Source organism: Amphibalanus amphitrite, unplaced genomic scaffold (genome assembly GCF_019059575.1).
Source record: "Amphibalanus amphitrite isolate SeventyFive unplaced genomic scaffold, NRLGWU_Aamphi_draft 000117F_arrow, whole genome shotgun sequence".
Taxonomy (NCBI): Eukaryota; Metazoa; Arthropoda; class Thecostraca; order Balanomorpha; family Balanidae; genus Amphibalanus; species Amphibalanus amphitrite.
In genome coordinates, this window is record NW_024881612.1 from 16,387 (window position 1) to 241,247 (window position 224,861).

Consider the following 224,861-nt stretch of genomic DNA (forward strand, 5'->3'; position numbering starts at 1 on the left):
CCCTACAGCGATTTCTACCTGCCGGCTCTCCCTGCCAGCCACGACTGTCATCTCTTTTTGCTCCGTCTGTCATCTCTGTCACCTCTGGCTCTGTCTGTCACCTTCACCTGTGTGCTCTGCCTGCCGCGCAGCCCCGTCAGCATCCCTGCTTGTCAGCCCGCATCTCCCATGTTTCGCTGGGACGTTTCTCGAATCTCTCCCAGCTGATGACCTGTGATCAGTGACGAGGAAGCAGGCAACCGTGTTCTCCGTTACCAGGCATAACTGAACAGGCGAATTTCTCTACGGTTGTTGACGGTCATCAAGACGTTATCACAATGCTTAGTGGGTTTAGCGGCTATTTTAGTGAAGTGGATTCAGTTATGGCTGCTTTTTTACATAATGTGAATACATGCGGTGTTGGCCTGAAATTATGGAGTGGGCCACTGGGCATGGTCCCAAATTACCTGCCTAGGAATGCAGTTAGCGTCACTGAATTCTGAGAGAACTTTTTGTTGGGCGTAATGAGGCTTATTATGATGCTCTTGAAGCCAAAATTGAAGACCATTTCTCAGATATCGGCTTATATTCAGTCGCTATTTCGACATATCCGTCGACCAGCCCCGTTGTTCCTGCGCATTATCCACCAGCGGCAAACCATGATTTCCCATGAAGCTACCCTTTGGGGAGCGTGTTATTGCGTTCCATAGTGTCATTGTTCTTGGAAACCTTAACGAGATGAGTTCTGATCCGTTAGGAGTTGACGTCTATTACTGTGTCTACAGTTAAAGGTAATCCAAGGTTAATTGCTCTGCGTTTAACTGAATGTTGCCTCTAGTTCATACATACATACATACATTGCAGTACGATGTGATTGTGGATCGCAGTGCATGACTAGGATCCAGGGTTGTGCTCGACTAAAAAAGAAATTGCCGACTCGACTCATCATTCAACTTCAGAAAGCCCTGACTCAACTCTGACTCAAATAAGGAGCTGATTTTTCCCCTTGACTCGACTCATGACTCAAGCGGCTTAATGAAAATATGAGTCGACTCAAACTTGACTCAAATTTTTTTGATGAGTCATGTGAGTTGACTCAAATTGACTCAGATAAAAAAGTTGTTCAGCGGGGGGGGGGGGGGAAATCCGGTAGCAGGGCCAGGGCTAAGTTGTTAAGCGGGGGGGGGGGGGGGTGAAAAGCTTGTTTCTAGAAAGTTGAGTTAGCTGACTCATGATCCTAGATGTTTGACTCAACTCAATGTCAAAAGTTATTTTACTGACTCAACTCTGACTCAATTCAACGCCTTAATATTTTTGTCCGACTCAACTCTGACTCAACTCAACAGCTCAACATTTTATCCGACTCGACTCAAATCTGACTCATTTCAGTCAGAGTTGAGTCAAATTTCTGACTCGACTCATGAGTCAAGCACAACCCTGCTAGGATCCGCGTCGTATTTACGATACGATACGATACGATCACACCATAGTTCTGTGACTATTGATTACATCCGGCTCGTAAATATCACTACAACATGATTTACAAGATGTTACGTCGAAACGCAAGCTAATAATTCATTCATCTCATTTACTGGTGTCCAATTTACCATTATAATGGAAATCCAGCGGACAAGAACAGTTAGAGTCGGACAGAAAACCGTCCAATTGGCTGGATCGTCGCCCCCGGCCGGTTTTACGACCCACCGGTGATTCTAGCGTCTCGGCCGACCGTCTAGCGGGACCTGATGTCCTCTGGCTCTGAGGTCTGTGACGTCGGGGACGCGACCGAAACAACAAGGCTGTCGACCGAAACAATCACCAGGGGTCATCAGAGGACCGAGAGGACACGGCGGACCGCTGTAAATCTCCGGAAAACCACCGGAGATGGCCGTGATTCCGGCTCTGCTCCGGCCGCCTGAACCGCTGAGCGAGGAGGACCGAGGATACGATATGTCACAGCGGACGGCAGTGGCGGCGGTGGGAGCCGAGTGGCCTCGCCACTTGGACAGACGAGCAAATAACCCACTGGCGAGCGGCCTGGGTGATGGATGGTCGCCGCTGGGACGCCGCGCGGCCCAGATGGGTGGCACGCACCGGACCGGACCGCACAGGCTTCAGGGCGACAGACCGTGCTGGAGTAAAATCTTACGCATACCCGTTATAGTTTATGTTGAGATAGCTAATTTTCATGCCAGTTTCAATCATCGCAGTTAACCGCACCGCCAAATCCGTCGGTTTTCCCTTAGTCTTCTGCCACTCCGGCGATGGATCAGCTCGGCGGCGTCGGACTGTTCCGCTGGACAGAGTCCTCTAAACGGTCCACTCGAGTGATGCGTTCCATCAGGAGGCATCCTCTCCTCACCACTGAACCGTGCCCCTGAGAACGGCCGGAGTGTCAGTGGCTGAGGGCGGTCAGTGGCCGGGGTGGTTGACCGGAGGGGTTAAACAAACTGAGAGGACCGGCAATCGGCTGTGGAGAGCCGTTCGTTTTTCTGTGACGGCTGTGCCTTCGATTGGGAGGATTGGTAACGTGCTCGCTAAGCGCTGCTGCTTGATGTGGGAAGGCTGGGTCGGACTCTATTGAAGAAACAGGGAGGCCTATAGAACTGCTGATGATCATGTCCCTCAAGCATAGCCACTAGAAAGTGGAGTCAATGACATTTAATTACCGCACCTTCTCCTTGCCAACACACTCAAAAGAACAATCAGCTAGACATTCACATTAATGTGGCTTCTGAAGCTCAACACTAGCTGAATCCTTCATCTCAGCAGTCGAAATCCTACCTCTCCGTCATCGTCATTAAATATGTGATGAGAATAAACACGCTCATTCAAGCCTGACCTTCGTCCGGATGCGTGATACACGTGAGGTGTTTATTGTATCAACAGATGGCTGGATGCTGGGCAGACCGGCACGGAAGTTGGATCAGTGCCTCTCGCGCTCCACTGATCTTCTTCGTTGGATCCGCACGTGTGGAGATATCTGGATTGTTATGGCACACGCGAGAGAGATATCCGGTTTGTTAGGTACTGCCGGGAGAAAAAGCTTATTTTGTTTGGTCGTCCCTTAGAAGTCGTCTCTAGCGTTTTGTGGAACTACCGAACGAAGGAACTAAAGAAAGGAACTAACCACCATACATGCCGCACTCCCGTCCGCTGACGGCCCGGCGCCGCGACCACCGTTGTCCGTTCTGGCGGACCATTGCCACTCCATCAGCTGTTCGGAAACACGCTGAGAACGTTCTCACACACCGCCGCCCCCGCCCTCCGTCCGTCGCCCGCCGCCCGCCGCCCGCCGCCCGCCGCCCGCCGTCCGCCGCCGCCGCCCGCCGTCCGTCGTCCGTCGCCCGTCGCCCGTCGCCCCCGCCCCGCCTCCTCCCGTCGTGGTCAGTTTGCCCGTCGCTGTGCTGGCTAGAACTGAGCCTGTTGTGCTGTTCGGTGGTTCAGCTTGCGAATCTCGGTCAGTGTTCACTTGCTGAAGTATCAACACGAGCACTGCTGTCAGCACGCGCTGTTTTGAGTTAGTGAGCATTGTGAAGTGGGTTGCTGATGCGGTACCGACGCAGCAGTAACAATGGTCTTGAATGACACACATTCCACATGGAGGTGAAAAGGTGTGAACGATTGTGCTCTGTAGCGATATTTAGAAATCCGAGAGAAATGAGCCAGGCGCTGCTTGGCTGGCCACGACGCCTAACTCCTTTCCTTGCGGCGCACTGGGATGATGGTTCCTCTGGACTTTCCATGGTCCGCCCAGCATGCGTGACTGTAGTTTCTCACATCATACATCATACGAAGGGTGGCGAAGTGCTCGCGCTGCGTGTGTGGCAGCAGTTGCGTGTGTGCCGAGCTGCGTGCCTCATCAGTCTTTTGATCAGCACGCCAGCATCCTTGGGGCGCCTTCATCGCTACATCAAAGGAACCATTTCCTGTCCGAGTCACTCGCAGGCTGGATGGTGTGTTTTTTTTTTGTGATATGGGATGCGGTGTGTGTCTATTGTGAGAATAACCTCGAGGATGGACGACAGTGGACAGTGGATGAGGAATGAGAACGAGGTCCCACCTCGTAGCTTGGCGGGGGTCTGACTTTAAACGGAACTTGTTATTATATCACTGTTCGTGGGAATCGTACAGTTTACCCGTTCGATACGGAAATGCTCGTGCGTCACTCGTGATCGTTCACTCGTTTTCGTACTCGTTCTCTCTCGTCACCCGGAGGACCATAAAGTTATTGTTCATATATGAAAAGTCTATTCTTGAATGAAACGGAAACGGTTAAAATGCACAAAATACGGCGGTCACAAATGCGGTTCACTGAATCGTTCTCGTAGGGCCACGTCGGCCGCGTCGTACGTAAGGCCACGTCGGCCACGTCGTGCACCGGGCCGTCGCGCACCGGTGGAGTCCCGTCGAAGACTGTCAGGCCCCCGTCCCGTCTCAGCCCTCGTGGTACGCACAACACGTGGGCATGAGAACCAGGACAGGGGCCAGATGACACATATGTGAGCGGCGTGGCGCGGCGGACCGACCGCCGCGCTCCGAGCGCCGGCCGTCTTTGCGAAGATATCAAAATGCCTATTTGCTCGCTAACATAGCCGGCCCGGTTTTTCGCGATCATCCGCGGAAAATCCAACAACTAGCGAGCAATCGTTCAAGCGTCCCGTACGCACGCACACACTCGTAACGATCCGTTCAACATGCGCGATATACATACACTCACATACGATGCACATTACGCACTACACAATGTCTGACTGAGGCAGGCATTATCCCCGCCAACAATCACCCAGTCATAAAACTGGTGACGGCACGGTCTCGGCAGCCGGGTGCCGACACACACTGACGCATGTCGTAAACTACACACGCTGGGCCGAGAGGCATTGGCGCCTGGCGGCAGTGACATTGCCGTCACATGGCCGACACACAACAAACACCCATCACACAATGTACAACATGACACACATTACGTTACCGAAGCGGCGAAGCGAACAAACGCGGACGTACAATAGCGCTAACACGGTGCGTATCATAAACTAATCTAACACTGCTATGTTACACTCTAAGGTCGTAGACTACTAGCGCGTCCAAGAACTGTCACACGGCTCACAGCTGATAGCTAATGGCTGAACACTCAACACAAATGACCATTCGCAGCGGACAGAATGAGCGGCTCACTCTCTCACGCACACACACACGTTAACACCGCGAATGGCGGGCGCAGGAAGCATTAATAAACGCTCCGATCTCCACACTGCTCGCCGGCGGCACAGTGCGGTCGTAGACGACTCACTTTAGCCGTCCCCCGTGCCGCACATTATCTTTCCGAGTCCGTTTACTGTTCGTCGCCGTCGCACTCGAGACGGCAGAGACGAGAGACTGGCCGCCTGTAACGACCAGTGGCAGTCGTCGCATCCACGGCGCGGATACGACCGCCTACACCGGGGTCATACACTCCGCTCGTCCCATCGGCCGGTGTCCACACGGTACGTTTACGTCGGTCAGTCGCACTAGTTCGCCAACCTTGACCTCGGTCGTGTCCATGATCGACATGCAGTGTGCGGTCGGCGTGCGCGGGGAGACACTCTCGCCGCCGGCGTCGCCAGGGGCGATCCTGCGGCTGCGTGTTCTTCCGCTTCCAGCGACGGCCACCGACTCTGAGCAGGCCGCCGGAGTCCATGAGGCAGGACGAGAAGTCACTGCCGTTTACGACCGGCTCCGCTCGCTCGGTGACGCACGCTGTCACCCTCGTCTCGTCGTCGGAGAGGGCGGCCGGGCCGGACCGCGCAGCTGGACCTCGTATCCACGGTCCGCCGGGGGCGAGGTCCGTCCCCGGGCCGCCTCTGCTGAAGATGTCGGCCGGGCCCGGCGGCTCGGCTGCGTGACACCACTGGGTCGTCTCTGATGATTCCTGGGTGTGAAGGTCAGCGACTGCACTCGTTTTATCACTGACACGAACGTGATTGACAACGTGTTCACCATCGAGCACCGAGCGTTCCGACGCCCGCCCGGTCACCGTCCATCCCAACAGCGTCCTTACGGCGCACGGCGTTCCCGTCGGTCCCTCGATCACTTCCCGCGGCACAATAAGTTCGATGACGTCGGTTCCCAGGAGCACCTCCACTGGGCCGTGGGTGGCGCTGGGGAGATCCAGGTCGGCAAGGTGCGGCCATTTCTCCTTTGCTACTGTGCAGTCCATGGCCTTGGCTGACACGTTTAACGTCGGCGTCGTTTGGGCGTTTCGTATACGATGTGCCCTGCCGTCGCCGCCCACAGCCTCGACGGCGAAGGATACGCGTCGTGACGTCGTCGTTTGGGTCCCACTCAGCGTACTCAGCACCAATTTGTCGGTGGGCCCCGAGATGCCGAGTCGGTCACACAGGTCGTCGGTGATCAGTGTGATCTGACTCCCGAGATCCAGGAGCGCGTTCGTGGTGCGGCTACCTGCCGGCCCATTTACGGTGATGGGCACCACCTGCAGGAGAATATCACTGCGAGGCTCGGCCGATGCGGTGCCGACATGTTTGGCAGATGACGGCGTACTATCATCGGAATCGCGCAGCGGAAACACTCGTCCTCCATTGTGTAACAGCGTGTGATGACGTCTGCCGCAGTGCTCCGCGTCACATCGTGCATCACTGGGACACGTGGCGCTGATGTGATCGCGACCCAGGCAGTTAAAGCACAGTCCGTTTCTGCCGACGAACTCTGCCTTCTCACTCACAGTCAGCGCGAGAAATTCATCACAGTGCTGGAGCTCGTGTGTTTGCTGACACATGGTACACCAGTCACTGTGTCCGTCCGCTGATGACTTTATGGCAGCTGTCCTCTCCCGCTTTACAGCCGCCGGCGTGGGCCGCGCCGACGCGGTGGTAAACACGCGTCTCGGGCGGCAATCAGCGTCATTAGCCTCGACCTTCGGCAGCTGCTTGTTGGTCACGTTCAAGGCCAACCGACCAGCTGTCACATGACGGCGAAGCCATTCGTCGAGATCGACGAGCGTCGGACGAGTGATGCCGTTTTCCACCATGTGCTCGCCCCACCTCCAGGCGAGGGAGGCTGGTAGCTTCCCAGTCACAGTGGTGACGTTCGTGGCGGCGGCAAGGTCGTGCTCGTAGTGCAAACACTGTAGGACGCTCACCGCGGTGTGGAGCTCACGAGACAGCTCTGTCAGCGCTGACAGATCGCCATCTTTCACCGGCCGCGCTGTGAGGAGTCTTTTCATCGTGGCGTGTATCACACGGGACGGGTCACCAAACTCTCGTTCCAGCTCACCCAGGGCGGTGCTGTAGAGACTGGCGTCGCAGAGCATGCCGCGCACAGACTCCTTTGCCGGCCCCGTCAGGTGAGTCTGCAGGTAGGTTAGCCGTTCCACGTCGGTGAGATCAGCGCGGTCGTGCACCAGCGCTTTGAAGAGGGCTATCCACCGCGGCCACTCGATGGCAGAGCCGCCGAACTTCTCCAGCGTAATGCGCGGCAGATGCGGGACCGCTCGGTTGTCGTCACTGGACGGGCGCTGCAGACGCATTGCAGGTGGAGGCACAGCGCTGACGGGAGCCGTATCCACTGGTGGCACGTGTAGCTGAGACTGAGTCAGCCACTGTCGGGTGCGCGTGACCGACTCGTCCGTCTGTCGAGACACGCATACCTGCACCGGTGGCTCTGTTGCAACCACCGGGAGGCCGGCGACGGATGGTGCAGCGTAAGAACGAGCGAGCTGCGAACCCCGCTCCTCCTGCTCCAGCAGCTCCAACTCCAGCTGGCGACATTCTGCTTCATCCTTCGCCGCCTGAGCTTCCAGCGCTGCCTGCGCCTCCGCCTGCTCCGCCTGCCGCCGGGCCTGCTCCGCCTGCGCCTCCGCCTGACGCCGGGCCTGCTCCGCCTGTCGTCGGGCCTGCTCCGCGTCCGCCTCCGCCAGACGCCGGGCCAGCTCAGCCTTGGCGGCGGCGGCGCGCTGGGCCTGTTCCGCCTGGAGCTGGCTAAGTGCAGCCCGGCGGCGGGCTTCACTGAGACCGGAGGACGCCGTGCTGAAGCTCGCCTCGCTCCTCGTGTGATACGAGCTTCGGCGGCTTTGATGTGATTTCGCATCACTGGCATGTCGTGACCGCTTGTCAGACATTGTACTCACAGTTCACAACACCGCGTCGTCACTGTAAATCCATCACACTAGTTCACTGATATCCGGCCCGGAGGACCAGAATGTTCGTGGGAATCGTACAGTTTACCCGTTCGATACGGAAATGCTCGTGCGTCACTCGTGATCGTTCACTCGTTTTCGTACTCGTTCTCTCTCGTCACCCGGAGGACCATAAAGTTATTGTTCATATATGAAAAGTCTATTCTTGAATGAAACGGAAACGGTTAAAATGCACAAAATACGGCGGTCACAAATGCGGTTCACTGAATCGTTCTCGTAGGGCCACGTCGGCCGCGTCGTACGTAAGGCCACGTCGGCCACGTCGTGCACCGGGCCGTCGCGCACCGGTGGAGTCCCGTCGAAGACTGTCAGGCCCCCGTCCCGTCTCAGCCCTCGTGGTACGCACAACACGTGGGCATGAGAACCAGGACAGGGGCCAGATGACACATATGTGAGCGGCGTGGCGCGGCGGACCGACCGCCGCGCTCCGAGCGCCGGCCGTCTTTGCGAAGATATCAAAATGCCTATTTGCTCGCTAACAATCACTAACATATTTCTTTTTTTCTACGATGTAAAACGAGCTATGCGCAAATAATTGCAATTTCTTTTAAAGTTTTTGTGTTGTACCTACTGTATCGGCAATTCAATTCGCCTCTGCAGACTTGAGCACGTTATCAAATCTGACAGACCCAGCGTTCGCTCAGTGTGCGCTCGTGGCGTTCGACCGCCGCCCGGAAGCCGCCCGATGTCCGATGCCTTCCCTCCGAACCCAGGAGCGCCGTCACGCGCGACCGACAAAACAGGCGGTCCATCGGCCGGCCTGGGAAAGGACGAATACTTCCGGCGGCCGGGGTGCTTAGAAGCCACACATGTGGGACAACCGGGGCTTGCGTGTGGCGACTGAGCTACAGTGACTGAGGCTACGGTCTGCGGTCATGAAATTTGTGACGTCATGAATCTTGTTATGAGACAACGTGTTAGTGTGTGTCACGTTTGGGAAATGGAATCTCTTTTTTATTCTTCAATTTCATCAGTTTTTAAAGTCACCTTATTTTTGCTGCTCTTTTCTGTGCGCGCTGCGAGCGCCGTCTCGACTTGCGACGCGGGGTCCGCTTTCACTGCTGAGCACTCCCTGGAGTCTCGTTGATGGAATTTGGCCCGACGACGGTCCACAAACCACGGGGCGACCCTCCCGACCTGCGCCCGGGGCGGGTCTAAACAGCGAACGCTGCGATAGTAATGTCACCGAGGCAGCGCTTAGAATTTCACTTAGCTGCTTTTAGAATGATATGATGTTTGTTTGCAACGAGAGGAAAATGGAGTTAAATGTATCTAACGCCTCGCATCACACACAATACACAGAGTTCCCGACTCTGCTCTCCATTATAAATAAACCATGGCAAGCAGGCATAAAGAGTGTTATCTGCACCAAAGCTTTTGACTTAGGGCTCTGCAGACAGTGTTTTATGTCCCTGTCTGCGTAATCCTTTCATGTTCTTTCTGTGCCAGTCGAAACAGTCACATCGCCCGACCTCGTTTCGCCGCAGTTCCCTCGTGGTGAACTCTCTCCATCCTCACTGGTCTTCCTGCCTTCAGCAGCGGCATCTCACCGCCGCCATCGAGGATACTTTCCGAGGTCATCATTTCCTCTGACCCAGTGCGTGGCCTAGACTGAGTCGAAATCACGCGCAGGGTCACAGACCGGGGCACCGGCGGGGTCACCGACTGGGGTCATAGACCGTCGCTTTCCGGAGTGGCGGAGGAAGTCAACGACCACGCCTGCCTCCCATCCGCTGAAAGTGGTGCCCTAGAAGCCGGCGGGAGGGTGCCGCCGCCGGCCCGCCCCTCGCCGCCGCTGCTGACACCAGATCCAGGTCGATAGAGGTGGCCATTAGGACAGTGACCGGCTGTGCTCGCCCCGAGCACTGATGGTGTATCGGCACCGGCGCGGGCGGTGATGGGTTTGAGTGGTCGTCAGAGGCCGGGGTGGGCGGACTGGAGTTGTGCTAGGTAGTGGCTGCGGGCGGATGGAATCTCCAACTGTTGGTTCGAGTTGTGCTAGGTAGTGGGAATCTCTAGCTTTTGGTGGGATAGAACTGTGTGCTGTTCAAGAAATATGATCCCGCATTCGGCCCATTTATGTGAATGTCCGTAGAAATTTAGAAATGATCTTGGTATTGGTGTGTTAGTCTTGAAGCAAATAAACTGTCATATTCACTTCCTAATTAAATGCAGTTTATCATCCTTATAGGGTGCATTTTTGTGGCTTATCTATCTCAACATAGCTGTGGAATGCACCATAGCACAAATATTTAGTAATGATCCTCAGTTGGTCATCTATATTACTATTTGAGGAGGGTGCGTCTGTCCGTTACCGAGGTCCCGACTTGGTGGTGCTTTGCGTGGACTACAGGCCAGACCATTGCACCTAGCGCGGTAAAATTTGCACAACTCATAGATCAAGGATGCGCGACGTGCCTTTGAGGGGTCTGGGCTCGATCGGATTGATAGGGAGCGCGTGGCGCGTGCTCAAAAAGTGCAAATTCGCGTCATAGACTTTACATGTATAAATCGGCATGCGAAATCGGGCGAAAACGGCTAATTTTGGCCGACACGGGTCCAGTTCCCGTGCAATATCATGGTGACCAGGGGTCCGACCGGCACGGGGAAAACAGCATCGTGTACAGAATTGAACGGGCTATTGAATGGTGTGCAATGCAGAGGATAGCACGCGCCACGTGCACCGGAGAGGGCACTTTTATTAGAAAAATTGCGGTTTTTGAGGGATTTTGGAATTAATTTTATTTTTAGGTGACCGTTAAATGGAGCGAGTTGAATCAACGCCTATTTGCAAGAGAAAGGTACCGCCTCTCATATAAAAATTGTGAAAAGCTGATTGATCCAAATCAAGGTGGTGCAAATCACAGGAGAAAATGGTGTTTGTCAATTTTGTGCCACTTTATTAATCACACGGGATTTGCTGCATAACCTGATACCTTTGGCAATTGAATATGGTACCATTGGATAGAGCATTCAATTCTGTCCAATATTCACTCTTCATTTTTGCATAATTAGCAACAGTATCCTTAAAAATGTAAATGTTCCAAACCATTACATTGTCATTTTTAGCGAAATTCATCGATGGCCCTCAAAAGACTTCACGCCAGTTTTCGAATCATTCTTAAGTAGAACGCATGATAATACGACACGGGCACCTCGATGCGATGTATCTTTTTGTTTTATTACAAAATGCTTGGCCGTCAAAAAGCAATCGAACGAAATGGATGCCAACCAAATCGACAGAGATCAACCCAATACCCACGGGTCAAAAATAACCCTTCTTTGCGTTGCGGAGCACGCGGGTAACCCTAGTCTATATTACTATTTGAGGAGGGTGCGTCTGTCCGTTACCGAGGTCCCGACTTGGTGGTGCTTTGCGTGGACTACAGGCCAGACCGTTGCACCTAGCCCGGTGAAATTTGCACAACTTATAGATCAAGGATGCGCGACGTGCCTTTGAGGGGTCTCAGCTCGATCAGATTGATAGGGAGCGCGTGGTGCGTGCTCAAAAAGTGCAAATTCGCGTCATAGATTTTACATGTATAAATCGGCGTGCGAAATCGGGCGAAAACGGCTAATTTTGGCCGACACGGGTCCAGTTCCCGTGCAATATCTTGGTGACCAGGGGTCCGACCGGCACGGGGAAAACAGCATCGTGTACAGAATTGAACGGGCTATTGAATGGTGTGCAATGCAGAGGATAGCACGCGCCACGTGCACCGGAGAGGGCATTTTATTTGAAAAATTGCGGTTTTTGAGGGATTTTGGAATTAATTTTATTTTTAGGTGACCGTTAAATGGAGCGAGTTGAATGAACGCCTATTTGCAAGAGAAAGGTACCGCCTCTCATATAAAAATTGTGAAAAGCTGATTGATCCAAATCAAGGTGGTGCAAATCACAGGAGAAAATGGTGTTTGTCAATTTTGTGCCACTTTATTAATCACACGGGGTTTGCTGCATAACCTGATACCTTTGGCAATTGAATATGGTATCATTGGATAGAGCATTCAATTCTGTCCTATATTCACTCTTCATTTTTGCATGATGAGCAACAATATTCTAAAAAAATGCAAATGTTTCAAACCACTACATAGTCATTTTTACCGAAATTAATCGATGGTCCTCAAAAGACTTCACGCCAGTTTCCGAATCATTCTTAAGTAGAACGCATGATAATACTACACGGGCACCTCGATGCGATGTATCTTTTTTGTTTTATTACAAAATGCTTGGCCGTCAAAAAGCAATCGAACGAAATGGATGCCAACCAAATCGATACAGACCAACCCAATATCCACGGGTCAAAAACAACCCTTCTTCGCGTTGCGGAGCACGCGGGTAACCCTAGTTTCCAACTATTTCCATTTCCAAGGCATTTTAGGGCATTACAACAGTTTACCTCGTGCCAAGTGTTGGCGATGCCACGCGCGCCGGCCACGCCTGTTGCTAATAGGTCAGTGGTGGCTCCGGGCGTACCGTCAGCACTCACCGGCCGCCGTCTGACCGGGCCAAACGGCGAGAGCGACAGTGGCTGTGACCGCAGAGCGGTGGGAACGGGAACACGAGCACGCGCCGCCCACCCGCCGCCGCCGCCGCCGCCGGCGACCGTCCGACGCTGGCCCAGTCACCGCGCTCGTCATCGCATGTCTGCGTGCATTGTTGACTGCGCACTCCCGACGCCGTCTGTGGTAGACCCGGAGGGCGTTCAGTGCAGCGGAAAACAGCACCAAAGTTGGCCGTGCCTGCGCCGCAACTGTCGCTATTGCGCCGCCCGCCAACTGGGGCTTGCCGCGAGCTGTCTCCCAGACCGTCGTCGAGGCGCCGACGGTCGTCTTGGCTCGCCTGTTTTGCCCGAGGGAAGTAGTGCCCGAGAGCTGGAGAGCGCTTCGGCTAAATTAATTGCGGGGTTGGTGGGGCCGCCGGATTGGCAAACAGTCGACGGTAGAAGTGGGATGGCGCCGAGGCGGGAGGTGCAGGTGCTCACGTTCGCAGCGAGTGGCTTTGGTGATTAGATGAGGTGGGGCTGGGGAGGGGGGGGGGGGGCTGTTTTCAACTGGTGGCAACTGTAGCAACTGGTGAAACAGCGGCGGTGACGATACTGAAGTACGAATCCGAGCAGCATCGCAGCCTTTCCCCCAAATAAATGCGTCTTTTTGCCCTGAAAATTCACAGAAATAAAACCAGATAACAGAGTTTTTTCTTCCGTATTTTTTTCAGCATTTCAGACGACTCCATTAAGATTGAATTTCAGAAGCCACTTCCGAAGCTTACCTAAGAGTTTGTGATTGCTGAACACCCCATCGCAACCGCCAAGCCTTTCCAGTATCTCTCGCTCGCGTTACATGCAACTTTTCCGCGGTGTGAGCTGAGCAGGCTCTAGCCCACTGCACACGCGACCGTTGCCTGGGCTTCTGGCGGTTTATGCTCACAAGCACGCCGGTGGGACCTGTTCCGGGTAGCACGTTAATGCAGGTAGCTAATGACGGCCGCACGGCTGGCAGGGTGGAGGCTGTAAACAGCTCTCGGTGGTCTGAGCGTCACGCTTCCATCCGCGACTCTCCGGCAAAGCGGAGAGCATGTGTGCTGGTGCGTCCTCCGCTGTAAGAGATTGATGAATTAAGTAGTTTCATTCTCGTTATAAATGCTACTGAGACTTGAATGTTGAGATGAGAGCTGGTGCGTTCTTTATCTGTGAGTCGCATCTGATGAAAACAAAACAAAACAAACTTATCAAGGCTCAATGGTATCAAACATCTCACGGCTCTGCCGATTACATGCAAATTGCAATGCGCAAGCGTCGGACCAAATCTGGCAAATCCCTACACCCAAATTACCGAGAAGCACTGTAAGCGCTAATCCTGTGAGTGGAGTGTTGACTGGCGGTCATGTTCAGTTAATCCATCTTGAATGTTTCCATCAGGCCGACACGCTAAGCTTGGCTGAGCCGGTTATTAGTTTCCGGGCTTAGACAGAGACGTATGACCGGAAAATTTCCGTCTAATGAGGTGAATTACAGGCGGATGACAGCCTCGCAGAGCGGCATTTAACTCGTTGATGCCAAATTTCCTTTGGACGGGTGAGCCCTGTACTGAACTGAGCCGTTTCTGACGCCGTTTATCACAATATTTTTCTGATTGCAATGAATTGGCCAATAGACGTTCTCCGAATGCTGACGGAAATTGCCAGTAGGACTGATTGATGCCTCGGTGCTTCTAATAAATAAATTCAGAAGTTGCCGTCTCATATCGGCATCAGAGGCTGCTTTTCATGATGATGCAGCATTTCTGAGCTCCAGCGTATTCCGCAGCTCCGTCTGCCGCCTGTGACTGTGAGTCCCCACCTCTCGGCTCCATCTCTAACCCTGACCTCTCTTCCCCAGGTGTGTGCCATGTGACGGCCAGCGGCGGGGCCAGTCGGGCACACCATGTTCCTGAACCCGTGGTACGCCAACCTGGGGCCGTCGGGCGGCGAGCCGGCCGTGCCGTCCGCCTCTCCGAGCACCTCAGAGACAGACTCACCGCGCAGCGAGCGTCGCGCCGCGCTCGGTTCGCCCCGTCTGGAGCGACGACCGCCGGCGGCACCTCCCTCGCCGCGGCCCGGCCTCCGCCTGCGGCCCGGCTGGACCGTGCACACAGCAGACGACGGCAGGATCTTCTACTGCAAGTGAGTCGGGAGGGGAAGGGAGGGGGAGGATGTGGCCAGTGTCCGAGCGCACGCACGCTGCACAGCTGGTCTTATGTGAAGCTCCCTTGGTTCCGGATGATTGCTCACATGCTCACATATTTCCTTCAGCGTTTTTACCGGCATGTACCGACAACTACGCATCGCTGGGCGTCATTGCAGGGTTTACCCTTGAGGTCATGTGATTTGTTAGTGAATGTAGTAACCTTACGGGGAGGAAGTCTATCACAACTTTTAAATCGATATTTCGAGCTGGAAAGCGGTAAAAGTTAAAACCGCTCTGACCTCTGGCCAAATAGGTACTGGCTGCTAATCGTGCGATTCTGTTGCTATGGTTTAACACTTTCCTAAATGATGTAAGCGCTGAGATAGCCGCAAAGAGTGGCAGGCGTAATGCGAACGAGGATGGTTGGAGCTTGAATTCAATAAAAGCCATTCCTCTACTCCTTTGCAGACTATACCTGTGGACGTTTCACTGTTGCGCCGGGTATCTCGGCACCTCACCAAAAGTGGCTGTCACGCTACCAGGCCTTTTCCGGCTCACCGGCTCACCGGCGGCATATGGCCCGCTCGGTCCGACCAGCTTCCATCCGCGCTGCCGCCGCTGTCAAGGGCGCCGGCTGACCCGACGTGACCGCGCGGCTCCCTCCCTCAAACACCCGGTGCCGCACCTGGCCTGCACAAAGGCCCGGTGCCGTGCGGGCCGTGCGGCGGCATTGGCGCGGCAGCGGCGCTCGGCTGTGTACAGCTGCTGCGTCATGCATGCCGCGGTCATGACGGCGCGCCGCGATTGGCACCGCAGCGTCACGGACGGCAACAGATGGGCCGCCGGCTGTGTTTGTGACCGCGCTGACACGCGCTGACCTTTGGGCAGGGGACACCTGTGACAGTGCATTGTTATGATTGTTATGATGGCACTATGGCCCGCAGCCTTCTGTCATATCGCGAACAGTAGGTAATTACATCTACAGAACCATACGTCAATGCGCCGCACCCACTAATCATTGCATTTCCCAGCTCATCACAGGCACAGTACCTACTACACGACGTCTTACAAACTCACTCCACCACTGACCTATCATTCCATGCCTCCCTACCTGCGGCACGTGAGCAGCTCTTGTCGATCATTACCACTCTCTCTGTACAAACATCCCCACCGTGGGATTCCCTATACGTGCCAGCGCTGTCTCAGCAGTGGCTCGATCTGCCCTGTCGCTACGATCCTCGACTGCTGGACTCTCCGACCTGTCTATCGATCGCTCTGGCGCCGGCAGGAGACGATTGTGATCGGTCTGAACAGCGAACTGCCGCTTCAAAGAGTGGGGACGCGTAGAGGTGGGAGTGGTGTAGGCTTTGACGTTAAGGGCAGTTGAGTGGAGAGTTGCCTAATGCTTAGGAATAATGAGCTTCGGCTACACTGTATATTTGTAGGCTTTTAGCCAAAGTAAGCGTGTTTTTAGTGCGAGTTTCGGGTGTTGTAATCATTCGTAATTTATCAGGAATTCTGACTCATCTACTTCCTTTCTGATCTTCTTTTAAATAGACTTCAAACATGGTAGACATTTTAAAAGAAGTGCATAATTAAGGGAAATTTTTCTGTCTAAAATATATACGAGGCCTGATCAAAAAGTATCCGACCTTTGTCCCCAGACAATAAACGCGAATGCTTACAGAGTTCGAACTGTATTCCCACTCAAAGTACGCCCCTTGCGACTCTACACACTTAGCCCAGTTGCCCTTCCATTGCTGGAAGCACTGTGAGAAGTCACTTTTCGCGATCGCCAACAGGGCCATTGTCGCATTCGTCTTGGTCCCCTCTGTGTCCTGAAATCTGGTGCCTTTCAGCGGCATTTTCAAGTGGGGGAACAGCCAGAAGTCACATGGGGCCATATCAGGTGAGTGTGGGGCCGGCCGCACCTGCGTGATGCCATGCTTGGCCAGAAACTCCTGTACGAGATGGGCTGAGTGGGCTGGCGCTTTGTCATGGTGAAGCTGCCAGTCCTGCGTCGCCCACAACGCCGGTCTCTTACGCCGCACCGCGTCCCGCAGACGACGCAGAACTTCGAGATAGTATTGTTTGTTGATCGTCTGACCTTCTGGAGCATACTCATGATGAACAACACCCTGATCGTCACCGTCGTCAACACCAATTTCAGGAATTCTGCTCGTCGAGGGCCTGCCAGGCCGCATGTCGCTCTCTACTGAACCTCGACCGTTCTTGAAGCGGTTGTACCAGAACTTGATTAAGGTAACGCCCATCGCTTCATCGCCGAATGTCAGCTAAACTTTTCTGATAGTGTCGGACTGCGTTTCCCCAAGTTTCTGACAAAATTTGAAGCAATATCTTTGCTCATTTCTTTCGGTCATCTTGACGCTGGGAGGAAATGCGACGACCGAGCAGTAGGCACGTGCATACAAGCAACGCTGGAAAGTGACTGAGCTGGACGTGGACGCTGAGAACACGTGTGTACGTGCACAACGATTAAGGCAGCATCCACACAGGGTATCATACACCTGAGCCTAATGGCCTTCGAGCAATCCAATGGGGTCGGATACTTTTTGATCAGGCCTCGTACACTTCCATCAACAAAGCAGCCGGCAAAAATCAGATAATTCGGTGAGAGTTCGCTTTCCGCGGGCGCGCTCTTTCAGACACGAAGCTCCACGGACGGTGACTCCGTCGGAGACAAGTCTAAAAGCTGATAACACATAATATTTGTCAGTCGTCAGATGCTCTGAAATGAATCGGAATGACAGTGGAAGCTGCGGGCTTTTGTTGGTTTGCTAGAAGTTTGCTGGGTGTTGCTTTTCTAGTTATCAGACGATGGGAAGACGCCTGACTGAACACGGCGAACGCTTATTTGCGAACAAAGTGAGCTGAGGGAAGAATGCGTTCAAGAAGCCGTCTACGACTGCGTCTCATTGGTCAATAACTACAAATCCAGAATACATTCAGCTGTATTCCCGATTCCACCATACTTTGAATCTGCTCCCATCGTCCTCCGAATCCGCTTCCATCGTCCTCCAAATCCTCTACCGTCGTCCTCTGAATCCGCTCCCATCGTCCCCGGAATCCGCTCCCATCGTCCTCTGAATCCGTTCTCACCCGACTATCTCCCGATGGCCGGCTCCGATGGCCAGACCGAAGCTCTTTATGGTCTGGTAACGGCGCCTCAAACGACCAACCACCACGCGCAACTGCCTCGTGACCATCATAACGTCCCTCTGCTGTGCGGCCATGGGGAGGAGTGGCTCCAAACTGCTGCTCGGGCCATCAGAAGCGCATGCCGGCGCTATAAATACCCTGCACGACAGTGTCCGCGTCGCCCGAGACGTGCAGCGATTGTATCGGCGCTCGACACACCAGTGTTCGTCCTTGTCAAAGTTTGGAAATTGTGACCGATCGACAACTCCTCCGAGGGCCGGCAAGTTGTCCAAGTGCATCTGTAGCTGGCGGACGCCGGCCGACAGTGAGTCACGTGCCGTATGGCTCGTTGAGGGATTCGAGTGGTGATCGTTCCAATCGTGATGGGCTGGATGATCAGCGGCTGCGATTGGCCTGGTTTGACAGTGTGACAGCCGACCGGGGACAGCCGATGATGGGGCAGTTTCTCCGTTACATGCTGGCAGATGGACTGACACTTGTATATGATATCTCTGAAAATAATTGAGACTTTTGTCTAAGAAAGTTCCTAAATCAAGGCGTTTTTTTTTTATTTTACAAATAAATGGCCTCCCGATTGAAAGTCAAAATTTACTCTGAACCAACTCGAGCAAAGTGTAAAGGGTCTGATGATTCCACATGGTTTGTTGGTTTTGGTTTCATAAATAGTGACATGTTTGGTTCTGACGAGTGTAGCTACTCCGTCTAGGCGCGTCTTTCATCCACCGTTGCGTGGACGCAGCGTTCCCCGCCACCCGCACTCCGTAATGAGTGTGATTTCTCCTCATTTGCCGGGCGCCGCTCGGCAGGCCGCGCTAATTTATGCTTATTTTGTTATCCGACATCTTTTGGATGTGGCGGCGCCAGCTGAGGAAATGCGCAACACGGAAAGGAAGGCGCCATGGCCCAGCAGCTCGGAATAAAGATAGATACATGTAGGAATTATCCTGATCTGCGTGACGTTCTTAAATATTCCAACATTATGTAGATTTCAGATTAGGCCCCAAGATGAAGAGCTCCAGATCGAGTCGAGAGGCTTTTTAAAACGTTTTATTCTAATTTCTTCATCTCTTGAATTGGAATATTTGATTTTAAGAAATGATTGGATTAAAAAGGGCTACCTATTTAATTTACTTAAGTTGCAAAATTATTTGCATTTTGAAGCAATCACATCACTCTTCCCGTAAGTACAATATGTGTGAGAGGCATTCGTGCTGTGGCAGAGGCCGTGCTACACGCGATGTTTTCATTTGTTACACCTCGTTAGCCATTGGTCAGTGAGAATACTCACCCCCTGTCAACCAGATCACCTCCATGCATACGCCATTCAGCCGCCGACAATTTGCCGTCGAGCACATACCAGCCTGTGTGTTGTGGTGTAATGCACGTGTGATAACTGTCGGGCTGGCATATGACAAGTGACGTCACTGGGTCAATGAGTCCGACCCCTCTGACACCTCCGGTGGTCCAATATTCCGCCAGTGTCACCCTACCCTGTCCGTGGCGTGACCGTGCAAATGAGGCTCGCTGTCCGTTCGCTGAAGCCTATTTCGGCTGGCAGGACGCCTTGTCCGCCGGTCGGTATAGTCAGTGGACAGGAAGCTGTTATTCTAAGTTTTGGCTGAATGCTTCTTTTTTCTTTAGCTGGCGATGTATTATTCAAAAGAAGATTTCCAATATGATTGATAACAAATTTGTCTTTTGCTGATGCATGTCAATTGTCACAAAAATTGTGAATTGATATAGGCCCATGCGAATGCTAATACCAGCCTGGTAAATGCACGTCATTCGTAAAACATGGGAAAACATTGCGCTATTCATTTAAAATTAAAAATAGATGTCGTGAATTAGACATTAACAAGTATTCATCAACTGAAAACAAACAAATATTTTTGTTGCTGTCCCCTCCCTCCGTGACTCGGCCAGGCTGGTCTCGATGGGTCTGACCCAGCCCTTTCTGATACTTGGCCGATCCGCTTGGTCGCCTGAGCACGGTGCTCTCTCAGTGCTCTCTTGGTGCTCACTCGGAGCTCACTCGGACCTCGCCGGGTCTCGGTCTCAGAGATCAGACTCGCTCTCTCGGACTCGGACTCACCTCGCCCGGCGGGGTCAGCCGAGCGCGACCGAAGCTTCATCAGCGCCGAGACGCTTTGATTAGCCGCGAATCGTTACTGGGTGTCGCCGACGCCGACGCCGCCGGCCGTTTCTCAGCTGTCGGTACCGACGGGGGTTCCGAGCGGGAGGGGTAGGGGGTATCTTTGACACCTATCTCCAGTGCAGACTCTCGGCACGGGACGGTGACCTGTAAGGACCATTCGTTGAGACGGTGCGACCGTTATTGAGCGCAGCGAACGGAAGCGGTGAGATGCGTTGAGCCGATGAGACAGGTGAAAAGCTGGCGGAAGTGATGCAATTGTGGCTAGGCGCATCGACAGGTCATCGACCCGACGAATGAGAAGGGGTGCTCATATCCCCGGAGAAATTGAATAAAGTATCTGCGAGGTGTATCAATATTCGGGCCACGTGCGGTGAAGCGCCACTCGTCGGCCGGCTATCGGACCTCTGTCCGCTGGGGCTGGAGTGCTTCAGGCGATAGTCTGAGGGCTGTAGAAGTGGCCATCCAGCCGGCTCATGGGAGTGTGGAGCAGCCGCTCTGGGGAATATATTCAGCCCGTCTGCTGGGGAAGTCGGCACGGCCCCGCCGCTTCTCCGAGAGATTTATGAGGTGATTGTGAACAGCGTCCGGAAGCTGGCAATGATCGAGCTGCGAGGCGGGCGTGTGCTTAGGGTTTCAATCGGACGTCCGCAAAGCTTATTATATCAGGGAGATACTGCTCATTTGCATGGTTTAAATCGTGGTACTGATCATTCCGTTGTGTCATTTTATTGTAGGTATCTATCAAGACGTTATGCCTTATCGATGGATTTTGCTTGACGGTCAGCTGAAAGAGTGAACATGGTAATTCTTTTGACGTAACTTTTGTAAATCAGATTTTTTAATGTCTTGATAGATATCAATTGTTATTTTGCGTACGCCACTCCCGGCAGGCATACCATTTCTTACACACACAGGATGTCACGACCAGCCGCCCCTGTCCAGTTCCATTTCATCCCACCTCCACCCCGACCGAAAAAGTGGTCAGGGCGTGGGGATTCTGTTCTAGGAGCCGTTGTCCCCTATCCAGCTCCATTCCATCCAGCCTTTGCTGCTCCGACCGGAGAAGCGTTCAGAGTGTGGGGATACGGTTCTGGGAGCCAGTGACGTCACTCGGCGTCGTCCAATTAGCACCCGCCGTTTTCTGGGCCGTATCGCGGCTCTTGGAGGGCCTCTCGGAGCAGGCAGCGGTAATTACATATGACCGCTGACATGTTATACCGGCCGTACACGCCCCGTGAAATGGTGTGGTCATGACGGGTGAGACCGTGAACGCTGATATGGGATGGGGTCAAGAGGTAGGGGAAGTTGGGGCAATGCCGGAGTTGGGGCAAAGCCGAAATTCGAGATATTTCGAAAACCGTAAGACATGGATGCCACCTGTCAGTGATGCTCTGAAGCTTAAGTGACTACAATTATCGCATGTTTGTTACGAGTCGTCATTCGGAATACTTCGACTGTGAGGGCGCCAAGAGCGTTTTCAAGGTACGTTTCCCTTGTACTACATGCGCCTTTGAAGCTGCATTTTTTGCTCATTATGCTACCGTTTGTCTGGCCAATTCGGTCAAGTAATCTTTAGCATGTCTTTGCATAAGTGTGCTGCCTATTTGAAATTTATACAGCACGTTGAAAAGTTATGGGCCTGCAAATGAAAGTATGGCTGGCTGGGGTAATGCCGAAAACGTGCGATTACGCACGTGTTAAAAGCACGCTACGTGGACTTTACTGCTGTAGCATAGCAACGCGTATTTTTAGTCACACAAATTACACTTTCAACCGACACAACGGCCTGTTACCTATAAGGAATGATTTACCTGGCATTTTCTTATTATATCACACAATTATAACTTCCAGTGTGCACCGCGTCCTCAAGCTCTTGAAACGTGTGTCAGCTTTGATGAATTCTGGATAAAGTTTGAGATAAAATGGCAAAACATCAATGTCGGGATTCCCCGTAGATCATTTCTCCCATTTTCGGCTTTCCCCGCAGTCCGGGGCAACGCCGAAAAAGTCACTTCTTTGATATTTTTAGTTTGTGCGCTTAACGGTATGCGAATTCATCAAATGCGCCTGGTATGTTTGAAAGGCAAAAGACTGGCCTCTCGAATGACGCCAACACGAATAGCGTATGTTGTCTACCTTGCGTGCTACGGGCGTCAGAAAAAAGTCTTCGGCGTTCCCCCAACTTCCCCTACGGGATGAAGACTTGTGGATTGTTAGAAATTTGACGGAAAATTTATAACCAAACAGCAGCCACCTTGAAAGAAAGTGGTACAATCTAAACACAATTAATAAAACAATATATGTCAGTGTGCCCCCTTCCTGCCAAGAAATGGTCCGCTATGTGATGCATTGTTATTTTCTTGAATGTTACCTACGTTTCTGAGCATGGACAAGCGGGGTTGCTGGCTTCGCCTTTTATTAATGTGTTTAAACACTCAACCACTAAACCGAAGAAAATGTCAACGCGTCTGGATTGTTAAACCACTGCTGGTTGTACGCCCTGTTCACCGCCGCTCAACGCCTAAGACGCGAAGACGGCACATGACGGCACTAAGCCAAACTTGCTAGCCCTGCTCCTAGATGGCGCTAGTAGTGAACGCCTGAAGTTAGGCTGTGCCGCCTGACACTGGCCTAGTAGCGGCTGGCTCTAAAACTAAATGACAGCCAGCAACGATGCTCGACATCAAGTCCTAAGTTTTTACTGGGTTTGCTGAAACGTTAGTACGAAGTAACTGGACGGGCAGGCGAGCCTGCCCGTCCAGTTACTTCGTACTGATGCTCGACATCAGTTGGTCGCTGTAGATGATGTTTCTGTCACTTTAACGACTGATGTTACTGTGCACTTTTCATTTACGATTTCTAAGAAATAAACGAACATATTATAGCGACATATCATATTAACGTGTCGACGAGCTAGTGCGGGGACTCTTATTTCATACATCCGTGTTGGTACTGCAACGCCACCTGCTGCGTAGAGCACATCCTATATCATCTCATCAGTCAATAGGTACACTCTGGGATAGGCGAAACGACTATGCCAGAACATTGTACTCTTGTCGCTCTTGTCGACCCCAGCTTGGTGATCATACGCGCTACGGTTATAACTACCACTTCAGCTGATTGGAGCAGTCGACTCCGTGCCATAGCCTACCCATGCACCCTATCTGTCGGAGCCGGACAATCTACGTTCAACTGCATGTGATCTGGCCGGCGCACGTGGCAGAGAGCCAGCCATACGAGCTTCCTTCGGCGGCCGGTGGCGGCGAGGGTCGTTCGGGGACTCGTATCTCCATCACGCTGCAACAACGCGCCTCAGGGGCGCGATAGCCCCAGGCTATCGCCGGCGGTATGACGAACGCCGTCCGCTATCACCGCGTGTAGGGGGGGGGGGGCTCTCCAGGGGGACAGGGGGGTCCGACCGAACCCGACACCCACCGGACCCTGGAGGCGGCGCGATAGAGACGGGATGGCGAGTGGTCGGTGACGCTTTTAGGCTGATTAATTTGAACTGAAAGGAAATGTTGCAGAGTTGCGTATGGTGATGCGCAACTGATGCGCGTTGCGTATGGTGCAATACCACAAATGCTGGACTTTTTGGGCTTCTATGCAATATTTTTGAGGGGGCACGTAGGATAAAAAACGACTAGTTTCACTTTAAATGCGATGTTAATTTTTACTACGTTTTGGTGTGGAATTACCCACTACATTGTTTTTGAAAATGTCTTCCGTTTCGGCACACATTAAGGTTTTTGAATACGTTTCTTTGTCGTCGTGATATTTTAACCAAACCAAGAGAAACCAGATAGAAACTGCGAAATCATACAAAATCTTTTCAAGGCTCTTCAGATAGAATAAGTACACTGAGCGACCCCATTTCTCAATGCATTGCTCATCCACCGACGATTTTTCACTTCCTATACGCCAAGAGTGCCAATCGGTCGCCCGCGTCAATACCCGGGACGCGTGGCAGCAGCCTCCGTACGAACTATGACCGGCTGTAGAGTGCCACCGCCCTGTCCAATCACTTTCTGAGCCTGTTTGAGGCGACGCGGCCCGTGAAATAGCCGTATAACTCTTGTGACGCCCCGGGGTAGCGGCAGGGACACGGGCGGGTATACGCTGCTGCCGGCCGGCGGCTGGTGGGGTAGGATAGTGTGGGTGCTTAGATGATGGGGCAAGTGATGTTTCATAAATAATTCGGTTAACTGGGTCATGGGACACAGTTGGATAGTGTGTTTGTGTGATGTGAGATGGCTGGGTGGCCAATTAGTATCAATAATACATTTGCTGAGCGATTTTTTTTGCATAGCGGAATTTAGCGCATATTATCAGGCACAGTTGACAGGTTAACATTTATATTTTCTTAAATTGTTGAAGTTAAAACACCAATGCTATATGAAGCCAAACGTAAGGACCATCCTATGTTGAACAATATTCTTCAGGCTACGTGCGTTTAGCTCAGCTGGGTACAGTGATTTCCAAGGCCTCTTCGGAGCTATCTGAAACGGTTTCCGCGGGTAATGGGGTCTGAGCTCTATTAAGCATAAATTGAAGTTAATTTGCATGTTACACGCCTGTGCCTTTAAAGGCACGGTTAATTTGGTTCCGGAACGGCACTTGCGCAGCAATATTGAAGCCGTTCCATCCTCTTATTTTACCTCCTGACTTCGATCGGAGGAACGTCTCGGGAAAAGGAGTAACTGTTTCGGCTTTTACAAAATGCAAACATGGGCTCCGGCGTTTTTCATCAGTGAAAGAACATTCTGAGCGTACCATATCTCTTAAAAAAAAAAACTCTAGAAAATACGACATGGATAGGTGCTGATAATTAACTTAACACTCAGGTTAATTAATAGTAATATATTTTTATAATATATGTAATGTTAATAAACGCCTAATGGCTGATTAGGTCACATCCGTCACCTGTGCTTGCTTTTCTCCTGGAGCTGTGCCTATGAACTGACTGAAATAATGCAAACAACGTTTCTAATGAAGGCACGTTGCCAACTGGGCTCTCCTAAATAGATTCTGGCGTGGTTAGAAGTTGTTCACAGTTTAAAACAGCATGCGAGCAATAGTTCTACCATGAATTCAGATGATGAAGCTTCGCAGATTGCGTCATGTTTCCATGCCAGACAACCGTCAAAGTTAGTAGTCTGGCAAACTATTAGCTTCCGCGAATAATATTGGAATAATACCAAGAATACATGTAATACATGTAGAATGTAGATGCTATCAGAACTGCCGGTGTTGTTTCAAGCTGAAGCCACTCTTATGGCCTATTATTTTCCATGTGCGTTGGTACTCTCGTCGCTGCAGCGGCTCACGTGGCTTTGAGCTCTTTTTCCCCGGGACTTTATCGAATTTTTACTCCCCTGCATGGATTTTGCTGGTTTTCTTATTGTCGACTATTTTTTACTAATTCCAATGTTGGACGAAGTTATGGACGCCGAATGGCCTTTGTCATCGAGACCTCGTTAAAGTCATACTATCACATCATTTTGTGTGTTCTTGTCTTTGACATGCTCGGAGCTTACGGCATGTCGCCTTCATATCCACCAACCCGTCCCTCACAATATCCTGTCTCTGTCCTTGTTCACCGCCTCGGCAGCGCAATATTATTACCAGCCTGCGACAGGCAGATAGCCCTCTGCGACACTGACAGGTCTCACACGGGATGACAGGTCTCACACGGGGATGACAGTTCTCACACGCTTGGTGACAGTTCCGGAATGGACCGTCGATATTGAGCATTTCCGACTTTGGGCGTCTCTCGATGTGACTGGTGGACGCCCTATCAGCCGCGCCGGAAATTGTCCGCTCGACGTCACGTCTTCGGCTCGCCTCAGGCTCGGGACCTGTATGCCATTGTTGTCAGGGCCGTGGATGTAGAATAGTCGCTTAGTGTTAACGGTTCTGAATGCGGAAGACGCTGCAAGAAGGGTAGAAGTTTAAGAGCAATGTGGTAATGTATTTTGCTGGCCCCTATTTGTGTTACAACAGATATGAGAGCTTTATGTATAATTTGCATGAATAGATATGCGATACCATTATTCATACTCGGGGCTGGTATTAACTAGAAACCATTTTGGACCGTGAAGAAAATAATGAGCTTTTCCATTTCTGACTTTGTTCAACCTTCAATCGACCAACTAGCTTTCCATTTCTTTGGGGAGCTAGTGTCTTCGTTGAGAATGGTAAAAGTCGTGGTAAAAGATTGCCATCGACAGCCAACGCCGACCAGAACAATTTACCGTGAGTGGCCGGGAATTTATGTCGCTTGGAATGAGACAAGTCTGAAAGGATAAGTCATTACTGGGGGGCCATTTCTGTGTTGTGGAATGGTGTTGTGGAATGGTGGCAACAGAAATCCAACTCGCAGGCTTGCAGGCCCCTGCGATGACTACGCGGAAAATAGTCTTGTCTTTTGTCTGGATATATGCCAAAGAACAAGCTAAAACAGATCGTTTACATTACATACCTACCGGTGACAGTTCATTAGCTAAGGTTTAAACTTCTTACTCAATATCATAAATTCGATGATCAAAATAGCTAGGTATCAGTTATGTTAAACGGATCTAGGCTAACATTGAGGCTGGAATTTGATCACTGTCGTAAATTGAATTTCAGCTCATCGATGGTTGCACCTCTCCACTTGACCAGCTGGTCGGAAAGTTCACTGCTACTTTGTAGCTCCCTGCTTGACATCATGTTGGCTGCATGCTTGACAGATTTTACTGACGTAAATCGCACCCGGTTTCTGCAGTTTGCATTGCCAACATGACATTCTTTGTGAGTCGCTCGGCTCCGTGCAGTGGTCGCAGCCGGCACGGTACACCGTGCGAAAATGTGTGCATTGTACTGTGCAAGCAGTGTGTCACCTGGTGCAGGATGCACGTGCACAGTGTGCGCGGCGTTCCAGCTGGTAACCGCTCCATGTGAACCTTTCTCGTCAGATTTGTGTGGAAGGGTGAATAGTGAGCGGTTGGAGACGACAAGCTTCAGCTGGCATTGAGCTAGGTTGGAGAGTAATGGGGCATGTGAGCAGAGGACGATTGAAAATGCGATGGACGAAGGATTGAAGGTATTTGGAGGAAGGGAAGTGAGGATTGCTTGAAACGCAACAAAAAAGAACTGAAGAACGCGATATCACGACAATTGAGTGTACTGGGCTGTCAGTTGGTGAAGGCGAAAAAGGCTAAAAGATAACGCTGGCATCTATTTGTGCCTGCACCCAGCTGTGTTTTTTTTTTCTGTTGACGACAGTAATGTGTATGAATGGCTGGCACTCTGGCGCTGAATCTGTTAGCGCCCGATGGGGAGATGAAAATCGATGCGCACAGAGCGCAGCTAACACCCTGGCGAGTATTAATTGAACGGTAGTGCTGAAACCAGACTGAAAAGGTGCCATAGTAACGCCCTTGTATCAACGCCCTTAGCAAGTGAACGAAGTGTTGAACGAACTGGCTTGAATTTTTTAGAACGCTGTTAATTTATGTACGTACCTACATTCTACAATTATGTATGCTTCTGGAATTCGCTTAAAATGGGTCCTTTTACCTGTCCTGCGACGATTTGTATTGACATTCAGTCCCCGGAAGGAGGAATGATGGTCACGCTCCATGACCCTTATCCCGGGAGGCCGTAGGGTAAGAATACCCTCAGGTGCCGAGGGAACGAAAGTCGAAACCTTACATGTGTAAAAGTTATTTCATGTTATCTTCCGCACCCAATGTAGGACACTCCCCATTGCTGAGTTCATGACTGGGTTATGCGTATCTGCCTTTCGGTCACGTGGAGCAAGTTTCCGAGGTGCTTGGCGTGTCATCTGAACAAGCATCTGACCTTTGTGCACTGATGTTTGCCCGTTGTTTTATATATTATCGGTATACATTGCTCTCTTCGGAGAGGTCGGCGGCTTTCACACGGTTACAATCAGCTGCTGTTTACTCTGAACTTATGTGACCTGTGTTGTTATCCAGTGACTTATCCAGCAGCTAAAGCTACCAGGTAACCACACTCCCCCTTTTCCGTTTTCTATTGTCCTCCGTCTGCTATCGACCGTCATTCAGTCTGATTTAGCCCCAAAACTTAGTCCTTAGACATCCACATTTGCTTCAAAACACATGCTAAATAAAAATGATAACGCATGCACTGATCAGGCATTGGCTGAGAGCAGCCCCCGTTCACGAGCTCCAGAATACTTTTAACGTGACGTCACCACGGCGGTAGAATCTTCCTTCACCCATAGGCATGCATGCATATTTCATCATTTTTCGAGCGAGCTGGAGAAAAAAAAAACAAGGATTATGTGTCATCAAAAGTTGTACCAATGTAACAATTAGTTCGCCTCATTACGATAAATGGGGCTGCAACTAAATAACTAGGACTATATCGAGCCAAAATCAGCAATTCAACTGACCCCTTGATTTGAACGTGAAGGATTTCCCCTGATGACGTCACCACGGCGCCTGTGAACCAACCTGAGTAGTAAAGGAATCTTGGCTGAGAGGTCTGATAGCTTTCATCTCTTTCCCAAAAATAGAAATGAAAAGTAAGAATACCCTCGTATTATAAATACGTTTCTTATTTTCAGGATATATTCAAATCTCGTTGAACAGTCGTAGAGCTTTGCGAGGTTTCTATTTCGGTCTCCGTCACTTTACCTCTAGTGGTGTTTCATGGCAGCCCCTCAACCTGACATACGAGCTGCACTTTATGGTGAAATTCTGAACAAGTCGACGTTAATCTGCATTAAACGAGGCGGTAAATAACGTCTAAGCTCCAACTACAGGGAGCAGGCTATTCTTGCCTCGCTTGCTCGGTTATCACTCTTGATTAATTCTATGAACGAAGATAGCGCAATATGTGAAGCCGTTTACTCGAGCTCCGATGAACTCAGCGTCTTGAAAGTGATGTTTGCAATAACTCTGCACTTGCATAAACCCGGCATTCATGTCGGCTCACTTATATGTATTGTCGTAAAGGCGGAACGTTATATGCGGTTTGCTCAGTCATCACTCACACTCAGCCAGTTTCATTTCTGGAGTCACAAACCTTATTTTTGTATGGGTACGTAATATCGTGCCACTGAACATTGCTCGAAGTCCGCTTCATTTGCATGCATTATGCAAGATTGTCACAACGTCTGTCGTACATTTGATGTGTGTGACTGGTATCAGCAGCCATGCTTGAGACCGTCGTGGGGAGGATCAAACTGTCTGATAGCAACGCTCAGTTGTATGTTCACTACGGTCCTAAGCTTGTGTGGTGCGTGCGATAATAAGCCACTGCAGGCTCTGTTGTACTTATCTTTTGTCGCGTCTGAACACCAGTTAGACGATGGCCCTGTCACCCTTCAGGTATTTAGTTCAGCGCGGCAATGTGAACCTTTGATCAACACAAACTAAAAACATTACCCCTCGACGGCGAGTGCCCGTAACAGAGACAGCGGAACTGCTCAGGTGCCGTGTTCGTTCGTGCTGACACCACCTGCAGCCTGTAACGTTTATCACACCGGGCTGGTGGCCCCAGCTGACCGAAAAACTGGCCACTCTACCGCCGACGCCGTCTACCACCGCCGCCCCGCCGACGCCGTCTACCACCGCCGCCCCGCCGCCGTCCGCCGTTGTTGCCGTCGTCGCCGCCGACCACCGTCGTCCCACCGCAGACGCCATGTGGCTGACGTCTCGTGCACCCACCGGCTGGCACACACACGTGAGGCGTGCACTGACGCTCACTGGAGACCCGGCGCAGGGCTGTTAGATGGTCGACGGTTGGCGGCATTCTCTTTGCCAGCGGTGGGTTTTCTGCATTGCGGTCGAGTGCTTATCGCTACTGTAACCTAATAAAAACAACCCCATCTGTGTAGTGTGTACCATATGTGAGTGCGCATGCCAGACGGCTTTTGCCGAAATGGTCGTTATCAAGCTCTGCCTAGCCCACAATAATGAGAGTGCTAGTGCTCTCTTTAGCGACCCTCCCCCCTCCCCCTCCTCCAGGCTATTTCACCTCACACCTGAATCATTGCCACTCTTCCTGTTCCACGTCTCCCACTCCTTGCGCTACAACTTCTTGTCGGCCCATTTCAACTCTATCCCATCCCCCGTCTCCGCTCCGCTCCCCCTGTCCTCCCCCTCCAACCCTCTCCCCTCTCCCCAAGACAGCGGCGGCGTCCCCGGCGTAACCCGCCCCATATCTGGAGCGGTGCCACCCTTTTCGGCGCCGGCGAGTGGCCCAGTTTGCCCAGGGGCGCCCTGGGCACACTCGGCACGGCGTCGTCTCTCTTCTGTCGTGTGAACAGACCCTTTGCGTGTCGGCGCGCCGTCGGCACCGTTTGTTGACACGCCGCGGCCGGCCCAAGTGGCGGCGGCGCGGCGGCGGCAGGTACTGTCGCGTCTCGGACGACGCCGGCCGACGGCGGACGCGCTTTGGGCCGCTGCCAGGCCATAGGCGCCCGGTGACGGAATTAGTTAGAATCAACACGGAGCCGCCGCGGCGGTGAGGGCGGCGGCGGTGGCGGTGCCAGTGGTGAGGAGCGCGCCGTCGAGACGGGACGCTCCGCAGAGTGAGGACGGTGACGTGATGTGAGGTCCCGTGTGTGCATGTGACGTTAGGTGGCGGTCGTTAGTGTGGAGAAGTGAAGACGTGGACGTGAGGCGACCGAGCCATGCGCGAACGGCTCGCGATGGAGCACAGTGGATGTGGTTCCGAGCTGATAAGCCGGCTACGGTGGAAAGTGCAGTGAAAAGGGCTCACTGTTTCCAATATTGCCTACCACGTGGCCAGAGCTCTGACTGGGCTGGTCAGGTATCAGTCCCACAGGCGCACTCCACCATCTCTCCCTCCATTACCGACTGCAGCGCTCTCCGGTCTGGCTCTCCTATAGAACCGGGCACACCATTTCGTCTGCAGCGCGCCTGTGGCGGCGGCAGCGGCCGCGCAGCGACGCGATAAGGACCTCATCAGCGCTCCGTTTTGCCGCTGCCTCCGGCGGCATTGTGCCGTCTTTTTGACGCCACTATTCCGCTGACTCAAAGCGACCGCCAGAAGTGGCTGCCAATAAAAGTTATTCGCCGCCGCGCTGTGGCTCGGCTCGGCTGCGGAGAGAGGGAGACTCCACAGCGCAGCCGGCGCACCGCTGTCGAGCACAACGGAAACTGGCCGAGTCTTTATTAGCATTCGTCGTGAGAAATTAGTTTTGTCGAAGAAAGGACGACGCTGGGACGCCGGGAGAATAGTTTGGAACTCGACCGGAGGATAATTAATTGAGGGATGTCGGCGGCGACTGGGCTCGAACCGAGGCAGCTGCTGCCCCAGTCGGACTGCTGAGACGAACAGGCAAGAACAAGGCATTGTGGAAAAGGAAATCGTTCATCTGTGGCGTAACACATCTACCATGGAGCAGCAAGCGAAGAAGATTATCAGACAGAACGTGCAGGCGTGTTGGAATCTGACGTGGCGGAACAAAAAGAAACCAAGGTTAGTATTTGGCTACTGCTGGTTACATGGTGCAAAAGGATCGATTACTTCCAAGTAACCTTGCCTTTATTGCGTTCTAAGTCAAGCTGTTTGCGTAGTAGTCCGTAGAACTGGAAGGTTACATGCTGGCGCATTTTCGATGGTTCACTTCGCTCTGTCAGTTAGTGTCTATCTACTTGTGGCCCATACGTCAGAGTCCTGCCTTAAAAGCGGATCTTTTTGTCACCAGCCTGTTATTTCATTCGACTGGTTGGCTTCTGAGCCGTTAGACGACCCCATTCAGGCATTTTCACGTTAAACAGAAGCTCTCAAACCAAACATTCAAGTCACCGCATAGAAATGCGACCCGTCTATTTCTAGCTCATTTCGGACTGCATTTATGCGGCGCCGTCCCCGCTCACCCCGCCACTGCGCATTTCGGAGCACCGCGTACTGCGACTTTCCTAGTTTGGATCCGTGCGAAGCCCGCCTCCGCGAACCTGGCGTCGCTCAGGGCGGCGCTGCTCGTGATGTGAAGGTAACGAGCTGATAGCAGATTGGCGCCGTTCACAGTTTCCGAGCCCCGTGAGCCGCTCAAAGTTTGCCCATGTAATCGGCCTCGTTCGGCGGTTTAATGGAACGGCGTTACACGCTCAACTCGCTCCTGTTCGGTTGAGCGGTGTCGGCATTGGTTAGAGCAGGGCAGGGCTTAGACGTGGCAAGATGACGGGACCGAGGGAAAGGAAGATAAATGACAAGTAGCGTTTGTTTAGAGTTCGGTAATTAGTTAGAAGAGGAAGCGAATAATTTCATCGGAGCTGGGAGCTTGGGATGATGCGAGGTGCGAGGGAAAAGGATGCATTCAGCAATCGGATAACGGTATTTCACTCCAGTTAGTTGAACTGTCGAAGAGAAAATTGCGTTACTCATGCTGTAAATCAGCCAAATGGACATCCACTGCGGTGTGTCGAGGGTCGCTAACTGGACTAGTTGGTTAGTTAGTTCCGCGGCAATAAACTGTAACTTGGGAGTCTGGGGAGACGGACAGACTCCATCGGCAGCGTTCACGGTTCTTCGGGGAGCCATGTTTCTTGGTTAATACCGGCAGCGTAACTAGTGAATTAGCTGTTAAGTTCATCTGATCCGGCCGCTAGCTCTGCGCGCGGTCCGGTCTTCGGCAGCGTTCTATGGTGTGTGCCGGGTTGGGGCGCTTTTGTTTCTCTTTGGTTGAAGCTCATTTTGAATCCTAGCTATGGATGTCGCAAGAGCAGGATATTTTCCGTGTCACTATGGTTTGTGATGGCCGTGCGTATAAGTTTGCCAGGTTATTTGAACAATTAAGACCTAATGAGCTGCCGCTTCAGATTTGATATAAAAGTTTTGTCTTTGCCAGCTCACTTTAATCGACGCTCCGGAGTACTGTAATTGTATCAGGCACTTCCAGTGGCAACTTTTATAACGCATTAATCTGTTAAAAGCCACTGTTTTTTCTACTTATCAGTCTGATCAATCCACACTGACTTCAACAATAAGTAAAAATCCGCGAAGATTATCTCTCTTTTCACATCACCTTTTCATTGCTCCTCACGATGATGCCAATAATTATTCCCTTACTTATGGCCTTTGAGGCTGTCAAGACACCATCTGCACTGTCACCAGCACCACCGACACTGCTGTCACCAGCACCACTGACACCGGGCGTCACCTACACCACCTGGCGTCACCAGCCGGTGACACCGGCGACTCCCAGGCCCGTCACCGGTCCATTACGCCCCGGTGTCGCCCGTTGACTGACCCCTCAGCCGTGACGGTACGACAAGCGGCCACGGCGCCGTGGCATGCGCCGCAGATCGAGCAGAAACGGGCGGGCGGAAAGAACGCAGCCGCTGTGCTTGTGGATGGGGGAAAGTGTTTACTGATATGGTGGCTTCAAATATGTTTGTAGTCTTTAAAAAAAAAACTAAGAAGTTCTCGGAAAAGAGCTGTCAGAGCTTTAAGAGCTGTTATTTGCTGTACTCGTATAGTTATTTGATCGCTAGTGTGTAGATAGCAGTGCTCACTGCTCAGTGTTCATTGCAAGGCTTAGGGCTGCAAGAGCCCTGGTCAATCGAAAGTTGCTCTGATCATTCCATGAGTGCACCATTTTCATCATGAACAGTGCGCCGTGCAGCTAGCTAACCCATACCTCAGTCAATTTCAGGGAACTCTCTTCCTACCCTTCTCAGAGATGAGTGAGCGGCCAACTAACTATTTGCCCTCTCTGTTGTGTTTCAGTCACGTGAAGAGGACGTCGTCATGGCTGCCGCCTCTGGAGAGCTGGCGACCGGGCGACAGCGGCCTGCCCTACGGCTGGGAGATGGCTGTCGACCACGAGGGCAAAACATACTTCATCAAGTAAGGACGATCGGGAACTGTATGACACTGCGTGGACCTTTTCTCTGATTTATTTAGTTTGTGTTGAATAGCCTTTACGGCTTACGCCATAGTTATTTTGATTCTTTAACATGCTGTATTTCCTTGCAGCTGCATTTATTTTCATTCCCATGACTAACTATATACAATAAATCACTGTGTGGCTTTTCAATTTTACTAAGTAGCCTTCGTCTGGTACGAATGTTTGACCTGGGACCAATCAGCCACTTACCATTGTGAAAGTCGGCACTTTCCGTGTCGGTCAGTGCGGAGTCAACCCTCGCGGGACTGTCCAGCCGCCATAAAATCAGACAGAGTGTCTAATTTGCCTGGGCAAATTGGGACGTAAATTCTGCGACAGCCACGTAGCGTTGTCCGTCGCTCGGACGAAGGTATCTGGCGCTCATCAGAGAGCTGAGCTGACCCGGCTGAACCGGCGGAATGCTGGCTGAGCTGCTGCAGCCAGGGGTCAGGTCAGGTCTGATGGGAATGGCGTCAGCATACTGTGCTGCCGAGATTGACAAATCGGGCGAATGTTCCACGAGGAAGCTCCTTGAAGCGCCGTTAAATCATGCTCGTACTGCGACGGGTTGTGCTTCACTTCAGGTACAGACCAGGATGTTCTAAATGATGCATTTTAGTTAGATACATTTATTCATATTTCATTGCATATTCTAAAGAATGTGTAACAGCGTGTCGCCGCTTTTTGTTATTGCTAAAGCCCTGAAGACTTATCTAGTAAATAAAGGAAACGTTAAGAAAAGTTGGTAAATCTTTCTTTGACGTGACCCACGGATCACTTGTATGTGACAATCCGTTCGTCCAAACTCAAGCAAGAGTTCTAGGATAATGCATAACAACTCAGTTTATTAATCTTTTTTTTTCTTCTTCAAAAGTTACTTAGCTGGTAGGTCTGCAACGCGTTCATGATGACCGATTCCATTCCATTCCATTCCAGAATGTTTGTTGCGCATCGACAACCTATAAGTAAAACGATCGGAAAATGAACATGAATAACAGAGATAAAGCAAAATAATATAAGAGTGGTGCAAAAGCACATTGTGCTTGACTCTAGGCACCACCTCTTGTAACATAATCAGATAGACATCATAAACATAAAACAACATGAACATAGCCTTCAGATCAACGTCGAATATAACATAAACATACAACGTAATGAAGGTAACGTAGCGTATTGAAACAAAACTACCACTGCCGCCGCCACGACAGGCCACCGACCCAACCCGCGCTGACGTCACTCAGCCCACCGGGGACGCCGCCCACAAAACTGAATGAGGTAGGTAAATTAATAGGTAAATCTGTGCGAACGAAGCAAGAAATTTTGGAAATGCATAGCCACCGCACGACAGTCCCCGCCGCCAAGATCGTCGCCATGCAAAAGAACACGTAATAACCGTGTAGTTGACATTTGACCAAAATTTTCGCCAAAAATTTGCAACATGTCCCGGTAAAGTTCCTGTCTCTGCAAATTGTAGTTGGGACACGCGAGAATGAAATGATGAATATTTTCTGTTTCAAAGCCACAAGCACATTCAGGTGTATCGTGCCTTTGTATTTGAAATAAATGTGAATTTAGTTGTGACATTTGCATTCGTAGCCTAGAATGGAAAATATTGCCCATTTTAGTGCCAATTTTGTAAAAGGGAGAAGGCCCAGGCACCCCCAGTCGCCTCGAGATCTCTCGTTGAAAGGAACGAGGAGGAAGGGATCGGATGGATTCGGGAAGCTGGTTCCAGGATTTGCCTGTTGAGGGGAAAAAGGACTTCTGGAAGGATGTGGTTCGGTTGGGAGGCATGGTGTGTGTGTTGGAGTTGCGTAGTGTTCTGCCGGTGTTTTCTGCACGTGTTTCTGGCATGATCATCGTGATATAATTTGGCGTTTGGTGTCTTGGATTAGTGAATGTATGATATAAAGTGAGTTTGTGTATTTGTCGTCTTACAGTCAGTTTGTCCCAGCCCAAGTCTTGTAGAAGTTTTTCGGTTGACGTCCTGAACATAGCCCCCGTCACAAGTCTCCCTGCTCTGTTTTGTAGCGTGTCAAGTCGGGCAGCGTCTTGTATTGTTATGTGTCCGTCATATATTGTGTCACAGTAGTCAAAGTAAGGTCTTATATACGTCTTGTAAATTTGGTCGAGAATGGGCCTTGGTATGTAACGTGCAATGGAGTAGAGTGGACTGAGTGATTTGTGTACCTTGTTGCATATTGCATTGACGTGTTGGTGGAAGCGTAGGTCCTTAGAAAGTGTCAAGCCAAGGTGAGTATGAGTTTTATGAATGGGTACGTTTGCGCCCTCGAAAGTGAGCTTTGGTGGTGTGTACTGATGTCTGTGTGAAAATGTTTGTTGGATGGTCTTCGTAGCGTTGAATGTAATTGCCCATTCTCGACCATATTTGTGGATTTCGTTGAGGTCTTGTTGTAGTGATAGCTGTACCGATGCATCGTAACGCTCGATTTCCGATTCCGCGCTTGTCTCTGACCACCACCGCCACCGCTGCTCGCCGCCGGTGCGCCGGATGTCGTCAACAGCTGTACGCAGCTGCTGCGCCGCTCACTAAAATAACGCGCCGCATTCGCCGCCGCCAGGTGATGAGCGCGGCGTGCTGCGGCGCACAGTGACGTACTGCGGCGCACAGTGGCGTGGGACGGCTTGGGTCGTGGCTGAACAGCTCACAGCCTGGTAGACATGGGCATATATTTTGACTATACGAACAAAACACGTAAGCACAAGCAGTTGACTTACATTGGTACAAAATTATAATTAGGTACTGAGTTATTTTACGTATTCAGTGATGTTTACATCGGGTTCTGAATTCGACGAACAAGATGGGAAAAGTTTAAGCGCTGGGCAGGAGCAGCTGCTTGCGAAAGGATCAATGGTCGTATCGCATATCCTGTGACATTTCGTGATTTTCCATTCCCGGTCTCTGGATTTAGTACTGAGGCTATTGGAGGTTTGGAATGTTTAATACTGGGGCCGTTGAGTGTTTACTCTCGTTGCTATGGAGTTTATGTTGGCTGGGATTGGTTTGGACACGTGAGTGCCTCTGAATCGTGGCTGTTATTAAACCGGCGACATGGTTCCGCTCGCTGATCAGGCCGGTATGATCGTTGTGATCGGTAGGATGGTATACTTTACTTTTTTGTCCTAAGTTAGCAGAATTGCATAACGATCACGCATCTGTAGGTGCGCATCGAATAGGCATCTGATCGACACGGCGCCAGTGCGATATTTCTTGGAGGGAAGAATGACGCCGTTTGAGACGCATTCGAGGCTCCTGCTGATTCGAGGCTCCTGCTCCTGCTGAAAAGACGTGGCTAACTGAATTGGTTACACAGTTATGCCGTAGTTTCATCGAAATATACTTGACTCTCGGTGTAATGTTGTTCTTGCAACAATGAACAATTAGTTAAGAGAAAGTTTTGAGACATTCAGAAGGCTTTCCCTTCCTGCCTTTCTGCCTCCCTCCCTATTTTTCTCTATCTATCTATATTTCTCTCTCTCTCTCTCTCTCTCTCTCTCTCTCTCTCTCTCTCTCTCTCTCTCTCTCTCTCTCTCTCTCTCTCTCTCTCTCTCTCTCTCTCTCCCCTCCTTTTTCTTTCTTTATGTATCTTCATTTCTCTCCCTACTATCTTTCTCTTCCCCGGCGAAATATGATTATCAGTCGCCGTGCCCATGCCCTCAGTATCGTCGCCTGTTTCCCACATCTTCCCTGGTCATTTCTCCCCGGTGGCTCGTCTAGGTCCGCCTTATTTCGTTGGGCACGACCATCTCCACGGCCGCCCTCCGTTCATGTGCCTGTTTTAATCCGGGCCGACGACGCAGCCGCCGGCCGCCGGCTCCAATTTACGATAACGCCAGCGGTGAGCTACGCCGACACAAAATTAAACAGGCCGGCCACTGCCCGCGGCAAAAGGTCAGGACATGTCGGTAGCAGTGGCCGCGGCGAGCTCTCCATGAGAAGCGCCGTAGCCTGGCGCTACTTCGCCGCGGCCGTTTTTGCTACCGCTGCCGCCTGCGGTCCGGCCGGCATGCTGTGCCGCAGCGCACGGCTGGGCGCCTGCTCGGTAGACTGTGCCGCGGGGCTCGGTTCGCTGCCGCCAGCCGGCGCGGGCGGGCGGGCAGACGGGAGGAAGACGGGTCGGATGTTCCCGCTGCCGGGTGGTCTGTATCAACTGACGGTGTGTTTGTAGGCCCGCGGTGAGCCACTGTGTGTGGGCTCAGCGATCTCGGTGGCTGAGGACGGCAGGGAACTCCGACCAGAGAGTGCAGTGACTCGAGACGGAGCGGATAACACCCTCCGAGTGCGCGGCTTGGGGTGGAATGTGACGTGCTGGGTCGGTACATCTGTGTGGAGGAAAGTATGACGGTAAACGGTGCAATACGGTCGTCCGAGACCGGCTGTTTTCGACTCGCCATCGGAGATCGCTCGATGTTTTGGTAAGAAATGGGTCTTCTGCTAGTAGCCTGCCTATAGTCTGTCATTTTATCAACGAGGCATATTCTCGAATGCTACCGCGCTGTTTGAGGCTGACGAAAGCATTATGGAAGTTCCCGCTATTCGTGTGTTGTATGGAAAATCAAAATTGGCAGAGGAAATGCCACTTTGCATTTGACGCGATGCGCTCTGTCAGCATCTAGGCCACATCGTTTCAGGTTTTCCTCGACTTTCGTCGTCCTCGTAGAATCAAGCAACGGATTTTGCACACCGATCTCGCACCATATGTAGAGATCGAGTAGTGCGCGTGGCGTGTCCGAGACGTATGTGGCGCGCGTGGGACGTGCGGTGGCGCGGTCCGGCCAGCTGATGGATGGCCAGCGGGGAAGGCGATGGTGGCCGCCCGGTGCCGCCAGCCCTGATGGAGCGATCAGTCCCACCTTAGTGCCTCACAAATCACAGCTATACCGACGCCAATGTCGGAGTGACGCACAGAATCGTACAGAATCCTGTGTGCATAGTAGCATACGATACCTATAGATTTTACAGTGCTTCGAGCATTTCATGTTTTATCCGTTTTTTATCCCATGATTAGTACAAAATGTTACCGGCGTCAAATAGTGAATACGATTTTAATGGACAATCTCAGCCATATGCAGTACTGTATGTCATCTATGTAGTTCTGTCACTTCTTGACCCATGCACTAACTATTTGGGCATCCAGGTCAAGGACGACGCGTCTTCTGACCGAGAATACTTATGTTGCTTTATTCGGAACTCTCAAACAAGCTATCGATTGCGCGAACTTTGAGGTTATTGGTCCGCTGGGAGTTACTGCCGAAGTTTTTTGCTTGGTCGCACTTCACATTCCAGTGACTATCAGCGCAAAACGCTCATATTTTACTTATACCTAACGAAGCGTGCCTGAATATGGTATCCGCTCGATCGGGATGTATTCCGTCTGAATAAACTTGGCTCCGAAATGTGTCAGCCAATTTCGCTTGTCGGTGACAATCAGGCCCGGCTAAAACCCTCTCATGATGCCACCGGGCGGCGTTCTTCCGACCGAGCGAGCACCGGCGGCAGTCCGTTAGGGTGCCGCAGACTGCCTAATGGCTGAGTAAATGGCCATTGCCGGCGCCCGGCGCCCGCTTGAGTGGCTCCTAATCACCATTGTCACATCCCATTGACGGCGCGCTGGCTTTGTGTGCGGTCTCCGCGCGAGACAGACCGGCTCACCACCCGTGCCAGCCGTCACACGGCGCACGACGCAGGCCAAATAATATGCAGACATGTTCGAACTCCTGCCTTTCCCGGAATTAAGCACCATGTATTGTAAATTTTTGTATACATTATTGCGAGCTGTCTGACACGGCCGGTTGGAGATCATGAAGTTTTGCACTTCTAGGACTTCTTCCTTGTTGATGGATCTGAACCGTCTATACCCTCCGGCGCCAACTTTTATCTCTTAGCTAACCCATGATCGTTTTTCAGCCACCTGAACCGCACCACGACCTACGAGGACCCTCGTCAGGAGGAGGAGCCTCCACCGGAGCCCCGGCAGGTCACCCTCCACCGGCACCCCGAGCTGGGCTTCGGCTTTGTGGCCGGTAGCGAGAAACCGGTCATAGTCAGGTGAGTGACACAGGGGTGTTACTGGGGAGATGACCCGGGGATGGGGCTGTTCCGGCGGGGTTGGTGATGTCTCGGTTAGGGCTACTTTGTGAGTGAAGGATTGTGTTAAATGAGAAATATGGAACGGTGAGAGGATGAGTGAGGGGTGAGACAGTCATCTTCCGCAGTGGCATAGCGATGTTTTTACCGAACCCACCGCTCCGCCGTTCGGCTGCATACAGTGCATTAAGTGCAGCTGCGAGTTTGTTCGATGCAGCATAATGTTGTTGACTCTTCAGAGACAATGGTCGGAGAAAAGCTCGAATCCTGTTTGGCATTGTATCGCTGTGAAGCATCCTTAGAATATTCACGCAGTTTTATTGTCCGCACCGTTTTCTACTTGTCTGTGTCGAGCCGAACGCAAACACTTCTCTCACTCGCGAGGGATTTCACCAAGGAACTCACATTTATTTGAATAGATCTCTCGACCATCATGCAGCGTGATTGAATTCGAGCTCGGCTGGCTTTTAAAGTACCGTTTCGTCAACCGCTTCCTTTACCCTGCTGCACGCATTTTCCGAGTCGCTCAGCAGCGCGCGTCTCAAGATTCGTTTCCTGGAAACACCAAGAACGACATTGCTCCTGTGCTTTTACGTTGCATGTCAGCCTGTCAGATCATCGAGCCGAAATCGGCGCTGAGATGTGGTTGGGCGTGGTTCAGAGATTATGTGATTCCCGACTTTCCAATGATGAGTCTGTATCGACCTGCTTCCGATCCGGATCACTGATCCTGTGATTGTGTTGGTCTCTGACTTGTCGATTGGCGAGATTAGGGCAATACAGATATTTTGGACAGGACTCAGGCGTCCGCAGCATCAATGATCCTAATATGTACACACGCTTTTCATGTTCATAGCGTTAACTTGTACGTGGTACGCTACACTAAGACTAATGCGGGCTTTTTATCTGATCTTTTGCTTTTTATACTCCTGGAAATGAAATAATTATATTAAAGGTGTTTGATAAAACCATTAAAACTGATAAACACACACATTGAATGTGATGGCAGAAAGGCTGAAGAATTGCTTTAAAATGCCGGTTTTACTGCCGAGTATCAAGAGTCTATGGTGCTGAAGTATGATGATGGCCAGCAATAGCAATATTCAGTGAAAGTGATCTCTGATGCCATTTTCCACTATATGTCTGCGGTTTTAGATTTTTCTCGGCAGCCACTTCATATTCGGCTCCATGCTTTATGATGCCATGAGCTCCATGTGTCGACCACGGAGCAGACGCACCACGGAACAGTCTGTTGTGTCTAGTTGTATCGTTCCGCTACCGATGCCAATAGATCACCTGATGGGGCACAGACCATGGAACCCCCCCCCCCCCCCGACTACCCCTCTTTGCGCCGCTGCTGCCGCCGTTCCGTCGTCTCCAAACAGATTGCTCTCCTTGCGACTGCGTGTGAAACAGATGAGCGCGGCTCGCTTTCATGAGTTGAAAACTGGCGTACGAAAAGAACGCATAGCGCTTTGTCTTTGCCAACTGGACTAAGGCATGCTGGACCTGTCTTCACTTCTAGCTTCACTCTTGTGTTTCTGTTTGCAAACCGGTTACATGCGGCGCAGTCTTTCGGGTTGGTCCGGCTCTCGTTTTATATGCGGCTGCTGATCCGCTCGACCTACCATGAGCCACAGCCGGCGTCCAATCCCCCTGACCCCCGGCCTGTGATCTGACCTCAGATTCGGACCTGATCCATGGCATAAGCTCCGACCCCTGACCTTTTCCTTATCTGATTTTCCCTGACGGGTCTGATAAATGCGCGGCCGGTGTGGTTCTTTCAGCTCCAGTGGGTCATTTCGTGTTACCTGCCCGTATCTCTGTTGTCGATTTATCGACTCGATTCGGTGTGCAGCGATACAGTCATCGATTGCATTATGTCTCCAGACAGGAATACATTCCTGTTATCGTTAGTAGGGGAGAACGGGGCCAGTTGAAACACGGGGTCAGATGAAACATGGCTTTATTTTCAACAATATGCAACATATGACGTTGCCGACACCACTGCGCATCCGCGCTCGACCACTTCCTTTGTCAACGGCGTTTGGGCGGCAAACGGACGGTAATTTTGATTTGACACTTGTTTTTGTGTTTTTGAGGGGCGTTTGGGAGAAATCGTTTTTATGAATATTTTGTGATATCTCATATACCTTTGTTTGCTGAAAGAAAAAATCCTGGCTCCGGAATAACACCTTATTTGGCCCTTCATTCAGCATGATGCCGTCCCTCCAGCTCGTTTGACATGTGCTTTACGGCGAGTGCGAGATGGCGGGAGCGGATGGGGTCAATTGAAACGCTTCTCTGAGGGTCAGTTGAAACAGGGCCAAAGGCCGTTTCAATGGACCCCGGTGACCTTTGCAATGGTTATTGTTCAGGGGCTGTAAACATTAAAGGAAATAGTCCACCTTTGAAATGAGCTTTTAAACTGAAATAGTAGTTTAATAGAGCTCAATTTTTGACCCCTTTTTCTCCAGCCTTTTGCTTGAAAGCACAATATAGCCTGAGATATTTCTCATTTTTCTCATCCGCCCATTTTACCATAGTCTATGTACTTTATGTCACCTATTATGAGGAACTTTGCACTTTTAGCTTTCCAACGACCTATTGAATGTAGCATTTGGAAAAGTAAACCGGACAAAATATCTCCTTAAGAAAGTGGCCTTAAAGAGGAAACATCCCGTTGTTAAGGATAGGTGCAATTGACCCCATGGGCTGGTTCAATTGACCCTCGCATCGGGGTCATTTGAAACGGGCGTAGAGCTGTTTTATAAGCATGCGTTTGGCAGCAAAATATGTTTGAAACATAATTTTACATGTCTTAAAATAAAGCCAAAAGAGCATATTTTTTCATGGCATTGTGCATTTTTCGATATGACAACTAGACCTCGCTGTGCATGTCAATATATAAAAAGTGGTTCAACTGGCCCCGCTCTCCCCTATGACGGATGGTGGCGCCCGTACCTGGCACGACCTCACGACGGAACTCGTGTGGGGCACTGGGGCAGGTGTCGCGAGCGGCGTGTCGTATACGACATTGGTGGGCCAAGGGCGACAGCAGCTCCCGCACCGGGATGAATGGTGAATGAGTGGTATAAAAATGGATATATTTAGAGCTCATTTTGCTTTATTTATTTGTCGTGATTATCGTTGGTTGGAAACATAAATGTAAGGAGATCTGATGTTGCCATGATAGGCAAGTGTGCTTCATTTTGATGTCATATTATGTTTATGAATAAATATAATATTTGATAGATTGTTTCGCCGAAGTTCCCATCTATAAGCACCTTTCTGGGGCTATTCTGAACAGCCGTCTGCTAGCTCCGACCTGCGCGAGGCCCCCGGTGCCTGCCCTCATTGTCTGTCGATTGAAGTGTCCGACAACCGGCCGGGCTCGGCCCTCCCTCGAGAGCCCTGCAGCAATCAGCACTGCCCGGTGACCGGGTGACCTGGCACCCCCGGGAGGCGACATACTGAGTGGCCGGACACTGCCCTGATGAGAAGCGCGCCGGTGCAGACGGTGCCTGTGATTATTTTCCCAGAGGTGTTGCCGTCGGCCGACACACCAGACTCAAGGGCAGGGAGGAGGTGGGTAGGGTTGAGTCCAGAACATGTGTCGGAAGCGAGGGGTTGAAGGACGATTTCCGTTTCCTGTCTCTTCACACGTGCCGTCGTGAGTTCCAGCACCGTCTCTCCACGTAAATCCTCGGGTCCGGCATTCTTAGGCGCGGGCACTGGCGGAGTTTCGCAGTGGATCTGTTGGAATGCTGGTGGGAGCACAAGCGGCGACCCTGCATGGGGTACTTGTCCGGAAGTCTGGCGTTGCGTCTCCTGAGGGTCCCGATCGGGTTGATCGGGATCGCTCGGGGTCACGGAGTTCTCGGCGAGGTCAGGCAGAGACAGGGGAATGGCGACCCAACGGACTGGGACGAACGAGTTCAGGCAGGTCAGATGGGACAAGCAGGGGTCCGCCAGTTCAGGGGCGCCAGCAAAACAGTAATGACGAGTCTTTCGTTTTGGTCGCTGTCCGCATCGGGAATTTATTTCAGCTGGATTCATTTTGCCAATGCCGCCTATCTTCTTTGCTGACCCGCTTCAGGTCTAGGGGTGATCTAGACTCAAGTCACCTCTCAGCTCCCTCTCTCCTGTCCTCTTTTTTCCTCTGCTCTAAACTGCTCTCTCTCTCTCTCTCTCTCTCTCTCTCTCTCTCTCTCTCTCTCTCTCTCTCTCTCTCTCTCTCTCTCTCTCTCTCTCTCTCTCTCTCTCTCTCTCTCTCTCTCTCTCTCTCTCTCTCTCTCTCTCTCTCTCCTTTACTCTACTCAGCAGCCCACGCCCTCCAAACACCTCCGCCCTCTCTCCCGGGCGGCTCCGATCCTCTGCCGTCGCCGGCGACCCGGGCCGGATGGGCTCGTCGTAAACCTGTGCGGCGCTGAACGACGACATCGACGTCCGACGAGCGTTCGAGTGGCCAGACAAGACCGGAATCAGCGCGCCGAGGGTGCTCGGATGGCCGCCGAGCGCGTCGCGTCTGTCGCTGATGTGTCGCTTCTGCCTCTGATGCTCCGGAATTGGCCACAGTGGGCGGCCTGTCGCGGTCCCTTGGGCACATCAGTCACCGGGTCTGAGAGCGTGAGCCCCGGGACCGACGGCAAACGACTCGTATCATTTCTGGACAGCCGACCGTGGCCGGCACACTGGCCGTAATGATCGTGTCGTGTGGCTAAAAATAGTTAGGATGGAACGTTTTGGCGTGGGGTGCCGGTTTGAAGGATACCGATGCGTTTGAACATATTGCTTAGTTCTTTTCGTTGCACCATATTACAAAGAAGTCCGAAATTTTAGTGTTTGCGCCCTAGATGATGGTGAGGTCTTTTTGTACACGAACTGTTCCCCAATAAATATCTTATTTTTTTAACTTTATAAATGAAAATAGCTTCCGTTTCATCTTTCTTCTATGTGCTGTATTATCTTTGGACGTGGCTTTGCCAGAAACTTTGCAAACATCAGCCTTTATTTACCAGCAGATGTTTGCTTATTTACGTTGTGAAGAAATAATCACCTGCTTTTTCTTCTTAACTTAACACAGGATTTTTCTTTTTAACTTTGATTCCTCCCTTGACGTGCGCGCAGTCGACTGCAGCAGAAATTAATTTACTGTAGCCTAATGGAAATGCCCACGGGCGCGGCCGTCGCAAATGGTTTTCATCTTAAATGATGGCATTATTCCGAGGTAATTAATTGTCGGTGCGTGAGCGTTAAGCTTGTTATTTTGCCGTGGCTGCTGCAGCGCCGCCGGCTGCCGGCAGTCGCCCTGTTTTGTGTGGCACTGCGAGAAACACCTCCCGTAGGAACCCCTGTGTGCTAGTTTGTTCATTTTTCAAGAGGAATTTCGTCCCCATTTCATAGTGATTTTATGTTTTGTTCCATTTTACTCGCCTTTATCCTATAAGATTACAATTAAAAACGCTGCGTTCTTTACCCTAATTGGCGCAAATAACCGGAGCTTGTTTCTCTCGATATGTACGGGTCTCGCGAGATCAAGCGGTAGGTTTTGCACTTTTACATTTCCGGTTATATCTCAGAAACTAATCGATCTACGATGAAGCAATTTTACACGATCATGGCCGGCTTGTTACCCAACAAGTCGATCGCATCTTCAACACTTAAAAGCTTAAGACGTCGAAGATATAGCCTGAAGTATGTACACTAAATTTTCTAGGTGCAAAACCTACCGCTAAAACCCGCGAGACCTGTACGTTTTCACGCGCAAAGCTTATTCGCGGTCAGTCTCATCTTTTTTTAACTTTCGGCAACGCCGCTGTCGCTCCGTGGGAACTTTGAGGTTTTCTAATTAATAACCGACATTAGACGCGTCTCTCCATAGTAGCCGTGACAGCCATTTTAACGTGACTAGCTGGGCTTGTTGGCGCATTCTCGGCTGCGAGTCGCGGCGGCTCGCGTCTGTCGGCGGCAGGCTGTAATAGCCTGTCAGGCCGACCAGCAACGGCAGACACAGCGCTTTTTGTCGGCTCATCTCTGCAGCCAGCTCCGCCTCCTCATTTACCCTCCTCTGCCCGCCGGGTTCCGATCCTCTCTCCGTTTATAGTAGGCTTCTTTGGTTTTTGTATGGTGCACTGATCATGCAATGACGCTGTGTCAGTGGTGTTATTTGATTATGGTATACCTACTTCCTCAGATGTTGCACATTATTAGCTTGTTCGGATATGCCTCTTGTGTAGCTCTGTGGGTTTTATTTCTTTTCCGTTTCTTCTTTTCATGCCTCTCCATTTACCTCCTCAGTGTTCCTCGGTCTACGCCAGCTGTTGCCATTGGGCAAGCTTTGAAACGGCCCGGCATTCCTCAACGTGACATAGGTTTCCGGCCACGTGTTTTCTGAGACGTGCGGCTCGTGCCGACACCCCTCCCTCGCACCCCCTCCCCTCCGCGGCCGCCCTCATGTCTGGCCCCGTGTCACCCTCCCCTCCCCTTCCGTCGCCTCCCGCTGAGCATCTGACGACCCGCTTCCCTCCCCCTCCCCCAGCTGCCCTTCCCAGCTTGTTTGTGTCAAATCCCGGCCAGCGCTGATGGACAATAGCTGACGGCCGGGACGCTGATGATGCACGGCGGATATTAGGCGGAAGCCGGCGGCCTAAAGAGGCGACACAAAGCGTGACGGTCTTCTGTGGCAGCGGGGCGGGATTAGACCCGCTGCGGGACTGATTTCTGTCGTGTCCCCAGAGACATAGTCCTGAGGAAGTTGAGGAACACATACTGCTGGAATTTGTCCTGAATTTAGGGTAGCGAATCAGTGTGAGCTGCTGATATTGGCTTTAATTGGTTAGTGTGAATCGGTCTTTAATCTCGGGGGCCTTGGTTCTGTGCGCCCTGAAGGCGGTTCCGGCTACACCTCGCCGGCCAGTTGGTCGGAGGACTGCGGTGGTAACAGGAAATGTGCCAGCAAACAGACTGAAATCGACGGCCGCAGAACGCCGCGAAGAAAAACACAACTGAAAACTGAAAAGTTTTCGGTGCCGCCGGATCGTGTGGCGCGTTTGGTAGGTCGTGACTGACACAATGAGCGCAGCAGTTAGTTCGTACTTGCTGAAGCTTTTTGCGCTGGATGGGTAGTTGCAAGTTGAGCTCTACGTAGTTAAGTTTGAAGCAAAGTTGCTGGCATTGAGCAGTGAGATAGCTTCCTTTTGCGCAGCTTGTGAGACTCCAGTACGTCTGCTTCGTTTGATAAAACTTTTTGATCCGTCGTATTTCAAGCTGTTCGTTTGCTCATTACATTTATCACGCAGTCAGCTTTGTAGCATACAGATGCTCAAGCATCTGAAGCTAAAGTACGCAGAAAGCGGGCCTGTCCAGTACACATAGAGCACAGCACTGCAGGAAATGAAATAAGGAAAATCCACACTTGCCTCAAAGAAGATACCACCAATACACAGCCCGCACTCTATGATTATGTGGCGAAAAAAATGCAAACGGGAACGCTGACCTGGTTTTCACCACAACCAACCAACCAACCAACCTACACGGAAACTTCGGCAGGCAGTGATTCCGTACTAAGCCCACCCGCGGGTCACTATACCATCGATTCCGAGTGCTGCAATATTGGCTCGGTTTCCGGTATGAATTACCGTATCGCTGACGTGCCGTAGTCGCTCGCGGAACGGCGTGGCTCGCGGAACGGCGCGTCTCGCGGAGCGGAGCGGAAGCGGGCCACCAGATGTGGTGAGCGCCCGGGCCAGTCGGTAACGGGCTGAGCCACTGGGCTCGGACAGGCGAGCAGCAGGTGGGCGTGATCAGGTTCCGGTGAAGACTGACCGTGCTCCAAATTTAGAGCGCCTGACGTCCAGGGAACTGACTAGGTTCATACGAAATGAGAAGCCAAGCTTATCATGGATCGATCTTCAACCGGGAGAGAATTCAGTGCTCCAGCGGCCATTGTTCTCAGACTGTAGTAGGTACTTACATGTTTGATATGTCTCATAATAAATGCGCTATACTACAGTACATATGTTAGCTCACGCCCTTCTGACCCCAATTCATAATTTTCCTAACTTCGATTTACCGTACCCGATTTTATCAACAGTATATGAGTATCAGTTCTATGAGAGTGCGCGATGTCCGCGTGGCGAAAAAGTTGCCCGTCCAGGGTCACGATCGCAGTAATGCAATTGCCATCGTCTGGGCGGCTGCGGTGGAGCAATCCTGACGCCGTCCCGTTCCGCCCCTGTCGGAGCCATCCCGGCGGCGGCACGAGGCGCGTTTTTCGTCGGCGGCGCGCTTTTTCAGGCGGCCGAAATTGCGGCGCCGATAACCGCCGGACATCTGTCTGCGCCGCAGCCGCCGCCGCCGCGTCACGAACGACGCGGCCGCGCCGGTATCGCCGCGGCGGAGCTAGTTCAACATCTGTCGGACCGACAGCGAGTGTGTAAACAGGGTGGTGATGGCAGAGACGGACGGACGACGGGCGAACGGTGGTCGAACGGCGGAGGAATGGGCTGCGAACGCTCTTTGGGAGAACGAGAACGGTTCAGGGCAGCCTGGCTGGAACGATAGAGAGCGAAAACGGGTGGAAGGTGGCTGCAAGTGGCAGATCTATCCAATGTTTTGATATAGAGATGATTGGTGTCCTAGCCAGCGTTCGGTGAGGAAGAAATCGTGAAGGTTCAGAGCAGGGAGTGGATCCGTTGCGGAGGATCTATTGCGAAAGATCTGTTGCGGAGGATCCGTTATCTTGAGGATCCGTTGCGAGTTTGGAGTGAAGATGAGCCGATCAGTGAGGGTTGTGGTCGGGGCTTATGGCTGTGTTCACCCGGTGTGATGCCGCGCGGGGTCGTTGGTGCGTTTCCCGTCGGTCGATGTCCGCACTTTCACGGCGGTGGTGTATTCACTCATGCAATGAGAGGGAAAGTGCGGGATGGTCGTGTCAGACGCCCAGTACATCGTCGAAATGGTGCCGCGATTGGTATTCCATGTAAATCAAGCGCTGGAACGCCAGTTATCCCTTCGGCGTACAATATCAACAATAGATTGCATTATTTTAACACTTCGTCACCACCGTCATCAAAGCTTTTTTCTACCAAACGCCGGTGAGCGTGAATTTAGATGCAATAGCTTGATGACGCGCCATGCGCACCGTTCTGCCAAGCGAGTTTTGTTTGAATAGAGGGAGGACAAAGTGACAGGCTGGGCTAGTTAGAGAGTTCATCGTTGCCTGGTCTGCGTCTGTCTGTGACGTGTGTTTATTTCATTTATCATCGGTCTTTCACCTCTGTAGACAGCTGCCATATTTAGTTTGTGTATGGAAGGTATCCTTGCAGCACTTTAATCAGATACCCGGACTAACTTCCTTTCAGTTGCTTTACGTTACATAAGATGTTCCTTTGCGCTAGTGAAAGTCTGATAAACCCCGAGGCAAACAAAATTACGGTCACCAGTAAACTCAAATGAGTACGTAAAACGTACACCATTTTCGGTTGTCAGTCATTCGGCCTGAAATCTGTCGTCCTCGCGGGGCCTCACCCCGTCTGGGGGTGGTTTATTGTTACTGTTGCCACCATAAACCGTGCAGTGGGTAGCGGCGGAGCGGTGCCGGGGACCGCGTGGGACGCCTTTACAGCGGCACAGTGGCCGGAGACGGCTCCGGTCGACCCCGGGTAAACAGGCGCGGCGCTCCGCCAGTCGACCACCTCGGCTCAGATGGACGCGAGCTCGGGTAGCTGGCTTAGGCCGTGGGGCTTTTGGTGGATGAATCAAGTTTCATGTTTGTTGTGCTTGTGTGCGTGTGTGTTTTGTGGTCGCACGCTAATGCGTTGATGACTTTGAGCATATTTGTATTTCACCGTTTGTTTCATCAAGAAACTGACGGTGAAAACCAGCGGTCTCTTTGTATTTCCTCTTCTACTTTCCTCAGTCACTTATGATATTTGCAGTCTTTCATCAGCACAAACCCGCCTCGATGCCTCTCTAAGCGTTACGACTAACGATACACCAATTAATTCTATTGCATCCGTGTGGTCATGCAGTCAGCAAAACGAACTAAAGCTATCATTGTATTATTTACAACAATGAAGCACGAAATTAACGCCCTAATCACGGGCCTAATGAGTGGGTCAGCCGTCATGGAATGCACGCGATAACCGGCACTGGCACTGACATGTGCATCAATACTTATACCATGCTTACACCACTTACACTCACTGACACAGAAAGAGACAGCGACACCAGCACCAACACCTTTGGTGATATCGGTAGTACGAGTTGGCCGTGACCGAACCTTTCAGTTGGGGACATTGACTGATGTCTGGGAATATTCGTCTGTCTCAGCAACTAGTGGCCGAGCTGACTGTCCCTCAGTGCGCTTCATCTCTAACTAATTTCGTTTGACCATCTAACAGATGGAGCGCGTCACTTTCCATATTTAATGCATCAGTCACCCTGGTCATTCGCAGATTGGTCCGGCTGCAGCGTGTGCGGTACTTGGGCAAGTGCCATTAATAAACGAACCTAGAGGACTGATCGTTCTTGTGCCCGTCTGAAACATTGATCGTAAGATTCCTGCGGGATGTTTGTAGGCTTGATAGGTCTCTCATTCGCTGGGGCCCCAGTCAAAAAGGACCTTGGGATAAACACGTCAAATTGTTGATCTTCTATGCCATTTTTTCGATTAACTAGACATTGAAAGATTGAAGCGACAGAAGTAAGGTTGTATCCGCGGACATCAATTAGGAATCACTGTCAACTACATAGCGTGTGTGGCCGAACGATTCTCTTTTCTGATTGTGTCCACTGTGTAGGATTTTATCATGCGTTTGCTTTTCTAGTGGTTTGTGTTGGAGAGGACATCTTCCATGTTATAACTTATGGGATAATTGAGCGCTGCAGCCCATCTCATTTATTATCTCTGGTGACATGTAGCTGTTCAGGGACTTTTGGCAGTCAAATTTAACAGAATGTATGAGTTGTTTGAGTTGGATGTCGCTCGTTGTGCGATGCTGGTTTGATGGACCAACGAACGCTCGTTTCGACGCCAAATTTACCCTTAAACGATTTCAAACACTCGGCAGGATGAGCTTACGGCGCACCAAACTGTGCCGCTGTTGGGTCGTTGACCTGCGGGCTGCGAAATTACATCCTATTTTTTCGGCAAGCGTATTCGGGAACTTACAGCTTGATCAATGTCTTCACCTCACCCTCTGAGATTGGCTTTACCTCCTGAACACTAATTTACGCGTTTACTGGAAGTCTAAAGCTGCGTTGTTTAGCTCCCAGGCTACTGTTTGGAGTTGGTGGTGTTATTCCGAGAAAGGGCCTTGGGCTCGTAGGCTGTTCATCATCCGCCCTGTAAACGCACTTTTCCGCGACTGGGCCGTTCCGGGCGCTGCCAAATCCGCCCCGGCGTGCTGCCATATGACGAGCTGTCGTTAGGTGACTGCGGCCTGGCAGCGTTCGGTGTTTGCCTTGGAATGACTCGGCCCGCCCGGCGGCTAATTGTTTGTTCGGCACTGTTGATTCTGCGATTGAGAGTAATGCGGTCTCTGAGGTGAGGTGGCCGGCGACCAGCCGCGCTTCCTAGCTGGAGGATTTATGGCCGAAATTTAGAACGAGAGATCGAGTCCCTTTCTGCTCGACTTTGTGGAGTATAGATAGGAACTTTGAGTTTGAACACTTTTATTTAACATCCTTAGCTGCGTGGAATGTACTGTTATATTATGTCATTCAAGGATAATTTAAGTCTTCGCTGTTTCGCTTCTCACGCTGTTCCGGTAGGTGCATTTTCGTTTTCAAAGCACGACCTCAATGACTCTGGCACCCTGTTCCAGCGCGTGTCAACACCCCCCCCCCCCCTAACCCCACGCTTCACTTCCGGGCAGCCATCGACTGTGGGCGGCTGAACTGTGCATTATTGATAGGACGGCACCGGATTAGGGGCCTGGATTTGTGCCACCGAGCAGCGCTGAAGCGCGGCTCATATCGAAGACTCTGCTCCACAACGGAAAGGCTCCTCCTTCAGAAAAGAATGCGTGATGAGTGAGCCCCTGCTTAGGCAGAAGCCGCAGATCTTAAGACCGAAAGACGGTAACAAGACACTCGTCTCCATAGACTAGTCTGCCTGAATCCGTCGGATCACGGCTCATTGTCTTTTGTTCGATTCTGACAAAAGGTTGAAGTGTTATTTGGATTCTCAACTGCAGTGTACGATTCTCTTCGAGGACCTATAACTATTCGTTTGACCTTCTAGTCCCTCCGTTTCTTCGTTTCGCGTCCCTCCGCACTCCGCAGTGAATATGCAGTGTGCATGAGATACGGAATTATTTTAGTGAGATACGGAATTATTTTAGTTCGATTGATAGGGGAAGTTGGGGCAATGCCGGAGTTGGGGCAAAGCCGAAATTCGAGATATTTCGAAAACCGTAAAACATGGATGCCACCTGTCAGTGATGCTCTGAAGCTTAAGTGACTACAATTATCGCATGTTTGTTACGAGTCGTCATTCGGAATACTTCGACTGTGAGGGCGCCAAGAGCGTTTTCAAGGTACGTTTCCCTTGTACTACATGCGCCTTTGAAGCTGCATTTTTTACTCATTATGCTACCGTTTGTCTGGCCAATTCGGTCAAGTAATCTTTAGCATGTCTTTGCATAAGTGTGCTGCCTATTTGAAATTTATACAGCACGTTGAAAAGTTATGGGCCTGCAAATGAAAGTATGGCTGGCTGGGGTAATGCCGAAAACGTGCGATTACGCACGTGTTAAAAGCACGCTACGTGGACTTTACTGCTGTAGAATAGCAACGCGTATTTTTAGTCACACAAATTACACTTTCAACCGACACAACGGCCTGTTACCTATAAGGAATGATTTACCTGGCATTTTCTTATTATATCACACAATTATAACTTCCAGTGTGCACCGCGTCCTCAAGCTCTTGAAACGTGTGTCAGCTTTGATGAATTCTGGATAAAGTTTGAGATAAAATGGCAAAACATCAATGTCGGCATTCCCCGTAGATCATTTCTCCCATTTTCGGCTTTCCCCGCAGTCCGGGGCAACGCCGAAAAAGTTACTTCTTTGATATTTTTAGTTTGTGCGCTTAACGGTATGCGAATTCATCAAATGCGCCTGGTATGTTTGAAAGGCAAAAGACTGGCCTCTCGAATGACGCCAACAAGAATAGCGTATGTTGTCTACCTTGCGTGCTACGGGCGTCAGAAAAAAAGTCTTCGGCGTTCCCCCAACTTCCCCTACAGTCCGCATGAAAGTGAAAATTAGCGATCAATAGTACCTATATCCGAAATATTTTTTTTTTTGATCGATACCGAGGTAAGAGAAGAAAGCTTAAAAAAGGCGAGCGATATAAAGTAATCGTAGTCGAAGTTTTCTATTGAAATCATCGTTGTGTTCTAGCATAACCTGTTGGGAATCTTTAATAATGACTTGCATGCGTACACATTCCCCCAATAGTTTCTATATCTCTATCTATATCTCTCGGGAGCTGGGTTTAAACTTTGAAAACGGATGCACAGCCTTACTGCCATTTACACATGAATTTACCTCTCCTCACTGAGCCACGTCATTGGACAAGAAACTCCTGCTGCGGCAGCCACCCTCAAACACACTGGCGTGGCCCGTAAACCACTGCCGAAGTCTGTGAGCCGCATTCTGCTATTTTTAGCGCCAGCTAAATATGTAACTCTTCGGGTTACGGCTGTTTGGTTGAGCTGCTAAGCGTGACGTGACTAGTTACGAACCTTCCGTTCACGGGGTACCACCCGGTGCCCATCTTGGCGCAGATGTGACGATGGCGCAGCGGAGCCAACTGCGCCACTTTGCGCGACCAGAGCCATATAAAGGTAATCGGATGTTCTATCCTGCCCGATCTTAAGCCGTCCGTTGGTCCAACCAAAGCTCCTGATCGCACCTCGGACATTGGCCGCTGCGACGCGCTTATTTCTGCCAGCGTGTTAGGTGGCAGTTTGGTGTCAGCTGGTAGGCCAGGGCTAGCTGGTTTAGTTTCGTTTCAGCTGGTAGTTTCTGGGTAGAGTTGGGTGTCGTGGTTTGTTGGTTGAAGTCCGTCGCACCTGAGTTGTGGAGTCTATTGCCTTCCCGATATTTCTCGCGATTACGGAAGCTATCCAAGCAGTTTATTTGCTGGTTCCTGGCTCTGCATATACATGGGCACATATGCCTGTTCTTGAAAATACCTCATGGACGTTGGCAACGATTTTGACTAGCTACTTTGCAACTCATGAGGCATAAACACGCTCTTTAACTGGACACTTGCGTGCTTGTCACGTGTGGTCAAATGTCGACAACTATTCAGAACTCGCGGCAAGCGACCATTCCTTATTTCAAGTCCACCGAAGTTTTCCATACCCCGTCGTGCTCGTCGCCCGGCCGTGCTCTAACACGACGGCTACGGCGCGGCGGCCACGGCGGCCACGGCGGCCAGCCGAGCTCTCGGAGCAGACACCGCACGAGTGGGCAAACAATCACAAGCCGCTGACGGGCCGGTAACGAATCGTCCAGTTATTTCTCCTGTGAGGAGCGCCGCGGCCGGGGCAGTGTCGTATCTCGGCCCCGGCAGCCGGTTATACGTCGGCTGTGATTAAAAACGGCCCAACCCATCCCCTTCCCGACCGACCGACCGACCTTCCAAGGCCGATTGAGGGAGGCTGAACCGTAGAGCGGTGGAGTAGGTGGAAGCTTCCATGCACTAAATCGGACTCTGATATTTCCTGCATATGTGTTTGTGTTTTAGTAGTATCCTCCGAGGCTTCATTTCACTCAGTTTCAGTTTGTAATAACGCCTAATGTCCCATATCGCGTAGCTTCCGTCTCCAGTTTCCTAGTCAAATCCGGTCATAATCAAAAGACAATTTCGGCCCGTCTCGTCTGCTGATGGGTGGTGGGGCGGCGGTGCGGTGGTAGTGACGGCGGTGGGGTCGGCGCGGGGGTGGGAAGCTCTCCCTCTCGTCGAGTTGAGCAGCTCAGCCGTCGAACGGGGAGCGCTGAGTCAGACTCCGCTTGTCGACCAGACCACGCTTGACGCGGCGAATTTGAAGCGGCGGCCGGCGTGGCAGCGCTGCGGTTACAACGTTTCATCTCTGGGATGGCGGGCGGCCTTCAAGGGCAGCCGATCGACTGTCCTCGGAAAAACGCCGGCAGAGCGGCACGGAGAGGGACAGAGAGAGATTTCTTTTTATTTCGGCGAACGGTGATCTGAGGTAAGGCGTAAACCGTTATTACATTCTTCAACTTCGCTACTCAATACTATTGACTTTTAAATTATTCATTAAGTTATTGAGTTATTACTACAATTCTATTTCACTTTTATAAAGTTTCTGAGTATACATTTGTATTGTCCATGTACAATAAGAACCCTTCTTTTTAGTTTTGACTGTCATTCGCTGAAAGCAGCCCGGAGAGACAGAGACATTAGTATGCAAGCTGAAAACCTGGACAGTTATTCAGCCATTATGTCGCCAAGTCTTGCCAAGAAGTGCACTTCATGACAAGCTGGAGCGGGCCTCGGGTGGTGAATTTTAGCGCACATCCGGACATTTAGCCCATGGGCGGAGCCGGCAGCACCTGCTGTCACTGCACAACTTGGACGCTGTTTGTGATGTTTATGTTCCACACCCACCCATTTAGAACAGTCGCCATTTGTGCTTCTGAGGCAGTGAGAGCGTAGTGGTGGGCGGCTGCGGAGAGTCAATTGCGAAAGAGAAGCCGGGAAGACGATGGGTTCTTTTTACCTTCGCAGGCTGTGTTACACGTAGGTGCTTTCTGCTTTATTTAGTCGGGACTGCGATGATTCATTCATGATTGCATCCCATACTAATCGGAAACTGTATTCAAATAATGCCTATGACTATTTCCGTGTTTTTGTATTTTTATCGAAGTTTAGAAGAGGAGGTTTTCTGCTGAGTTTGTTACTTATGGGTTCGGTGCCTTTTTCATTTACAAATGCGTGATTTGATAACCATTTGGTCGCTGTTCACAGACCACGGTAACCACAATAACCATTCTGGTATCATTCAATTATCATTATGGTTTTCACACCGTTGTGTGAAATGAGACGGGGTCATGGGCGAATGAATTGTGGCGAGTGGCGAGCGGCGACCGGCTATCTGTCCTTCGGAGAGTTGAACCGTAGATGCTGTCCGCAATAATGTTGCTGCTGTTGACATACCTCCCTATGTTTCCCGAATGAGACTGTCCTGAGAGCTATGTGACAGTCATGTGTCAGACGGGTGACAGACTGTCCGGTTATGTTGACAGGTTTGTGACGGATGGCGGCCCCAGCGTCGACAAGCTGCAGCCGGGTGACCAGATTTGGCAGATCAACGGCGAGGATGTGAAGATGTCGCCGCGGGACCAGGTCATCCAGCGGGTCAGGTCGTGTCAACAGCAGGTGACACTGGTCGTCTGTCAGCCGCCGCTGGACAATGTGAGTCGGCGCCCGGCGGTCACCCCACAAATGGGATAAATGAGATGAGGCTGTTGGGCTTAAGATGCTTGTGTGAGAGATTGTATAAGTTAGTGGTTAACTTGCGTGCTTTTTTGTGTCCTTAACTGCCCGATGATTTAACATCCTCGTAATCACCACCCAGACCATCTTTCACCAAGGTGGTACCTGCTTCAAATGCATTAATCATTGAGAGGTCAGTTTTGACGCACGTCCTCCAAAAAATGAGCGTGCGTCCCGATCCGGAAACGTGCGTCATCTCTGGCACATCTGGCACTGACGAGTGTCCCGCAGTCTGCGCTCGACTGCCGAACTGGCATGTTATGTCGGTACCGATCAGACCACGGCATATTTTACACACGCGCAGCAGCCCGGCTGTTGTTGGTCATTCAATCACAGCTCCCGCTAGTGACACTCGGGTTGTTGAATGACCGATCTGGCCTCGGCTCAAGGACGCCGGAAATCAGGTCACGACCTCTCGAGGCGCTCGTCAAAAACGCTGCACGCGTGATTAAGCGCGGGCAGTGATTCACGTCACTGAGTCAGGGGGAGGCGGGGGGGGGTCTATTTTGGGCGGCCCTGCTTCCGATGGCGGGGCGGGGGCTCGCGGTGTGACTGAGGGTGAACCGCGACAGCTGTTAGATGCCTGTCGGCGGGACTTTGATGTTCTGAGGCTGAGGGGGGGGGGGGGTGGAGCTGGGGGCGAGGAGTGCTGAGGAGGGGGTGGGGGTGGAAAGTGAAAAGAAAGTCAGGTAGTGCCGAGGACAGACATCATCATTGTTACTGCAAGATGTTATTTCTCACTAATCTCACATGACTATGGCTGAGATTCAGTCCAAATTTGTGTGTGTGATCCAATCCCCATCGCTCGACCCTCAGCCCAGTCCATGCCGTTGTGACTGCTGAGCATGACATGTGCCCCGCCTCAAACTGTTGTGACCTCAGCATATAGCTTCTGACCTGACCTGTGACCTCTGTCCCCAGACGGCGCGAAAGTCGGCGCTGCTCAGTGCTGCTAAGAAGCTCCGGCTGAAGAGTAACCCCTCGCGAGTGCGGTTCGCTGAGGGCGTGGTCGTCAACGGCCAGTCCAACGTAAGTATTGGTTGAGTTAGGGGTATTGAGGAGTATTGGGCTCGATTATCAATTTATATTTAATTCAATGCTTATTATAAGTAGGTGGTATGTGATGTAGAGTTTTTTTTTTTTTTTTTGTTAGCTAATAGAAATAGTTTGATCAATGAATATGCTTTTCAAAACTTGTTCAGAATCCGCCATTTCTTTCTCCCATTTTTTTTATTAGGCGCGTTTTGATTTAACGCTGATTTTAATTTGCATTTCTATTTCAAGTGCCACATACAGCAGATGAACAGGCTTTTCATTGAATGTTATTATTTCATTGAATAGGCTCTAATATGATAAAAGAAAAGGGCTCTGCTCGTTAATGTGGCGTTCTGTTGTTCCTTTTTTCTGGCTGAAGCTGATTTGTGCAGTCGATTAGATGTTTGGGCTAAAAAAAAAAACTAAAAATAATTATTGTAGCACTCCATTTTATAATGGTATTTGCGTGTAAAATCAATGCTTTATTTCCCCTTGTTGCCTTATCAATTATACAGTTATTCGATACCTAAACGAATAACATCTTGGCTTTTCCTGTCAAGCAGTTACAATAAATTGCTGACTGTGCTCCTCAGCCATGTAATTTGGCGATAAGTTTGAGCTCCACATGTGGCTTGGGAACTTTTCTGCTCAATTACGCTCTAGTCCCTAATAGGCTTCCTTTTATAACTTCTTGCAGCGCCGCGTCGTAGGCTGCTTCAGGAAGCCAATGGCGACGGTAAATATTCGCAAGTCCGCACCGAGCACTTTTATTGGCACGATAACGGATATGCGTCTGAGAAATATGTGAATGTTTTTGGTGTTTGATTATATTTAACGCTGGATTTACCAGAATTTAATTTATGTGCATTCTTCAACTAACATTTGATTGAAATGAGTTATTTTTACTGGTATTTTAGCATGCAACGCGATAAGCATTGAGCACCACTTATTTCAATTTAACACTATTTTTTAGCATCTGAATTCTGCATTTCTAAAGACGTGCTTCAGCCCCACCAACTATTACGTGCTTCTGAACCTAAGTGACGAAACTCTGGAGGTGGCAACTGACAAGCTGACAAGCCATAAATACGAGTTGTGTATTGTACGTAACATTAATTTGTATTTGTTAAGCCAATTTTTCGTTGAAGTTATATGCCTTTTCCTCTTTCAAAGATAAAGCCAAGAATTGAAATTCGACCGCTTGGTCTGTTCAGTATAATACTTTGTAGCCACTGGAATGGAGTGAGAAAATGATAACTATAGAAATGATGGTGATTGGTGCCCATCATTTAGTTACGATAAGCCATACGAACGTGCTTTTACTAAGGCACAGTTCAAAATGCACGACAATCTGCACATACGACATATATGTAAATCACAGCGGTACTGATCATTTGACATCTCTTTGTCTTTCAACCCAAACACTAATAAAACCGTTTCTTGATCGCAAATATCGGTGAAATACACTATTAGCGCCATGCTAAAATCAAACGTAACAACATCGTATTGAACGAAGATGGATAAGCAGTTATCAAAATGTGTAATTAGTGAGGCATTAAGTGACTAAATTTAATCACAGACTTCTATGGTACAAGTGTAATAGTAGCTATTCATTTGTGAGTATACGTAACTCCGACATAACGTCAGTTGTTCGGCAGACTTTTGTCTGTCTCCTCGCCATTGTGACTACCTCCCTCAGTGTTCTGACCCTATCTCTGTCGTGCCTTTGTCAGCTGTCGCCCTTCTCCTCGGACGAGTCGTGCATCCCGTTCATGCCGAACGTGCTCAAAGTGTTCCTGGAGAACGGCCAGACCAAGTCGTTCAAGTACGACTCGTCCACCACCGTCGAGGACGTGCTGGAGTCACTGCAGGCCAAGCTAGGCATCAGCTGCGTGGAGCACTTCAGCATCGTGGCTGAGCACGTCAACAGCGTGCGACGCAGCCGGCTCACGCTGCTGGACAACAAGGAGACCCTCGCCAGGGTAAGTACCGAACTGCAGCCGGGCTAAGTACCGAACTGCAGCTAGGCTAAGTAGAAGTACCGCAGCCGGCTGACGCTGCTGAACAACAAGGAGACCCTCGCCAGGGTAAGTACCGAATTGGGGCCTTCGACAGACGCTGGTTGCAGAATGGGTACTGCAGGCGTGTAGCTAGCGCTTGATGTTGGTGATTCGCTTAGGTGGGTACCATGGTGGTAATAGAGGGGCAGGTGAGTGCCCTTTGGGCACCAGCGTAGGTGACGCCGGTGGGGTCAGGGATGATCCAAGTGCGGTATTAATTCAACTTGGAATTATTTTATCGCTTATCTTAAGTAGCGTACCTTCAAAGGTATTCAGTCGCTCACTCAGCTTCCCTTGTCACATCCTCCCTTGAAGCGGCCGCCCATTATGCTACCCCTAACTAACTAACTCAACCCGTTCGGACAACAGCCGTCGACATTCTGTCTTGTGCTATCATCTGTATGTTCTTATCTGTCATCTACCATATATCATCTTTCACCCCCCGGCCATCAGCAGTTGAACGACGTCACTCAGCGCATTTGTTCTAATCGCTTACTCTTTACTGATAGGCCTGTCACCAGTTGTTACTCGAATCAGCCACTTACCATATGAACGTGACACAGCGGTAAATCATCACACTTGCATCTTCGGCTCGATCATTGAACACAGAGCTGTCAATTATACCGCGCAAGGTGCAGAGTGCCCCACCTCCCGTCTCCTCCTATCCTCTATTTACGTCCCACGTCCCTCACCCACCGCCGGGCTGCAGGGAAGCGCTCTGTCTGATCCGCTCGGGGCCGGATTGGGACCGAATTGTATTGGGCCGCGGTGGGCGCGCCATTGAAAGGCCTTTCAAAGGCGGCCCTGGTGGCGGGGCCGGCGCCGGTGGGCGAATTAAACTGTTGCTCGCCACGAGTCCGTCTACGCTCGGCTACCTGAGAGCACGCGCCAGCGCCCGTCCGCCGGCCTCTAAAGGCTGAGTGATTGCTGCCGGCCGGTCTGTTTTCTTTGATGGCTGTGCCTAAGGAAAACAGGCTGAATCGGCGGCGCGAACCATCGTTTCCGTGCCAAAACGAGCGAACGAGTCTGCCAGCCAATTCAGGCCAAACATTCAGATTATGGATTCGGGGCCAATAAAGCAGCTCAGGGGGCAGGCAGCGTGGAAACAGGAACAAAGTGTTGCTGTAGGCCTTGGCGTACCAGTTAGTGCAGCTGAAATGGATTGAAAGACGTGTGGGTCAGAAATGATTGTTGCCGATTTTCATCTGCATGTCTGATTAATCGCTCAAATCGGTAACCCGAAACTGAAAACTCATGCGACTTAAGCCATGTTGCAAGTGAGAGTAAGAAAGAATATTTCTCTGTTTGATTTTTTTTTTACTAGACGTTAATCTTACATGCAGTCAAAAGTTAAAATACATTATTTTATCAAAAGTAGGCGTTGCCGAAGAAACACCAGCCAACAATCCGTGTCAATTCATGGCATGACAAAAGTGAGGGTCTCAGAGTAGAAACGTCAGCAAATGGCACTCACCACTATCTGGGTCGCTCGAACATAGCTGTAACCTGGGCTAGTGGAGCGACTGTAACCCGACCCGTCGAAGTCTCTCCGGTTTCCGACTTTCTTCAGCTCGGGGTGTTTTTCACGTCCGTATTGTGATGCTGACAAGTTGTCCGTCCCACATTTGCGGCCGTTTTTACGCCGGCGCCCGGCCAGGCCCAGTTGGCACGCCTCGTTGGCGGCGAAATGGTCGGGCCGTGTTGCTGTTATTCTTTGAGAGGCCACGCTGCATTCGATTCTGCGCTACCGAAGGGATGTTGTGATTGTGTGCCGGCCGAGCCGGGGGCGTTTATTTGACCGTTGTGTGCGCCAGAGCGCCGCTTTGGGCCGGCGAACTGATTCTATCCCGCCGCAAACATAACTCGGCGGCCGTTTGTCGGTATTTGTCCGACTCGAGATGTGGTTGGTTAGTAGATCTGAGATTGTTCGCCTTGGCTGCTCTGAACAGCTAACCCGAACCACTTCTCAGACTAGCTGTACATATTCACCGGTTGTATGCTACACGAATGCCACTAGTTCCCCTCTCGCTGACGTGTGTGTTGGTTGTTTCGTCGACAGATCGCCGCCCGGCCCGGTGCCCGCCACCTCCGCTGTCTGTTTCGGGTGACCTTCGTGCCCCGGGATGCTTACGAGCTGCTCAGGAAGGACCCGGTGGCCTTCGAGTACCTTTACGTTCAGGTGAGTGGATGGAGATCTGTTATACATTAGCTGTTGTAAGAAATTGGAAAGTTCTTTTAAGGCGGTATTTTCCATTTCTGCCTATAGTTCGTTTTTTTTAAGTTTGCCCCTCACTGTAAACGTCTTTTTGAACATAGCACGAGAATTGCTAGCTGAATTACTGAGAAAACTAGTTGGCGCACACTGATTTAACCAGATTTCACAGACGATCAATTTCATCAAATTTATTTACTATTTCACAGACTCGTAAATCGTATCTGCCAATACCTACAGCCCCACAGGGATAGACGACTTCTCAGGAATTATGTCTGAACTAATAAATAAATTGCACGGCGCTTAACATTACGTTAAATCGTCGATGTTCAAATCTTATTTTTGAAAATATTATTCATATCTACAATACAATGTGCGCTAACCAGTTTTCTCAGTAATTCAGCTAGCAATTCTCGTGCTGTGTTCAAAAAGACGTTTACAGTGAGGGGCAAACTTAAGAAAAACGGACTATAGAATTAAGCATCCCGGTGAATAGATCGAAAGTCGGCCACCTCATCGTCAACTCAAAAACCTCTGGTCTAGACCGTCCCGTCCGGACTGACCAATGGCTCATGATCAATAATTCCGCGGATTCTCTGGAATTTCCTCGACTTCCGACCAAACGTGTGACGTCATCCGTCACATGCCGTTAGCGGCGGGGACTTGGCGCCCGCTGTGTTCGCCCCCGGCGGCTCCTCGCTGGGAACGTCTTATCGCCTCACTGTGTTGATACTGCTCAGATGGCTAGTGGGATGGCCTGTGTGGGTTGCATGTGGCCGTTTACTGTGCTTATGTTGAGCCGTTGTGGGCGTTAGTGTTTCTAGGGATCTGATGACCACAATAACGAGATTTTTAAAGTTATTTTAAAATGTTATTGCACCCAACGTCACTGCCTTCTGCCTTCATCGCTGCAATGACCTGATACTCGGTCGGACCGCGCGGACTGGTCGCATCAGCTGACCCTCGATGAGATTAAACACAAGCTGTGTTTGCTCACCGACACAACATCCTGACGAGATGAAAGAGAGTGTTGATCCAACAGCTCTCTGGAACAATGTGTCCGACCTGCCATGTTGAACTGTTCGTTTCTTTTTGCGCTGCGCTGGTACGCTTGATTGCAAAAGACAAAGCAATGGGCACATCAAAGCTGTGCCTACACTGCGCCCCGTTTTAAGAACAATGAGTTCGTCTCAATTTACGATTTTCAAAGGGTCGTTTGAAGTGCGATTCCAGTTCTGGCCGCCTTGCCAATGCCGAATGACTTTACGACTGCTGATTGTCTTTGGAGGATTTATAGCATGTCACATAGGACTTAAATATATTTCAGTTGTGGCTAGCTAGCCCAGTAGACCTATTTTTGTTTTATTATCATTTTTCTGCACTGCTATCACTGTGCCTCGTAATGAGATGATCATGCAAATTGCAATTTATTTTATCCCGCTTAGTTTTTCGGAGATGACAGTCTTAGGAACGGAAATAGTTTGATTCCTGGAAATGTTTGACATTTTTTCATCAACAAAACAAATTATAAGGCACAATAATTTACGCCTTCTATGATAATATTATGCTTCTAAGATGAAGAAAACTACTCAGAAAAAGGAAAGCTTATTAAATATATTGGTACTCATCATTACTTGAAACTGTGTATGCTTTGCTCCATAAAGTTTTTTATATATTTTATTAAAGAAATTCCAGCTGCCAACAAAGATGCCCACTGCCCTCTCCCCCAAACTACTGTGACTAAGGCTGCAGCTAGCTGTCTGAAGGTCAAGTTCGCCTTCAACTTGTGACTTTACTTCCGAGAATTGGTCGTTCATCCCATAGGGATTTCATTCTCATTTCAGTTTTATTTCGGGCTCAGGCGATTTCTTTATCTCAACTGTCCAGCCAGGTCGTGCCTTACCCGGGGTCTTTACTGCGTATGGTCTGACTCGAACTGCAATGGAAGGTCACAAAAGTATCGGCTGTTGCGTTTGTCTCACATATGGGGAGTTGGGATATTTGTTTACATCGTTTGCAGGTACTGGAACTTAGGTCACACAACATCGAGCGAAATAGACCCGATGTGATGCGAATTCGATCATATTTGTTTCAATTCTAGTGCATTGTTTTAGCAGCACTTACATCAGTTTATTTGCACAAAATTGCGGCGATCTCTGTTAAATATGAACTGAACAGCAGAGTTACCGTCATCGGCCATCCCATATAACATACTGCAGTGCAGCACCAGACATTTTATTTAGGTACTAAGTGCTCACTGTGATCTGTGTCATCTCGATTTGGCCTGACCTTTTCTGACCTCGACCTCTCGCCCTGCAGTGTTGCACGGACGTGGTACAGGAGCGGTTTGCGCCGGAACTGAAGTACGACGTGGCTCTCCAGCTGGCGGCTCTTCACGTTCATCAGCACGCGCTCTCTAACAACCTCCAGGGCAAGATCACCGTTAAAAACATTGAGTAAGTGAACATGATGTAGCAGAAAACAATTCATCACTTTTTCTTGGAGCAACGAGTTTCGCTTTTCATCTTCATGAAAAGGTCTATTATTTTCATTAAACTGAGATGTCAAATAATAAAAAATATAAGTCACTTGAGATGTGAAAAATGTTCGCGGTTCGCTCGGATAAAAACCATGGCTGGATGACTGGAGGATGATTTTGTCGGGAACCCCTGGTGGAGAAGTTGAACAGAGCAGAGCCTGTCTAAAGTAATGGCACAGCGGCTGGCGGACTGGCCGCCAATGGCCGTCTATAGTGGACGATAGCTGGCGATGGAGGGCGGTGGCTGGTGGCTATGGCCGGCCGCCGGCAGAACGGCCGACACCGGTGGACACGATGGAACCCAAGCGGTACTGCTAGAGGCCATGTCCCCGGCGCTGGGCTGTCCCGGCGGCCACAACTACCTCCAATGACTCGTGGTCAGGAGGCGCGCCAGGTCGGGGCTCGGAGTTATCAGGCTGACCGACCCGGGCGGACTTGAGCGTATACAGTTCCGAAGTTTAAGCTATTCGTGCGTTATCTCTGCATGCTAACTCATTCCTCCAATTCGGAAGTTTTCTGAGCACGGAGTTCGCGGCTTCCTCTGCGGCCTCTGAGCGTGTCGGTTGCTGCTCGATTTATCCGAACGGCGCCCACCACTGCCCGCCGCCGCCGCCCACGCGTCCTCTCTGTGGCGTGCGGCGCCGGGCGGCTGCTGATCGCCCTCATCTATCGCCCCCGGGCGATATTTCTGCCTCACGTCGCCACATCGCTCTACAGGCACGCCACCTGAGCAGCGACGATTACGGCGCGCGCGGGGGCGGTCCCGACGCGCTAGGCGATCGCGACGTATTTACAGTTTTTAAAGGATTTATTGGTGTAGGCTCTCGCCTCTCTGCTATATTAGAAATATGAATGGGTTTTTATTTACAGTTCAATGAGTTTCATGATGTTTTTGGCATAGAAATTGCCTTGCGTAGAAACAGAAAAGTCGCCATTCAAGGTGGACTTTTAAAAAATCGTCACTATTTCACCATGAAAATGTCATGACGATGATGAACCTTCGTCACGTCTAATTGATAGGAAAATCCGAGTCATTGTTGTCGCTTAGAACACTAATCCACCGACCACAGGGCACGCTATCGACTTCCCATTGATATTATCTAGGTACTTACTTTTACTTATTATCCCAAAAATGACAGGCAGTAAGCTTCATTTGCAACAGTTCCGTGCAACATTTGCAACAGTCAGATTTAGGATAATCCATGCTTCCAAGGTGTGCGTTGTTCCTGATTGTGCAATGTGCATTCACCCTTGTGTTTTGCTGTTGCTATGGTTTCCTCAGTCTCAGTATCAAATTCATCCCCAGCCCCAGCTCCATGCCTTGCCCATCCCTACCTCATCCCCAACCCTAGCTCAGCCCAAGCCCTGGCCCCAGCCCTAGCTCCAGTCTTGCCCAGCCCCGGCCTCATCCATTCCTATAGCCCAAGCCCCGCTCCAGCTCATCTCAGCCCCAGCTCAGCCCCAGCCTCACCCCAGTCCATCCTCTGTCCCAGCCCAGCCCCATTCCCATCCCCAGCCCAGTCCCAGTGCCAGCCCCAGCTCAGCCCTGGCATGAGCCCACCCCTCATCCCCACTCCCCCTCCCCCTCCCCCGCCACTGTCCATTCCGTCGGGCTCGACAGTCTGCCGGCTCGTCGCAGCTCGATAGTCGGCTGAGAATTAGTGTCGGACCATCTCGACCTAATCCGGCTCATTAGAGAAACGGCAGATCCTCGACGGCTAGCTGCCAGCCGACGCTCGGAACTGGGGGACGGTGGACGGCGGACAGCGGGACGGGCGGACGGGCGGACGGGCGGACGGTCGGGCGACCGTGCGGGCTAGCGGCGATGGGCGGTCGGGCGGTCAGGTGGTTGGCTGTGGGCTATGTAGGGCGGGCGGTGGACGGATGGTGCACAGTGGGTGGTGCTGAGTGGGCAGGGGACAGCAGGCGGTGAACGGTGGACGTTGAGATCGGTGGGAGGTCGACGATGGGACATGGGACGGCGAACGGTTGGACGGCAGGACGGTGGGTGGTCGGTGGACTGGGCTGTGTAGGGTGGATGATGATGGGCTTTAGACGACCGTCGGCTGAGCGTTGGGCAGTGGGCGTAGGGTGGCCCGTGGACAGGCAGGCGTGCGGTGCAGGCGCCGGATGAAAGATAGTGGATTGCGGGCGGCGGACGGCCGGTCAGTAGTCGACAGTGTAAGCTGTGGGCGGTGGGCGGTGGGTGGCAAGCGATGGGACATGGGGCATGGGCTGTGTGCTGTAGCCTGTATGTAGGCGATGAACGGTGGGCGTTGTCGGCTGTTTGCGATTGCCTGTGGCTACGGACGACGGACAGCGAACGGCCAACGGCAGTCAGTGAGTGGCGGTGCGTTGCCTCGATCATGACGGTTATCGTGTCGGATCCGTCAGACGCCGGCTGTCCGCTGTGCTCCGTTCGTAGAAGCAGAGCGCCTCGAGAGACAGATCCATCAGCACTCTGAGACAGATCAATCAGCGCTCTGAGACTGATCAATCCGCCGGCCGGGCCACCTGGCGCTCCGAGCCGTAGGTGGGCTCCAGATGGGTGAACGCGGTCGAGCGAGTGTCCGGGGCGCAGACTGAGTGCCCGGGGCGGCGGTCTGAGGCACCGTCGTGTTGGCCGGCTGGCCGCATGGACGCGATAAGGGTTGAATTTCTGGTGGTGGTTGAAGATTTGATGAGGCTCTGGCGCTGAGGATTGCGTTGCGTCACAGCTTTCAGATGGCTTTGTTTTATTTTCTTTCGATAGCTATCACGTGGGCACATACACATCACACGTCATTCTTATCAATGGTATTATCGATGCGAAAGGCGCTATGGATTCCATGATTCGTTGTTGGGATATTGTCTGACTTACATAACTTCAGCTATTATTATGCATAGCACTATCAAACGCATGACTACAATTGAACGCACGGTGACTTTTGCTTGATATGCACAGTTATTCATCAGCCAGTCCGCATATTCGTCTATTCGTCCGTCTGCCTATCTGTCCATCCGTCCGTCCGCTCGACCACCCGTCGCCCGCAAGTCCCCGCAGCTCCCCGTCCGGAGCCCGGCCGCGGCTGCCAGCCATGCAGATAAGACAGGACTTTGCCGGTCGGTCCGGGTCGCGACGAGCCGCCAGCGCCGGCTTTGGGTGAGCGCTGCGTCCCATCCATTCGGGGATAGACGACCGCGGCGCCTCAGAAGCGTCGATCGGCGCTCTCCGCGACCCCGGCCGGCTCGGACGGAGGGAAGTCCGGGTATGAGGAGCTAGCCGAAAAGGGAAATTGTGAATTGGCCGAATTTCAAACAGTTAATAGTCAAAAATTCTGTTTTTGTGTGTTTATGGAAATTGCTATAAAGTGATGGCTGAATCAGGGTATTTTGAGTAAAAGGATTGAAAGATATTTCATTCGCTTAGTTTTCATCCATCATAGTAAAGGCGGAGGTCCAATACAACACAAATGATGCAATGGAATTGAAATGTTTGATGGCGATTGATGTGCATCTTTCGTCTGCTGTCGCCCTTTTGGCGCAGAATATCCTTGATTACGGAGCGAGCGAAGCGAGCGGAGTCTTTCCTTAGATTAAAGGAAATAGTTCACTTTCACGAAATTATTTTTTTTTTTGCAACGATTTATGATTTTTTATGTTCAAAATAATCAGCAAAGAAAATAAAACCTTTTTATAACAAAAGATTTTTTTCCTATATTTTGATATAGGAAGAACTTTTCAGTTTCTGTAAGGCACACGCGATCCAGTATGAAAAGAGCATGGGTCCCGAAAATTCTTCAGAAACAGAGAAATTATCGCAGCCACCGGCATTTGGGCGATCTGCTCGATCTGATAATGTTCCCCTGAATGTCCTAATTGATCAGTACGAGAATTTCTCTAGAGTTCTCGTAGATAATTTCTCTAGTTTCTGAAGAATTTTCGGGACCCATGCTCTTTTCATACTGGATGGAAATATATGCAAGGCACACATCCTCAACGCAAGACACCTTTTTCGGGACGAGAAATAGAATATCTTTGCCTAGGGTGATCGTTGGGCTGTAAAAGCTCCTGATTTATGCTCGTCTCAGCCCAAGCTACGGAACTGCTATTCCAGTTCAAAACCCATGTTAAAAAGTGAACTATTTCCTTTAACGGAAATTTCTGAGTATGAGCGGCCGGCCGGCCGGCCGGCCGTGCGGACGCTTTTGCGAGGCTTATATCTCAGCAACCACTTGACCGATTTACATGCGGTAATTTTTGTAGGGTAGCTTCATTCCTTCTACCACGTATTGGACTATTCCCGATGCATGTGGGTGACCCCTTATGCACGTGCCACGTGCAAAACGAAGAGATGTCAGTTTTGCAATTGTTGCAATATCTCGGTAACTACTTGGCCGATTGCGCTGAAAGTTGGCATGTAGGTAGGCACCCACTAGTATTTATCTCAAACGAATTGCATATGCACATCGAAATCAAAGAGCTTTTCACGAATGAAAGTTTGTCAATGGGACTGATGGTTGACAGGAGAGCAATCGTCAGATTCCATTCACCGCCGCGGGTCTCTCGGTGCAAACTGAGCAGAGTCCACCGATAAGCGAGCGTGGCCCGCCCAGCCAGCGTGTATGGGGAGGCCGTAAGCTGGCGTTTGTTATCACTGCGACACGGATCGTTAGCGTCACAAATGAGCTGTCGGTCGGCGGCTGCAGCGGCTGACGCGCCGCTGTTGTGAAGTGGCCGCCAAACCCGTCAAGATTGTGATTGCACCGGCCGCCAAACCCGTCAAGATTGTGATTGCACCGGCCAAAGCCTGACGGAGAGTTAGCGCAGCGAGTTGGGGAGTTGTGCTGGGAATTTGGTTATTGTGTTATGCGGCGTGCAGTTTGTTTATCATCCCATTAGCATACTCCTGTTACGTTAAGCGGGGCGTCGACGGAAACAGTGTTCGTCTGAAAGACAAGAAGACAATAGGCTACTTAGCAAAACTTTATCTTAACTAGCGCTTCTCAGTCACAATAATCGGTGACTTTGGAAAGGAATAGAATTGAATCTTAATCATTTCATTTGTCTTTTTTTTGCGCGAATGCAGGATTTCACGAACTAGATCCTTATTTGCAGGACATGCTGCTGTTGGGTATTCAGTCTTCAACTTGGCTATCAAAGAAAAAGATCGACCCTGAACTGCGATCGTATTTCTTCAGGCTATAGATTTGCTCAATAGTTGCCTTCAATCATTCAGTCTCCGTAGATATTGACCACTCCCTTCAGTGAATTATGATTTGATTATGGCTTATTTGCGATAGTCTATTGGACGAAAGTCCGCCTGCATATTTCTACGAACGACCTTCTGGAATCGTTGATGTGCATATTGTTAGTAGCGCATATTTTTACCGCTATGCTCTAGCTCCTGTATTAAGGTGAAGTCGTCGAGACAAACTTGGTTTTTGTTCCGTTGTGGCTTATTCAATTGGTTGCGCTCATGTTGTGCATACATGCTTCTTTATTATGGGACTTACTTTGTCGCCTGGGATAAAGTTCTGGGACTTAAAGCTAGTTACCTTAGTAAAAAATGCACCGTCAGTATGCCGCCTGGCGTATAGACTGTCCCGCCGCACACCACCGCCTGGGCCGTAGGCTGTTCCGTCAAACACCGCCGCCTAGTGTGTAGGTAGACTGTTCCGCCGCACACCACCGCCTGGCGCCTAGACTGTCCCGCCGAACACTGCCGCCTGGCGTTTAGACTGTGCCGCCGTGCTCGATCGGCCTGTCGGTCTGCCGCGCCCGCCGGCCGTGTGTTTAGAGCGGTGGGTCGGCGGCCACCGTTCTGTGAGTCGATCGATTGGAGAGTTCGGTGCGCTCTCGCGGGTCCGCACGGTCGCGGCTCTCCTGAGCTGGTGCGGTGGCAGAGAGAGGGAGGGAGGAGAGAGAGGGAGGATAGCAGGGATGGCCGGACGGCCGCGGTGGAGACGGCGGTGGATATTTATTGTCCGATCAGCTGGTGGATCCCATCAGACCGCCGGTGTCCTGCCAAAGGGGAACAACGGACGGTTTTATGAGGCTGCGAAAATGGGTGGGCAAGAGATAAAGGGCATAGAAGAGAGAGAGAGCGAGAGAGAGGGGGAGTAAAGGGAGCAGGGACAGAGAGAGAGAGAGAGAGAGAGAGAGAGAGAGAGAGAGAGAGAGAGAGAGAGAGAGAGAGAGAGAGAGGAGAGAGAGAGGGAGATAGAGAGGAGAGAGAGGGAGGGAAGGAGGGAGAGAGTGAGATCCACAGAAAAAACGGCCGGACTTGACGTGAAAAAGATGGATTCGGCTGCCGTCGGACGCCGGCCGGCCGAGGGTGATTGGATCAGGTGGTCGGGTCGGTGCAGCTGCCCGGCTGTGTCAGATTTAGCCCGAACCCGCCACCCCATATGGATTTCATATCCGGAGCCATGAGCATGATTAATGGAGTGAATTCATTCTGACGGAATTATGAGGCCTGAAATATTCATCCGGTTCTGCAGAGCGTCTCGCCCTGACGTCGATTTATTGAAGTGATGCGCATCATCTGATCCTTATGAATGGACACGTTTATCAGTGCAGCTGAATCGGTCATTGGCAGACATTTCATCTCACTGAGCCTTTCATTCTCTTGAGCCCTTCACTGCTTGACCTGAATTCGCGTACGGGATAGAAGTAACTAATGATTGGAAAATGAAATGCGTGATTTCTTTGCTGGGTCTGCATCTTGTTCGCTATCTGCTGGGCACAAGTGATCACACCGTCGTCTTCTAGTCCCACTCATGTTTACCGTCCGACTCGTGATCAGCTGAACCCGCTGTCCAATCCCACCCGTCTGACCTATTACCTCTGGTTCCGTTACAGACGGGAATTCGGCCTGGAGCGCTTCCTGCCCATCTCACTGGTGGAATCCATGAAGCGGAAGGAGCTGCGGAAGCTGTTGGCGCACTTCCTGAAGCAGAACCAAAGTCTGGTCGCTGCCGGTCAGAAGCAGCTGACTGCGCTGCAGGCGAAGCTGCACTACCTCAACATTATCAGCCACCTGCCCAGCTACGGCGCCAAGTGCTTCAACACCAGTATCGGGGTAAGAGGCAGCACTGGCCACATCTGTTTGACAAGTGCTTGGTGGTTTTCGTAAACGCTATCATATTGTGCGTAGGTTATTATGTGTCTATCTTTATGTTATCTATCTTTATGTTCGACTTTTTCTTTCAGCATCATCGTCGTTTTTCATAAGTTGCGTTGATAATTGAATGTTACCTAGATTAGCTTTGCCCATGTCTTCAAGCTGCAAGATCAACATCATAAACAGTACCTAACGTTTCTGAAAAATGCTTGCCGAACAGACGTGACAAGATTGGTGTTCTAATTAAAGGCCTTGACAGGTTTTATAGAAAGGTAGCAGCTCCGGAACAGCGAGCTCGCCCGAAATAACGCTCTCCACAATAACATTGGGTCTGTTTGATATAGCGCGACAGGCGGGATAAAGGAAAATTAAAATACCTGTGGTCATGCGATAGTCCGGTGGCGGACCATCCATAAATTGCCTCACGCGATGGAGGATGTATCGATGGGGCTGGGTGCAGGGGAGACCGCCGAGGCAGCTCGGGTGCCGCGGTATCCATGGGAGCAGCTGCCGCGGCGTTATCCATTGGTGGCCGCAGGGCAGTGGTATATTCCCAGAGGTTATAAAGGCCGCGGCGCTATATCCCAGTGCCCGAGAATAAGCCACAATAGATCCATGTGGGGATATATCTGGGAATGATATAGGTAGACAAACCAGAATGCTGTCTCATCGTCGCTGTGCCATTTTTATGCCTACATATTCAAATTTATTTGCTAGTAGAAAATGTTTCACATTTGTGCTAGTTTCACATTTGCGTATTTGGCACCATTATAACAGTTTTTAGTACCTTTTTTTCCTTTGTAATGCCTCACTAATGATCTTGCTTTTCTCTAACACAGATCAATCTTGCGACGCATCTTTTCATCCTTGTATTAACAAGGATCAAAGACCATCATTGAAATCAATTCCAACCTCAATAAGATCCGAACGCCACTAGCGCGACCGAAACGCCGAGCTCATTACCGCGCAGAACTGGGTCTCCAAAACAGTCCGCGGTCCCTGGAGCAATCACCAAAACACGGGATCCCTGGAGATCCCGTGAGTACACATGATCGCGCGGCGGTCCCCATCGGGGGAGCACCGAGCGTCCGGGGATCGTCCCACCGCCCCGGGGACGCGCGCCGAGCCTGTTTGCTAAGAGCGCTGCGGTGTAATGCGACGAGAGAGCCTGCCGGCGGGCGGCAGTGGCGATCGCTGTCAGAGACACAGGCGGTCGGTGGTGACAGCGGACAGATGACAGTTGGGCTGCCGATGGTTACTGTCATCAGTAGATGATGGGTATCTATCGTCAGTTGCTACTGATTCATAGGTGGGAGAAGAACTGATGACATTTCGTTTGGGGTTGACGTTTAGTCGTTTGAATTATTTGAAGCTGAGCACAAAGGGATGCATGACCGGTAAATGACGAGACGAAACGTCATCGACAAGACAATTTTGAGTCTCCCTTGGTCCAATAAAACTTTCTCGCTACCACACCCTCCTACAAAACTCCGAAATTGTCCGCTGATTGTGTGTCTTTTGCTTTCCACAGGAGTCCAATCTGGAGACGGTGATCCTAGTCAGTCCCAAGTTCGGTATCAGCCAGATCAACAGCCTCAAAAGCAGTTCGGTGAGTTCACTGCACACCACACACGAACGCTCTATGTTGCCACACTATCTTCTGCCCTCCAGGCACGCCGTTTTAATGCGTCGCATTCATCAGGGCACGCGGCGCAGACCAACTAATGGTAGCTCTCTGCACAAGCGGCTGATATTGCAACACGGGAGGTACGCGGGGAGGTAGGCTGTCAGCCCCGTCGGCAGCCGGGCTGCGCCGCGCGGGCTGTCAGCATTGGCCCACAGGGATACGGAACACCTGTTTACAGCGCCGCCGGCAGTAGGCACGGCTGAAGAAAACGGTATCACAAGACAGCCGGATCCGCTTTTTCAATTAGGGCGTCCGGAGACCGGAGGGGGGTGATGCAACGTCCTGTTGCAATGTCCTGTCGTGTGCACGAAGTGTGCGTACGTATGTGTGGGGTGTGTTTTTGTGTCTGAGGCGATGTACTTGTGTGTCTGTGTTATGTTCGAACGTTTTCATGAATGGAGTGTGTTCGTGTAAAATGCGCACACTTGCGTTCTGCCGTGTTTATCCTTGTCTTTTATGTTTTCGCCTGTATGTCGGTAAAGTTAAGGAGGTCACCTGGCCTCCGCTTGACTTCGTCGCTGACCTTCTGTTGCAATCTTCATCTGCTTTAACTCATTAATGACGATAAATCCGTAGTACGTGCTACGAAATTCGTTCTTATTGTCGTCGAACCAATCGAGCGTCGTCCTGGGGCACTAAGATCGGACGGGCTCGTCGTTTTACCACCACACCGCACGTGATATCGGTGCTGGGCGGGTGAGCTGTCGTTAAATGGGTTACTTCCATGTCCCAGGTGTCCCCTGTCGTCGGCTTAAATGGGTTACCTCGTGCCGTGGGCTGCTAGATAAAATCTCAGTGGCTTGAGGCGTTCAACCTGACGTATCGGTATGGATTAGCCGTGGTGCAGGCTAGTGACATTCGAAGTGTTGCCATGAATCTCGAAATCAGAAACCAGTCAACAACTATGAAATCAAGAACGAAGTAAGAAGTGATCACTTTTGTGCCGAAGAGTTGCTTCACAAGCCCACATTGCGTGTTTGTGTAGTGAGTCATGTCAGTTTGTTTTATTTTCAGCTAACGTCAGCTGAAAAGCTAGCTCCCCTGAGTAGCTCCAGTATTTAAATTTCGGTCACTAACACATGCCAGAGATGCAGCACGGTGTTGGAGACAGACACAATACCTCCATGATATGATCCTGGGTCGCCACCTCCGCATCATCCGCGGTCCTCCCCCACCTCCGTCGGTCGATTGATCGCGCGGCGCGGCACATGTGTGTGCTGTTCCGACGGGTATTATCCGCCGGACTCAGGGGAGTCGGCCCCTCGTCTGGCCGGCCGCACCGGTCAGATGAGTACATACGGCGGAGTCCGCAGATGTAAACAGCGCGCACACCGGCGTACTCGTATACTGGATAGGAAGGAGATGGAGGTGGGAGTGGAAGAAAAGGCTACCGCGAGTGGTCGTGCTATAAAGAGTTGAGCTAACGATATGGTTATGCCACTGTTGCAGGAATATTGGCGATCATTAACCGTTAATGATTAATAGTCTGATACTGACGTTTATTGTTTGAAAGCTTTCGGCAATGGTTAGACTCTTATTTCCATGCCCACGGCCCGACACTGGTGTTCGTTTTCTGACGCTGATGTTAATGGTCACGTACAGACATTCACTTTCCGATACTGATGTCCATGATTATGCGATGCTGACGTCCATGGTCTAGTACGGACCTGATGTGTTGATATGGACGTCTAATGCTGACGTCCATGGTTTAGTACGGACCTGATGTGTTGATACTGACGTCTGATGCTGACGTCCATGGTCTAGTACGGACCTGATGTGTTGATACTGACGTCTGTTGACTGTTGCTGACGTCCATGGCCCGATGTCCGATACCGCTACCCATGGCCCAGCGCTGACGCCACCGCTCAGCCTCACACGTGACCTGTGCAGTGTGCAGTGACGTCGATACGCTGGCCATCGGAAATGATTGCCGACTTTGCGAGCCGCTTATGTGACCGTTATTGCGTCCGCTAGTCTCAGAGTGGGCTGCCATAAATAGACTGATACGGTGCGAGTTGCCCGGACTCGGGGAGAGGGGGCGGGTGAGGGAGGTGCCGGGGGCAGCTGAGGTCAAGTTAGAATGATATTGAATTGGGTAATGCATAGCTGATAGCTATTGTAATTTTACAAATATTTATTATTATGTTATCAGACAATAAGTTAGAGATAGAGATAGTTAGAGAGAGAAGTTTGTGTATTATTATTGTATTAACATTAAATGTCCGTCCGTGTTCCCACAGTTTTTCAGGACATTTTAAACATGGTAGAGTTGTACACGGCAGTAATGTAAACACAAATTTCCGCACAGATGTACACGGTAAGGTGCCAACGTACGGTAACATACACTACATGGCGCACAGCAAGGCACAGAGTACACACTACACATTACACAGTATACGCGATCCGTGATACTATCCCTGAGCAAGTGAGCACTGAGCTGGTATGGTTCACGCGTTTTTACACCTAAGTTTTTTCCTGAAATCTTTTTCTGACGCTGTTTGTGTAGTTTCTATTGGAAGTCGATTCCATTCAGTTGCGGCTCGGTACGGGAAAGATCGTTGTGTAATAGACAGACGCACTTTTGGAAGGTGGAGCCGATTGGTACATGCCAGGCGGGTCACTCGAGTGGTTATGTCTGATCTTTGGTGAAACATCCTTTTTAGAGCTTTGGGGGCGTCGCAGTTATTCAAAGCGCGAAATACTTTTAAACAATCACGCTCCTTGATGAGCTCTTCAATTGTTGGCCACTGAAGCGCACTTAGGGTGGGTGTGATGTGCTCATGGCGGCGTGTTCCGGTTACTACACGGGCTGCGAAGTTTATTACTTTCTGAACGCGAGATATTTGGTTTTTGCAGGCCCCACCCCAAACTGGCAAGCAGTACAATATCTGGGAAAAGACGTGTGCCTGGATAATCAGAATAAGAGCCTCAGCAGAAAAGTGACGCCGGAACCTGTTTAAGGACGATAGAATAGAGTAGCAGCGTCGTAAAACTTCTGTAACGTGTTTTTGCCAGGATAACGTTTGGTCTATTTTCACTCCCAATACTTTAATGTTGTCTGAAGGTTCAAGCGAACTTTCACAAAAGTCAAGTTTGAAATCAGAGACTCTCTGCAAAGCTGATGATGTGCCGATTAGAATGAAATCAGTTTTGGCTACGTTCATTTTAAATGAGTTGGTAGTGAACCATGTCTGCACTGAGGCCATTGAAGATTCCAAACGCCTTTTGAACTGGATGAGACTTTCGCTGTCTGTCGGCGAGCTGTCCAAAAGCTGAGTGTCATCTGCATAGCATATAACGCGGCCATGAGGTATACAATTTGGTAGGTCAGCTGTGACTAGACTGAAGAGAACAGGTCCCAGGATTGATCCTTGTGGGACACCGAATTTCACGGGAAGAACCTCAGAACCACCTCGAACCATTTGACCACGGCCGCTCAGATAACTTTTAAACCAGTGTGATGGGACGCCGTGCCACGCTAGTTTCATCAAAAGAATTTCATGATTGACGCTGTCGAACGCTTTGCTCAGGTCTATTGCTGTTATTGAAGCAATGTGGCCCCTATCGATTTGATCAGTAGTCCAGGCAATGGTCTCGAGGATGGCGTCTTCCGTTGAATGGCCCTTGCGGTAAGCATACTGGCTGTTACCTAGTAAGTCATTTTCTTTGAGATAGTGGGTTAATTGGGTGCACACGACACGCTCAGCGATTTTCGACATGACTGGCAGAAGTGAAATTGGACGATAGTTGCTAGCGCGACTGTGATCACCATTCTTATGTAAAGGAACTACACACGCTATTTTCCACTTTTCTGGAAATATGCCGCTTGATATTGAAGTGTTAATGATATGAAGGAGCAGCGGACCGATCACAGCAAAACAACGACGAATGGCCAGGATGGGGACTCCATCCAGTCCGACAGCTTTCGAATTGCTCATCAGACGCACCGCTGTTGACAGCTCAGGTAGAGTAGCGGGCTGAAGCTCAAAGCTTGTGGCACACACCACAGGGGGACGTATCTGGGGATCGACATACGTGTCATCCTGTCTGCGAGGTAAGAGTTCTGCTGCAATGTTAGAGCCTACATTCGCAAAATACGCATTAAACATGTCGGCGTGTTTTGAATCAAGGTTGTTATCTAGACAGTTGCCGCTCGTGTTTTTTACATACTGATTAAACTTCTTCCAAAAGCCACTGAAGTTCTTGCGCATTAATTCGTTACATAGAAAATCTTTCCGTGCACGTGCTAATTTGCTTTTAACACTGTTGTGAAGTCTTCTGAAGGTCACGTGTCGATCTGCAGTGCGGAGGTTCAGCCAGTCCTTTTTAGCCTGGTCTCGCTTCGTCATCAGGTCACGCAGTTCACTGGAGAGCCATGGACAGCCACGTTTTCTATTTGTGCGTACATTTTCCATGGGACAGTGCCGGTCTATGACCTCGTTCCAGACGCGCATGAATTTTTCAAGCTTGCTATTGACATCAGCGGTCTCTAACATCTCACTCCAGTCCGCTAGCAAAAGATCCAGACAAACTGCGTTCCAGTCCGTTTTGTGCCAACGCCTGGTATGAAGAGTCCTTGATTTTTTTTGCGGTTTGGGTATTTTCACGACACACGTCACCGGCTGATGATCACTGAGCGAGTCGTCTAGTACGCTGACAGCTGCATGGAGATCTGGCAGACTGGTTATAATGTGGTCGAGAATTGACGGACGTGGAAACAGATGTGTTGGCTCTTTAACCAGCTGATTTAGGTTGAGCTCAGCCAGAAGCTGCTCATATCTTATTACCCCAGCGCCATCTCTGGTGGATATATCGATGTTCATGTCCCCGAGCAGGACCACTGGCTGTCCTTTCGATAGTGCTTCTTGTAGCTGAGTTCTGAGGGAGTCCAGGAAGTCTGTAACGGAGCTGTCTGGAGGCCGGTAAATGACGCCAAGAACAAGAGACCGACCGTGACTGGTGACAGACAGCCAGAGTGCGTCGGTTACCGGATCGGTATTATGAATTTTCAAAAGCGAAATTTTTATTGAGTCACGGTAGATGATAGCAACTCCACCTCCTCGTATCACTGAGCTGCCACGCCTTGGCTTGCTTCGGTCAGCCCGGAGGACGGCATAGCCGGGAAAGACTAGAAAGTCCGTTCTTATACTTTCCGTTAAAAATGTTTCTGACAGACATAAAATATCAATCTGTTTTGATTCCAGGAAAGCGTTGATTTGTTCCAATTTCGCAGTCATCGACCGTATGTTCAGATGAGTGATGATCATTTGAGGGCGGTCCGGGACCCCAGCCGTCCGCGTCTGCTCCGTTGACAGCCGTGTTGGACGGCGCAGAGTCCTGTTGTCAGCGGACGGCCGGAGTGGACGCTCTACACGGCGGGGTAGCTCCCCAGCGTCCGGAGCGGTCAGCTGGTCACCGCTCGCTCTCCCCTTGGCGCGGCGGACTCGCCACCCGCCACGGCATCCGCGGTGGGCGGGCCGGCGGGAGCGCGTCCCCGTCGCCTCGGGAGCGCCCGGCATGTTGACTTTAGCCGGGCGACGTCCCCTGACCGTTGGGCCTCCCTCCGGCGGCTCCGGTTGTCATGGTTACCGGTAGGGGAGACGGATTGTGCTAGTGCCTTCGATAGTTTTACCCATCGAACACTATTGTAGTGCTGTGGATCAATGGAATATCACGTTCAATCGTATCTGATATTGGATACCCTGGTAGCTTCATGCCTCGTGCTTGCTATTTCGGTACCACCACAAGGAACCATTAGCCATTGCTGACATGACTGGTCCATTTTCAGCCGGAGGCTCTGTGTGAAGTGAGCGAGCTGGCCGAACTGGAGGTGACCAGGGAGCACGAGCTCTCCCATCGCGTACACCTGGTGCTGAAGGACCCGGATAAACAGGCGAGTGGGGATAGAGGTGGGGGTTTGGGTGATGGGAAGAACCGCTGGGGAAAGAGCGGAGGGGCAAGGTTCGGGTGGAGCGTACAGGGCAGAACCAAGCTGCTGGGGAGCTAGCTGGTAAACCGACAGAAAAAGTTAACGCATGGTCTTATGTGTTTAGGTGTTTGTCTATTATAACGATCATATATTTTTCATGTAAATATATTCGTTTTCTTAGTGTATTCTCACCACATATGTAGGTAGGTATGTGTAGTGTGGAGCATGTCATTCCTAACAAGCTTCACCTCATGGTACTCAGTGCATCTTGTTCTTTTGTCTGGCCGTTGCTATTACCAGCGTCGAAGCGTCGATCTGCCTTATGCCAAACACATCTGGCCCCAGCTTCCCCGGTAAAGTGGTTTTCCGGGACCTTTTGTTGGCTGGAATCTCAATCATTGTGGCCGCACTTTGCATGCGCCGCGTGCCGGTTTTCTATCACCGCGTCCAGTGCAGATTCTCTCGGTTCAAAGTTGTCCGGGACGCTTCTGTGGAATCTACATTTGTCTTATGTAGCTATTTGTATGCAGTTACTTCCCGACATTTATGTGTTTTATTTAATTGTTGTTCAGTTTGATAGGTGTGTTGACATATGACATAAAATCTCGTCTTATGAACCAGCTTATAGGTAGATTATGCAATGCCAAATACTATTCATACAGGGTGGACCAAAAAGGATGGAAACATTTTGAACTCGCATAAAATATGTGTTATTGTATGCAGGTGACTGAAAATGATACCAAACGAGAGTACATTTCGTGGAAATTCATAATGACATCTCTCTCATCTGCTTTTTCTCGTTTTCAGTCTCCCACAGCAAATGTTCGAAGAGGCCACTTTTGCGAGACAGGCAAAGAGCCTGGCTGCTGACGCGATAGCCCGATGACACATGTCCGCTGGTTTGGCTCGTACAGCCTTGGTGATCACTCTCTTCAGGTAACAGATGCCTTTAGAACCTTCCTTGTAAACCTGGCCTTGAGATGACCCCACAGGAAAAAATCCATCGGGGTCAGGTCAGGTGATCAGACAGGCCAGTTCCGACAGGCACTGCGGGATATCAGCCGGTCACCAAAGTGGTTCTCGCTCCACTTGAGCGTTGTTTCGCGATGTGAGGAGGCGCACCGTCTGGCTGGAATCACATGAGGTCCATGAGACTGCCATACTTCGTTTGGGCTCACTTCAACAACTTCTTTAGCGTCGCTTGGTAGCGCTTTTGGTCGTCAGCCACGGTGTTGTCGCTCCCATCCTCGAGCCGAAGTGGAACTGGCCTGTCTGTCTTTTCATCTGACCTATGGATTCCTTTCCTGTGGAGTCATCTCAAGGGTCAGGTCTACAAGGAAGGTTATGTAGGCCTCTGTTATCTGAAGAGAGCGACCACCAAGGCTGTGCGAGTCATACCAGAGGACATGTGTCATCGGGCTATCGCGTCAGCCGGCAGGCGGGCCGCTCTTTGCCTGTCTCGCAAAGATGGCCTCTTCGAACATTTGCTGTGAGAGAAGGAAAACGAGAGAAAGCAGATGAGAGAGATGTCATTATGAATTCCACGAAATGTTCTCTCGTTTGGTATCATTTTCAGTCACCTGCATGCAATAACACATACTTTATGCGAGTTCAAAATGTTTCCATCCTTTTTGGTCCACCCTGTACTGATATCTAAGAGTCTTAGAGGGAACATTCAACCGCTTTAACTTCAAACTGAGACAGTGGTTTTGTAATTCAAGCTGAAAATTCAAACGATGCTTAAGTAGGTACTTGCCAGGTTTGCGGAAACGTCCCATCATTTGCATTTATCTTAGCTGGCGTCTGAGAACGAATTCGCTTCCGTCTCTGGTTCACGATAACTTCGATGTAGAAAACCAGCTCAAGAATAGCATTGATTATTTTTGCTTCCTCTGATGTACGGTAATGTAACCTTAACTTCGGCCGGTTCCGTATATCGCCAACTAAACGTCGGTCAAAGCACACGGTCTAATCTTTAAGCAAAGATCATAGGCAATAACCCCGGCGACTTTAGTGTAAGCCCGGGTCTTCCCGCCGGGACAGCGAGCCGTCTGACCTGTGACCTCTGACCCGAACAGTCGATCGTACTGAACCTGGACGAACGGGACGCATCGGAACTGGTGCTGGCCATCGGGGGTTATTACCTACTGGCCACCGGCCGGACCCTGCCGGTGCGACAGGACGCGTCTGTTCAGCAGGATGACGCAGGTAGGTTCTGGTGCCGGCCAGACTGCGACAGGACGCGTCCGTACAGCAGGCGACGCAGGTGAGTTTTGGTGCTTACCTGCCGAGACTGCGACAGGATGCGTCCGTACAGCAGGCGACGCAGGTAGGTTCTGTTGCTTACCTGCTGAGACAGCGGCAAGAGCGGTAGGACGCTTACAGACATGTCGCTACTGCAGCAGAATAGTAATTACAGGTGACGGTTAGGGCAGTGAAACACCGGCTGCCTCTCACTTAGGTACCGCAAAACCACGTCTCGAAACGTTATACCTTAAAACTTGTACCTGTAAAACGTTATACCTGTAAAACTTCCTGGGCGAGACGATTGCGCAACAGCAGCTGTGCTTAGGAGTTTTGAGCAAGCATCCGACCACATGGACTTTATTGTAGACTTTCGCAGCAAATTACCTACATTCTGTCCGAGGCGGGCGGTCTCACGAGTCATTATCACGTGACGTAGCGTGTCGGATGTGTGCCACCAGCCACCATGGTATGCTGTACGCCATCTGTATGAGAGATGCTCTCCGACCGGTTATGACCAGTTTTCCGGCCCAATATTAGACTGTCAGGCAAACAAAGAACGGTTATACATTGGCCTTATTTGTCACGCAATGGTGGCTTACTCACTGACTGCCTCCCTTGGTGGTTTCGTATTTTATGCACAACGGTAGATCAGCACTGTGTTGTTAGTCCTTTTTGATTCGGTGTTTTAAGCATTTTCTGTTCGTTTTTATGCTTTGAAACACATTGTAATCCTTGTTCCATTGCAATGTATCGAACATAGGTAGGCTATAACGGCAGTGACCGCTGCCAATGCGGTCCCGACAATGAATCTTTATCTATGCTTTTAGTCATTAGTCTATCTAACAAAACATGGTAACAAAAGCACATGCACACACACCGTGCAACTGTATCTCTTGCCGCGGCAGTGCTGATATTCCGTTCCCTGTCGTGCGGCACAGTCTACCTTCAGGCGATGTTGGTGCTGCCATCTATCGGTAGCGCCGTAAGTGGCTCTCCCGCCCGCTCGGCCCGCTTTGGGTGCTGGCGGTCGCGGATGGCTCAGGTGTTGCCAGACCGGCTGAGTGAGGATGCAGGTGTTGCCAGCTGGTCTAATAGCCCCGAGTATCGCCGGGGGTGTATTGACGCGCCAGTATTGTCGCAGGAGAGGGACGCCAATCCGGGAATGGTTTGGGCCGGCCCGCGGAGAGCAATGTGGATGGATGGGGTTCGTGGGAGGAGGGGAGGTGCATTAGTGAAGTGGTGGGGAGGGTTGCCGGGAAGAGAGGAGCGGGGGAGTCGACGGGTTTACTGCCGCGGAATTACTTCAAACTGAGAGGTAGCGAAATGAATATCGACTGTGGTTTTGCGTAGAGTGTAGGAGATTGCTGTACCAGTAGATGAATTAATCTGCCATCTGTGTAATGCGAGCGATTTCGAGCGATGCTAGGTCGCAATATGTTGAGTAATAAGGATGAAGAACGTTTATTTGAGAACATCGCTGCTATTCACCAAGTCGGCGCGCCCTTAAGCTCCAATAAACAAAATATGCAAATAGTTAGCTCATGAACTTAATATTCCAGTAGCGAAGTAACCTTGCCAACTAAAGCCAAATGCGATCAGGAACTTGTGGAAACAAACTTAGCTTTGAACTGCGTAGTAAACATTCCAAAGTTGCCACTAGTAAGTTGCCGCAAAGCCCGCCTTGCAGCCAACTAATGTAATGTCCATTATATCATTATTTTACTTAACCTGGGTGTTATTTCTCTGCCCTGCTCACGCTGCGCCGTTCTCCCGACAGCGCCTCCGTACCACACGACCCACGTGGTGACACCGGACAGCTGGAGTTACACGGGCGGCGCTGGGGTGGCCAGTACAATGCGGGCTGACTTCTCCCTGCCTCCCCCGTATCGGGCGTCTGCCGAGTCCGGCGCCGCCGCGGGCATGACCAACGGTCACCCGCCGGCCGCCGACCGGTCACCGCGGCCGGCCGCTGACCGGTCAGCCGGCGCCGCCCCGACGGAGCTCCCCAACGGCCCGGCGGCGGACGGCTCGCCGCGGCTGAACGGACACTCCCCGGCCGAGAGGAGGGACGGCGCCGGCAGCAGCCCCGAGGAGCAGCGCCGAGCGCCGGCCGTCGATAAGAACATGAACAAAACGTGAGTGAGGGGTGGGTGAACACTACCGTGGGTGATTGTGATCGGGCTGATTTGTGAAATATGAGCATTGAAGTTACGTTATGTTCTCAAATGCTTACACTGTGGCTGGCGTCCTGCTTATGTCACCGACAGACCTTGGTAGCCACATCTCGTTTTTATTAGCATCGGTCCTCGATCGAGATATTTTTATCCGAATTCTACTCCCGCTTCTGTTCTTCCTCTCGTCACGCCCTTCTGAGTCCTAACCGGCGGCGATGGCAGCTGCCTCGCCGCAGAAATCTATCATCATCAGCGCGGCGGCGCACAACTTTTCATATTAATAGCCTCCGCCCACCCTAGTCCGGCCCGGCGCCAGACGACGGCAGGCCATAATGCTTTTGTGCTCTGTCTCCCATTCCTTCATTTCATTTCCAGACAGCCGAGACACCAGACGTTTTGCATGGCCCATTTACATAGAGAAGGGTATTTAGGTAAAGGCTGGAAGGGCTTACCCGGCCCAGTGGAGCCAGTTAGAGAGGAGTTCCATTTCAGTGACGCTCGAGATCTGCCGCTCTTCGAACGAGGTTCCGTTGGGGCCTTCGGGTGACGGATGGCGACCCCTCTCCGCGCTAAACTTAACCTCCGCCGGCAGGACGGAGACAAACGCCAACTTGGCAAGATTCACGGCGATCAATGGCAAGCCCGACTTCATCCCGGCCGCCACCGACCGAGATGAGGAGGAGGAGGAAAGTTTTGCCGAAGCGAAAAATAGCGAGGTAAGAGCCAGGAGGGATTGTTGAGCTCAAAGTGTGTTGCAGTCGCAGCTGCCTAGCTCATCCGTAACTCTCCGCGGTGACATTTAAACTTGTTGAATGTTTTATGACTCGATGCGTGAAAGTCGTGGTGTGTTTGAATACCTAAGGTCGCTAGCTCGTAGTGGTTTGACAACTTTCTTGCCGATCTTATTGTCAATGCATTGATCTTGTTCTTATCGAGTTTGTGGTAACTTTCAACTTACTGAACTTATCGGCTTAAAGTGATACGGTTTTCTCTCAAATCGGGCAAATCGTGTGATTTCAACTCTTGTTCCACACAACATGTCCAAAGCCCCGAATCCCTAACCCTCATCCATGCCCCTATCTGACTTGATCGAGCCTGAAGGAAGGAATGTACGCCCTTCCAATAATTCCATCGCCATCTCCCTCCTCCACAGCCTTCCCAGTCCTCTACGACCTTATCCGACCGACCTCACCCTAACCCCGCTTACAACACCCACAGGTGATTGAGCGGCTGGCCGGTATGCGCCAACTAGTAGCCGACGCCGAGAACTACCTGACCACATCGTCATCCCGCGTCCCTGACGAAGACGTGGAGGACGCTGAGTCCCTGCGTTCGGCACTCTCCCGGTCAGAGTCTGAGGCAGCGTTCGGACCGCTCAAACACAGCGACAGCCTGCTGCTGATTTCACAGGTGAGCTGGCGGGTGTCAGGTTTGTGGGAGAGAGGTAAATGATGCTAGCGGCTGGGAAGGTAGGGAAGAGGTAGGGGCAATAGTCGCTAGCGAGACAGAGATTGCTATAAACGAGACGGCGCTGGCAAACTTGTGACTTATATCTTGACGGCTTTATGTCTTTATGTCTCTTTACTTATAATGTGTTTTGTGAATTTTACTCGACTACGTCAAAATTACTATTAAAAGCATTTTTGTCATGCTTTGGTAAAAGGCGGATATTTTTGTATTTAAAAAAATCGGTGTCATATTTGGTTTTCAAATAACTTCATCGTCTGTTATCGTCGCTAATGAAGCAGCGTTCACTAATAACTATCCCGTTCGAACGGCGGACGAAGACGAGTGGATGGGTGAGGGCTGTTCAGAGACCCACGCTGATTTGGCCGGGACGTATTATTGTCGGTGCTAGGGTATGCCTGATCGATGAAACATTGTTCAGTTCGCTTTTCTATACAGTGGGAAGATGTGTACGCGTCGATTTAACGTTGTAAGTACCGTTCAAATGAAACGTTCTGTCGTCTGATGGCAGTTAAGTAAAATGGTCTGCACAATAGCATGCCACCATCCATCCATCCATTTGTTGTGTAACTACTTTACCTCCATTCACAGACGTCTAAGGACCGTCTGGACGGTGTGAAGGGCATCAAGCTGCCCGACGTCGACCACTCAGAGAGTGACACCGACTCGCTATCCACACCGACCGGGTCCCCCTACCGGCGACCGCTGCAAGCTGCGTCTCAGAAGCCGGCCGCCGGCGGCGCCAGCTTCGGCCTGCTCAGTCCGGATAACGCATCGGAGGACCAGCTGAAGGTGCGTTTGTGCGTCTGTGGGGTGCGGGGATATATAATACTGAACGAGGCCGGTGTAAATAAATTTTCAAGACCGAGGTCCTTACTGGATTTTTGAACGAGGCCGAAGGCCGAGTTCAAAAATCAGTAAGGACTGAGGTCTTGAAAATTTATCACCGGCCGAGTTTGGTATGTATTTTACTGTATGCCAACGATAAATTTATCTTCTGGGCCGAAGCTCTTAGCCGACTTAGGAACGAGACCATCCCAAAATGTTGGCTTTAGTGCATTCTGGTAATGCATTTTTGACCGTGGTCAATTTGCTTACACCAGTTATTACCACACCCCTCTGGCTAATGTATTTGAATAGGCCAGGCATACAGTAATGTGGTTTATTACGGAGCGAGCGAAGCGAGCGGAGTCTTACGTAGAATAACGGAAATTTCTGAGTATGAGCGGCCGGCCGGCCGGCCGGCCGTGCGGACGCTTTTGCGAAGCTTATATCTCAGCAACCACTTGACCGATTTACATGCGGTAATTTTTGTAGGGTAGCTTCATTCCTTCTACCAAGTATTGGACTATTCCCGATGCATGTGGGTGACCCCTTATGCACGTGCCACGTGCAAAACGAAGAGGTGTCAGTTTTGTAATTGTTGCAATATCTCGGTAACTACTTGGCCGATTGCGCTGAAAGTTGGTATGTAGGTAGGCACCCACTAGGCACTGCATATCCATGTGCCAGAGTTGGGGTGCTGCTGCACGTGCGCACGTGCAGGGGTCGTTTCCAGATCTCGAGAACGGCTGGACCGATGGCGCTCAAATTTGGTACACAGTTAGGGACCAGTTAGTAGGGTGCCGTGTACAAGTCAGTTGGGACCCATTTTGCACGTGCGCACGTGCAGGGTGCCGCTCCCAGATCTCGAGAACGGCTGGGCCGATTGTGCTCAAATTTGGCACATCGCTAGAAACCGGTCAGTAGGGTGCCGTGCACAAGTCAGTTGGAGGTACCCCCTCGAAATTTCGCACGTGCAAGACTCACCCCCTCGCTCGCTCCGTTAGTCGCCCCAAAAGGCGTTATACTGGTGTGACTAGCATGTTAGCGAGACCGTCCATGACGCAGGCTTAACCCTATTAGTTTAACGTGGTAGTGTTTGCGGCATGCAAATTGACAATCACATTGTGTGAAGTTACCTTGCTCCTATAAATATGCCCATTTGATAGGTATTTGTGTTATTTTTCATAATTCCTGTAGGTTTGTTTCATAACCCAAAATTAATGAAAGTTTGACCATCTGTTCGCTGATCTTTGAAGCCAATCATCATGCAACGCCAGTGCTAGATTATCTGACGGCGGCGTTGCATATTGAACGTTATATTTCTACCTCCATTACATTTTCATATTCACAGCCCACATTACATAAGACCGGCTTCGTTGTGTCCCATTTACTGAAGTTTGAAGTTTGATATAATTGGCCCGGATGTTCGTTCTCTAGTTACAAACTTGGTTGGCGGATTCAGTGGAAGTTGTACCGGTGTGCCGCGCGCGGTACCGACTAATCTCTGTTGGTTGGCTGTCCCAGGAGGTCCTTCAGAGCACGGACGGCGCGACCGAGGCGGGACTGCAGACGGGGGCGATATACGCTGACCCAGACATCATCGACCTGACTATGATACCGCCGCCCATGACACCGGACGAGGTAACCATGCTTCGCACAAGCACAGCTCGTTGTGTTCTGACATATAGTGACGCTCATTGAAGCAAAGTTATGGTTCGATCGTAGAAACGCGCTACTATCGAACGATAAAAATCGCACATCAATATCTGTTGAACTTTTCGTCCTCAAAGGTCTTGTCTGCTAATTGATGATGCAGGCAATTCGATCTATCTCATATTGTGGCCGTGTGCAATGTGCATGCTTTGTCGCCGTATGCCTCTCGCTCGCTCACCACCTCGTATAAAGTCACCTGGTCAAGAGCACCTGCGACTCGATAGGTATGAACCCATGTCAACCCTCCTTTTAACCGCCACAAACGCCTGTGTCCCTCCAGGACGGTCCACCGAGGATCCCTCCGGAGCTGTCTACTCCACCGACCCCGTTCGCTGACCGGGAGACGCTGGAGGCCGAGCTTCAGGCGCTGGAGCGCGACCTCGGTGACCTGGACAGGGTCGGCGAGATGGTCAGAGGTCAGTCAGTTAATGGGAAGGGGTGAAACGGGAAGACTGGTTAGTTTAGAGAATAAATGAGGGAATTGATCCCCGATTAAAAGCTGGTCAGTGATTAGGAATGATGGGTGGTAAAGGAAGCGTATGAATGACAGATGAGCCAAGGTTCGAAGAATGCTATCTTGATATTTGAATTAATAACCTGCCAAAGTTATCTGGAAGTCATGTAACCAGTTTTTATCCAACCAACTTTATCACATCGCACTAAATTCATTTCCATGACGTAAGTTCGTCCTTAGCGTAAACATGTGCTTACAGCTTGAGCTGACCTTTAATAATCCTTACGACCTTCTGACACTATATCTAACTACTCTGTACCCATATACCTCTACTCTGACTGCGTACCTGACTCCATATCTTTGTCCCATCCCCAGCAGCGGCCCTGCACTCTCCGGAGGACTCTCCCAGCAGCGGGTTCAGCTCGCAGCCGACCGGCTCCGACATCGACAGCCTGATCGCCAACCTGACGCTGCCGCCGCCGCCCTCCGACTCGCAGCAGGTCAGTGGCGGGTCCCAGGGTCACAGCAGGTCAGTGGCGGGTCCCAGGGTCGCAGCAGGTCAGTGGCGGGTCCCAGGGTCACAGCAGGTCAGTGGCGGGACTCCGAGTCCCCTGTGGGGTTAGTCGCGGGTTTCCTGACTCGCAGCAGGTCAGTGGCGGGTCCCAGGGTCACAGCAGGTCAGTCACGGGACTCCGAGTCCCCCGTGGGGTTAGTCGCGTGTCCCTGGCTCACAACAGGTCAGTGGCGGGACTCCGAGACCCCCGTGGGGTCGGTCACGGGCGCCTGACTCGCAGGTCAGGTGAGTGACGGGTCTTTGACTCCCAACGCCTTGCCACACTGACTGCCCGCGTGTCGTCTCGGAGTCTCCATTTGGTTTTCCCAGAATGACGCATTACACTTACCTATTTACGTAGGGCACTTGCTTGCTGGATGAGAAATTCTGGGCTTTCGCACTTCATTGACTTACTCTATTAAAGAAAACCAGCATAAATTATATTTTTACACACATGATGCGTGGATATTCCAAACTTCATTCCACTGCCGTATTCTTATTGCAGCAACCACGCTCGGTCCAACGTAACTAGGTGTCGAATTGAATAACGGTTGGCCAGGAGCGTCAGCTTCTCATATTCAATGAACATCTTTCATTTCCGCTTCTGTGCCCCGCGGGAATTGACGATATTGCTCGGCGCAGTTTCTGCCTTCATTTATTTCGTTCTTTCATTGTCGTGCCGTCATATTTCTGATGAAGGGCGTGTGTCTTGTGGCCGACCTCATGGGACCTTGTGATATCGAGAGACAGTGTAAATGATCGAGTTCAGACATTCGAGACATTCTGGCTGGGCTGCGGTCCCCACTGGACCATCTTTTTGGCGACTGTGACAGCGCAGGAAATATATCGTCATCTATATTACAGTGGTGGAAATGTCGCAATTACATTGCACGTCTCGATCACATGGTGGGAAGATAGGAAACGATGGCAAGCCCAGTTAGAGGCAAGCCCTGGACTCTAACTAAATAGAATAAAAATAGAAATGGTCGGAAAACGTGACTTTGTGCTTGTACGCGATGAGTTGTTAGTGGCATAGCAGACTGGCTAGTGGCTATTTATTGCCTTACCGTCTCTTAATGTTTATTGTATGTTTTGTAGGATGTCGATTGCGTCTCTGTGGATCTAACGTGCTGTGACCTGACCACGCCTGACCTGACCTGTGCTCCAGGCGGCGCCACGGGTACGTCAGGACGGGTCACCGGTCGTAGAGCTGACCAGAGACCAGATAGCGTCGTTCATCATCCCGCCGCCGCCGGCGGGGGTCGCTGGGCAGACTTCACAGGTGAGAGATGGAGAGAGGGAGAGAGAGAGAGAGGGAGGGAGAGAGACAGAGCCGTCCAGGTGTGTGCCCCTGGCCATCGCCTGCTTTATGTATCTATTGACTTCACTGTTCAGTGTTCACTGTTGCACATCTTAATGCGTATTTGTGTCCTGTTACCCACTGCACGTAGCTGGCTTATAGGTATGATTGTCTTCATTGCTCATGTGTTATATGTCAGTGCGCAGCACGCTTTTTGTTGAGCACATAGTGTTGGCCGTATACCTACTGTATCACCGTCCACATCTGCACCGATTCTACACCGATTCTGTTCGAGTATATGTGTTAGCTAATTATGGAAGTACCGCTGTGCACTGGTCGCTCGTTGTCCTCTATGTTCGGGCTGCCCACTCCTCCCGTCCCGCCCTGACCTGAGCTGACCCGCGGCCACTGCCAGTCGGAGGAGGGCCACTACGACGCTAACCCGGTGGCCGGCTCCGAGGAGCTGCGGGTGACCAACGGCCCGCCGCCCCGGCGGCCACCGGTGGCCGGCCGGCCGCGGGTCGGTGCAAAGATCGCCTCCCTACAGCACCAGCTGAGAGCCGCGCAGGCCAACGGAACTAGTCAGGTAACCGATATAGGATAAAGCACTGCTGCCTGCTGGTAACGAAAAATAAGACACCAACTGAAGCAGAAGTACAGCGATATTTCGCAGAGCTGGTGCAATGGAATGGTGGGCACAGATTGTGGTATTCGTCCCTCCAGAGTCCTGTCTTGGGACTTGGATGGAGGCGAATCAGTAGGACCGATCTCTGATTCACTGTCGCGATTCATTATCGTTGTTTTGTGTATGTGTCACTGCAGTCTGCACCGCATGTTCGATGTGCTGATCACCTCACTGTCTACACTAAATGTACTATACAGTCTACCAGTTAGTTCGATGTTGCTTTTCTCCTTTCTCAAGCACAGTCTCGATAATGAGGCCTCCTATGCCAACCGATATAATCCTTCTTTGCTTGTTGGCCTCCTATCCCAGCAAGCACTGATTGTTGTATCCGTTTTTACCACCAGGTGACCGAGGCGTTTGCCTCCGACCAGAAGCTGGAGCGGGCGCTGGAGGAGAACGCCCGCGTGTTCCGCACGCTCGAGAGGCGGCGAGAGAAGCCGGGCGGGGCCGGCGGGCCGCCCCAGCCGCCGCCGCGGCCTGTGCTGCGACACGGGCCCGGCAGTCAGCTGCCGCCGCTGCCGCCCAAACCGCCCGTGGTCACCCGGTCAGGTCAACAGGTCAGTATCGCTGCCACTCATACCGTGGTCACCCGGTCAGGACAACAGGTCAGTCAATTCCTCCTCTTGTCAGGACAACAGGTCAACCTCTCTTGCCCCAATCGCTAGGTAACGCGGTCAGGTCGCCACGTCAATTCCTTAGAGTCGATGTGTGGGCCTGACGAGTTGATTCAGTTTCTGTTGCTAAATACTTACATGTGCAATCAAAAGCAAAATTATTTGCTGTTCTTGTTGGAAACTGGTGCTCAGAGGCAGCCCTAATCGGTTTTCGGCAACTGGCGATGTTTAGACTGTTCGCTGCAGTGGATGATTGGTGACTCCAGGGTGACAAACGTTACCCATATTTCAGGAATCGACCGGGCCGACGGCGGCCGAGTTCCCTCCGGCGCTGCCGTCCCGCGTGCGGCGGCAGACCGGACCCACCTCCCCGCAGCGGGTTGTCGGCCGGCCGGCCGCGCCGCCGCCGCCCCACAGTTCCCCGGGCGGCCGAAAACCGCCGCCGCCGCCGCCGCCCGACCGGTCGCCGCGCCGGCTGCCGCTGCCGCCGCCGCCCCGGCCGGCCGCCGCCGAGCCGCCCCCGCCGCCACCCGAGCCGCCGCTGGAGACGAGCTCGCCGCGCCTGCCCCCTCGCGGCCGGCCGGCGGACTCGAGCTTCGAGGAGGACTCGCTCGAGACCAGTGTCGAGGGTGACGAGGAGGACCGAACAGTGTTTTTCCAGGCGTGTGACCGGCTGGGCGTCATGTCCCATCGGCTGGACGAGATCGCCAGCGCGTGCGCCCTGGCGCACCAGGCCGGAGGCCCTGAGGGCATGAACGAGGCCAAATTTCAGTTGGCGCGCGATGAACTCACTAATGAAGCGCGCCAGTTTGTCACGGCCAGCAAGCTGTTTGTGAAGGGTGCCACGGAGAGCGCCGACCGACTGGTGGACTGTCTGCACGCGTGCATGGGTCTGATGGAGCGGGCCACGGCCGTCACTCAGCTGGCGGCCAGCCACACCACGGCGCCGCTCCAGACCCAGAACCTGGTGCTGAAGGTGCGGGCCGTCTGTGACGCCTACCTGTTGACCGTACAGGCGGCGGCCGAGGCCGGCGGCCGGCCGCTACACCACCCCAGCATGGCCGCTCTCATGAAACAGGCCACTCAGCTGGCGGCCGTTCTAACGGCGCTGATGCGCACGCTGCGGGTGTTTACTCCGTGAGCCGCCAGAGGCGCCACCGGCGCGCGGCCGCCGATCGATCGCATATCTCCGCTCTTATCATTGTTGTTACATATATATTCATGTATGTGCGTTGTTTTATGAATATAACTCGTCAGACTTTGGACAGTTTGTGAACGACAGCCGTTTAGACCGCCGAGTGATCAACGACTGTGACTTAGCAAAATGGCGATACCTATTATTGCTCGGTGTTCCTCTGTCTTGGCTGACCTATTACACACATCTAACTATTTTGACGAAGATTCGACGTTCGTCACACTATTCCTTGCGTATTTCTGGCATGGAATAAGATAGAGGAGGGAGTAAGGTAAAAATCCACAAACTAAATATATATTATAGAATGTATTTGCAATAGGTAGGTGCCCATGATCGCAAACACACCAAATGCATCCAAATAAATAGCCACGAGTGATCCATCAAAAACGCGGGAAAATGCCCATATAAAGGATAAACCGTTCATGAAAATGTGTCGAAAAGAAAAGATAAAAAACTAAACACCAAGCGAAAAAAGTAGAAAAAGCAGATCTAACAAACGAAAATCTGAACAATATTTCACACACTTGAATATAAGAGTGAAGATGCCCTAGTTCAAATAATAAATGACTGTGATTCGTTTACCGCGCGAATTTTCCATGTGGAAATATGTGCTTCACATTCAAAACCGCCCGGTAGTCCAAATACAACTTCCCCATTGCCCATGTCAAGTTGGCGGTATGCCCTCCTAATCGCATGCAGGTCTATGGGGTAAGACAGTTGGTTTTACTCTGTTCGGGCGGTAAATCACAGTTGCCTGACTAGCCCGGAATTACTCTGGAGCGTCACAATGGCAGACAGACTAGTAAGGTCACACACTGACTAACAATCGCCCAGGACAACAGTCCTGGGCAGCCTCCCCGAGCCTCTTGACTTTTGACGCATTTATAGTCACTCGCTCGCAGACTATCACTAAGAGAACTTTCAGCCAGTCTCCCAGAGTCTTTTGACGGTTGACGGTTCTATAGTCTCTCGCAGACTAACACTGACTAAGACAACTCTTCAGCCATGAGTCTCCCAGAATCTTTTGACTGTTGATGCCTATATAGTCTCGCAGACTTACAATGACTAACACAACTCCCCAATAAGTCTCCAATAGACTTGTTTGACTATTGAGTGTAAATGCCACTCAAGCTTCTCATGCCGACACTGACTTAGACAGCTCCCACACCGCTCTCCCAGAGTCTTTTGACTGTTGATGCCTTTTTCATCCCTTACAAACTTGCGTCACAACCCTTCCCTAAAGCCCCTCGCATAAGCCTCTGCATACTGGTACGCAGAACTATCATATACCCCTCGCAAACACAAAATGAAGAATGTGCGCGCCACGTTAGGCAGTGTCCCTGACTGATGTGTTCGGGCTATACGGCCGCTTAGCTGCAGTGTTGTGAGCCGCTGCTGAGCCGGGCCGTCAGAGGCGAGCGTTTGTCGTCCGACATGCCTCGTTCAGCAGGGCTGCCACTGCCTCCAGACGCTCCCGCCGCCACTGCACCGTAGAAGAGCCGTTACCTCCGTTTCCTCCATTGCCTCCGTTTCCTCCATTGCCTCCGTTCCCTGACCTGAAACGGCGAGCAATCAGTGATAAACAGTAATAGTATAACGGCAAGAAACAAACAAAACGACGAATTGGTGCAATAAGAACACGGCGGTCAACAGACACCAACAGCATCCCTAGATTAGGTAGGCCGCTCCTCGGCCAGATAGGCGCCGCCCCTCGATCAGGTAGGCAACGCCCCAGTGCACACTGCACTTCACAACAGTGCCCGAGATGTATTCGCCAAACAGGACGATCCACGAAGTTAACATTTTTCATCATTGCTTAGCATCATGATTCATGATCCATCCAACCAAACCTCAACCAAAATTTTTATCCGAAATCTGACGAAAGGCAATGTTACTGCAGAGCAAACCAAGCCAATCTACAGCATTGACTTCCATCACAGATAACCACACATACACTTATAGTTCGGGACGCCAGATGACCAACAGATGTGCTGCAGCTCACCGATTTGCGCGAGTGCCGGCGCCCAGTCGCACCAGGGCCGAGCAGCAGTTGGAGATCACGTCTCTGCAGAGACAGAGGTGGGCGGCCGGCCGACGCACGTCCACGTGCTGCTCTGCCCACAGCTGGACCTCGACCGGGGACGCCGACGACGGCAGGGAACCCTGCGGAGGACGAACGGCGCGTCATGAGACTACAGGGAAGTAGCAAACGTAAGTTGCTCTGTCGACCATCACACAGCATGAGTCGTGACGTTGTAGTGAGTTCTGACTGTGTAGATGACACAGAGTATCAGAAAAGCCATTAGCATGACGTCAGGTGATCGATAATATCGCTTATCTGCTACTTAACTGCGGCACTGCTACTCAACGCCATAAGATAGGCATCTACAGCGACGAAATGACATCTAATCAAACAAACAAATAATTGACAACCGTTATAGTGATGGCATTGCCTGCGTTGGCGATAAGTAGGACAATGGTAACAAACACTGACTAGGAGAGCGCCGATGGTCGCCCTGTAGGCCTCCAGGAATGGTCGGAGCAGTCGAGCCTGCACGTCCTGCCATCTAGCGTCTGTTGACGGAGACTCTGGTTCAGCGTCCCACCGCTCCAGCGTGGGGAATTCGACGGACATCAGCTCGAACAGGGTGCGACGGGCTTCGGGCCGACCTGTCGGTGGAACAAAAGAGTTACAAATTGTGACAGCCGAAATATACAGCGGGCGTAGGACAGACTTGTCGACGGAGAGAGCGTCGCTAAGACCGAAACATATGACTCACACGCTGCGAAATTATGTTGTTTTGTGCCCCACGACTGCACTGACCCAAAAGGCCGCAAAAAGGGTCCACACGTTGCAAAAAAAGCAGAGTCCTGCTGGAACAGCGCACTGCCGAGTGCTGAAACGCTGGACGTGGACATGAATCTAGCACAAAGAAACACCGGAAAACGCTGGCCAAATGACGTGTCCTGATAGTCGTTGTAATGGCGGCTCCAAGTGAACGCTAGAAAAGATTTTGTATTCGCGTAACCGTAGACTTTTGCACGGTGACTTTTGTATACCGGTATACAGACCAGGTGTTATAGCGTAACAAATATGAATACCTCACCTGACTGGCGGGCGAGTCCCCGGAGCGCCTCTGCCGCTATATGCGGCAGCAGCGGGTTCACGTAGAACTGCAGCTGAATTCGCGACACCACGGCCGCCAGAGTCGACTCCTTCAGACGAGGCCCTGTGGGCAGAGGGGAGCGATCAACACCGAGAGACTCACACCTGTCACACTGGTCTCACCATCCCACGGCTCACTCATGTTTAAACGAGACCTATCATTTCGCAGTAAACTTCCACTTCCACCGGCGTCACCATCCCACTATTCCGCACTCACACTAACACAAGTGCGAGCTTCCGGTCAATCTTACCCCCCCCCCCCATGTGCCGTCATTACTAACCGTCAGCTGGTCGTCGAGCCCTGGCGGCTGGTCGGGCCGGCGACTGGAGCTCCACCACCCGGCCGGCGCTCACTCTGAGCAGACTGTGGTGCACGTGAAACAGCCGCCTCGCAGCGTCGACCGTCACGTCTGAAAACACAGATGTGGCACAGTTTGAGGTCTGAGGGTACTTAATGTTTAGAGAAAATTGGCAAATAAAATGCATACAGAAATAGGCGGGAGGCAGGAGGTCACCTACAATCGACAGGTTGCCTAGTCCACCGCGTTTTTAACCACTGACCTTCCACGCTGAGCTGGGGCCGCGCCGCCGTCAGCTGCTTTCCCACGAACCCCGCCAGCTGCAGCAGCTCGGGCAGCTGCTGCCGGCCGCCGGCCAGCTGCAGGGCGGCCATGAGCAGGCAGCTGGCGGGCAGCCGCGCGCCGGCCAGCTGGTCGCGCAGCACCTCGGTGGCCAGCCGGCAGCTGCGGAGGTCCGGGCCGCTGGCGGAGCGCAGGGAGTGCACGCCCAGCAGGCGGACGTGCACGGCGCCGTAGTTCTCGGCGAGCACGCTGACGGCGCCCACCAGACGCTAGGGAGCGGAGACAGAAGTGGAACAGCCGGCGTTATATGAAGGTCAGGTATTGGGTAGAGCAATCATTCGTTTTGATCGTGGACTTTATATCATCCCGAATTTCCTATATCAGTTAGCTAATATTATTTAAATTCCGTGGCCTCTTCGTTTTGTCCATGCAAGATGCTTAGCTGCCATTAATTAAAATAAATATCATCCCGAACATGATATAGCCCAACTAAACAAACCACTACGAACTCAATTCAACGCAACGCAAAATCACTTACCCCAGTAGATTCTGGTGGTTTGGGGATGCCCAGCATCTCGTAAGCGTATAAGTTTTCTTCGAGAACACGCTCGTAACTGATGGATATTGGTACGATGTGTAAATCCGGTATTCGGCCAGTGTGGAACAGTTCCAGATAAGCCGACAACAGACCTGAAACACACAAACAGGAGTCGTAGGTCAGCAAAAAAAGTGCACTGGAGTGTCTGATTGGAGCGTCATCAGCTATCAGGATGAATGAGTCTCTGATGAGATTAGAGCTATCGATAATTCGCTCCGCCGGGTTCACCTGCAGATCCCCCGGCCGAGGCATGACGTTAACACCGCTTGCTACGACCCGGTATCGCGCCGCTGACAGCTGATCGCCCTGCGATAGCGCCCGATACTGTCTCAGCCGCGGTGGCGAACAGAGACGGGTGGGTATTAGCGGACCGCCGTCTGCGTGCCTGTGATCGCAGTGCTGTCTGCTCCTCTCTGACCGTCCGGAAGGAGCTCCAGTCGCCGACATGGCGCCGCCACTCGCTCTAGGAGTGTTTCTCGTGGCGACTCTAGCCGCCCGTGCGCCGCCCGTCGCTGCCACCGGGGAGAATTTCAACTGTTCGGGCAATGTGTGTGACCCGGTGATCACCCCTTGCTGTGATGATCCTGACAACGGGTGTCCGGGTGACGAGTGCAGTGCCTCCCAGCTGCGCGTGGTTAGTCCGTACTCACAGTGCGGCTGCTGCCACAGCTGCATCGACTACCTGGTGAGGGGCGAGACCGAGCGATCCGACCGTCCAAACCAATAGATAGCAGTGGTAGATCGAGCATATCTGACAGTCGAAGCAATAACCATTCCGATCATAGCAGAAAGACTCAGCGTAGCTGACGGTCAATATCAACTGATCGAAGTCCACTCAAGAGACAGATAACGCTGTTGTAATTCGTGCCTCGAAACATGTTATGTTGAAGTCAATATATGTCTTTTATTATATTTCTAAGCTTCCGAACGTCACAAACATCTCGTACCACCGGCTATGGTATTACTGTTCGTGATCGCTCTCGCTAACGTCGGTCTCTATCCTATCTCAAGCGGTCAGTGTTTCACTAACTGTGGTCGCTCTCGCTGACAATGGTCTTCGCTCTCTCTCCCTCTCCCTCACCCAGGCGGCCGGAGACGCCTGCGCCACTAGTAACGTGTACCACATCGGTCAGCTGCCCTCGCAGATCTGCGGGCCCGGCCTGAGGTGCACCCGGAACGACACTGGCGCCTACTGCGCGCCCATAGCCGACACAGAGTGTGCCGCGGCGCGACAGGCCTTCGCCGAAGCCGAAAAGACCATCCTCAACCCGGGACAGCTGGACCCCGCGTGCGACTCAGAGGGGGCGTACCGAGCGGCGCAGGCGATGCCCGGTCTGACCACCAGCTGCTACAGTAAGACCGGCGAGCGGCTGTACGGCGAGAGTGGTACCACTCAGGCCGGCGATATGGGCTGTCTGTGCTCGCGACTCCACCAAGGCGAGTTGTCGGTGGAGGGCCTCCAGCCGCGACCGCACTGTCTCACTAACGGCAACTTCGACCCGCTGCAGTGCAGCAACAGGACGTGTTTCTGTGTGGACAAGACGAACGGAACAATTTTATCGGTGATCGCCGACCGGCACTTCCTGGTCAGTTAGCGGGCACGCAGACTTTCCTAAATGCCATCACTAGCAACCCCTCTCCCCCTCCCCCTTTTGAAACACAATCCCACCACCCCGGGGTAGACTTGATCCAGTGAATTTGGACTCCCTACAATTGTCTGTCCTTCACTATATTAGTGGTCGTTGTGTTTAGCAGCAAATAAGGTTCGCTGGATTCTTTTCTGAATTTTGCTAGTTGGCCGATAAACTTTTTGACCGACGTCGGGCCATTAGTGTCGTAACTAAAATGCACTCTAGGCGGGCTGGCTGATAACATCAACCACCAAAGCCTCTGATAGCCATGTCCTCCTACGCGTGCCCTGTCTTCCCAGGATCTGCTGCCGTGCTTTAACTCGAGTCTGCACCGGTCCGACTACCTCAAGCCCTGTGAGCTGGCGGCCGAGCGACTGGCCAACGAGACGGCCGAGTGGGCCGCGCAGGGGTTCACACCGCTGGGCCTGGACCCGCCGCACTGTGACATCGGAGGGTACTTCGACAAGGTCCAGGTTAGTAGAGACGGCAGATGTCAATTGGAGACGACAGCATGGCAGTGAAATTGATTGTATGCTGTGAGATCCAAGGAGATCGTATATTCTCAATCATCATCTTTGGTTTCCAGTCGGATTATGTAAAATAATAGATCCCACGTGGAATCACGAAGCCAAAACCCATATCCATGCAACTGGAAATGTCTGTTGAGTAGAGTTTGTTGAGTTGCAAGTGCAACGGGATTTTATTGAGTGAAAAGACGTCATTAAGTTCAAAATCCACTATACCTCCCATAGAGAAGCCTGCGGTACGATGCACCTTCCCCTGAGGCATCGGGGCTAACGCCGTCTCCCATTCCCCAGGAAACGCGTACGGAGCGGTACTGCGTGGCGCCGGACGGTACCGACCTGGGGTACCGGGTACCGCGGCGCAGTGACGCCGCCGACACCACGTGCAACTGCGCGCGCTCCTCGTACCACATGCAGATGGCCGGCCAGCGCACCGACCTGCCGCAGTGCTGTGAGAACGGCGCGTTCCGGGCCTACCAGTGCCGCGGCCTCTACTGCTACTGTGTGGATGAGCACGGTCAGCAGACGGACGATCCGGCGGGCGCCGTCACCCAGAACAGCATCAGTCAGCTGGGCTGCTTCAACGTCACCTGTCCGACCACCAGCGAGAACGCCAGGCCCGAGCAGGGGTACCTGCTGAGCTACTACTGATAAACTGACCCGTCTCTCCAGCCGGGAGAACGCCCGGCCCGGACAGGGGTATCTGCTGAGCTACTACTGATATACTGACCTGTCTCTCCAGCCGGGAGAACGCCCGGCCCGGACAGGGGTATCTGCAGCTCAGCTACTACTGATAAACTGACCTGTCTCTCTAGCCGGGAGAACGCCCGACCCGGACAGGGGTATCTGCAGCTGAGCTACTACTGATATACTGACCTGTCTCTCCAGCCGGTAGAACGCCCGGCTCGGACAGGGGTATCTGCAGCTGAGCTACTACTGAGTACTGATATAATGATCTTCAGATGTGTTCGTCTAACAGGGACACCGCGCACCTCACAAAAGAGTTCCTGTTGAGCTTCTGACATGTCGACAGTTCGGAAACGGTGCATGTAACCGGAAAGATAGCACCATTTGTTAGCCAGCAATGTGGAATCCAGTGTTATTTAATACTCTCCGACAAAATGCGTGACCATTGATATTCAATTTGATGAGCGAAAAGACTATGATCAAACCACCAGTCTTCCATTTCTAGGGGTATCTTATCAAATAAAGTCTAAAACCTCAAGAATGTGTTTGGATGAGAGCCCATGACAAAGTTGCAGCATCACTGAATTGATACGTCTGATCAGGGTCTCACTTGTGCAGAATGTAGGCACTGTTGTGTTGTTACGGAGCGAGCGAAGCGAGCGGAGTCTCATACTGAATTAAGGGAAAATCCTGAGTATGAGCGGCCGGCCGGCCGGCCGGCCGTGGGGACGCTCTTCAAAAGCTAATATCTTAGGACCGGGACATCCGATTGACAAGCGGTCTTCTTTACTGAATGTCACTTGGACGTAAAAGTTCTGTGGTGTGATGGCCACCATGCGTTCTTGCCAACCACCGCACGTGGCGCGTGGTAAAGTTGGACATTTTTTAAGAACCCCCAAAATTGCAACCTCAATAACGGCACAACGGTTGGGCCGATTGAATTGAAACTCGGTACACAGTTAGGTCTCCATCAGATAATTCATCTGCATGTGTTAAGGTTGGGGTGCTACAGCACGTGCGCACGTGCAGGGGGCGCTCCCAGATCTCGAGAACGGTTGGGCCGATTGCGCTCAAATTTGGTACACGGTTGGGGACCAGTTAGTAGGGTGCCGTGCAAATGTCAGTTTGGACCCCGCTTGCACGTGCGCACGTGCAGTGTGCCGCTTCCAGATCTCGAGAACGGCTAGGCCGATTGCGCTGAAATTTGGCACATCGCTTAAGACCGGTTAGTAGGGTGCAGTGCACAAGTTAGTTGGAGGTACCCCCTCGCAATTTCGCACGTGCAAGGCCCATCCTCTCGCTCGCTCCGTTGGTCGCCCAAAAGGCGTTTTACTGGTAGTAAACATTCTTATAACATAAACATTCCTATACAGCTTTCCACGATGATCGAGGCTAGCATTGCTCCCTGTCGGTTTAAGTTTGATTATCGAAAACAATGGTTTATTTTGTTTCTCGTAGTGTGATTGACCTGCGTTCTCTGGCGCAAGCGCAGCTGTCCATTGAGGATGGAATCAGCGTAGAAAGAGATACGATTGACTTGTGTGCAGCTGACCAGACGTTGAGGAGAGGGGGGGGGGGGGGGCACGACAGACCTGTGCGCGGTGGCAGGGGTTTTGTCACTGCGGCTGTGACATACGTAATCACTGACCTCTGTGATGTTTTAATTTACATTACGAGGTACGACTTACCTACGTGCAGCGGCAGGGTTTGCAGCTGGGTTTTAAAGTTAGCTTACGAGTTACGACTGACCTGTGCGCGGCGGCAGCGGTTTGCCGCTGCGGCTGCGTGTGCCCTCGATGAAGAACTCTGAGGGCTGCGGGCTGTTGAGTGCCAGTGCCTGGACGTAGGCACGCAGCACGGCCGCGTACAGACGGTCTCCGTTCAGCCGGCGGCGGATGAAGAAGGCGCCGCAGCTGCGCAGGATGTCGCCCACGCACAGCATCGACTTGAAGTCTGCGGGACAGTTAGTGATCAGGGAGTCAGGGAGGGCCAACAAGGAGAAACGGTCAACGGAAACAGCCGCTCGTGGGGTCAGTGTGTGGGCGAAATGCTGGTGGATGATCCAATATCGCAAACAACGCATAAAATGCAATAGAGAATAATTATTGAAAAAACAGCCCTTCAGAAATTTGATACAAACGGTTGAATGGGAAGTTTCCGGGGAGTAAAGCACAAAAAGAGCTTGTTGCGCAGCCACTTGCCAGTCCTGTTCAACGATAAGATTTTGGACTGAGAGCTCAACGTAGCGCGGAAATATGACAAAACGGTTCTGTCAAATAACTATTCGAACAGTCGGATTGACAGGGCACTGAACCATTGCAAATAAACAGGCTGCAATATAAGCATCGGTAACAAACGTGTCTGTTAGTAAACATAGCAAAGAGAAAAGCAGCATGAATGGATGATTCTTGGGGAGAGGAGCAGAGTGTGAGAAAAAGAAGAAGAAAGGAAATGCAAAGAAAATTATAGGACATGGATAAAAAAAAAGAGTGAAAGAAAAATGGAGAGTGAAAAAGCGAGAGGGGAGAGCAAGAGAAGGGCAGGCTGGGTGATAGGATGCGCTCCCCATTGGCTCCTGGTGAAGTTGTATACGTGCAATCGATGAGCGACCCAGCTCAGAACGGTAAGGTTTCCGGATTAGGAAACCCCTACGAAGAACTGACCGATACAGCTCGTGGTCAGCTGATTTTCTGCAGTCGAACTATTCTCACGAGTCGAGCTGGACGAGCATCTCTTGGTTTCCAGCTAGGTTTGCAAGCTATCAGTTTCTGAAGGCATCATCGAGTGTCAGGAGTGCATAAACTGGAGGGATACCGACAGGCCTCGTGAGTGTCGGGAGCGCTGTGATCGGCAGTTCCTGACAGCCCTCATGAAAGGTGGAGTGTTACAATCGATGGGCTTCTCGTGACAATTATTTGAGTGCCACGAGTGCTGTGATCGGCGGGTTTCTGGAGACACTCTGTGGACACCAGCTGGAGTGCTGTGACTGACAACACCACCGGCAGCGACATGGCCTCGCCTACCGAGCAGCTGTTGCCCGGCCAGGCTCTGCTGCGTCTGATCGGCACGGCCAAACTGCAGGACCGCGCCGAGCGGCGCCGCGCGGCCGCCGCCGCCGACCGCATCATCGAGCTCAGCGGCGACCGGCAGCGGGCGGCCGCCGACGTCACCGCCGCCCTGCTGGAGCGGCACGAGCAGGCGCGCTGCGCCAACGGCGGCGTGTGTCGGCTGGGCGGTTTCCATCAGCTGCTGGCCGTGGCCGCGCTGGTGGCGTTCCGCTGGCGGCTGGACGACACGCCGCTGGTCTGCCGACTGCTGACCGCTGTGGCCGGCTGTGAGAGCACTCTGGAGCGGCTGCTGGCCGGCGCCATATTCGGTCCCTGCGTCACCTACCTGGTGAGCGGCTCTAAGGCTGATCTCAGTGACCGCGCCGAGTGTCTGAGGTTCGCCGAGTACCTGCTGAGGCACGCGGTCGCCGCCGACCTCCGTATCACCGTCAACACGCTGCCGTGCGGCCGGCGCGGCTGGGACCGCTCCTACCGCGCCATCGACCTGCCGCTGCTCTCGTACGAGTCGCTGCCGCCGCTGCACGCGGCCGTGGCGCAGTGTCGGCCGGACGCCGTGCTGGCGCTGCTGCGGCTCGGCGCCCGGCTCTCCTTCCTGCCGCTCGGCGCCCCGCTGTGGAGCGACTCGCGCCACTCGCCGATGGAGCACCTCTGTCACCGATTGAACTCAGAGGTAGAGTCGCACGTGCTCACCGGTCGGCCGTACAGCTCTGAGGTGGTGCTGTGTCTGCGCCTCCTACTGCGCGCCGCGCCACCCACCGCGCTCCGGCTGATCAGCGGACTCGGAGAGGAGGGCACCGAGTGGCGCGGCGCTGCGCTGCACTACACAGTCGTGGCGCAGGAGGGCGGGCTGGCGCAGTACGCTGGCGTGCCGCCGCTGCGTCATATGACGCGCTGTGTGCTTCGTCGCCGGCTGGCGGAGCTGGGACGGCTGCCAGGCGGTCTGCGCCACCTGCCGCTGCCCCAGCCACTCAGAAACTACCTAGACCTGGCTGAGGACTGACCCAGTACAGCACGCCTGCCGCAGCCGGCAGACAGACCGAGTCGGTACATCGGCGCCGATGTGGTATCACCGAACTTGTGCGTGTTTATGGTGCTTGTTCAATGAAATGGTTATCTTGATTTATGCTGCATTTGCCAGCTGTTTCATGCCTATAATAAAGCTGAGTCCGTGTGGCCGAGTAGGTAAGGTTTCCGTTTATAAATTTGGTGGCAGCGAGTTTGAGACTGGAGAGGAGCACTCGCCAATTCTGGAGGCTACAAGGTGACGTGGCTATGACTGACGGCTATGACTCACTCCATCGGATATTACCAGCACACACTCATTTCGGCCGCTATACCTAACACTCACCCATTCCAAAGAGTATTACGGACACTCACCCATTCCGGCGGCTATGACGGGCAGCGGGAGCCCGTAGTGGAAGCAGATGTAGGAGACCAGCAGAAAGTCCACGTAACTCCGGTGGGTGGGCAGGTAGAGAGTGGGAATGCCGGCCGGCAGGGCGCGAACCTTGACAGAAAGGGATGCAGAGTAATTAGACATGCAGTCGGGACATGGCGCCTGTAGCTGAACGACACTACATATTTAGTTGGGAAACAGCACACATACACCAGTTTGGACACGGCGTCTGTGGCTCAGCGGCAGAGCTCGAAGCCAGTTGCGGTTACTTGGGACGTAGCTTCGGCGGCTGGTCATGAAAAAATGTTTTAGGGTGCAGAAAATACGTTGATGATCTGTGCCAAAGCATATGAGCGAGCACACTAGAAATACTAAAAGACACTAAAAGACACAAGCCGGAGAGGGGGTAATGATAGATCGAGCAGGGGAGGAAGACGTAAAACAATACGGGAGAAGCTAACGATTAACACCGGCCCCCGCTCTCAACCGGTGCGAATACACGCTCGCCTACCTGTTCGATGCCAGCCCGCTCCACACAAATTCTGTCGTAGAGCTGTTTGAATATCTTGGCCAGCGAGTAGCCGACTCGGCGCACCGACCCGACGCTGAAGTTGTGGTGCATCTCGGTGAATATGGCGTCGATCTGGTCCCGCGCTTGGCACTGCTCGGCCGCCGGCAGCTGACGGGGGTGGGGGTCGGCGGTCAGAACGGGTCAGCTGGTCAGACTAAGCTCAAAGTAAAGACATATTATATTGTGGAGTTCGAAATAAAGAAAATTTTCCCGACAGAGTTCGTTAGTTCAATGGAGCTTTCGATACGTATGTATTTATATATCTTCGTCAGCAGCGGTATCGTAAAACCTATTCGGCCTATCAACTCGTTCTCACTTTGAACGATGCGTGATATACTGTGACTACAATCGGCTCCTCGTTAAACGTCAGACCGGTGATAGTAAACACACCGCACCTGGACCTGGTACACGTCAGTCACAAGGAATCACAATCACTCGGCGGGCGTTTCCGGCTTCCGCTACACCAGCAATCCAACATTGTTTCAGTGAATGGACCCGGCGGATCACTAAGGGTGGGAGTTATGTTCCGAGTTATTCGTTCTTAACACCGGAAACAGGAAATGAGCCACCCTGACATGCGACTTATTCAGATCCACCTCTACGACCGAGTTGTCAGGGTAAGACAATTCAAGGGTTCATATGGTCAATGAATCATGAGGTCATTATGAGCCATGGGTGTTGGAGATCTGGGGATCGAAGTCATGCCTAAAATGGTTTGTGCTCCCAAGTCCCAACTCGATCATGAGGTGCTCCAGTCGGAACAGCCCGATGTCGAAAGGCGGAATAGGTAACTGTAAACAAGCAGTAAAGCGGAAACTGAGGGATGAAAAACAGGAAATGAGTGGGCAAGACATAGTATCCATAGTCCATAATATGGAAAACCATACCTGAGCGAGTGCTGTCACGACTCCGGCATCACTTTTGACGCAGTCTAAGAGCGACATTGGCAGTAGTTTTGGAGAGAAATCTCCGGCGTCCTGGTTCCAGGACTTGAGGACCCAGCAGAGGTCGCCTTTTGACCGGCGGCTGGCCAGAATGTCCTCCGTCATCTGTAAACGAAAAATGACACGGCTCGTTACAGGTTTCAGCTGTAATTCAATTACAGTAATCGGCAAACAGTTTGTTTCAGCTAACAACCACGCAGCTCAGAAAAAAATGGACGCAAAAAATATTAAAAACTAAAAAGTGATACAAAAATAACACACTTGTACGGTACGGCCGCTTGACGCTTCACATCATGAAGGCAATGTTTTATTGAAAAGGGTAAGATCAGAGTTGACCCCAGGTGACCTTGGATGACCTCGGAGGACCCTGACACATGGAAAGCCATGCAACGTGTATTCATAGGGACTTATCTCGACTCTAGAGGCCTGCAGTCCAAATTTCGTATCCTTGTCGATCACATCAAAATCACGATCGTGTCATAGGCCCCTGCCAGTGGTTTATCGTCAAATCCAATGTGATCATATCCGGGATACCTATGGTTTCTACGTGAGATCCAATGGGATCGTTCCTATCACGCAGTTTGCTTCAAGATCCACCGAGATCTCAATTATCACTCGGATCCACGCTCATCCTCATATTTGGTCATGACACAATTTCGTGTGATTGAACAGCCCATTAGAATAGAAAAGAAGGCTACTGATCGGTAATTCAGATGCGATTATGTAGTTTCATAACCGCAACTATATCTCGGGCGCTCGCCACTCGGCCCTGACAGCAATAAACAACGTCCGGCGACAGCCCAACCGGGGCGCCGTGCGGTCGTTGTTTTCACCACCAGGGTGCCAGCTTTCTGGCGCTTCTCAGCTCGGGTCGAATATACGTGGTCTGTGCGGTTCAGCAATGACAGGTCAAAACATGCCCGGAGGGGTCCATATATGGAAAAGTCGGCAGCATTACTGACATAAAAAAACGACACCGAACAGCGCCGGGGTCTGGGCGGCCTTTCTCCTTCAGTTGCCCGGTGTTCGCACCGTTTCCGCTACATAATTTGACCTACCCATCCGGTCAAATGCATCTACCTACGCACTGCATTCCAGACTCGATCGTAAACAATGTGATTGGAACATTATGAATGGGAATTGGCAGTCCGGAGACACGCATAAAATATCCACCACAGCAGCACCAATAACATGTAAGCTGGGCCACTGGACAGATTCACCAATTTCCAAAGTTCTCACCGAAAACGAGCCGCAACCTGTATCATGTATACATCGAGCAGCGGCCCGCTCGAATCCGAGCGGTATGTAACACCGGTGCGTCGTGCAGGGAACACTAACGGGCAAGTCATGCAGGAAGAGGGAGGGTTTCGGAAGGTGCGGGAACTGGGGACCTAACCGACCTAACCTTCCCCTACCTGGTTTTATTCGTTACCTACTCATGATGATGGCACGCTACAACATTTAAAATCACAACTATTTATCACAACCAAGAAGTTTCCAAAAGCCGGTAAACAAGAAAACTCATGAAAAGTCCAGAGAGGTCACTCGTCAGTCATCACTGGAGCCTTTTTGTCACGTTTTTATTCTGGCCATGAGCTGTCCGGTGGAAGAGGGTCGCGTTCCCCCACGGCGCCCCTGGCCACCCCTTCCCATACTGATGCGACACGACCAAGGCCACGATGCGGGCCGGCCGACCCCACCGCCGCGCCGCTGGCGGCTGTGACGTCACATCACGCCACCGTCAGGCGTCGCCGACCGCGGCGGCACTCGCCGGCGCCGGGTCCGTGCCCGTGGCGGTAGCCGGCAAGGCGGTAGCCGTACACTAATGTACCACATGACAGTTGGCACATCCTAAAATCTCCATAAGATGTAAACTTAGTGACAAGCATACCTCCTGAATGGAAAAATATGCCACTTTTCAATAGGTCACAAAAGAGATCAGGAAGATTATCAATGCAGCATCACATTTTTACATGCAGGTACACATGTAAATAGGTCATATTTATCTGTATGCAATATATACTGTGGAACAGGAGCTAATAAGTAATAAGGACACTATGCCAAATGAATATTGAAATTGAAAGGTTGGAGAGCAACAGGGCTACCTACATCAAACCATGCTTTGTCCACCATTCCTGGCTATGAAGTAGTAAATAGTGGCTTTAAAGTTGATACTCCTCAAAAGAAAGAGTATCAACTTTAATATAAGAGTATTTTAAAGAGTATTTAAAGAGTATCCCTGGATGGCCTGAATTGAGAGAGCATTCTATCATGAAAAGAGCAGTATATCATCTATCATGGAAAGAACATTCTAGCATTTTCAGTTTTCAGGTCAAATGAGGTTGAAATTGCAAGCATTTTGTAGAATAAAATAACGTTAGGTAGGACTAAACAAGAAGGAAGAGTCACGCTGACCAGCGACCACTGTTCATGAAAAATACAGTAGGCTAAGACTTGTCAAGTCTTCATCAAACATTTATGTGGACACGAGTCCTGATTGACTGCACTTACCAAGTCTACAGCATTAATGTTAGAGTTACAAAAAATCACCCGTTCCTGCGCCCTGTGGTTCCATACTGATACTGATGCATGAATGGTGTTATGGTGACTGGTTTGGGTTGTGGTCATGGTGTTTGTGTACCGATAATCAAAAAGGGAAAAATATGAAACATCCAGATTAAATAAATATAATATAACAAATATTGGCACAATGGGAACCCTCTTTGATTATTGAATCGTAGCGATTTTAGGCTGTGATTTTGATCCTGTACCAACCCAGTACCAACCCACCTTGCTTGATGGAGATGTTGACGAAACTGGCCACCTTCCTCTGCAGTAGACCCACAATTATTCCATTGGAGCCGTTTCAGCCGACACTCTCTCGAGTCGGTTATTTGCCGGTGTCTGAATCAGTCGGCCGCAATCTCACGTCCGGCGTCTGCTAGCACCGGCCTGCTGTGTTGATTTTTGTGATGGGACCGTGTATATCACACCACGGTGAGATTTACACAATACCGGCCATTTGTGTAAATCACACCCACCCCGGTGTGATATACACAAAATCTACTACGTAGTGTAAATCACACCCGGGTGAGGAATACACAGAGAGGGCAGCTGTGTGTATATCTCACCACGATGTGACGTCATAGCAACGCTGAACGTCCATTGGTCAGAGCAGTGACTCTGCTCGCCCATTGGTCAGATCAGACTAAGCACTACGAATATTCCGGCGGGATTCCGGGCGTCCTCTCTCTCGGAATCAGCTGACCGCCTGGCCTAGTGGTGAAGGTGCTTGCACCATGTTACGAATGTTGCGGGTTCGAGTCCCGTCGGTGCGGGCGCTTTTTCCCGCATTTTCGCTTTTCCTTGGTAGCGGTGGGTTCGCTGCCGACCGACAAGTTTAAAAGCACCAATACAATATGGAAAGCGACGTCTGAATGCTCGTGGCGAAGCGGTGCAGTGCCGAAGGCAATGCCTTAGGAGAGATTACAGGCAATGGTAAGTCAAATATTTTTAGGTTAAGTGGTTGTGTATCTGGCTTCAGGCCGAAGGCCTGAAGCCTGATGCACAACCACTTAACCTAAAAATATTTGACTTACCATTGCTTGCAATCTCTTCATGCGAGTACCTTCTTCCTCATCCACGGGTAGGCAAAAATCAGTAGGTCAGGTTAGGTTAGGTTAGGTTAGGTTAGGTCAGGTCAGGTCTAAGGTTTGGTTAAGTGTCTTGTTACCGTGCCTACTGTGTAAATCTCACCCAGGTGCTGCGTGGTTTGACACCCAGGTGTGATTTACCCACTACCGAGCACACAGTGTATATCACACCCTGGTGAGATTTACACATTGGCTAGGCCTACTGTGTAAATCACACCCAGGTGCTGCGTGGTTTGACACCCAGGTGTGATTTACACACTAGGAGCACATTGTGTATATCACACCACGGTGTGATTTACGCATTTGCCGGGCCTACTGTGTAAATCACACCCAGGTGCTGCGTGGTCTGACACCCGGGTGTGATTTACACACTAGGAGCACATTGTGTATATCACACCCCGGTGTGATTTACGCATTGCCGGCCCACTGTGTAAATCACACTCCGCGTGGTGTGATATACACAGGAGTAGTGTATTGTGTAAATCACACCCGGGTGAGGTTTACACTACAGTGCGATGCATTATGTAAATCTCACCGTGGTGTGATATACACGCGTCCTTTTGTGATTAGGCACGTCCGGCCGCCTGCGCTAATTTCGTCAAAGCCGCACCACAAACCACACATGCTATTGCTGCCATCTATTTGGCACTCGATTTTTCCATGAAGGGATCCCTTCATTGGACGAAAGGATTGACTTGGCCATCACTGGCCTCTGGCAGGGACGTAAGAAGCGGTGCATTTTCTGGGCCACTGGCCGCAGCCAGGAAATGTAAGTATCTATCCCATTTGAAAAGGTACATGTACATTGTATGTAATTTAGTACTTCAATCCAAATGTGTCGGTTTTGCGAGGCTGACAGAACGTTAACACTCGTTGGCAGTTGGCAGGGTGATCCGGTCGCCCCCTGGGTACGCCACTGCGCCGCTGTCCTCGGTCGGCGGACCTGCGATGCGGGAGGGGCGGCCGACGGTGACCGTGGGCCGCGGATGGGGAGTGGCTCACCGCTGGCATCGCCCCTGGCTAACGGAGGGCGCCCGAGAGTCGATAGTCGGCGTGGAGTCGCGGTCGGCGAGTCAGTGCTCGTTGGTGTCGTGGGCGGCGAAGGTTACGTTCAACCGCGCTCAACCAGATATGGGAGGAAAGCTGAAGATCCACATCGTTTACTGGTGAGTTATATTTTGATTTTTAGACGGTGAAGGGGGAGTAGAGCGCCTAAGTGGCCTTAGCCGCCAATTGAGTAGGTACATGTGACCTTGACCTTGTGCATAAAGAGTCGAACGGGGAACATAACCCTTCGTTATTATGTTTCTGTTTTCACAATGCTGACTCCCGTACTATTTTGAAAGAAGTAATGCAGCCGCCAGCCGGCTTAGATGTTTGCCCCTGCGCTAGGTAGGAAAGCGAAAGCCGAACTGCTCAAGGTCTGCTGGGGTGTTGACCCAAGGTCAGGTCAAATGTCAGGTATGTCAAGGGCAGGTCAAAACCAGTCAGGTCAGAAAGCTGATCGAGGGAGGTCATGTTTGATAGCATACGATTAGGCTGCTCATTCAAGTTCACTGGTGCCTTTCTCGACTCGCTAGCTCAATTGGGGCGAGAGTTATTGATTTAACTCTGATGACCTCGATTGACCATTAGCAATAGCGACACATGACGTTACGTAAGGTCGAAAATGAAAAAAAACACTGGTCTCGCATAAAGGGGATGGTATTACGATTCATACCTACGTTTGAGACTTGGACCGTACCTGACCTGACCTGACCTTACCTGACCTGGCCTGGCCTGGCCTGACCGGACCGGACCGGACCGGACCGGACCGGACCGGACCGGACCTGAAAATGTGGTCTAAGTCAAAAGGTCTGGCTTGCAGCAAAGGTCAGGTTTGCCAGATATCGGCTCTCATTCTCGAACGCTTCCCGATAACTATGCCAAATCGCGAAAATATCGTCAACGAACTCCGATGGATATTATTCGATGGAGCGATCTCCAGCCCTGACGATCTGGCTTCCCTCCCGACGATGACGACCCTGACGATCGCTTTATCGCCGCACTGATCGCTGCTTCGAAATGGGACGGGTGCCCGCGTCTCCCCAGCAGCAGCCTGTCGGCACAGATCAGCCATTTGACTGCGGTTTTGGTGTCTTTCAGCGGGGCATGAGGGTACGCTCCAAAGTTCCGCAAGATCAAAGCGGAACTGGAGCAGGCCTTTCCCGGTGATCTGGAGATCGTAAGTATCATCTGACTGCCGATTGTGGGTCAGATAGCTGCTCCACTGAGCCGTCATGTCAGTAGGCGGAACTATGGTCAAGCGTACCCATTTTCGGGAACGCATTTTCGTTCCCATATTTGGGAACGATAAACCCAAATATGGGAACGCCATGTAGGCATTATTTAAAACAAGAAAAAGAACCGTTAAATGACGTCCAAAAAATATAAAACGATCGTGAACCGCCTGATATTTGTCTCAATATTGTTGGGAAAGAGTTTGATATTGTAAGGCCCATCGTAGTTTCAAATCGTTCGCCTATTTCTAAAGCAGTCCATCATCCGGGCCGCGAGCCCAAATTTGGGAACGCTCTCGTACACTGGCGCTGCAAGCGTTCCTTATTATGGGAACGGCGTACCCAAAATTGGGAACGATTTCACCGACGCCTTTCAGGGGCTCTTTTCATTAACAAGCATCACGTCCAACGCCGCAAATTATTGTTAACGCAACAATCATCAGATGACCTTTCCGGCAAGACCGTCGCATGTTTCGCCCGGTCTTCTGCGCTTTTATTCCCGTCGATCTCGCAGCGGGCACGCCCCCCTCTGCAGGATTACGTAATTCACAACGCTCAGCGATGTTCAACAAGGTCTTCCATGCCTATATCCAACGTCCGCGCCGAGGGTGGAGACATGTCAAGCACCTGTCTGTTTATCACCGATAGTTGACGAGCACAAGTAAGTATCCAAAAATGGGAACGCTGAAATGTTTCACTCTCAAAACACCTAGTCCCAATATAAATCTACTTTTTTCCTTTCTTAATGAGTGTAAGTGGCAAAAGGCCTGGTAGGATGGGCACGAGAAATGATCAAAATTAGCATGAAAATTATAAATAAGGCACATAGGGCGACCTGCATAAAAGAAATTCCCCCAAAACGATCGTACCCCCAAAATACCGAAGGCAAAAACCACGCTCATGACGCTCTTCGCTTGCATTTGTCATCAAAACCACGCTCATGAGGAAATAGTTCACTTTTAACATGGGGTTTTGAGCTGGAATAGCAGTTTTGTAGCTTGAGCTGAGACTAGCACAAATCAGGAGCTTTTACGGCTCAACGATCACCCTAGACGAAGATATTCCATTTCTCGTTCCGAAAAGAGTGCCTTGTAGAGGAATGCGTGCCTTGCACAGGAATGCAGCCACGTCATCGTCAGCCAATCAGCGTGCGGCTTACAGCCAATGCAGTATGCGTAGGTTTGAGCTACGCAATATGATTGGTCAATGCGTAATAAGCTTCCGCGTCAAACATTATTTTACATAGAATATAGTTCGTCCTATATTGAAATATAGAAAATAATTGTTTTTACAAAAAGGTTTTATTTTATTTCATGATTATTTTGGGCATAAAAAATCATCAATCAATAGCAAAATACTGATTTCAGGAAAGTGAACTGTTTCCTTTAAAAGCAACGCTAAACAGCTAGCATCCAAATAAAATATGTCTTTCAGGGTTGATAAAATACAGCTGAATAATTTTAAACCACTTAAACTGAGTTTATAACAGTAGTTCGGTAAATTCACTCGCGTTCCACGCGGTCGTCCGCCCCGACACCAAAAGTCAACAATATTACCTCGGGACCGTACGCGTCTTCGCTTGCATTTGTCAGGATCTGGTGTCGATAGTATGAAAGTTCATAACCAGGCGAAAATTATTATAGTTGACCTCAAACTAAAAAATGCTTCATTTTCCTTAAAATTGCATGCTAAATGTCGTATAACCCATATTTCCACCATTCTGTCATTTTTAAAAAATCATTAAAAATATCATTCCACGGTCAATTTCCTTGTTCCACGGTCAGATTAAAGATAACTTTATGGAGATTTAGTAGAGACGTTAATTAGCATGCACTTTTTCGAGACGTGATGCACTAATGAGTTTTAGTGCGCGAACGGCCGAAAAATTGCCTTCCGTAGTCATAAATGGGAACGCTCGTTCCCATATTTGGGAACTCCGTTCCCAAAAATGGGAACGTTCCTATATTTGGGTACTCATGACCATAGTTCCGCCTACTGATGTCTCCCGATGCTACGTAATATCGCGGGCAGTGAGCATGCTGATAATTTATTACGTCTGGTCCTTGATTCAGCCGATTCAACTGAAGGTATATATTCGGGTCTATTGCCGTGTTTGAGTGATGGTCCGGTCGTCACAAAAATAAATAAAATAACTAATCGAGGCAGAAAGCGTAAAAGGGCCCGCCTCCTTATGCCGGGATCCTCTGTCAGGTAGTGACAACTCATAACCTGCATTATATGAAATAGTGAAAACCATGAGCATAAATTAGATAATTTTATAGGCGCTAAATCTTCCATTAGGTCGGGTTAGCAGAGGTAATAAAAAATCAACTTTTCAGCTCTTAAAGGGACACTCCCACCTTAACATTAGTTTTGAGTTGAGATAGCCAAATTGGTGGCCATGGCCTGCAAATACCGGTTTGGGCACTCACAACATCGACAAATGCTTTAATTCGGAGATATGGAATTTCAAACTTGCAGTTTTCGGATTCTAAGGGGCTAATGCATTGGTATGCCCCCTTAGAATTTGTGACGTCAGCGGAGATCTAACGATTTTTAAATCTTTTACTAAAACGTTTGGTAGCACGCGGTGGTATATACTGCTTTGCGCGCAACAAATGCCGCACTTTCAAATAAAGTCGCTAGGAACAGCGGAGATCCCAAAAAGTAAACAAAAGTAAAAGCCTAATATCTTGAAAACCAGTGAATATTTTTCGATGAAATTTGGTAGATATTCGTTTTCGCTCTTTCTGAACCAAGGGACATCACTTTCGTGCCAATTCATTAACTTTTTTGAAGGTGGGAGGGTCCCTTTAACGTTTTTGGAGAAAATATCTAAGTTCATAGACGAACTGATCTACAAAGTCGTGGAAGACATATGAGCTGTTAAAAACTCTTTCGCTATAGGTTATGTCCTCAGATTTGACCTAAGGTCAACGGTTTGGCCTTCAGAGACCAGACGTAAAATAGACGTTTCAAAGAAAACGTTTTCCGCAATTACTTTTGACACAAGGATTTCAAACGCCGGTTTCCCCAGCGTTGTACGTACAGCGTTGTATTTCTCTTGTTGAGATGCGTCGAATTTATTATAATATGAACCGGAAAAGTCAACTTTAAAATCTTTCCTTCATCATTGGGTCAAAAAGCTATGACCTGACCCCGAAAGGTCATCTTGCGTATCGATGATCTATCTTTATTGCTAAGCTGAATAAATTCGAGGTGTTTTCATCGCTCTATGGTGTCGTTATCGAATTATTTTACAAAAATGCTGGTGACCGTTCATGACCTGCATTGACCTCTGTGTCTGTGGTGTAAGGTAGGGTCACTGTTTCAATATTCACATTACCTATTCAGTTTGCAGCATTTTAAACGATGATAGGAGAGAGTGCAGCTTGACTTTCGTCCGAATGAGGCACAGTGACAGGCTATAGAGAATGGGCACATTAGCGTTAGAAGCATAGAACTCGCGGCCGGCCGGCTGCCGCCGCCTCCTCAGCTCCGGACCTGACCACTGCTGACCGACCTTGGCCTTGGACCCATCCACGTCCGGCTGACAGCCGCATCACGTCGACGGCAGTCCCCGTGGCGAGCTCATTATGTGGGAATGTGACCCTGACTGGCTGGCGATATTGTAATTTCGCTCCGATTGTCTCGTGCTGACCGGCGCGGTCCGTTTCAGACCGGAGAGGGCACCCCCAGTGTGACCGGCTACCTCGAGGTGCAAATTGTCGGCGGAAAGCTGCTCCACTCCAAGAAGGTGGGTGTGGGTTCTCATCTACAGAGTGCAGACTTTCTGCAAGTCCGGTCATTATACTCGTAGCTGTGTGATAATTTTTTTCCCTAACTACGCTGTTCTGAATAAGAACCGTTTATAATGACGGCTATCAATGCGGCGGGACATTTTTCTGCCCCGTGGAAAGTTAGAGCGTTAATACATAAGCATCCAGTCTGAAACGATATGTTACCATCGCACTTCTACGACTATTAATACCGCGATAAATAAATATAAATACCGGATATAAATACCGCGGGGGATCCAAACACTAATTAACGATTAGTTTCAGGATACTAAATCATCCACCCAATCGTCGCTCGCCGTTTTACGGTATAGTTTCAGTTCACCAACCTTCATTTAGCCCCTGTCACGATTGCTGCTCATTAGACGGGCCTGTGTTTACGGTGGCGTCTCTGACTGCCCGATGACTTCACCCCGCCCGTCATCCGAGCTCGTCCGGGGTAAACCTCAGCGGTGTGCTATTTCAGAACGGTGATGGGTACGTGGACACGCCCCAGAAGATGCAGCGCATCATAGACGGAGTGCGCGCTGCACTCGCTCAGTGAGCGCCTCTCTGCTGCTGAACCGGTGAGTACCCCCCTCCCCAGCTCCACCCTCCACATCCCCCTCATTAGGCCGAGTGGGCGCCTCATGTAGCCGAGCGGGTAGAGGAGTCGGCTCCCGCCCCTCCTCCCCGCACGGCTCGTGCCCCCCCCCCCCCCCGACCCCCATCTCCGCTGCCGCCCCGGTCAGCTGTGATCGTACCCCCTCCCCCTCTGCCCGCTATGTACCTACTAGACATGTGACGAATGACGAACGACGAACATGATGGGAATGACGAACATGGTTGTTGTATACGACTTTCGTGTGTGGTGACAACCGACCGGCGCGATAAATAATGCAATGCGGACACCGCAGCAGCATATGTGTGCCTGCATCGTTCCCGATCGTGGCTCTGGGCTGTACCCAGTATGAACGAATTCTACCAAATTTGTCACCGAATAGTACTCGACATTTTCCCAGGTGCTGTCCGACTCCCCGTGATGCCGCCGCCATGATGACGCACGCCGCGGAAAGCTCTGCTGGCGGCGTGCCGAGGCCGAGCGGGGGCGTCACGGTGGGTGGGAGGGCGGCCGGTCGGCGGCGGCGGGCGCCACACCCTCCTCCCTCGCACCCGTGGCCGACCCATCCGTCCACCGCCGGCGCCCGAGACGGCGCCCGGCGGCGCCCTCACGGCCGCTGTCGCTGACGGATTGGTGATTCCGCTTTGGAAACTGATGTGTTCATCGACAGTGTTCATTGCTTGTTCCGTGAGGTGGCGTAATAAAGGCTAGCGAGGTGAGGACATGATTCAGCTGTTTGTCTCAGAGCAAAGAACAACTCTGGAATTAATAAGAACGTGAAAATACTGCGCAGTTATTATTGCTCATCCGATACTACTGTTGTTCAGAGCGAAGGGGCTGGACGGACAAACTGAAACGTCCAGGGAGGCTCGGGAAGCTAGACTAAAACGGGCAAAACGTAACGAGCAATCAGCCGTCTCAAAACGGAAAAACTTGACCAGCAAATCGGCTTCTGATCAGGCGTATGCTTCAGTGACGCGACTTTCGGTTTGCTAACTACGGACGTGCTTCTCTAAAACGCTAAATAGAGGAACGAAAATTTTTAGCGAGATGTCAGTCCACCTGGCTTTACCCAAAAACGACTTCCGTGATATACTGCCTTGCTACTGTGTACTTTTGGAAGCGCTGCTCACTTATGGAAGCATTCAATGTCTGGGAAGAGTCCGCACTTCTTGTTGCCCCCCTACAAATTCGGGCAAGACCAAGCCGCATGAACCTCACGGTACATATGAACGAACCTGCTCGAATGGCTGTGGTTCAAAGTGTAGACCGCTTATCTATAGTTTTCATTGAGTAAAACCTAGGTCGAAGGCATCAGTATCCGACCTAAGCAGAATAAAACTTCGAGTCTGAAGGTCAAACTATTGACCCGAACTCCAATATGCATATGAAACGCAATGCGGCGAAACACTTGAAGCACGGCATTTGTTTTCTCCGCTACCCCCAGTGCAGAACCACCTCATGAAATTCCGGCCACGATGATTTCACAGACTCCATGTTTACGGACGTCGATCGTCCGAATATAAATACCGTGGGGGACCAAAATGCTAAACATATCCATCACCGGGTCAATTATTGGATTCTGATGGAAAAACATCCGCTGTTAGTAAGAGGAAATTATAAACAGGCTCACTGCAGGCGGTAGAACCGATCATATTTCAGATGACCCACGGCGGATAATCAGACTACTGCCCAGAGTTGGTGTAAACAGTTTGCCGCCCACTGTGTTAGAACCAGTCAGCTAGTGTCAGCCCTTCGCCACCGCACTAATCCGGAACTGTATCGGATTCCAACGCAATTACGCCTTTCAAGCTGCAATGGTGTGAAGATCAAGCTTGCTAATCTGGATAAAAATGCATATCTTGGCTCCATATAAAAATATATTGTTCTCGTAACACCCTGTAACAGGTTTCTAGCATACAATTTACAGCCAATTAAGCCCAAGCTACTGGAACCAGCCTTCAATGATTTTGTCACACGACTCATCACCGCGTCCTAACCCCACCCCGCCCTCTAACCACCCCTATGCACAACCTGCTGGATAAACTCAGACTCCTGGATGATGTCGTCAAACACCATTCGTCCAGTGACGCAGCCGTCAGTCGCCGAGCTCGCCACTCCGACCAGCACATAGGCGTCGTAGTGTCGACTACCGGCGGTGGCGGGCTCACTGGCCGGTTCAGTATCCGGCCCCAGCCCGCCGCCCAGGCCCCCGCCGGCCAGCGGCGGAGGCGCCGAGTGGAACGCCCCGATGATACTGTGCGGGAGCACGAACGCAGCCCGGCCGTCCGTCCGACCAAAGTCGCCCTCCGGGGCAGCGGACCGGGCGGGCCCGACGCCCGGCCCCTCGACGGGTGTCTGGGCGGGGGCGGACCCCGCTGCCCCCTCTGCGGAGGCGGCGGCGGCAGCAACGGGCGCAGAGGGCTCGCCACCGGACTCCAGGCTGCGCCTGGCGCGTTTGGCAGCCGTTTTCTTGTCTACGGGCGGCCGGAAGCCTTTGGAAAGCTGCTCATAGGCGTCCACCGGTCCGGTGGGGACGGAGGCGGTGGTGGTTTCTGCGGTAGCGGTGTCGTCTTCTGTCTCGTTCTGGGCGCTTCGGAAGAAGGGCGGCGGTCTCGGCACCGGCGGGCGGTGCAGAGGCGGCGGTGGAGGCGGAGGCGGCAGCGCACAAGCCAGCAGTGCTCCCTGGTCCGGCTGCGAACAGAGTATCAAAGTCAGGACGCTTATCGACTGAAACCTATACGCCGACCGAAATATGTCCGATAGGCTGATTGTGACAGTGAGAACGTAATATTTCAACATTCCGTTCTCACGATATTGAACGTGCTTATTTTTAATCGTAGAGTCGTCCTGCTCAGGAAATTCGAGGTGAGGGGCTAATGGGACATATGTATTTCAAATAGCGTTGAACATCGAGCAGAGTTAAATCGTGCAAACCTATCCTCGGAACTGAAGTCACATAACTTGGCTTAAGTGTACGTGTACAAATGTAAACGTTAAGACTATGTGCTTTTTCAGGATCCGGTGTTGACGCTAATGTCTATGTTCATCAGGATACGTTTTACCGAATGTCAAACAACTATCCTAAATTTATCGATATATATATAGCACGTGGTTCATATGTGCTGCAGATATACGAGTACATTACACGTTAGCGTTCAGTTTTACTCACGATGCAGCGCGGCTCTCGTGGGCAGATGAACAGTTCGGGCTGATCAGAGGCGGCTGGCGGCGGCAGCGGCGGCGGCGGCGCTCCGAAGAACGGCGGCGGTCGGAAGGAGAAGCCGTCACGCGGCTCCAGTGCGTCGCGGCCCTCGACAGAGAACGGCACGGGGCGCGGCGGCCAGGGGTACGGCCCCGGGAACGGCGGCGCGAACGGCGGCGGCTGCGGCGGACGCTGAGAACGGTAGACATGGGTTGAAGTCAGTTTCAGTATGGCAGTGCTCGTATCTTGGGTACTTAAAAACATAAGTGTTTTACACCATACACTGAAGCACGAGCACTAAGCTAAGCATGTAAGCCGCAGAGTCCCCCCCCATCCCCCACCCCCACAAAACCGGTATTTTGGTAATTCTCTTATCAAGCTCACCTGTTTGAGATGTTTCAGGTGGTGGGCCAGGTCCTGGCAGTCCGGATCGTGTCTCACACCAGTCTCAAACTTCCTGAGAATGTCCCGCATGTCGGGGTTGGGCTGCTGCCTCCACGGTTGGTGGGTTGGTTGCAGTCCGCCCCGCCAGCCGGTCACCACGCACCTGAGGGCGGGAGCGGCAGCGACGATACAAACCAGCGTCAGATGAGGGTACTCATACCAGCATCATACAACAAAAACGCATACAACCAGCGATATATTAGTCTAGATACATTACCACAGATGCCTTAGTCCATACCGCGGGCACCTGGTTATTTCTGATGACTTGAACCCACAAGGTTTCGTCAGTTAGACACCTTGGCGTGCAGCAGACTTAATCGATCACAGCGTGCCCATGAATCACAATACCAAAAGTTGCGGCTGAAAGCACCGCACGAACGCAGCAAGACACTGTGGAAAAGCGCTGATCGCCGAGTTACCTGAGCTGGTGGACGTCCTGCAGCAGACTGGTATCGGGCAGACACACGGGTCCCACGTGCGGGTATTCGTCGCCGTCCAGCTCTGGGGTGATCCTCAGCATTGCCAGCCGGCCGGGCTCGAGCACCGGGCCGAACGGACCGTGAGACACCCGGCCTGGAACGGAGGGATAGTGATGGTCAGTGCGGAGCTGAAACATACCTGGAGGAGTATCACTCCAGAGGTGGAGTGAACAGTATAGAAAACGAAATGTCAACATCGCAAAACCAGAAACCATACTTCGAAGGTGTTGACCACCATCGTTCAACATATTCGCCAAAAGCCAAAAGCTAGAAGGCGCAGCAGATAGCCAGCAAGGAGCGGCACTAATCAATACAGTAACGCGGGGCCACAAACGGCGCTCATTAACACCAGCTGTGGCCAGCCCGCTCTCCGGCCCTGACGAGGTGGAATCCCCTCCCTCCATGTCACTTACCCGGTGAGGTACGGATGCGCGTCACGTCCACCGCCACGGGCGGCAGGCTGACGGGGCGCGTCTCGTCCAGGTTCCAGTCTCCCACCGTCACCTTGATGTCCGCCGGCTCGGTGTCAGCCACGCAGCGCGCTGCCGTCAGCACCCAGCTGGAGTGCACCAGGGCGCCACTGCAGGCGAACTCGTGTTCGCTGGCACCGGAACGGATCCAGATGGCCGCCTGGCGAGGGGAAGGGGCGAGGTCAGGGAGAGCCAAGCTCTGAGGCAGGGCGAGGTCAGGGGGCGCCGAGGTCAGGGGGCGCTGAGGTCAGGGAGTGGCCCGATCAGCTTAACTGAGGCACAGAAGAGGGAGAAGACACAAAGAGGCTCTAACTAGAAACATCTAAGCGCAAGGTGTTCATTTACTGTCCCTAGACTGGAGTCAGCGATTCAGCGCCCTTGGAATAAGGCTGAATTTCTCGCTCAGAAACCATTTCAGTTCAGTGACTCGCTGTCGTCCTGGTTTTAGGAGCCCTGCGACATTGCTAGAAATGACTTAGCGGCCCTCGTGGTGAACGCACCTGCCAGGTAATCTCTCCGAACTGCGCGGCTCCGCGCCGGTCGTCTCCCCCCGGCGGCGGTGGTATCTGCGGCAGCGGCAGCGGCGGCGGCGCGAACCGGGCGCTGCTCTTGCCCAGCACGCCGCGCGGGTGTCGGACGCCGCAGCGCGGCCTCCGCGGCTCCTGCCGCAGGCTGTGGCGCACGCGACGGATGTGGCAAACAAAGTCACGCGCCACGCTGCAGTCACCAGAGGCCCAGGCCCGGCCCGAGTAGAAGGCGCACGAGTTGGGCCGCGCGGCGTCCGCGGCCGTGGCGAAGTTGAGGTAGGCGCTGCCGGCCGCGGCCGCCGTGCCGTTTACGTAACTGAAGGCTCCGGCAGCGTCAGAGCTCAGCCCGATGTAGAACTCTGTGGCTCCCAGCGGCGCCAGCTCGCTCAGCATGCTGCGAATTCTCTCGTCCATCTGGGAAAAGCACAAAAGTCGCCACCAGTCAGTAATCCACAGCGAAGGGTTTCAAATATAATTTGAAATTAATCAGGTGAGTCCAACAGAACACTTCTCAAACCAAATACCTTCGGCAATCTGTACCGTTGCATTTTGCCGTGACCCTTAGAGCAGACAGTTCCCTTTCTGTACTCTGCCCCACTCCTGACTACTTGCGGAGGGCAGATCCTGGCCAAATCTGTGGCGAACTTCACGGCGGCAGGTCCTCTAGCCCAAGATTATCCCCGGCAGATAGGTCCCCAGTCCCCACCACTCTACCGGACAATCCACGGAGGGTCCATCCTTCCCAAAGGCAGTTTCTTCCCACACCCCGCACCTGGATGTCGTCGATCACTAGCAAGTCGCCACCGTCCGCGCGGCACAGCGCACGCGCCTCCGCCCAGGAGAGCTGACCGTCGTCTGTGCCCTCCGTGGGCCGCACCAGGCTCTCTCCCAGCGGAAAGTAACCCTCACGGATCCGCTGTTCGCAGCGCGTCCCCTGCTCGTCAATGTAGCACGGCTCTGGGGAGGGACAGAGGCGCACGTCAAAGACAGCAGACACCGCACATAGTGCGTCAACAGACAGTGACGACCAGAACACTGGCAGTCTTAGCCCAAGCGAAAGACCTGAAAGCTTCAGTGACTGATCAAATACTACACATCCAATGAATGCGCTCACTAGTCAATGACAATTGGCCTATCGTAACAGATAGCACAGTAACACGTTAGATTACTGACGCGGCAGCAGCGTATGTTGTGTTTCTAGGAACCAGACAAGTGGGAAACAAGATGGAGCAAGTTTCACATAACCAATATCTCCGGAATTGTTCGGCCACAGCTTTTAAGTGCAGCTGGATACCGTATTCCAGGCTTTCCTACCACCCAATGCACCCAGTCTGTGCGCCCGGCCTACCTCCATAGTGATCAGCGCTGACTGCACAGCAGATACGACCGCTCTGCCCTGCGCAAGAAGAAACGCTGGGGCTTCCTGTCGATAGAGGTGGAGAAAGTTAGTCAACCAAGGCACCAGCGGGAGGCGGAGATTTGAGAAAGGCAAGCGAGCAAGATGTTGAGCGGAAACACCTGGGCACGATGAGGGCGACTGCCGACGGGTAACATCGGGGTCCAGCAATAATCGGGAGAGAGCACAGATCAAGAGTCAGCAACAATTAAGCATTAGGAAAACACTGGGAAACTGACTGTGTGTGGGGGGGGGGGGGAAGCATTAGCCGCCGAGCTAAGAGTCCGGGGATCCACGGACAAACGGCGGGTGATGGCGACACTGACCCGTCTCGCAGATGTAGAGGGCTGTTCCGGTGCAGTCGGTGGGTATGAAGAAGGCCGGCGGTCCCGGATCGGCCACCAGACAGGCGACGGTCGCAGAGCCTGCCGGCAGGGCGGTCGTCAGCACAGTGATAGTCGGCAACGAGAAATAGCAGCAGAAAGCTATCCACCAGTTAGCACAGATGCCACACTGACGCAGCGATCAGATAGTTAGTCCGGGATGATTGAGCATGTCTAGTTGTTCCATTTTCAAAGCAGATGTTGCAGAAAAGTCTGTCTCAGCTCGACTAGCCATTGCGTCAAGGTACCAGACCACAAATGCCAGGAAACAAATAGCCATCACTCAACAACCTGAAGCAAAGTTTTAGAGTTCACGATAAAACTGTCTCCCTCGCCGTCCACCTACCGTCGGCGGGCCGGGCGGTGCCCAGAGCGGAGAACTGCACCGGGCGCCTGGTGCCCGACCACACCCACGAGGAGCGCTGCGCGTCCCAAGTGGCGTTCGTCCACTGAGCCCCGAACACAAGTAGCCGCGACAGCTCGTCGGTGTTCTCAATGACGGGCAGGTGAGCGCCGAGAGCGGCACAGGCGGTCTGTGCGGCCGTCTGGGCGGCTGCCTCGGCCGGAGGCACCCAGTAGCAGCTGCCGAGACCGAACGAGTCCCAGCCGGGCCGGCACTGACCTGCGGGCAGGGGAAGGGGAGGACGTGGGGTCAGCGACACCGCTCAGATCACAGAAACTGCGAGAAACGTGCCGTGACCGCCCAATACCAGCTCACAACGGAACTGTCAGAGCTTAATGCGCATGGGCACCAGGCTCTTGCACACATCTGCCATTTGGAAGTTCCAAAAATTAATAATTAATGCCGCAAACTCAGTCATGCGATATTCAATAAAGACACTTGAGCGACAAGGAACGACTGAAAAAATAAGGAAACTAAGGAGCAAAGCTGAACGAAATAAGATTTCGCAAATGAGCCAGTTTTGCGCGGAGCAGCCTTCCGTACTTACGCGAACAGTCCTGCGGGCGGACGCACGTCGTCTCTGGCGGACACACAGAGCCCGTAAAGTGTTTCTGAGGGCGCGCCTCGGCGGACGGAGCCGGCACGGGCAGCGGGAACAGTGGCGGCCGCAGTTGCGGCGGTATGAACCCCGCTGCCAGCGCCGCGCAGAGCAGCACGGCTAGCGCGGGCGCTGAAACGGAGCGCGCGTCCGGACAGGTCAGCGACGGTGATGAGCACATCACACGGTCATTTGAGACAAAATCACCTGGTTACAGCTGGACCAGAGATGTCGATAATGCGAAAAGAACAATACAATCCATCACAATAATTTTGAACCTACGATAGTTCATTAAAGACTAACAAACTGGACGGCTAACGTTTGGATCACTTGGTAGTGACCCAAGAGCTTCACGCTTCTGTCTATTGAACTCGTTCTCTAATTGCCCGTTTCAAACGGGACAGATGAATCCGCCAAGCAAAATTGAAAAATAATATCTGACTCGGTGCAGCAAGAAGCTAGCCGGTGGCGCAGTTTCAATCTTGCAATTTACATGAAATAGTAAAACAGCGAGCGAAGCATAATCAGTTACGATTTGGATAAAAATGATTGCACGATCAGGCTAGACACACCAGTAATACTGTAAACCAAAGGCTGATCAGCTCCTTTTCTTACCTCTGACTGCCATGACGACTGACCGCTGGCCGGCGGAGTGGCGCTCAGACCGGACGGCTGTGCTCCACGCGCCGCTCCGTCGCCCGTCCACCGCCCGGCGCCGGGCTCGGCCGCAGACTGCAGCGCGCTCCGACCGCGCCCCGGGCGCGGGTCACGCGAGGTCACCGCCCCAGGCGGCCAATCGGCGCCGCCCGGCCCCTGGACTGTGCCGGCCGCACGCCGGAAAAATACCGGCCCGGAGCCGGCGCGGCAGAGATCGAGCGCCACGCGGACATTGGTAACGGGGACGGAGGGGGGTGGAACACTGCACGAACGAGAGTCCGGAGCAAAGTCCTGGCAATCACGGGCCATGAATGCATGTGGATATTTTATATAAATAATTGTTTTAAAATATTGGGCAAAGTGGCAGAGTAATTTTGCCTTCAGTATCATTTACTCTGAATTAGCCCCAGAAAACAAGTTCAGTTTTTATCAATACGTTAGGCAAGGTTATTTGTCACATGACTTCCGCCTTCTAAATAAGTTCGAGGAGCAAGGCTGGAGACCACGTTATTATAATGTATCATATCATTATTTAACCCGCGCCCTGCTGGGGGGGGGGGTGTTTGAACACCCCCCCTTGTGGTTTTTCGCGAATATCTCAAAAACGGCGGCGCGGAGCGCCGCCGTTTTTGGTACACCTTATCATACATCAATTTTACACATGTTGTGAAAATTTCAGACCAAGGTCATTCAAGGTCAGGTCACCAGGTCACTTGAAGTGACCTCACCTCATAAAAAGTTTCAATGTCTGTCATAGCTACACCGAGTGACCGATCGCTTTGAAACTTTCAGCGATTGCTAAGAGCAATAGCATGTACAAAATGTATATCTCAGAATTTTGATATCGATGACCTAAGGTCAGGTCAATTTTGCGACCTCCCCATTATAAGTCAATGGGAGAAAATTGAAATGCGCCTCCTTTGGACAACAGACATTATAAACACTCCCAAACACTGAATTACAAGTGGTTTAGACACACTGAACATGAAAATGGTGTCCGTGACCCCTGTTTATGCCCTGAGGTCATCTTAGGTCACGAATGGTATCTAACAGTTTTTCGCAAATAACTTTTGATAGAGGCATGCTAGAGCGATGAAAACGCCTTAGATGTGTTCAGCTCGACGATACGGATCGACTGATATGCAACATGACCCTTTCCGGTCAGGTCATGACCTTGACCTGAGGTCAAATTTTCAAGTTGACCTTTCAAGGTCAAGTTATAGTTCATTCGATGCGTCTTGACGAGAGGAACACGATGCCGGTAAAAGTAAGCTCGTACAAGGCTTATGTCAAAAGTTATTGCAGAAAAACAGTTTTCGAAAAAATCGGCTATTTTTGCAGTTTTTGCCCCCTGCAGGCAAAACCGTTGACGTTAGGTCAAATCTGAGAGAATTACTCAGAAAGGGCGTTAATAGGGCTATCGAATGCGCTTTTCCGCGGCGCTGTAGCTCTATTGGCTCCCGAGTTATGCGTTGGCTTCGTGGAAATTGTCGACATTCGACCTGCAAATCGGCGAAATTTTGCCTTCAATGACCTCTGGTGACCTGACCTTTGACCTGACCAAAAAATTGACCGAAGTGATTTCCTCATTATTTTTGACGCTCTTTCGAACGCCGCCTTCCGCGTATCGCTACGTGGCCCAGGAGCCGAGTTAGAAGGGGGGGGGGGTGTTCAAACACCCCCCCCCCCCCCCAGCAGGGCGTGGAAATCCAGGACCCCCAGCCGGGCGCGGGTTAAACGACTTACGAAGCTTCTGTTGGAACGCGAGCAGTCCATCCAACTCCAGATCCGACGAGCAGGACTCTGATGCATCGAATAATGGTAGGCATTTCGGTGAACGGCAGAAGATCATCTGCCCCATAAGGCATGAAGGCCTTTCTAATATTGGACGGTGCATAACCATCGGTCCCGCGTTGGGCGAAAGCGAGAGATATTTACTACTGAGTCGATTCGGGCGAGAGTATTCAGCTGTGCAAAACTAATGGCCCGAGACAGTGCGCGATGTAAAACTATCATCCCAACGCTCGACATAAGAGATTCGTACTTTACGATTGGACTCAGGTAGGCAGAAAAAATGATGTCCTTTCATCGCGGATCACTTTGACGACAAACTTATAAGAATTTCAGCGAGCCAGGTCCCGCAATCAGCAGCCAGTGTGATAAAGCTGAATAAAGACCACTCAGTTGAATATCGATCCCGTAACAAATACCAGAATATATAAGATTATTATATTGTGTCAAACGAACAGCTATCTCGAACATTAATAAAATGTTTCACGAATCTAGCAACCCAAACGCGATTTTCCACAAAGCCTGAGGGAAAGCGTCCAGATAGCATTAGCATATTCTCCAACGCACCTCTTCTGAAAGCAACAAACACTTGATACGAAGATAACATTGCCATACCAAGGTACACCAGTGCAGCAGCAATTAAATAATAACGTCACAACACAGACAACGCAGATGAAAATCAACGTCACGCCCTCGAAATTCGTCCCACATCACGATCGTCATGTCCAGAGCCTCATTGGCTATCATCGATCGTTCGCTGTCCAAAACAGATCGTCCGAGCTCACGTACGGACTGTCAAATGTTTGATATCGACGTCCGATGCCTCATCAGGACAGTCAGTGTCCCATATGGACCGTCAAATGCCTCATACGGGCCGTCAGGTGTCCCAAACATATCGTCCGTGTCACCGACCCTCTCTTATTCCATAAGGAGCGTACCGATCTCTGATAGTGACAGCCCGGTGTCTCATTCGGTGTCTCGGACTCTCGTATCTCATACGGATCGTCCGGCGCTCCAGCCATATCGTCCACTGTCACTGACCGTCCGTTATGGTTCCGTAGGGTCCGTGCCGATGTCTTTATACAGACAGTCTGGTGGTGTGGATCCCGTGCTCAAAGCATATCGTTCAGTGTCGCTGACCCTCCGGGCTTCGCTGTCCCATTTGGAAAATCCAGTATCTCCCTCCACACTGCCCCGTGCCTCACGAAGTCTCTCGTCCCATAAGTCTCATATATAAGACGACACTGAAGGAAACGTCTCATTTGGGGCGACACTCCAAAGGATCACCCATCTTTCCGACCCGTTCGGGAAGGATACCCCATTCAACACCGGCAGTACGTCTCTCTCTCTCTCTCTCTCTCTCTCTCTCTCTCTCTCTCTCTCTCTCTCTCTCTCTCTTACCCGACCTAACCACCGCCCGCACAGCCCACTCGGACCCTCGCACGCACCTCACTTCCGTGCGCTCAACCCTCTTCACCGCAGAGGAAGAATATACAGCACAATTACTGCAGCCGGTCCCCGCCTGGTGGGTTAATGCGAGCGGCCGGCACACGCGGGGGATCACTGCATCTTACTGATTTCGAACTTGGCCTGCATCACTTCCTCGTCCGAGTCCATGGCGGGCAGGGCGGGCTCCATGGAGGCGGGGATGTTGTCCTCGACCCATCTGTGAGCGAGACCGGATGGAGCTTTAGAAACGCGGAGGGGTGATAGTCTGGTGGGTGTATCTAGCATCGGTGAGTGATGGGGGTAACTGGATGGCGGATACGGAGCTCGTCTCACTGCGTGTTAACTAGACACTTGCATTTCAACAAGATCAATCGAGAAATGGTTGGAAGACTACATAGGTAATTTTGGAAGTCACAGCACAAAGACGAGCAATCATCCGCAAATAACATTCAAAGTAAGCCTTCGCACATTCACTCCCCAGCCCTCCGACCCCCAACCATAATTGCAGCAACCAATAGGGAAACCACAAATTGAAGCTTTCGTCTTTCCACGCTCCACGCCACTCACTTAAGGTCGTCGTCCGAGTTGTTGCGCGAGCGCCGGTTGTGCGAGTCGCCCGGCGAGCTCTGTCCTCGGGAGCGCATCTTGAGGTCGTGGTAGGCGTCCGACCTGAACAGCTCGTCTTCTTCGTCCTCGTCCCCGGCGTCCAGCAGAGGTGTGAATGCGTACCTGGGAGCAAGGGGGTGGGTAGGTCAGAGGCGTCAGGGCGTATCTGCAGACGGGGATGGGACAGTCAGAGATTAGAACAAAGGGCTCCATCGTTCAGCTGCGAAGGCGTGAAGGTGTGCCTGGGGACGGGGGGGGGGGCGGAGGCAGTCGGGGCGGTAAGACAAGACAGGGACAAGGATAGACATTACACAATCAGCAGCCAAATCGGTAAGAGGCAAATGTGACTGGCCACTCAGGGAGAGTAAATATTTGATGTCTTGGCAGCAAGGTGCATAGCGGGGACTGCTGAGAACCGCGCGACACCCCTGGGGCGGACCACACGGCCGGCATTGCCTACCTCTGGTTGTTGTTGGTCGGCCTCCAGAGCAGCATGATGACCAGCAGGATGATGGAGAAGAGGACGTGCCAGCAGGCCTCGTCGGCCCACAGGTTCTTCCACTGGCGCAGGCAGCCGGCCGTGCGGTGGAACCTCACCATCCAGACCATGAAGCCGACCGAGGCTAGCACGGCCAGGATCAGCGTGTTGGTGAAGTGGCGGTACAGCGTCAGCTTCACCTCGTTCCTGCAAACAGGGGAAGCGGGGCGACGGTAAAACATAGTCCCGTGTATTGTGTAAAAAAAAAAAAACTAGCACGATAGGCATGAGCCATCTTAGGCCCACATTTCTTTGCGAGCACCCTCCCTCTGTGTGAACCCAGCTTCATGCATTCTCTTCTTGGGCAGGTTAACCCTGAATATGTCCCCTAAATTCAGCGAAACATCCTCATTCCTCGCCCTCCCTCCCCTTCCTCTCCGACCGGCCATTGTTCTCACCTCCTGAGTCTGAGTGTGCGGGTGGTGTTGAGCAGAGCGCTGAACACCCACCAGCAGATGCCCGAGTCCAGCAGCGCCAGCACCACAGAAGTGCCCAGCGTGCCGCCCGACAGGTCGTTCTTGGGACGCAGCGCGCGCGTGCAGCTCTCGATCGAGGCGAACATGAAGAACAGCAGGCCCACCGCCATGATCCGGTGCAGCAGCGGGCCCAGCCGCGGTCTGAAGGGGGTCGGAGGTCAGATCACAGATGGTCGTACACTCGTCCACCCCTCCCCCCTTCCTGTGCCCCTTTCTCACTTAACCACAACAAGAGCGGAGATCGGCTTTAGATCCAAGAGTGTAGTCAGCAGTGAGCTGCTTTTTCTTGTGTTTATTGTCACCTGCCGACTTTGGTAGGAAGCCGGTCGTTTTCGGCTTTACCCCGTGTAACGCCACAAACGGTAGAGCACCAGCCACCACTACACCTATCTGATCACATGGTACTGAAAATGATGCATCACAACATCCCCCCCCCCCCCCGGTTCCTCCGCCACTCACTTTGTAATTCCGAAGCCGAGCGAGACGATGATGACCAGCATTCTGGCGAGGGCGCGCTTGGCGCAGGAGACGAGCTCTGCGAACACTACGGCGCCCCAGACGCTGTGGCCGGTTCGGTTCACCGACTCGTACTCGGCCAGAAACACGGCCTGACGGAGGGAGGGCGGCGGGACGGGTCAGGTCAGATATCGTCATACGGTCGAGGTCGGGTCAGCTCACATCACAGGATGCATTAACAACGCGGCCAAATGCAATTCGCATTGAACGCAGATGTTCAATCACAAACCATTACACCAAGCGCGAAAACAAAAAGGCAACGGTTATTGCCTGCTCTTTAAACTTTAGATTTTCAATTGATTCTGACCGTCTGATCACTGGACCAGTGAAGTTGCTCACCTTTTCCAGCATGCCCATGGCGATGACGCCTCCGATCCAGAACTGGATGCGCAGCAGCTCCCTCCACTGCCTGGCGCAGACGACCAGCCAGCCGAGACCGTACAGCACGTACACGGCGCACATCACCGAGTAAAACTGCAGACAAACGGGCACCAGTCACCGCCAGACCGACAGAATATAGACACCACCAGCCAGCCGAGGCCGTACAGCACGTACACGGCGCACATCACCGAGTAAAACTGCAGACAAACAGACAGACCAGTCACCAGCTGAGGCTGTACAACACGTACACGGCGCACATCACCGAGTAAAACTGCCGAGAAACAGACAGATAAGTCACCAGCCAGCCGAGGCCGTACAGGACGTACACGGCGCACATCACCGAGTAAAACTGCCGACAGACGGTAGACCAGTCACCACTAGCCTGACACCGGACACCACCAGATCGGCAGACAGGTCAGTCGCCAGCTGATACGGCACAGGACGGAAACGGCGCACATCACCGGGTAATTGTCGACAGAGAACGCTAGTCAATGTTGCTCATCACCAGCCATACACAGCCACGTAACACAAGACAATGGGATAGCTGTTGTTGTTATACTCCTCGGGTTGTTCGATCGTCGCCTAGAGGCTCTTGGTGCCTCAGGGCAGGCTGGGCCTAGTAGAACATACCCAGTAGCACATAACGGCACGTTGGGCCAGTCGCAGCCCCACGTACCGGCAGGCTGCCCCCCTCCTCCCCCCCCCCCCCCCCCAGTCCCACGTACCGGCAGGTTGGGCCAGTCGGCGGCCGACAGGTAGCCATAGTCGGCCTTCATCTCTATATGGACGGTGACGTTGAGCGGGGTGGGCGGCAGGCGCGGCTCCAGACTGGTCACATGTACCACCAGTAGGAAGATGCCGTCAGCCGGAGCCTGCATCTGACGGTGGGCCGGCGAGCCGCCAGAAGCCGCCGCCCGCTGCACGCGCTGTCGGCAAGGCACGTGGCAACGGTCATAACTTGGATAGGATATGCATCATGTCGAGACCAAAATGAGTAACGCATAGAACATGGTTTTCGAAAGGTTGGTTGAAAATCCATCAGTTTGAGCGCGGGTATGAATAAATCTGGAAAAACAACGACAAATAATAAATTGCAAAATATACATATAACTTAGAATAACCGTTGCATTCATTTGTCAAATAAAATTACACGACCGAGTTGACGTCATAGCTGACGTCAGAAGTTTCGAGCATCGGGAGATTCGGCCACCTCAGTCGAAATGTTCGAGTAGGTAGGTATATGCCGGCATGTGGCGGGTTTGTAGGCGCTCTGCCCCTTTAGCCAAGGTCAACTGACCACTCCCGCGGGGTCTCTCCGTGGCATTAACATGACGCAGACCGAGGAACACTGCCAAAACAAGCACCTGTCGCGGTGGGTAGGACTCCGACAGCCCAGCTGGGCCTCTGAGTCTGACCTACCGACCGCTACACACATTCTGCGTCACTCGGCATGGTGAGATGCAAATAAATAAATGACCAGTTGGAGTTGGCTTTGTGACGCGCGAAAATAAAGTTTAACGAAACAGTAAAACGGATATTTTTTTTTGTTAATTGTCTTAGTATATCGTCTTGACATACGAGTGATACGCGGAATTGGCGTGCTCGTTTTCAAGCAATACGATCAGATGACGCCAAAATGGAACGAGACAGGCACGGAGCCGATCAGCGGACTGCCTGGGAGACTTGGAAAAGACTCAGGTATTCGCCAGTCCTACTTGTAAACACAAGGGAGCTGAACATCAACAAAAAGGGCCATACACGATCGTACAGCAATTTGAAGACGGGCAAATTGATCCGGTGTGCGAAACAAGCTGGAATCTCTCGTAACTGCGACACAAACAAATTATCGGGAGGCATGCAATGTGGCGTATTAAATTGATTATGGAGTGACGTGGTGTATATCATACACGGTGAGAAGATTCGTTGACAATCAAGAGTATCATCGGAAACAGTCCGCACAGGAGCACCCCGGCGACCGGCATGCCTTACCGCGGCTTTCTTGGTCGGCTTCTGGTTATTCCCGTCTCGGCCGCTGTCCCCGGCCGGTTTAGCGCTCTGGTCACCGGCGCTGGCCGCTGCAGATTTCTGGTTACCTCCGCTGGTCCCTGCAGCACTCTGGTCCCCGCCCCTGGCTGCTGCAGAGCTCTGGTCCCCGTCTCCGGAGTTGCCTTTCTGTAATGGCCGAGGGCACGCCGTTAGACACAATAGTCGGTCAAGCAAACGGGACTCGAGAATGAAGTGTTCTTTGAGAGATTTCCAGCGAATTTTACCTGCAGGTTTCATATGACCTTTATAAGGACATGGCGTACATCAATGAGATGACGGCATACGAAAAAGTCCAGTCATAAAGATCAGTGGCACCATCATAAAAATCAGCAGCACACTGGTGACAGATTTAAATAAAAGGAGTTCATAAGCAGTTAGGTCGTTCAACGAATGTAAGATATCAAGCAACTGCAATCAAATTGCACGACAAAAAACGAAACATCGATGTTCCACACCGAGGCATTACGTTCAAGACAAAGCCAGAAGCCGTTCTGCTGGTCTATCTCAGCGTCACATCAGAGTGCCGTAACCCTGACTCACCGTGCTGGGGGCATCCCCGGTATCGCTGTCCGCGGACGTCGCCGGGATAGACACAGTTCCGTCATCGGGGTTGATTCTAACCTCCGGCTGAAAGAAAACTATTCGTTACCGCTGGTAACATCAGGAAAACGACAAACACAGCCAATGCTTCAGTGTGTTTTCATGTTGTGTAGGTACGTGTGATTTTAGCGGTGCTTCCCCGTATTCGGTGCATGCATGATTCATGAATGTTTGTATGCATGCATAATCAATGACGGCTGCACTCACCAGAACGACGGCGTCGCAGGCGAAGGGTCTCTCGGGGTACACGTAGAACCAGGTGCTGTTGTAGTAGGGCTGCGGCACGGCGCTCGGCAGGTACTGCGGGTTGTCGTATATGTACGACAGGTTGCTGTTCCTCCCGGCCTGCCGCGCACACGTCACCACGTCACATATGTAATTAGGCGCCGCCTTCGGCAAACGGGGCTGACGCTGGGTAGTTTTACTCGCATGAAGAGCGTAAAACGAATCTTCGTCAGTACGGCACACAGAGACAGTATTTATCGGAGACAGAGAGCACGCTTTTCAATTGTATCCATTGGTACCAAATTAAAAATGTAAAAATGACACGTAGGTAATCGGCATTGGAAAATGGTTATGACTATGAGTCGACCAAGTTCAAACATGACCCAAAATCAGCCATCTACAAAACTCTGTCAGTGGATAACACAATAAACTACATAGACGTGACAGCAGGAAAAAAACGAGCAGACTGCCGTCATTATAAGGCATCTGACCTGATTTTCCAGGGCGAGGTATTCGTTCCAGCAGGGTGTTTGTCGTATCATCCATCCGACCGAGATATTGGTGTGATCGGAGCCACACGTTACTTTAATAATGATGTCTGAACCCTTGTACAGACTCTTCGAGACACCCACATACTCATCAGGCTGAAAAAAGAAAATAGGTGCACATTGTCTACATCGAGGAAGAAAATCATTCACAAGTTGTGCTGCGGATTGATCCACGCACCAAAATGCATTGATAACACACTACTGAGCACGAGCATGCGTGAAATGCGACGTGAATCTTTTCAATTCAATGGGAAATCGATTCAGTTGGCATATGAGTCAGAGTGGCCCATTCAACAATAGACAGTGTCACTCACCTGAGTTATAGAGAAATCCCAAATGCCCTGGTCTGGTAATGACTCAACCAAAGCAGCACTTAAGCACAATAGGCACAGCAGAATGAAGCCTTTGTGCTTGGATTCCTTCATCTTGATGCTCAATTTTCAACACAGAGTTAACACAATGCAATGGACTTGGTATCACAATTAGTGCTAGTGCATTCTTAGGCGATCATGTTTAACTTGATACCTACTCTGAAATGGGATGCCTGAAACCAAACAACCCAATAAAGCAGATTGGTGAGGACATACACTACCTATAGAGACAAAAATGACATTGAAAATCAGATTGAAAATGCAAAAACAAGTTGGTTCTTAGGTAACTAGTAGGTACCAATTGTGTTCTTAATGAATGGTAAATGATGCCTTTCCATTCATGTTGTTTTCGTGAATTTCTTCAGTTTTTAAAGGGTCCAAAGGGAGGAAATCACCATGAAGTTTAGCTTATCACATTCGCTTGAACACCTCCCAGATCCAAAAGCATCTTGACATCTTGACACTCAATGGGAATGCCTCCAGTCCAGTCTCGACTGCACTCTGCCCCTGATTCATGATCAGACAAACCTATGGGCCAGACTGGAAAAATGCATGTTATGACGAATATGTCCGGCGTAGTGGCGGGATTGCACCGAAAATTTCAGCGCACGTCCGGCGTAACTTCGCATGCGCCGATTGCATGCATTCGGATGGCTATGACGTCGCACTAGAGATGTCGCTAGTTGGTGGGCCGATTCATGTAATACACTTGGCGAATACGCGCCCCGGTAGTTGCGTGCTCCGACTCGCGAGCCGCCCCGAGTTTATTCAGCTGAGGAGCGTCCTGCAGGTGAGGCCTTCACCCTCGGCGCGGAGCTAGGTTTGGAAGACCTTGTTGAACATCGCCGAGCGTCGTGAAGTAATCCTGCAGTACGTTCCAGGCTCCTGCCCACTGCGGGACCGAGGGGAATGAGAGCGCGGACGACCTGGCGAAATAAGCGACCGCCCTGCCCTCAGACGCCCGCCCGCTGACCCGGGCGGTTCATTGTGCGGCCTCTCGCCAATGGCGCAACAACTGGTCCGAGTCACTATTCAAACCACTCTTCGAAAGCACGCTGCGGCCCCCATCCTCGGATAGGACAGAAAGGATATCATTTCGGTGTACCAGATGAGGGCGGGCCACTGGGGCCGCTCGTTCCAGTACCTGCACCGAATCGGCCGTCTCTTCAGCCGCTGCCAGCGCATTTCGCGACTGATGTCATACTTGTGGTAGTGTTGGAGCTATGGGGCTTGCTGATGTTTCCACGGTGACGGAAACCCAAATTGCCACGTGTGCTGCCAGCGGCTGGCAGCATGTTTCGCAACACCGCCCGGAGCACGTGCTTCACCGCTGTCTTGCCCTAGCTGGTGCCCACCAGTCCCAAACACACTACTACTCCGCCGATTTTTTTGGGCCTGGAACTTCTGGCCCGGGCCTTGTTTCACGGCACGACGCTACGGTGTAAGTGGTACACGTATTGTGGAATTGGGACAAATCAACTAATTCGGACGCTCAAACATGGAATGCTCTGCCTAGGTGATATAGCCTTGGTTCAGGTTGGTAGATGTGCACACGTGCTTTGTGTAAGTTGTTTTATTTTGGCACAACTAGACACCCAACTTATGGCGCAAATCATGGAGAAATTTCAGCACAAAATCGCTTGCCCCAAATTTCGACACAGGAGGGTCTCGCAGGTGCCTGGCGTAGTGTGTGGATGTTTCCCAGTCTGGCCTATGGGGAGCAGACAATACCTTCCCGTTCCTGTAGTCGGCCCTCTTTAAATATTAAATAGACTGACAGCAATTAGCAAGGAGTGTGGACTGGACATAAACAAGAATAAGAGCAACATTATCACATTTAAAGGGACCCTCCCACCTTCAAAAAAGTTAATGAATTGGCATAAAAGTGATGTAGCGTGAATCACAAAGAGCGAAAATGAACATCTACCAAATTTTACCGGAAAATATTCACCCGTTTTCGAGATATAAGACTTTTATTTTTGTTTACTTTTTGGGAAATCCGCTGTTTCTATGACGTCACATAAAGGTTTTCTTTACGTCGGTATTTGGAAGCAATAATTTGGTATCAAAGTGCGACAAATATTGCGCGAATGATGCGTTTATCTTATCAAGGTCAATATATGATGGCCAATAAAGGATTCCAGGACAATTCTTATGGCATTTCTTCGTATCGCAATTCTTCGTCTGCAAATCTTCGTCAGGGCATTTATTCGTACCTATCGCATTACTTTGTCTCGCACCAGAGTATATGAAAATCGGCTCGCATTTCTTCTTCAACGCAAATATATGCAAGAGTAAGCATTGAGGGACAAATAAATGCACCGACGAAGATTTGTAGACGAAGAAATGCGGACGAAAAATTGTGCTACGAAGAAATGTCATGCGAGGATTCGTTCGGGTACCATGACATTTATGTGATTTCAAAGTCAAGATTCACAGCTGATCTGCTAAATCAAGCCAAGAATCCAAACTATCAAAAAACTATAAATATTTGTTTGTCTGTCACAGAGGTCTCAAGCAATATAAGGTTGACATATGTTGAATCAAAAATTTACTGCCACAACTCACATCTCCTGCCTTAGTTTATCATTGTTGTTTTAACTTGCTTTTAAGAGAAACAGAAGCCAGTATCTGATATCACTTCAGATGATTGTTTCAAGATCTGAGTTCAAATGGAAATAAAAGCAAGATCAAGATGAAACAGGGATTATTGCTGTTAAAGTAGTTTGGCCATGATACAACAAGCACATAAATCATTAGCCAAATCAAATACTGGTTGGTTTGTCAAGATGTTTGTTGTCTGTCGTCTGTCGAGCTGCTATGAACACTGAACGCTCTCACTCTTACTTTAAAGAGAGTAGTTTAAGTTGAATGGTAGTGAGCTGTAATTAGACAAAGCAGCTATTCAGTGCTCACATCAAGCCAGGCTAGGAAATGGCATCAACTGTGGTGGGAGGAAGCAGGTTCGGCAGCCCTATGTTGTAAACTTCTGTTATGTCTTGTGTTTGATCAACTGATGTTTTCTGCTCTGTTTTGTGCAGTGATAGTAGCAGGTAACTGCATGCTTGTCAAATTATGTGAATAAACGAATTCATAACATTGCATTTTTCTCTCCATGCAAGGAACAAGTAAGATGTTGTAGAAAATGTAATAGAGGGCTGCATTGCTGATTTTGCACTTTATCAGAGCTTTATTTAGAATTGCTTTCCTGAAAGCTACACACAGGCCACAGTGCTGAAATTCACAATGTCATAGCTTTTGGCAGAAAAAAGAAAAGACTTACTTAGGTAAAATTGGCTGAAAGTATGGCAGAGCAGGTCTTGATGCGTATGCCCATCCGTGTGCTTGCCGAAGCCGAACTGACTGCAACACATTTAACTCTGACCCACCATGGTGGCTGGCATATCCTGAACTTTCACCACTCTAAACAAGAGAACTTTCAGCCCTCGGCATTGTATTAAAACACTGTACAAAACACTCAAAATTTGTTTCAGTGCCATCCACGGACAACATCAGTCGCCATTCACCAGGCCAGTAAAAACAGAATAGATAATAGCTTCAAACCCATGTAGTCAGAGTTACTAGGTCTGCACCTCAAAACAAAATCCAGGTGACATTCACCACGCCAGTAAAAAACAGGTACTTAGGTAACGTAACAGCTTCAAATCTGGTAACATGTTGGTCGGACTTTACACTACCATATTTACATGGAATAATATGATACCAAACAATAGTGCAACCATTCTGGACAACAAAAGTGTATGATAAAATTAATTTAGAATACTCTGGCTGGCAGCATGATTTACGAGCACAGGCAGGTGTTACCTACCAGCCTTCTCAATGCTCGTAAAACCAACATTGTAGTTTTGATTTTACCTTACATGATAACACACTTGGCTGCAATGGCACATTTAATTTAATACTGTGAAAAGACCAGTTATAACCACTTCACAAGCACAATTGCACCTCATGCCGACATCCTTTTCCAAAGACAGTCAGCAGCGTCTTTCGTCAAAACTGGAATATAAATCCCCTTTCAACTGTAAACATCAAAAATATTTCTTCATGGTGTGACTGTGATCTCCATATGGAAACCTTGCAGGAAAAGAATTAATGTCAATTGTCAGCTCTTCAAATTTCTTTGGACTTTAACTTGCAGTACCATATCCAGTTTGCTTTGATATTTTGTTTTTTATTCCATGTTGAAGTTGAACACCAAGCTCCAGATATAGCAGGCAGCTTGATCATCTTCGGCCTTGGTATAATATCAGTCCAAGTTCCAGTGGTGGGTATCTTCTAATATTCAAATTAAAATGAAAAGCAATAGGCTTTCTCAGCGCCGACGACGGATTTCACGTTGATAAAAAAGGGAGCTCAAGGTCGGCAAAACTCGGGTTCAAGGAATGGCGGGCGTTGAAATGACTGCTGACGTCATCAAAAAACCGCTAATGGTTAAGAGATAGGGACTAAGCTGGTCCCACCCTGCAAGTAAAGGGAAGAAATTTCTTGAACACCATAAAGCTGCGGGGGTTGCGACCAGGATAAATGGTGGTTTCTGAGCCTGGCCGCAAACTTGGCTATCTCAACTCAAAACTAATGTTAAGGTGGGATGGTCCCTTTAATCTGAAAGAACAGCACAGAAGCATAGAAGATATTGAAGTAAAAGAAAACATAAAATACTTAGGTCTGAAAGTAACAAATACAAGGGATGTGTTCAGAGGGCAGAAAAGAATCATGATTGAAAAGGCACAAAGAATGGCAAACATGACCTATTCAGTAATTGCAAAATCATGCAACAGACTGCTGATTGGTAAGACCTACTGGAAATCCCTAGCACTGCCATCAATACTGTACGGCTCCAGTGTCATGACAGTCACAGAGGAAGAGACCAAGAAGCTGCAAGTAATCGAAAATGGTGTCTACAGACAGATCTTGGGGGCTCCAAAATATACACCAAATGCTGCATTGAGAGGAGAAATTGGAGCATCTCTGATGACAACAAGGATTAAAACTGGAAGACTTCAGTACATGAGAAGCATATTGCAAGGAAAAAATCAACTACTCAAAGAGGTGTTAACAGAAATGATGGACGAGGGCAAGAACAAATGGATAAAGGTAACCTATTCCATTATTAAGGAAGTCGGACTCAAAGTAAAGGATTTGTACCAGATAAGCAAAAAAGACCTTAAAACACACATGCAAAAATGGGATGGAAAGAAATGGAAGGAGGAATTGTTAACTAAAACTACTCTGTCCCTGTATATTGTCTGGAAAAAGGAGATGAAGGAAGTAACGTTTATTGACAACCAGCAAGCATCAACAATATTTTTCCAGGCAAGAGCTAACTGTCTTCCTTTAAATGAGCGCAAGAGATACAAGAAAGAAGACACAAGATGTATGATGTGCAATGCAGAAAATGAAGACCTCGCCCACTTTATATTGAATTGCCCAGCCTACGAAGAAGAAAGAAAAGAATCAATGCATCTTCAGAAACCCCATGCAAAGGATATTTTAGGGATGTTTCTGTTTGAGGAGGAAGATATCGAAGAAAAGAAAGAAGTATTGCTTAAGCTGTGGAAGAAAAGAAGACTGCTGGAAATAAAACAAATTTCTCCATCCTAGTTGACCTTCACCCTCCCAACACCCAATCCTGTCCCCTAGTGAGAATCCTAGCCACACAAACCAACCATAACAATGCAACCCATCGATCAAAGTAAAAGTTAAAGTTTAAGAAATCAAGGAGGTGCCGATACAAAGGCTAAACCTCCGAAAACCATCGCATCGCATCGCAATATGGTGCCTCCCATGGATCATGATCACAATTCACAGTGCAGTAAGAAAGTAAGCAGTTCATTTTATACCATTAATGCATAAACTTAAAAAAATAAAATGAATCTCAATTATTACATATCTTAGTCCCACCACACAATAAGTATTGCCTTCCTAGAAAAGGTTTGGGTCGAGACCAGTCTAAGTCCAGTTTGGAAAATTAGCCTCAAGCCCAGGCTCGACCACACAATTTTTCTGTGTGATTTTGTGATATTGGGATATCGCCCAAAAGTGTGATAATGCATGAGCAATATTGCGAGACATTTCATGCGATAATACGATAGGTACCTAATTCTTCTGCTGTGTGGCTCAGGGCCAAAATTGCTCAGGGCATCCATTGGCACTAGATTAACTTTTTCTGACATCACCGAGGGCATCGCATTCTAGCATGATCGCAAAATCGCACGGAAAATCGCGTAATTGTAATGGAGCCTAGATTGAGATGCATCACAAGTTTGAGTTACCGGCCATCTCTCCTAAAGTGCCTACTCAGTAACAACAATGCTGATAGGTTAACCATGTCCCTTTGTACTCTAAGAAACTATGAAATTGTTTAAAATTTCGGACATCTATTAATAATCTACGAAAATAATAAGACAAGCGCCCTCACAAAACAAATTGAAATATTTTTCCTACACAATTTTGATGCGTGTTATTGCGCTTGTCTGCGTTACAATTGGAAACAGCAGCTGCTTCCAGATCCACGCAATATCGGAGCTTCCAAATCACCCTTTACAAGTATTCCTTCATTGCAATCTCCTACTCATGCAATACCGCAATACCAAGGCATCCAAGCAGCCGGATGCGACTGCGTAGTTTACAAATTACAACCAAGCCAGCTGGATAGGTGCTTGCACGAGTAAACAAGAAAACCTTCGTTCCGTCGTTCCATCCTTGGGATACTCGATCCTTCTTCTCCACTAGTCTCAACCAAGGCCCTAAAGGTCTCAACGGTCTCAACCCCCGATGGAGCTCAGCCCGCGGCCCGGATATCACCAGGGGCAGACAAACTTCGCCCACTAATTCCTAGTCACTCATTCGGCTCTTGGTCTTGTTAGACCGGAAAAGCCTAACCCAACAAAACAAACAGAACGGAACGAAAAACTTATTTCGTATCCGTTCGCAGAGTCGCAGTTACCAATTCACATCCAATTGAGTTTGACTCAGAAAAATATCCGTCCATCATAGGTAGGTTAGGTATATGAGGAAGGCTGTTCGCAAAACACTTTAACTACAGCATAAGGTATTTATTGAATATCCAAGTGACAAAATTGCACGAGCACCACTAAATATCCTCGCATTTCTCGCAGGTTACATAAAGTTTTTCTTTCTACAGACCATCAACCGAAAAAGTGACTTAGTTGAATCCGCTGCAAAAATCTGGCCAAAGTTTGGGCCAACCGTAGGGCAATGCCACCACATGAAAAGCCCAAGTTTGTCCTATTGAGCTGTTGATAAAAAACTATTTCACACCTGAATTAGTGCTTTTTATGACCGTTTTGAGATAAGTCATAAGTTTCCATTTTTGGAGTTGGCTGTCCCAACTATTCCCATTATGGTGTTTTCCTTCTTGGAATCATTCCGGTAAGTACGCCGTCAGTAGAGCGCCTCTGGGAGTCTTCAGTCTCTCACCCATTTGGGCCATTCTGTCGCCAGTCCAGAGTAGATTCCGACAGTCAGCGGTCCTCAGCATTACCAGCCACCTTTTAGCAGCGTCCACGATGAAGAGCTCTCCTAGTTCAGTCCTTTCGGTATCCTGCACAGAAGCACATCGGCCGCGGCGGTGGCCTGTATCGAAATCACACCGCCATCACTCCTCAGATCTGACCACGGCATCATCGACTGCCTACAACTCACTGCCCATAACGGTCATGGCTCTTTTGGCGTTCGGTGTAACAGCAGATATATCAAATGCATAAAACATTTCAATAGAACACTATGAAGGTGTACAAATGAATCCGCCGGCGCCCGGTGAAATATTGCAAGGTCGCAGCACTGCCGCGGGTGAAGCCAGGGATAACATGTTAGGATAGATCAAAGACATCTGCGTTACTCCCGGTGCTCGGTCCGAATTGGCAGCCCACACGATCCGTTGAAAAAGTTATCCGCAGTTGTGTTAGCTTCCTAATCCCACTAACACCGGGTAACAGAAAATTGCCACCATCGCCAACGTAAGCCGATACACACAGATAGCAGATTCGAGGCAAACCAAGTAGGTAAAACATAATACGGTCCATCGGTGCCTAAGGTGAGACGCCACACGCGCAGAGTTAACCATATCTTCGTGCGGCGTGACGCAATAAGACGGCACTGAACATAGTGCGGCACGCCTGTGTCCTCTGGTATCAGTCCCGCGGCCGGCGCCGGCGCGTCCACACATATCACAGTTGAGTCCGACTCCGGCTCAGGCGGCCAGCCCGTCGCCGTCGCCGCCGTCCCGGTATCTATCCACAGTGCCGAGACAGAGCTGCGCCAGCCGCACCAGGTAGCTGCCCTGGTCTCCGGCGGCGGCCACCAGGCGCAGCAGGCGCGCGCCGCCCTCCTCCTCCACCATACGGCCGTAGCGCTCCGGCACCGCCTGCGTCAGGTTGGCCAGCGCCCAGGCGGCCCACAGCTGGCTCTCCGGAACGTCACAGCGCAGCAGCCGGATGATGGGCGCCAGACTGCGGTAGTTGATGCTGCGCTCGGCCATCACGTTCCAGCCGCGGACGGCGCGCTCCAGGCGGGCCGACACCTCGACACAGCCCGGCTCGGACAGCGTCCAGGCCGACGGCCCGTCCGAGAGCATGTTGGAGAGCACGCCGGCCGCGTGGTAGCTGATCTCCAGGTCGGCAGACGAGTAGTTCAGCAGTCGCAGGAACGTCTCCACCGTCTCCTTGGTCATGAAGTGAGCGCGTAGGTGCTGAACCTCGGCGATGTTGCCCACCAGACCCATCATATTGCGCACTAGGTCGCCCGAGTCCGTCTTGAACTTGGACAGACACTGGGTGAAGAGGCGCATGCCCCGGTTGTCGAGGAACAGCGCGCAGTTCTCCGGTGTCTCGTCCGTGACGTTCCACAGACAGGACCACAGGCAGCACATGACGTCGTCGCAGATGTGGTCCTGCAGGCGGGCGTGGATGGCTTTCAGCAGCATCTTCACCAGACCTCGCTCTCCCACCATCACCTTTCGACGGCCATCCACATCGCAGCAGGTCTTGTTCAGCAAGAAGATAAGTACGCGCTCTACGAAATTGTCCCGTTCGCTGAGCAGACCACTCAGCATATGACTCAGCGTGTCTAGGAAACCCTCGAAGCAAAACATCATCTCCCGGGGCACGTCAAAGTTCATGAGAGTCATGGCGATGAAGTGTCGCAGCCGGACCGACTTGCGGTAGAGAGCCACCGAGCGGAACAGCTGCCGAAGCACGCGCTGCCGCTCCACCTCAGTGAGCGCCGCGTGCCACACGCGGCTGGACGTGATGGTCTGAATGATGGCACCGCACCGGATATGAATGTCCTTGCAGAAGGAGAACTCGTCCATGGAGTCGAGCGCCAAGTGGAGGATCTCCTGCCAGCGGGTGACGCCGTTGTTCATCTGCAGCAGCATCTCCAGCTGCTCCAGCACGTCGGCCACCATGAAGACGTGGCGCCGGTGCGCGGCCGCCGCCAGCAGCAGCTGCGTCTCGCCGATGTCTCCGCCGATCCGCAGCGCCGGGATGTGTTTCCGGTGGGACGCGTTGCAGCCGTAGATGCCCAGGAACTGGAGCGGCCGTCCGACGCGGCTGCTCAGGCCCACGATGTCGCAGAGCTTGTGCGGCTCGGTGGCCGGGCAGCAGTGCACGCCCGGTCCGGCCAGCGCTGTGCCTGATATATCCAGGTGTTCGAGATGCGGCATTCCGCGCACCAGTCGCTCCAGCAGCCGGTCCGGGTCGGCCGGCGGACGGCGGCGACGGCCCGCGACCGGCGGCGGTGACGAGATGTCCAGGTGACGCAGCTCGGACAGTACGGCCAGACGCTCCATCGAGACGATACTGACGTTGTGCAGCACCAGCGCCACCAGACGCGGCATACGCGCCACGAACGACACGTCCACGTCCGAGTAGACGTTGCTTAGCTCCAGGTGAGTCAGCGAGGAGAATCCGCGCAGCAGGGCGTCCAGGTAGCTCTGGGTGGGACAGAACCGAACTGACGCCGACCCGACCATGGTAAACGAGCGCAGCTGCGGACAGGGCAGCAGCGCCGGCTGGTCGGCGGCCAGCTGCTTCTCCAGGTCGGTGGCTCGCAGTGACGCGTCCATGAACATGGGCGTGGGCGCGGATCGGCCGCTGACGGTCAGCTGGCGCAGCTGGACGCACCGGTCGCGCAGCGCGCACAGACTGTCCGCCGAGAACTCCACGGCCGAGTCGAAGCGGAGCACGCGCGGCCGGTCGACCATCAGTCGGACCAGCTGGCCGGCGTCCACGGGCAGGCCGCGCACGTCCACGGTCTGCAGCCGCACGCGGCGGGTGCGGCCACCGGCGTCCGAGAGCAGCGAGAGGAAGCCGTTCTGCGGCCGCAGCCGGCGGCACTCGGCCAGTAGCAGGTCGGCCACCTCCTCAGTCAGCAGAACGTACCGCGACACCCGCCAGCTGGTGTCCCACGGGTAGTGCGAGCCGCGCGAGCCCAGCGCCCACGGGTGCTGCACCAGCACGCGCGCCGCCAGCACGGCCAGCGCCGGCGGCTCCAGCGTGCGCGGCACAGGCAGCGACATGGTGCACGGCGACGGTCGGCCGGGCGGACTCAGTAGCGGCTCAGGGGGCGCCGCGCCGCTACGCACATCGCCAGAAGCTGAAATAAACGAGAATGCCCGCTGTGTCAGGGGAGCCTGTCACACGGCCCGCGGCCGTACTAAGGGAGAACCAGCACCACCTTACCAGACTGTAGATATGATTAACGTCTGTTCTGTCCGCACAAACAATAGAGTCAACAGACCTGACCCCAAGTCCAATAACAGCTGACCTGAGTCTGACCTGTCATTGATTCAGGTCATTGCGAAACCACACTTAATCAACCACTGAGGTAGTCATTGAGTGATGAGGATGGCATTCATCACCATCAGGCCATGCATTCAACTCAAACACAAATTTGCTCAACAGCATCATGGCAAGGGGCATCACACATCCCTTCAGGTTTTAAGAAAAATAAAAAAAGGTGTAAAAATGGCCTAGCCACTTGTCACTTTGTGCCTTCCCAGTCCATTATAAATCAAAGGGAGTGTAGTCAGCAGTGATACTGTGTTTCATACAGAGAGCATCATTCTGAAAACTACTACATGGTGCACTATATGGTGCACATGGTGCATTATTCTGAAAACTATATTGGATTAGCTTTAATTTAATACTAAACTAAACTTTTGCACCTGTGACCTCCCACCACACACCTCTAGGCTGAGGTTACCTTTAGCTGCACTAGTCACCAGAAGTTTGAAAAACAATTTCCAGCAGGAAAAAAAATAGTTACAGCAATGAAAGTAATGCACATGCTCAGGTTCATAATGCTGACTGATATTCTTATGCAAAATGACCTCCAGTCAGGGCATGATACTGAAGTCTGAACTCCAGGGAAATCTATGCTCACACAATGACCCTGACAGTTTTGTTTAGTTTATTGATGTCAATAAACTAAACCAACCTAACTAAACAAAGTAACTTGAAATGTGATGCAGCGAGTTTCTGTACAATAAGACTAGGTAAGTGCTTTTCCTGAAAGACTTGTAAAATATGTCTAAGTTGTACAAACATTTAACTAGCTTATATTGCTTAAATAGCTACTGTCAAAGATGCAAAAAGCTTGGTAAGCTGGTGAGAAAATATTGCAGGACTTAACTTACAATTAGTTTGTAATATTGAGTGATTATAATCAAATCAAATTATCTCAGTGTGCTTGAGCCAGGACATATCATTACAAGCATATCACAAAGCTTGTCTTTTCCCTATAGACTCAGATTGTTAGGGTGGATGGATACGAACAAGCCAAATTAAGGGAGTCGAGGGATTTTGGCATGTCAAAGATAATTAACTTTCACCCATTGCTTGAAATTTATATAATTCAATTCATCAGTCATTTTCTTATCCTTCGAAAATCATTCTGATATGAAATATTCAATATTTTATGACAATAACATACATGCCCATTGTGATTGTCCTGACGCATCTTTGAACCCATCAAAGCATGTGACCAGACCCCGCAGTGAGCATACCTTTAGTTTGTTCCTCAACCAGATTATGCTGAAATTAACATATAGTCTTAATTTTTGGAAACTGACAATCAACAAACCCTAAATTGGACATCAAATTGTCCTAACTACAGAAGAAAACAAAGGCAATATTTTCTTAGCACTAGTGAGCCACATTCGTCGCAGTTCAAAGCTACCAGATGAAAGATCTTCTGCTACCATATCGGGGAGAAGGTCCCGTACTTTTTCTCTCCGTGGCACCCAGCCCCCGTTCACGAGCTGCAGGGCGTGGAAATCCAGCCTCCAGGACCCCCAGCCGGGCGCGGGTTCACGAAGGAGGCTGTCGTTAACTAGCAGAAATATTAGCAGCTCCACTTCCCGCTTTAAATATTATGGCCTTTTGAAGCCGCTCGGCGTTCGATAGAACTCGAGGCGGGGGGGGGGGGGGGGGGCACCGCCGAGACTTTTGGTCCCAAGTTCTTTCCATGCAACGCCAACGCCCATAAGGCTAATTTTAAATGCGAAAATCAAAGGGGGGCACGGCGCCCCGGTGCCCTCCTCGTTCCGCCGCCTATGATAGAACTGTCTCCCACCGACTCAGGCATTGGAAGGTTATAATTTGGCATATATTGCATGTGACTGTTGTTTTATCAACCAGCCCAACCGGCTCGAATTCCATCCCTTCGCGGGGCAATTCATGATAGCAAGATTCTCTATTTCGGCTGTCCAGCCGTCGACCCACGCTGATTGCTCGTTATGGCTTCTCCAGCAACTTCCCAGCACGGGCTGCATGCGACTTTTTAGCAGTATCCGTGCAATATGCATTGCCATTCGCTGTACTTGTCAGTGTCACGCATACTGCCAATCTAGCCATCCTATCATACCTGCTGTCGTTGTACCTCATCCCCATCGTCTTCGCCCAGACTCAGACGGATTTCCCATCAGACACAAAACTCATCTAAGACGCCTTAGGCCGAGACATTCCACTGACGTCACTCTAGCCAGCACGCTAGCGCGCAAACACACGACACACCCATGGCAAAGCGGCTGTATTCTCACCAAACGCCAGAAACAGAGTGGCGGGGCGGCCATCACAGAGAGGTCGTCCGCGGCGGCGCCGGTGGCGACTCGTGGCGCGCCCGGTCGGCCGCCAGTTGAAAGACAACCTAATGAGTATGAGTAGGGGCGGCGCTCGCGGCCGGCGCTCGCTGACTATCCGGGACTAGATTCGTTTCGGGGCGAGATCGGGCGCACCGCGCCGCTGTCGCCTCTGTGGCACCCGCAGCCGGGCCCGACCCCAGAGTCGGCCGCCGCGCAGGGCCGGCCGGCCAGCGCGCGGCCCTTAAAAAGTATCTCGTCAACAGCGCATTACATAGCATCTGGTTCTCTCGCCCCGCGGGGCCGTGAGCAGCACAATAAATAGACACGCCCCGTACCCCGACACACTGACAAAGAAAAAAAAAACAGCCCCGCAACGTAGCATAACACGTCACCAGCGCGTCCAATGTTTATATAGAACATTCTCCTCAGATGGTAGGTAGAAGCATTTCAACATCAATATATAACGTTACCGGCGAATGCCAGTGTAACCAACTGCTCTCCCCCTGTCTCCCTCTTTCGCTCTCTCCTGATTCTGTCACACATATCCCACACATACAGGTCTCGAAAAACCAGGTCACATTTGCTCCAAAGTCGACACACGACTCGCAAATCTCCTCAAAGAGGCGCCCACTTCCACAAGGAGGCTGTCAGACTAGCATCAGCACCTGTGCATCGTAACAACTGCTTGCCGGTGGGCCGGAAGACGGCGGGCTGTGGGCCGGTCTTTCAGTGGCGCGGCGGCAGCACGTGGTTCAGCGGCGACACCTCGTCCACGCCGGCAGGCCGGTACCGCCGGCGTCTGCGAAATAAGGCCTGCCTCTACCAGTGAATGGGCACCGGCACCTGCCACACGACGGCGTACATTGAACGAACATAGCCGACAGAGCAAAGCGAGATGCAAATGGTAGTGACGGGAAGTCTGTGTGACTTTGCAGTAAAGAATCCCGTCTCTAAACTCGGCGGAAGAGGGTTCGAACAAGTTATGATGAACGATCAGCATAACTTCATTTAAATAAAAACGACAGTTTGGGAGAGCGGGATGGTATCTGCTGCAATCTACCTGCGGTACGTCATGACTTCGATTAAAATTACGAGCGGTGTCCCGCCTGCGTCCCTCTGCAGTCCACGCCCCATGCGAGTCCCTCACCTGGCCGATATTTCGGCGCCGGCCGGCGGCGGCCCTGCCGGCGGGTGCGGCACGGGCGCCGCCTCGCGCGCCGACAGGCTGTCGCTATCGCTGCTGTCGGCGGCGGCGCGTCGTCGGCCGGCCGCCGCGCCGCCGCCGGCGCCGCCCTCGGAGCGGGTCGACTCGGTGCTCACCCCGGAGCTGTGGCCGTCCGAGGGTCGCGGCCGGCCGCCCGAGCCGCTGGCGCCGCACCGAGCCATGTTAGTGAGCACACACCGGCCGACAGTGGCCGCACAGACCACACATGCTGGGTTACAGCAGAGAGAGGCGGAGGGGACGGCACAACCTGAGTGTATATCAGTTTATCTGACCGGCGCTTTAGTACAGCAGAGAAACTGAACTGGACAGCCTTCGATAGATAGGCCCTTATAAATGACCACTTCCGAACCATGCTGATTAATCGCACTTCAACGATGATAAAGCCGTTAAAGAGTTGAAACGGCCTGAGACGAACAAGGCTGATTAGGTACGCTCATCTGAAGAGCGGTCAAGTTGATAGCCGTCCAGTCAGACAATTACCTGCCGCAGCTGTTTCTTTTTATAAATATAGAATTAAGAAATGGTAAAGACCGGTGAATGTTAAATCCAAAAATGACCTACATCAGACTCTGAGTTAAGAAATGTTAATAAAATGGATAAGCAGCGCTCCCAAGCGCTCCCAAACTCCAACTCCTGGATTAGTAGGCAGTTCAATAAGCAAAGCACCACAAACACAACCTTACCTGATCATTACCGACTGCGACAGGTCTGAGTGCTCATACAGACACACTTACACCGTCAGCTCTTCCCTTCTGCTTACCACAGTCTGGAGCTCAGATCTAAACTCACCTCTGCTTAAGCCACCCTTCCCTAACTCACCACTGTCTACACTCTGCACACGGTTCCTCTCTCACTCACCAGTGTCTGTACATTCCTCCCTAACTCCACCCTGTCTTTACCTCTGCCCCTCTCCCTGTACTCTGTACGCCTCCCTCTAACTCACCTCTGCCGGGAGCGTGGCGGCACGGCCGGCTGGACGGGCGTGGTGTCGCGCGGCCGGCTGCGGCGCCGCTGAAACCGCAGCCCCAGTGGCTCCTCGCTGACGTACTTGTCGGTGCCCTGCCGCCGCCGGCGCAGCGCCGGGGTGCACCCGTCCAGACTGGTGTCGTCGCGGCTCGGCGACGGGTATCGGTATAGGTCTGCGGAACGGGGCGGAGGGAGTCAGAGTACCGACTAGTGACTACCAATAGGTCTGCGGAGTGGGCAGTACAGGTCAGAGAGAAATACCGGTACAAGTCTGCGGAATGGACACACGGACGGCCGGTAGGTACCGGTGCTGGTCTGAGAGGGGCACCGGTACAGGCCTATGAACGGAGCGACGGTCACTGGATACTGATATAGGCCAGTTTGACGGGAGATCGGTTGTCGGACGGGTACCGGTGCATGTCTGAGAACAAGCGGTCGGTACAGGTCAGAGTGGGGTACCGGAACAGGTCTGAGAACGGACGGACAGACGGTCAAGGCGGTGACAGACTGGACAGGCCGGGTACCGGCATATGCTAGTGAGGATACCTGGGGTCAACGTAAAAGGCACGCCACCGCATCGATTTGTGCCAAATTATCGGGTGCTCGCTACTCTGATTGGTATTACTTATCTGGCAGTGATAATTGTGATGTGATTGATAATTAATTGGACATCAATAATCAAATATCGGATAGTCACTGTGCAGATCTGGAGCGGTTACTAACCGCAGGCCTTATGCCATCAAAAATTGACCTATCCAGGGGCAGATACCGACCGGTCGAGGGGTCTAATCCAGGCCGATACTGGCCTGTGGAGGGGATAACTGACCCGTGGAAGGGGGAGTGAATACAGCTGACCTGTCGATGGTAGCCGGATGCGGACAGATTCTGACCTGTGGAGGGGGTGAATATTGATCTATGGAGGGTGGGGTTAGATACTGACCTGTGGATGGAGAGTGAATACTGACCTGTGGAGGGCGGCCGGATCCGGGACGGCATAGTGTGGTAGCCCTGGTGGCAGGCGGAGGAAGAGCTGGACTTTTGCAGGCCCCAGCCGGACACGGCCAGCCGGGACGGCTCGTAGCGCGGCGAGTCGTAGTACGAGCTGGACGGGCTGTAGCTGGTGCGCGTCAGGCCGGCCGTGGTGCTCGGGTGCAGCTCGCGCCGCGGACTGTAGCCGCTCAGAGACGGCGGCACGTACAGCGGCGACTGGTGCGCCGAGCCGCGCCGAGACGACAGCGGCTCCGGCGACGAGCTGAGGCGGCCGCGCCGGCCGGACGCCAGCCGTGGCGCCGGCTCGGCCGCCGAAGACGCCGTGCTCGTCGAGGTCGGCGTGGTGGAGTGCAGCTCGCGCGCCGAGTGCCGCCGGCGCGTCACCACCGGCCGCTCGGACGCCTCGCTCTCGGCCTCCAGGTCAGCGCTGAGCTGGGAGCGGTTGGCGCGCGCCGGCCGCTCCCGGCCGTCCAGCAGACTGTCGTCACTGTGGAACTGCCTGCCGGCCGCCGGCGACCGGCCGCGGAACACAGCGCCCAGGTCCTGCACGGAGATCACCGAGATCTTCCGCTCCGAGTCGTCCAACAGCAGGTTGTCCAGAGAGTGCCGCTTCGCTGAGCCGTTCAGGGCGGTCGCCGGAGCGCCGGCGGCGTCTGAGGCTCCCCCGCTGCGCCGTCGGCCCCGCGCCGCCGCCGCAGCAGCCGCAGACGAATCATTCCGTGCCGTGCCGTCCCCAGTCGACTGCGAGTCGTGCGGGTCGTTCTGGAACTCTGGCGGCGGAGTGACCACGCCGATACGACGGCGCACCGTGCGCGGGCTCTCGCGGGCCGTGGCGAACGAAAACCCAACCGTCTCATAGTCGCCTCCATCGGCCGCCTCGGAGGTCCCCACGGGCACGGCCGTGCCGAAGCTCTCGTTGCGCGAGGTCTCGTCGGCGTCGATCCGCGACCGGCTGCGGGAGGTGGCCAGACGCGCGCGGCTCTCGTCGGCAGCGTCGTAGAACACGCTCGACTCCTCGGCAGCGCGTTTGTGTTCGGCGGGGCGCGGTTCCTCGGCCGGGGGCTGGGCCGGCGCCGGCGCCTTGGCCGGAGAGTCGCGACTGCGACTGGACGACGACTCTGTGCTGTGCGGGCCGCGCCGGCCGGCACCCGGAGGAGGCGAACGCGCCGTGCGCTGCGCCGGCCGCGGCGGCGGCGCCGGGGGCTCCCGATGCGCCGCCGTCACTTGGATGTGCGGTACCTCGGCGGGTGCCGCAGGAGTCTCAAAGTATCGACCGAACTGCTCGTTCAGACACGGCGAGCTCTTGTTCTTAGGGATGGTGTTGGAAACGCCGGAGCCAATCGCCTGCTCCAGCTTGCCGGCCAGGTTCTTTTCCGACTTGTTCTTTAGGATGCTCTTGAGCCGAGGAGACGAGGACCGAGTGATGGAGCGGTCTTCGACGCGAACCGCCTTTGCCTGTCAAACAGGGGAAATGGGCGTTATGGACGATCCAAAAGAGGAGAGCGAGCCGTCAGGGCCGACCGGCCCAGAGCAGTCAACGGTGCAACAAATGGTCCCTTATTTGCCTACACATGCGCCTTATGACTCAATTCATTTCAGACCATGGGTATGAGACCACCACTCGATCATATGATATTTTGAAGACCCGTTACAGCCGATCTAACCCTCACCTGACTGTTCTGAGGCCCGGTCGCGGAGGAGCCGGGTGACACCGGTGTGGCCACCGGCACGGACCCGGTCGCCGCCGGTGCCGACGGGGTGACCACGGCGATTGTCGGCACCGTGGGCGGGGGCGGCGGCGGCGGCGGCGCGGCCTCTGAGCGGCGCGAGTCGCCCTTGTCGAACACGCGGATCTCCAGTTTGGCCGAGACGGGCTGCAGCTGGTGCGGGCTGACGTCCGACTCCATCGAGACAGTCCTGCGAACACGGCAGGGTGGTCAAAAGGGTAAAAGGAGCGTTCGCTAGAAAGACGGCGTCAGAGGGAAAGCCGTCAAGGGACATTAGGCTGGGAGCTGTCAGAGAGGAAGGGCAGTAACCGTCAAATAAGGGCACCACCGTAAAAAAGGGGAAAATCAGAACGGGACCAGTCAATTATCCGTACACGTCTTAGGGGCCGCCTGGTAATTTAATCATTGAGCAGCCAACAACCTGTCGATGATCATAAGCCCTGTACGATATTGCCACTATCTATCTGAATCTGATCCCCTAACGACTCCCTGCCACCACCACCAGTTGCCTATGCGCGCTCCCAGTACCTGTTGACCATCGGCGGCGGTGACCGGACGGTGGCCGGACCGGCCGTGACCGCGCCCACCGCCGGAGCTGCCGGGACCGCCGGCGAGACCACGGCGGCCACATTACGGACCACATCCACCTCGTACACCACGTCATCGAACGTGGCCTGCTGCAGCAGCGGCGGCTCCAGGCCGGCCCTGTGGGGAGGCAGCGGGGGAAGGGGGAGGGTCAGGGGCCTGCTGCAGCAGCGGCGGCTCCAGGCCCGCTCTGAGGGGAGGGCAAAGAGAGTTAGCGGCGGCTCCAGGCCGGCTCTGTGGGGAGGGGAGGGGGTCAGCGGCGGCTCCAGGCCCGTTGAAGGAGGCGGCGTCGGTATTAAATGAACATAACAAGCAAAGGACTTACTCCTTGATCCCTCCGTTCCATCGTTTCCATCCTAGTCAGGATGCTAAAATCCAGGTGTTGTCCATCGTGCTAAAATCCTTCTCCTCCACGCTACAACCCTTAATCCGGGCTGGACAGGCAACTTTATCTCATGCGGGCTGTTCCCTTGGAGCGGCACCGCTGCTCCCGAGGGAGCACACCCGCAGCCGGGTGCAGTGAGTACTTGGGGAGGGAGATGGGGGCTTGTCCTTAGGGACGGGCTCAGACCCGAGGACTCCCTAGGGTGCCTGCACAGACCAATGTCTCCCCCTAATTCCTATCATCCTTCCGGGCTCCGGCTATGATATGGTCTTGTCAGACCGAAAGGGCCTAACAAAACAAAACAAAACAAAACTTCTTGATAAAAAAACAACGCACACAAATACAAATTCGTAGAAGCCACATAGCAGTAACAAAAATGGCAAATTTTATTTTATGAAATACCAAATACCGACTTGGGATTCGGTATCTCGGTAAACAGCCGGCGTCTGTAATAAGGGTGTCATGACTTGCAGCATCACTGACCGTATCCGGGCTGACAGCTGCGGGTTGGACCAGGCGCGCGGCAGACCCTCGCCGCGACTCCGGTGGATCGGTCCGGCGGCGACCTCCAGACCGAGGTACTCGAGAGGAGCCGTCGGAGCGGCGCCCGCCTGCGGGACGGCGGTCAGCAAACGTCAGTCGTGGGGTGGTCTCAGGGCACGCCAACAGAGGTCACATGCGAGAGAGAGAGAGAGAGAGAGAGAGAGAGAGAGAGAGAGAGAGAGAGAGAGAGAGAGAGAGAGAGAGAGAGAGAGAGAGAGAGAGAGAGAGAGAGAGAGAGAGAGAGAGAGAGAGATCCGTGAAATGAAATATGACCGTCATCATGACATACGTTTATTGTGCTCACTCTGACGTGTTGCAATAAAGTACACGTGGCGAGATTTCATTTACGTTGGGCGTTTGATCCAGATAGATGTTGGGACCGTTAACAGCCGAGTTACCAATTGCACAGGCAAACTATCAGTTACCGAGTTACCAGCCGCACCACTCACCATGACACGGAGCCGCGACTTGATGAGCTGTAGCGGCACAAAGAAGGTGTTGGGAGGCGGGACGGCGCCGGCGCCGGCCGGCCGCGCCGCAGGACCAACGATGGGAGCGTCGCCGGCCGCCTGGCAACGGTAGAAGGTCGGTCAGCACCATCGATAGGAAGACTCATAGACGCGCACGGCGAGAGAGCGCCGGCTCGACTATACAAGACTGAGAGAAACATGAAAGACGTGATAACGAAAGGCCAGAGCGACCCCCATAGACTCGGCGATATACTGGGAGGGTCGTGGTCGGAACATACCAGCTCCGCCGGTGGCAGCTCGCCAGTGAGGACAACCATCGAACCGACCAGCCGACCGGACTACCCACCTGCCTGCGGTGCTCGGGACTCTGCAGACCCTGCTCGGCCGCCTCGTGGTCCGTCTCCGCCTCCGAGTCGTCGAAACCAGACTTCCATTGAGAGGCCAGCGTCATACCTGAGGGCGGAACATAGGTCAGCACCTCGGTTAGTGCCCACAGGACACAGCAGACCCTCTGGAGCACGGGCGAACCCAGAACACCGCAGTCCTCAGCGTTAACAGCGTACATTGTTCAACCGGGGGCAGAAATGTCATGTAACTGGGGTCCGGAGAGGTGGTGAGAGCGCGAAAGCTCACCCCCCCTCCCTTGGTAACCTGCTGAGACAAGTCGTCGTCGGGTGAATTATGGGGAGTGGGGGAAGATAGGTTGGTGTGTGGTTGGTGTTTAATTGCTTACCTCCGCCTCCCTTGGTAGCCTGTTGAGACACGTTGTCGTCGTCGGCCACGGCGAACTGGGTGACGCTCACATCCCGGTGTAAACTCAGCCTGCGGAGACGGTGAACACGGTCAGAGACAGGTTAAAGACGAATCATGTAGCATTTTCAGGCCCAGTGACAAGATCCAGTGCCACATGATTGGTGACTGGGGCTAAACGTGCCAGTAACATCAAACAGTGATAACAGGTCATATATAGCTCTAAAATAAATTACAGTCATTGTGACACCTCTGGCTTTCGCGCTAACAATAGCGGGGTATCTGCCGTTGAGCGAGATCGCCTTATGTTAAGAAGTTGAGCGTTTACAATCTGGCAGTGGCAGACGAAGCGCCATCGAGCCATGAACGGAGTCAGGGCATTCACAAACTTCAAGCCGATATAAAATGAGGCTTTGGAAATGGCTGCCAAATCCAAGCACGCACACATTAGCAGATGACAGCGGTTAATGAGCGGCACACGGCATATAGAAACAGTTGTCAGTGGCGGGGGGGGGGGGGGGGCACTCTGAGACGGCCGCACAAGGCACGCAAAAAACAGCACAGCACAGCAGACGGCAGGCGGGAGCGGTTAAGGTCAGTAGGCAGTACAGCAGAACGCAGGAATGATCAGTGGTTAGTGGACAATACCTTGGAGACAATAGTGGTCAGTGTGGTCAGCGCACAACTGACGCCGGAGTGGTCAGTGATCAGTAGGCGACACACAGCCGAAGGCGGACATGACTGGGCAGCACAGCACCGCACACGGGGGGCGGAGAAGGCGATACCGACCGTGACACTGACCGGTTCCGGCTGCCGGCAGAGTGGAACCGTCGCCGGTGGTCGCGCCGCTCCCGGCGGCCCGTCTCGCGAGTCTGCTCGCCGCCAGCCGCCGTCAGAGGGGCGCCGCCGACCCCCACAGGTCCGCTCTGCTGCGGCGTGGAGGGTACGGACACGTCCAGACGGCCCGTGCGCGCCTCTGTGCTGCGGCCCGATACCTCCTGAAAGCCGAGAGCCAAGTTAGAGACCAGACACAGCAGTGTCCCGCATGACAAAGGAACAAGGAATACAGTAGGGCGGCACAATCAGCGGGGCACGAAATAGCCCATTTTTTGTGGATGTGTTCTATGACGTGAGATGCAGCACAATATGATGCACAGTAGACGCTCTGGTGCGAACAGCACAGGCGGGTAGTATATGAAGCGCTGTGGCCTTCAGATACAGCCGCTGGTCTGGGGCCAACGACAATACGTCCCGATCCGAGAAGACTAACAACAACGGACGGCCCCACCGCCTCTCCCTCTCTCCCTAACCTGAGCTCCCTCGGTGAGCCGCGGCGAGGCGGGCGCCGCCTCCTGGTTGCTCTCTGCCGTGTCCAGCGCACTCAGACGCAGCTTGGTGGCCGGCCGACGCTGAGCGTTACCCTCCTGGTCAGAGCGGCCCTTCTTCGGAGACGGGTCCTCGCTGGTGGCCACTTTGGTGGCGTTACGGTTGTTGTCCACCAGAACCTGAAGGCAGGGAAGAAACGACGGTGACACAGCGGAAAATCGACAAGCGCCTCTCCACGAGAACATGTCTGTGACATTCATCTCAGCCTCATCCTAATAATGCTTTTCATTAATAATATTTTAATAAGTATATTTTCGGCCGTACCTTATCCCGGGTGTCTGCGGCGGGTGGCGCGCGCGGCTGCGGCCCCGAGGTGGCTGGTGCCGGCCGGTGGTTCTCCTGGTTGTCGCACGCCGCGCTGCCCAGGTCCGTCTGGTAAGATGCCGCCGGTTTACTGATGATGGCAGGGGTGGAGGCCGGGCCGCCGGCCGGAGCACTCTCGGCACCCGCCTTCTCCCAGTCGAACGCGTCCGTCTCCTGGGTGGGAAGCGCAACGGGGATTGTGTGGTCAGAACATACGGTTAATAATAGCTAAACGGTCAACAGAATATGCAATGAGACACAAGTCAGCCAAAGGGGATAACCGGACGACAGTCGACCCGCAAGGAGAGCTGCCATCCTTTCTGCGCTTTTAACAGGTTAACGTTAACAGTACAAAGTCCAAACCCAACAAAGCAAAGTACAACTCAGTCGGGGAAACTGTGGTCAAATCTTCCATTTTTAGAAAGCCTTCCATTTTTGGAAGGATTTTCTATATATGGGTACGCACCTTCCAAAAATGGGTACGCTGACGACGTCATCGTACCCAAATATAGAAAATGTTGCGCATATGTTGGAACTTACCGATTTCCGCCGAACATGAGGCAAATGCGACTATCGCCCCTGGTCGCTTTCTATTCGCCATAGTGAAGTGTCCATAATCTAGCGTGGAGGCCTAAATCCTAGCGTGGATGTATTTTAGGTAATTTTTCAAAGTAATGAGTCGTGGAAAATTGACAAAAATTTACCTACAAACGATGGTTTTATAAGACTTTATCAAACATTTTGTAAGCAAAAAGCATCAAAAACGAAAAGTAAATATCCTTAAAAGTACTTTAGTGACGGGCCATGCTTGTTCGATACCGCCGACTATATTTACAGTGCGGAATTGTCTGGACAGAGTGCGGCGGTTTCGGGAGTGTAGTGGCGAGTAAAACTTGTATTTGTTGCCGTTTTCTGCATTTATTAGCATATTGTGTGGTTGATTTCAATTTTTTAAGGCTTTTGCCAAACATTTGGGTGGAGGTCTCGTCATTTTTCAATGTTTTTTCCGGAATATGGGACGAATTAAATAGGCGTTGCTGCGCCGTTTTTCGTGTTACTTTCTATCGAAGGAGCATGAATCTTCAATCTATATGAGGAATAGTAAGTTTGATTTAAACCATTTTTTGTCAGGGCTATAGCTGTGTTCCTCCTGGTTGGTTATTGACCAGCTGTTTTCTCTTCTGAATTTCTATGTGTCCTCTAGAAGTAGAAAAAGAGAGCAGTGCGCCAGGACACCATGCTATTATATCACTATGTACATTGACATAGCATGCCTGTATTACCAACACTAGCACTGCTGCTTCTCCTTATATCAATGATCATAAATGGCAAAATCAACTATTAATGTTACACATTTAAAAAGGCCGTAACTTAAATCAAAGAATGTGAATCACAGTTGGGAACACTGAGATTAGACCTTCCAATTTTGGAAGCCTTCCATTTTTGGAAAATGCATACCCATTTATGGAAGGTCCTTCCAAAAATGGAAGGCTTCCAAAAATAGAAGATTTGACCACAGTTTCCCCCACTGAACTGTCTGGTGTCAACTGCCCGCTTGTCAAACTCCTGTCAAACGCCTGTCAGACTCACTACGCGATCAGACCGTGTTGACGTTGAGCACGAGCATGCACCCTCGCGTTGAGCCCCTACAGTGTGACTGCCGGCGACCGCCGCGTTTCTTACCTTGACACCGCGGCGTTTCATGCAGCGCTCAAACAGGCCTGACAGCATGGCGTAGTCAGGCTTGTCGTAATAGTCGAGCGCCTGAATGTGCTCCAGGAACTGTCGAAAGTCGGACGGCAGGTGCTTCAGCAGCTGGTAGTGGTTGTACTCCTCCTTCATCACACCGACCTGGCGGCACGGGGAAGGGTCAAAGGGAGGTCACAACTCAGCACAGGGACGGGTCAGAATAGGGTCAGGTCAGCAGGCAAAGCGGGAACAGGTCGAGTCCGGGGAGCAGGCTAGTCCGTCAGCTATTCAGACTGGCAGGGAAATTTACGGATTCGTGCGGTCAATACTCGCTAAACCATCGCCCCTCCCCCGGCTGCTGATGAGAATGAGTCATTGACAGACCACGTTTTCTGGTCCAGCAGATAGACGGCGATACGAAACACCGCCCGATTTCAATAACATTCATAAACCTAAGACTTCTCGACCCCATGTAAGCCCAGGCGGTGTAATCAGGTCAAACCAAATCCCACACTGCGAAAAATGCCGAACCCAGGCGCGGGTTAATGCGAGTCCGCCGGAATGAGGCCAGTGATGATGCAAGGAAGATAAATGGGGGAGAGATGAGATCGCATCAGAGGCCGACAATCGACAACCATCAGCCCGGGGCGAGCTGGGTCGATCTCCAGAGCTCGCTCCAGGCACAGTGGGTGGAGGGGAGAGCATTGGGGAGGAAGGGCGATGATGGTGTTAGCTTCCGCAATGAACCCCTGACAGAGGTTACAGAGGCGTATGATTCCACGCTAGACTGGCTCACAATAAGAGGCACAGACACCAACCAGTCAAGATCAAACCAACGTTGGTTACCAACCGTTCAAGACTAATTTATCACACAGGACGAGCGCGGTTCCGGTCGACCGGTCGATCACGGCGGCTTATGTTTCAGTAGTCTCACCTGCTCCTTGTCCTTAATCTTTCGCCAGGGGAGAGAACCGTTGACGAACTCGACCATCATGTAGAAGAGGGACCAGAGATCGTCCTGGCGACCCATTTCCTGCGGAAAGACAACGGTCCCTTCAGGTATGCAGCGATGGGAGGGAAAACACCTGTGGGCCCAATTTGACAACTGCCATGTCAGGGAAATTCGTTTCATCTTAATTCTTATGGATATTCATGATATTCATTCCACAAGCCTACACAACAAGGCAAAGAAAATGGCGAAATTAAGAGCAATGCTAGCCCAATGATAACACCACCTTAAGAAGTAGTCCTCACTCTTGAGCAAAGTGATACCCAATCCCCATTCACAGATAACGACTTTTTGGCTTTCTAAATCCACTCGGGAGCCTAGTGAGAAGAATGAACAATTATCGGTACAGTCAGTCAAATTCACCTGGTAGTGAGGGTCAAGGAGAGCCCCTGAATAGTGTGGACGGTACCCACGGTACCTCACGCGGCACGTACCTTGTTCTTGTGTGCGTTGATGGCGGCGTAGCGGACGGTGCCTCGGAAGCCAGCGGCGGCGCGCGGTGTGCGCACCTCACCGTAGGCGTTTGTGTACTGGCGAGCCAGGCCGAAGTCGAGCATGTACACCTTCTTACAGTTGTGCGGGTGGCGACCCATGGAAAAGTTGGACTGCAAAGACGGGTGCACAACAATCAGAACATGGCGGCAGCCGATATGACTAATATACCGTAAGACAGCGCGTCAGGACAGCCTAACAGGTTCTCTTGATAGGAATAAGATATACCAGGTTGGTCATCGACTCATCCTATCCCACCAGTTCATCCAGTCGTCCGGCAGACATCCAACCATTAGCCCAGTATAGCCCTCCACCGACGGCTCAGCCCCATCCATTCAGCCGCCCGCCACACACCCACCCAGTCCACTACCCCAGTCCATCAGGTCTGTCCATCTTTCACTCACCCACCAGCCGCCAGACACCCGCCCATCAGCCTAGTATAGCCCGTCACAGACAGCCCAGTCCATCCCGCCACCCATCCACCCACCCCACCAGCTCAGTATAGCCCTCCCTCGGCAGCCCACCCTAGTCAAGCCGGCCACCCACTCCGCCAGCCCAGTATAGTCCTCCAGTCCGGCCCAGCCCAGTCCAGTCGGCCGCCGACACAGATCAATAGCCGGCCGGCGCGGCGTGGCGGCCCACTGCCGGACCATAGGCCCATCCCCCATAACAGAGTCAGGCTAAACGACGCTGCATATCCGACTGAGAGGAAAGACACTGGGGCACTAGTGGACAGAGGGGAGCGATGGGGGGGGGGATACTGGTGAGATGTAAAAAGCATAACGAGACACCGTTTAACTGTATGCAAAGAACAAAGTGGATTGATGCGACTGTTAGCGCAGAAGGACACCGATAGCTGTTTATGTGGGTAGAAGAACCGCTAGAACTAAGGCTGAGAGCATAGAGAGGTATGTAGAGGTCTATGGCTGAGAGACACTCTGACCCACGCCGCACGCCCCTGTGGCTACCGGTCTGTGCCACTGGGAGTAGCGCGGCCCGACACACTCTGGTCTCTGCGAGCGTACTGACCGGCTTGACGTCTCGATGCAGGAAGCCGGCCTCGTGGATGGCCTGGATCGAGTGCAGGATCTGATGGCCCAGCCGCAGTGTGGTCGACAGCGAGAACGCGCCGCGCGGCTGCGAGCGCCGCAGCTCGGCCAGGTTGCGGCCCTGCAGCTGCATGACCACGTAGTTGAACCGGTCGTTCCGGCCGCAGCCGATGAAGCGGCACACGTGGTCCCGGCCTGTCGATGGGAGGTGGCGGTCAGAGGGGTGTGGGTAAGGGACGGCCGGGCGGCGGCCCCTTCGGCGGTCTCAACGCCATACAGTGATATTGCTACCTGACCTTGATCGCCTATTCACAAGTGGGGGACTTTTCTCCATGTCCAACGTCACATAATAATGTTCATATATGTATATTCCATCGATGATACGTTTTAGCCAGAAGTTATCGAGTTAACTGTGTTTCAGAGTTTTCATCAACAATGATTATGATCGTTCTATTAAATAATGCAAGTTCGATGTTTCTAGAGAACGCAATGAGAAGTGAAGATTATGCTAAATAGAACTTCGTGAGCATATCCTAACCACGTATGATCTCTAACATCGTGGGCAGTAAGGTTAATTTAAAGGTCAAGTAAAGCGTGCCCACACTGCACACAGCCAAGTACAGTCCGCTCCCCAGTCATAGGAGACTGACTGGGAGGCTCCAACAAAGCACAGAGTATCCAGTATCTACGTGATAGGTCCAATGTCAATAAGACAACAGGGGGTCGCGATAGCAGCTCTCCGCTCATTGAGTCTCTCATAAACGCGCACTGATCAATAGAGGCCAGTCACCTGACCCTTAGTACCATATGAATAGCTGCCATCTGCTGCAGAGTATCTGTATCTCCTGACCTTCCAGTGACCAGATACGGCAGTCTGACAGCTGGCATCCGGAGGCCGTAATGGTAACGCTTAAAATCAGGCGTCAGTCAAATAAAGTAAGAGTAAATTTATGAGTCTCGAGGGTTTAGAGCGCATTACAGAGCTTCATCAAATCCTTAACGACGACTGTTAACGGCAAATGGATTCCTTCGAAAGGATCCTGGGTTCAACTGATAGGGATGCTGGTAATTGGGGTTAGGAGTCCAGTACTGCGTCGCTCACCAAGTTTTTCAGGCTTATCACACTGCCATATGTTCAAGGCATTGGTCGTGGGAAGTCCAGCAACCTAGCTATTCATCGTAAGCTGGACGTATGAATCAATACGACCTATTAGTACATACAGCCTCGCACTCCGCGCGGCCTTTCCAATCTTGTAAAAGGGAGCGTTCAATTATTGGAACGAGATACCTACCCACGACGTATGAACGAGACGGTCCTTTCAAGAAGTCCCGCAGGCGTCCAAATATGGTTTCAGGAGTTCGGTAGTCATCCAAAGAAAAACTGATTAGGGTCAAGGAAGTCCCAATGTTGCATTGGTGTAGCAAAGCTATCGCGTAGCAACTAACTAGCATTGGCGCAGGTGTCAGGTAGTGTAGAGGCCGTGACGGTGCACACTGCACTATTAGTAAAGTAATCTTGCACTGCACAATGCACATGTCATCGTAAGGAAACAAATACCTATATGAAACGTGCACTGCTGGTGTGGGAATTTACATACATGGCGGTGCACTGCATAGGCGCCACCGTCTCGCGTGTAAGTGTAAACCATAAGTGTGAAGCTTATGAAGCTTTTGACCCGGGCAATGAAGCGAATAGCAAGCAATTCCTTTGTGTGTGACGTGTGCCCTGAACCTAGCATTGTGCATGAACTCACACCCACGTCCCACATGGAAGTTGAGATGCAAGTAGTCGTTTGGTTTATTCAATATTCATGAAATAAATAATGGTAATGAACTAACTTGTCGAAACAAGCAGTAGGGTTACCGAGGAAGATCAGCAAAACAGGAAGCGACGGTCTCTACTCAGCGTGTTCGAGGGCCGCCGGCGAGCGCAGCAAAACTGTCACAGACCCCAGCTGCTGCGCCGCTGAGCGTCCAATCTGCCGGTCCCAGGACCCTCCCGCACCCCAAGACCTCAGCTGCCGAGTCGGTGCCGCCCAGACGGGGGTGACTCGTGAGGGCTGTGACCACCCAGTAGGGCGCAGGGAGCCACGGACTGGGAGAGCGGCCGGCAGCCTGCCAGCGGCCCACTTCCCACCGCGCCGACGGGATCGATTGGAGCGGTCCCGCGGGTGCTACGTGGCGCAGCAGCCCCCGCGGCACAGAGCGGTATTGCAGGCGCTCCACAGAGCCGTACCCGTGCCCCCGGAAGCGATTTAACAATGCGCAGTGGCATTACGCGAGCGTTACGTGACGCAGGTAACTGACACCTAGCGGCGGGTGTATGATGCAACTAAGTGACCCCAGCGGGAACCATACGGCGCAGCAGTGACCCCTGGGGCGCCCACACGGCGCTGCCAGCTGAGAGAAATAATTACGATCCTAATTTATTTGTCATGGTATACTATCATTGTTACAAAAAAGGCAACGACCATATATTCTCTTATGGCCATTTTCGATCTCCCATCCTTCTCATTTACAATATCGCTTCATGTTTTGCCGCAAAGGAACCCGGAAGGGCAGGTTCGCTATTCGCGGTGCGTTGCCTCCTTGGAGCAGACAGACGCACATTGGCTGAATGAGTGGGATGGCTATCGGACAGTGAGCCGCTCGACTGCGTGAAGCGCGTGCCGCGTGTCGAGTGCAGATGGCTAGGGGAGGAAGCTGCCGCGTGGAGCAGGAAGCAGACAGTGTGACTGACACCTACCGAGCTCTGCCACGCCGTCCGCGGACATGCGAGGAGAGGGCACGACACAGGCACCGATACGAAACCCTGCGAACACAGTCGAGGGGTTCGTGAGAGCGGTGCCGACGGCGCAACATGTGCATTTTTCGTTATTAATTTATTTTATCAATTTCGTCTGAATGGTGGACTGGATGGCAAAGGACCGGGACGCACGCCACGTCCAACCCGTTGCGTGACGCCATGGACTCACCACCCGACAGCTTCGATCGTACCCAACGCTGCCGTTGGAAAATGTAATGAATTTTATTGATCTTGAATAAATTAAATAAGTGTCTTGCAAGCCGGCAACTTTTCCCTTCGGCACAGGAGCGCCGGTGCTAAGCCCATGCCAGTGGCGGATCCAGGATTTTCACTGGGGAGGGGCTGCAGGTCATAATTGGGCGCCACGCCCCGGATGGGCGCCATAGCCGCATCGTATTGGCGCTGAAATATTGGCGCCCAGTGGCCCTGACAAGAGGCGCCCAGGATCAGTATGTACAGTGACACCACACGATTGGAAATATCGGTGCGGAGCGTACTGAAACGACGTTATTCGACTGATTTTTGCATCCTAGTCCTAGTATGCGGCACTCCGATGAGTTGCGAATTGAAAATTGGCGCCACTGCGCCGAAGGCGCAGTGGCGCCAGTTTTCCTTGGGTGGGGGCTGCCAGCCCCCGCAGCCCCCCCCCCCCCTGGATCCGCCACTGGCCCACGCCCCAGTACAGTTTTACCAGCGATAGTTCAGCATAGAGTGTGCGAAGCCTGCAATATGAACCGCCATCACCCCGCACAAAGAATGTCTGAACAAGATCCATCAGTCAATTTTTGTGAACAAATCATCTAGAGCAAACGAGCGGCGGTCCGCAGCATCGTCGCCAGTCAGGTACTGAGAAAAGCGAGAAGCGGATTGCACTTGTCACCGCAAACACTCAACAATTCCGGTCATAAGAGGTCGGGTGCGCCTACACGCACGGCGGCGCAGCGCCAGCCGACTCGCCGTGCTGTTTGGGACGTGCAATGCGCCTCGGTCGTGTCTGGCGCCGGCCGCTCGCGGCTGTTCCCGACCCGATCCGACCAGCCGGCGCGGTCCAAACATAACAGGCCGGTGGCCATTTCGCGGCGGCGGCGGCGGCGGCAGTGCGAGGCGCGCAGCCAGCGGAACGGCCCTGATCGCGCCCCGACGCCTTGCGCTGATCCTGACGCCGGCCAAGACCGACCGAATCTTAGGTCAGACTGCAGTCTGTGCTGGCTGACCCTGAGATCATACAGCAGTCTGTGCCCGCCAACTGCAGTCTGATCAAGACAGTCTGCAGTCAATACCAAGACCGGACTGTAATCTACGCCGGGCGACCAAGGCTCATCCAGTCGGCACCTGCCGACACCAGACCAGTCCGTAGTCTCCCGGAACGGAGACCACTCTGTCGTCTGGACCGAGACCATATCGAACAAAGGGTCGATAACCACCCGTGTCTTTCCGGGGTGGAGTGACCGATGGGCAATGCCCGATAGTCCTGAGACCGGGCTGGACTGATAGTTCCGATAGCTCCTCTGGGGCGGACTGACCGATAGTCGGTGATCGGGTAAGCGAGCGCTCCTCCGGGGTGACGGACCGATAGTCGGATAGCCTGAATGCGGGACGCTCCGTCGGTGGGGAGCTCTCATCTGTCGATCATCCTATGCTGAGCAGTTGTGAACAACAATGGTTGGTCTGCTCGTTTTATTTTATATGATTGATCGCTAGCCGAGCAATACCTATTTGCACGTTAGTCAACGTTTCATTCGTAATGATTTTCGAAAAAGCAAATCTGGATTTTGTAGGATCCCTCGTAGCCGGAAAATCTCCGAGTCGAACATAAGTTGGGCCCACAAACCAGTCGCAAACATCCAAAGCCGAGTACAAAAAAGTGATGTCGAACCGAAATTTTTCCGATTTTGACGAGACTGTGTGGCAATGTTTGTGACAGTGGACTGTGGTTTACGATCTGGATGTTTTACTGCATTCTGTATCGGTTGGCAAACAAGTTTCGTTATCAGGAACCCATCTCCTTTCAGTTGTGCAGACTGAGGGCCCGCCAACGCCACATGAACGGTTGGGACGGAGAAAAGGGGGTGGGAAAGAAAGACTTATCTATGTACAATGTACATACACTGTATGTAGGCAGACTGAGTTGGCGGAGGACGGGAAGAAGACGGTACTCACCTTGGAGTTTCTTCAGCACAGCCACCTCCATTTTGAGCACCTGCTTGGGCTGTTTGGCCGACTCTAACTTTAGCGCTACATGCTCTTTGGTGACCAGATCGAGCCCTTCGTAAATCTCGCCAAAGCCACCGCCGCCAATCTTCTTTACCTGTCGACATGCACCCAGCGTTAGCGCCCGAAGCGGCCACCGGCACCGCAGCAGCTCCTGCTGCTTCTAATATTGTGCAACCAGCATCACCAGCACCATAGCACCATCACCGCCACCACCACCCACCAACGCACCATCACCAGCAACGCACCTACCACCAATAACGCTCCCTTCACCAGCATGGCACCAGCACCGCCACCACAAGCAAGCACATGTTTATAGTCACAAATACCAACAGCGATCCTTGCGTTTCCCAAAATGCACATTGTAGGATGTCACCAATTTCGTTTCGGGGGAGATAAGCCAGACGGAATTAGAAAAAGTCACCATAGACCAAAACTCTACCACTATACAGGGTGATCCAAAAAAATTGGAACCCCTAACTTAAAATGTCCGTAAGTCCGAAAGTTTTCACATTATCGACAAATTGCAAACACCATTAGAAAGAGCGTTCAATTCTCTATGAAACCAAGTTGATTGAACTTAACTGTTACTATAAATATTGCCCTTGTTATATGCCTATAAAATTTGTGTCACGAAACTCACTGAAACGGTTTTGAACATTATGCGCAAATCAGTGATTTGCGGTTTGCTATTCTGACCATGTCGCATGTTGGAGGTTCATGAATAAAAATAGCTCATTCACGTGCTATTGTAAGGAATTTAAATATCAACAGGAGCAAAAAAAGTCATTCGGTGCTCCGTGCCACACGGCCCACTCAGTGGTCGAGTTTCAGGAACAGGCCTGCCCGGCCTTCATCGAGCCAGATGCCTGGCCACCGAAGAGTCCTGACCTCAACCCTTTGGACTTCTTCGTGTGGAGCGAACTGGAGCGAATTATGTATAGAGGTCAGAGGATCAGCACCATAGAGGAGCTGAAGGAAAGGCTGACAGCCTGCTGGGATCAGTTGTCCCAGAGACTGCTGGCCTGCGCCGTCGGAGCCGTCCCGAAGCGACTGCAGGCCTGCGTGACGGCCAACGGAGCTCGGTTTGAGCACATGCTGGGATGAATAGCGAAAGCTAGGACGCGTGTATCTGTTCTGTTGTGTGCTTCTGTGTAAACTTTTATGTAATAAAACTGAAATTGGATGTGGTGTTATTCGCAAAAAACAACAGATGGAGTGCTAACGGACTTCAGTGCATTGTTAACAATTGGCGATTTCGTTTCACTCAGTTTTCTGACTCTCATTCTAAAAGCTAATACTGTGTCAATGCTTTACAATATACATGCACTAACTTGACGTGATTTTATAGAGGATTTAATGCTCTTTCTAATGGTGTTTGCAATTTGTCAATAAAATGAATACTTTCGGACTTATAGACATTTTAAGTTAGGGGTTCCAAATTTTTTGGATCACCCTGTATAGCATCGGTGGAAAGGGAGCTGCAACTATAAACACTTAGGTAAGTATCACGACGGCTGTTAATTGTAGACGACAAAGAATGACGGGGTTGGTAAGAGACGCTGATTCGGCCATCGAAGCTACAATGAGGTAGACTTATGTATCGAGAGTACACGAACCTCCAGGCTCCACGAATCAAACTATTAAAACAGTTACATTTAAGGCGTACCGGTTTCGTCTATTGACTTCTTCAGCGCCATATGAAACAATTGAGCATCATTGATCTAGATAAAAATTAAGAATGAGAGAGTGAGAGTGAGAGAGAAAGAGAGGGAGGTGGGAAAAGAACAGAGAGGGAGAGAGAGAGAGGGGAGGGAGAGAGAGAGTGAGAGAGAGAGAGAAAGAGAGAGAGAGAGAGAGAGAGAGAGAGAGAGAGAGAGAGAGAGAGAGAGAGAGAGAGAGAGAGAGAGAGAGAGAGAGAGAGAGAGAGAGAGAGAGAGAGAGAAAGAGTGAGAGAAGTGAAAACATATTAGGTATATGCACCGTCAATTGATATAATACTATTTAGCTATTGTAATATCATGTTGCGAATAGATTATTACATGTTCACGAAAATATGTATGATTTCGTTTTATTTAGGAGGTACCCGACTACTCTGACCTTGTTCTCAGAAATACGTGCTATTTATTTCAAACGATTGATGTTGTGCTCGTTTTCTTGTTCCTTGTTTCATATGGCGCTGAAGAAGTCAATAGACGAAACCGGTACGCCTTAAATGTAACTGTTTTAATAGTTTGATTCGTGGAGCCTGGAGGTTCGTGTACTCTCGATACAATACTTGTCCATTTATAACTACAAAGGTAGACTTATGTTTGCAAAAATCGGTTATGCGGGAGGTTTCAATAAGTAACTATATTAATCATATGTGCAAGCATTACATCAGGCTGGTAATTGGTTTCCCTTGCATGTATAATTAATTTTCATGGGAACTGGAACATAACTTCTTTGTTAATGTAACGCAACACAAAGTCATTTCAATATCATCGAATAGTCATCAACGAGTGAATGCTAAGTATCTCAGATTGCCCAGAGAGTAAATCATTGCATGCGCGTAATGCTATGTATGATACGTGAACATTGAGGTGAACGGGCAGTGAGTTCTGTGAACAATAACTGTTGGAAGGTTGATTACGATAAGATCCATACCACCGAGCAGTAATCGCCACACAATTTGAGCATGTGGATCGCTCAGGATTGTCCATTACAATACAATATCACAGATCGATGTAAGCATGCATACCTGGAATGACTTACGTCTAAACTACGCAACAAGCTAGGTAAATAATCAATCTACAAAGGATCGCCATAGGAGAGGGTATGAGAACCAGCATGCGCCGCCACCGGTGCTCGACTGACCACTTTCCATCGCTCCTTGACCACGTGGCCCGGCTGAAGCAGGTCCTCCGACGTCATCGTTATGTTCTTGGTGAAGTTGTTGTTGTCGTCAGCCAGCGAGCCGGAGGCATGGTCGTCCGAGTGCTCACTCGAGTCCTCGCTCGACTCGACCCTGTCGGAAGAGAACAAGGTGGTCAGGTCAGTGGTCAGAGGTCAGGTTTGGGTGCAGTACGGTCAGGTCAGGGTGCAGTACGGTCAGGTCAGCGGCTTAAGATCAGATGAGCGCACGCGAGGGGCACATCAGCACGATCGAGTCAGTGTACAAGATGGTCAAAGTCAGGCCAGCATAAAGCAAGGCAAGATCAGTGTGGTCAGGTGAGCGCGGTCATGTCAGCAGTCATGTCAGTGCAGTAGTCAGCTCAGGTTTCCGGCATAATGTTTCGACACGCCAGAGCCACAACGCAGCCACGTCTGGCTCGTCTCGCAAACGTCGGCAGTGACGCATCACCACTAACCGGTCCGCTTTGTCAGTGGTGGGACTATAAGTGCCACAACCACTCTGCAGGTTCTCAGGCCTTTGACGGGCACAAATGGCCAAGAACATACCTAGTTCTAAGTCTGCTCACTGAAAACAATAACGTGTTATTACTCATTCAGCAACACAAGGTAGCTAGTTCAGTACGTGCCATTTGAAAACACGGCAACGAGGTTCGCCACGGTCGTTTACACCAACCGCACATAGTATAGGCGGTGGTGTGATGGACGGCAGGGGCCAGGCTATCATCAACTTGGCCGACGGACAACCTTGGCCTCAAATCACCTCATAAAGCTCCACTGTTATGACGTGCAGCCATCGCTATCATTTAGCCGCCGCCTGAGTTTACTCCGGCATGGGTGAAAAGACCGGCCGACTCGGCGAACCGATCAGAGACGCGTCCCGCCAACCGGCGTGTGATGTGTCTGCGAGCCATGGGTGTGTGTGCTGCCGCTGTTGGGCTGCCGAGACCCTGGATAGAGGGTAAAAGACTCCGCGGTGCACTACGAGGGAAGAATGGACCGGACAGTGTCGCGATGAGCTATTAGCTAACCTGACCGAGAGAGGAAGGAATGGAGGATGATAAGAAAGAAGGAAGGAAGGAAGGAAGGAAGGAAGGAAGGAAGGAAGGAAGGAAGGAAGGAGGGAGGGAGGGAAGGAGGGACTGGGGTCGGTGTCACGGCCAATGACGGAGCTAGCAAACAACTTCGTAACCGCAGGTTGTTTGAAATAGAGTAACACTATTCGTTAGATAGCGGATGGAAAGGTAGGAATGCTCAGCAGAACATCTGATGAACAAGATAGGATTTTTGGCATCAAAAGTTAATTAATAATTATCCATTTAATCCCACACAGGACTGCTGTGAAGATCAAATGTCTGTATAAATAAATAATGATGAAGCATGTTTAATGACGGAATATAATTAACGGCCCTCTGCCGCCATCAAGGGCAAGGGGTGCACTTGGGCGAGCGCGCAGAAGCCGACGGCAGTGGCTGGTGCCGACAGGATGCAACACCAGTGGCCGAGCGCTGACAACCGACGGCAGGGCTGGATCGTCACGTCTGCGCTGAACCGCTGGGCGACAGCAGGGACAGATCCGCGGACTGGTCAGGTCCAGCCGTCCCCTGCTGCGCCGCTGCTGGCAGACAGCAGGCGTGGATCCACTATAACTCGTCGGAGAGCAGGGTGAATCGTTAACTCGTCAGTCCGACCGTCCCCTGCCGCGCTGCTGGCAGACAGCAGGGGTGGTCCCGCTAACTCGTCAGGTCCGTGCTAGCCGACAGCAGGGGTGGATCCACTAACTCGTCAGGTCCGCCGCGCTGCTGGCAGACCGCCAGTGCGTGGGGCGGTCTCTGCCAGGACTCCGCCACTGACGTGGCCTCCTGGCCGGCACCAGTGGGCATTGACCGTCACCAGCGGAGTGGAGGACACCAGTCGCTGGCACTAATGGACGACACCAGTGGGCGACACAAAGTGGCTGAAGCCAGTGACTGTCACGATGACCGGCACCTTTGATGGCAGCAGTGGCTGAAGTTGACGGCCAAACAGACATGCATGAACGGATCCGGGATAATTCAATGCTATGCATGAACGCCACCAGTAAATTGTACAAGCCGAGCCGACGTCCTTTCGTGGGACAATTCATAGGCATGCCGTTTTCTCTATCGCCGACCGGGAGTCAGCTGTCACTGCTGGATCTCACCTGTTGTATCTCTAGCACTGCGGTCAGCGGCGAACTTCACAGGCACAGAGACGCGCCCACCGGCCCACGGGGGGCGATCCGCCGCGACGAAGACGCCTTCACCATCAACACGAGAGGCAATCAGCACCGCCAGAGGAGCGCGCTCCACACACACGGCCCGCCTAACACGGCGGCAGCACAGGTGACGCCGGCGCCGGCGCCACTGGCTCCCGGCCCCGCCAGCACAGAAATAACCGCCGCCACCGCCACCGCCGCGCCGGGCCAGCTGACTATCGGTTACGGCCGGCGCCGACGGCCGACCAAGGCCAGCGCTCGGGTCACACGGTGACCGAGGTCGGGTCACGGCTGTCCACGGGTCGGAAGGGGGACCCAGGGGTCACCGATGACCCCGCTGGGTGACCCAGGGGTCACAGCTGCCCCCAGCTGGCGGGCGACGCCTGGGTCAGTGGCCAGTAGGACAGCGGCTGCCGATATATCGATCAGAGGCCGACGGCCGTTCGGTCACACACCCACGGCGCGCTCGGTGGATGTCGGCGGGCGCGACGCTCCGCCACCGGCGCCTCTCGAGTCGGTCGACTCTGAACCTTTGCCGACCAGCCTCGGCTGGAGGTCAGCCCCGTCCGCGCCAGGGGAGGCGCCGTGGCACGCCCCCAGCTGGCAGCCAGACCGCTGCCGACGACGGCGCCGCTCTGGACGGCGGCAGAACTCGGCCGCGGCGCCGCAGTGCCGCAGCGGAGGGCCGGCAGGCGCTACAGCTGGTCGACCCCCAGCGTCACAACTTACAGCCGGGAGCTCAACTGACGGCTGGGATAAAACAACTGGGCACCGCCAGCCGACAGCGAGCACGGAACAGCCGGCAGACACTGACTGTCGAGCGGCGATAACAGTCCAGACTTTAAACCCCCGCTCGACACTGCGGTACCCCTTCCCCGGCGCTCTATGGCTCTACAATCTACATCTATCCTCCCTGGACCATCAGTACCCCTAACCTCATCCCCTTCGTTCCAAACCCCTTTCCCTCTACGGCAGCCCAACGGACAAACCGGACCTGCTCGGTGGCCATCCATCCAGAGACGGACGCTAACGCTGACGTGTCACGAGCAGGGTCGCACGCTGCCAACTGGTTAGGTTTCCCCAGACGTGGTACCGACAGAACGACGACAGACGACGCTGACGACACGAGACCGATGGGACCGTCGAGTCGTGCCATTTGGGAAGCCGGTCGAGTGGCCGGGTCGGGAGGCTCACCTGGTTGTTGGTGTCAGTTGATATGGACAGGGACACACCATGCCTTCGCGCCGCCACGGTTCGATACTGTCACCACCACCAGCGAGCACCAAGCAACACTGTCGACCTGTGCGCAGCGGAGAGACGACTGTCGACCGGTCACGGCGCCGCGGGGAGACTGGGTCAGCGACTGTCCGCCACCGGCCCGAGCGCGGCACGTCTTCAGGATCAAGGTCAGTGGGCCAGACAAAGCCAGTGGGTGGCACGTGCCGGAGCCGTCAGCGCGGCCCTGTTCCCCGACGGGCCCCATCGCCACCGTCGCATTGCTCCAGTTGGCAGCGGAGGCGAGCGGTGGGACCGCCGCCAGCTCTGCCGATAGTTCGGCGTCGTGACGCCATGCTCGACCTGAGGTCACACTGCACTTGCAGAGTGCTCGGGTCAGCATTCACATCAGCGGAGGGCAGCCGGGCCGGCCAGTGCTCCACTCGACAACCCGTACCGCTCCCGAAGAGTGCGCGTCTGCCGCTGTCCTGTCCGTTCGAGCGGCGATGCTGGTAGAAGGCGCCACCGACGATTTAAACCGAGTCGAGTCGACAGGTGTTTGAGGGAGGGGGCGAGTGTGAGGGGGGGGGGGCAGGACCGCTTCCAGGCAGCTGGCCCACGTCACTTGCCAGAGAAATCGCTTCAAAATGACCCATGAAAATAAAGCTTCGGCCCAGGACACCACTGTTCAAACAAGCTTCAGAGAAAAATGCTTCCACTCCGCAGAGATGTTTGAAAGCGGCGTCCAGTTGACCATAATATCTCTGCAAAACTCACTGCCAGCCGGATACTTGGCGTCTCCAATCAATGCAATGAGCAGGCTTCAAAAGACTCCATGCAGGAAGGAGCTGCCTCTCCTCTGCTTTATTAGCGGTGCTACGGAAGAGACCTGGTTCCGCCAAATAAAATGCCGATTATAGTTCGAGAGCATGCATGCTTGTGGGCGCGTCGTATGCTAGATCACCTAGGCACAGTGCGAGCGGAAATCGCGCAGCAGCTATGAACGGCGACATAAGTCGGATGGTGTCCGAAGGCCGCCCCTGTCCGGCCGAGTCTCGTCGCTCTCCGACTGTGAGTCAGTCGAGTTCTGTTAGGGCATCCCGCCTTCCCGGTACCACCGAGACGTGTAAACGGTTCGCCGGCAGCTCGTCTGCGAGTCAGGCGCAGACAAGCAGCCGGCGTCGGCACCAGCCGACGAACGGCATCCATCTTGGCAGTGAAAGAGCACTTCATTTGGACGCAATTGCTTTGCAGCAGTTGAAATAAACTAAAATGGATGTTTCATTAATCAAAAGTATGCAAATTAACTCAGACTGCTCAGAGGCAGACAGGAAATGTCTGACTCACAACGACGACACGGGCCTGGAGCGCCGCGGGAGACAGGAGTAGGGCCTAACCGGTGCACTGTGGGGGACAAAAGAAAACCGGTCCAGTCCGATAAAAAAAAAAAAATATTGACACCACCCACTCCGAAAGACAGAACAGAGTCCAGACCCGGCTGCGAACCGGCCCCCGCTCGCTGCGGGAGACTGAAAAGACCCGAGTACAAACAGGCCTGCAGTGCAGACCCGTTCCATACGGACCAACAGAACAGACCCAGCCCACTGCGGGAGGCAGACCCATCCCGTCCACGGCCGTCCACCGCCAGCCGCCGGCCGTCCGGTCGAGTTCAAGGCTCGCCGCCGCCGCCGCCGCCGATCGACCGTCCGTGGCGGGCGGCGGGCGGCGATCGACCCCAGAGAGTTGGCGGCGCCGCACCGCCGACCGGCCGGCGCCGCTGCTTACCGACCTGTACCGAAGGTACAGAGGGGGAGGGGTCCCATGTCTAGTGTCTACCTATCACTGTACGGCGATAGGGCGTCCCGTGAGTCCGTTGGATGTGAGAGGGTGTCCCATGTCCACCAGCGCCCGGGCACAGCGGGAGGGTGTCCCATGTCCACCAGTGCCACGGCATGGCGGGAGGGTGTCCCATGAGTCTACCGAAGGGGGAGGGCGTCCCGTGAGTCCATCAGCGGAAGGAGGGCTCCTTGTGCTTGCTAATGGCGCGGTACGGCCAGAGGGTGACTCGTGAGCTCATTGATTGTAGCAGGGCGTACCGTGAGACCACCAGAGTTACGGTGCGGTGTGATGGCTAATGGACTCGCGAGTAGTCATTGGCTACTCGCGAGTCCATTGGTGGTGGAGAGCGTCCCATGAGTCCATTGGTGGAGGGAGCGCAGCCTGTGCTCACTAGTGGCATGGTACGGTGGGACTGTGTCTAGGCCCCACCAGTAGCATGGTGCAGTGAGAGGGCGCCTCATGGGCGCATCCCAGCGGTACAGTGCAGTGCAAAGGTACATACGCTCACACGTCATAACACTAGCCGGCGTCACTGGGTAGCCCGCAGGGATCACAACATGCACTCTCCACTGAACCAACTACCGAGAAACTTCTCAAGGAATCACCGGCGGCAGCTGACATTGACGAGCGAAACAGATGGGTAGAAAACCGACAGCTGTCAGCGCTAAGGCCAGAAAACTAATAGAATTGGCAGAGGTCTATTGTCGCACGGTACGGCATCCAGTATGCTAGCAGATGCCGCCCGGTGCATTGTATGTGGGCAGACTGCGTACTGGATGACCTCTGCATTTTGCACTGATGACCTCTGCAATCCACAGGTCAGCCAGTGCGCGGTACGTGACCTCTGCAGTTCACAGGTCATCCAGTGCGCGGTATGTGGGTCATCTGTTGAGCCGAGCGGCAACAGCGGCTCCGCCCCCGGAACGCCGCCGGCCAGGAATCGATGGCGGCGGCCGGCCCGGCCCGGAAGGGATGCGCACGGCGGCGCCCGAGAGCCAGAGACACAAAGGGAGGTATAGGACAGCAAACATTGTCCCAGGAGCGAAGCGGAGCACTGGCAGGGTGCGGAGAATGTGTAGGAACAGGACAGCGCAGGGCGGCAGAGGCGGAGGCATTGTGCCAGGCATCCCTTTACGATCGTCTTTGCTAAACGTAGGTAGCCAGCGAAGCTTGTGATCTCTACAACGCTTGACATTACTTTAAGAATGCTTGAACTTCTACGAAGCGCGAGCCCCTGGAAATTAGCATCACCGCCAGGTAGTCAGGCACCCACTATCATCTAGCCGACAGCACTGACGTGATACGCCACCATCCCTCATCTGAAGGCTCCAGCGTACTCGGTGGCGTGCCTGCACCGAGTCTGTCCGACCTGCCCTGCTCTACCAGGCCTGCACAGTGTCTGCGGGCCACTGCACACACAGACCCGACCACTGACGGCCGCTCCAGCGCCAACTGACGTCCTCGGCAGGCACAAAAAGAACCGTTACCGTCAGAGTCGTCCGGGTCGCGCGGGTCGAGCTGCCAGGCGCCGGGAGGGGCTGTGCCAGGTGTCAGTCGGGCGGTCCTGCGCTACCGGCAGCCAGCGAAAACAGGAAACAATAGCCTCCTGGTGTGTACTGGCGGCCCGTCTGCTGCCCTGACCGGGTCGGTCTGTGATGGGTTGGGGTCAGGAAGAGGAAGGAGTTCACACTGAGGGTCAGATCGACGCGCTGGCACTGCTGCTCTGATCGGGCGGAGGTCCCGGGCCAGAGCTTCATGGCCTCGAAGGTAACCATCTCCCGTCCGGAGGTGCTTTGTAAACCTTTAAAAGATTGATGACAGGACAGACTGCGGCTTATAACCTTGACTTAGTTAGTGGTTGGGAGCGATGAAGTGCTGAACCGGAAAGTCATGGTGATCAGCTCCCTTGTTCCTTGATACTGTCATTAATTTTCACAGCAGTAAGCACTTTAGCGAACACAACGTTTGGGACTAATCAATTAAGGTCTTTACCTAATTGTCACTGTCATGTCATTGCCACTGTAATTCCGTTTTACTGCTGACCTTATAATGTATGTAAATGCCCAAAATACATGTTTTTAACTACCTATGTTCAGCTTAAAATAAATGGAGGTGAACGTCAGAAGTTTTCAACCAGTCGTCAAGCAACTATGTACTATTCCGAAATCAACTTTAAAGCAATGACAAACCGACGCATTACCTATTTCCATTAGTAAAGACCAAAGCAGAGAAGGATAGAATTCGATAAAAGAATGGCACATGCACCGATCTCACCATTAGTGGTCAGGACTGCGGAACACTTGCAATGGACGCTCTGAACCGTCAGCTCCGGACCGGCAGCTCCGCTCCTCGCTGACCGTCTGACAGCCACGCTGGTCATGTCACCGCCAGTGGACTCCCCCCCCCCCTCCCCCGGACAGCATCAGCACCTGCCCGCCAGTCGATAATACCATTCTGATGAGGCACGAGAACTACGCGCCGACAAAAAAGGCGCTGCGTCCGTCCCCCCATCCCCGCAGTCCGCAGTGCGCTAATATCTGATTGGCAGCTAATACGCTAATGCCGGGCAGCACCACTGATTGGGTGTCGTCGGCGGGGGATGGGACGACGAATAGTCACGAGCCAGAGCGTCCCGGCACTCCCCTCCCTCTGAGCTATCCAACGCCAGCGGGGATGACCGGATGATACCTCTGGAGTGTAGGAAAAGCCGCTGAGCTGCTGACAGTATCATCGGGAGGATTTCGCATGGCACGCGCACGCACGAATGAACAGACGCTAATATCCGGCATCCCGTGAGAGGGGAGGGGCGATCAGCGGGATGGGTAGCAAGGGAGGGCCATATGGAAGCAGAATGCCAGAGGTTGCAGAAGGTAAACGCAAAAACGGAGGGCTGCCACCCAAGATATTCAAAGGTCACATGGGATTTTTAATTTTCAAATGACCTTTGGATGCGAAAACCTCGTCTACTGCGAAGAACAATAGTCCCGTGTTGTGCTGTCCATAGCGCCGATGATGAGAGTCGCTGTAAATTCAGAGCCACTATACAAAGTGCACAACATGTGGAAAGAGCCGCTGAATAACCGCCATATACCAGTGCAGGCTGCAGCGGTGGATGGTCGAGTGGACGGCACTGGACGCCCGACCAAAGTTTGTGCCGGAGGCTCTCGGGCACCGTTTGGGCTATGGAGAGGAGGCGTTCGGTGGCGGCAGCAGCAAACGACCTAGCACCGCACCGGTGCACTGACGGTGGTAGAAGGAGAATGATGGCACCACTAGTATGACTAATGACTATCCCCCTCCCCTCTCAGCTCCGTGGGTCCGTCGGCAAAGTTTACACCCACAACGTACCCGGGCGCCAATAACCGCCGGTGGGCGCGGCCGCGTGCCATGGACACCACAGCGCTGGCCAGCCGGCCAGCGGCTCCTATTTTCGGGACGGGCCACCTCTGACCACGGGGCGGCGGTCAGAGGTCAAACGACCTGGTCGAGCGATGGACCGGGTCGGCGCGGCTATGTTTGGTGTCTGTCCGCCGCTCGCTGGGAAAGCAGGCGGTCCGCCGGCGGATGGCGCCTGGCGGGGTAGGCTGTACCGCGGGACACGCCGGCACGGCGGTGCAGCATCGCTAGTCGCTACAGGCGTGAAGGCGGAGACTGCGATAAGCTCTCGATATTACAGAGCCTGCAGGGCGGTGGTGCATCGAAAATGTAGCGGCAATGACGACGGTAGACTGGAAAAAAGCTAGAAAAGTCCCCGCTCGAATGACGTGGTCATGCACGAGCGCAAAATGACTCTGCCGTCGATACGCCATAAAACCCCGAGTCTCAACAAACAAGCAGGCAATGTAGTGGTATTGTTTCGTGCCAGGTGATGGCAATTTGGCAATAAGCGTGGTCCAAATACCGGGTGACTCAACCGGTGGACCACCCCGCCCCGCGTTACAACGGTGCTACAACCAGTCAATTTATCAAGGTACAGTTTCATAATTGTGTTGCTGGAAAGATATATCAACAGTGTTTAGTGTATCATACTCACATACTAGTGTTAATTATTGCTATATCATCATGTTGAAAGCTTAACCCTCGCATGTGTGCGGCGTTTGCCAGCTTCTAATGTGTAGGGGGGGGGGGGTCGGTTGGACCCCCCCCCTTGCCGTTTGGCCCCTGATCGAGCTAGAGCTTCGCGGAAAAAACGAGCGTGTTGCCCGTGACGAGAGGAAGCCGATGATACCCAATTTTAAGGTCCTAGGTCACTGGTTGACCTTCCAGGTCAGGTCAATGACCCAAAGTCGGGAAAATCGGGACCTGTTAGAAAGTCGTAAAGTGTGGCTGCTAAGGGGTTTTTCGGGGTGCTGATCACGAATATCGTGTTAGTTTTGATCACAGATGATGTCTTGAAGCATTTAGACCAGGTCGGGTCAGGTCAGGTCAGGTCAACCAGTAGGCGTCGTGACGGGTATTCGTAGTACGTGTCAACCGCCTCTGACAGCTTCGTAACATGTTACGAAGTCACCAAAACTACTTCGTAAATGTTCAAATGGTTGCTAAATTCGAATTCAGCTCCAAAAACTAGCCTAGAAACATGTAAAACTCGAAAAAGTGACCCGAGGTCACCCGAGGTCACCAAAGGTCAATGACCTGACCTGACCTTCAGGTGACCTTGACACACACGGGAGTAACATCAAATCACATGTTTGAACGTTTGAAACCACGAAAAGCTTGCAAACACGCGGCTAGTGCGAGCCGACATACGCGAAATCGCGATTCCGGCCAAACATGGTCTCGGAAAAGAGGTCACAGGTCAAAGGTCATTTGGGTCAGGGTCATGAAATTTTCAGGGTAGGTGTAAAATTGATCAATGCGAGGGTACTGAAAATTTCGTCGCGATCGGCCGCTTTTTACGCGAGTTATTCGCGAAAAACCATGGGGGGTCCATCCGACCCCCCCCCTACACATGCGAGGGTTAAAGCGCTTTAAAATAATGCATTTTATTCAAGTGCACACTCCAACTCAGCTCGAGCGCCAGTCAACCCCCCCTTTCTTATGCATAAATTAGTCAGGACAAAAAGCTGATAAATAGTAAGGCGAAGCCAAAGCTTGCCTCGTGTCCAGCTAAATCCAGTGACAACAATAGAGTCGCTATCGTTACTGGTGATAACATTAGCCATCAAAGCAGGACGACAGCAAGATGGGAAGCATCAGCGGACCAGTGCAAGAAGCAAACGACCCTAACCGGATCGCGCCGGCGCTGGACAGCCACTTCCGACTGGAAGTGGGCGCCGCTGACGTCACGCCCTCCCCACTCCAAAAGTGGGCGTCCGACAGTCAGAACTGGCGACCCAAGTTTCCTCAGGTTCCCCTCGCCCACTGCGTTTCGATGGAGAAGTACCGTAAAGTGGGGCTATTTGAGACAGTGGGGCTATTTGAGACAGTATTTAAAATCGCTATAAAATGAAGATCGTTTGATTTTTGTTTGATATTTTTGCACAGGGAGGTGTGGAATCGAGCAGTAAATCGTCTGAGCAAAAAATTAAGCATGAATCTTAAGTGGTTTTTATCTTATAGCAATTTTAAATACTGTCTCAAATAGCCCCACTGTCTCAAATAGCCCCACCTTACGGTACCAGTGTTTCTCCACTGCAGAGCGCAGTGTCCGCTGTCAGTCCAGCCATCAGGAGCAGGTGAGGGGGCCGCGCCACCCCACCCGGCTGGCTCCGGCGCTCCCCACCCCCAGAGAGCCCGTCGGCCGGCCGGGGGCTCGCTGCCGTATCGACCGAGCACACTCAGCGCCGACGGCGGCGGCGGCGCGCTGCAAGGGACGCGCCGAGTGCCGCGGACGGCGCACCGGAGACCGGAACGGAAGGCGAGAAAGGGACGGGAGACAGGAAATATGAGAAAGAATACAGAGAGCGGAGAACACAGGGTGGGTGAAGGAAACAAGAAACAGACGCGACTGTTGACACTTGACAGGAGTCAATGAACAGATGCCAGCGGTCGGGAGACGGTTGACTGGAGACAGTGGACAGATGGACAGAAAGCTATCAGTGTTATTTGTGACGGCAACTGTGTGTGGAGAATCCCGCTACCCGTTGACAGTCGGTAGACGGTCAGTCCCACCTGCACTGGCGCCGCTGGCCGCTGGTGAGACTCCGACACGGTCACAAACCACAGTCGTCGTCGGCGACTGGCGCGGTCGGACCGGGGCGACGCGCAGGCCGCCACGCAGCGCACACGGGCACCGACCGGACCGCCCACCGACGACCGACGGCCGACGGCCGGCGAGCGACACCCCATCTGGACGGAGGGGGCGGCGCATCCGACGGCACCCCACCCCCACTCACCCCAACCCGCCGGACAGCGCGGGGTGGGTGTGGGAACCGGGGCGGAAGAAATTCAGCGTCAAAGCGCCGGTGCAAAAAAAAAGTCATAGTGGTGACTGGCAATGCTCCAGGGTGACTATGGAGCATGAGTAAGAAGAGGAAAGCTAGATTGCCCTTCCAGTATAAGCATCGCCAGAAAGCACATGCATCGGCGTGCCGAAAGGTTGCTTGAAGGGTCCAAAGGATCCTCTCACATGGCCGAAGTAGGTTTTGTTTCAGTGCATGGGTAGGAATGATATCTCCTCTGTCCCGAGTACACTGACGGTTAACCCGCGCACCGACGGGGGTCTGCGCCAACTTAGTACCGACGGGGGGGGGGGGCGGATGACCGCCCCCCCCCCCTGAGATCTCGAGAACGAAGCAAGATAGCGACAAGCGGTAAACGGCATCGGATACGCACGGACAAGGTCTACAATTTTTACTAAGGTCATTTTCAGGTCAGGTCAAAGATGACGTCACAGGGGTCGAAAAAGTCAAAATGGCGGCGCTAGATATGGAGAGGGTTTTTCTCGAATAACTTTCGAATTAGTCAAGATAGGAACAAACTAAGGGCATCATCGTGATCCTCTCGTCAATCCGCATCGAATGATATATATGTTGACCTCGAAAGGTCAAGGTCAAAGGTTGACCTCAGGTCACGTGACCTCGAGGTCATCATGTATATCATTCGATGCGTCTTGACGAGCTGAACACAATGAGACCATCCGCGCGGCTGTATCTTGTTCCTGTAAGGAGTTATTGGCAAAAAACCTTTGGTGACCTTTGATGACGTCACATGACCTTACAGCTGCCCAACAGCAAAACAGACCTCAAGGTAGTGAAGGTTGATCGCATGTGAAGTCATGTATGGTATATGGGGCCATTCCGACCCGTTTTAGTGGTAAAAACAGGGAGTTGATTTTTCCCCCATTGACTTATAATGGGGAGGTCGCGAAATTGACCTGACCTTAGGTCACCGACATCAAAATTCCGAGATATACAAATTGTAGCTACTAATGACCTAATAACATCCTGCGACTTTCAAAGGCCTCCGACATTTACTGTAGCTCTGGCACGGTGACAAAGTTGCAAAAAAGTGACTTGAGGTTGGGTCATTCAAAGTGACCTGGTGACCTGACCTTAAAAGTTAAGAGGTTCAAACTTGCACACCATGTGTAAAATTGATGAGAGAATAGTCATACCAAATTTCGCGGCAACCGCGGCGCGTAATCCGCGAAAAACCTCAGGGGGGGGCGGATATCCGCCCCCCCCCCCGTCGGTGCGCGGGTTAAACTAAAGGCGAGAGGTTGTTGTAGACAGCACATCCCGTTCCGTGGATGAACTCAATGCACTCGGTCTGAACATGACCCGAAAACAATAAGTGGTATTGCACTGTGCACACCATGCAACTCAGAGGGATTTCCCATTTAGACTTCAAGCAACACTCAAGTGGCGAAACACAACGCAACAAACAACGCCACAAACTCTCCCATTCTGCCTGTCCTGGATAACACCGTCGGTAGTTGCATATCTAGTCAGAACAGGGCCACCAAAAACACAACCATGTGACCTGACGTCACCTAATTGCGTGGCGCACGATTTCAGAGCGTTATCAAACAGCATGACCTGACCCTACGATCTGACATCACTGTTTGATCCCATTAACTGACCCTATGACTTAACCCGCGCCCCACTGGGGTCTGCGTATAACACGCCCTACTGGGGGGGGGGGGGGCTATTCATAGCCCCCCCTCCTAACTCCGAAACTACTGGGCCGATCGTCAAAATTCAAACGGCGTCTGATAGCCCCGCAAAAACTGTCGAACGAAACCTAATTTCATTGACCTCGAGGTCACCGATGACGTCACAGGTCAGGTCAAAGTAAAAATTATTAGCATTTTGGCTTCTTCACGTTTTGGGCTCTGGCCGCCGTCTTACAAGTCAGATCAGGCTCATTTTTGGTTCACACACTCGTGAACAGATGCTCTAGATACTCTGAGGGTACCAAACTTGTACTTTGATTTTCAGGTCAAGGTCAGGTCATCACAGGTCACGAAAATATTATATCATCCGTCGGTCACGTGACACATGTTTTATGGTCCATTTAGGCCAAACATTTCGAATTTGATGTCGTCTGTGTCATTCGAGGTCATTTTGAGTCAAATTTAGCTCAGGTCAGGTCACTTTCAGGTCAAAAAAGGTCAAATTTTGAAGTTAAATTTTTTCAACAAAATAGGTGTCTATTAGATGCAGTTTGAGCTCAGGAACACGATGGTGCTATTTATATTGGCGTACGATGTCAAATTCGTGCTGAAAAATTGATTTGAAAAATTAATAATTGTTAATTTTTTGCAATAATGCGTATAACTTGGCCATTTTTGAAGATATTTAGCTAAAACTTGCTAGAGTTAGTCATAATAATGCGTTCTATCACATATATTCCGGTTTTTTCGAAAAGTCAAAAAGTTTTTGAAAAAAATGTAAAAATATAAATTTTGAATTTTATTATAAAATTTTTTCGAAATTTTCAAAATTTCGAAAATCCGAGATAGCAGTTTGATAGGGCAGTCTATTCTGAGTCCTCTCATGCAAAGAAATTGGATCTACCTTAAAAACTGAGCTCTTGGGAGCGATTGCCGTGGTTCAATGTTTTGCGTCGAAATCGGCCGAACATGACGTCACTCTGACGTCATTTCCGGCCGACTTATGGTAGGTACGAAGTTCAAATTTTGACACAAGGTGTCAAATTGATGCAGCCGAAGGTACTGAAAGTTTGGCGTCGATACGTCAAGCGGTTTGGAAGTTAGTGCAGAAAAACGGGAGGGGGGGGGGCTATAAATAGCCCCCCCCAGTGGGGCGCGGGTTAACCACAAGAAATTACCTATGACCTGACCCCGTTGACCTGACCTTGTGGTCTGACCCCGTTGACCTGACCTGGTGACCCGGTCTCGCGGGCGGCGTCATGGCTCGGTATGCCCCGGCAGCGCCGGAGGGGCGCCGTGGCACAGGCTTTGTGCCTCCCGCGGGCCGGACCGGTCCGCCGCCAAAACACACACACCGGCCGGCCACCGCCACTGGCCACAGGAGCGCCTATTGTTACTTTTGTTTTATATTGTAACTTAGTCACGTTCCGCAGCAGCGGTGAGCTAAATGGTTACAGAACATCAATCAGATTTGAATTAATGTCAGAGTTTAGAATGTCAGTCAACATCTTTCATTACGCAAGTAGTCTGCAAGTTGCATTTCCGTACGCATCAAAACTAAAGCCTTTTGAATCTAGACATTTTCTGTCAATGCATGTTTTTCGCTAGTAGCCTAAAAACATACCACGATAAAAATAAAGACTTTTGTCGCATACCGTTTCTCTTTGACATCGAATCTTATCAAGTGAATCGTAGGTAACCAGCAATCACTTCGTGTCAAAATATCCCGAATCCGGAAGCCGAGCCCTCTTTTTTCGGCCATCCCTGTGCGGCCTTGGTGGAAAGACGGCAGCAATAAGAGAGCTATCAGCTCAATGCAGAGGATCATTGGCGTTCAGTTGTAAAAAAAAAACTGACCGGCGAATCCAGAGGATCCAAAACAAATCATCAGGCCAAGCAAACCATCGGCGACAATGGTCTCAGCAGTCAGCACCCAGCCAAGACCAAAGGACCTGAAAACCGCTTCTTGGACATACCATTGACAGACCACATTGATGTAGCCGGATAATTACGCGTCGATCCCCCGCTTTGGCCACATCTGACGATCAGTTGTCCGGTCAGAATACCGGAGCGGCCACTGTCGCACTAACGCGATACGGTCATTAGCGCACCAGGGGGCAAACCGAGATAGTCATCGGACCCACAGCGACACTGGACGCTAATGGCTGCCTCCCTACTCACCCGTGCAAAAAAAAAAACGGACACGGCAGGCTCTCATCGCCGTACCAAACAGCACGGCACAAGTCACAACTATGACCTAATGTTATACAAAACAGCGTTGAGGGATGGGTCCGTTAAATAACATCACCAATTAAAAATGATAGCAATTTGGCATCATTGGGCAAACGGTCGAAGCTGTTTCTTTTCGGAGACCTTAGCTCCAAGAACGTTTTTACGCTTCAAGTCCGACCTCCGGATTTCCCGTACCAGTTTGACGTCATACATCACGTCACATTCGGCCGAAATCGGCGAGAAAAGCAGCTGCCAGATGCCGCAACAGCGTGCCTGGAAGCGAATCAGAATCCTATTGAATTTCGGGAGCTTCCAGGAAAGAGTATAGCAAGGATTCAAGCGGTCGTAGGACAAATCATTAAAAGTAAATAATTGAAAAATATGCCTTTAAGTTGTCGAATTTAAGCTTTTCGCTCCTACCAAATCTTGCAAACGACAAGAAAACACTGGATGGACCATGCGGCTATGCACAAAACTCGCACACGATACGGGTGACGACAAAAAAGGGAAGAAAACAAAAATAAGATCCAAGTCATTGACAGAATGCCTACACATGAAATCATTGCCAGCCCACTGCAGAGCCACTGGGGCAGTAGGCATCTTAAAATGTATCCATGTGGACTGCGGACAGTCTAGTCAAGTTTCTGTGGGGACCGATCAGTTCCCCGTAGAAACAGTCTCCAGAGGAGCCAGTTCTGGTGTGGACAGTTGGTCAGCCTCTAGTCATGCCTTTGTGTGGATCAATCTCAGGTCATTTCTCCGTAGGTTATGAGTAAGGCCAGTCTGTCAGGTCTCTCTGAGGAAAGTCCCTCGCCAGCTCAGCTCTTTGGGGGGGGGGGGGGGGGGACAGCCCCTGGCCCCGGTTCTATCCGGTCGTGACCGAGAGCCGGCGGCCGCGCGGGCCCATCGATCGTCTGACCTCGGCCGTCGCACGCCACCCCCGCCTCGTTAGTCGGTGTCACTCTGACACGGACGCCGGTGACAACACGGCGTGACGTCAGAACGATGACACCGACGGCCGGCAGTCAGGCCAAATCGCCGGATTAAAAGAGAATAAACGCTAACGTGCGTATGAGGTTCTTCCAAAAACGGATGGCTCCGCTCGTTAAAAATGAACGAAAAACGATAGGACCGACCGAAAAGCACGATTAAACCCCTTGTCTGCACTTCAAAGCATTACGCGCTACAATCTGTCACGTCTTGTTGTTTTTTTGGGGGCATGTAAAAAACCCTTTATCAGTCGCTTTCAACCTCAAATTTCTACCAGGGATAAGACACAATTCTACGCAATGAAGCCGTGGCCGCGGCTCGGGTGTGCCCCTGCCCTGGCTGTAGCGGCTAGGGTATATGCTTACTGCACAGTGCACAATGTGAAGTGCGGCGTGCCCCATGCACAATTTACTCCGGGGCCTCGGATGGGATATCCCGTATAGCTGTGGTTACAAAACCTTTTTACTCCGTTTGGCCGCGACTGCGAGATGCCTATGCCTAAGGCCGATATAAATGGCTACATTTTTCAGCAAACATTCATCAACTGGTAGGCTTTAAACACCTATCTCGGAGCTTTTTCTGGTTGATTGGTAGGAATGAACAGGAACGAATGCGTTTTTTTGCTACGTCATACGTGCAGTGCTTTTTTGAGAGTATTTTAATTCATTTCCTCTGACGCGGCACTCAGAATAGTTTCATCTGTGGATTGTGGAAGGTGTTTTAATTGTCAAATACAAATACAAATGCGTTTTCTTATATTTGAGCAAGACCATTATGCACGTAAATGTAGATAAATGGGGCTGACAAGCTTCAAAGCAAGGCAAAGTGGCAAGTTTTCGTGTAATTTAACAGACATTTTTTAATCTGGTCTTTGAAGTGCATAAAATGTAATCATTTCAGTCTGTCATGTCGTGCACGGTTGTCCGACAACCATATCACTTCTCTGAAGTGGCCACGGACTACTTGCATTTGTGACAAGGCCAGGAACAAAGCCATACAGCTGAATCAACTACTTCTGCCACCCAGAAGCCACCTGTCATCCTGTGACAACCTCTGAACAACAGTTCAACGGCCCCAACCGAACAACCAACGGACTGACACTCCGAGTCCGACCGACAACCAACCGACCAACCAATACCATCGCATAACAATGCAGAGGCCTGCCCTCTCCCGGAACCACCCGGACAGGTGCAGTAAGCTGACACCGGAAGTTACGCCTCACCTGGGTCTGGGGGTCATGTCAGGTGTCGGATGTCCTGGGGCGACCGATGGCGGATCGACTCGACACTGCTACAGCGTCCTCGGCACCGAGCGCCGGCTGTCTCGGTTCACACCACAGCGTCTCGGCTCAGAGTCGCACTCGCACGCGCTCTGAGCGGTCGGTCACACACGCACTGGTGGAGGAGCACGGCGGGCCGTTCTCTGCTGCGGCCGTGCCCGGTCGTGGCCCGGTGAGCCGCCTCGGTGAGAGGTCTCCCGTGAGCGGCCGCCAGCCGACGGTCGACTGTCACAGGGCCCAGCTTCTGCCCGCTCGCCGAGGCCGAGACGGCTCTGTTTAGCGCTGCTGGCCGCTCGCCAGAGGTGCACACACCACGGCGCGCCGGTCCCGCGTTTGCGGCCCGGCCGGCCGCACGCGCTGTCTGTCGGGTCGGCCGCTGACCGCGCGGCCGGCACGTGCGGCACGGGTTGCACACGCCGCCAAGCGCCCGACACGAGTGGTATCCACTGACAAAGGCCGGGACGTACCGGACTATCTGGAGCGAGACCGGCCAGCCGGGCAGCATGCCCTCTCTGTCCAACTGCGGCTACTTCCCAGGAGCCCGCAAAATCACCGACACTGTACTCAGAAGAAGCAAAGACGATTGCACGCCCACAAGTGGGACCATGGCGCACGAAGCGGGGACGGGTTCAGCACGGTGGGCGGACCGCCTGCCGTGGGTTTGGCTGCGTTCGTTGGTCCGTTTGCGCAGTTCGGTGCCGTTCTACGAACAGTGCGTCAGCGGCCGTCCCAGTAGGATAGCGGCGGAACCTCAGCCAGCTAGAGACGAACCCGGTCCAACTCTCGAATGCAAAAACTCCGACTGATCCCGCACTATGTCATTGATCGCTGAAACAATAACGACCTGAGAAAAGCATTTCAGAATAAGTTTTTCGACGCAGAGAGCCGTTTCGGAACGATCCGGTTCCAGTGTCCTTCACGGGTTCCGAGTTCCGGTCAGCTAGCCAAGCTGGCAAAGCGCCGCTTCCTTCTGGAAACGCAGAGCGGCCTCACCGCGATGTTCAGACTAGCGAGACGTGTCACCCGTTCTTTGGGAAGGTCCGGACCGGGGTACCAGATGTGTCTGTCACCTTGGCTGGCTGCGCCGCGGTGGAGGGCGGCGTCACGCGCCCGGCCGGCTCTGTTCCAGGTCGGATGGAGGCCAGACGACCCCCAGACAGTTCCGGACGGAGGAGACGCGCAGCGGCGGACACCGGACATGGCTGGGACCCATCTCATACCGAACGGATGTCACGTCTGACGTCCGTCTATGCTCATGGCGAAATTCATCCGCAGACCGAATCCACAACATGACTTTATTGGGCGATTTACTTCAAGGGACACCACAAGAATACTGCTGTGAACTGTTTACTTGGCAACCAAGACAGCGTCCTTAGTGTAATCACGACACACTTTTATTATATCTAGTCATCAAAAGCATTGTTTCAGAAAACAATTATGTTACCTTACTTTTTCCATTCGGCTGTCAATTCATGGCGCCATCGTGTTCAGGCGCAATTAGCACAAGAAGTGCGCATAATTAAATGCTGTATGTATTTCAACCAATTCCTGATTCTCAGAAAGCATTCACAAGGTAAGTAGGGGCGGATGGAGAGAAAGTATCTAACCGGTGTCAGATGGTGGGTGGGGGGGGGGGGGGCGAGGGGCTGAAAAAGTATCCAGCTGCCGTCGATTACTGTCTGGTCGGCCGCCAGCCCCCGTCTGCAGTGTGGCAGGGCACGAGTCCCTGTCACCTCTGAGAACAAATGGCAGCACGGGGCGCCAGCACCCCGCGGGGCCCCTGTGCCTCCGGTGACCTCAATGGGCAGCCAACGGGGTCAGCCCCACCTCGCCGCCGGATCAGGGGGTGTCCAGAGACGCGTCATCCCACCTGGGTCTGAGCCGACCGGCGCTGGAACGTCCAGACACGCGTCACCACACCTTGACCTGGCCGGCCGGCGCTGAGGGGCAGCGGGACAGACCGGCCGGTGAGCCGTGGTCAGAGTGGCGACAGGTCAGAGGTGGGCGGCGCGCACGAGCCCCTGACAACGTCGCAGGGGCACCAACCAGTTCAGAAGTGCTTGCGAGATCGCATTGGGTATTTATAGAAATGCGCCTGCTCTGAATGAATTCAGCTTCCAGTACTCTAGGCCTTTTCGGACTTATGGTTGGCATAATCCGCAAGGTCATTTCGTGTCCAGTCAATTCGCTTGGATCAGTTACCTCTGTGCTGCTACTTCATGTGCTTTTCGATTTCATCACATATTTGTGAAATGAGCGGCGCTTCGTGAATCTAATAATACCGATGTACAATCGATTTGAGTTGAGAACCTTGCAGTCCTGCTGTAGCAGGACAATTCAGAAATGTGCTACAAATAACCGCATTTCAAGTGCATCAACCTATAGGTTAGGTGGTATACCATGTCTCAGAGGACTGCATCTCTCCTAAGCCGAAGGCTCTGGAGGGCTGCGACGCTAGGTACGCGACCGCAATGAGCTGCAGGGAGCCGCTGGCCGTTAATTCGTCCTCGCCTTCCTCAGGAAAAACCCATCCACATCCCCCCACGCTTCACCTTCTGGACTAACAGTCACCTCAACCAGACAGCCGGTGGAGAGAGCGGTCCCACACGCACCAGGGCCACTTGCTCTCCCGGGGTGACCGTCTGGGCGGCGGGGCGGACTGCCTCATCGGGACGTTCCTGTCCCAGTGGGACGGTCTCTGCCGCTGCGGCGCACCGTCGGTGGCCCGCACAGTCCAGTGTCTACACCTTATTATCCTATAATCCTAAATCCCTGCAATGGCCTCTTCAGGCTTGATCTCAACAAAGCAAAAACCAAACACTCGCCGCTGAACCACAGGGATCGCTATAAATACCTACATTATTCTCACGATTCAAACAGTTAAGAAACACCTCATATAATTCATTAATCAGAAATACGATAGTCTCTTCCATCTCAATTGATGTAACAGATGATGCTACAAAACTTTCTAGCCTTTTTCGGTTCGCTTGGTCTATACAGGCCATTACTTTCCGTTATCACTTATCACAAGGCTCAAGTTTTAGAAGCGTCATATATCTGAAGCAAAGTTCCCTAGCAGCATAATGCTGGAAAAGAAGAGATGGAAACCAGGACAAAGTCCCCCCAGACTCCAAAGTTCATCTGTAGGTGGTTCCCTCATGTCACATTTCCTCGGCGGCGTCGGTTGCACTGCAGTAATTGCCGTGTCAGTTGTCTGAGGGCGCCACTGTCGGACTGACACGACAACGGAGGGCGCTGTCTGTACCGCCCAAAACACCAAACAGTACACCATTCGGCGGTGTCACTGTCAAAGGTCACCGGTGGGATCGAAAATAGTCCACAATGGCTCCCAATAGCATACACCCAAACCAAACAACTTAATTGGTATTGGCTACACAGCCATGGAGACCAGTGACAACTCACTTTCATTATGCAGTACCTACCCTCTAAGATGATTAAGCCTATGCCCTGTTAACTCTTGGTAAAATGATTTCACATGTTCCCAGCACTCTGAATGGGTATACTTTCAAGAAAAAATATACTCACAAGTAGCCCTTCATCATATAAAGAAATACATTTAAATAATAAATTAAGTAGGCTCCTTTAACAAGTCTAACTAAGCCAAGATTTTAGGAGTTAAGCATCATCTGCCACCATTTTGAGAAAAAAAGGATAGAGCCACTAATTTCCTACATTAAATCAAAAGCACAAGTAGGAAGCATTGGCAGCTCTGTACACTTCTGACTGCTATCTGGTATATGGTATAACAGGCATTTGTGGATCAACCAACATATCCTGAGCTGAGCATGTAACCTAACTATTGACTATTGTATACATAGTGCTGCTCACTGTGCTCAGTGCTCACAATAATTGCATATCAGAGTCTCAGCAAGCCCAAGGTTGACAATCATACCTGTCCTAACAATTTCATCTTGAAAGTGTTGAGGATGAGAACTCACAAATTCACAATAATTGCATATCAGAGTCTCAGCAAGCCCAAGGTTGATAATCATACCTGTCCTAACAATTTCAACTTTAAAGTGTGGAGGATGTAGGAGCCCTTACGCATCCAGTAAACATGACGACGTCGGCCCGACGTCGGGCCGAGGCTCGGCCCGACGTCGGCCCAACGTCGGTTCAACCTCGGCCCGACATCGGCTGGACATCGGATATGCCCGCATGTTCCGACGTCCAGCCGAAGTCCAGCCGACGTCGAGCCGACGTCGGGCCGAGATCGTTTGCCGAGGTTGACGAGATCGTTTGTCGTTGGACCGACGGGGCCGACGTCGGCATGTTTATTGGGACAACGCGCAAAAAATATCAACCGGCGGCGGGATTCGAGCCCCCCAGTCGCCGACGTCGGCATGTTTACTGGGACAACACGCCAAAAGCATTAGCCGGCGATGGGATTCGAACCCGGTGCTATACGAACGCGAGGCTAATGCGCTAACCACTACACCACGCAGCCAGCTAACGAATATTGTTTGTTTTGTTGTGTTATGCCCTTTCGGTCTGACAAGACCATTTCAGAGCCGGAAGGATCATAGGATGGAGACATTGGTCTTCTTGGTGAGCACCCTGGGTCCAGTTCATATAGAGTCCCTGGTCCCATTGCTGTTACGTGACACTTATTGGAAAGGGCGACCCCACAATGGATTCATATAGCCACTCTTACACACCTGCACCAACATTTCCCAAAGTGTCCCTTTGATAAGTGGCATTTTGGCAAAGTGACACTTGCCGACTGGCCTTTCTATATGAACTGGGCCCGGCCCTGGTGAGTTGACGGGGCTGAGCCTGACCAAAGGATAGGCCGAGCAGCCCCCAAGCACTCACCGCACCCGGCTACGGGCGAGCTCGGCTTACGGGCAATCCCAAATGGGATAAAGTTTCCCGTCCAGTCCGGATCAGGGGGTTGCGGCGTGGAGTAAGATTTGAGTTTCCTGAGGATATTTTGAATACAGAGGCTCTTTATGAAACATGAAACATGTATTTTATATTATTTTAACGGTTAAAACAGCGGCCGATGTCGGTCCGACGTCGCCCCGACGTCGGCCCGACGTCGGCTGGACCTCAGCAATTGATCTCGGTCCGACGTCGGCCCGACGTCGGCTGGACCTCGGCTGGACGTCGGAACATGCGGGCATATCCGACATCCAGCCGACGTCGGGCCGACGTCGGCATGTTTACTGGGCACCATGTCATGATGCAGATTTCTGGCCTTATTAGCAGACTGTAGTAATTTTTCCATTAAGGCTTTGTCGATTCCCTGTCACACAAAAAGTCAGATGCTCGGTTCAGAGGCCAGTTTTACCAACAGAAAAATAGAATCCTACCAGAATGTTTAGCCTAGACCGCTTCACATATGGGGCGTACATGCAATGGGCATGTAAGCGGATAGGACTTTATCATTTATGCTCTGTATGTGAAGCGGTCTTAAACAAAAAGTTCCAGCAGGCGGCTATTTTTCTGTTGGTAAAACTGGCCTCAGGAGACATGCATCTTATCTGCATCTGCCGCATCCACAAAATCCAAACTACCCAGCATTAGTAATTCAAATATAAATATGTTAAGAACTTTTTACGTGCCTTTAGGGTTCACAAATAAATCACAAATACAATTTGAATTGATCTTTCTAATATTGAACACAGTAGTTGTGAGCACTATTCTATTTATTTTTCCTTTTAAGCAGTAGGCACGACGAGCTCTTGGTACACCCATCCGTTATATGACATTATCATATAAAGACAATAAAAGTAAATAATTAAAGAAGTAAAAAGCTTGAAAATTAAATCCGTATAGGCGGACTCGCCGGACTAACCTTCGGCCTTCGCGCGGACTGCGGAGTCGGTGAGTCAAGTTGAAGTTGTAGTCGTGTTCGTTAAAGCCGTAAAATTGCCTGGTTCACAGCATTTCTATGGTTTCTAGAAGTCAAACCCCTTAAAATCACAACAATCATGATGAATCACGCGGCATTACGGTAAATGAAATAAAATGCACACAATAAATCCCAAAAAATGTAATGGTAAACCAAGGGTAAACGACACAACCACAACACAACAATTCTGAATTCCGGTACAGTGCAAAGTACTGTTCGACTTGGTAAGCTACAATTGTGCACTTTTTCCATCAAATGACGTAATATGTCATTTTGAGTGCTATGAGTGGCTACGTCTGAAAGCGCAATACCGACATCAACTGCAAAACATTTTTCTGAACAAATACAAAGTCGTGTTTGTCTCTTTCAAGGATGATCCAATTTGACAGCAGACAGCTTTAGGTATTTTATTCCCAGGCCAAAAATACGAACAAATGATTGTGAGCAACCGCTAGGAAACAGGAATCGAGACTATTTTAGTTAGTGGGTTTCATTTATAAATGTGGCATCTAAGATTAATAAAATCAAATACAAAATAACCATGAACAAGCAGAGCTTTAACTCGCAACTGAATTACAGGGTGTCTCAAAAGTTCGTTTACACATTTCCCATGTCAATACCTAAAGCATATAAGAACCGGCCAAAAATCTAAGGTTTTGGTGTCCGTGTGTACACTAGACAAATATGCATGCTTTGACAACTGATTCGGAAGGTTGGAAACCAAACCCTTTGCTGTATCTCCAAAAATATTTGCCCATACCGATTTTCGTCACTCCGTCAGCTGCCGGAGGCTGATAAAAGGTTACCAGCTTTCAAGCTCTTGTAGGGGAATCCCCCGCAGTTTCTGCGTCGGATTTAGGTTTGACGAGCTCCCCGGCAACATCCGCTTCTCCCTGAAAGCCGATAGCTTGCATCGACACCATCCGTGAGTATTTTGTAGGTCTTCTCTGGCGCTAACTCCTTCATGAATGACTGGCGCCGACCTCCCAAGCACCATTTTCCTTTTCAAAACAACCCCATTCCTGAACAAATGGGAAGTGCCAGGGGCAAATTTTTCGCAGCATATCGTAGCATAATGTGTCGGCCATCTGTTTCTTAAACACATTTTGCAATATTTGCAAATCCCGAACGCTCGTCATTCCCAATGCCAAGACCTTCGCTGGGTTCCGGAGTGTTTTCCTCAGGAGAGGTTCTGCTTTGTAAACAGGGGCGCGGGAACTTCTTTCCGCCTGGGGGGGGGGCACACCATAATAGAGATTAACCTAGGGTACCCCCAAATCTAGTTTTCTCACCGGTTTTAGGCCACTTATTTTTCATCCCTCGGCTTTTTCAACAAAAAAAGAAAACATTTGCAAAAAAAGTGTGGTATTCCGTCTCAAAGCTGTGGGGGCACCGCCCCCACGGCCCCAGAGTTGGGGGGGGCAAGCTGCCCCCACTGCCCCCCCCCCCGGCTCCCGCGCCTATGTTTGTAAACGGCCAAAACCTGTCCGTCGTGCGGTTTTGTCCGGATTTTGTGTGTAAAAGAAAGCTATTTGCTCCAGATCTGCCTCTTGAAACTTCGTTAGATAAAACTTTACATTAATTGACACTTTTGGAGGGTCACTTGTCCTCGGCATTGACGATTTTCGCATTATTTTCCCTCAAAATTTAGCGTTATAGATACCTCTTATAAACAATTTTAAATGATATTTTGTCTTTATTTTATGATGACCTGCAATTTTTGAAACTGGGTAACCTATGTCTGTGAGCTTCTAGTCAGTTTTCAATAGTTAGGACTGCATTTTCAGCTGCTTTCCGGAGCACGAGTCTGCTGCGGTACAAGGGTCGTTCAAAGCGCTGTTAGTCTCGCATGGTTTTGTCCTTCAAAAATTTTAGCCACCGTTTTTATTAGATGACCATCATGTTGTACTCATCCTTGCCGACACTTTGCCAAGTGTCATTTCCGACCTAACCATTCCCATTACTCGTGAAGCAGAGAGTTTCTCAGCCGACCCGAGTATGCGACCTCCATTTTCATGCCTGATCCATGGTCAGAGGTGAACCCTTTTTGTGAGCTCATGAAGGGTCGAATGCGCTTGAAAACAATGAAGCTGCTTGAGGAAGGTTGTTGCCAATGCCCATCCAAAATTTCGACTGTTAATTTCATGTTGATTCAGAATTATTGACAAAAAAGCATGGCTGGTACCTGTAAGCGAACTTTTGAGACACCCTGTACATGTATTGACCTCGACTCATCTTTAGATGCATCACCTACCTTACCCATGGGCGGCGCCACCGTGGGGTACGTGGGGTACTAGTACCCCACAGTCATTTGACTGTGGGGTACTGCATATACCCAGTACCCCATGGGGTACTGGGTATATGCAGTACCTACCCCACAGTCAAATCAAAATTGAAAAAGTTCAGACTGGGCTCCTGACTGTGCACAGTCAGGAGCCCAGTCTGAACTTTTTCAAACACTTTTTCGTAGTCGTGCAATGGCCCTCTAAAACCATTAAATATGTTTTAGCAGTGGTCAAATGACTAATGCCAACAAAGGGCCAATATTGACAGGTTATAACAGGCCCCTGCAGATCGGTAGGGCCCTTTGAAGGCTGACAGAGGGCCCTCTTGAGATCAGCAGTGCCATCTAAAAGCCATCTGAGGGCCCTCTGTAGATCGGTAGGGCCCTCTAAAGACAGACAGAGGACCCTTTCAGATCAGCAGATTGTTTACGTCGATCAGAGGGCCATACATTTAAAGGGACCCTCCCACCTTCAAAAAAGTTAATGAATTGGCATAAAAGTGATGTAGCGTGAATCACAAAGAGCGAAAATGAACATCTACCAAATTTTACCGGAAAATATTCAACCGTTTTCGAGATATAAGACTTTTATTTTTGTTTACTTTTTGGGAACTCCGCTGTTTCTATGACGTCACATAAAGGTTTTCTTTACGTCGGCATTTGGAAGCAATAATTTGGTATCAAAGTGCGACAAATATTGCGCGAATGATGCGTTTATCTTATCAAGGTCAATATATGATGGCCAACAAAGGATTCCAGGACAATTCTTCTTATGGCATTTTTTCGTATCGCAATTCTTCGTCTGCAAATCTTCGTCAGGGCATTTATTCGTATCGCATTACTTTGTCTCGCATCAGTGTATATGAAAATCGGCTCGCATTTCTTCTTCAACGCAAATATATGCAAGAGTAAGCATTGATGGACAAATAAATGCACCGACGAAGATTTGTAGACGAAGAAATGCGGACGAAGAAATGTCATGCGAGGATTCGTTCGGGTACCATGACATTTATGTGATTTCAAAGTCAAGGTTCACAGCTGATCTGCAAAATCAAGCCAAGAATCCAAACTATCGAAAAACTATAAATATTTGTTTGTCTGTCACAGAGGTCTCAAGCAATATAAGGTTGACATATGTTGAATCAAAAATCTACTGCCACAACTCACATCTCCTGCCTTAGTTTATCATTGTTGTTTTAACTTGCTTTCAAGAGAAACAGAAGCCAGTATCTGATATCACTTCAGATGATTGTTTCAAGATCTGAGTTCAAATGGAATTAAAAGCAAGATCAAGATGAAACAGGGATTATTGCTGTTAAAGTAGTTTGGCCATGATACAACAGGCACATAAATCATTAGCCAAATCAAATACTGGTTGGTTTGTCAAGATGTTTGTTGTCTGTCGTCTGTCGAGCTGCTATGAACACTGAACGCTCTCACTCTTACTTTAAAGAGAGTAGTTTAAGTTGAATGGTAGTGAGCTGTAATTAGACAAAGCAGCTATTCAGTGCTCACATCAAGCCAGGCTAGGAAATGGCATCAACTGTGGTGGGAGGAAGCAGGTTCGGCAGGCCTATGTTGTAAACTTCTGTTGTGTCTTGTGTTTGATCAACTGATGTTTTCTGCTCTGTTTTGTGCAGTGATAGTAGCAGGTAACTGCATGCTTGTCAAATTATGTGAATAAACGAATTCATAACATTGCATTTTTCTCTCCATGCAAGGAACAAGTAAGATGTTGTAGAAAATGTAATAGAGGGCTGCATTGCTGATTTCATGCACTTTATCAGAGCTTTATTTAGAATTGCTTTCCTGAAAGCTACACACAGGCCACAGCACTGAAATTCACAATGTCATAGCTTTTGGCAGAAAAAAAGAAAAGACTTGCCTAGGTAAAATTGGCTGAAAGTATGGCAGAGCAGGTCTTGATGCGTATGCCCATCCGTGTGCTTGCCGAAGCCGAACTGACTGCAACACATTAACTCTGACCCACCATGGTGGCTGGCATATCCTGAACTTTCACCACTCTAAACAAGACAACTTTCAGCCCTCAGCATTGTATTAAAACACTGTACATGGCAGTTGACACTCAAAATTTGTTTCAGTGCCATCCACGGACAACATCAGTCGCCATTCACCAGGCCAGTAAAAACAGAATAGATAATAGCTTCAAACCCATGTAGTCAGAGTTACTAGGTCTGCACCTCAAAACAAAATCCAGGTGACATTCACCACGCCAGTAAAAAAACAGGTACCTAGGTACTTAGGTAACGTAACAGCTTCAAATCTGGTAACATGTTGGTCGGACGTAACACTACCATATGTACAGTCTGTCTTAAAAGTACCGCGCAAAGTGGCGGTGGATCCATCGAGCCTGACTGAGGAAGGGCCTGCTAAATTTGGGTCACCGAAGCAATGGACATCCTCGTCCATTCCCCAGCTCAATTGGTTCGGTGACTTTCAAATTAAAGCAGACCTTTCTCGGTCAGGCTTGATGGATCCACCGCCACTTTGCGCGGTACTTTTAAGACAGACTGTACATGGAATAATATGATACCAAACAATAGTGCAACCATTCTGGACAACAAAAGTGTATGATAAAATTAATTTAGAATACTTTGGCAGCATGATTTACGAGCACAGGCAGGTGTTACCTACCAGCCTTCTCAATGCTCGTAAAACCAACATTGTAGTTTTGATTTTACCTTACATGATAACACACTTGGCTGCAATGGCACATTTAATTTAACACTGTGAAAAGACCAGTTATAACCACTTCACAAGCACAATTGCACCTCATGCCGACATCCTTTTCCAAAGACAGTCAGCAGCGTCTTTCGTCAAAACTGGAAGATCAATCCCCTTTCAACTGTTAACATCAAAAATATTTCTTCATGGTGTGATCTCCTATGGAAACCTTGCGGGAAAAGAATTAATGTCAATTGTCAGCTCTTCAAATTTCTTTGGACTTAAACTTGCAGTACCATATCCAGTTTGCTTTGATATTTTGTTTTTCATTCCATGTTGAAGTTGAACACCAAGCTCCAGATATAGCAGGCAGCTTGATCATCTTCGGCCTTGGTATAATATCAGTCCAAGTTCCAGTGGTGGGTATCATCTAATATTCAAATTAAAATGAAAAGCAATAGGCTTTCTCAGCGCCGACGACGGATTTCACGATGATAAAAAAGGGAGCTCAAGGTCAGCAAAACTCGGGTTCAAGGAATGGCGGGCGTTGAAATGACTGCTGACGTCATCAACAAACCGCTAACCGATAGGGACTAAGCTGGTCCCACCCTGCAAGTAAAGGGAAGAAATTTCTTGAACACCATAAAGCTGCGGGGGTTGCGACCAGGATAAATGGTGGTTTCTGAGCCTGGCCGCAAACTTGGCTATCTCAACTCAAAACTAATGTTAAGGTGGGATGGTCCCTTTAAGCGGCGTCTTCCGAAAACCGGTAGAAGGCCCTTTGTTGATCGGCAGATCACTCTTAAGACGGACAGAAGGCCTTTTTTAGATCAACAGGGATTTCAATAGCTCAGCGGGCTCCTACCTGGCGCTCAGAGAACCCTCCCACGCGCTGTCAAGGGGCCCTGTCGTGGCTTAGAGGGCTCCGTCAAACAATCAGGGGCTCCGTCGTGTACGTATAGGTCTTTTCTGTAGCTCAGAGGGGCCACGTCAAACGTTCAGGGGCCCTTTATGCGTTCAAAGGGCCCTTCTGTCGCTTAGGGAGCCCTGCACAACGTTCAGGGGTCCTTTATATGATCTGATAGTCTTATGTAGCTCAGAGGGCCCCGTCACGCGATCAGGGGCCCTTAATGCGCTTAGAGAGCTCTGTCGTGTACTCAGAGGGCATTTATGTAGCCTAGAGGGCCCCCGTCAAGCGATCAGGGACCCTTCTCATGTGTTCAGAAGGCTCCCGTCAAGGAATCAGGGGCTCCTTCATGCGTTTAAAGGGTCCTCTCGTGTATTCAGGGCTTTTCTGTAGCTTTAGGGCCCTCGTCAAGCGTTCAGAGGCCCTTTAAGCGCTGGGGGCCTTTCTGTCGCTCAGAGAGCCCTGTCAGGCGTTCAGGGGCCCTTTATATGCTCAGAGTTTTCTTGTAGCTCAGAGGGCCCCGTCACGCGCGATCAGGGGCCTCTTCATGCGCTTAGAGGGCTCTGTCATGTACTCATAGGGCCTTTTTGTGGCTTAGAGGGCCCCGTCAAGCAACCAGGGACCCGTCAAGCGATCAGGGACCCCTTTAAGTGATCAGGGCAGGGGGGCGACACGGCTATTCGCGCAATGTATTATTTATGAGCCGCGCGGGGCCTCGCGATGACGCGGCTGGAGGCAACTGCTCAGCGCGCTAGGATACTTCTGGCGGGGCGGGGCGCTGAACGGTGTGCAATGAATGGGTTATGGTCGGGCCGACAGAGATGAGGTATTGAATTTGAATTGACATCAGCAATCGGGTGGGGAAGGAGAACGTTCCTAATCGAGCTTGGGTTGGGGAAAGCCGAAAATATCGCGATCGGCTCATAGCTCAGACAGGGCCGGGTGCCGTACCATGTGTTGTATAGGGTAACTGTGGGGAAGACGCACCCCTGGGTTAAACGCCTCCCCTAAAAAAATCGTATTTCTTATCGACGGATAGGTGTTTTATCCTGTCTTTCAGAACAGTCAGCTGCTTGTTTACGTAGGTCTCTATTTCCGGTTCTGCGTCTTGAGGAGCAGCGTGGGTAGGTGCTGATGTTGGTTTTGGGTGTTGTTTTTGTTGTTTTTACAGAAGATTCCTAATATTTTGATGCCCTCTTTATATCACAAAACTTGCTATTGTGCATATCATTCAAAACTGCGTTTTATTGTCATTCTGTTGAACGTATTATGCTGCGGCGTTAGTGGCGCGTTTTTCGTCAGTATTTTGTTGACCGGAAATGGAGTGGATGGGGCAAGACGCCTACTCGATGCATGGGGCAAGACGCCCCCAGTTTTCTGAAAGGGGGGCGTTTTGCACGGTGGTGAGAGTGCAGGGTAGCGCCCTGTAGGTCGGGGCCGAAAAGGCCTCTCCCTGTCCTTTTTTAATGATATATCCTAAACGACTGCAGATATCGTCACCAAACTTTCAGGACTCCTCCGGGCATCAATTTTACAAATTGCAACAAAATTTCATCCCAAAGGCTATGATAGGTTGACCACAAATGACGTCAGAATGACGTCAAGTTCTGCCATGTTCATCATTTTCTGTTGATGGATGGGGTGGGGGCGCTTTGCACATGGGTGTGGGCGTATTACCCAGGGTATGGGGCAAAACGCCCTTTTGTAAGGGTATGCGAAAACCTTTTTGGGGGGTTAAATACCACACGCAGGTGTCTTTTCTTGGTCTCAAAGCGTAGTAAAAAGAATGAGCTACACGATGGTGCCCAAAGGTTTAAGTAATCTGTGTTGGGTTGAGTGTCAGAAGGTTTCGCGCTTAAGGGGGGCGTTTTTGACCTATTCACCCTACATATTTAGGCGGGCAGACAGAGATGAGTTATTGGATTCAAATTCACCTTACCATCGGTTTCTGGTGGGGTTTGAAAATGGTTTTAGTCAAGCTCGGAGTGGGGCAACCCACTGGCGGATCCAGGGGAAGGCATTTGGGGCAAATGTCTTCCCCCACATTGGCAGCGCCCAAAATCGCTTTTCGAGAATCAAAGAAAACTTCACAACTTTTCTGAGGAAATGTTGGTTAATCACACTGCACAGCAGTGCACAAGGAATCGAAATCAGAGTTTTTTTTTAATTAATTCCGAGAAACCTTTTTGGGGTAAGCCCCCGCAGTGTCCAAGACCGCTTCCTGGATCCGCCAGTTGTGAATAAGTCACGGTCGATACCGAGCTTCGGCGGGACCAGGCGCTGTATACGTTGTTCTTTCAATGAAGAGGTGGACAGACACCTAGCCCCACATCCTACTGCTATGCCCGTGCTTCTGTGGGTGAAGCACTAAAGCATCATGGAATCCCACAGGACCTGCGAGTCGACGAGGTGGGCCGCTTTGGCCGCCGGGTACTGCAGCTCCCTGGAGTTGCCTGGGACCGATGGCAAAACAACAGCTCCGGCGGTGCCCCTATGGGCCGTAGTAATTAGCGAATTCCTGTAATGTAGAGATCATATCCTCAATAATATCCATTACCATTTTATATTCCTAAACAGTATGACAGAACAATTATGCTTGCCTACGTTCAGGCATTACCTCTGATGGTCATACGTCCAGTACAACATGTGTTGTCTGTCAAACAACAATCGACGACAGGATCTCTTCTCATTATCTCTTAAGCCATCGGTTGTCAATTCACCCACCCCGTTTCCCTAAAAATAGACGGTCAGATTCGGCCTGGGTCCTTACGACCCCTCTAGATTCGCCAGAGACGGGATCGGATCGCCGTTATTGCATCCGTCTTAGTGTCTTTAATACTATGACAGCTTCGACCACGGACTTCGGACGGGGTGATCGTTCCACGAATGTACGAACCATCCAGGCCTAGAGTGCATCGAGGTTTAAAAGAATGCAGTCTGTAGATCAATAAACATAACAATGGTGGTATACAACCACATTAAAATATCTCCCCGGCTCCCGCAACGTTCCAACGCCCCTCCGTTATGCATTCGCCTTGTGTGTCCGCCGAGCCGGCTTGCCTCCAATGACGTCATCGGCCGGCCGGCGGCGTTCAAGGTCAAACGGCTGGTGTCCTTACCTGGAGTTCTATAGCCTTGGATCAGGGGGCCCCTTCATGCACTTATAGGACTCTGTTGTGTATTCAGGCTAGAGATGCCACAAATTTACAATTTCATTACCCGCCCCGCCCCGCAGCTACCCCTTGCCCAACCACAACTACCCGCAAGCTGATTTTGGCTGAGCAGAGCCCGCAAAAAACCCGCAATTTTAAAAACCTGCTTTTGCAAGAAAAAAATACAGCTGGGTCAATGCTAGAGCTATATAAACCTTACTTGCTTCATTGCTGTGCAGAAAAAGGCAGCCAAACAAATAGTAAGGACTTGAAATTTCTATGCTAAGTCCTCAGGAAGTGCACACTGGATAGTGGAAAATGAATAATGCATCAATACATTTGAAATTCCTTTCTGAAAAGAGTTCAGTAAAATCTTTCTCTCACCTTACCCTTCAGCATTGGCTGAGGATCAAAATTTCACTCTAGCTCCCTCTCAATATTAGGCTTCTAGAATGATATTGTTATCAAAATGAATGTTGATATAAAAAGATATGCGATTTCCAGTTAAAAATAAATAGTGACACGTTGAATAATGAGTATCCAGTCGATCTACACATAAAACAAATCATGCAAAATCCCAGCAAAAACCAACTAACCACCAATGAACCACGCGTTTCTGGAAACATGCGTCAGAAGCGTTACCAACAGCTGATTGCAAGGAATGTTACAGCGACTAAATTATTGCAGCCGTAGTTAATGCGAACTTGTTGCGAAAACACCGTTGTATAATGCATATTCATGTGCCATTCTGATAGTTATTTTACACAACAGCTAAAGTTTTACAATTCAGATTTAATCACCTGTTAAAAAAAGAGACAGCAAATACTAAATTAAATGTAATAATTTTAAAGATGGTCTTGGTAGGTAATGCTCTCCGGCTGGTCATCTCTCGGCATACAAATGACCAGTAAAAAGACAAAAGAAATAAATGCGACCAGCTACGTGGTTTTGTAACATGTATAACTGCTATTTTGAGGCATTCAAAAACCAAAACAGAAAAATTGATTGTAAAATTATTTTTGCGTCATCAATGTCAGCTTTCCTTCGCCTCAAAGACCAAAATTGACGCAGTCAAATGCCAATCCTTGTCAGAATGTCGGAACTGCGCCAGTTTTGTATTGCGTTATGTTTGGGCCGCATGCCAGTCAATATTTTGATTTTTGTAAGGGTAATTGGTGTTATTTTCGTAATATAGGGTGGGACAGAACATAGAGTAGGATAGGTAATTAATGAATTTGCATTGCATCAAATTTTGTTTAGCTGATAGCTCTTTTTTATGCCGACCAGACGCAAATAAAGTAACATGTGGCATTTGCTCTGATTTTCAACATCTCATTTAAGTCTGGGTTCTTCCATAATGTATATCTAGTGCACACTGCACATAGACTTCAGTTCAGCTTCCTATAAGTTTGCTTTCAGGTTCTTTTATGTTTTATGGAATGCTTTCATCAGCATTTACTTATGCTTTGTAGTTTGTTGCTTGTACCCTGGTTTGGTCATTGCTAGACTGTGGATGCTATTGCTGGTTGTTTTCAGTTTTGCATTTGAAATGTGCTACCTTGATATATTTTTATATTTGGTTCTGTTTTAAAAGTTGTTTTGATGAATATTGTATTGTTAACCTGAGCAAATGCACTTGACATTGTGTTTTGCATCTAAAAAAATAAATTTATAGGTTCTTAAGGCTGACCGCCAAATACCCGCCACACGACAAGTTTTGCTTCTCGAACCCGCCAAAAACCCTGCGGGTTTTCAAAACCCGCAGAAAGCGGGTTCGCGGGTTCAAAAGTGGCATCTCTAATTCAGGCCCATTCTGTAGCTCAGAAGGGCCCCGTCGAGCGTACTTTATGCACTCAGAGGGCCCTCATGAAGGGATCATGGGCCTATTCATACGCTCAGAGGGCCTTGCATATTCAGAGGGCCTTTCTGTAGCTCAGGGGGACCCCGTCAAGTGTTCAGGGGACTTCATGTGTTCAGACTAGGCCCTTTCTAGGCAAAGGCAAAGAGGGCCCCGTCAAGCGTTCAGGGGGCACTTCAAGCGCTCAGAGAGCCTTTCTGTAGCTTAGAGGGTCTTCATGTAGCTCAGAGTGCCCTGGTCAAGCGATCATGGGGCTCGTTTACTGCATCTGAAGGGCCCATCGGACGGCAATAGAATAAAATAACCCTCAAACATATAGTGGGCGAAATCCGGACTAAAACATGGGGGTATATGTGGGTCCACGCCCCCCGATTTGGAATACCCCTCCCCTGGAGATTTTCTGAACCCTCCCCTGTACCGTAGTAAGTAATACCCGCGCGGCCGCGCCCCGCTGGGGTTATGGATTTCCACGCCCTGCTGGGGCGTGTTTGACCCCCCTCTAACTCGGCCCCTGGGCCACGTAGCGACATGCGGTAAGCGGCATTCTAAAGAACGTCAAAAACGATGATGAAAATACTTCGGTCATTTTTTAGGTCAGGTCAAAGGTCAGCTCACCAGAGGTCATCAAATGTCAAATTTTGCTATTTCGACATTTTTCGAAACTGCCAACGGACAACTCGGGAACCAATAGAGCTACAACGCCGCGGAAAAGCGCAATCGATAATTCTTTTACAGGCCTTTCTGAATAATGTTCTCAGATCAGGGCTGGAGAAACCGGGGGGGACCGGGGGGGACCGTCCCCCCCGGGCCCCATTAATTCCATTTCCTGGGGGGGACCTGGGGGGACCTAATATATAACGAAAGTGGGCCCTTCTGACTTATGTTTAAAAAAGTAATCAGCCATTTTGGCCTGTATTAATGTTTTAAATATCACATTCCAAGCATCGGAGCCCTATATCAGTGAGTAGATCTCAATGAGTCGTACTCCCCCACAAGCTAGTGGGCCCTTAATGGTTCCGTGATGACCGTGAACCATCGGAGAGCCATGGTCCCTCATTGAGTCCATGTGGTCCAGGTCCAGTAGTGGACCTGTTGAAAATTTGACAGAAAGGTGTTTGCCAGGCCTATTTTCCTTTCACATACCTCCTATGTATGTACAGCAACGCATGAATAACAGTGGCGGATCCTGGGGGGGGGCACGGGGTCATGACCCCCCAAATGGTCTGAGAGGGTCAGTTGACCCCCTCCAAAAGCCGAAGACCTAAATGCGTTATAGACGCCGTCTTGCATGCTCAAAATCACCTGTCAAACACATCTGAGCTTATACCTTTGTTTTTGTCTGGATCGTGTTGCGTGAAAAGGCGTATTGAAGGCCAGAATCGTACCTACTCGTTTTTGTCTCAACCGTGCGAGCACCAGGGGATGATACAGGAAAACTCCAAGGGGATGGTCAAGAATTTAATTTGTGGTGCCCCTTCCTATACCCAAAATTAAAGACTCAACGGATTTCGGCCACTTAATTTTGGTGATGCCGTGTTTCCATTTTTGTTTTTTATATTGTTTATTTTATTTTTAGTGCCCCTGGGCCCTGGCAGGCCTGTGGTGCCCCTGGCCGGACTGTGGTAACCCTGGCGGGCTTGTGGTGCCCCTGCGAGGCCGGTGGTGCCCCTGGCAGACCTCTCGTGACCCCTGAGGTGCCTTCAAAAGAGGACGTGGGGCCATCAGAAGCGGCCATATGACCGTCGGCATTGGGCCTTAAGGGAACTGCATGGGCCTCTGCTGTGACCCAAAATAAGGATCTCGAATGTCGAAATGGGACCTTCAGAGACAGGTAGGGAGTCAGGGACCCTCATTTCACCGGTATGAGGCTGTAGGCACCCAAAAAGCAGTCGGAGTCCCTCAGATGCCGGAATACTTATGCATTACTTACGCGGCATGCTTACCTTCTTACATTTTGCGCCCTCGGAGGCCAGCGCGGGGTCCTCATAGGTCGATGTGAGCCCTCTGAAGCCGGTGAGAAACCTCAAAGGCCATCATAAGACCATCGGGCCACTGGACAGTATGAGACTCAAGAGGCAATTTGGAACTTCGGAGACCGGCGTGGGCCCCAGGGACGTACCCAAGGGGGGGACGGGGCGCCCCCCCCCCCCATTGGGGTTTCAGGAGGCCCCCGTGGGGCGCCGAAGGCCCACGGGGGCCAAAATCACGTCGGAGGCGTAAGAAATTCACGTGAAGCCAAAAAATCACGTCAGGACATTCAGGGCCCTCTGACCAGCCTGACAGCTAGGGTCCTTCTTACTTCCTGAGGCCTCCTAATCCTTCCTTCTTACTTCCTGAATAACCGCCCGCTAGTGCCTGTGTCTGACCGCTAGGGCCCCTCTGACTCCTCAGTAGAGAGGAGGCCCTCTGTAGAGAGGAGGACTTCTTCAGTAGAGAGGAGGCCCTCTGTAGAGAGGAGGCCCTTTGCAGAGATGAGGGCCTCTGTAGGAGGTTCTTTGAAGAGAGGAGGCCCTCTGTAAAGGAGGTCCTCTGAAGGGGAAAGACCCTCAGTAGAGAGGGAGACCTCTGTAGAGAGGAGGCCTTCTGTAGTTAAGAGGCCTTGCGAAAAGAGGAGGCCCGCAGTAGAGAGGTGGACCTCTGTAGAGAGGAGGCCCCCTCTGTGTTTTGACAAATCTTTTTGCAAATTTTTCGCAGCGCTTCGCGCCGCCGATTCATGTACGTACAGGTCAATACGAAATCGTGACTGTAATTACACCAACCAACCGTGGCAAATTGAATTATAACTCATATGTGTAACTGTGAAGGAACTCCGGCTTGTACTGCCATGCTCAAAGGGTGGTAAAATTTGTGTTTTGGAGCTGTGTTTTGACAAATGCTTTTGCAAATTTTCTCGGCGCTTTGCGCCGATTCCTACACCAGTCAATCAAAAAGATCGTGACTGTAATAACATCAACCGTGTCAAATTGAATCGGAATTCATATGTGTACTGTGAAGGAACTCCGGCTTGTACTAGCATGCTATAAGGGTTGTAATGTTTGTGTTTTAGAGTTGTGTTTTGACAAACGTTTTTTTCCACACAAAAAATTGCGGCGCTTCGCGCCGCCGATTCATACACAGGTCAATAAGAGAGATCGTGACTGTAATAACACCAACCGTGTCCAATTGAATCGGAATTCATATATGTGTACTGTGAAGGAACTCCTGTTTGTACTAGCATGCTAAAAGGGTTGTAATATTTGTATTTTAGCGCTGTGTTTGTACAATTTTTTTTGAAACTTTTGCGGCGCTTCGCGCCGCCGATTTATAAACAGGTCAATAAGAGAGGTCATGACTATATGCTACTAATGCATTAGGCTAAAAGTGAGGTAACTATATCTACTTCTTGGCTTTTAAGTACGTCGATCGCCCCCCCCCCCCCAGTAAAAAATCCGTAGCGACGCCCCTGTATAGGTGGGTTTCAGTAATTGAAACTACTGAGCCGAGTGACTAATAACGATAAAACTTCATCTTAGAAACGACGAAGATCAAATGTCATTTGATCTCGACATACCATGCGTCCCACAGAAAAGTTTACCCAGTAAATTGTCAATAACTCGTATATTAGTCATCCGACACACTCGATATGCACACCACTGTTCTCCTGACGAAATGGCAAAACTAGCCATGTCACATTTGTCACTCCACCGAAGTCGTCTCTCCTCACAGGAGGTGCTCGATGTGACTACCCTTGCGCCGCAGCACCATTGGAAGTCGCACGGTCTCCAGGTGTGTCACTGCGTCGTCGATCATCTGAGCTGGAATCTGTCTCACTTCAGACATGATCGCTGTCTTGAGTTCACGTGAACTGCGTGGCTTGTTCTGGTACACCCGTGCCTTCAAGTAGCCCCACATGAAGAAGTCGAGAGGGCTCAGGTCAGGGGAGTTCGGTGCCCACTCCACGTCAGCTTTCAAACTGATCAGACGCCCGTTGAACTTCCTCTGGAGCCACAGGAGCGAGGCCTTGGCGGTGTGTGGACTGGCACCGACTAAGACTGGTGCAGACGCAGGTCTTCCTTTAGAATTCTGTGCAGTGAGCTTCTTGATATGCCTAGAGCTTGACCGCGGTGCCTTATCGACCGTTTCGGACTCTCCAGAACGGAGCTCTCCGCGTTCCTGATGTTGTCTTCAGTTCTTGCTGAAAGCTGTGCGCCACTTCCACGGCGCCGTTCCAGCTGTCCCGATTGAAACTTTCTTACCCACTTGGAAATAAGAGTATTGCTAGGTGCTTTTTCCAGTTGTCAGTGATCGAAACAAAACTTTTTTAAGAATTGACGGCGAGTAAAATGGTAAGATTTGTGAGAAATGTAAGTCTCAATGCTGAACGTCTTTTCAAGGTTATTCCACATCTTCATCAGCAAAACATATGTTTTTTCGGACGTGCCATTCTGTTGACTATCTACTTGTGAATTTTTAGAAACATCGCACGTGTTACAAAAAATCTCGAGCTGTTTGTTTGGGTAAACTTTTCTGTGGGACACCCTGTACTCGCTCCCTACCCCCCCCCCCCCCCCCCCGTCGTCAGAATTCATCCATCAGACCCGGCATGTCGGCCGACTTGTGACCCCCTCCCAAACGTTCCCCTAAAATCCCCCTTGGAAGGTTATATGATTTTGGGCCCTTTGAGACAATTGGGGCCCTTTTCCTTGAGGGCCCCTCGAGGCCTAGTCCCCCCCCACCTCTGAAATCATTTCTCCAGCCCTGTCTCAGATTTGACCTCAGGTTAACGGTTTAGCCTCCAGAGGGCAAAACTCCGTCACTTTTTAAGATTTTTTTTTCAATAACTTTTGACTCAAGAGAGACACGACATTATTTTTGCCAGCATCGTGTTCCTCTCGTCGAGATGCGTCGAATGAACTATAATTTGACCTTAAAGGTCAACTTAAAAATTTGACTTTAGGTCAAGGTCATGACCTGACCGGAAAAAGTCATGCTGCATATCAGTCGATCCATATCGTCGAGCCAAACACATCTAAGGCGTTTTCATCGCTCTACCTTGCCTCTACCAAAAGTTATTAGCGAAAAACTGTTAGATACCATTCGTGACCTGAGATGACCTCGGAGACATAATCATAGGTAGTTGCGGCACTCGGCGCTAGAGGCGCCGGCCGCCACATGCGGCGAGCGGATGACCACTCGTGAGGTCAGTTCTGTCCCGCATCTGATTTGTTTTGTAAAAACAATATATGGCCGCCTCTGGCCGAGTGCCAGCAACGCTGCTTTCTTGAAACGAGGGGTCACGGGTGCCTTTTTCCGGTTCAGCGTGTCATGTTTACTCGTAATTAAGTGTTTGAAAATGTTTAGAAAGGCGTTCGTCTAAAAGAGACGCTTCTCAATTTTCTCCCATTCACTTAGGTATAATGGAGAGACCCGAAAAGTGATCTGACCTTAGGTCATTGATATCAAAATTTCGAGATATACATTTTGTAAATATTGTTACTTTTATCAATCGCTTGAAGCTTTAATTAAAGCGATCGGTCACTTGGTATAGCTATGGCAGGCATTGAAACTTTTTTAGGAGGTGAGGCCATTTGAAGTGACCTGGTGACCTGACCTTGGGCGACCTTGGGCTAAAATTTTCACAACATGTGCGAAAAAGATGTATGATAAGGTGTGCCAAAAACGTGAGATATTTGCGAAAAACCGCAGGGGGAGGGGTGTTCAAAGTTCAAACACTCCCCAGCAGGGCGCGGGATAAACGAACGGCGGGACAAGTCAATTAAGAATCGGCTTCGACACAACGCGTCGTTAACAACTCTTGTGTTAACGCTCTGCGTTCCGTGTTCCACCTACAAATAGAGAAAAAAACACACCCGGCCCTGTCTATTGTCAAACATTCTTTCACTGTCGACTATTAGATTGCTATTGCAAGTGCCTTTAATATTACGCCATGATAAATGTATGGGCCCTTTTCACCATGGGCCCCTTTCACTATCCATGGGCCCTTTTCACCAGGGCCTATTTTAACATGTTAACTGGGGGGGCAAATGCCCCCGCACTCAACAGAATTGCCCCCCTAGTCGTCGAGATTTGCCCACTATAAAAATGGGCATAAAGGAACAGGGTGACAAACATACTACGTAACTACTGTGACTTGTTTTGCAATGGATGTCAAATGAGTCAGTCTGTAAGTAATGCCCAGTGGTGTATCTAAGGGTGGGTCATATGGGTCATGACCCCCCACCCTCTTGGGGCCCGGGGACACCACAGGCCTGCCAGGGGCACCACCGGCCTGTCAGGGGGACCACAGGCCTGTTGGGAGCACCATCAACCTAGCAAGAGCACCATAGGTCTGCCAGGGGCACCACAGACCTGCCAGGGGCCCCACCGGCCTCGCAGGGGCACCACCTTGGGCCTGTCAGGGGTACCACCACAGGCCCGCCAGGGGCACCATAGGCCTGCCAGAGGCACCATAGGCCTAGCAAGGGCGCCACGGACCTGTCAGGGGCACCAGAGGCCTAGTATGGACACCACATGCCTGGCAGGGACACCACCGGCCTCGCAGGGACTGGGACACCTTGGGCCTGTTAGTGGCACCACGTGCCTGTCGGGGACACTCCAGGCTTGTCAGGAGCACCACAGTCCTGTCAGGGCCCAGGGGCACCACCGGCCTCACGTGGACACCACCGGCCTCGCAAAGGCATCATGGGCCTGTCAGGGGCCTGTCGTTGGAACTTCAGGCTTGTCAGGGGCACCACAGTTCTTTGAGATGCACCGGCGGCCTAGCACCATGGCACCATGTTTGGCCGAGGTCGCGATTTGGCTATGTCGCCTCGCATTAGCCGCGCGTTTGCAGTCTTTTCGTGGTTTCAAACGTTCAAACATGGGATATGATGTTGCTCCCATGCATTAGGGTGGGTGTCAAGATTACCGGAAGGTCAGGTCAGATCATTTACCTTTGATGACCTCGGTTCACATTTTCGAGTTTTATATGTTTCTAGGCTAGTTTTTGGAGCTGAATTCGAATTAAGCAACCATTTGACCATTTACGAAGTAGTTTTGGTGCCTTCGTAACATGTTACGAAGCTGTCAGAGGCGGTTGAACCTACTACGAATACCCGGCAAAACCCTTACTGGTTGATCTGACCTGACCTGACCTGGCCTAAATGCATGAAGACATCATCTATGATCATAACTAACATGATATTCGTGATCAGCACCCCGAAAAACCATAGCAGCCACTCTTTACGACGCTCTAACAGGTCCCGATTTTCCCGACTTTTGGGTCAATGACCTGACCTGGAAGGTCAACCGATGACCTAGGACCTTAAAATTGGGTATAATCGGCTTCCTTTCATCACGGGCAACACGGTCGTTTTTTCCGCGAAGCTCTAGCTCGATCAGGGGCGAAACGGCAAGGGGGAGGCCCCCCCCCCCCCCTATACGCTCGCTACTGGAAACACCAATACGGGCGAGGGTTAATGGATTATTAAAGACAATTTTCCAGGTTGCCCCCCCCAGTCAAATTCCCTTAAAATAGGCTCTGCTTTTCACCATAGTACCCCACAGTCAAAAATTCGTGGCGCCGCCCCTGACCTTACCTATACCTACCCAAGTACGTACCTACCTTACCTTACACATGTGACATGCATTCCAGCCTTCACCAACTATTTTCTTGTTCTGTGGAAAGTGGATCTGATCTGACCATTTCAGGAGTTTCACCCCCTCCCCTTCCAACGTCCCCCGCCCTAAAATGTTACTCTCTGAATGATCTGACAGGAGCCAGTGTGAGACCTTCAAATTTTGCATCCTATCCCCCACCAAGCCATTTATAGCCAGCTCAAAGCCAGGTCACCAGGTCACGTCAAGTGACCTTACCTCAGAAAAGGTTCAAAGGGCCGCTATAGCTACACGACTGAGTGATCACTTTAAGACTTTCAGCGATTGATAAGAGTAACCGTAAATATAACATGTATATCTCCGATTTTTTATATCTGTGACCTAAGATGTCAATTTTACGACCATTGCATTGGTAGGTATAAGTCAATTGGGAGCAAATTAAAATGTGCCTCTTTTGGAAGAATGTCGTTCTCAAACGGCCCCTAAAGGCTAAAACATCGACACTGAATCAGAAAATTGCACCTGTGAACCCTCTGTGAGCCCCTGAGGTCATCTCAGGTAACAGGTTGTGAAAGGTCACCGGTGCTAAATCGGTGAAAACACGCCAGATGTGTTCAGCTGGACATTGCGGATCGACTGATATATGTAGTACCTATGTACATGACCTTTCCGGTCAGGTCACGATCTTGACCTGAGGTCACATTTTCAAAATGACCGTTCAAGGTCAACGTTTAGTTCATTCGACGCGTCTCGACGAGAGGAACACGATTCTGGGAAAATTAATGTAGCTTTTTAGTCAAAAATTATTACCGAAAAACATGTTTCGTGAAAATGGCAATTTTTTGACATTTTGCCCTCTGGAGGCTAAACCGTTGACCTGAGTTCAAATCTGAGAAAAATACTCAGAAAGGTCTGTAAAAAGGCTATGGAATGCGCTTTTCGGAGGCGCTGTTACTATTGATTCCGGCGAATTAGCCGTTGGGGCCTGAGGGGGTTTCGAAAATTGTTGAAAGAGACAAAATTTGACGTTTGATGACCTCTGAGTCTGAACCTTAGCTTTGACCTGACCTTAAAGATGACAGATGTATTTCCATCATTATTTTTTACGCTCTTTCGATTGCCGCTTACCGCGTGTCGCTACGTGGCCAGGAGCCGAGTTAGAAGGGAGGGGGCGTGAAAACGCCCCCCCCCCCGCACGACACGGAAAACTTGGGCCACCAGCTCGGCGCAGGTTAAAGTGTCTTGGTGAGCTATCTTCATACATCTATGTACTACAGAGGCGGATCCAGCTCAGAGTTTGGGGGGGGGGGGCAAACCATAACAATTTATCGATTCTTTCCATGCATCGTCCATAGGCATAATGTTAAAATTATGCCGTTTGGGGGTGGGCAAATGCCCATTTTGCCCCCCCCCCTGGATCCGCCACTGATGTACTATATATGTAGGCTATAGCTTGTAAGGCAGCGGCCTGCATGGCAGTGTGGTACCGCACTGTCAAAGATTCACGCCAGTCATGTCCACAATAACTTTATTGCGTATAAGCATTCCAGACATGATACGGTGCATTGATTTGTCGGATGAATTCAGTCGTGGTCTGCCGGGTCAGTGGGAAGCGATTCCTCAGCCATGATATCCCCGTCCGTAGCCTCTTCCGTAGCCTCGACCGTAGCCCCGACCGTAGCCTCCACGGTAGCCTCCGCCGTAACCTCTGCGATATCCTCCGCCGTAGCCTCTGCCGTAGCCGAAGCTACGACCGCCGTAGTAGCCTCGACGTGCGGAGACGGTGGCGACAAGCGCTACCAGGAGCAGCAACAGCTGAAACGGGGGCGGGGAGACGGTCAGATATGAGGCGACACAGAACCCTCTGGTATATTAACCCGCGCCCTGCTGGGGGTCCTGGATTTCCACGCCCTGCTGGGGGGGGGGGGGGTGTTTGAACACCCCCCCCCCTTGTAACTCGGCTCCTGGGCCACGTAGCGATACGCGGAAGGCGGTGTTCGAAAGAGCGTAAAAAATAATGACGAAATCACTTCGGTCAATTTTTTGGTCAGGTCAAAGGTCAGGTCACCAGAGGTCATTGAAGGCAAAATTTCGCCGATTTCCAGGTCGAATGTCGAAAATTTCCAAGAAGCCAACGCATAACTCGGGAACCAATAGACCTACAGCGCCGCGGAAAAGCGCATTCGATAGCCCTATTAACGCCCTTTCTGAGTAATTCTCTCAGATTTGACCTAACGTCAACGGTTTTGCCTGCAGGGGGCAAAAACTGCAAAAATAGCCGATTTTTTCGAAAACAGTTTTATGCAATAACTTTTGACCCAAGCCTTGTACGAGCTTACTTTTACCGGCATCGTGTTCCTCTCGTCAATACGCATCGAATGAACTATGTCTCGACCTTGAAAGGTCAACTTGAAAATTTGACCTCAGGTCAAGGTCATGACCTGACCGGAAAGGGTCATGTTGCATATCAGTCGATCCGTATCGTCGAGCTGAACACATCTAAGGCGTTTTCATCGCTCTAGCATGCCTCTATCAAAAGTTATTTGCGAAAAACTGTTAGATACCATTCGTGACCTAAGATGACCTCAGGGCATAAACAAGGGTCACGGACAACATTTTCAAGTTCAGTGTGTCTAAACCACTTGTAATTCGGTGTTTGGGAGTGTTTATAATGTCTTTCATCCAAAAGAGGCGCATTTCAATTTTCTCCCATTGACTTATAATGGGGAGGTCGCAAAATTGACCTGACCTTAGGTCATCGATATCAAAATTCTGAGATATACATTTTGTACATTTTATTGCTCTTAGCAATCGCTGAAAGTTTCAAAGCGATCGGTCACTCGGTGTAGCTATGACAGACATTGAAAGTTTTTATGAGGTGAGGTCACTTCAAGTAACGGCTTGAGGTTACTTCAAGTTCAAAAACGACGCTGCTGCTAGTTTCGGGCCTTGTGCCATACCTGTGTCTTATGTCTTGCTCTACCTTTAGGTACTATTTCTTGCCCTGCTCTAAGATCCTGCCTGTTGCCCTGCCATCAGGTGTGTTGATCATCAGGTGTTCTAAGGCCCTGTGTCTTGCACTACTCTCCGGCCTTGTGTAATGATAGCCTCAGACCCGCGCCTTGCTTTGCCCTCGGACCCTGCATCCTACCCAGCCCTCAAGTATCCGTCTTATCTTAGCTTCATGGCCTGTGCCTGCCCTGTCCTTAGGGCTCAGACTCTGTGTCCTCCCCTTCCCTAAAGTCCTGTTTAGAGATGTCAAGTTGGAGCCCGCAGGCCCGGAGCCTGGCCCAAAATCCGGCCCTACAGGGCTTTTGCATGCACAGTGGATTGTATCATTGTTTTGAAGTACCTCATCGAAACGCATCGACTGATATGCGACATGATCTATCTTGGTCACGAAATGACCTTAATGTGAGGTTAAGTTCTGACCTTGACATTTCGAGGTAAAAATGAGAGAAGAACGATCGTGCAGACGAAAATTCTCTACCTTTTTTTAGTTCAAAAGCTTTTTATGAAACCTATATTGACAAAAATTGTAATTTTACCCGTTTCTGGCTATGGAGCCTTAACCGTTGATCTGAACTCAATGCTGACGAAACATTGACGAAAGAGCTGTTCAAAATATATCAATTGCTTTTCTCCTATCGATTGCGTCCTCCTAGCTATCATAGTTTTTGAGATACCGGCACGTTTTCCGAAAAAAATATCGCATCATTGCGAAGTTTGACATTTGATGGCATACGGTCAGATCAGGGCCGTCATGGCCGTCTGGCCATAGGAGGATATAGAGGGAACCACGGGGCCATGCTCCTCCCCCCCCCCCCCCGAAAGCGCCCGGAAATGGCACAAAATCGACACATTTCTGGGCATAATAATTAAACAAAGGAACTTCCATTGGGAAAAGTTTGGGTTATATTACATGATAGGCAGTAAGGAAGCGAAATCCGAAGCATCCAAAGCATCCGTTCATCCAAAGCATTAATCTATGATGGATTTTTTATGTAGCTTTAAAATCCGATGATTTCTTGTCACAACTTAGGTGGGTACTGTTTGACCTTACGTCATCTAATTATTTCAAACACATAGTATCTTCAATGCAAATTGGCAATGTTTCACACGTCAACCTCTATTTTTAATCGATTGATAAGGGTGAAAAACGCATGAAGAGACGTATGTATCACATTTTAATCATGTGCATATTCATTTTTATTCTCTAAGCATAGGTACAATTTGGTGCGTCAAGGGAGGTCAAACACGCCCAACGCCGTTCAGGAAAACGAGTGACTAACAACAATGTAAATGTCATTAAATCGCCGGTCCGCCCTTTGAATGCGGATAAAGAACGCACTACGACTGGGCGAATTTCGAGACTGGCCAAAAGCAATCACAGCCCGCTCCCAATATCCCGCTTGCAGTGCCCCTCCACCAGCACAGTACAGTCACAATGTATCTGTACATTATCTCACTTGCATTATACACTATTTCGCTTGCAATGTGCCCTTTCCGATCAAAGCGTGTGCCCTATGCCACCTTTGGGACGCAGTGAAAAATCCTTAAAATATGCCCTGGAGCACACCATAATAGAGATCAACCTAGGGTCCCCCCAAATCTAGTTTTCTCACCGGTTTTAGGCCACTTATTTTTCATCCCTTGGCTTTTTCAACAAAAAAAGAAAACATTTGCAAAAAGGAGCGGTATTCTGTCTGAAAGTTGTGGGGGCACCGCCCGCACGGCCCCAGAGTTGGGGGGGGGGGGGGGGCAAGCTGCCACCACTGCCCCCTCCCCCCGGTTCCCGCGCCTATGGAGAAACTACCGGGTTTACTAGCTTCCTTCATAAAGTGTCGTCATGTCTTATCGTCACCCGAGAAGGTCTTATTGCATAAATATCGATTGAGCTGTCAAGTTTACAAACTTGCTGTGGCAGCCTGACCTGACATGACCCGGCAACTTTTCATTCACGGAATATGCGCAATAAATTTTTAAGGAAAACTCACTGAGTTTTCGTTGAAAAAAAAAACTTGTTTTGTTTCGTAATTGTACAAGAAGCATATGAGGGACCCTTTTGTCCCTTCCTGCGAAACGGTAAAAGACTTATTTCGGTCACAGCTCAGGCCAATCTCTAAGGGTCAGTCGGGTCACTTATTTCTTAAAAGGGTCCTTACGGCATCCAATGACCAATTCCGGCTTTTGAGTGCGCCACATCAGCATTTGATGCTACGACAGATGTCGAAATCTGAATATATGTTACAGGCCGTATGAAAATTCGGTCCGTTTGCAAACGGCCTGGCCCAGTCAGGCCATATGAAACTACCTGAAAACACCGGCCGTTTGCAAACTATGACCTGAAATATCAGACCGTTTGAAAACGACCTAGTTAGTTTCGGCCTAGCGGATCCAGGGGGCCACGGGGTCATGCCCCTAAGCCTGAAAGGGGAACAGCATATATTTTTTGTCCCCAAAAACACTTAAGAAAAATGAATGTGAGAAGGGCGTAGTAGGTAGAGAGAAAATACCGTATCATTAAAAATCTGTGAGCTTGATAAAAGTGTTGGTCTTGTCTTCACCCAAGAAGTTCTTATTGCACACTTTAACCATGGATGAAAGAACCTTCATCCCCTGGTTCTCCTTCATCCATGCTTTAACTCTCGATCGACGTGTGAAGTTATCGTGTAAGGTATCATGAAGCCGATCGCGACGAAACTTTAGTACCCTCATGGTGACAAAGTCTGAAAATTTCATGACCCTGACCCAAGTGAACTTTGACTTGTGGCCTATTTCTCGAGACTATGTTTGGCCATGTTGGAGGCCATGTTTGGCCGGAATAGCGATTCGGCGTATGTCGGCTCACATTATCCGCGCTTTCATAGTCTTTTCGTGGTTTAAAACGCTCAAACATGTGATATGATGTTGCTCCCACGCATTAGGGCGGATGCCAATGTCACCTTACGGTCAAGTCAGGTCATTGACCTTTGATGACCTCGGTGCACTTTTCCGAGTTTAACATGTTTCTAGGATAGTTTCGTTTAGCTGATTTTGAATTTAGCATTTTGCAGCCATTTGAACATTTACGAAGTAGTTTTGATGCCTTCGTATCATGTTACGTAGCTGCCAGTGGTAGTGGACACCTGCTATACGGACGCCCATAAGTACCCCTACTGGTTGATCTGACCTGACCTGCCCCGACATGGCCTAAACGCATGAAGACATTATCTATGATCCAAACTAACATGAAATTTGTGATCAGCACAAAAAAAAAACGTATTACAGCCTTACTTTAGGAGGTTCTGACAGGTCCTGATTTTCCCGTCTTTTGGGTCTGTGACCTGACCTGGGCGGTGTTTCACGGCACGCTGCCAGCCGCTGCCAGCGCTGATGGCACTTTTGGTTTCAATGGAGACATCAACAAGCCTATACCCACAACACTACCGAAGGCTGACCTTAGCTCGCGGAATGCGCTGTCAGCGGCTGTCAGCACGACCGTGAAACACCGCCCTGGAAGGTCAACCAATGACCAAGGACCTTAAAATCGGGTATCATCGGCTTCGTCTCGTCACTCACGGGCAACACGCCTGTTTTTTTTCCGCGAGCTCTAGCTTAATCAGGGGCCGAACGGCAGGGGGTCCAACCGACACCTCCCAGCCCGCGAAGACTGCGCCACGCACCGACCCGGAGCGGGCTAATTGGTCGACAAAAGCAATTTGAAGTGTTTTCAAAGTAATATTTAGGCTCGGGTTGGGTGGGCTACCATTTCTATATTTTTTTTTATTTTTAGTTTAAAAAAAATATCGTTTCAGGGCTGTGACGAAAAAATAAGTGGCCTAAATCCGATGAGAAAACAGGATTTGGGGGTACCCTAGGTTTGGTTACTTGCAGGAGTTGCCCCCCCCCCCCCCCAAACGCAAGTCTGGATCCGCCAGTGATAGGCACTACATCTGGCCGGCAGACGAATGGAGCAGCATCATACCACCTAAATGAGAGCTGTTTTTAGAGCTGTTTTTCTATGCGTGATTTTCTATGTGACTGGATAATATTTAGAAGCATTTACAAACTAAAAGCGAAAAGAAAATCGTCTATGGCGCGGGACGTTGTTTATCTCAAAAACCGTGCCAAGGTGGTCCATGCACTGGCCAAATTGTGTAAAAAACGAGGAGGGAGGGGTTTTAACTTTTACGATCTCCTCGATTTCCAATTTGGCTCCTTGGCTACGTAGCGGGCAGCTGTAGGTACCTATTCGGTACATACCTGATACATATACATTTAACAGCTCTTTCGCCAACGTGTCCTCATAATTCATCTGACGAGTGGTTTGGCCTCCAGAGGACAACGATGGTAAAAAAGTTTTTTATCTAGAAAAAGTGTCGCTTTGCAAAACTTTGTCATTGCGAAGTGATTTACAGCTCTCAGCTCTCTTTTCATACAGTCCGGTTTTACAAGTTTCGCAGCTCGATTTTAACATAATTGTGTTATTAGAATTACCAGAATCGTGTTTACATAAAGAATCGTTTTTCTCTGGTATATATAGGTAGGCGTATCCATTAAACTCAAATTTTACCATAAGGGTCAAGCTCAAGATAGATTTGACCTAAGGTCAAGGTCTTGACCTAAATGAGAATACTGTCGACCAATTGGTACTATCAGCGGATTAGCACTTTTTACCAGCCCTGCTAAGTGCTTATTCCTACAACTTAGTAAAACACGTCATTATTCATCTGGTGGATCGCACGGTTCTTGCAGCAGCGCATAAAACGCTGAGTCACACTTGTTTTGAGCTTCGCATTAGCATTCCTGGCGTGAAATAATAAACTTGCGAAACAAAACCAGTCTGTCTGTATTTCGGAAAGTCCACAATGTAGTAGACATCACATCAATGTGCCTTATAGCCTGGGACGGGATGCCAGTTAGGTACTGCCTGGGTTCGCTTGCAGTCGGTAATCCAGAAAATTGGATACCAGTTGCAGCGTCATTTGGCCGTGCACACACCCGTTTTTTCCACGAAGCTCATCCTCAAGCTTCGGAGGGGGGGGGGGACGGCGATGGGGTCATAAACCAATCACCTTCCCCTAGGCCTAGACCACTGGCGTATAACCGATGATAAGTCCGGCAGATAACTCGATCCCTTTCTAACGCCGCCTATTTATCGCCGTAATACGTGGCCCAGGAAGCCGAACAATGCGTCGTCACGTGTATCAAAGGCCAAAACACTGCTTCCATTCATCATTGTTGTCAACATATTTACTGCTAGAGGGGAATTGTACGTAAGATTATATCGTGGACAATTCAAGAAAGGGTGCATCAAAAGGTGTCTCAAACGGTTGCAATTATATCACAATTCTGTCACAACAATCGTTCCCGTTTCAAGGATCAAGGGAGGTATCTGAAGTGTCACGAAAGCGTCGTAGAGCCAACGTTTGCTTCCTGTTGTTCGCAGTTTTTCTGTAGATCGTTTACGAATCACACCACTCAAATAGCCGCAGTGTAAAAACGCGACTTCTCTCAGCCTCTTTGGAGAGGGATGGTGGGGACGTGAATGGTACGAGCGTGCAGAACGGAGATGTCTCCCGTTTACTAACGAGGGTAAGAAACGTGGACACGCACAACAGATCCCCAACAGATCCCGGGGACACGCTTATAGGGATGCACTATAAGGACTGTAATCGCCACGCCCCGTGTGGATTGTCCATGACGGTAATACAACATAACACAATACAATACAATACAATACAATACAATACAATACAATACAATACACTATTTCGGTGATTCGCTGAAGACGGACATATATCAACCGGGGACGCGCTGGGGACGAACATATGTATACCCCGGTGACCTGCTGCAGGGAGGGACGGACAGAACCGAGGATCTGCTGGGGACGGACATATAACCGAGATAAACTCTGAGCACGAACAGATATCCCGGGGACACTACGCTGCAGCGAACTGCCAAAGGGTCGTGCAGAGGACATGCAGATGGCATTTGCAGTCCTAAATACTCAGCATGCAATACAATAGACGGTTCATGTCGGCAGCTGTTGTAGAGTATATAGACAAACTGCATTTTCTATACCGCATTCACTTTAACACTGTTATAAAGCGTGAGGCGATTGATGAGTACGGAACAATTTAACCCGAAATAGTTATGTGTCGTTTCGGATGCATTTTCGGTCTTTTTATCATCATCATCACGTTTCTTAACCCTCGCCCGTAAAGGGGGGGGGGGGGGTGAACGGACCCCCACTCGGTTTTTCGCGAATAACTCGCGTAAAAAGCGGCCGATCGCAACAAAACTTTCAGTACCCTCGACTTAATCAATTTTACACCTACCCTGAAAATTTCAAGACCCTGACCCAATTGCCCTTTGACCTGTGACCTACTTTTCGAGACCATGTTTGGCCAGAATCGCGATTCGGCGTATGTCGGCTCACATTAGCCGCGCGCTTGCAGTCTTTTCGCGGTTTTAAAGGGACCCTCCCACCTTAACATTAGTTTTGAGTTGAGATAGCCAAGTTTGCGGCCAGGCTCAGAAACCACCATTTATCCTGGTCGCAACCCCCGCAGCTTTATGGTGTTCAAGAAATTTCTTCCCTTTACTTGCAGGGTGGGACCAGCGTGGTCCCTATCTCTTAACCATTACGGGAATCTGATGACGTCATCAGGCTTTCGAACGTCCGTTAAATGTTTGACTAAAACGTTTTGTAGCACGCGGTGGTATATGCTGCTTTGCGCGCAACAAATGCCGCACTTTCAAATAAAGTCGCTAGGAACAGCGGAGATCCCAAAAAGTAAACAAAAGTAAAAGTCTAATATCTTGAAAACCGGTGAATATTTTTCGATGAAATTTGATAGATATTCGTTTTTGCTCTTTCTGAACCGAGCGATATCACTTTCATGCCAATTCATTAACTTTTTTGAAGGTGGGAGGGTCCCTTTAACCCGCGCACCGACGGGGGTCTGCGCCAACTTAGTACTGACGGGGGGGGGGGGGCGGATGACCGCCCCCCCCCCCTGAGATCTCGAGAACGAAGCAAGATAGCGACAAGCGGTAAACGGCATCGGATACGCACGGACAAGGTCTACAATTTTTACTAAAATCATTTTCAGGTCAGGTCAAAGATGACGTCACAGGGGGTCGAAAAAGTCAAAATGGCGGCGCTAGATATGGAGAGGGTTTTTCTCGAATAACTTTCGAAGTAGTCAAGATAGGAACAAACTAAGGGCATCATCGTGATCCTCTCGTCAATTCGCACCGAATGATATATATGTTGACCTCGAAAGGTCAAGGTCAAAGGTTGACATCAGGTCACGTGACCTCGAGGTCATCATGTATATCATTCGATGCGTCTTGACGAGCTGAACACAATGAGACCATCCGCGCGGCTGTATCTTGTTCCTGTAAGGAGTTATTGGCAAAAAACCTTTGGTGACCTTTGATGACGTCACATGACCTTACAGCTGCCCAACAGCAAAACAGACCTCAAGGTAGTGAAGGTTGATCGTATGTGAAGTCATGTATGGTATATGGGGCCATTCCGACCCGTTTTAGTGGTAAAAACAGGGAGTTGATTTTTCCCCCATTGACTTATAATGGGGAGGTCGCGAAATTGACCTGACCTTAGGTCACCGACATCAAAATTCCGAGATATACAAATTGTAGCTACTAATGACCTCATAACATCTGCGACTTTCAAAGGCCTCCGACATCTACTGTAGCTCTGGCACGGTGACAAATTTGCAAAAAAGTGACTTGAGGTTGGGTCATTCAAAGTGACCTGGTGACCTGACCTTAAAAGTCAGGAGGTTCAAACTTGCACACCATGTGTAAAATTGATGAGAGAATAGTCATACCAAATTTCGCGGCGCGTGGTTTTCCCGCTATCCGCGAAAAACCTCAGGGGGGGGGGGCGGATATCCGCCCCCCCGTCGGTGCGCGGGTTAAGCGTTCAAACATGTGAAATGATGTTGGTCCCATGCACTAGGGTGGGTGTCAAGGTCACCTGAAGGTCAAGTCAGGCCACTGACCTTTGATGACCTCGGCTCACTTTTTCGAGTTTTACATGTTTCTAGGCCAGTTTTTGGAGCTGAATTCGAATTAAGCAACCATATGAATATTTACGAAGTAGTTTTGGTCAGAGGCGGTTGACACCTACTACGAATACCCGGCAGGACCCCTACTGGTTGACTTGACCTGACCCGACCTGGCCTAAATGCATGAAGACATCATCTGTGATCAAAACAAACATGATATTCGTGATCAGCACCCCGAAAAACTTCTCAGCAGCCACACTTTACGACGTTCTAACATGTCCCAATTTTCCCGACTTTTGGGCCATTGACCTGACCTGGAAGGTCAACCAATGACCTAGGACCTTAACATTGGGTATCATCGGCTTCCTCTCGTCACGGGCAACACGCTCGCTTTTTCCGCGAAGCTCTAGCTCGACCAGGGGCGAAACGGCAAGGGGGATCCACTGGACTCCCCCCCCCCCCCTTTATACGTTCATGGCTGGAAAAACACCAATACGGGCGAGGGTTAAGAAACAAAGGAATACACAAAATCAAGACAAGTGAAAACTGGTGCAAAAACACTCGAAACTAAAAACCTTTTATTCGCTGCGCTGATACATAATACATAATAGAGTATGCTTTTGCGACCTCTTATGGTAAATTCAATGTAGAAATTGAAACTACGGCTCTTTCGGACAAAAGTGTTAAAAAATGTGCAGGAATGCTAAAATAAGGAAATGACATTTCGGCATATCTCTTTTGACCTGACCTCAAATGATCTCGGAACAGTAGGTAGGTACCGGCCGATTTGCAAAACTCAAACGGCGTTCGATAGCCCCACCGCTTGTGAGTCTGTGACCCTATTTCACTGACCTCAGTCCAACCGATGACGTCACAGGTCAGGTCGCATTTTCACCGTTTACAAGCATTCTTAGAAATTTGTTGTAAAATCGAGAAAGGCATGTTATTGAAAATCATCGATGGAAACGTGTTTGTCTAACACATATTTTGCTACTTGAAGTCACTGATGACTTTTTCGCGATAGAGGCATGCTAGAGCGATGAAAACGCCGTAATTGTGTTTGGTTCGACGATAAGGATCGACTGATATGCAACTTGACACTTACCGGTCAGGTCATGACCTTGACCTGAGGTTAAATTTTCAAGTTGACCTTTCAAGGTCAAGTGATAGTTCATTTAACGCGTCTTGACGAGAGGAACACGATACTGGTAAAAGAAAGTTCGTGCAAGGCTTGAGTCAAAATTCATGCGAAAAAAACGGTTTAAAAATCGGCTATTTTGGCAGTTTTTGCCCCCTGCAGGCAAAACCGTTGACGGTAGGTCAAATCCGAGAGAATTGGTAGGAAAGAGCGTTAATAGGGCTATCAAATGCGCTTTTCCGCGGCGCTGTAGCTTTATTAGTTTCCGAATGACCTCTGGTGACCTGACCTTTGACCTGACCAAAAGTGAACGGAGTGATTTCTTCCTTGTTTTTGACGCTCTTTCGATTGTCGCCTTTCCCGTATCGCTACGTGGCCCAGGAACCGAATTAGAAGGGGGTTCACCCCCCCCCCCAGCAGGGCGTGGAAATCCAGGACCCCCAGCAGGGCGCGGGTTAATAGAACTGTGTAAGTCACAACCAATATTTTCTCCGGGAATTACTCGCTGGCCGCTGCTGAAGCCCAGTAATCCAAAACGCTGCAGTTGAAAATAAAATAGGTACCTTCACACCCCATGCACGAAACAACCAAAGCCCGTCACCTAGCTCGCGGACTGCGTTGACGCCGAGCGTAGCTGTATGACCTCGGTATGCGTTACTCGAGGTCAGCACGCTGAATGCACGGTAGGTCACAGCCAAAGGTCGGGTTGCACCGTATATAAGGCGGCGAAGATCGGGACCCTTTATACAGCCTCGGCTCCAGCACACAGACGGGCGACTACACGGCTCACACCGACTGCGAACATGACCTGCATTCGTGCTGTAAGTACCTTTCAGTTTTCACTACCTATGTCATACTCTTGTATGGGACTGTTTGTTTGTAACGTAAATGTTCGGTATCTCCTGCGACCTTCCGTCTTTTTAAAACGTAAGCAGCAATGGAAAAGTGAAATGCCTACCATTTTCGGTATGCCACGTTTGCCCGGTTCAAGACATTTTTAAACACACATACCTATTGTGGACTGACAGTAATGCCTCGTGATCCAGGTGGCAATAGTGCACATCACAGAGGTGTACCGGCTGCACCAGTTGTTGACTGTGTGGTTGCTTGCACGCGAGATCATTTTACTACTCACGGCTTGCATGGGTGTTTTTTTTTTTTTTTTGAAGCACAGGCTGCCCAATCGATGCTGTCTCTTTTGTATAGTCGACTACCGAATGATGTTCCATTTTCACAGGCAATTATTTGCCTGGAGTGGTAGGCTGTGCCGCATCACACGGGCTGAGTTCACAAATTATAGCTTTGCTTTGTCCCACCCAATACTCACAATCGACACGCTTAATTGCGTGATAAACGGCACAACTTAGCGCTCCGGTCAACTGATAGCTTCTGAGGAGTGGAACATCATTCTGTAGTCGATTTTACACATTTGCATGAGTTAAGGCGTACCTAATAAGACTAGGCGTTTATGCATTTTCATTGCAGAATTTATGAGGATTCACTTTTATCCACGTGATTGCCAAAAAAGTTGCCTTTTATGGTCGCCGGCGGTCCTGCGCTAGAACTGCCGAGCGATGCTGGCATCAAAAGGCACCGTTTGCCCACTCCCAAACGAATCCCGGTCAGAATGAGTAACAGCCCTCTCCATTTTCAGTTTGTTCTGCTCGCAGCCTTGGTGGCCGCAACTTCTGCCAGCTACGGCTATGGTGGATACGGCCCGAGCTACGGAAGTTACGGTGGCGGCTACGGACATAACCTCGGTATA

The 224,861-nt window shown here is 51.2% G+C and overlaps 8 protein-coding genes across 14 annotated transcripts; 3 read left to right on the forward strand and 5 right to left on the reverse strand.

Annotated features, from left to right (window-relative positions):
- Positions 1-14,551: 14,551 nt before the first annotated feature.
- On the forward strand, positions 14,552-92,583 carry LOC122381275. The gene is made up of 24 exons (XM_043365265.1): positions 14,552-14,837; positions 33,911-34,030; positions 40,000-40,140; positions 56,472-56,640; positions 57,643-57,750; positions 58,454-58,492; positions 59,490-59,738; positions 61,876-61,995; positions 64,348-64,484; positions 71,411-71,630; positions 73,204-73,281; positions 79,148-79,252; positions 81,367-81,496; positions 83,313-83,670; positions 84,302-84,425; positions 84,928-85,119; positions 85,768-85,968; positions 87,526-87,642; positions 87,995-88,130; positions 88,544-88,668; positions 89,890-90,003; positions 90,437-90,607; positions 91,051-91,263; positions 91,613-92,583. Exons 1-24 carry the CDS (start codon positions 14,599-14,601, stop codon positions 92,459-92,461), a joined length of 4,455 nt encoding a protein of 1,484 aa, XP_043221200.1. The 5' UTR covers positions 14,552-14,598; the 3' UTR covers positions 92,462-92,583.
- A 223-nt stretch (positions 92,584-92,806) lies between these two features.
- LOC122381261 (glycerol-3-phosphate acyltransferase-like) lies at positions 92,807-109,892 on the reverse strand. Its single transcript, XM_043365233.1, has 13 exons — positions 109,870-109,892; positions 108,472-108,636; positions 105,625-105,786; positions 104,678-104,845; positions 104,148-104,277; positions 101,452-101,655; positions 96,801-96,952; positions 96,243-96,531; positions 95,963-96,091; positions 95,623-95,745; positions 95,010-95,185; positions 94,518-94,678; positions 92,807-94,071 (listed from the first exon to the last, which is right to left on the reverse strand). Exons 3-13 carry the CDS (start codon positions 105,784-105,786, stop codon positions 93,924-93,926), a joined length of 1,842 nt encoding a protein of 613 aa, XP_043221168.1. The 5' UTR covers positions 108,472-108,636; positions 109,870-109,892; the 3' UTR covers positions 92,807-93,923.
- On the forward strand, positions 97,098-100,240 carry LOC122381262. The gene is made up of 4 exons (XM_043365234.1): positions 97,098-97,545; positions 97,946-98,446; positions 98,791-98,964; positions 99,310-100,240. The coding sequence occupies exons 1-4, from the start codon at positions 97,306-97,308 to the stop codon at positions 99,664-99,666; spliced, it is 1,272 nt and encodes a 423-aa protein (XP_043221169.1). The 5' UTR covers positions 97,098-97,305; the 3' UTR covers positions 99,667-100,240.
- LOC122381263 (selenoprotein W-like) lies at positions 109,823-116,738 on the forward strand. The gene is made up of 6 exons (XM_043365235.1): positions 109,823-109,827; positions 110,215-110,500; positions 111,480-111,558; positions 115,293-115,370; positions 115,877-115,976; positions 116,412-116,738. The coding sequence occupies exons 2-5, from the start codon at positions 110,283-110,285 to the stop codon at positions 115,952-115,954; spliced, it is 453 nt and encodes a 150-aa protein (XP_043221170.1). The 5' UTR covers positions 109,823-109,827; positions 110,215-110,282; the 3' UTR covers positions 115,955-115,976; positions 116,412-116,738.
- Positions 116,739-117,869: 1,131 nt separating this feature from the next.
- LOC122381264 lies at positions 117,870-124,667 on the reverse strand. The gene is made up of 12 exons (XM_043365236.1): positions 124,532-124,667; positions 123,866-124,048; positions 123,262-123,537; positions 122,859-122,957; positions 122,485-122,559; positions 121,909-122,093; positions 121,110-121,550; positions 120,553-120,769; positions 120,080-120,233; positions 119,601-119,763; positions 119,184-119,408; positions 117,870-118,705 (listed from the first exon to the last, which is right to left on the reverse strand). Exons 1-12 carry the CDS (start codon positions 124,542-124,544, stop codon positions 118,025-118,027), a joined length of 2,712 nt encoding a protein of 903 aa, XP_043221171.1. The 5' UTR covers positions 124,545-124,667; the 3' UTR covers positions 117,870-118,024.
- A 2,121-nt stretch (positions 124,668-126,788) lies between these two features.
- LOC122381269 (transmembrane protein 87A-like) lies at positions 126,789-140,602 on the reverse strand. 7 transcript variants are annotated; one of them, XM_043365260.1, is made up of 13 exons: positions 140,586-140,602; positions 134,064-134,293; positions 133,693-133,845; positions 133,184-133,321; positions 132,917-133,003; positions 132,320-132,502; positions 131,056-131,256; positions 130,289-130,423; positions 129,893-130,041; positions 129,356-129,574; positions 128,880-129,104; positions 128,381-128,542; positions 126,789-128,030 (listed from the first exon to the last, which is right to left on the reverse strand). In XM_043365260.1, exons 2-13 carry the CDS (start codon positions 134,172-134,174, stop codon positions 127,925-127,927), a joined length of 1,869 nt encoding a protein of 622 aa, XP_043221195.1. In that variant the 5' UTR covers positions 134,175-134,293; positions 140,586-140,602; the 3' UTR covers positions 126,789-127,924. The 7 variants fall into 7 exon arrangements, with proteins under 7 accessions (XP_043221195.1, XP_043221191.1, XP_043221193.1 ...); XM_043365256.1 differs by having other exon boundaries at positions 140,560-140,593; XM_043365258.1 differs by lacking the exon at positions 140,586-140,602 and adding an exon at positions 140,534-140,564.
- A 580-nt stretch (positions 140,603-141,182) lies between these two features.
- On the reverse strand, positions 141,183-146,343 carry LOC122381277 (protein zer-1 homolog). Its single transcript, XM_043365267.1, has 2 exons — positions 146,170-146,343; positions 141,183-144,758 (listed from the first exon to the last, which is right to left on the reverse strand). Exon 2 carries the CDS (start codon positions 144,679-144,681, stop codon positions 142,354-142,356), a length of 2,328 nt encoding a protein of 775 aa, XP_043221202.1. The 5' UTR covers positions 144,682-144,758; positions 146,170-146,343; the 3' UTR covers positions 141,183-142,353.
- Positions 146,344-147,621: 1,278 nt separating this feature from the next.
- Positions 147,622-186,792, reverse strand: LOC122381278 (mucin-19-like). The gene is made up of 20 exons (XM_043365268.1): positions 186,518-186,792; positions 168,689-168,839; positions 165,782-165,929; positions 160,796-161,010; positions 159,709-159,879; positions 159,200-159,298; positions 158,260-158,427; positions 156,538-156,750; positions 156,198-156,392; positions 155,677-155,885; positions 154,871-154,959; positions 154,484-154,590; positions 154,117-154,236; positions 153,608-153,735; positions 152,683-152,859; positions 152,098-152,344; positions 150,403-151,882; positions 149,415-149,610; positions 148,394-148,612; positions 147,622-148,045 (listed from the first exon to the last, which is right to left on the reverse strand). The coding sequence occupies exons 1-20, from the start codon at positions 186,532-186,534 to the stop codon at positions 147,973-147,975; spliced, it is 4,422 nt and encodes a 1,473-aa protein (XP_043221203.1). The 5' UTR covers positions 186,535-186,792; the 3' UTR covers positions 147,622-147,972.
- Positions 186,793-224,861: the final 38,069 nt, after the last annotated feature.

What these genes read in the sequence shown, in the direction of transcription:
- LOC122381275 (XM_043365265.1), top strand. Translation starts at nt 14,599, where the DNA reads ATGTTCCTGAACCCGTGGTACGCCAACCTGGGGCCGTCGGGCGGCGAG. An exon ending in ACAAGGAGACCCTCGCCAGG is followed by an intron (nt 59,739 to 61,875) that starts GTAAGTACCGAA and finishes TTTCGTCGACAG; the next exon opens with ATCGCCGCCCGGCCCGGTGC. An exon ending in ATCACCGTTAAAAACATTGA is followed by an intron (nt 64,485 to 71,410) that starts GTAAGTGAACAT and finishes GTTCCGTTACAG; the next exon opens with ACGGGAATTCGGCCTGGAGC.
- LOC122381262 (XM_043365234.1), top strand. Translation starts at nt 97,306, where the DNA reads ATGGCGCCGCCACTCGCTCTAGGAGTGTTTCTCGTGGCGACTCTAGCC. An exon ending in ACAGCTGCATCGACTACCTG is followed by an intron (nt 97,546 to 97,945) that starts GTGAGGGGCGAG and finishes TCCCTCACCCAG; the next exon opens with GCGGCCGGAGACGCCTGCGC. An exon ending in TCGCCGACCGGCACTTCCTG is followed by an intron (nt 98,447 to 98,790) that starts GTCAGTTAGCGG and finishes CTGTCTTCCCAG; the next exon opens with GATCTGCTGCCGTGCTTTAA.
- LOC122381261 (XM_043365233.1), bottom strand. Translation starts at nt 105,786, where the DNA reads ATGACGGAGGACATTCTGGCCAGCCGCCGGTCAAAAGGCGACCTCTGC. An exon ending in CGACCATCGGCGCTCTCCTA is followed by an intron (nt 94,679 to 95,009) that starts GTCAGTGTTTGT and finishes CGTCCTCCGCAG; the next exon opens with GGTTCCCTGCCGTCGTCGGC. An exon ending in GCCGGCACTCGCGCAAATCG is followed by an intron (nt 94,072 to 94,517) that starts GTGAGCTGCAGC and finishes TCGCCGTTTCAG; the next exon opens with GTCAGGGAACGGAGGCAATG.
- LOC122381264 (XM_043365236.1), bottom strand. An exon ending in CCGCCCGCAGGACTGTTCGC is followed by an intron (nt 123,538 to 123,865) that starts GTAAGTACGGAA and finishes CCCTGCCCGCAG; the next exon opens with GTCAGTGCCGGCCCGGCTGG. An exon ending in TCGGAGAGATTACCTGGCAG is followed by an intron (nt 120,770 to 121,109) that starts GTGCGTTCACCA and finishes TCCCCTCGCCAG; the next exon opens with GCGGCCATCTGGATCCGTTC.
- LOC122381269 (XM_043365260.1), bottom strand. Translation starts at nt 134,174, where the DNA reads ATGAAGGAATCCAAGCACAAAGGCTTCATTCTGCTGTGCCTATTGTGC. An exon ending in CCTGCGACGCCGTCGTTCTG is followed by an intron (nt 133,004 to 133,183) that starts GTGAGTGCAGCC and finishes GTTTTCTTTCAG; the next exon opens with CCGGAGGTTAGAATCAACCC. An exon ending in AGCCGACCAAGAAAGCCGCG is followed by an intron (nt 131,257 to 132,319) that starts GTAAGGCATGCC and finishes CCTTGCCGACAG; the next exon opens with CGCGTGCAGCGGGCGGCGGC.
- LOC122381277 (XM_043365267.1), bottom strand. Translation starts at nt 144,681, where the DNA reads ATGTCGCTGCCTGTGCCGCGCACGCTGGAGCCGCCGGCGCTGGCCGTG.
- LOC122381278 (XM_043365268.1), bottom strand. An exon ending in TGCATCGAGACGTCAAGCCG is followed by an intron (nt 159,880 to 160,795) that starts GTCAGTACGCTC and finishes CCGTCTTTGCAG; the next exon opens with TCCAACTTTTCCATGGGTCG. An exon ending in GTCCCGAGCACCGCAGGCAG is followed by an intron (nt 154,237 to 154,483) that starts GTGGGTAGTCCG and finishes TACCGTTGCCAG; the next exon opens with GCGGCCGGCGACGCTCCCAT.